The sequence below is a fragment of the Cimex lectularius genome, unplaced genomic scaffold (genome assembly GCF_000648675.2).
Source record: "Cimex lectularius strain Harlan isolate CLEC.00 unplaced genomic scaffold, Clec_2.1 scaffold31, whole genome shotgun sequence".
Lineage (NCBI taxonomy): Eukaryota > Metazoa > Arthropoda > Insecta > Hemiptera > Cimicidae > Cimex > Cimex lectularius.
In genome coordinates, this window is record NW_019392645.1 from 1,385,734 (window position 1) to 1,641,891 (window position 256,158).

The 256,158-nt window shown below is 35.0% G+C and overlaps 9 protein-coding genes and 2 long non-coding RNA genes across 31 annotated transcripts in view; 6 read left to right on the forward strand and 5 right to left on the reverse strand.

Moving 5' to 3' along the window:
- Positions 1–18,894, reverse strand: part of LOC106670440 (Krueppel-like factor 1) — a 46,911-nt gene extending 28,017 nt beyond the window's left edge. The window contains exon 1 of the mRNA XM_014400775.2: positions 18,822–18,894. Coding sequence (XP_014256261.2) covers positions 18,822–18,853 — 32 coding nt within the window. The 5' untranslated portion in view covers positions 18,854–18,894. The remainder of the gene's footprint in view (positions 1–18,821) is intronic.
- On the forward strand, positions 9,770–52,896 carry LOC106670512. The gene is made up of 3 exons (XR_002910974.1): positions 9,770–10,175; positions 34,245–34,287; positions 52,702–52,896. It is a non-coding gene; the product is annotated as an uncharacterized LOC106670512 (long non-coding RNA).
- Positions 52,897–53,153: 257 nt separating this feature from the next.
- LOC106670463 (nuclear receptor corepressor 1) lies at positions 53,154–96,307 on the forward strand. Of its 5 annotated transcripts, none has more exons than XM_014400844.2 (27): positions 53,154–53,646; positions 53,763–54,051; positions 54,127–54,254; positions 54,908–55,037; positions 55,311–55,334; positions 57,138–57,326; positions 57,393–57,500; positions 57,699–57,755; positions 57,834–57,886; positions 57,973–58,102; positions 58,239–58,415; positions 58,525–58,825; positions 58,905–59,151; positions 61,290–61,387; positions 72,351–72,416; positions 89,882–90,187; positions 90,259–90,563; positions 90,643–90,781; positions 90,858–91,069; positions 91,201–91,348; positions 91,434–91,636; positions 92,021–92,233; positions 92,299–92,512; positions 92,679–93,147; positions 93,225–93,773; positions 93,943–94,135; positions 94,395–96,307. In XM_014400844.2, the coding sequence occupies exons 1-27, from the start codon at positions 53,558–53,560 to the stop codon at positions 95,178–95,180; spliced, it is 5,823 nt and encodes a 1,940-aa protein (XP_014256330.1). In that variant the 5' UTR covers positions 53,154–53,557; the 3' UTR covers positions 95,181–96,307. The 5 variants fall into 5 exon arrangements, with proteins under 5 accessions (XP_014256330.1, XP_014256331.1, XP_024086197.1 ...); XM_014400845.2 differs by having other exon boundaries at positions 90,870–91,069; positions 91,198–91,348; XM_024230429.1 differs by having other exon boundaries at positions 53,766–54,051; positions 91,198–91,348.
- Positions 67,060–69,163, reverse strand: LOC112128398. Its single transcript, XM_024230430.1, has one exon. It carries the CDS (start codon positions 68,713–68,715, stop codon positions 67,600–67,602), a length of 1,116 nt encoding a protein of 371 aa, XP_024086198.1. The 5' UTR covers positions 68,716–69,163; the 3' UTR covers positions 67,060–67,599.
- Positions 96,308–105,343: 9,036 nt separating the features above from the next.
- On the forward strand, positions 105,344–113,781 carry LOC106670518 (FGFR1 oncogene partner 2 homolog). The gene is made up of 5 exons (XM_014400953.2): positions 105,344–105,573; positions 107,525–107,659; positions 110,121–110,360; positions 110,546–110,671; positions 112,514–113,781. Exons 1-5 carry the CDS (start codon positions 105,562–105,564, stop codon positions 112,610–112,612), a joined length of 612 nt encoding a protein of 203 aa, XP_014256439.1. The 5' UTR covers positions 105,344–105,561; the 3' UTR covers positions 112,613–113,781.
- Positions 113,782–114,851: 1,070 nt separating this feature from the next.
- On the reverse strand, positions 114,852–116,311 carry LOC112128399. Its single transcript, XR_002910984.1, has 2 exons — positions 116,237–116,311; positions 114,852–116,092 (listed from the first exon to the last, which is right to left on the reverse strand). It is a non-coding gene; the product is annotated as an uncharacterized LOC112128399 (long non-coding RNA).
- Positions 116,312–116,346: 35 nt separating this feature from the next.
- LOC106670450 (integrator complex subunit 12) lies at positions 116,347–137,055 on the forward strand. 12 transcript variants are annotated; one of them, XR_002910982.1, is made up of 6 exons: positions 118,088–118,616; positions 122,524–122,553; positions 122,605–122,738; positions 127,203–127,418; positions 127,478–128,088; positions 135,763–135,850. XR_002910982.1 is itself a non-coding variant. In XM_014400809.2 (5 exons), the coding sequence occupies exons 1-5, from the start codon at positions 134,120–134,122 to the stop codon at positions 136,767–136,769; spliced, it is 1,149 nt and encodes a 382-aa protein (XP_014256295.1). In that variant the 5' UTR covers positions 132,990–134,119; the 3' UTR covers positions 136,770–137,055. The 12 variants fall into 12 exon arrangements, 3 of the variants coding, with proteins under 3 accessions (XP_024086200.1, XP_024086199.1, XP_014256295.1); XR_002910981.1 differs by lacking the exon at positions 118,088–118,616 and adding an exon at positions 119,599–122,459; XR_002910980.1 differs by having other exon boundaries at positions 122,524–122,738.
- A 2,027-nt stretch (positions 137,056–139,082) lies between these two features.
- Positions 139,083–202,427, reverse strand: LOC106670480 (KN motif and ankyrin repeat domain-containing protein 3). Of its 5 annotated transcripts, none has more exons than XM_014400887.2 (15): positions 202,322–202,427; positions 162,183–162,248; positions 157,163–157,341; positions 156,963–157,095; positions 156,721–156,893; positions 155,104–155,184; positions 152,521–152,620; positions 151,242–152,445; positions 149,669–149,749; positions 144,672–144,806; positions 144,471–144,600; positions 143,568–143,678; positions 143,280–143,492; positions 143,004–143,204; positions 139,083–142,945 (listed from the first exon to the last, which is right to left on the reverse strand). In XM_014400887.2, the coding sequence occupies exons 2-15, from the start codon at positions 162,238–162,240 to the stop codon at positions 142,727–142,729; spliced, it is 3,018 nt and encodes a 1,005-aa protein (XP_014256373.1). In that variant the 5' UTR covers positions 162,241–162,248; positions 202,322–202,427; the 3' UTR covers positions 139,083–142,726. The 5 variants fall into 5 exon arrangements, with proteins under 5 accessions (XP_014256373.1, XP_014256372.1, XP_014256374.1 ...); XM_014400886.2 differs by having other exon boundaries at positions 156,700–156,893; XM_014400888.2 differs by lacking the exon at positions 149,669–149,749 and having other exon boundaries at positions 156,700–156,893.
- Positions 157,432–158,850, reverse strand: LOC112128400. The gene is made up of 2 exons (XM_024230435.1): positions 157,647–158,850; positions 157,432–157,547 (listed from the first exon to the last, which is right to left on the reverse strand). Exons 1-2 carry the CDS (start codon positions 157,967–157,969, stop codon positions 157,532–157,534), a joined length of 339 nt encoding a protein of 112 aa, XP_024086203.1. The 5' UTR covers positions 157,970–158,850; the 3' UTR covers positions 157,432–157,531.
- A 16,492-nt stretch (positions 202,428–218,919) lies between the features above and the next one.
- LOC106670486 (IQ motif and SEC7 domain-containing protein 1) lies at positions 218,920–243,569 on the forward strand. Its single transcript, XM_014400901.2, has 11 exons — positions 218,920–219,404; positions 227,171–227,251; positions 227,318–227,452; positions 232,648–233,071; positions 233,216–233,428; positions 235,594–235,811; positions 236,696–236,985; positions 237,047–237,186; positions 239,468–239,693; positions 240,744–240,933; positions 242,256–243,569. Exons 1-11 carry the CDS (start codon positions 219,139–219,141, stop codon positions 242,497–242,499), a joined length of 2,427 nt encoding a protein of 808 aa, XP_014256387.1. The 5' UTR covers positions 218,920–219,138; the 3' UTR covers positions 242,500–243,569.
- Positions 243,570–253,727: 10,158 nt separating this feature from the next.
- LOC106670505 (outer dense fiber protein 3-like) overlaps positions 253,728–256,158 on the forward strand; it is a 26,967-nt gene continuing 24,536 nt past the window's right edge. For both annotated transcript variants that reach the window (XM_014400938.2, XM_014400939.2), the window contains exon 1: positions 253,728–253,832. The gene's annotated coding sequence lies outside the window, so the exon portion shown is untranslated. The remainder of the gene's footprint in view (positions 253,833–256,158) is intronic.

The window sequence follows — 256,158 nt, forward strand, 5'->3', positions numbered from 1 at the left end:
ATTTGGAATTTAATAAGGAGACACGATCTGATTATTCACGAGTTTATAAAGGAAGACGAGGTCAAGGTAAATTATTTTCTTTTACAAAGTTAAGATTTCAAAGGGATCCAAAATATTGAAGGAGTTACGTATAGCCTGGGGAATTTTAAATTTGTAAACTGAATACCTTAGAAATTTATTCTGAACCCTTTCTATTCGTTGGATTNAAACCCTTTTTATTTGTTAGATTTCTTTATTATTATTATTTTCTTTATTTTTTTATGTCATATTATTTACTGTTTATTATGTATTGCTATTGCTACTACTATTATTATTTTGCTGTGATGTAATTGAGCTTTAAGCCCTATTTGTAACTTTAAAATAAAGAAAGAAAGAAAAAAATTAAAATAGCAATATAAATTATTTTCTTAGAAACACAAAACCCTTTCTATTACTATGTATTATTATTGCTATTACTATTATTATTTTTCTATGTTTATAAAACTAAATTTATTTCTAATATATGTAAACGTAAGTGGGCTTTAAGCCCTATTTGTACTTTTAAAATACATAAAAAAATTAAAAAAATAAAATAGCATTTTTAATAAATCAGCAGCAATAGAAAACAATAGCATTTTATTAGCAACAAAACAATTTGTAGAAAAATAAAACAAGTTGGTTAAGAGGAGATATAAGGAAGAATAGAACCTGGTGAGAACAGAAGAAAACTACTCACAACATAGTTCATTGCAGTCTCCATGGGATTGTCAGTTTTGGAGAGGGGACCACAACAGGTCTCTCTTTCAACCACAGTCATTCCAAGAGAATCTGTTAGGTAAAATTAGCCCTTCCTGGGGTTTGGGTCGCTTGCGGCTAAGTTCGATCGATTTGGGTACACGACAGTAAAACGATAGGAACTAAAAATAAAGGAATAATTTCAAAAGAATGTTTTACTGCCTGCAAATCTATAGAAGCTTTCAAAAAATTTAACAACTGTGATCGTCCCTACGTATTTAAATTTAGAAATGTAGCCAAAATTGAATATTAGTTTTAGAAATTCCTGAAACGCATTTGATCAAAAAATTGTCAGATGAATCGAATTCACTCGCTATCTCTCTCCAAGCCAAATTCTAGTCTCTTTAACCGAGCTGAATTATAAACTATACCGAGACTGCTGTCTACAGACAAAATCACTGACTTTCTGTACGAACAGACGTACAATTTTTTATTAATAACTGGGCAGATTCCCTCAGTTACGTTCTGATTCCTACATACACTGGCAGGCAAAAATTCCACCCACTTGTAATAGAACTTGATTTGTATATATTTTAAAATAATTTTTGTCTAAAAAAGTTTAAAAAATATTAAATTGCTAAGGAAAATGAAATAATAATAAAAAAAAGGACAGAGAAAATTAGTTTTAATTTCGCTTTAGATTTTTAATTAATATTTCATTATCGAATATTTCCTCCTCTTGCTTTAATTACATCTCGAAGACTCCTCGGCATACTTTCTACCAGTCTGGAATGTCTCTTTGCTAGGGGTTAGCCCATTCTTCAAGAAGAGTCCTTTCAAGATCGTGGAGTGCATCAGGAAGTGATGGACGTGCGCTTATTCGTCTTTTGAGGTTATCCCATAAATGTTCGATGGGGTACAAGCCGGGAGAACGGGCTGGCCAGGCTAAGACCCTGATGCTATGCTGTTGAAGGTACGTTTGTTTGTACTACGCGAGGTACATGTGGACGAACATTATCGTGCATTAGAATAGTCGCTGATTTCATCGAGGATGGGCAACGCATGATGTTCCAAAATTTCATCCACATAGCGAGTGGACCTTCTACGAACAAAAACCAACTCTGTGAGACTCTCATTGAAATTCCTGCCCACTTCATCACTGAGCTACGTTGAAAAGCTTGGCCCTGGGAAAAATCATAAGCTTCGTACCTTTCATTTCGCCTTCTCCACACTCTTTCATGCCTATCTGAAGATCGTAGAGGAATTATACACTCATCTGTAAAAAGTACAGTAGACCAGTCGTCCAAAGACCAATGGCTGTGTTCTCGAGCAAATGGGAGCCGTTCAACTCTGTGTTCCGGTCAATTCTGGTCCTCTTACGGGGCGAAAAGCCATCAGTCCATATTGATTTAATCTTCTTCGAGCAGTGCATTCAGAAATTTGGACACCTCGAACTTCCTGGTGCTGATGAATCGCTTGAACAAGAGTAAGGTGCCAGTTTTGCAAAATTCTCAAAGTCAAAAAACGGTCATCTTGGGGTTCTGTTACCGGTCCTTCTATGGTAGGACCCAGTTTCTCGAAAACGGCATCTCGCAGAGTTTCGTAGGGAACTCCGATGGCTATAGCTGCATACCTTGTTGGAACGTCCATCATCGTGCAACATCCTCAGCTAAGTGGCATTGTTAAGTTTAAAAATTGAAATTCAGAAATCAAAGATAAAAACTAAACACTTATTGCTTCAGAATTCAAATCAGACTGCATAAACATTTTACAACCTAGAACAAAAATTCCATCAGACACTATTAACTGTTCGGGAAAATAACTCGTAAAAGAGAGTTTGAGCGTACTCCATGGACTGAATTTCACTCCTTCTGGATGCAGCGTAGCCGAACCTGAGGGTGTACACAAGAGGAAATTTCTGGGGGCGATTTCACATTCCCTTTGTAATACAATGTCACGAGAACGTTTCGTGACTGTATTGTCTTGTAGATTTGTATTTTGTAGAAACGTTTGTGGAAAGATTTTTTTTCCCGCCTAGGCTTAATCAGGTTGAACAAGTTCTGTAACGTTGAAAGTTTAAAAAATAGGTGAACGTTTATTTATCTAACAAGGGGACGACCAGGTTTGTGAGTCACTGATTTGGACCAAACCTTTTTTGGCGATTCGAAATAATTTTTTTTTATAGTTCAAATTTTGCATTTTTTAATATTTTTATTTCGTCTTTTATACTTGCTCAGATCAACTATGTGAATATATGATTTTACATATTTTTTATGTAGATTGCAATAAAAATATAGTTAAAAGTATAAAAGTTTATTAATATCAAAAAAATTTCTAAAAACTAAATATTTTTCAAGTAAACTAGGTCATAATTTTTTGTGTGAACTGATTCAAAATTTCGTTTTAGCACACCCCTAAATAGAAATTTTTGTTTGAATTTAAATTTATCGATTTTTTGACTCCTAAAATTTTTCCGTTTTTTAAGACGTCGTTCTAGCCGAAGGTCGTGGGTTCGAATCCCTCTCGTGCCATTGACTTTTTTTCATCTCAACTAAAAACCTTATTTAATTGTCATGTATCAATTGGTCAAGCGGACCACGAAATTAGTGAATTAATTATAAAAAACAATGAAACTTGTAATTTTTGATTGAAGTCAAAATTGCATCGAGCAACGCATACATGCCCCCACTGCAGCAATGGAAACTGCGCTCGGAGTAGCCTACTGCAAGCTTCTGGAAAGGATTAAAATAAACGAGATGGTTATAACGGTACCTGACAAAATTAGAGAAAAACTAAACTTTGGCAGAACTCTCCAAGTGGTCATAGATAATGGAGACATTTGGAAGAAAGGTTCAGCAAAAGGCCCTTATATGATGCACAGATGGATGGATGATGGAATTAGGAAAACTCAAACACTGGTAGGCGTAGAGTTTTTTTATTTCAACTACCTTCATTTTGTTATCTAGTAACAGTGTCTGAATAAGTAAATAAATAAACAAGAGTGGATAAAGTACCCACTCGTAGTACTCGTAAGTATTCTTTATTTTATTGTTGTCACTGGATAGAATATCCCGTGGCCATAGTCTTGTTAGTTGGCGAAGAGGGTTGGAAGGAATTCGACGAGATGAGAGGATTTGAATTTGAGGATTTATAATGGCTGGGAGGTTTGTGTAAAATTTTCGGCAACGGGAGTGGATTACTTCTTGGACAAAAGGAGTATTTATGTCTATTGTGGTAGTTTCGTTGGACACATAAAAGGGAGCATTAAGGATTTTTCTGAGGATTATGGATTCGGCTCTTTGGATGCGTAGGATATTGGAATGTTTGACTGAACCGCACACTTCCAGTCCATACGTCCATATCGGCTTCACTAGGGTGTTATAAAGTAGTCTTTTGTTTAAGAGAGGTAGGTTAGAACGTCTGTCAAGAAGTTGTGAAAGTGCTCAGTAACGTTTCATAACTTGTTGTCGTTCCAGTCGTGTGTGAGGATTCTACGTCAGACGTTTGTCAATATATAGTCCTAGGTACCGCACCTAGTCAGCAGTTGGGAGGGGTACTTGATTGAAATAGACTGGAGGTGAGATCTTTTTGCGGAGGGAAAAGGTTATTTTAATCTTTTTTTACACTATTATTAAAGATGGACAGACCGGAGACAGAAACATCTGTCAGGAGGAACCAGAGACATAGATGGCCATTTAGGTCCGAGTGGAGTTCGATGGTCTGGTTTAGTGGAGGAACGAAATTTTATAATTTTTAATCAACTGACTCCAACCTAACAAAAAAAAATCTGCTGCCAAATTATTGTACTATCGTCCTGAAACAACAACCATCTGGGCTCTAATTAAACTTGCAACTGAACAGCAATGTCAATTTGGAATTACTAAATCAGTTTCAAGCTCGAGCAAAATGAAGTGATTATTCAAAATTAAAGAAACAAGGAATTGTATAAGCTACAACGTGCTACATACATATACATTTCTATATGTAAAAATATGTTTATTCAACTTTAACACTTATCTATTTATGTTTAGCGGTCGTAATTGACCATATTTATCTAAGGTCTTGGTTGAGATGAAAGGTTTAGCCGAAGGTCGAGGGTTCGAATCCCGCTCGTGACTTTTTCATCTCAACCAAGGCCTTAGATAAAAGAATAATAAATCCAATTAGCACTGCGAAATTCTAATATATTTTGAAAATCAGGAGAAAAAAATTCCGCACAATTGAAGCAATTTATAGTGGTCGTTGGTAGGGTGGCTATGGTCAATAATAAGGGTTGTACAAATGACGATTTCCATTATTTATTGTGGAATGCGTACTTAGAAAGTGGTGATATTGGACTGGACTGTCTTAGCTTAGCGTTAGGGCTTGTTAATTAGCCGACCTCGTGGAAAAACCGGCGCTTCTGCGGTCCAAAGACGTCATCACGCAAAAAAACCAAATAGTTGTTTTTAGTTTGGAAGAAAAATTCACGGTATAAATAAATAACAAATGCCCAAAGTTAAGTCGACTAGCAATCAGGGCAAAGGGCAGGGATAAACAAACAAGAGTAGGAGTTAATAATAAAATTACAAAAGTTAAAACAAGGGAAATAGTTTTAAAATAATTAAAATTTACAGGCAAGTTTGGAAAGAGACAGAATGAACAGATGGAGCTTGAAAGAGATGAGTAAATGTTAAAAGTAGCAGCAGGTGTTCAAACAGAACCAACCGTACTTAACTCGGCTAGGAATTCGAGAAAAATATAAAATTAATAAAACGAACACCACAATCGTAAAACGCGTTGATTTATACTCAATGAGCCCAGACAACATTTACAAATCTAATTAGGAGGAGGCTTAAAAAAGAAAGTATTGGAAAGGATGGAAGAATGGAAAAATGGAGTGATGATGATGATGGATACTAGGAAGCGGGGTTTGTGCTCTCCAGGCATTGCAGCCTTCTAGCTCATTCACCTGGTACCCTTGAGGTTCCGTTTGGTAGTTACCCTTTACCATCCAACCATCGGTATAACATCTCGCATCGAGCGTCGTCGCATAACACTTAGATTGAGGCTGGATTGTGAGATTGGGTAAGAAAAGGGGTAAGGTATGAGTTGTAAGGTGTAGGAAGTGATATGTCCAGCTCCTGTTCCTCCGTTCCCCTCTTTCCGTCCATTTGATTAACGAGGTACACCCGCAAATTACTTCTTTCAGTTATGTAATTATTCTTTGTATGTAAGGTCCTGGTTGAAAAAAAAAAGTTAGAGACACGAGCGGGATTCGAACTCACGACCTTCGGCTTGGGTGGGTTCAAATCCCGCTCTTGACACTAACTTTTTCATTTCAAACAAGACCTTACATACAAAGAATAATTAGAAATAATGGAAGATAGAAAAACGAAAACATATAATTTAAAAGAGTGAAAAGTAATGCTAAAACAACAGCCATTCCTAGCTCCCTAGCTAGGCTAGTAAATCTTGCGAAGTTTAGAATAAAGAATGTCAAATATATGATTGAGCAGAGCTACAATTAAAACAAATGTTCGATCATTCAACTAATCAGAAATGTATTTTCCAGTTAGCCAAATAAGAGATTTAAGAAGAAAAGTAGTGTGTGAAGGAAAAGAAATGGGTTCGGATAGAAAAGGGAAGAAGGAACAGATGTCGTGAGAAACAGTTGAGAAAACGTGAGAAGCAGCAGATGTTGGTAAGAAAAGTAAATGTCTATAGATGGACTGGAATTTCGAAAAGAGAGTGATTCAAATAGCACGAGCAGGGTGTAATTAAGAAAAAACGTGGTTCTCAAAGACCCAAAGAGAACTGCATACAAAATTTGCCAAAAATTATTACGAGGATAAGAAGGAAAGTTGTATAAGAAAGTAGACGTAATCAAGACTTTTTAAAAATTAATTATAAGGAGGCATAAGAAGTAAAATAGACGGGAAAGTGGAAAGAACGAACGTTTCATTTGAGAAAGATATGAGAACATGAGAGAAGGAGAAGATTCATATGAAACATAAACCTTCCTGACTCGATCATAATTGCGAAGAAAATCTGCAAAGAATGGAACAAATAAGTCGAATGTCACGCGCTGATTTATAATTAAAAGAAATAACAGCTTATTCAAAGGGATCAGAAGATTTTGGAAGATGGAAAAGCAACCAGATGGAAGAGAGATGATAAAATGTGAGAACCACGAATCAGCAGATGTTCAAACTTTCAATGGCCGGGCTTGGAAATAAAACAAATAACACGAGTAGGGCTTTAATTAATTGCTATCTGATTCCAAGAGAGACCAGTAAAACCTAGCTCTACTAGTAAATTTAGTAAAGAATATAAAACTAAGCCGAACATAAAGTCATAACGTTAACTTACAATTCAAAGGAATATCAGGCGCATAGTATAGCGAAAAGGAAATCGAATGGGTAAAATGGAAGAGAGAAGAACGAACAAATGAATTGAGAATATTTACAAAACAAAAAGAAAAGTGAGAATTGAGAATTTTTCCTCGTGCTTGATCTATAGCGAATATCAAACCTACTCAAAAGGAAAAAGAAATTTTATCACGAAGGACATAGCTGGTAGTTGAAATGGATGAGGCTCGGTGCATTTAACAACAGACAATTAACAGTGAAAAAAAATCAGAATGGATAGAATGACCGAGGATTTGTTTTAATGAATGTATTTGTCTTTACACTTTAAAGAGCATAAAAATGAGAATTGTGCATTTTTGTTCATCCTTGTTCTGTGGCAAATTTCTCACTTACTCAACAGTTAAATGAAATTTGTTCACGAGGACCATACCTGGTTATTGTCATAGGTAAGACGACGTGCCTTTGACAATAGAAAATTAAAAGTGAAAAATATCCGAGTGGATGGAATGACCTGTTTAAATGAATGTGCCTATGTGTTTACACTTTAACGAGGATAAAAGTGAGAATTGATAGTTTTTGCTCTCATATCATCAGGACCAAATCTGATAGTTGCAATAGTGAGATTCGTGCCTTTGACAATAGAAAATTAAGAGCAAAATACACTGATAGGCAAAACATTCAGCCCGATTGATTTTTTCATTTTCTCGATAAAAGAATATTTTGCCCTTAATTTGTCTCATTGTTTTTACCAATAAATATTTGTTTATACTATGTTTTATGCTGATAATATCAATTAGAGGTAAACACACTTAATCTTTAATCCAAAACAAGGATAAAGGATTTATCAATGTTTACTTTTTACGGAATTTAAAATGTTTATTCAATCTCATTTGAATTCTGATACAATAAACTGTTTACTTTTCATCTTTGTTTTCTTAATTTCAATTTTGAAACTTAAAAATGCCACTTAGTGCTGAGGATGTTGCGCGTGGTGTGGCACTTGTTAATGATGAACGTTCCATCAGGTATGCTGCTATTGCCATCGGAGATGTCGTTTTCGATAAACTGGGTCCTACCATAGAAGGCCCGGTTCTGGACGCCCTAGGGTAACAGAACCACAGGATGTCCGTTTTTTTGACTTTGAGAATTTTACGAAACCGGCACCCTAATGTTGTTCAAACGAATCATCAGCTCCAGCAAGTTCGAGGAGTCCAAATTTCCGAACGCACTGCTCGAAGAAGATTATATCAGTATGAACTGATCGCTTTTAGCCCACCAGAATTGACCAGAACACACAGAGTTGCATAGCTCGCATTTGCTCGAGAAAACAGCCATTGGTCTTCTTTGGACGATTGGTCCGCTGCACTTTTTACAGATGAGTGTATATTTCCTCTACAATCTTCAGATAGGCATGAAAGAGTGTGGACAAGGCGGAATGAAAGGTAAAACGCCTATAATTTTTCCCACGGCCAACCTTTTCAACGTAGCTCAGTGATGGTGTGGGCGCGAATTTCAATGGAGAGTCGCACAGAGTTGGTTGTTGTTTGTGGAGGGTCCACTCGTTATGTGGATGAAATTTTGGAACATCATGCGTTGCCTACCTTCGATGAAATCAGCGACAATCCTATTCTAATGCACGATAATGCCCGTCCACATGTACCTCCTGTAGTACAAACGTACCTTCAACAGCATAAAATCAGGGTCTTAGTCTGGCCAGCCCGTTCTCCAGACTTGAACCCCATCGAACATTTATGGGATAACCTCAAAAGACGAATAAGAGCACATCCATCATTTCCTGATACACTCCACGAATTTGAAAGGACTCTTTTTGAAGAATGGGCTAACTTCCAGCAATGAGACATTCCCAGAATGCTAGAAAGTATGCCGAGGCGTCTTTGAGAAGTAATTAACGCAAAAGGAGGAAATACGCGATCTTAAAATGTCAATTAAAAATGTAAAACAATATTAAAACAAATTTTATCTGTTCGTCTTTATTTATTTATTTTTTTTTTCATTTTCCGTAGCAATTTGTATTTTTTTACTTTTTTAGATAGACTCAATTATTAAACTTTAAAAACGTGAAACTTTGATTAATATGTAAATGTATGTACAAATCACGTTATATTACAAGTGGGCGGAATTTTTTGTCTGTCAGTGTATATCGGAGTGAATGGAATGATTGAGGACTTGTTTAAATGAATGTATGTGCCTTTACAATTTAAAGAATATAAAAGTGAGAATTGAGAGATTTTTCTCTCGATTGATATGTGGCAAATATCACACCTATTCAAAAAGTAAGATGAAATTTTATCACTAGTTTTAATAGGTGAGGCTCGTGCCTTTGACAATAGAAAATTAAGAGTGAAATATATCCGAGTGGATGGAATGATTGAGGATTTGTTTAAATGAATGTGCCTATGTGTCTTTACAATTTAAAGAGAACGAAAGTGATTAACGTGAGAATTTAGTTTTTGCGATATTTTTGGGTAGGTCGGCCGTGAACGGAGTCGGAGGCGAGGTTCTTTTGTGTTTTGCCCTCCAGGCTATGGAGCGGGTGTTCTGGCGGGTGGCGAAGTGACCGGTAGGCGTGGTGGGGGGTTCGGTAATGCGCGTGACGGCTTCGTGTGGGGGGGATCGTCGAGCGGGGGCGGGTGGAGGCTTCGTTGCCAGCGGGCGAGCCCAAGTTGGTTTGGGGCCGAGGGCTGCCGGTTCGCCCGAAGAGGGGAGCGGGTCGTCATCACCCCCACCTCTCAACGTCCGCCTCCCCCCCGCTTTCCAGTTATCGACTCGCCCGAAAGTGCTTGTTCGCTTCGCCTTTTCTCCCATCCCTGTTATAACATTTAATGTACCTCACATTTTACGCGAATCTCGTTTGAAAGGCGAAAATATTCGAAACTGGATTTTTTTTCCCTCGGAGGAGATCGTCTTAGGAGAACGAACTGGTACGCGGCCGACTGTAGTGATTCGACCAGTGCTAAAGAAGAATAACTACAACTTAATTAGTTTAAGAAGAGACGTTTTCCTTTTCCGTCGCTGGCTCCCTGATTTCAGGGGGGCAAATATCACATCCACGAGACAACATAACGTGATTCGTTAATCAATTTATTTCCGGTAAGTATTTAGTTTTTTTTTCCACTCTTCCAGCTGGGCCCGTTCGATTTCGTTAGGGGCGTAAATATTTACTCCGAATCCGACCCGATGTCGGGTCACAACACGACTCCCCGACCGCTGAGGTTAGGACGAAAACATTGTCAATATCCCCGGATCTTTTGCTCTCCTGTTTTGTTTTGAAACTCTTTCCGATCGATACGGGTTTTTTCTCATTTGGGATAGTCTTTTGGACGGGATTTTCCGTAGTTTTTTTTTGTACCAGTCCAGTCTCGAGCTTGAGGGTCGTTTTTCCACCCGAAATATGGTGACCTCTCCCCCGTACACGTCGGCCGTCGTCGGACCATTGGCAAAAATTCATCCCTACGTTAAAAAAGCTCTTTTTCTCCTTATTTCATTCCCAGTTTCCAGGTCGATAACGTCGAATACGACGAGGGGCAGACGTTGCCCTTTTCCCGAGAAAATGGGCTTTTTTTCCCAAACGCGTAGTTCGCTCCTCCCTTTGGAACTCTTCCACTCAGTCCGAGCGGATTCCTGGAAACATACTCGTTCTTCTTGATTTCTACATTTTTTTTTTCTTTTTTATTGCCGTGAAATCGCCCAACCGAAAACATTTAACGACACGACTGGAAAACAAGGGGGGATTCCAGATTTCCAGCCAGTATTTAGCTTCCGTATTTCCATCCCAACCTCTGACCTCGGATTTTGAACCTTTGCCGTCTCCCGACGTGTAAAATGACGAGGGATCTTTCATCCCTTTACCGATTTTACGGAGTCGAAAATGGCAGTGAAACAGATTGAGGCCGAGCATCGTTTCAACTCCTGGTTTTCTAATTTTAAAAAAAGTTGTAAAAATATTAACTAAAATTTTAACAAATGCTTGTGTACAACGAGCACAATGGACACAAAATCGTTTCAGTCCACGTAATAGAGAAAAGTGGTATGGGAATTTTTGTTGTTGTGTTAGAGGTTAGGTTTTCTACCAGGATGTCTCTCGCTCCGTTTAAACCATCCAGAGCTTTACAACGAAAAAAAGAGAAAAAAGTTTGTCGATATAATAGTATTCTTTCTGTCGATAACCGTTTATCGGTGATTTATACAAATAAGGAGAAATTATGCTTAAAAGAAACGGGGTTTCATCTCATGGAATGTCCCATCATCTTCTGTCGGTATGGCGAAATAGAAAACAAAACAAAAATTGGATTTTCGGTAGATTATTTCTGAATTAAACACAATTCTATCATTCTCCAATGTAGTATAAAAAAAATAAATAAATCACATGCGTAACGGGAAAGATTTAATTTAAACTTAATTAGGTGGAAAACAAGCATAACTTGAACTTGGCTCAATATTGTTCCATGATTCAAATAACCAAATTTCTCGTTGAACTGTAGTAATATCGTTTAAAACGAAAGGGACGAAAACTGGTTGATTTACAGTTAGCTACACCGCAAACGTCATAGGCTCATTCTTAGCCACAGAACAGAGAAAAAAACCATTTCTCTAAAATACCAAAAAATCCATTTGGACTAGAGACTATTAAACAACGGAAAACATAGTTGTTGTTTTTTAATCAGGTGAATGTTTTTAACGACCTTTGTACGGATTCGCTGTAAATCATTGCCAGAGGTCGTTCTTTCAGGAATTATTCTTATTTATTTATTTTATAACTGAAATCTGTCGTAGAATTTCAGTTTCACTTAGTCTCATTCTCGAATTAAGAAATTGTTATCCATAAACCAATCTTAAGAATCTTTCTCATCGCTGCCCCTTCCTCGCTAAGAACAAATTCAATTGTCTCCGTTGGATAATCTCATCCGTTGGTCAGGACTTTTCGACAGTGACACAACAGACACTATTAATTCAATTAATTAAAAATAATAATAATATTAAACAAATCCAGCGGTCGAAAATATTATTAACCGTTGTTCAAAATACTCGCTTATTTCACTTTTTGATAAGGCGATTTTTCTCCCTTTAAAATCCTCCTTGGCTTTCTCTTGTGGGAAATATTTGTAATAATAGTCTTTTTCTTTTTGGCGATAAATTTATCAAAGATAATCGCCGCCACCAGGGAAAATTCGCTCAGAGCATTTCTGAACGTTTCAACGGCATGAAATCAGACTGTAAAACATATCTACACAATAGTATGAATTGTTATTGTGCAGCATAACAATTCCATAATACAAGAATGTAAGTTATCCCATTTTATTAATGAAATTTATATCAAATAAACAGGCTTTTAAGTGATAATATTGGTCTTAATTCTAGCTTCTTTTTTCCTCTATCTCTAGGCCGTAAGTACTAAACTGAACTCCAATTTTATCTGTCAACTATTTACATTTACAAATCGTATCTTTCTCAGGATTTTGGAATTCTCTGATGACAAAGTATATTTCCAACAGTTAGAAATCTGTATATGTATAGATCCATTTTGTAAGATTTTGGACACAATCGACTAAAATGTGTGCAAATTTTCCTCTCTTCTCACTGATTTTTATTCAAACAAGACAAACATCATTTGTTTTATGTAAAATTTTCTTTTGTGCAATAAGTATCTGTGTCTATTAAATCAGCAACGTCAATTAGCTATTTTTTATAAGTTAACTAAAACTATTAGCATAGTTTGATGGAATTCCAGAAACAAATTTAAAAAAGACTCACTGAAAATGATTGCCTCGTTTTTCCTGTTGACTTTTTATTTTTAGGTTTAATGTTTGGAGGTTTTACCATGTCCTATTGAAATATCCCAGAAAAGAATTCAAAAAAAGAATTATTGTAATCTTTATACGTTAATGTTCTTACTCTTGCATTTTTATTCTAGGGTTGGTGTATAGAGGTTTTACCTTGTCCAGAGAAAAAAAACCGATTAAAAAATTTAAAAAATCTCAGTATAAACGTTTGCCTTTTTCTTCTTCTGGAATTTTATTTTAAGGTTAAGTATAAGGTGGTTTTACCATATCCTATTGAAATATCCCAGAAAAGAATTCAAAAATGAATTATTGTATTCATTTGTACTGTTCTTACTCTTGCATTTTTAGTCTAGGGTTGGTATATAAAGGTTTCCCCTTGTCTAGTTAAAAAAAATCTATTAAAAAATTTAAAAAAACCTCAGTGCAAAGGTTTGCCTTGTTCTCCCTCTTGACGTTTTATTTTTAGGTTTAGTGTTTGGGTGTTTTACCATGTCCTATTGCAATATTACAGAAAAGCATTCAAAAAATGAATCATTGTAAACATTTGTAATGTTTTTACTCTTGCATTTTTAGTTCAGGGCTTGGTGTATAAATATTTTAACATGTCCATTTAAAAAAAATTTGGTTAAAATTTTATAAAAACCTCAGTGTAAGCTTTTACCTTGTTCTTCCTCTTGACTTTTTATTTTTAGGTTTAGTGTTTGGGTTGTTTTACCATGTCCTATTGCAGTATTACAGAAAAGCATTCAAAAAATGAATCATTGTAAACGTTTGTAATGTTCTTAGTCTTGAATTTTTAGTTTAGGGCTTGGTGTGTAAAGATTTTAACATGTCCAGTTAAAAAAAATTCATTAAAAATTTTTATAAAAACCTCAGTGTAAACGTTTGCTTTGTTCTTCCTCTTGACTTTTTATTTTTAGGTTTAGTGTTTGGAGGTTTTACCATGTCCTATTGAAATATCCCAGAAAAGAATTCAAAAAAGAATTATTGTAATCGTTTATACTGTTCTTACTCTTGCATTTTTATTCTAGGGTTGGTGTATAGAGGTTTTACCTTGTCCAGAGAAAAAAAACCGATTAAAAAATTTAAAAATTCCTCAGTATAAACGTTTGCCTTTTTCTTCCTCTTGAATTTTATTTTAAGGTTAGGTATAAGGTGGTTTTACCATATCCTATTGAAATATCCCAGAAAAGAATTCAAAAAATGAATTATTGTAAACATTTGTACTGTTCTTACTCTTGCATTTTTCGTTTAGGGCTCGGTGTAAAAAGATTTTAACGTGCCCAGTTAAAAAATCGATTAAAAAATTAAACAAAAACTCAGTGTAAACGTTTGCCTTGTTCTTCCGCTTGACTTTTTATTTTTAGGTTTAGTATTTGGAGGTTTTACCATGTCCTATTGAAATATCCCAGAAAAGAATTCAAAAAATGAATCATTGAAACGTTTGTACTGTTCTTACTCTTGCATTTTTAGTCTAGGGTGTGTTTAGAGGTTTCTCCTTGTCCAGTTTAAAAAAAAAATTCGGTTAAAAAATTTAACAAAACCTCAGTATAAATGTTTGCCTTGCTCTTCCTTTTGACTTTTTATTTTAAGTTTAGTGTTTAGGGGTTTTAGCATGTCCTATTGCAATATTACAGAAAAGCATTCAAAAAATGAATCCTTGTAAACGTTTGTAATGTTTTTACTCTTGCATTTTTAGTTTAGGGCTTGGTGTATAAAGATTTTAACATGTACAGTTTAAAAACATTCGATTAAAATTTTATAAAAACCTCAGTGTAAACGTTTTTGTTCTTCGTCTTGACTATTTTTCGATTTAGTGTTTGGGGGTTTTATTATGTCCTATTGAAATATTACAGAAAAGAATTCAAAAAATGAATCATTGTAAACGTTTGTACCATTCTTACTCTTGCATTTTTAGTTTAGGGTTTGGTGTATAAAAATTTTAAAATGTCCAGTTTAAAAAATTCGATTAAAAAATTTAAAAAATCCTCAGTATAAACGTTTGCCTTTTTCTTCCTCTGGAATTTTATTTTGGTGTTAAGTATAGGGTGGTTTTACCATATCCTATTGAAATATCCCAGAAAAGAATTCAAAAAATGAATTATTGTAAACGTTTGTACTGTTTTTACTCTTGCATTTTTAGTTTAGGGTTGGTGTATAAAGATTTTAACATGTCCAGTTAAAAAATCGATTAAAAAATTAAACAAAAAACTCAGTGCAAACGTTTGCCTTGTTCTTCCTCTTGACTTTGTATTTTTATGTTTAGTATAAGTTTAGTAGTTCGGTACCATGTTCCAGAAAAAAAATTCAAAAGAAGTTTCATTCTAAATGTTTACCTTCTTCTTCTTCCTCCTCTTGAATTTTTATTTTATGGTTTATTATATGGAGGTTTTACCATGTCCAGTCCAAAAATCCCAGATAAAACTCAAATGTTGACCGAATGTAAATGTTGAATTGTTCTTACTCTTGAATTTTTATTTTAGGGCTTAGAATGTAGAGGTTTTACTGTGTCCAGTCGAAAAATCCCAGGAAAAATTTCGAAAGAAGACACAATGTAAATGTTTCTACTATTTTTACTTTTTATTTTTTGGCTTTTACGGCCAGTTAAACATTTCCAGAAAATAATTCAAAAGAAGACTCACTGTAAATGTTTGAATTGTTCTTACTCTTGAATTTTTATTTTAAGGCTTAGTATGTAGAGGTTTTACCGTGTCCAGTCGAAAACACATAGAAAAAACCGAAAAGAAGACTCATTGTAAATGTTTGCATTGTTATTCCTATTGTTCTTATTCTTGAATTTTAATTTAAGGGCTATGTAAGGTAGCCCTAGTAAATTTTAAGTAATGCGGCTTTACCATGACCAATTGAAAAATTCCGAAAACTTAATAACAAAGATTCTCTTGAATGTACAATACATGGTATCTTCATTTGTATTGTGTAAACATTATAATCACCTGTATATTCCTTTGTTTTTGTCTTGATATTGGTAATACTGTTTTAATAGTATTTTTCGTTTATTCTCACATTCACATTCAATGTGTTTATTTCCTTTTTTTTGCCAATGTCTTACAACTTGACATTTTGAAATTGGTAAAATTCCCATTTTATTTAAATTGTCTATTGTGAATATTGAAACAGTGTTAAAAATTGTTAGTTAATTCAACTTACCTTTTTTATAATTCGGTTTTGTTTTAACACTTTATCTCAGTACATAAAAAATTGTGTTGTTTGTTACTTAAAATATTTGAAAAATAATGTTCTTGTTCCTATGTTCTGCACAAATCTTCCATTTTGAATATGTGAAAATGGATGAAATAAACAAATTCAATGTATATCTGCCAAGCTTTCAACCAATTTTAAGGCCATCATCAGGTCCTGTATTAATTACACATTGTGAATACATTATAAACTCCTGCTCAAAATTAACGCACCACCTTAATTTTTAAACAGAAATTCTTTTTAGAGAAATCCAGCTAAATCTCTTCATGTTTATTCTCTTTTTTATGCTTCACAATCCCACAAAAGTAAACAAGAATTGTTTACAATCGTGTTAATCCGCTTTGAAATGGATTTGGTAAGATACACAAGAGTTTCCTCCTGGTTTATTCCTCAGTTTCACTGCATCTGCTTAACAGACACCATTTCTTTTGGAAGTTTAAACTTTAATTTAGAACTTATGGCGCCCATAAGACATTTGAGTGAGCGTGAAGCCGTCAGAGCGATGACTCTTCTTGAGGAGGGCTACAGCCAGCGACAAGTTGCAAGAATAATTGGATGTCACCATACCACCATCGGAAGAACTCTCCAACGGTTCAATGAAACTGGCAGCAACACACGGAGGCCTGGACAAGGACGTCCAAGAGCAACGACCGAGAGGGATGACCGATTTTTGCGCTTACATGCCCTCAGAACGAGGCAGGTGACAAGTTCGGAAATGAGTAGCCTCCTTCAAAGCACCAGGAATGTCTCAATTTCGGCTCCCACTGTTCGAAGAAGGCTGAATGAGTTTGGCTTGAGCAGTAGACGGGTTGCTTCAGGGCCACTACTGACCAGAGACCACCGAGTAGCCAGGCTGCGATTTGCCCGGGATCACCTCAACTGGAGTTTTGATGCCTGGAAGAGAGTTTTATTTTCTGACGAAGTTAGAATCGCTCTTAATTCTCCAGATGGTCGTGCTCGGACATGGAGACGAAGTGGAGAAAGATTTGCTCAGTGCAATATTATTCCTCGCGTCGCCTTTGGTGGAGGCTCCATCATGTTCTGGGGAGGTATCAGCATGGAGGCCCGCACAGAGTTAGTCGTTGTTCCAGGACGGTCTCTAAATGCACCAAGGTATGTGGAAGAGATCCTCCAACCTCATGTAGTGCCTTTCGCTAGGAATATTGGACAAGGCTTTTTATTCATGCAAGATAACGCTAGACCTCACCGTGCGAGATCGGTGGAAGAATTTTTAAATGAACAGAATATTGAGCGGATTGAATGGCCAGCTCGTAGTCCTGACCTCAACCCTATTGAGCATATCTGGGATCAGCTAAAAAAAAGGATTAGGAGCCGAATACAACCTCCTAGCAACCTTTCGCAACTGCGCCAAGCGGCATTGGAAGAATGGGAGAATATTCCACAAGAAAGGGTAAAAAACCTCATCAACAGCATGAGAAGACGCCTGGATGCAGTAATCAAAGCCAGGGGAGGCAACACCAGATACTGAGTAATTAAATTTGTGTTTGAACTTAAATGAAAATTTTTGACCTTTTCAGTGGAATATTTTTTAATAAAGTTTACCGTCCTTTTCTGCTTTTCATTTTCATTTGTAATGTTTTATTATTAATAACCTACAATACTAAAAATAAAAATAACGTTCAAAAAACACCTGAGAAAAACATATGGTGAAATATTGAAGTGGTGCGTTAATTTTGAGCAGGAGTTTATGATATACAATATTATAATTTTACAAAACAAACTTAAAAATGTCTACAAACCGAAATAATTAACTTTTTAATAGATGATTTGAAATTTCTTGATCCCCCTCCAGTTTATACATACTTGCTTAGATGGTATTAACCTTTGCTTTGGTGGATTATGTATTCTCACCTTTACTACTAGTTTTTGCCCATCTACCACCCTGCCGTACCTTAGGGAGACCCTACACTGGAGTTACCACAATTTGGGTTATTCTTCTGAACAACAAAAACAGGAAAAAGTTTATAGTTATATTTAATAAACAAAAACCTTAAGGAAATCAGGGTGTCCCAAGAATATCATTTGTGTTATAGTTGAAATATAATTCCATATAGAGATGTTATATTGTGTCGATACATAAAATTATTATGTATATGTATAATTATTATGTATTTTCTGCTTGTTGCTTCAGTTGTATCGGTTTATTTACTTAACTATAATTTTTGAATAATGCTTTATTCTATTTTGAATATATGGATATGTTCATTCAATTAATGTTGCTCGCAAACGCCTTTGTTTTGTTATGAGCACATTTTTACGGCATACATGTCGAACAGTGTTTGCCCAATGCCACATATTGGCGTTATGCCAATCCATTTATGTTTAGTGGCCTAATTGATCATGTTACTTACTTCAATTAATTATTCTTTTTATGTAAGGTCTTCGTTTAGATGAAAAAGTCAGTGTCACGAGCGGATTCGAACCCACGACCTTCGGTTCAATACGCCGCTTCTCTGAACACGTTAGCTCAAGTGGTTAGAGCAGCAGCGTATTGAACCGAAGGTCGTGGGTTCGATTCCCCCTCGTGACACTGACTTTTTCATCTCAACCAAGACCTTATATAAAAATAATAAAATTAATTGATATAGCTGTAATCATATACAATGTCTCTAAATTCTTATATATTACCTACATTAAATTACTAAATTATTTAGTACCTACACCTATTATCGTAGTTTTGATTATTATTAATATGATTGAAATTGGATTCTATTACCTATTATCAAGAGGGTAAATCCTGTAATTCATAAGAGCGCACGATCTACCTGTAATAATTTAAAAAAATGTAATCGTTAACATCATTTTTAAAATTTTTCATGTTTCTTATTAAATGTGATGAAGTAGAGTGTAACCTAGAGCATTGACTCGTTTTCATTCTCAGATTCAATTCATTCATTCATGGACTTGGATCTGTCTAGCAAACTTAATACAATGTCGTCCTCCCTTCACTAATCTTTAATTTTGATACTCTCTTAGGATTTTAATGCTTAACTTGCTCTAACTTGGGCTACTAAATCAATTTCGCAGCTTTTTGAATATTCCTGTATCCAATTGTTATGTGTATTCTAACGTTATACGACTTTATCTTTGAAGGACGTCTTTATCCAATGTTAAATCTAGTATCGCGGGATAATTAAAAAAAATACGGGAGAATGGCAAGGAAGCATAGAACGTATCAATGAGAATAAATTTGATATGTATTTATCATTCTCCAGCCTTCATTTTCTCCTGGTTTTTTTTCTTTCGATTACTTGTTTTTATCCCTCCCATCGACAATTGACGATTAATATTTCTCAAGTATGGCGCTGAGTCAGCAAATTTAATTTTTTTTTCTGCGTTTAACTTGTAAACTGTTCAATATCCAATAAAGTTAGATATAAATTTTTGGCCTAACTTTGTTTACTTTATACTTGAAATGAATCGCCTTTCACATATTTACATGTTTTTACTATCACATAGGCAACATCTCTACTTGAATATTAATTAATCGTTATTGTTTTTAACCAAACAATAAGGGGTCCTGATTTCGACACCTGCCGGAGAAAAGTTGATGTCATAACATTAGCTGAGTTTAGTCACCAATTCGGCTAGTGAGAATCCATTCTCAGTAGAAAATTTATTAAAGAATAATATCCCTTTGAAAATTAATAAATCAATAGAGAAACTAGATGATGAGGTAATTTTTAAAATTTCTTGTAGAATACTAATTGTCTGTCGTTTTTACAACAGTCATCAGGCGTACACCAAACATGCTACGTTTGTTTTTACTGCAGATTTTATCGATGATTTATTAGTTTTACTAATGGTTGGAAACATTTTCTATCTCCTTCCTATAAAAATGGCATCAAGAATGGTGAGCATAACGTACAGTTTACATTTTATAGTGCAGCAGTAGAGATTTCTTCATGGGGTGAGGTGGTGGTCTGCGGGGGTGATGAGCTTATAGTTATGATCGTTTCCGATCATTTCGGTCTGCTTATCCTCGCTGGACTCGAAAACTACCAAATTACGTTTCCTCGTTTAGGCCAAATTGGCGTGCTAGAGTGTCTAAAGAATTCGAACATATGGCCCACAGAATTAGACAGTAATTATTTTCATGAGTTCGAGTTTAAAATAAGAAATAAACAGTTTTATTGATACCGGAAGAAAAAGTAAATTGACACGAAATTTTTATGATCCCTCGAAGGCACTTCAGACTTGACTTAGATGGCAGAATGTGTCGCAACTTCCTCCAGTCTTGACCGGATTGGGTTATGCTACCTTATTCCTTTTTAGGTTTAATCCAGAGCCCGTGCACTTGATTATCTTGTATAACACCTTGAATTTCTGATCCAAAAACTATTTAATCCTTTCATTAATAGGCCCTGAATTGAATATGTAAACATGAGCTCTTACATAAGAAGAGTTTTACAATCCTTGATAGCCCGGTGTAATAATGTGGTGTCTTCATTGTTTTACCTACTTTCAATAAACAACAACCTTGAGGGGCTTTGCAGATAAACTTAATCTAATTTGTATTCTAGTTTCTCTCGTCTCAGTCATCGTTTCAACTCTTTTGCATTGTAAATAATAAGATGCACATTAGTTAATAATCGATTAAAAAAAAAATAGGTAGGTTGGCGACCTAGTAAGAAAATCGTCAAATGTAAGAAAGGGTTTAGCTGACTGAAAATTGATTGCTTATAAACTAAGTAAATTAAATAATAAATTGATGAAAACAAATTCTTTTTATAAGGCTAAAGCAATCTTGAGCCTGCATGTATTATGTTAAAGATATGTACCCCGAGGGTTGATATAACCTCTGCTGTTACGAACCCTCATAAATAAAAAAAGACATATACAATACTAATGTAATTAATGATGCTGTGAGATAATGACGATACTTCTTCAAATTGCTAGAAAATCATTTTCCCAACGATAACTCATCAAAGTCGTAGAATAGGAATGTCAAATATCCTTTTCTGCCATTAAATTTATTTAATGGCATTGTAAAAAAAAAAAAATGTACAAAGTGTATAGATGTAATCGCCAATGGCCAAAGTTATTGCTCGCGCTTATTCGATTTATCGACTTAACAACAAACTTCGTGTATGTTTGTAGACCTGACAAGGAGTTCTTACCCCGCAGTTACGAATATTATAACATTTGATATTATTATATTAGGAGAGATATTGGAGAGGAATTACAAAAAAAAGTATTGGCTAAATACGGTTTTAGATCTTGTTTTCCAGTTGATTTTCTAAAAATTATAAACGCTATTTTCATTTTAAAAGATTTATCAACCGATATCTCTTCGTTATTTATAAACAAGTTCTGTTAAAAATATGATAAAAGCCTAGGGTTGTTTATGCGAGATCTGGTTGTTTTATTTACTGTACTTTGAGAACGACCAAACAAGAATGAGAGCCGGGTGGGATACAATTTTATTTTTACCAATGTGAGAAGATATGTTACATGTATCAAATAACGAACCTAATGCAGTTTTCATAACAAATGATATTATATATTCCGAAAAAATCTACTTGTAATTCATTCACCCTACATCGCTGCGGATCGAACAGTTAGTCAACTTATAAAATTATATAATGTATCATCAGTTTTATGAGATAGATAGATAGTCTAAACGATGGATAGACAGAGAGTCAGATAGATTAAAAGATAAAACAGAGAGAGATAGAAAGATTGAAAAGATAGATAGACAGAGAGTTAGATAAAGAGAGATGTATATATATGCAGGTAGATAGACTAAAAGGTAGATCGATTAAAATATAGATAGACAGAGAGATAGATAGACAAAAGCATAGATAGACGGAGAGACAGATGGATTAAAAGATAAGACAGAGAGAGATAGAAACATTAAAAAGATAGTTAGACACAGTTAGATAAAGAGAAATGTATATATAGACAGGTAGATAGACTAAAAGATAGATCGATTAAAATATAGATAGACAGAGAGATATATAGACTAAAGGAGAGATAGAAAGATAGATGGATGGATGGATAGATAGATAGACGGATGGATGGATAGATAGATAGAGCTAGATAGATAGATAGATGGACAGATAGATGGATGGATGGATGGATAGATAGAGAGATAGATAGATAGATGGATGGATAGATAGATAGAGAGATAGATGGATGGATGGTTAGTTAGACAGAGAGAGAGAGATAGACAAAGAGAGGTAGAGAAATAAATAGACTGAGGGGTAGATAGACTAAAAGTTCGATAGACAGGGATTGATATATTGACAGAAAGATAGATAAACGAGATTGATAGATAGATAGATAGATAGATAGAGAGAGAGAGAGAGATCTGAAAATAATTTGTGGAGCATCGAAAGTTTTATTCTATGTGGGGTATAAGAAGGTTATTTATAGCAAGAATAACGTTGTAAGTGAATACACCTTTATAATAACAAAATAATCTTTCAATCGTCTTTATTCGGATGCCTTTTCTGACGAATTTCTTGATCTGACTAAAACGAATTGGTTAAACATTTTTTTAACGAACCCACGTGTATATTTGCTGATTTGAACTCTAAAATCGTTTCTCCGATGTTCAAACCAAGAGGGGAAAAGTTTCACGTTTTATGACATCCGACTGGTTTAACAAGATTTGAAAAGGGATAACAGATTTACAAAGCAGACTGGCTGTGAGTCGAAGCCCGTCTTCCTCGAGTTGGCAAAACTCAAGAAACAGGAAAGCGTTTAACAGACCTGATGCCCGTTATTTTAAGTTCATTTCTCGTCGACCCGTTTAGAAGCCAAAACTGTTCTTCACGGGGTGCGGCCGCCACTCACCGCGGTTCTATTTGTACGTCAAAGCCCATCAGAGAGTGAATCACTCATTTATAAACTCGGAGATTTTTCGTTCTCTACATCCTTACCGAACAACAAAATGCATGGTCTGAAACTGAAAAAAGCATGTAGTGTCTATCTAAACTGCTCAAAATAAATAGATCTGGTTTGTGACTGGAATCACTAATCATGTGACATGGATCCACACACGAAAAGACCACTAGAAAAAGATCATTAATTTCTTCACTGAAATCATAGAAGGAATATCATCCCTTTCTTTGTCCGTTTACAGGGATTCAAGAGCTTAAAAATTGAGAAATTCAAGCGTTAATGCTGTTAACTCTACTACCATTCATACAAAAGACAAAGAACACGAAGGCAAACTTTCATGTATTTTTCCAACCCTTCGAATATCCATAAAGCATGAAGTTGTATTAAAATACGATATTTTTCTACTTTTCTCACAAATATGTTCACTTTTTGTGAAGAATGGGTTCCTATCCTTTACAAAAGGTGAATTGACATACTCTGTTATTTTGGTCAGTGTGTTGTTGATAGTCTTATCTCTAAAATAACCCGAAACTGAGCAACTTCAATCACTTGTGAACCGGCGGGCGGGTTGCCCGTTAGTAACGCGTCACTAATCAGTAGCATCATCCGCGCTGTCCCTCGTTCAGTTACATTATCATTGACTCATTGTGTACTGGTTAGTAACTGGAGTCACTAATCAGTTTCTTTTGAGTAGCTCCGTGTGTAGACGGTCTAGGCCCAGCGGTAATTTTTAGTTCTTTGGTATTTCGCCTTACAAAACCCAAAACAATACGAGAAACATGCTTTATTTATTGTGCTTATTATTATTTTTTAAATACGTTTTATTCATTTACTAGATTTTAGAAAGAAGTCATATAACTTTTAAATTGTATGTTATCTTGGATTAAAGCGCTTTATAAACCCACATTTTATAGATTTAAGAGATTGCTGGACAATAACAACTGAAATTTCAGGCTGTAATTCTTACAGTTTCAGTAGCTACTCTCAAGCAATATCTTATATTCTATTTACTATAATTATTTCGGCAGTTAGTATGGAAATTTCTAGTTATTCTTATTAAACGTTGCTTGTTGCAATTGGATTTCGTATGCGCCTCAAGGAAGATTTGCTGTAACCATAGCCGTCGCAATTAATCAAGTGGTCTGTGTATGTAATTTATTAGCGTGAATGACAGGCTTTATCCCCAATTACCCCGAAGAATATCAAGTACTCTGGGGTAGTGTGAACCACGTTTGGTGTGTGAATATAATTTGAATGGCAGGGTTTATCCCCTATTACCACGAGGAATATCGCGTAACCTACTCTGGGGTAGTGTGAATGTAATTTATTAGCGTGAATGGATAGGCATATCGCCAATTACCCCGATGAATAACGGGTCGTATGGGGTCCTTTGAATGCTAACCTAACTAGAACTATTTATCTTGTTTCCTTGTATTCGTGTTATTTTATCGACAATTGACGAGACCGTGAGGTGAAGGGAGGCTAGCTAGTAGGGTAAAGAAAAGAGAGAGTTGGTTACCGTTATATCATAAAAAATCATAACTCGGCTTAAGAAAGAAAAAAAAAGTAAGTTTACAAAGCGAGAAAGAAAAGAAAAGCAAAGCTAAGGTAAAGATGGCTGGCACTAAAAAATTAATAATAATAATCTTAAATAATAATTCAAAATTAAAAAACCCGTCATATCTGTTGTAAGAATTAATACCGAAATGTTCAGTTCTTTAGGTCAGTAAATAAAATAGTTTGTTCCTGATTGGTTTTTTTGTATTATAGTTTATGGTTATATATTCCTATATAATTCGGGCTGTTACAAAAGATAAAAAAAAAACATTGTTTCTTTATTGTCCGAACTTTTCCGTAAGAATTTAACACCAAACTATTCCACCTTTGACTAATATCAATTTTATTACATCAATATTACAATCAAAATGGAACCAAAAAGTCCTAATTGACTATGGTGCGAATCTCAACAGTTTCGGGTTATTTAACTTTCTAATTTTGTAAGATTTCACGACCTTGCTTCAAATAAACAATAATAACTCCAAAACCGAAAGGGTTTGGATAAATCTCTTGAGACCATTGAAAAGTACGTTAAATTTCCAATAAGATGTGATCAATTTTAAACTTGTAAACGTTAGTGAAATAAGAGTTTTAGTAGCAAGAGCTTTGAAAAATATTTTTTTTCTCGATGTTGAAAAACTTACTATGATGATTCTAAACTACTATTTCCAAACCTAGAGAATGGCAAATTTCGGAAAACTTACTCCATTTAATATCCTTTTTAGTTGTGCAATTGCTTTTTTAATTACTTCTTTCAAAGATGAAGAAATTGATGAAGGAAAAAAAAACCGTTGTTAAATCAGTAAACACTTGCACTATTTCGGTTTCGAAGCCAAATTTAAAAAAAGTTTAATAATTTCATTCAAAATTTCCTTAAATATTTTTTTTTAATTTTCCACCTTACCATTCCTCCAACCACCGTTTTTTCTTTTCCTCATGATGCATTTATTATTTCCAAACCTAGAAACTGGAAAATTTCAGAAAATTTATTCCATTTAATGTCCCTTTTTAGTGGTGGTTTCTTTTTTATTTTTTTTTCAAAGATGAAGAAATTGATGGAGAAAAGGAAAAAACGTGGTTGACGGTTGGTAAGGTGGAAAGATTAATAGTAATAAAAAATAAAAAACTTAAGAAAATTTAGAACGAATGAACTAAAAACGATTTGCATTTAAAACTCTTTTATTGCGGGGAAATAAATTTTAAAAAATACAATAATCCTTTAATCAAAGTTGCAGTCGTGTTGGTAAATAAGTAAATAATTGTACTATTTCGGTTTCGAACCCAAATTAAAAAAAAATAAAATAAATTCATTGAAAATTTCTTTCAGTTTATTCATTTTGCTAATCTTTCCACCTTACCAATTCGTCAACCACGGTTTTTACATTTCTTCCATCCATTTCTTCATCTTTGAAAAAAGTAATTAAAAAAGCAATTACACCACTAAAAAGGATATTAAATGGAGTACGTTGTCTGAAATTTGCTGGTCTCTAGGTTTGGAAATAGTAGTTTAGAATCACCATAGTAAAAGTTTGTCAACATTTAAATTTTTGTTTTCAAAGTTCTGGCTAATAAAATATTTCACCAATGTTTACAAGTTTAGTATTAATCCCATCTTATGGGAAATGTAACGTAGTTTTCAATGGGTTCAACGGATTTGTCCAAACATTTTAGTTTTGCAGTTATCATTGTTTATTTGAAGCAAGGTCGTGAAATCTTAAAAAATCAGAAAAAGTGAAATAACAACGAAACTGTTGAGATTCGGATCATAGTTAATTAGGACTTTTTGATTCCATTTTGAATGTAGAATCTATTGGAAAAGTTTGAAACACGAATAGCCGAACACCCGTACAATAGTTATCATTGTTTATAAGTGTAACTTTCTTAAAATTCGACTTATATAAACAGAATTAATTGTGAAACCGTTCTTTATAAAATAAAACTTAGTTCTAGATTTAAAAAATTGGGCAAGAACGTGGTGTGTTTTTATCTAGATCCCTCCCGTTGCACATTAGTAACATTTTTTTACATTCCTTATGGTAGTAAAACAAGTAAAGAGTTATTAGTTAAAGATGCTACATTAGTGACCTTATCTCCTTGATGACATAAATGCAATAGGCGATTATTTAAAAGAATACATTAGCCCATTCATCTATTTATAACTTGATAGCATTTAGGGTCAGGTTGTGAGACCCACCGAGAGATGTTGAGTAAATTGGTAAGAATCCAAGGTTCTGTCGGCTTGAACCCTGCCTTCAAAGTGCCTTCTGGTGGCTGCTATTCCAAACTGAGTGATAAACAAACTGAACACCTTGGCGAAAGCCCGTTCAGGAAGCGTAAAAATAAATTAACGATAAAAATCCCCCTTTCTATTCTAACCCAATTTTAAATGAGAATGCAATTCGCAAATGAACAGGCGTGTTTAGTGACAAGGCTTAAATAAAAACAAAAAATAAACACATATGCTCTCTTGTCCGTGTATGTAAGACCTTGGCGGTCTCTCCTTGAACTCTCGCTTCTCTTATTCTCCGTTTCCTTTTGAATTGGGCGTTAGCGAATTTGCCCTTTTGTCCAAAATCGACCATTCAAAATTGAATCATCTCTGACAACGTTTCGGCTTCATTACGAACAGCTTTATCCGAGAAAGTGATACAACATTGGTTTTTAAAACTCATTTCTACAATGAGCCATTTTGTGAAAATTATCCTTTGGATTCTATGGAACACGTTACATGGGGTCATTCAAACGATGGATTCCATACAATCAAAGGGCCTCCTTTTCCTTCAAATGCAGGGTTATTTTAAAGACCTCGGTTGTCCAGTTTGATCTAATCAGATCTAAAGTGAATTGACACTACTTTGTGTTAATACCAAGAGAAATTAACTCTTCTTTAGAAATTTGAGCAGTTTTCTATGTATATTTGTTAAAACAGTCCGGTTCGGCATTTCGCCATCTTCAGTGTTTCTATGTTACACTCTGTTAATTTCTTTATGTATTGTTATTCCCAATCTGGCAGAAAACTATATCCGGTGTAATTTTCACATTCATAGTACCTTTGATTCTTCCAGGAATCTGCAAGATGCAGCTATGACCAGTTTTGAGATGTAATAACATCATGATTCATTCTTGCTATATGCCACTCGATTAATTTCTTTACGTATTGTTGCGCTCAAACTGGCAAAAATCTGTACCCGATTTAAGCTTCACAATCATAAACTTTGATACTTCCAGGAAAATGGAAGAAGCAGGTACGTCCATTTTTGAGATGTAATAACATCATGATTCCTTCTTGCTATATGCCACTCGATTAATTTCTTTACGTATTGTTTTTCCCAAACTGGCAGAAAACAGTATCCGGTTTAAGTTCACAATAATAGTACCTTTGTTTCTTTCAGAAATTTGCAAGAAGCAGCTATGTCCATTTTTGAGATGTAAGAACATTACGATTGCCTTAAATTCTTGCTTGATGACCAAAAAATACTTAAATTACTGTTTGAAAAACTTAAATAAAAAAGTTTTGAAAAAGTCTTGTCATTTTAGTTCAGTGTGAGATCCAGTTTTTCTCTCCAACAAATGTTCTGTTCCATTTTGGCCATAGCCTCTGGTGATTAACTGTGGTTCTGACCTGATGGGTTTGAGTGCGAACTTTCTTTCGCAAGTTGGCCGGCTAGTTCATTTTCCTCGGGTCCCGGCACTTACAATAGGGCATTTCTATTATATTTCCCCAGGCAATGGAGGTGTGTTGGCCTCTCCCCGACCAGTTTGTATCTAAAACCATATGGACATAATGCCCTGGATACCTGGGAGTATATTTGCAAGTTTCAGTTTCTCGAATATTTCCTGCACACTCAGTTGGAGTGCACTAGGGAGGAAGTCGTTTTACCTCTGTACTTCGGATCTGTATACAATACCAAGGTTTCCCTTTTAAATTTTGGAGTTTTATTCTTCTTTGAGGTATTGCCTTCATATTTTTTTCTTTTTTGAAATAACCTCTTTCTAGACTTTATAATAGCGTTTTTCTTTTGTCAAATATCTCTGAAACCATCTCATTTAATTGCATCCGGTTCACAGTTTTACTCTGTCTTTAGAATATATTGTTTGTCATTGTTTTTCTATTTATAATTTTGAATGTTGTTACCTTGTTTTTAAGGTTCCATTAAGACAATTAAGGACATAAAGGGACGAGTAATTAATGAAGTTCATTATAATTCTATGTGTAAAAAAGTGCAAAAGTCATTTCTTTTTCCATGGCCGTTTTGCTTTTTAATAATGAACATAAACGGCAATAAGCGTGGCGTTTCATTAAATAAATTAAAAAGGCTTCTTTACGTGAAACCGCAACTTTAGTAGTGTGGTGAGCGAATAGAGCTCATGACAGCGGTTCTTACATTACTGCAAGACCCGCCTGACCTTGTTTTTTTATGATTATTAGTGTAATTACACATCTCTGGGTCCTTCTGTTCTCGCTATTTTTTCTTTTATGAAAAGCGTTTCGACATCATCCCTTCATCGGTTAACGTCGACTACACGTGATTCAATTTCCGCTTTTTTTCTATGTGTGGTTAACTAATTGAAAATAATAGTGTAATTATTGAAGTTCATTATGTTTTCCAATATCCGATATACATGTCAATTGTTTATATGGCTCTTTTCGTTTGTTCAATTACTTTATTTTCATAAGATAATAAAGATATAATAAGTTTTTGAACGCATGTGCATACAATATGTGCCGCCAAAACCCATTATAATTGTATATATAAAAAAAGAAAATTGTTTCGGGGACTTTCTAGACTAGCCGTATCTTCCATCACATCTTGTATTCATGTATGTTCAATATAAATGTCGACATAAACATTTATTTCAAGTTATAAACATTTCTCAACCGAGAGATCTGAACAGTTGTTATGAAATAGACACTCTAATACAATTTCACAAGAATGCCTGTATAGATACTTTTTGATTGGTAAATAATTGTTTGCTTAAGATTATCGTTTTAAATAAACAGAAAAATAGATCGATTTTTTATTGTATTTTTTTTTTTTGTGCCGTCAAACTAAACTGCTCAAAAATGAATATGGATATTATTAACACTAGCATTTTTATTTTATTTTGACTATAAATTGCATTAAAATTTATTAGAAATTATTTTTTTTACTGAGGGAAAATTTAATTAAGGGATTTTGAAAAATAGCAAAATAAAAGGTTTTAATTCCATAAGTTATTTATCGGACAAAATAATTTTTTAAACAATTAATACCGTGAATCTGTTAGGCACACTGATAATAAGGTAAAGTAGGGGGGGGGGGCGCAACGGTTTAGGCGTTGACACGGCGCTAATCACTGTAAGGTAAAGGTCCCGGGTTCGAATCCAGCGGCCCTGCATTCGAACCCGACATACTTACAAATGGGCTTTTTTTTCTCAAAAACACCGGCACTCTAAGGGTTTATATGACCTCTGCTGTTGCGAACCCTCGTAAAAAAAAGGTAAAGCAATTTCGTAAGGAATTTAACTCCATAGAGCCAACGCTCCACGCAGTTGTTGCAGGTCAATCGGCTGCGGATGGTGTTGGAAACGCCTTCTCTGCAACGCATCCCACATGTGCTCAATGGGATTGAGGTCTGGAGACAATGGGAAATTCGAAATTCATAATTGTATTCGAAAAAACTGTGAGGTCTGGCGTTGTCATCCAGAAATCGAAATTCCCTGCCAATGAGATCCCTGGTTTGAGGGATGTATTCCTCTATAATTTCTTGGACATACGAACTGCGGTGAGGTTGCCTTCAAAAATAGGGAGTCCTGTTCATCTTCCAGTGTAAATCCCAGCACAGACGGTTACACCTCCAAACTGCAGTGAAGAGTGCACAAACTGGGGCATTGTACACATCCCCTGCTCTCAGTAGACTCTTCGGCACCTGCTTATACTATATAAACGCATCTCATCAGTAAACATAACAGCTTTCAAATAGGTGTTCACTTCAGGTACTCGCTGCATCATATTCTCCTGAGTTGCTGGTGGCGGGCCGTTGCTGCAGGTTGTCTCAAAGGGGCAACGGTGTGAGGCCTACTATCCATGTTGATAAAAACCTTGCTAAAACATCTTGTACCTCATTTAGTATCTGGCGGAGCACTATGGAAAGGGTTTCATCTTGCAGTAATGACAATATTTCTGTCCTCCCTTTGCATCGTAATGTGCTGAGATCGGTTGAGAAGCTACCATCTCCTGGGTGTCTGACTTAATTGGAATACTACCGACCTAGCCACATAACCTCTAGGTTCAGACTAGAGTCACCACACCGGGAAGTGACAACTCTTTGAGGTGAAAGTCCCGTATCTGGGCTCCCAGTAACCCAGGGCCTCGTCAATAGTGGATCAAATGACACAATTAACAAACACAAACAAACAGAAACTTAGAAACAAGATAAAAACGGGATAGTCTGGTTAGCATTCACATTACCCCAGAGCACTCACTGTCCATCTGGGTAATGAGGGAAAAGCCCTTCCATTCACGCTAATAAATTATATTGGCACACCAGATTTCGTTCATACTACTCCAGAGTACTCTTCGGGGTTATGTGGCTCGGTCGCTAGTATTCCAATTAAGTCAGACACCCAGGAGATGGTAGCTTCTCAACCGATCTCAGCACATTACGATGCACTCGGTAAACACGGAGTTACATAAATTTCATCGATAATATGTTGCATTTATCAATACAATTGTGTTGTGCAATTTATTGAAAATCTGTTACAAAAACGACAGAAAATTTTTGAAAATTCGCACAAAATACAAAATGTTGTTGATCAGTGTCGTTTTCTTTCTCTTTCTATGTGCCACAAGTCGACATTAACCATGGCACGATGAAATTTTTCCCCAGAAGAAAACGAAAGAAACGGAAGCTTCGAAGCGGAGGGAGAATTTGAAGAGTGGTTCTAGAACGTGGTAATTATTAGTTTTTATCAAGGAATTTGTTTTAATTCTGGTACAAGAAATTCTGCTGTTGGCTTTCGGTCGTCATCTCATCTTATGCTCCACGAATGTTCTGCTTACATTCTAATTGATATTATGCTGCAGTAGACCGCACAAGATAAATATTTCTTAATCAGGCAATTAGAACAAACGCAACGAAATGCACATTCCACACAATTTCTTTGTTGCAAGAACCGTTTTTGTACTAAAGATTTAAGAGTCAGGTTTCCTTCTTTTCATTTTCATTTATTAAACACCCAATAAGACAGCAACTGGGAAAATAATAATAGGATAAATCATGGTGTTGCTTGTATTTCAGTCCATTGATAATATTTAATTAATTTAATTAAATAATTCAGTTTCCAAGAACTTGACTGCTAACCAGTGGGTATTTTCCGTTAACTTTTGCCGTGTGAATCATTCACCGTGGAAGATGAAAGTGTAACGGTCCTCAGTTCTCTTTTCAACATGCTTCGTCATCGAGGACGAATGTTTCTCTACTTCAGGGTACATTATTATTATTAATTATTAACCGCATTATTTTATTCAAAAATACTTAATGACATGTATTATTTATTGAACTCGAGTAGGAAATTGAGCCAGTCTTAGATTTTAGATTAGCCTTTGTTAGAAAAGGTTTTTAAAAATTATAATGTAAATAAATAAGAATAAACTAATTATCAATTTCACTCGCTCTAACGATGTTGAGAATCTAATTTATATATTTTTTTAAAGTTTATTATTGAAATAAATTAAGATTAAACCATTTATGTTTACTGGTCTAATTGACCAAATTACTTACTTCAATTAATTATTCGTTTTATGTAAGATCTTGGTTGAGATGAAAAAGTTAGCGTCACGAGCGGGATTCGAACCCACGACCTTCGGCTTAATACGCCGTTGCTCTAACCACTTGAACTATGGTGACTTCCACTCGGACCCGAACCCCCCTCGCTCGTGAGACTAGCTTTTTCTTAACCAAGACCTTACAAAAAAAGAATAATTTATTGAAATAAGTCATTTGGTCAATTAGACCACTAAGCTTAAATAGATAAATATTTAATCAGTAAAGCAGTATCATTTCACTAACAGCTCCCCGTGGCCATTTCGTAAGTCGCTGAGAATCGAATCCTGATTACACGGCAAAAATGACAAAAAGAGGGAAAATTCGAAAGGTTGGTGTCCTAGTGGATCGAAGTCACGATAGCTCACGTGGTTAGAGAAGCGGCATATTGAGCCGGAGGTCGTGGGTTCGAATCCTGCTCGTGACACTAACTTTTCATCTCAATCAATTATGTTAGAGTAAAAATTGAGTTGACCCGAAACGCTTCTGACTCCAACACAAACGCGAGAGATGATCAATTTGAATTAAAATACTGTCAATAAATTAACATTGGACCGCTGGTTACTTCGTTGAAATTCCTTTCTCTAAAGAGGCGAAATATCAGGGAGTTATTTTCGACCAGAGACTTTCATGGATACAACGAATAATCAAAATCAGAGAGCAAAGATTGCCATTAGTAGATGCAAAGTTGCAAGTTGTGGTAAAACTGGGCACTGAATCCAAAGATGTCACTACCGCTATACACAGCGGTTTTTAGACCCATCGGTTTGGTGGGCTAAGACATGATACCTGAGGGCGGTTCAGATCCTCAGTACTGTTCAGAGATCAGTATGTCTGAGCATCACTGTGACAATGAGAACAACCGCCAAGGCTGACCTGCAAGCCCTTCTGAGTCGAGCACCACCACATATCTTTATCCAGGGGCAGAGGGGTAACGAAGAGGCCGATAAATTGGCCAAGGAACGTTCAGTGAGGAACCTATTGGCCCTGAACCCTTCAGTGGCTTACCAAACTGCAAAAAAACGCGGATCCATTAGACATTGGAATTTATTCCACGACAGAGGCATGAGAAAAGTTTTATGAAAGGACCATCGCAGAGACTAACAGCAGAACTAATAAATCTAGGACATGCTAACTGCAGACTCCGGAGGCGTTTTTACAGACTCAGAGTGGCAGAAACAAACCTGTGCAGATATTGCCAAGAAGAAGAAGAAACAGAGGAACATCTCTGTTGGTGCGAAGGCCTATGTGGGCTGAGATTCCTAATCCTAGGAGATGAAAAGCTACGGCCTGAAGGATAATACAAATGGGAGTCCTTGAAAAAGCTTTGGGCTCTGGTAAAAAACCTCAAGTTAACGAGGAGCTCTAGTCTCGGTGAACAGGTCGTAAATAGGACGGCTCCTATATAATCTATTCTAATCGGGTTATTTCGACACTTTTCAAGAAGTGAATTTTGAATCTTTTTTCGCTAAAACAAAATGAAAAATCGAATAGGTTTAACGAAATAATTTTTTTTAAAAAGTATTACATTATCACTAGTGTCATTCACGGATAGCTGATACAAATAATTGTTAAACTGAATACAAACATGTTTATTTTTTACTAACATAACTAAAAAAATTCAAAATCAAAAGGCGGAACTCCTTGGATTTGGTTGACCCCAACTCATTCATTTGTTCCCCGACTGTCATCATCAGAAATTATAATGCTTTTAAGCTTCATAGCATACAAGACAGTGTACTGGATCGTGTCATGACTATTCTATTCGACCACAATATAATTACAGCCATTGTGTTGTGCAGTTTTAAAATTGCTGTGATTCCATGGAATTTGTTTTACCCTATTCTTTCTTAAAACTAAGAATTGTATGACATATGTGATTAAACAACGTCCGACATGCTATTAATTTGATTTGTATTTTTTCCAGATTCCAACAGCTGTAATATCAATAATACATTCACAGAATATATGTAAGTAAGATTTTTTATTTAATTTTAAATTTTGTATTGTAAAGCTTATCCATTTGAAATAGCACTTTTTTTATTTATTTTATCAGATACTAATTTTTGATATAATCTAAATTTTATCTTTTATCGAATTTTTTTCTATTATAAGAAAAATCCTTTCGTAACAACCTCAACAAGAATATTTTTTCCCAATCTTTTGTAATAATCGGGATTTATCAAATTTATAACATTTCATTATAACAACTTTACCTTACTATGGAGGAGGAGCACCTAACCAGGTGTTGTTAGGATCCTGGAGCACCAGTCTCATCCGTCCCTCCCGCAAAAGTTAGTCACCGGGTTCGTCTATCGACAACTATGTCATTTCATTTTAATTTAGATTTGGATGTATTTAGGCTCAAATGCGCACGTGTATGTACATATATATACACAAGTAGCTGAGCCTACCACTTCTCGTAGACTACCGGCAATTCCAATTTTTGTAATTTCCAATAAATAACCGGCAGGACTCGAGAATCACTCACCTCGGGTGTTAGCCAGTCCCGTGGTCAGGCCTCAGGTCTTGTCCTTAGTACTACTCGATATTCCTCCACCATTCTCCGCACATAAATTGAGGGTCGATGGGTATTCAATTCCGCCATCGGCCTTACAAACTTACATGACACATTAACGCTAATAAATACATTCACTTTTAAACACTTTTTAACACAAGTTAGATTACACAACTATTATTACTAGATACAAACAACTACACCATTGCCTCCAAGAATCGAAACAGGGGACCCAGATATTCTCTGCCGCGCTCAAGTCTGGTTCTCATATCGAGTCCCATTCCTACACGCTCCCTATTGTATATAGGGCTAAGGAATTGCACCCTTCAATTAGGTAGGACACATCAAACAGCCTTTCTCTACATGCCGGACACCTACGCGGGCGTTGCCCCAAAAGCAAGTGTGTCCGTGTGTCAACCTCGAATGGCCTATACTTATTCGGGTGAGGATGACCCTTCTTCTACGAGTCAGATCCTCTGACGGCCACTCATCGACAGTGCTCTTGATACACGATAGCTTCTCTGCTTCACAGTCACGTTTTTAATGCATTTTTAGCCGTTAAGACGTTGGGACGTCCGGCCTTAGCCGCCTCGTCTGCCTTTTCATTACTCAAACCCTCCGGGTAGACAACAACTACCGTTTGACCGAGATATCATTTTAATTTCTATTAAGATAATTAATATTTAAAAATCCAACTGATTATACTAGCAAAAAGTCTACCGTCCAGAAGGAAGTACATTGCCACTCGACCCTCCTTTTCCTTACAAACCATCATTGAGCTAATGTCAAGGATAAAAATATATTTTGATTCGCCGTGATAATTGAGGATTAAATGTAATCTTTTAAAGTTATTTTGCATTCTAGAGGAAAATTAGGCAAGAGTAAGGTTGATGACCGTTCACGGACTCTTAATAAATTCAAGATTCTATTTCGTAGAGCACACTCATTACAATATTGTAATTACATTGCGTATAGAGCGAGTGAGCTTGTGTTAATCTTTTTTTTCCTCCCACGCATTCTTGTTTGCATTAATATAAAATTCAACCATTCCATTCTAAACGGTATAATAATAATAGTAACTATTCTTTTTATGTTAGGTCTTAGTTGTGATGAAAAAGTTAGTGTCACGAGCGGGATCGAACCCACAACCTTCGGCTCAGTACGTCGCTGCTCTAACCACTTGAGCTATCGAGACTTCGATCCACTCGCGGACACCCTCCCCCCTCCACCGCGGCTCGTGACACTAAAAGTTAATGTCACGATAGGTCAAGTGGTTAGAGCAGCGACGTATTGAGCCGAAGGTCGTGGGTTCGAATCCCGCTCGTGACACTAACTTTTTCATCACAACCAAGACCTTACATAAAAAGAATAATTAATTGAAAGAAGTAATTTGGACAATTAGACCACTAAACAAAAATGTTTTTGGCCATCGTTTAGTTAACATTATATTAAAACTAGAAAATAAAATTATTTTACAAAAAAAGATAACAATAATTACATTTTTGATAGATTACAATAAAATCAATATCACTTGAAATAGTTCTTTCACAATTAATTCTATAACAAAGAGCTTTTTTTCATACAAAACAGTTCCAGAGTAATCCGTTTAGATACATATAAAATACAACCTCAGTTAGTACATTTTTATTAAAATATTTTATTTTGTAAGGTTTGGTGATAGGGCAAACAGCAATCAAATGATGACATTTTTTGCTTGCTTTAAATTGCATATAGTACACATTTGACACAAATTTTCTTTGAATGGTCAGAAATTTAAATTTTACAATTGACATCTTGCTTTTAAAATTAACTAAGCTTCACTAAATAATCTAGACGTTACATAATCATTATCATAATACAATTTATTGTACAAATTATGATGAATTCCATATCTAGCCTTTAATAGCCTCTTGCCATATTCAAATAGTTTTGCTTGTAATTTATCTATGCTAAAATTCTAAACCATTTCCATATTTATATTATTTAAATCTGCGCCAGTGTTGAACTTATTTACACTGTTTCTAACCGGAGTATAAGTTACAATTTTATTTTTAAAAGCCTCGAAGCTCTTCAAGGCGTGTCGTTAAGAGCTGGGAATCATGAAAATCCTTAAAATTCATTTGTTTTTTAAATTTATTTTATTCCTAAAGACACGAAATTTTATCCTTTACATTTTCCTTGTAAGTATCGAAAATATATTAGCGGTCATGTAATTAACATAACGTGTATCACTCTACCAATGGGCGGATTTTTCTCAAAATCATTACTGCATTGTAGATTACGTGATAAAGCTTTTCCCCCATTTTAAGCAGGGTGTAAAAATTTAAATTATCTTGACTTTTATATCCTCAGAAAGGAACCACTGTAGTTTTTATTTTTATTTTTAATTTTAATAAACGGATTAAATGACGCAACATAGATTATATTTATTGATATTCCAACAAAAGTTGCCAGGTTTAACAGTGATGCTTTACGGAATATGCATTAGTAAGGAAAGTGGTGCTATAGCTATAAATATTTCGCCTATTCAAGCAATGAGAGTATTCTTGTACCACTGTCGTTTATTTCCTCGACTGTTCGCGGTATTTTTAGAATCAGAGTACTCATAGATTTGCAGTGGTTTTAGAAAACCTATTCAACCTATATCAAATTTGTGGTGTTTTATTAATTTTAAACAGCGCTATTGATACATGGAGAATAAAGTGCAGCTTAAAATACCAAATCTGCTGAATGTTTTTGCTTTTACATACAGTGCTACAATTATGTTCAATGTTGGTTTTATGTTAATTCCTGTCTTGGATCAGTTATGGCTATATTATTATTTTAAAAAAAACTTTTGGTTTTGTAAGGTAGCAAAGCAAATACACTGACAGGCAAAAAATTCCAACCACTTGTAATATAACCTAATTTGTATATATTTTTAGATATTAATCAAAGCTTCACGTTTTTTTTTAACGTTTAATAATTGAGTCTTTGTGTACAAAAATAAAAAGAAAATAAATAAATGGCTAAGGAAAATGGGGGGAAAAAAGACAGACCGATAAAATTTGTTTTGGATTTGTAATTATCATTTCAATATCGCGTATTTCCTCTTGCGTTAATTACATCTCGAAGACGCCTCGGCATATTTTCTACCAGTCTGGAATGTCTCTTTGCTAGAGGTTAGCCCATTCTTCACGAAGAGCCCTTTCAAGATAGTAGAGTGTATCCGGAAGTATTCGTCTTTTGAGGCTATCCCATAAATGTTCGATGGGGTTTAAGACTGGTGAACGGGCTGGCCAGGCTAACACCCTGATGTTTTGCTACTGAAGGTACGTACGTTTGTACTATGCGAGCGATATGTGGACGGGCGTTGTCGTGCATTAGAATAGGTTTCATAGAGGCAACGCATGATGTTCCAAAATTTCATCCTCAAGCCAGTGGCCGTCAAAGACCCTCAACGAACCACAATCAACTCTGTCCGCCCACTCCATCTGAGCTACGATGAAAAGGTTGGCTCTGGGAAAAATTACAGGCTTCGTACCTTTCATTTCGTCTTCTCCACACTCTTTCACGTCCATCTGGAGGTCGCAGAGCAAATCTACACTCATCTGTAAAACGAACAGCAGACCAATCGTCCAATGTCCAATGGCTGTGTTCTCGCGCAAATGCGAGCCGTGCAACTCTGTGTTCTGGTCAATTCTCGTCCTCTTACGGGTAAAACGTCATCAGCACATACTTATTTAATCGTCTTCGAGCAATACGGTTAGACATTTGGACACCTCGAACTTCCTGGATTCCTGGAGCTGATGATGCGCTTGAACAACAGTATGGTGCCGGTTTCGCAAAATTCTCAAAGTCAAAAAGAAAACGGATATCCTGTGGTTCTGCTACCCTAGGCATCCAGTACCGTGCCTTCTACGGTAGGACCCAGTTTCTGGAAAATGTCTGACGGCGTCTCGTTGTTTTTCTTAGAGAACTCCGATGGCAATTTCCGCATACCTGATGGGAACGTAACTCATCAATAAGTGCCACACCATGCACAACATCCTCAGCACCAAGTTGCATTTTTAAGTCTAAAAATTGAAATTAAGAAAACAAAGATGAAAACTAAACAGTTTATTGTATCAGAATTCAAATGAGAGACTAAATAAAGTTTATTATAATAATAAACAATAATAACAATAAATTTTAAATTCCGTAAAAAGTAAACATTGAAAAATCCTTCATCCTTATTTTGGATTAGGGATTAAGTGTGTTTACCTCTAATTGATATTCCCAATTTAAAACAGCATAAACAAATATTTGTTGGTAAAAACAATGAGACAAATTAAGGGTAGAATTTTCTTTTATCGGAAAAAAATCAATTGTGTGGAATTTTTCGCCTGTAAGTGCACATGTACATATTATTTTTCAACGTTTTTAAGGAATTATGTTTAACCGTGAGTGTACATTGACCTATAAATTGGCCAAACGGTAGTCGATTATTGCTAACGCCAGTTGATTTTATTGAATATGTTTGAATGGCTGATTGGACTATTGCATTCATCAGAACACTTTGTGGGGCATGCGCGTGTTGAAATTTTATTGATTGATATCGGTTTACAAAGCGATAAACAACTAACTTTAAAAATAGGATTAGGACAAAAATACATCATTTCTTGTCTTCCCGTTCCCGTTCGTGGTCCAGCACAACTCTAGAAAGAGAGTGGCAAATAATCGGCCAAATTCCCCTGAATAGATAATAAATTTAATAAATTTAATTAAGTAAACTTCAGTTTGCTTCCTCTCCCTTTTATTGGTTTGGCGATTGTTTTTGAAATTGGGCATTGTCGATGCCACATTTTTTTCTTTTAAAGTTTGCACCTCTTTGCGATATATATATTGTTATTTAGGTAAAATCAAAAAGTTTTTAGTTCCAGGAGAATTTCCTTATTTATGGAAGTCGACTTTCACTCACCTTGTGAGCATAGCATCATGAGCCTTCATTAAAACAAAACAGAATAGAAATAACACAAAAACGATCAGTTCTTTTCAAACTGTCAACATTGAAACGGTGGTAGCTGGCGCAATAAACTTGGAGTCTGTACCTTATTTATATATGTATATATTGACTGTTATGCACTCATTGTTAAATTTTTTGTATTTATTAGAATTTTGATGCTTGTTGGTCGTTATGCTTATTATTTCAGTTCAACCAGTAAAGGTAGTCTCCGCAAGGTGGTGTGCTCGGACCATTCTTCTATATCCTTTATACATCAAATGTTCCCACACCTAGGGATAGGTATAAAAGAGGCGGGCACAAAGTCTACTGCACCTCGACCTGAGTAGATCTATTGTTCTCCCAGTTTTTTATAACTCACTGGCCAGCTTCAGGTTGTTAATCAGCCTTAATAGCCTTACCAGCAGCTCCTTAGTATAGGATCTCTTGGTTTTTCCTGTCCTAGTTGCAAGAACCTGTATCTACCAATCATATCTACCTTCACACCACTAAACCTAACACCCTCCTTACACCTTTTGCTGTCGATACAGCTGTCTTATCGCCTAACCCCGGTCCTGCGTTGCTTCGCAGGATCTGAAGTTACACGTGTCGCAAATTGGTGTAGACAATGGAAAATGAAGTTAAATGAAAGCAAGTCCATGTCATACTTACACTCCGAGGCAAATCTCTAACATTCTACTACAATGTTCGTTACGTAGGATTCCACCTAGACTCACGCTTAACTTGGAATCAACATACACGACAAGACCTAAACAGACGCTACAAACTTATGGGAAGGCAATCCAAAAACAATTTACAATCTACAAAACGCTACTACAACAAATTTGGACATGTAGAATAAAACTGTGGGGAACTGCTAAACTTCCCAATATCCAACATTTCCAATCCTTTCACTGTCATGTTCTCAGATCAATTATGAATGCTCCGTATTATGTCCCCACTGCTAGCCTCCACAACGACCTTAAAGTTCCATTTATCCCAAAATTGATTTCCCCAAAATATACCAAATTGCATAATAATCATTTACTCACCCTAACAGTCTCGCCTATGCATTATCAAACAGAACCCATCCCTACCCTAGGTGTCTTAAGAGGAAATGGTCCCGCGACCTCCTTTATGAGGAGTAGGCAGTGAAATTTATTTAGTGATATTAAGTGGGAGAATAATATCGATCGTTTGCACCTTCAGTTTAAATATGTAAATAGCTGTAACTATATCTATACATCATCAAAATACATGCTGTATCAGAAATTGTAGATTGTAATAAAAAAAATTGAAAAATGAAATAAAGAAAAAATGGATAGTTTAAATCCCCTGTGATCGAAGCACAGCGAGAATAAGCGGACCATTGCCGATAATTTATCTGCCTTTGTAATAAAAAAAATTGAAAAATGAAATAAAGAAAAAATGGATAGTTTAAATCCCCTGTGATCGAAGCACAGCGAGAATAAGCGGACCACTGCCGATAAATTATCTGCCTTGAAGATTGATAACCTAACTTAATAACCATTACGAATATTTAATTAAAATAAATTAAATCATCGAGATACACCAAAACTGCCGAGTTGTTTGTTCAGCTGCAAAGTTAATTTTGTAGTAATAATAATAATGTGAGAGAGAAGTTTAGGGGCCAACAAATAGCTGAGGTCAATCGCCTGTTCTTTGCGTGTTTTTTCTTATTTTTCTGGTCTTTAACGGATATTTTTCAACCCGCGGCCGTTTGAGCGTACCAACCTGTTACCGACTCTGTTTTTATATGAAAGCTAAATCGATCCTAAAATGCTAGCCTCTCATTGTACCTGAGAGGTTGTGAAAAGTTGAGCCTCGGGTTCTCGGGAATGTCCTTTTCTCAATCCTTTTCCCCGGGATTTCTTACAGTCCCCTCCCAACCCCTGGATGCAAGGGGGTGTCCAGGCACAAAATAATGGTGTAGCCTTGAGAACGTGACGGACTGTCTAAAGCACAATCTGTATTCGTGTTTCCTTGCGCCCATGATCTCTGTAAGCACCCTTCGCGTGCATATGGAAGACTGGAGGAAGGAAGCGTATAGCATGCGAGGAGACTACGCCTACTGAGTGACCATCGAATGCGTAAAGGGAGTTGTTGGCTTTTGAGTAAGCCGCGGACGGCGGGCACAGAGGGGTGCCTAATCCTGTCTGCAAAGGACTCATCTAACCAACTGAACTACGGGGTAGCGTAGCGCAAGGGTGTTCCAAGAATGGAATCATAGTATGCCGTAGATGAGACCCCTGGCGGGTACTTGGAGAAGAGCTTGTTGCCCGGTGGTGCCTTCATAAGGGCAGCGTTCCTCTAGGATCCAGTAGTTCCGACGCTGCTATGGCCCTTTCACTCAGGGAGATAGAGTTGTCGTCTCTATGTAGAGGCACGGTTAATCAGCTTACGCATTTCAACACCAATTGCAAGATTTTCTAATAGCTATGCGGCACACGGTCGGGTGCACAGATGTTGACCCACACTTTCGTACGGCGCAGCCGGAGATGTCATTAAGTCTGTGTGATGCAGTGGCTTCTACACTGAACCTCACGGGATGAACACTAACTACTTGCGAGCGGAGTTGTGTCGGTCCTATCTTGAGAATCTAAACTTGTGATAAGCCCATGTGCCAGGTGCTCACCTTCAAGAACTTCAAACTTCAAACAATCATCTCCACAAACAGAAGTCTGGTCATACTCACCCCCTCAGGGTACTCGATATTCCTCGGGCGGGGTTGAACCCACCACTACATTCTCGCTAATAACTTACCACTCTCCAGGCATCACACACTCACCCCAGAGTAGTCGATATTCTTCTAATTTAGTAATTTTTTAAAAATAAAAACAAAACCATCCCTAACCTAAGCTGTTAAGGCATAATATATTCTAATTAGAATAATTTTATGATTAATTTAAATTTGGATGTTTATCAATTATTGAATTGATATACTCACTCCAACTTATCTATTTTTTATTAGTGTTATCCTTGCCGAAAAATAAGCTAGATCTGAACTGATTCAAAAATTGTTGAGTTTTTTATTTATTTATTTTCTTCTTTTGATAACCGAAATTGAATTTTTACTGGGGTAATTAATTTTTTATTCAACGAAAACGAATATTTTGTGTTCTATGATAAAAGCCTATTTTTATTAACAACCTAGCCAACCCAAAGGGGAAAAATACAAAATTGAAAAAGCAGAACATTATTAAACCATGAATCACGTTATAAACACCGAACTTTTATCAATTCTATTGTGTTCACAGAAAAATAACTGATTTTGGTGCGATAACAAATATTTTACATTTCTAAAAACTTGAAAGTAAACAAACTTCCGATCGCTTCTTATCGCAATATATTGTTTGGTTCAATTTCAGACGATAAAAAAATAATAAAAATATAAAAACGAGTAAATCGGCTTGATCCAATTATAACTATCAGCTAAGGGGGAAAAACATGTGTCTTTAATTATAGATTTGTAGTGATTAATTTTTGCTCAAGTTCTAATGGAAAACGACGGGATAAAATTATTGGAACGTTATTAACACGAGGCGACAATCGATTATGGCATGCATAAATTTCATTCACTTTTTCCCCAGCAATTTGACTCATCGCGCTGCTTTCTGAACAATAGCAGCTCTTTTTTCACTCGACGCGGATTGTGTAGAAAACTGATAAGTTATCTTTTAATTAGTTAGTTGCTTGGTGGGGTATTCGTCGGAGCTTTCTCCTTCTTAACTACGGCCAGATTGGCTAATCGAATTAATGACCAAAAATGAAAACGAAAGTTAACAAATGCCGTCCATGACATCTCACACATTGGATCAGCCTCAAGATTTACAAAAAAAGGCGAAAAGATGTGGATTTTTGTGGTAAATGCCCTTTCACTCGACTATTCCGCCTTTTACTGAACTACTGTTTTGGAAAAGAAAAGCTGTTACACTACCAATACCATCAACAATTTTATCTCAAATTAAATTGAGATATTTACTTAAAAATTCATTAATTTAAGCCAAAGCCCGCGTATGCAGAGAAACGTTGCTCGATGTGTCGCACCTAATTGAGGTTTTGGAGGAAACGGGGTTGTTCTACTGTTTATAGTAATAATAGTTCTGTAACCGCGCTGATGTTGAGATTGGATTATTTATTAGCGTGAATGTGTGATGTGAGATGGAATATCGAGTCCATCCCTGACCATTGACCTTCAATTAGGTTATGTGTAAAGGGTGATGGAGGAATATCGAGTACTCCACCACTCTAATTGAATGAACGGTATGTCAATAGTAGTGAATGAATTTGAGAATGAACGTGGGTTTGGAACTGCATGCGTTGGGTGCTGAATTGACCTAGCTCAACCTGGTGACTGGGTAGATAAGGCTGAGGTCTGCTCCCGGACAGCCAATACTCGGGGTGGGTGATTCTCAAGTCTGCCGGCAATGTACTGTAAAAAGCAAAAGTTGGAATTGCTGGTGGACTCCATGTTTGTTTGTATGTACGTATATGTGCGGATTTGAACCCATATCTTTCTCCGTGATTTCACATACTATAATGAAAGCGTTCATATTCAAAAAATCCTAAACATATTTTTTAAAAACAGCGGCATGTTACGACATCTTGATGCAGTGAACGGCCCGAATAATGCACAAATTGCTCGGATAGTACCCCTCTATCTTATAAGGTCTCTTCTGTCCGAGATCAACAAACTTCACAGGTATCTTTAGACATGTGATGCTGTGAATGATTCTGATAGTAACTTGTCTTTTCTTTATGAGCAGCAATACACTTCACAGGTATCTTTGGACACTTGGTGCTGTGAATGACTCTGATAGTACCTTGTTTTTTCTTTATGAACAGTAATAAACTTTACAGCTATCTTTGGACACTTGGTTCTGTGACCGACTGTGATAGTACCATGTCTCTTCTGTATGAGTAGTAACAAACTTCACAGGCATCTTTGGACTTGATGCCGTGAATGAATGTGATAGTACCTTGTCTTTTCTTTATGAGAAGCAACAAACTTCAGTTATTTTTGTACACTTGATGCTTGAACGACTCTGACAGTACCTTGTCTTTTCTGTATGAGTAGCAATAAGATTCGCAAGTATCTATGGACTATTTATGGTATGAACGACTCATACTGATAGAACATAAAATTGTCAATTCTGTCTGGACGAAACTCAACCTATTGCACTTCTTTGATGTGTTTTTATTTTTATTATTGTATTATGTACATGTATCACCATACATGTACAAGTCGTGTAAATCGCATTGCATCTCATATGAACGGAATTTCGTTTACTAAACTTCAAAGCCTTCTCAAGGCAAGAATTGCTCAGCGGTCACAAGAAGACTGGATAATCTCACACCTTTCTCTCCCACGCTCTTCAAACCGCAAACCTATTGAGTGAGAACAAGTGGGATGCGTGCAAAGGCTTTCGGTACCCGACCGCAGCCCTTCAGCCGGTACGAGAAACTATTACATTTGCGACCCCTTACAATTCATAAATAAAATAATTAACAACATAGCCCATAGGTCAGGGTAAGTTGTTGTTACGTTGGGGGTGAACAATTAGGCTTTACATTTTTTAACAGTAAACAATCAAAATAAAAAACTTATAAAACCCTCTTATACAAGGTTTTCGGCTACTCGTGTTACAGACTTTGCCAATAGATTCTACATTTAAAATGGAACCAAACAGTCCTAATTAACTATGGTCCGAATCGGAGTTATTCCACTTTTTCTGATTTTTTTAAGATTTCACGACCTTGTGAAATAAGAGTTTTTAAGTAGCAAGAGCTTTGAAAAATATATTTTTTTCTCTCAGTTTTGAAAAACTTACTATGGTGATTCTAAACTACTATTTTCGAACCTAGAGAACAGCAAATTTCAGAAAACGTACTCCATTTAATATCCTTTTTAGTGGTATAATTAATTGCTTTTTAATTACTGTTTCAAAGATGAAGAAATTGATGAAAGAAAAGAAAAAACTGTGGTTAAATCAGCGAACACTTGCACTATTTCGGTTTCGAACCAAAATTAAACAAAAAGTTTAATAATTCCATTCAAAATTTCCTTAAGTAGTTTTTTTCCACCTTAACAATCCTTGAACCACCGTTTTTTCTTTTCCTTGATCAATTTCTTCATCTTTGAAAAAGCAATTAAAAAAGCAATTACACCACTAAAAGAATTTGCCGATCTCTAGGTTTGGAAATAGAGGTTTAAAATCACCATAATAAATTTTCAACTTTGAAAAAAAAAAAAAATCAAGTTCTGCCTACTAAAACGCTTATTTCACCAACGTTTATAAGTTAGTATTGATCACATCTTACTGGAAATTTAACGTAGTTTTCAATGGTATTAACGGATTTGTCCAAAATCTTTCAGTTTTGGAGTTATCATTGTTTATTTGAAGTAAGGTCGTGAAATCTTAAAAAATCAGAAAAAGGGAATAACTCCTAAACTATTGAGATTCGAATCATAGTTAATTAGGAATTTTTGATTCCATTTTGAATGTAGAATCTATTGGCAAAGTTTGTAACACGAGTAGCCAAACATGCTGTATAACGTAAAAAATGCATTTGTTGAAAAAAAATTTTTTGTTTGTTATTAAACATTTCAATTTCTTAACGCATGTTCAAAGATAGACAATGATCCCCAATTGTCTGTTTATTTTGAATTTGGCATGTTCGAATAGGGTAAACAAGGAAAATGTGCATTAGCAGGGTAAAACCACTCCCAGTCAGCCTCGATCGATCCTAAGTGGTTCGTTCCCATCGAATGCCATTAAAAACATTAGTGACTTCGTCATTACTGCCATTAAAAACATTAGTGACTTCGTCATTACTGCCATTAAAAACATTAGTGATTTCGTCATTACTGACCACCTCTGGGCCCGCCTATTCTCGTTTTGTTCTGTGTCAGACGTCGTGAGTTGCAATTTAATTCCTTACTCTCCTCCTTTCAATTCATTCGTGCTTAATGCATTTACGCTGCCGTCTAAACCTTGAAACCTGACAGGTCACAAAGGATACACTTGCACCGTACATTGCTACTGCAGTAAAATCCCGATATATCCTATCTTCAATGGGACGAAGGATAAGTACGATATATCGACATATTCACTATATCGAGGGTAAAAAAATGAAAAACTACGTTTAATTTTTTTATTACTGTCTGCACACAAGTATGTTATTTTTATAAACATCAGATTGGTCTTTGAAAATGCACATCGTTTTTGGTTTTCATTAAAAAACATTAGGGGTATTGACGATGTTTGTTAGATGTTAACTCGTATCGAGAAATATCCATATGTGAAAGCCTACTTTTTTTTTCTTAAAAGCCCATATGTTAAATGTTAATTTTTCCGCAGTGCTGCAGGTGGTGACTGGTAGAACCAAAAATAAAGCCATAACATTCCTTGAAGTCTTGTTGTTGGTTATGGTTTTGTTTTGTGTTAATTGTAAGATGCCAGAAGTTAGTAATAAAAAAAAATAATCAACTATTTCATTCAAAATGCTATCTATACACTCGAAAGGTACTAACACACGCTTCAATTCGTGCCGACATGCCTAACTTGTATCCTAACGTCTAACAGGCTACTACTTTATGTGGAACGTATCCCTATTGCCATAGAAAACCTTTAAAAGAGAAGAGGTTACGAAAAAATCCGTATAAGATCTGATAGCCGAGCAGCTAGCTATTAAAGCATTAACCTGTAAAACAATTACATCAAAATTAGTCATTGAATGCATCTAAAATTTAAGGAAACACAATAACCTGATGATACCTTTGGTGCTAGGACACAGGAATTTTGGGTAAACGAAAAGCAGAGTGATTGGCCAGAGGAGATATGCCAGACCATATACAGGCCCCGAACCTATACTTGGTATAACAAAAACAAATACAGAATCCTCTATCGCTTAATAGATCAAAAAAAAAAAGGAGAACTGGAGAACTCTTATCTGCGCTTATGTTAAAACAACCCTCACCAATATGCTAGACTCAGAGGAGTGATATGACTATTAACCGTTCACTAGCATCTGACAAAACATCTACACAACATGGCCGTATTCAACTATCCCATTTGCAGATAATGCAGTTAGGAGGAAGACCTATATCATCTTTGAATGCGAGGCAACGGCTCAGTGGAGACATAACCTAGCATCCAGAAAAAATCCTTGGGAATGAAATTGTAGCAGCAACAGTTAATGATCTGAGAAAAAGGATTGAGTCGATGTCCTGAACTGGTTAGAGATGGTTAGGGACTATTCGATAGATTTATAGATATGTTCTCTTCGATGCTATGGTAAAGGTAAAGACTGAATGAATTTTTACAAGCTTTATCGAGTTATGACATCGGATGTAGGGATAAGGGATATAGGCGGCCACAAGGTCTTCTGCACCTCGACCTGAATAGATCTATTGTGCTTCTTGTTTTTTTTTATATCTCGCTGGCCATCTTCAGATTGTTAATCATCCTCCATAGTTTGCCAACGGCTCCTTAGTGTGTAGGATCTTTCTTGCGGTCCTACCTGTCCTAGTTGCAAGAACCTGCACCTACATAAACCTTCACAGAAACATAACATTGGTTCTGCGGTCTCCTCCTGGCAGTATCAGAACAGTGTTTCTTCTGGTACTCCTATCCGGTGCATGTGCCATCTTGTGTGACAGTGCCCTGTCAGGAGTCCAACCAGAATCTTGGTTCGGTTGCGGTTGCCTTCCAGTAATTGCTTTGTAGGTTTGGCGGATGGCCCTTGAATGAAAGGTTGTCACGATAGCTCAAGTGGTTAGAGCAGCGGCGTATTGAGCCGGAGGTCGGTGTGTTCGAATCCCGCTCTTGACACTAATTTTCATCTCAATCAAAAACCTTAGATACAAAGAATAATTAATTGGAATATTTAATATTTTCTCTGAAAACGTTATGGTTCTGAAGATGCGTTTGTCTTCTAATTTTTACATTTTTTTCCCCCAGAGCAAATTTATGACAAATAAGCATTTGTATGGTATTGGTAGTATGCATATATCATTGTAATTATAATAATTCAGTTAGTTTAGAAATGTGGATTTATTAAGTTTATAATAAATAAATTCTAAACTTCAAGTGATCAAGCTTAAAGTAATCGAAAGTCGAAATCCAAGTCAAGAGAATTATATAATAACCATTATAGATTGTTCATACTGTTATTCATCAGTAATCAATCGAATGAAAGGTACCGAGGTCCTATTTTTGAAAGAGTAGATAAGATTATAGCTTCCGTTGAAATGCACCATTAGCACAATAATTCTTAAACAACCACATAATTTCTACATTTTCCCGTCTTTGTTATTGTAAACGTTTAATCCGATGATGTTATAAATAAATAAATAAAGGAACGATGGACGTATTTTTACTAAAGGTAAATACAAATCCAGTTTGTTTACAGTTGGATGGCTATTTGGGAGGGGGGGGGTTAAATGAAGAAATCGTGAAAGGTTTAATCTGTAACTATTGTGAATAATGAAGCAAAGAAAGTTTCTCCCTACTCCTGCTGGGTGTTTATTGTGGATTTTAGTGAATCTTTCAAAGATTATCAGCCGTTATTTATTAAAAATTTAATTTTAAAAACGTTTCTCCGCCCATTTGACATATTGACATTTTCAGTTTAGTAAAGTGGAGTAGTTGGGGGGGACAAACGGGCGTTTCCCCATTCCCAGTCTGTGTAAACTATAATTTTTCTAAAGAATTGTTCTGCTCACAAAATGTTTAATGCTTTTACTGGCCAATTAATAGAAATTATTCAGGCATAGCAATAATTCTGGGAGAAGAATCGTCGTTTACAAAAAGTGAATCGACCTACCCCACTAAAATCATTTCTCTTAATTCATTTATATTTTTTAATTTAATTAATAATTAAAATTCATTAAAATTATTTAATGAATCACTCACTTTAATCATTTAATTTAATTATTTAATTAATATTTTGTATAAAAAATTTCTTAATTAATTAAAAACCTTCGGCTAGTGGGTTGGAACCCTGCTCGTGAGACTAACTTTTTAAATTTCAACCAAAACCTTACATAAAAAGATTAATTAATTGAAAGAAGTAATTTGGCCAATCTAGTAAGTCTCTTAATGTTTCCTACTACAGTGCTCTGTCAGTAATCCGAACTAATTGCTGCAGGGGTGTGTACATTCGGATTACTGTAAAACCGGGATTACAGTGTTCAAAAAATAAAATTAACAACCCTTTATTATTATTATTATTATTGAATATACGAGACGTTAAACCCATTAGAATATATACGATGTCAATTTTCTTTAAAAAATCTCTTTTTTTTTTTTTTTTTAAAGTTGTTTCAATGCTGCTCTTTATCATTCAAGTTTAAGCAGTAAGGTATATCTCGACTCAAGTAAATTGTAAACCGATATAACATTTCGTTTTCTAGTATTGAAGGGAGGTGAGGGATTCACACACACACACACACACTCTCTCTCTCTCATTTATTTCTCTTTTACACTCTCACGCTCATTAACTATCTCTTTCTCTCTCGCTATCATTCATTCGCTCGCTCACTCTTTTTTCACACACACACACACACACACACACACACACACACACACACACACACACACACACACACACACACACACACACACACACATTCACTACATCCTTTCTCTCTCTATCTTATCTTTTTTCTCTTACACTCTCTCGCTCATTCAGCTTTCTCTCTCTCGCTGTCATTCATTCACTCGCCCTCTTTTGTCACTCTCCCACTCACATTATCTCACTCATTCACATTCTCTCTCTCACATTCTCTCCCTCTCTCACTCACATTCTCTCCCTCACTCACATTCTCTCTCTCACATTCTCTCCCTCACTCACATTCTCTCTCTCGCTCACATTCTCTCCCTCATTCACACTCTCTCACTCACATTCTCTCCCTCATTCACATTCTCTCCCTCACTCACATTCTCCTCTCTCTCTCTCTCTCTCTCTCCTTTCTCTCTCTCTCTCTTTCTCTCTCTCCTTTCTCTCTCTCCTCTCTCTCTCTCTCTCATCTTTTTCTGCCTTACACTTTCTCGCTCATTAACTATCTCTTACTCTCTCGCTCTCTTTCTCTCTCACTCACATTCTCTCCCTCTCCCTCACTCACATTCTCTCTCTCTCTCTCTCTCTCTCTCTCACATTCTCTCCCTCACTCACATTCTCTCCCTCATTCACACTCTCTCACTCACATTCTCTCCCTCATTCACATTCTCTCCCTCCCTCACAATCTCCTCTCTCTCTCTCTCTCTCTCTCCTTTCTCTCTCTCTCTCTTTCTCTCTCTCCTTTCTCTCTCTCCTCTCTCTCTCTCTCTCATCTTTTTCTGCCTTACACTTTCTCGCTCATTAACTATCTCTTACTCTCTCGCTCTCTTTCTCTCTCACTCACACTCTCTCATTTACTCAATTACTCTCTCTCTCTCTCTCTCTCTCTCTCTCTCTCACTCTCTCTTTCTCAAACTTTCTTTTCTTTTCTCCTTTACACACACTCTTTCTTTCTCATTCACTATCTCTTAATCTCTCACTCACTCTCTTTATTTCACTGTCTCTTACTAAATCTCTCTTTTTTCTTTTTCTATTTATTACACTCTCCCTCGTTCACTTCCTCTCACACGCTCTTCCTCATTCAGTATCTCTTACTCTCTCACCCTGCTTCCTTCAAATAAGATTTCATTTGTTCTCGTTGAATTTTTCCCCACTTCAGTTTATTGGAATGTTCGGTTGGAAGTTGGGTTTAGAGAGTGTGGGGGCGCTGTATTTTTTTGTAAAATGTGGTATCGTTGAAAAATCGCCACAAGTTCCTGAGAATGACGAACTTTTTCCTTAATTCGGCAACGTTCATTGCAGTTCCCCTCTCCTTCCTTAATATATTTTGTCGGGTTTTTTAGTCGAGCAAAAATAGGTTGATTGATAACCAAGTTACCGAACTTCGAATGGCGGCGGACTCTCTGTTCATTGTCAATGTTTATTATCGAACCAATTGAAAGATTAGTACTTTTTTAACAATTTTTATTATGCAATAAAAAGCGGAATGACGAACATTTTCTTTGAAATGTTTGTAGATATTATATAATAAAAAAAATGGAATGACGAACGTTTCTCCGTCCCGCCTACAATGTTTGTTATTGATTTTTTTTCTTTATTAGCTAATTTGTAATAGTAGAAAGATGTGGCTTTTTTCTTAATGAATTAAATTTTTAGACAGTGCGGATTAGGAAATTAACCGAATAATGAAAAAGAAACTGCAATAAGGCCCTTTTCCGTTCTCCGTCGGGTCGTTTATTATTGATTATTTTCGTTTAATGTGGAATCGTCGAAAGTTGGAAGTTATGTAATAAATAAATAGAATGACGAACGTTTCTCCGTTCTTTCTTCTGTCTCCCCCCCCTCGAATTATTATATTTGTACAAATATTGTAATAGCCGAAAGAAATGCGTTGAAATCGAAATTTTAACGTTTCTCCATAAATTATTACAATAATGCAAGCGAAGTAGTCGAAAGTCGCTATTGGAAGGAGGGGGGGAGGGAAAGAATGTGAAATGAATGAGTCTCGGTATCGATGTTTAATTCCGTATCTAAACACGATTGACTACTTTCAACACGCAACTATCAGTACAGTGACCTTAGAAAATAAACTCAATGCATTATTTTTAAAAGGAATATAAAAAAACTGATAATTTCGTTTTGAATTTGACTATTACATAAGTTTTACTTGGTGTTTAGTTAGTTTCAAACCGATAAGCATTAAATTACAATGTATCTTTTAACATAAGGTTAGGTTATTTCTAGTTGTTATTTTATTGACGTGTTATTTTTGAATATGAAACAGGATTTATTTGGTTTTTGTTTTGTTTTTTTCTGTTTTAGACTTATGGAGCCGTCGGATGAACTTTTTCCAACAGCTGCTCTGATCTCTTGCACAATGGGAAAAGGCATCCTCAGAGTGAAATTTAATAATTAAAAGACCCATTAAATGTTATTTGGCTGTAATTGTGACTGTAAACCGTCCTTGATTTTATTCTGCTCGTTTGTTTAATTAAACTTTTGCACTGCTGTCTGTTACATTCTTTATTTTATTTATTTTCTAGAATTTTCGGACAAATTTAGGTCGGATTGATCAAAATTGTCAGTTTCTTTTCGTAAAGTTGATAAAATGTGTTTATAACGTTGCGAAGGATTCCCTGGTAAATCATTTATTAAGAGTCAGCTTTTTAATTTGATATGAAATTTTGCTTTCTTTAATTAAAACTAAAAAATGTCACATAATTTTAAAATTAATACATGTGGTACATATTCTTTTTTAAAAATATAAATAAATGAAACTAAATTTGTTTTGTTTCTAAGGCTGATGTTTAAAATGGTTTAATTTTGTAATTTTGATGTCATTATGTACCTCAATTATGTATCTTGAATCGGTTTTATATTCTTGAAAAAAAAAATTGCGATGTTCATTATTCAAACAGTTGAGCATATTTATGGATTCGAAAATGTGTCAATCTTGTATTGAATTATATAAAACTTATAAACAATTTAGATTTTACACCAATTTTGATCTTGTTGGCGACATAATATATCGTCAACGGTTATCTAAATTGAATTTCTCTACGACTTAGTTGATTTGTAAAAATGAAATTAAGTTGTAACAGATCTCCAAACAAAAACTACTAGAACATTTTTGTGTATTTTGTGATGCCTTTAACATTTAATTTACTTAAAATTATTTATGGAGGCTGTTGTGCACCATCTGGACCGTCTTGTCACAATGCCTTCCCAGTCCCAAATGTCTTATCGAGGATCATCAAGTTTACATGGGTGAGTTTTGGATTTTGACAATATAAATTGTTTCATCTCGATAAACCTGGCGGGTTTCGTATTACTATATGTCTATACGCACAAGCATACACTGATCCAAATTTAAATTTTTTCAGTAGACAAAGCCAAAGCCAAGCATCAGAGTTATGCTATAAAAGCGGATCGTCTGTGGCAGGAAGCGCTGTGGGTGTGAGTGGTGTAGTAGGTAGCAGTGGTTTAAGTTCCATAACATCGAGTAGTGGAAGTCAAAGGGGCCACTCCCCTGCTACATATACTGGAAGTGCCAGTGCTAATTACACTCCAATGAGATACATTCATCAATCACCATATGCACCATCTCCTGGTGTTGTTACTCCAGTTTCCACTTTTCGGGATTTTCACCGAGAAAATTCATCTAGATCATCGGTAATAATTTTAATCAGTTTCATATACTTTTAAAGTATTCGTTTATTGTTAATTTGTTAAAATTATTCTTTTAAGGCTATAGTGAGTGATCGTCAAAATTTGGAGTACCTTAGAGATGGACCAGTTCCCGGCCAGGTGAAACCGAGGATATCATTATTACAATCATCAGATTATCTTGCACTTTCGAGAAATAGACAACTTCAGTAAGAATCTGTTTGTTTATANATATATATTTATTTTATTTAACAACAGGTCTAGTAAATAATTTTTTTCATTTGGATTTCAATTATTGAGTTTAAATTAATTTTACATTTCCAAGAAATTATTTGTAGTAATTGAAGTATAGCCCTTATTAGCAACAGTTATTGCCATTTAAACGCTTGCTACTCACTTACTCTGGCAGTACTTCCTGCAATTAGATTGAAAAGTCCTCTACTCCAGTTTTTAAGTCTTCTTCTCTATGAAACAATTTTCCATTAAAGAAATGGGGCATTGCCCAGAAGAGGTGTTGGTCTGAAGGAGCAAAGTCAGGACAGTAGGGTGATAGAAAACCAATTCTATTCTTACTATTTCCAAAAGTTTTTTTATGATCACAATTCTTCATTTTGTCTAAGTACCTTGCTTATTTCTTGTTTTCAAGTCAACATTAAGTTGCTGCAATGCAAACTCTTTTTTGTATATCTTTGAATTTTTGATTTCCCCTAACTACTGTAAATGGCAATTCATACTTCAATGTGACAAATTTTGTATTGACGCTTCACGATTACTTGTAAAATATGGGCCTCACTAGCTCCTCGAACTAAATTAAGATTTAATAAACTATTAATTACAAACTCAATATATTTTCATGTTATAGGAATGAGAACTACCGAGATTCAATTGGTCCCCCAAATTTACCACCTTTGGATGTCAGTTCATCACCCGTAAAGAAAATAAGGCTTGGGGAACCCAAAGATGTACAGAGGAATCTTCGGATTGATACTAGGGTTAGTTTTGGCTTATTATTGAATTTCTTCATTTCTCAGTTTCATACTTGTATGGGGAAAAAACCATTGTATTAATAAATTTCAATTTTCAATAGTTAAACTGATCATTTCATTGAAGCCACTTGTCGGCTTTAATTTTTGATGAATATATCGTTTTTGAACATAATCTATGAAACAATGGGTATTATCTATTATTGAAACATTAAATATTTGCAGTAGATTAGTATAGTGATATTTGTTGCTAGAATTAGTTGTTTTTTTAATTTATTTTAGGCAAAGCAAAGTGAACAAAATGAGGTAACAAATAAAAATGTAATACAATTACATTTATTCATATAACCTTAGAATTTACTCTGCATGATTTTTTAAGTGTTTATACAGCTCTTAATTATTATTTCATTAATATATTTATTTTTTTAAACAAATATTGTGCATGATAATATACAATTTACAAGAACCATAATATTACCGTGAAAATTTGTTTGCTTCAATTACTTAATTGAAATTCTACTAGAATGATAATTTGACTTGCTTGTTGTTATGGCAAAGAAAAACCTTAGAAAGTAATTTTTTTTTATTGTTAACTTAAATTGGTTATTTTCAAAAATTAATGGAATCTGATGTTGCTTGATCGAGCTTCTTGTTAGATTAATAAAAACCTTAAAAAAAATTGATGTAATAAGAAAATTAGGGGGATGTGGTAGCTGAGTGCGATAGATTCTCTGCTCGTACACCCCATGATCATGGGTTCAATCTCCACCATCACCCCTGGCCTTTTCATTCTCCCCTTCCTATATTGTGGTATGATATTACTACGATAATTCACTACTCTGGCTAATATGGTACATAAGGCAAAAAAATTACTTTTTCAGTTCTGTTTTCACTTTCAACATATTTAGTTATAATTACCTGATTTGCATTTTTGTAGTGCAAAGTTTTTCAGTTTAAGTTTCATTAAAAAGAAATTAATATTTTGTTTACATGATAGAAAGTCAGTGTATATTAAACATATTTTATTATCAAACATTTATAAAATCGTAAAAATAGAAATTAAAGTGGAGGGGGTGTCAGTGTCCGCAACGCACTCATCACTGTAAGGAAAAGGTCCGGGTTCGAATCTAGCAGTTCAACGTACAAATTGGTTTCCCCCCCTTCAAAAACATCGTCACTCTGAGTTGATATAACCTCTGCCCTCGAACCCTCGAGAAAAACAAAAAAGTTAATAATGTCCCAGTTATCACAAAAAATTAATAAACTTATAATTAATCACTGGCATACAGAAACGAATTTTATTGAGAATTAAGATAATTTGCCATAATAATTATGCTAAGTATAAACAATAATTTTTATGTTAATTTTATAGACAGATTTTTACTGTGCATGCGAATTAAGGCATATAAATATATGCTAGTTCTGGATAATTAAGGCTGATGAAAACAAAATACGTTGATGTAAACATTACAAAAATTTAATTGCTCTGTAAAATAACTTTCGTACAGGATTCTTTTTAAAAAGTGATGCATGAGTTCTTTGCAAGCATGAAACTTTTGTTGTTCATACTTGGAATTTATTTATTTTCCTTTTTGTATAGTTACAAATATAAAAGTGTAGATAGTGTGCACCATTTTAGTGGTAGTTATTAAATTGGTTATTTTGGGAATGCTTATATTCTGTTTCTATTTCTGGAAGAAAAAACTTAAAAAATTAAAAAATAAAAACTTTATACTACTAATACTATAAATATACAAAACAACATGCCTGTAAATGTATAATTATTAGTTTATTACATCTTTATAAACTGTATATACCATACCTACTAGTTTATAATTAATTTTAACAAACTTAATTGATTACCAAAACAAAATTGAAAAAAGTTACGTTTAACAACAGTAATAAGTACTAACTGCAAGCAATATTAATAAGATTACACTACAGTATATTTAATATTAGTTTGATCAACCTGGTACTATTTATAATTTTAATTTTAAAACAATAATGGTCCATGAAAACAATACAAAACAAAGAAAGTAAAGTTTTTCACACAAGATAAAATAAAATTTATCATTACCCTTTAGTAAATTTTAATTAAAACCTTTTCAGGATGACGGACAGCCAGCAGCTGCATACACGCCCCAAGTTGAAGCAATATCGCCTACTTTGCCATCTGAAGCACAACAAGAGGATGCTAATTTTCGTTCGACCAAAGATCATTTACTTCACGGGATTTCTAAGGTTGACAGGGAGATAAGCGAAACTGAGTTGCAGATTTCAAAACTCAAAAGAAAGCTGGTATGAATGTATATTTCATTGAATTAACTTTTTAATTTTAATAACTTCTTTTACATTTGTAAACAGCAAGAGTTAGAGGAAGCTGCCAAAAAGCCGGCAACACAAACCGAAGAAGAAGAGGTACCTCAACCCAAACATCAAAGCCCCGCCCAAAAGATTTATGCAGAAAACAGGGTACATTTTAGAATATTAATTTATAAATTTCAAAAAGTGCAGTGTTACATTCTATAATTTTGCATAAATTGTTTCTTTCTGTGGTTTTATCAGTTTTTATTCCTATTATATTATAATAATATATTTTGTGTTCTAAAATATACAAGAGCCCTGTTAATCAGAATAATTTAATATCTTACACCAATAATTTTTTTGCAGAGAAAAGCACAAGAAGCACATATGCTGCTAAAAAATTTGGGTCCTAAAATTGAATTGGTTAGTTCAATTAGTACACATTATTTAGCTAATAATAGCAACAATAAATTAATTTTGTTTTATTTGTCTAAACTATAGCCATTGTACAACCAACCTTCTGATACAGCTGTCTATCATGAAAATAAACGAAGGTAAGAAATAGAATTTCAACTCACATTAAAACATACTGATAGCAAATAAAGAATAAATTTTTCAATTTATTTGATGTGTCTTTTAGGCATCTGCTATTCAAGAAGAGGTTATTAATCAATTTAAGAAAAAAACACATAGATAGGGAAAATCGCCAAAAAAGGCTGACATCAACCTATTCTTTGTTAGTTCAAGATTGGCTAAGGAAAGTTGAGAAGGTTCGTTTATAATTATAAACTAATTTCTTCTACATATTGGCTTTGAACCAATTATTCTTCTTAAATAAAATACTTGTTTTCTGACACATGTTGTGTAATGATATTCTATAAGTTATAACATTCTCATTACTTTTAGATTGAAAATTCTCAGAAAAGAAAAGCAAAGGATGCTAAAAACCGAGAATTCTTTGAAAAAATTTTCCCGAAGTTAAGGAAACAAAGGGAGGACCGTGAGCGATTCAACAGGGTTGGTGCTCGAGTAAAAAGTGAAGCAGACCTAGAAGAAATCATGGACGGATTGCAGGAGCAAGAGGTAGTCGATTTAACCTAATATTAATTATGAATAACTAATAATTGTTAAGAATTATTTGTGCTAATGCCTTCGACAATTTAATTTTAATTAATTTGTTTTTTAATTTTAGCTCGAGGATAAAAAAATGAGATCTTATGCTGTGGTGCCTCCACTTCTTCTTGATGCCAAACAAAGAAGTATTTATTATATCAATAATAATGGAAAGCTGGATGACTTTGCAGCTGTGTATAAAGAGAGGCAGTTGTTAAATATTTGGACACAAGCTGAGAAAGACATATTCAAAGAAAAATTTCTTCAGCATCCAAAGAACTTTGGAGCAATTGCTTCATATCTAGATAAGAAAAGTGTGTGTGACTGTGTTCAGTATTACTACTTAAGCAAGAAAACAGAAAGCTATAAGCGTGTTTTAAGTACGTATGCAGCCAAGTTGCTGCATCATTTGTACAATTGTTATACGATTCTATGTTTATCAAGATGTCGTTATTTTAGGAAAGACTCGTGTAACCACGAGGTCGCGCAGGAACCCCCAAAGCAAAGTGAACAGTGGAAATGTGAATAGTAGTTTAGCTATTTTGAACACTGCATCTGGGGTTACCACAAGACTTCAAAGGGAACAACTTCAAAAGCAGGAGCCCCTCCAGAATTCTACCTCAGTGTCTCAGGCTCATTGTGACATGTCTGATTTTATCTTGAACCCTCGCCCTCATCAACTTAACCAGCCATTATTATTACCATTGTAAGTACTTCCTCAAATTTTATGTTTTATTATGGATTACATTGTAAAATATTGCATTTGAAACTTAATTCAACACGTCCACTGCAGGCTTGTTTGGCCTGTAACAATACTCTGTAAGTGTTCTGAATTGATTTAATGGTTGAAAATTACGATGGCCAATTCTTTCACACTGCACATAGGAAAGGAGGGGGTGCTGTCATGTAGTCTACAGCTATAGTTAAAGTGTGAAATGTATATTTAGATTCTAGTCTAGTTGAAATTAATTAAATTTTGATAAAAATACAATAGTAGGAAATTTTGTGCATCTTTTTATTTAACTATTAAAAAAACAAAAAATTCTCCTTTTTTTTTAAATACAAAATAAGATATTTCATGCACACAAACTCACCACGCCCTTACAAATTTGTGTGTGTCTGCTCTCATCTGTAGATAAGAAAAAAAATTTGGAAAAATTGTTGTTGAAAATAATTTTTTTTATTTACTTTTTATTTTAATTGGTTTTTAAAATAAATCAAGCCTTGTTAATGATAAAACACTTTTTAAGCATTTTAACTTTCGTTTACGCTATACAGGCATGTTAGAAAAAGCACAATTATAATAAGTAAAGTAAAAACCCATTATCTGGCATTTGATTATTACCAATTGACCGTTATGTTGCCAGCAAAAATGCCGCAAATTACTTATAAATTGTTGTAAATATATAAAAAAAATATCTACTGAGTCGCGAGTTGGTAAGCAAACTGTTTGTGATATCACTAAGAAGAAAAGAAGAGATTATTTAATTTGTATTGTTGGCTTAAACGATGTGTCATTCTATAAAACATTTACCAATCAAGCTTACTATCAATAGTTCAAAAATGCTTCTAGGAGTTTTGCTTTCTTCGGCAATGAAGTGAGAAGTTGATGAAACTGATATTCCTTATATTCTCCCTTATTTCATCGATATTGATAGGAATGTCATGATAAATTGGCTGGAAATCGATATGAACGAATAGGATTTCAAAAACTCGTGAGATGCGGTCTGATGTTAGTTTACTGTGTAAATTTATAGCTGTTGCGCTGTCCCAAGATGATCTCCTCCTTTCATTTCAATGTCCGAATCGGCATTTTAACCTCTTTCATGTGCTTTTCATAGTACTAACTTATGCTGGTAATTGACTTATCATTGTGACTCATTCCTTTTCTCACAGTCAAAATGTGTATTTATGATTCTTTTATTCAGATATGTTTAGCAGTCTTAATTTGACCTATTTAATTATTGGAATTTATTATACTTTTTATCTAAAGTTTTGGTTGGGATGGGAAAGTTAGTTTCTGTAAGCAGGATTCGAACCCATGACCATCGGCTCAATAAGCCACTGCTCTCATGATAGCTCAAGTGGTTAGAGCTGCAGCGTATTGAACCAAAGATCATGGGTTTCAATCCCACTTGCGTCACTAACTTTTTCATCTCAACCAAAACTTTTAGATAAAAAGTATGATTAATGGTTAACTCATTCAGCAGGCCAAGTTTGCCATTAGTATACATTTTTTTATAAATATATTAAATGTAAATTTACCTTCTATGTCTAGTGTGTAAATTGTACTTTAATTTTCTTTGCTGTAATACTGTCCTGTTTTGGGAATGTATTCAGTCTAGACTTTGTACAAATAAATAAATAAACTTAAATAACTCCGTAGAAAGGACTTGTTGCCATCAACTTGTACTCATATTATTAATGGAAATGAAAGAGTTGTAAATAAAGCAATAGTTCCAAAATCAAAGAAAATGAAGCACCTTCAAGTAGTATAGGCATAAAACTTCTTTTAAATTATTTTGACTATTAGAACACTGATTAGGGCAGAATTTATCATCGTAATTATTGAGTACTGTCATCATGAAAGAAATCTTAAATAATGAACAAAGTAAAATAACACATTTTTTCATCAAATAAAGATGCAGATAATTTAATCTATACACATATAGTGAAAATTACATTAATTGTACAATAAAAAATTATAACTCGATTATCTGTGAACCAGCTCCCTCTCTATCACAACCACGGATAATGGTGGTCTTACTTTAGTGGTAGTAGTAGTATTTAAATAATTTTAGAAATGTATTATTTGTAATTAACACATGCGTATGTTTATTTCAGGGATAAAAAACTTGAAAAAGACAAAACTGAAACCAAGGAAATTAAGAAGAAGAAAGAAGATGAAGAAGCTACAGACGAAGACATGTTTGAACCGATGAGTATGTTTTTAATAAATTTTTTTACCGATTCCAATATTTTAGCTATAGTTTTAATTGTAGTATATAAAACATAATACAATAGTTGTTACATATCACAAACATTATAAGTAGCTTACTGAAGCATTGCTATTGTGCTAGTTAGGTGTGGTTAGTTTTTTTTACTTAATCCAGAAAATTAAAAAAAAAATTGATTGATTTTTAAAAAATTATGTAAATGAAAATATGAGTGTGAATTTGCTAGTCTTTCTTAGGTTGTTAGAAAAATATGTTGGACTGTTGTCCATTGATAAGATGTTGAATTTAATTGAGGTGTAAACCTATTAGAGATAAGAAAATGCTTAATAACTAAAACTAAAGATTTATCCTGGAGCTTGCCTAGAATGCATTATATTAGGGATACATTAAGCAAATGTTAGAAAAATGTGAATGTGAGTCAGATGTGATCAATTCCAATCGAACTCTCATGAGATTTGACCCAATGTCACAGGGGATATTTCATAGTTTTGGCACAACTATTTGTTCCACACTAGTCAGACGTTCATATAAATCTGAGGCAGTATTTCAAGGACATCGTACCTCAAGCTTCTGCATGTAAGCTCATCGTTTCTTAATAGTTAGTGAATCTTTAAGATGCATATGTAGCACTTAACAGTTCAAAGTATGCAACCACTGGACATTCACTTGGCTTTTGCATCTTCAAAGATTAGAAAGATTTAATTATCTCTTTTATATATTATCCTTAGTGAACTTGGAACATCAATGTTTCATAGTTATGTCATGGAATCAAATTGAAGCTGTTACCACAGCATTGTACATTATGATTCTTATGATCATCTTTAAAGGCGAGAACCTGGTAGAGCTTGAGTTGGATAATGAACCGCATTTAAAAATTTAGGCATTTGAGAGATGAACCTTCGGTTTAGACCAGCACATAGCAACATGTGACTGTCAGCATTAATGTACTTAAAAAATCTATGTAAACAAATATGCACAGATAGCTGACGTTGAACATAGCAGTTGTCAGCCTTTAAATAAACCACTACTACTCTATAAACAAATATGTGGAAAATGGGAAATACCTAATGGCTAGGTTAAAGGACACTTCATTGAGAATAGGGTTGGGCAATTATAAATTTATATATCTAGGTAACTTAGTACATATTGCAGAAATTTTGTCCTGGAAGGAATTTTTTAAATTTTAATGTAAGATTACATTCTTTATTATTTACATACCATTCACTCAGTTAAAGTGGTGGAGTACTTGATATTCCTCCATCACTCTTTATACTATTAACCTATTGAGGGTTGATGGGTACTCAATATTCCACCATCAGCCTTCTTACACTACACATTCTTGCCAATAAATACATTCACTCTAAACACACATTAGGTACACAAATATATCAATACTATATACAGTTAAAAAAAGCCCTGTTTCGTTTAAAAATCGGAACAGGGGACCCAGATACTTGCTGCCTTGCTTGTGCAAAATTCTCATATCGTTTGGCATTCCTACATGCTCTCTATGTCTAACCAAGGAATGGCACCATTGAATTAAGTGGGATACATCAAGCAACCTTTCTCTAGATGCTGGACACATACGCGGGCTATATACATAATGAACAATGATGAAAGGAACTGATGTTTATTATACAAAACTATCAGTACCCACATTTTTGCATTATTAAATTTCAATTTACAATAATTGAAATTACATTAATCAGTTGAGAAAATGTGTTTTCTTTTGTTTCTTCTTTTTTCTCCTTTTTTGATAAATATTTTGTATCAAAATTTTAGTTTGTGTGTGGTATTTATTACAGTTAATTAATGATTATTTATAGACCAGACCACATCTTATGATCTCCAAATAATCATTTTATCATTTTAGTAGTAGTAAATAGACATTAAATCATATATTATTAATATATTTAGAAAAAATAGTGCATAAATACCATAAATAAAATAGAGTGCATAAATACTATAAATAAAATAGCAAATGTATAAAATTATTTACTAATTCCTTCTTATTTAGAAGAACGTTATAAAATTAAACGTACGATAGCACTAATAATTTTATTACATAAGACAACGACCATTTCATAAATACACCAACACCTTTATGACTTGCTTGAACAGCTTTGGGTCTCCCAATATTCATGCTACATGTTGTTCAGAATGCATTTCTTCAGTATTTTGCCATCCCCATTGGTTGAACTGTGGTTAATGTGGTTCTTAAAGCCAGATGAGATTGAAAGGAAATAGGATTATTTTGAAGTTATTAAGAGTAAAATTAGGGGACCGCGGTAGCCGAGTGGTTAGCATGATAGACTCTCACGCTGCGGTCGTGGGTTCGATTCCCACCGTCGCCTCTGGCCCTTTTTTCCCGATAACCCCCAATTTGAACAACATATGTAAGAGATTCGTCATGGCTAATATGCAAAGATCATAAGGCCAATTAAAAAAAAGAAAAAAAAAAGAGTAAAATTGTCATTTTGCGATGCATCTTTAGTGATGTTATTGGTGTTTTGCAATTCAGTGTCTGTTATTATTGTTTTTTTATATTTCTCAGTTTCCTCAACTCCTTACATTATGGAGAGTCTCTTACTGTGATTAATTAATCTGAGATATTTATAAAATAGTATAGAAAATAATATAACTTTTGATTTACAAACAGGAGAATATTAATATTTCTTTTGAAGGGTTAGTTTTCCAATAATGAGCATGTAGTCCTTTATTTAAAACTTTAATTTTCTCTTTTTTGCACTCATTGTTGTCGTTTTGAGTTTGCATATCTTTTGCAATTTTTGTTAAGTACTATTTTCCGCATAGATTTTTGACATCCAAGCCGGTCCTCGTACTTAACAAAAGTACCAGAACACAAGCAAACGGCTCGAACGTCGACTCTATTGTAAAAAAGAGAACAATAAAGTTTTAAATAAAAAACAGACCATATGCTCGTTATGGGAAAACAAACCCTACAAAATAAAATTTATACAATTTCATGTGGAAAAAGAAGAAAGCAACTAGTACTATGAAAAAGATTATTAATATTTCTATACAAAATAAAAGTAAATTATACAGGCATCTAAGATTCTTAAAAATTACACAATAAATTTTTTTACATATCAATAGCAGATCTTATTTAAAGTTCAAATTAACAACCAAGAAATTTCTATAGTTGCATGCTTCTCTCATATATGCATAAATATAACAGAAATGAATCTGTATGAACGTGGTCTCTTCCAAAACACACTAAAACAACTGGCCTCTGACTATCCACCTCATCCCCCTTGTTGAGCTAACCTTGATAAATTGTTATGTTTTTAATTTCTAATGGATTATCTGTTGGTATACCTTGAGAGATTGATTAGATTTTTATTTCCAGAGAGTTAAAAGTATTTTTTTTTTTATGTTTTATTTTTGTTTGTAAATATTGTCCCTATGATATCATTCTTGGTGAGAAACAAACTAATCGCGTTTGTACTGTATGTTATTTTACCTAGTAGCTTGTAGTTATTCTGTGGTATGTAGTGTTGAACTTAATCTGTTTTTCATGTATTTAGTACATGTTGCCGTTGCATTTATGAGCAGGCGGTTATAATGTTTTCTTGTTTTTTCATCCTCTTCTCCCTTCAGTTGTTATGTTTTTGCTGTTATTCACTACTGATTATGTTGGTAATAATCCCAGTAATTATATTTTAAACATTGTGTGTTCACGTCATGGATAGCTGATGTGATTTTTTTATGTATGCCTAGTTGGCCTTATTCTGATTACCTCTCTATCAAATCACTTATACATAATCTTACGAGAAACGTGTTCTTTGAGAATATACTCAATTTGGTAGAATGCCAAAATGTGTCTAACGTACAAATGTTTAACAAAGCAAACACAGAACATTCACACAAAAAAATGTTACTGGTATTGATTCAGTAATTGAACTGATTGAGTTGAAGTATAAGAACTTCAGTTTATTCAATTAAATATAACATCTTAATTTTTATCATTGTGTCTTTTTAAATTCTTCTTTTTGAAAGATATTAGTAACTGTTTTAAAAATGGAAAATGAAAAAAAAAAAAAACAATTTTTTTTAATTCTTCCTCCCATTTTGCCATGTTTCCAAAAGGAGGGAAAAATTAAAAAAAAAGTGAGGTTGAGATGGGAAGTTTGTGTCCGTGCAGATCGAAGTCACGATAGCTCAAGTGGTAGAGTAGCGGCGTATCTAGCCGAAAGTCGTGGCTTCGAATCCCGCTCGTGGCACTGACTTTTTTTTATGTCGACCAATACCTTACTTAAAGATTAATTCATTGCAAAGAATTTAATTGGTCAATCGGACCACGAAACCTAATCGATTTTATGTGTGTGTGAATATTTTTAAAGGAGTAAAATTGATTTTATATCATGATTTTTATCTCAATCATAGATTTATGCTGTTTACTTATGTAAACTACTCTCAACATCGGTTTTGCACGTTTAACATATTATTGCCTTAATCCATATATGTTTAGCGGTATATAATTATACCGAAATAAACTATTTCAATTAATCATTTTATCTAAGGTGTTAGTGGAGATGAAAAAGTTGGCGTCACGAGCGGGATTCGAACCTACGACCTAAGGCTCAGTACGTCGCTCTTCTAACACCTGAGCTTTCGTGAATTCGTATTATTATTGCCCTGGTAGCCGAGTGGTTAGGGTAATAGACCCTCGGCTCGTGGACCCTGTCGTCGTAGGTTCGATTCCCACCATCACCCCTGACCCTCTTTTCATGCAACCCTTCTCCTCCCCCCCTGCAAAAAAAACGCATCGCTCTTATAATATATCGCGTTCCTTGGCTAATATGGAAAGTTCATAAGTCTATTAAAAAAAAGTCAATAGAGAGTAAAGTATATTTAAACTTTGATTGGACTGCACTACAGTTATAAGCAATAGGTAAACATTGGTTAAGTCCAAAATTCATCAGGAATTTAAAAACAAATCGCTAACAACGTTGATTTGAAAATAAGTCGAATATCAAAACTTGTCATAATTACAATGATATTTTTTAATAATGCAGGAATCGGTAAAATGACTGTGCGGGGTTTGAAAATATGACTCGTTGAGACCAAAATTCATCAGGAATTAAAAAAAAAAAAATAGCTGGAAACGTTTATTTGAAAATAAGTCTAATTATTCAGAAATCGTGAGATGCGGTCGATTTCTGAATAATTATCGATTAACGGTCACTAATTACCACAAATAAGTCTAATATCCAAACTTGACATAGTTTTAAGTATATTTTGTAATAAAGCAGGATTCGGTAAATAACTGTGCAGGGTTTAATAATATATGTTAATAAAACTATTTAATTGTTAATGTTTAATTATTTCAGAAAGCATTAATTTGTTCTTGGTGTAACCCCAAATAATTGCTACTGGCCTCCATTTTTTGCAAAGAGTCACGCCCTTTTTGTTTAATTTTTCTTAATAACAAAATTTGTTAATTTAATGTAAAAAAAACTATATTGGGTTAACTTTTAAAGTTTTAATTTAATAGTGTCAGAAAAGTAATAATAGATTTTTTTGGGAATAACAAAAGAAATGAAAACGCTCGAATATAATTTATTTATTTCTCATAAAAGTATCAAGAAATCAAACAAAATATAACTAAATATAGATACAAATTTGAAATAAATGCTAAACATTATAAACCTAAAAGTCTAATGATTGTCCTATAAATTACTGCCGGAAGCATCACAAATTTTAGCTACAATTTACCTGGAATGTTATTAAAATTTGTTTTTGGCACTGGGTTTCCGTTAGGCTACTTTTGGGCAATAAAATTTATACTGATCCAATTGTTTTTATGTACATAAATAGCCTTTAAGATTTTCGTTTAGAGCACGACATGAAAATCTATTTACAAACTGTGACAGGAATATAATTTTTACAGTTATCAAGTCAATATTTGAGCCAAAGCGTATGATAATAGTCCCTTCATTTGACTTGTCAGGGAGTAAACACAACTAAGAAATTTCTCCAATTATGCATTTACTAATGGGACAAAGTGAAACTATTATTATAGAGGTTCTTAAGAGGATAATTAATTTCTATTGGTATTAATTAAATTAAATCGGATTTTGTCTAGAAACGTAAAGTGTCTGCGATCAAAATATTAACGATATTCTCTGCATCGGCGTGTTAGGTGTTATTATTTTCTCCAAATTTACCTTAGCTCACTCCGCAGGCTCTTCGTTCTGGCTGTTGTTGGAGGGTAGTTTCTCTTTAATAAACGGTTCGTTCGCATGGCACAATTTTCTATGTTTGTGAACGAAGTAGTAACTAGGAAATTTGGAGCCGCATGTCTTGCATGGATAATACTGTACATTCATGTCTTTGGTGTCTTTTTCCGGGTTGTTGACAGCACTGAGGGTGACGGGGTTCAAATGTCTTCTCGTGTGTTTTCTGTAGCAGTAATGGCTTTTAAAAGTGTGTTTACAAAAGCCGCAAATAAAAACTCGCTTGTTGTCTGTGTCGTTTCTCCCGTTTTCGCCATCTTTCGAGTTGTTTTCGCTGTCTGAGAGGACGCCGTAGTTTAAATTGAGCACCCTTTTAAACCTGACGGGCCCGTCACAGCAGGCGATGTCCTTTAAAACGCCTTTGTTGGATTTCACGCTGACCGTGTCGGAAGAATGAGAACCGAAACCGGGAGATCTGTCCCGCTGGAAGTCGTGAAGAGTCGGTGGCGGAGGAGGCGGAGGTCGTTCTACGGAGGTCGAAGGCACCGGGTCTTCGCCGGCCGTCGGCTCGTGTCCTCCCGCTTCTTCGGGGACGCCGTCTTCGCCGCCGCTTCTTCCTACGACGTGCGGCACGTTGTACGGAGGAAGGCCGAAAGGAGGAGGGATCGGCGCCGAGAAAAAATGAGGAGGAGGCGGAGGCGGCCAGTACAACGCCGTCGGGATGTATTTCCTGCTCGGGATGGGTTTCACCAGGTTCGGGCTCGGGTTTCTCAGCCTCTCCCCGAGAAGGTAGTTCCTGCAGATCTCGACCGCCCTCGGCATGTGGAGGAGATGGGTCGCCAGTAAAATCGAGTATATGTTCTCGGGATTCAAGTCCAAGAAACCGGTGTTTATGAAGTTGAGGATCGCAGCGAAGACGTGAGGGCTTATGCTCGGTACGGATATGTGATTCCTTTGGGAATTTTCTAAGAGGGACTTGATGTAGCCGCTGTGGTGGGCGAGCAAGGTCCTCCGGCCGGAAAACTGACGGCTCTCTTCACCGACCCCGACCGTTATCATCACGACGGCTTCGTTCTCTTCGCCCTTCAACCAACCCCTGTACAAAGAGTACATTTCACCGCACCGATTACAACCAAATACTAATTGTTCTAAATTAAGAAGCTTTGTATAGCCCCGTCCTGGCGCAGGCGTAACTCGTCTTCTTTCTCATTGGCTTAGCTTTCTTCCCTCCCCCAACGAGGGGGTGCTTGAATACACACATCCGCGAAATATAATTAATAGATCCAACGTTCAACACAGTCTGTTTACCATCTTTTACCATCATGTTTTTGGAATGCTTTATGCTGTGTACTTAGCGATTTAAATTAGCTTTATTAAAACTTTGAAATCTTGAAGAACAAAACACTTATCTACAATAGACCCAAAACATGGCTATTAAATAAATGTACCCCTTAACGACTTTTATAGGCCAACCGGTTACTCCTGCATTATTAAAGTCCTGAGGTCTTCCGATACTAGATACTCTAAACAGAGTGTTCGGCTAATCGTGTTACAAACTTTGCCAGCAGATTTTACATTCGAAATGGAACCAAAAAGACCTAATTAAGTATAGTCCGAATCTCAACAGTTTCGGAGTTATTCCCCTTTTTCTGATTTTTTAAGATTTCACAACCTCAGTTCAAATAAACAATGATAACCCCAAAACTAAAAGGTTTTGAGCGAATCCGTTGATACCATTGAAACCTACGTTAAATTTCCAATAAGATGTGGTCAATGATAAACTTGTAAACGTTCGTGAAATAAACGTTTTGGTAGCGAGAACTTTGAAAAAAAATTATTAAACTTACTGTAGTGATTCTAAACTACTATTTCCAAACCTAGAGACCAGCAAATTTCAGAAAACTTACTCCATTTAATATCCTTCTTGGTGATGCAATTCCTTTTTAATTACTTTTTTCAAAGATGAAGAAATTTATTAAAGAAATGTGAAAACCGTGGTTGACGTATTGGTAAGGTGGAAAGATTTTTTAAAAAAATTAATAAACCTAAGGAAATTTTGAATGAATTTTACCACCACGACTGCAACTTTGATTAAAGGATTATTGTATTTTTGTTCTATTTCTCCGGAATAAAAGAGTTTTAAGATGCAATTCATTTTTAGTTCATTCATTCAAAATCTAATAAGTTTTTATTTTTTATTGTTATTATTATTAATCTTTTCACCTTTCCAATCCGTCAACCACGGTTTTCTTCCTTTTCTCCATCAATTTCTTCATCTGTGGAAAAAAAATAATTAAAAAAGATATTACACCACTAAAAAGGATATTATTATCACCAGGTATGAGAATAGGGTAACCCTCATATGGATACCTGCTCATAAGGGGCACTATGGCAATGAGGAGGCGGACAGCCTGGCCAAGGAAGGTCGGACCACAACCGGTATTACCCCACTCTTTAAGCACAGCAAAAGAGAGTATAGGTAGCTGGGGCATGAAACAATTCCTTAAGGAATGGAATATGTCCCCAGGATGCAGGCAATCGAAGGAGTTTCTGAAGGAAATCAAACCTAAAGAATCGAAATGGCTATTCTCTAACTCTAGGAGGGGAATAAGGAGGCTGATAGGTATCCTAACGGGCCATTGCCCCTTGAGAAGACACCTCTTCATAATGGGTACTCTACCAGACCCCTTCTGCCGCTTCTGCGAAACAAAAGAAGAAACGGCCCGACACTACCTCGCAGAATGCGATAGGTATGCTAGGGAAAGATTTAATACTTTCGAAGGAGAGGACATAACCAAAACACTCCCCAGGATAAAATGGTCCACAATCCTGGGGTTTGTGAATAGGTCCAATAGGTTTATGCAGGACTCGTGAGCCGACCAGGTCCCGGACCTTTTAGGGATGGGGTACGGGCCTACTCAGGCTTTTAACCCCTCGGGTCCTGGTCGCCCGCCCTGTGTAATATATATAAAAAGGATATTAAATGGAGTACGTTTTCTGAAATTTGCCGGTCTCTAGGTTTGGAAATAGAGGTTTAAAATAACGATAGTAAGTTTTAAACTTTGAAAAAAAAAAAAAAATTATTTTTCATAGTTCTGGCTACTAAACGCTTATTTCACTCACCAACGTTTACAAGTTTAGTATTGATCACATCTTATCGGAAATTTAACGTAGTTTTCAATGGTATCATCGGATATGCCCAAAACCTTTTAGTTTGGAGTTATCATTGTTTATTTGAAGCAAGGTGGTGAAATTTTAAAAAATCAGAAAAAGAGGAATAATTCCGAAACTGCTGAGCTTCGGACCGTAGTTAATTAGGACTTTTTGGTTCCATTTTGTATGTAGAATCTACGGGCAAAATTTGTAACACGAGTAGCCGAACACCCTGTAGAAGAAAATAACTTGTGATTCTCTCTAGATTGAGATTAGGTCACATCAGGCTAATCCGTAATAGGTTTTTACTAGGCAACAACCTTCCATCTCGTCCTCGATGTACAGTAATCCGTTAACACTCGCGATTTCGTCATTTGCGGAAGTCCGATTTCTTTATTCGCGGGGGGGAAGAAGTTAAGAAAATATTTTTTTTTTAAATGGATTGGCGACTCTAAGAATATTTCACCGTCAGCCCCTTCTAATTCACATTAATAAATACAATTGCTCGTGCAAAACATATATTTTGTCGGCTATGTACATATAAAAAAATCCCCAATTCCCCCAAAAAGCGGAACATGGGACCCTGAAACTCGCTACCGTGTCTAAGAACCATTCTTAAATCCGGCGGCATGCCTACACGCTCGCCGTACGGAGCCATGGCATGACGCGCCTCTATGTGGGAAACATCGAGCAACCTTTCTCTGTAAGGTTAGAATAGGAGAATTCTTCTGAGGGCTTTTAATTGGAATTGTTGGGTTGGATATTACTTGGTGGTACTCCGCAGTTCCGCTCCGTGTGTCAAAAAAGGTCGAAGTAATGCTTTATAGTTCGTTCTTTGCCTTCAACAGCGGAACAGCGATTATAAATAGGTAATCACAGCATCACCCCTTTTGTATAAAATAGTTCGGGTGTTATAAGGGTACTTCACATATGGAAATGGGTCTGGACAATGGTGACATCAATTCGGACATATCGATACTTTCCTTAAAACTATTTCCCCATAAGAACGACCAAACCTTCACATTCAACAATTCGTCTTCATCAATATAGACATTTGGTTTATTAAGTTTATATTAAAAGAGGGAACTTCATAAACAGTTGTCAATGTATTTAGTAATGAAAATAACGGTCAATTATTCTTTTTATGTAAGGTCTTGATTGAGATGAAAAATTTAGTGTCACGAGCGGGATTGGAACCCACGACCTTCGGCTCAACAAGTGGTTAGAGCAGCGGCGTATTGAGCCGACGGTCCTGGGTTCGAATCCCGCTCGTGACACTAGCTTTTTCGGTGGATTAAACCAATAAACATAAATAGATTAATAAAGGCCAATTTTCAACACGAAAAACCATTCGCGCGAATTCCAAAAACAGAAAAAATGGTGTAGAATGCATTTACAATATATTCTCAACGATCAGTTTATCTACTCGGGGTGAAACAAAAATATTGCACAAATTGACGACCTTTTCATTTTTTTCTGCGGTTTTCTAAATAAATAAAACGATTTTATGACAAATGTCTCCATGACGTTATTTCATTTATATATGACTTTTTATTATCGTTAACTAAAACGAGGTCGTTTTAAATCTGTTTCAGGCAATCAGGTGATAGATAGCAAAGAGAACACTGCAGCAGCGCAAGAGGCGAATTCTGAGGCCATGAGTAAGTATTTTCTTCTATACCGAGACAAAATTGTAGTTACTAATGCCAAAAAAAAGAAGCTAAGACTACTAAAATTTATCCATATTTTTACTGTCTTAAAAGATTTACTCATTTAAATCAAACTGTACTATCGCACCAAAATCGGCAACAACGTGAGAAAGTTTAGTTTAAAAAAGTCTTCGCTCCTTTTAACTGACTGTTCGTTTGTCACAAAAGATAAGTAGAAGAGGGACTCCCTTGGGATGGCCCATGGGATGAAAGCCTTTTGTCATCAATATTCTACTCTTTTCTTTCTTAACGACTAAGAGCTCAACAAGAGAGACCCGAGATTAATAATTAATACTTAAATAACTGAAAAAGTAGCCCTCAATTTAAATAGATTTACACGGATTTTAGTCCATATGTTCACTGAGAGGCAAAGAGTGGCTACCCCTTAATATTTTTATTTATCTCTTAGACAATCCTCCATTGACTGTCATACAATATTTGGTCCGTTTTAAAGGATTAGAAGTAAATAAAACAGAGATCAAATCTTCTACTTGTGTTTACAATTGGATTTTGGAAATAAATCTTGGGGATAGATAATCTCTTGTTTGTTGGTTTTTCTGTAAAGCTTCTACAGTGGTGCGACTTTCTTTTAAGTTGTACCATATTTTTTAATGTGTGTTTCTTAGTGAAGAAACATACATTTTTACCCGAGAGGAACAACACAACTAAAATGGGTTTTTACGAACATATCACCATCAAACATGGACATCAAACCATTGTCACACTCAAAAACATAGCAAGAAACCAGAAGAAACTAGCAGCTGCTACAAATCAACAGATTTTCTTACTAAAATATAGACAAAAGAAGGTATTTCCTACTCACATAAAAAATAACGTTAACTTCACAAACGCCGCAATAATACAACCAAAGACATACAGAAAGCCACTCACAAATTTAAAACAGACATTTTAAACATCGAAATTAACACTTGCATTGATAACATTAAAACACTAACAGACAATATCCACAAATTGAAACACATTGCTTGTACCGTGCTACCAACTGACATCTCTAACAAATTTTACACTTACCAACAAAATATTATGTCAAGCTATTCGACCAAATCAAAATAAACACGTAACACACAACACAAATCATATTTTTTACGTTTCAACTTTGTTTGCGTGATGGTTTTAAGTGATACAGCTTCGGCTAGAAACCATAGCACGTATATGGCCAGAGTGCTTAGCACGCCCAGAACATCTTCGGAAGGGTCTTCCATCGCTACCAAGGTTATCAAGAAGGCATCATCGTATCACATGTCAGATCGTTTTATTGTTTCGAATGTACTCCATAATCGACATTCTACCGCTGCTAAGGTCAAGCATCGATTTCAACAAGTTAGGAGTGTTAATGTCAGCTTATACACTGTAAGGCAAGAGACTTTCAGAAGCACGATTACGTGCGAGAAGGCTGCCGATGGCCCAGAACTTTTGACAAGGCGCAGAACAGCTCGATTAAGTTTCGCACGAAGTCAGTTGGTCTGAGCAAGATTGGACTAAATCTTGCTTTCGGACGAGTCAAGGTTTTAAGGTCTTCTGACGGCCGAGATAGGGTTTGGAGAAGAACAGGAGAGGTAGAGGGATATCCCTGCAACATTTCCACTCCGGGGAAGCTTTGGAGGTGGTGGTGTTACGGTGACACAAACTTGATCTTCATGGAGGGTTCCCAGTTGCGGCTATGCGTTGAAGATGTGTTATCAGAAGTTGTTCCTTACGTGCCACTAATTTGCGAAGGTTTTATTTTTATGCATGAAAATACAAAGCCCCACACAGCTAGGAGGATCGTTAGCGACTACTTAGAACGGGCTTCAATTTATAGTTTGGCATGGCCAGCATGAAGTCCCCGAAAACTTTTTTTTTTATTTAGCTGTATAAGAGGGTGGCCACTTTTTTTTCTTCTTATCAGTGTGTTAATTTTGTTTTACGAAACCTTTGTTTCCCCTTGTATAAATGTAGTATAATATGTATTAAATTTAGTAGTTTGTATATGCACGTGCAGTGTCATTTTCTTATGTTTTTCATGAATTATAAAGGACTTTTTAATAATCAATTTAAAACAATATAGTATTGCTTTTACTTGTTATTTTTGTAATGTTTACTTCTCTCTCGTTCCATAACGGATTGAAAGAGGAATTAATCTGAACAATAAAAATATTCTACATTATTATTCATTCTTTTTGTTTTTAATTTCGGAGAATGACACTCGGGGTCAGCGAGATTTAATGGTTATTGGCAGAATTGTAATGGTTATACTAACAGTTATTAATGATCATTAAATTATTTAAATTTAAATTTGATACATCGCGGAATTGTTTCCCAAAAAGGAATAAAGCGAAGGATCATTTACAGATATACATAGAATTGAAGCAAAGCAGAATTATACATCCACATATGGTAGATCAAGTTTAAGTGAATTAATTAATTATAATAATGGTATATTTTTAAGCAGACATCAGTATTAATAGCCCGATTAACTAAACAATTACATGTAATGATATTTGAAAGGAATATTTCACCAAAAACGTTTAACAATTCAACACATCTACGTATCGATAATTGGAAAAGCCGGAAAAATAAGCTACTCAGACGTGTTTATTCGTCAAAATTCATAAAGCGGGGAACACACCCGATTCAACGCTATGCGACGCTACTCTACTCTATGCTACGCGATGCAACCAAGTTCCCCATTGTCCAGATTTTCGTCGAGTAGCATCGAGTACAGTCGAAGACAAAATAACCGGATACTCATATTTTTATTCAAACTACATGTATTATCGTAATTACAACGTTAATTACAACATACTTATTTTAATATAAACCAAATTAACCGAGATTAAAAATTCATTAGTTTTTATTAAAATAATAATAACAATAATAATTTTAATGGTTTGGTAGAAAATTAATTAAAACACCGGAATACCATTTTTTGATATAATGACATTAACTAACAATTTATTACACGGTTTTGCTCATAAAATTTAACTAACAATTTATTTCATGGTTTTGCTCATAAAATTTAACTAACAATGTATTTCATGGTTTTGCTCATAAAATTTAACTAACAATTTATTTCATGGTTTTGCTCATAAAATTACACCATTTTCGTCGAGTAGCTCAGAACAGGATACTCATATTTTTTGTAGTTTATTTCAAACTATGTATATGTAATTTTGTCGTTATATTAATTACAACATTATTATTTTAATACAACCAAATTAAAAGAGATCAAAAATAGATGAGTTTTTATAAAAATTATTTTATTTTTGATGGCTAGGAAGAAAATTGATCAAAACACCGGAAGAACTTTATTTAAAAACAATTAAGTTTAACAAACTATTTATGACATGGTTGTGCTCATAAAATTTAACTAACAATTTATTACATGGTTTTGCTCAATATAATACATTAAGAACAAAACAGGAGTTGCGATTGTCACACTGATTATTGTGATACACGCTGTGTGACTACGTGGCGTGCGGTTGACGTCGCCTATGTGCACACCTAGCAAAACGAGACAAGGCGTCGGGTAGCACAGAAGTCGCCAAACTTCATATTAAAAATGAGCCATCCGTCCGTGAAATGAAATCAAAAACAGTGAGTAAATTCGTTCTTGTGATTCAACAACGCCTCAAATTTCGAATTCGGTTACGAAAATTGACGATAGTCAATGATTCAATGTCGTGCATATGTGCGTACCTGTTGATGAATTGGACTCACGGTGTATGCCGCGTAGCGTTGCATCTAGTGTGTTCCCCGCTTAATGAACAACAGCAGTGATGGGGTGTATGCTAAAAACCACCGTTTGACGGTTGTCCAATTGGGTTTAACACCATAAATAAATACACTTGCAATTACATCACTAATGATAATCGAAATGGCTAAATAGTTTCGCTTCGCGTTCATGAGTGATAATCGCACGTCGGAATTAAATTTGCCTCGGTAATTTTCGGTAATCGTTTGTTATTGCGGGCCGGAGCTTAATTTTATCAGAAGGGGAAGAAAATGGAATGACACACGGCGGTTTTGAAACGTGCCGCATTGACAGGGCCCAAAGGGATCTAACTTAATTTGCCCTATAATCCTCTATAACGGTGGTCCTTGATGACGGATGGTCCGAATGGTTACAACCGGTTTAACTTATTCATTTACACCGGCAAAGTCAATAACGCAACGCTTCCCCTCCCGACAGCGAAAAATTACGGATTGAATAGGAAAACTTTTCCCGGCTGAGCAAACAGTTTTAAATTGAATGAATCAATTGAGAATAATAAACTTTTACTTGGCTGAAACGTGAATCGATGATGAGAAAATCTTATAAACTTTTTTTTCTATCTCTCTCTCTATCTCTCTCTCTCTTTTACATCATGTTTTTAAAGTGGTTCTTACGTAAGCTAAATATTAAGTTTTTAATCAAAGAGCTTTTAAAAATGGGGTAATTAAGTTTTAATATAATCAATTCTAATGCTGTATAATTATCAAACTTTTGCATAATTAAATATACATAATTTAATTTTTTTCTTTTTAAAATCGTTACAAAGGTTAAGTGGTAAAAGTGTTTTGTATATTAATTTTCTAATAATCTGGTGGGCAAAGCTCAAGAAAAACTAGCTACCGAAACACTAGTCAGCACACAAAGACAACCTATGTATCACATGGGCAATGAGAACAACCTCTACAATTGCACTAGAAACTTCGCTAAACTTACCTCCACTGGAAACATTCGCACAAGGACAAATCAGGAAACGTCATTTAGGCTAAAAAAACGATCAAATTTGATGTGAACTAAACAATCATAATTAATAAAATCATAGACTTTTCTTTACAACAGCCATGCGAGGTTGACACACGGACTTTACTGTCTTATTTTAATTGATTTATTTTATTATTTAAACTGTACTCGCTTCTGTACACTTGAATTGGAACGATACAGAGAGCGTTGGTGGGCCGAATCTGCAAAGAAGCTCTGACATCAAGAGCGACGTCGATACGTGGGCCCTTGGAGCACCTGACTCGAGGAAGGGTCATCCTCACCAGATTAAGGATAGGCCATGCCTGGTTGACACACGGACACATACTTTTGGGCTGAAGCCAGAAAGGTTGCTCGATGTGTCTCACATAATTGAAGGGTGCAATTTCTTGGCTCTTGTAGAGAATATGTAGGATTGTCCCCTATACGAGAATCGTGCTCTAACAGCGATTATCTGGGTCCGCTATATCGACTTTTGAAGGAAACTGGATTCTTTTATTGTATGTATATGGTAATGATAGTTTTCTGTATCTAGCGTGAGGTCAATAAAATCTGACACCTATTCTTAAAAATGGGGACTGACTACATGATCCCAGAAAAACTCATTACAAGTCTCAACAGACTATACAGGAGTTGAAGTCAGATACAATGATATGGTATATAGATGGCCCTAAAACAAACAAAGGAAACAGATCGCGTTTTTTGTACAAGACCAAAATATGAGCAGTTCAACTCATTAGGACAGTACGGTTCGGTCTTTCAAGATGAAATACATGCCATCAATGCTTCTGCCCTAGAAAATCTTAGGTGCCAAGACACAGGAATTTTGGGTAACCGAAAACAAGCAGACTGGCCAGAGGAGGATCTGCAAGACCTTCCATATACAAGGTGTTCGGCTACTCGTGTTACAAACTTTTCCAGTAGATTCTACATTCAAAATGTAACCAAAAAGTCCTAACTAACTATGGTCCGAATCTCAGCAGTTTTGGAGTTATTCCACTTTTCCGGATTTTTTAGGATTTAACGACCTTGCTTCATATAAACAATGATAACTCCAAAACTAAAAGGTTTTGGAGAAATTCGTTGAAACCATTGAAAACTACGTTAAATTGCCAATAAGATGTGATCAATGCTAAACTTGTAAGGTTTGGAAATAGTAGTTTAAAATCACCATAGTAAGTTACACTGGCAAAAAATCTTAGGATAGCGAAGCAGCTATCAAAATTAGCGTGTAAAAAAATCACATCAAAATAAAGTGAGTGAATGCAACCAAAATCTCCAAAATCTGGGGAAACACAATAGCCTGATGATATCTTGGGTGCCAGGACACAGGGAATTTTGTGTAACCGACAGACTGGCCAGAGGAGGATCTGCGAGACCATATACACGCGCTGAACCTACAGTTGGGGTAACAAAAATAAATACAGAATCCTCCATGCAGATTAGTGAGAGAACCCTAGAGGCGCTAGATCCGGGTAAAGTGGCGATAGCTGAAGTGTTTATAACAGCCGAAGGTCGTGGGTTCAAATTCCGCTCGTGACACTTGCTTTTTCATCTCAACCAAGACCTTAGATTAAAAGCATAAATAATTAATACGATCAATTATGCCTACTAAATATTTTATTAACAATATTCACTGCTGTAATATATTATGTAATATATGTAATATAACTGTAAGCTTTTTCACTTGGGCAAGAAAATTCGTCATATTGCTAATCATAATGCTAGAAAATGAAATTGTGTAAAACCGATTTCATTGACAATCACCTCTAAAATCCTGGGGTTTGAAGACATAGATTTGAATCTTAAAACTCATGGGAATATAATGGATGAAGAAATGTTGCAGGGAGTGCAGAAAGTTTCCGACGGGGAAAATGATGTTGACGAGCATGCTGGTGAAGATCTTTGTTTCTTTCTTATTGACAAAGTCGTCGATGATTTCTAAAACTAAATGTTTTCTGAAATCAACTTTAAACGAATTCCATCACACCTTGGTGCTTCGGTTGTAAACGTTATGAAGGGAGGAAGATAATTTAATTTAATGTGTTGAAAGACTGGGGTATGCTGGGCAGTTAACCACAAGGAGGGTTTTTTTGCGAAGTTCTTGGTCCTATTTCTGCCATCATTTTTCAAAAATTTCTCCTGTCATCCAAATTTTAGAATCGGAATGGTAGTAAACCGGCAAAGATTTTATATTTTTAAATGGCCTCGATTTTTTATATTTTCCAGTCGCTACCAATTTTAATTTTTCAGTTTCATTTCGAGTTGCAGCAACTATAACAGTTACCATTTCTTTCGAGTTTGACACACCACTACTAGTCCTTTTTTTTAAACAGCTTTGCAAATTCATGTGCTTTAGTTTATAAAATCGGTCCATTTACCCGGAACGTTTGCGCTCCTTTGAACCTTAAACTACTGCAGGAGGGCTTCGATGTCAGGATGAGAACTTTTTTTAAAGTTTTTTAGTTTAGTACGGTTATTTTCATGTTCTTGTTTTAATTGTTTGCTGTTTATAAAAATATTCGAAATCGTCGTGAAACTAACCTCTAGTTGCTAGCCAATTCTCAATTTTGTCCCATTTGTTTTAAATATGGAAATTATACGGATTTTTTTTCTTCAACCGTAAAAGTTTTGCGTTCATCTTTGCACGGGGGCGTCGGTGGCCGTAACGTTTTAGGCGTTGACACGGCGCTCATCACTGTAAAGTAAAGGTCACGGGTTCGAATCCAGCGGCCCTGCATTAGAACCCGACATACTTACAAATGGGCTTTTTTTTCTTTGAAAAACACCGGCACCTCGAGGGTTGATATAAGCCACTGCTGTTGCGAACCCACCCCCGTAAACAAAAAGTTACATAACTTTCATGGATAATATGTTACATTTGTCAATACAATTGTGTTGTGCAACTAATTGAAAATCTGTTACCAAAAATGAAATGTGAAGGAAAAAATTTAACTTACCGCCATGAAAATTTTTGAAAATTCGCACAAAATATAAAATGACGTTGATCTGTATCGTTTTCCTTCCCTTTCTATGTGCCACAATTCGACATTATCCATGGCACGATGAAATTTTCCCTCAGGAAAAAAAATATCTTTGAGCATTTCTGTTCTCTTTGGGTAACTGGCAAACTGTGAAAAGTTGTCCAGAATAAAAGTGCGCTGGCTAAATTACTTCCTTATTAGATATTCTCATAGGCGTTTTATTTCCCCAGAAATAAGTTTATTTTTTTCCCTTCGATATTTTTAAGTCCGGACATTCTATACATTAAATTATATCAAAATGGGTCCGGAATTAGTAGCAAACCCGTTCTTTTAAACGATTTCTATATTGAAATCTGCCCAGGTGGTGTAAAGATAACTAAAAAATGTGGCAAAAGGCACTGATTTAATCTGAATTATGCTCGTGGGGAGATTTAGTTTAAATACCGCGATTAATTACAACGTTAAAGAAAAAAAAAAAACCCGGTCTCTGCTTTTTGAGGGAAAGGATCAATAAACAGCTTTATTTAGATTGGCAAGTTCTTTGAGGTAATTAATTTAAAAAAAAACTTCCGTTTTCGTTGTAATTTTAATAAACGAACTGGAGAAAGCTCGATTACGAGTTTACCTTAAAAGGAGTTTCGTAACGACGTTTCGATTAAAAAAATCAGATTAGGGGTTAAAAAACGTGTTAACAGATTTGAGCGGTTTCATTTAATTAAATGTAAGTATTAATATACATTTTGGTGTGTAAAGGAGCCTGTAGCTTGTTAGAGGAAAGAAGGGGGACCCCACGAGGCAATTTTGTGAAGTCTTCCTAAGTTAAATAATAAAAGAAACCCACATCGCTTTCACAAAGTGGTTCCTCTCCCTTCTGTGGACTCTTAATTAAATGAACCGACTAGAAAAGCAAACTGCATTTTAAATGCTCTGTAATTTCGAGAGTATACGTCTTTCATAAAGAAGTTCTTTACTTGGTGATTTTTTTTTTTATTTATAACTTCAACTTTGCAGAATATTTTAGCGTGCTTGATTTTTTTTTTTTGTATTTTCACAATGCTTTCTACGACATACCGCGCCCCCGAGATACTCTTTGTTTTTTAAAACCGGAGGGGGGCGTCTCGGTCAATTATTTCTCAGTGGAATACGAGATTTTTTCCTCTTTAAAACGTTAAAAATTATCCTTTTTAGACTTACTTACCGGGATGAAAGCCCCTTAACGAGTTTACAATGCTGAGCTTTCCGCTTGTTTAAGAATAAATCGTATGTGTTTCCTCGGCAAATATCTCGCTCTGAGAGTGGGAGAGTTCTACTGAGATGTTGAACCAGCACAAACAAAAGTACAACTTAAACTCGTTATTTCACGGTTGTATACCATAGCAACGAAAACTTAATGATTATTGCACGCTGATTTCCCAAAGGGAATTAAAAACTTATCCTTCCAGAAGCGTCGTACTTACAAAGGACCCGGGAAGTATTTATATAATAGTGTGAATGAGGAAATCTTGTCCTAATTCAAAATCAACCTGGTAAATCTTCAGATCATATCTTAATACTTTCCGATCAGTTTGTTCTGTTACCGCTGACAGGACCCGAACACTTCTGTGGCATAGGAACTCGTACTATCAATGAATACCTCAGACAGAGGGATAAAAAGAAAATGAGGGCACGATGTAGCTCTCTCATTGGACACAAACAATTCAAGAACCTCCTAACAAATTTCGGAAGGAAACAAGTAATGGAATGCATCAAAGGAAGCAGGAAAAAACTGCGAATCCTAACAGGATTCTTAACAGGACACTGCAAACTAAACGGGCATGTAAAGAAGATTGGCATAACCTAAGACGGCACGTGCAGATTCTGCAAAGAAGCAGAGGAGACTCCAACACACCTACTAACAAACTGTGATGCTAAATTTGTCCGCAGGAGGAAGTGCTTTGGGATGTACGTGGTAGAACAAATTCAACCATGAAACCGAGCCTTGATGAAGTCCTTTGATGAAATAGGACCAGGCTGTAGGCACAGAACTGGGGCTACAACAGCTCTTAAAGGGAGCAGTATATAACACTCCGACTAATACATCTACATCTTATCGCTGGTTTGGTCCGTCCGTCAAACGCGTTTCAGCTTTATGCCAGTTTGGATGCTTGGGTTTCCACCGTTCATGAACTTTAAAAAGGTATCCGAGTAAACAGAAATCGCAAATCCTCACCACTGAAAATGGCATAAAGTCAAAACGCTGGCTATGACAGACTAAATAAGCGATGATGGCAGGCCAAAATAATCGTTAACGGTACTACAGATTCATCAAATGACGCGATGAAACAAACGGGATGCAATTTGAGATCAACTTAGATTAAGAATGACCTTAATTTTTATTATCATTATTACCTCAGGGTTATCGGGATTTTCAAATGTATATAGTATTTCTGTAGTGTGCTAATTTATTAGAATAAATGTAATTTATTAGCGTGAAAGAAAGGGATTGGTTAGCGTATGGAGTTCTCTGGGATGAGCGTGTGACGTCTGGAGAGTAACAGTAATTTATTAGCGAGAATGGTGTGGTTCAACCCGGCCCCAAGGAATATCGAGTACTCTGGGAGAGTTAATACTTTTCTGTTTTTAATATTAGAACTATCGACCACTTTTTTCACTCACGAACATTCTGGATGAATATGGTCTTAGGACTGAATGTGCCAATCTGTAGATATAATTAAGATTGTTTTGCCTTGATGATGACCTTAAAATAGGTCGAAAGCTTGGCAATAACAATTGAATTTGTTTTATTCTTCAAGATCATATCTTGATGGAGAGTGTTCGTGAGAGTTAATACGACCAGGTTTCTATGTTTGTTTCGGGTGTTGTGTTTATGTTAATTTATATCGTTGAAGCTAATTTATTAGCGTGAAAGGAAGGGGTTGTTGTTTAACTCCGCCCCCGAGGATAATCATTACTCTAGGGTGAGTGTGTGACGTCTGAAGAGTGAAAGTAATTTATTAGCGAGAATGGAGTGAGTTCTTGGATCGTTTTATACCTATTCTGCAATCACCTGAGGTACAAATGATCCATTTGGTTTTCACATAAAAGCACAGTCTGTAACAGATCGGGACGTTCAAATGGCTGCAGGTTGAAAAATGCTCGTGAACTATCAGAAAAAGAAGTACAATCACGCAGAAGGCCGGAGATAAACTCAGCTTTTTGTCGCCCTATAAACTTCCTTCCTACATTACCCGTACATTATCATTATTTATGGTGTGGGTTGTTTTTAATTAAGTCCGTTGCTTACTTTTTATTTCTTGTGACGACGTGGCTTGATGAAAAAACAACCTAAGCCTTAACGATTAAAAAGAAGGAAAAGACAATTATTATTATTTAATTCATTTTTACTCGTTCATTAAGATATGTATAAGAGTAGATCATTCGTCAAATTCTGTTTAGTTCATTTTTGTAAAATAAGAGGAAATGTTAAATGAAGCAGGTCATACCACTGATATTAAACCTATCCGTGAATGTAATTTATTAGCGTGAAAGGAAGGGATTGTTTAACTCCGTTTTACGTTTAATTTTATTTATTTTAATAAAGACAATCAATTTTCCCTAACACTTCTCGTTTAGAATTTAAATTTAACTTGAATGATTTTAATCGCCGATATACACAAGGGTTTTTGGTTACTCGTCCAAATATCCCGTTGACCATTCTCTCAATTGTTTATCGACCTCGTGTAGGGATTCTTCTTGTCCCACATTATAAAATGCTACATCAAAGTAAATCCGCAGTTGTTGCAAATTTGTCAGGATCGAAGGGCGTGTTATCTATTATCCAGTCACACAGGGATTTAGGGCTTCGCGCTTAGGGGTGGGATTACGATTCTCGTCGAATAATGTTACCCGTATTGTAATTTTTGCCGCGTTTGATCTACTACAATTGACATTGAAAGGTTTTATTAACTATGGACGATAAAATTGTGAAAACGCGAAGAGATGGGGTGGAAAAAAAGCTCTGCGAAAAAAGTTATTTTCCAAATTGGACGGCATAAAACGAAGAGGAGTGACAGGCAAGAATTATAAAATCTGTTTGATCCTCTTCATTAATCCGCGTATTACGCTAATTCCATATCTTGGCCGCCCTTTTGTCAGTCCACAATGGGGTTACTCTTTGTTTATACATAAAACGGAACCCGAAACAATGGACGATTGAATAAACACAAAATTCAACCGACCTAACGTTGCCAGTTCTTTATAAAGCCGAATTCATTATTATTCGACAATTTCCTCCATTTCCATTTCAGCACATCGTTAATTAATAAACCGAACCATTTTCCACACTCCAAAATACATCTTGGAACAATATGCAATGTAAGTCTTTCAAAGCGTAGAAGTATTTTATTAATACAGTAGACCTCGTTAACCACCGGTTGCATGTGCAACATAAAGCGGGGAATACATTTACCCGATGCAACGCTACGCGACGCTACCCGATGCTGGCCGACGCAAATCCACTCATAAAGTCATTTTTTCAAAAATTGTATTACCCCCGTGCACATCTGCCAGATGCCACCACTCTACGCTACGTGATCCCCACTGTTCAGATTTTCGTCGGGTAGCATCGAGTGCAATCGAAGACAAAAGAACCGGACAAATTTATCAAAACACCGGAATAACTTTATTTAAAACAATTAAATGTACCTAACAATTTATTACACGGTTGTGCTCATAAAATTTAACTAACAATTTACTGTATGGTTGTGCTCATAAAATTCAACTAACAATTTATATCATGGTTTTGCTCATAAAATTACACCATTTTCGTCGAGTACCGTCAGACAAGACACTCATATTTTTTGTAGTATTTCAAACTATGTATACGGAATTTTGTCGTTATATTAATTACAACATTCTTATTTTAATATAAACTAAATCAAACGAGATCAACAATTCATATAAGTTTTTACAAAAATTATTTAATTATGATGGTTAGGCAGAAAATTTATCAAAACACCGGAATAACTTTATTTAAAACAATTAAATTTAACTATTTATTACATGGTTGTGCTCATAAAATTTAACTAACAATTTATTACATGGTTTTGCTCAATATAATACATTAAGAACAAAACAGGAGTTGCGATTGTCACACTGATTATTGTGATACACGCTGTGTGACTGTACGTGGCGTGCGGTTGACGTCGCATAGATGTGCACACCCTACCAAAGGCGTCGAGTAGCATCGGGTGTGTTCCCCGCTTAAATCGTGCACAGAAGTCGCCAAACTTCATAATAAAAATGAGCCATCCGTCCGTGAAATGAAATAAAAAACAGTGAGAAAATTCGTTCTTGTGATTCAAGAACACCTCAAATTTCGAAATCGGTTACGATAGTTGATAGTTTGTGGATTAGATGAATTGGACTCACAGTGTATCACAGGGGCCAATGGATTAGGGTGAAGTATAGCAACTCTGAATCTACATCTAGAGATTTCTGAAACTTACCGTTCATCAAATATTTACCTACACTGTATATAAGCAATTATAAAAAGTACAGTAGTTTCTCGTTAACCGCGAGGGATACGTACCAAGCATCGCCGTGGATAATAGGAAACACCTTGAAATTCAGGCTTTGAAACATTTTTTTCTCTATGCATACCAATCAGATACATTCTGTATCGCGAATCACGATTCGGGAACCATGCGGGGCCGGCGAACCATATTTCCTGGACGAAGGGGGTGTACGTTCTGCTCTATATACGGCCACGGTGATTAAGGCCTTATGCACTCGTCTTCTGACAGCAGGAAGGCCAAAAAAGCAGTGCTTGTTGTCAGTATGTGTAAGCTGCTGTACCATCCTGAATGCAATGTTTAGAAAAAGCGAAGCATGGGATTGAATGCTAACTTGGGTTTTTTGAACGTCATCTATTTCATAACCAGATTCATCACCTAAAACAATCACAAACGGTACTGATGCGATACCAAAACTGGCTGCTACTGCGAAACAGCGTTTAGCAAATGTCCATCGGTCCAAATCGATCCAAATATGTGGTATTTAGACTAGGGACTCTCAACACGACACACAGAAATGACACATCTTCACAGAAAACAAACACTTGAGCCCTGAAGATGATCTCAATAGAAGAATATAAACGTTGGCACGATAAAGAGTTTTTCTAAACCTATGTGACACCAGACCGCATCTCAAGATATCCAAATAATCACTGATATCAAAGATGAATGCTATTGCCATCGTAGTTCCCTACGAAACACTGCGAGACGCCGTTAGACGTTTTCGAGAAACTGGAAATGGAAAATTTCCATTCGAGTCACATACTTAGGCGTATACGTAAACAGTAGACTGACGTGGAATACACAAGACTTAAGAGACGATTACAACTTGAATGACAACTATGAAAAATTCTAACATCAAACTAACCTTATACAAGACTCAATTGCGATCATGACTAAAATTTCTTAGTGTTAGGTTGATATTGTGATCATGACTACAATTTCATAGTGTCAGGTTGATATTGTGATCATGACTACAATTTCATAGTGTTAGGTTGATATTGCGATCATGACTACAATTTCATAGTGTTAGGTTGATATTGCGATCATGACTACAATTTCATAGTGTTAGGTAAAATTTCTGTTTTACTTTCTTGCAAGTTTTACTATGGAGCTTTACGAGGATGTGAACTTTGACGAGCATAAAATGGATGCACTTGACGTATTTCTTGTGCCTTTAAAATTAACACACAAAAAATTTCTCTGGGAAGACGCAAATTTCCAATTATCGTACGACAAACACAACCCACAGATATGTCCGTTCACTTGGTACTTCGTCATAATTGAACACCAAAAGAAGCACAGGGGGAATTGAAAGCTACAGGAAACAAAGCCCCTTTGATTTATACCGTCAAAGAGCTGACGATCATGCCATTCCCAACGGGTCCACTACAAAAAAAAAAAAAAAAAAAAAAAAAAAAAAAAAAAAAGCCAGAAAATAAAAACAAAGCAACGATTTAGCCACGATAACGATGGATTGAAAATTTTCTACTGTATAGACGACATGGTTGCATTCATAGAATTTGTCAAAGCTTATACACGAGGGGTTGAGAACATGACGTGTTTTTAACATTAGTTACCGACGTTATTTTTCCTTTTTAAAAGCCGTCTTTTTTAACCCTTTTTTTAAATATTGACAATATGTATACACAAATAACGATTTTTTTATCAAACTAAATTCTCTGCAATTGCCAATGAAATGTAATATACAAAAATGTACTTAATGTTTGTAAGTGTTTAATTAGGACTATTGAGATTTAGTCAAATCTGTTTAGTATATCTCACCATTGAATCCCTTTGGTTAATTAGTAATTAGAGTTAAACAAACACCATGTAGCAGAGCAAGTTAACTGTTATTTGGATTAGCACTTAGATGAGTTGGCAGTTTACTCTCTGTTTGCATTTCTCTCTCCCTCCCTTCAAACCAGCCCTTAACACCTAACATATTAATGCTTGCATTGATTTTATTTTCTTCAGACTTAATTTCATAACTTCAAATACAATTATTCAATTTATAAGCACACACAATGATTATGTTAAAAATTATTTGCATTATCGTTTAAAGTGTTCATTTTAATTATTCCTTTAATGTAATTAATTTGTCATGAACTCGACAAACCAATTAACAAACTTGTCCAAATAAAATATTAATGAGAAAGATTTTACTTTCACTTTATTCTGCAACGCAAGAGCAATAATGATCGTTAGTTTTATTTTTGTGTGGCATTTAGTGATTGTTAATTAATGATTATTTAGAGATGGTGAGATGCGGCCTGGTGGGGTGTAGGGTTAGAAAAACATTTTTAGATACACTCGTAATAAAACAACCGGATGGCACATTATTCATAGATTATTTCAAGATCGTGAGATAGGTTTTAGAAAACATTTTCTTTATCATGCCAACATTTCGATCTTTATTGAGATCTTCAGGGCTTGGGATTTATAAACATTGTTTAAATTATATAAATACATGTAGAATGTGAAAAAAGTGAATTTATGCAATGCTAGAAATTTTAGACTCAATCAAAGTATTTGTACTCACAGAAAACAAACACTTTGAGTGAGTACAAATACTACGGCACGATAAAATGTTTTTCTAAAACCTACGTCATACCAGACCTCATCTCACGAGATCTCCAAATAATCATTAACTAACAGTCACTACACACCACACATAAATCACAGATTGGTATCAAAAACCAAGAAACAGATCGCTACCTCAACTTTACACCACACCATCCCCTTAATGCAAAATAAACACGGTCAAAGGGCTACTTTACAGAATTTTTATCCTAAGCCATTAATCTTTTCACCACAAGAAGATAAAGATATACAAACATACCCTGCATAATAATCACTACCCTAAACATATAATCAACCTATAAAGATATTTAACAATAATAATTATACACATATTTCCTGGGCTGGATCCCAAATGAATGTTACAAAGCTTCTTTGATAAAGCTCAACATCCCACAGGGATCACACTTAAGCCCCTTGCTATTTAACATCTTCTAGGGGATGGGGATAAAAGGAGTGGCCACAAGGCCTTCGAAACCTCGACTTGAGTAGATCTATTGTGCTCTTTTAATTTTATAAGTCACTGACCAGCTTCAAATTGTTAATCAACGTACAAAGCCTTGCCAACGACTCCTAAGTGTAGGATTGCAGTTTTTCTTCTAGTTTCAAGAATCTTCACCTACATAGACTTTCACAAGTGTCCAGAATAAAGTTTTTAATTAAAAAAAACTATAGATTTGAAAAAAAATCCATAATTAATCGTATGTTACACCGCCAGAAGGTTAAAAAAAGTTCAAAAATATTTTAGGAGAAAGCTGGGGTGGGTGGGTTCAAGTCAAGAATTCAAGCGGCCCTGAAATTTACAGTGATGAGCCCCGTGTCAATGCTTAAACCGTTGCTCCTTCCTAACCACTAAATTTTAAAACCCATGTACAGTTTTAAACATTAAAAGTAAATTATGAATTATTAGGGGTTTTATAATTATTTCCTTAATTTAAATAAAGTACTCTCGTCATCCACGCCATCCATCATACACTCGTCATTCATCCGCGGTTACCCTTCTCCCATCGAGTTCTAGTGGAATGTGGCGAATCTAAAAAAATACAACTGAGCATAATTGGATTCTTATTCAAATAAAAACTTGAAAATTTTGTACAGAAGTTCATACATAACATTTTCGAGAGGCACACACGATACTGAATGTGTCTAATTTGTATACAGATGAAAGAAACACTTTGAAGCCTGAAATTTGAGGTGTTTTCCGTAATTCACATTGGTACTTACACCCCACAGACACGAGAGTATACTGTAAACTGTGATTAAGGAGATATTTATTAATAAGTCTAGAAGTTGCCATAGCATATAAGCTATGTAATAAACTCAATAATTCTAAACTAACATTTAAATTCCATCCAAATCATTTGTCAGACATACATTTTGTTACAAAGGTATGCAATATATGTTTAAAATAACTTTGTATTGCAACCAATTTCTAGTATGATAAATAGCCAATTCTTAAAATCTTTTATCCAGCGAATTTAAAAAATAAGATAGAACAAAAACCAGATGGTAAGTCACCTTTTTATTATTTATTTGTTTGCTTTGTTTTAGGTGGGGGAGATTCAGAAAATACAGCAGCTGGAGTGGCATGTATAGTATGCAAAACAGAATCGAGTTGCACGAGAGCTCTTCCTCGGTATCAAGCTAGTCAGTACAGTTTGAAAGAAGAGGACATACCGCCTGATGCAAGAGTGTGTAATTTGTGCCACTGCAAAGCAGTTCGATCCCGTTTTACCAACTGCCCTATACTCACTTGCCCTAACACTAAAGGATTTAGGGTTAAACGACTTCGTCCTTTACCTTGTAAATGGGCAGATTTGCCTCCACAAATAAAAGAGCCTATAATAAATGAATTTCGTAAGGGTCTTAAAATTTCATACTTTTTAGTTTATCATTAAACAAATTTCACGGCTAACTTTTTATTATAGAAATCGATGAATCTGTGACGAAGTGTTGTTCAGTATGTTACAATCGTATTGTAAGAAGAATAGGCATTCATACTGTGGATACTGGTGGAAGTGGGGATTCCGCTATGCCTAGCTCGCCTTGTTCTCTGAACTCGTGGTCGGAAGAGGAAATTTCAAATCTAAAAAGAGGTTTGAAACTCCATGGAACAAGATGGCATGAAGTTGCTCAAATAGTTTCAACAAAATCATACAACCAATGTATGAACTTCTTTTTTAAGTACCAAAAGAAGCTTGGTTTAGACCAGCTTCTTCCACAAGACATGAAGGTATGTTGTTTTTTAAGGACATAAGCATATTTGTTAGTATTTGTTAAAATTGTTACACTGTAATTTTTCCTTTGTACAGACTTCTACAGACGAAAGAAAACCTGTACTTACTGATGAAGAAGAGTCAGGCTCAAGTACTTCGAGTTGTGATGAAATTGATGCAGTTGGTGTCGGTGACAGTGATACAACAAGTGCGCCTTCGCCCGTTCATCCACCAGGTCCTAAAAATTATTTGAATTTATTACTTGTTTATGTACAATTTTCAAATTAAATTGATTTGTATATATTATTTAGGTCCTCTTTTAGAAGAAGATAGTAAAGGAAGATCAGATGGAACACCACCACCACAGCTGATTCAGGAAGGAAGGGTGTCAGTTAATAGTAACGATTTGCACGATAGATCAACCACTTCTTCATCTCCACAGGGAAAGACAACGGGCCCAGGGACTCCTTCTTTACCTCCAGTTTTGATACCTAACAGAGAGGACTATGACAGTTCTGCCACGGTGACTATTTTTTACAAACGAATACAATACTAACTTAACGATATTTAATTATGAACGTCTGAAGATCTTATTTACAATAATTAATAAAACATTAACAACAGTGTATAAGTGCTGCCGTATGTTGATAGGAGACAGCAGATGAGGGACAAGGTGGAGGTGAAACCGAATCAGGGGCCAATCGAGGACCTACGCCCAAAAGAGACGAGGAACCCTCATCCCCGTTAACCGTCAAAGACTTAATGTTGGGAGTAATAGAAATGCAGCTCAAGAAAACCCAAGGTATTTCATAACGTATAATTTATTAATATTTGTTTTTATATATACATTGCTCTGGTTGATTTTTTATTCATTACTTATTTGTTAGGACAAGGTCAGTCGACCAGTAACCCAGGTGGGGCTCCTACAATTTCTTCTATTCTGAAAACGGACCATTCATCAGTAGGTTACCTTCCACGTGAAAAACCTCGTCAAGTAGATAACTCTTTAGCGACCGTTTCTGTTGTCAACACTCATCATTCCCACCAATCTGTCCAGGAACTGCCAAAAGAAGGTCTTGTTGTAGTGCAGGTAATTGTTTTGTATTGTTATTGCTAAAAAATTACATTTAAAGTTTAATCTGTCTTATACTCAATGATATGTCAAGTTTATGCTGTGATATAATTTGAGAAATTGGCTAAATTTAGCTTATTGTTGTAGTATTGAATGTAAGTTTATAAAAGTTTAACACAATCAGCATGGAGGCGACATAGTCTGATTGGCAATGGCTGTCCCATCTCCCATTGTATCACCAAGTCTATGCCACCATGCTGAATATATTAAAATAGTTTTTTTCCAACATATAAAGAGAGTTAATTGCAACAAATGTTACACAAAACAATCTAATAAAAAGAACATTTCGATGTCTGTTAAATTAAGATGGACGCCAATAAAGTTTGATTATTTTCTTTCAAGGTACAACAGGCTATGCGTGGAGAACAAAGGGAGTCGGAAGGGGTGACTTTGGATCTGAGTATCAAGAAACCAAGGAATGATAACGCTCCTCAACCGTCTGCTTCCAAAAACGTTATTCAGCATCACATACCTTCTAGTACGCCTGTTCAAGGTCCGCATAATGTGTTCCGTACATCGCAACCTTCGAGTGATCATCCCACATATTTTCATCAGGTATGTTGAAATTATATTGGCTGAATGGCGTGAAATTCTAATGTTTTTTCTCCGTCTTTTTACAGCAAGTTCTTGCTCCTCCGTTGACGCCTAAACTCTCTCCAGGCATCATCACCTCTGCTGGAAATACCGCAACTTCGAAGGCGCAGTGCGGTTCCATTATACATGGTACACCAGTGTCGAGTCCGAATCTTTACAGTCAGCCACGTTATGAACCTTCTCAAACGTCGTTGATCCATCACACTTCACCACATAAAGAGACAGGATCAATTACACAGGGTATGTCATATCAATTTCAGTCTGATAAGTAGTTATTTATATTATTTGATTTTTTTCTTAAAATTATGTTGTTGTTTTTTCATAAATGAGAAAAACAATGGGCTTACAAAAGTATTTTGTAACTACGAAGATCGGTATACTTTAAAAATTGTAATATTCTTTTTAGGGACGCCTGTTCATCAAAGAGGTTCCCTTTATACTCCTCAGAATGCAGAATACTTCCATAAAAGATTACCTTCTTCTGCTTACTACCCTACAAGACCACCAGCTTATAATGTGGAATTAGAACAACGTCAAATTATTATGAATGACTATATTACTTCCCAACAAATGCACGCTCCGAGTTCGTCCTCTGGTTCAAGAAACGGAAGGGAGAAATTGTATTACCAGAGTCCGAGACAAGGAGTTATTCAAAGGCACAATACGAAACCCCCGAGTCCGGGAGCGAGCCATTACCCACCAGGCCATGAAGCGTTTTCTTCATTAGTCGATGTAGCTGTGAGACAGCCGAGTTTGCCCGTTCCACCGCATAGTGGCATACCACCATTGAGCGATATGAAAACGATGCAAGAAGAAAAGAGACATTTACATGAAGGTCTAGGAGAGAGGTTTAATAGAGAGAGTTCACACGAAAGGTAAGGCTTCTTTTTGTTCTAATATTAACGACTAACTAATAAAAATAATATCTCAATTTATTAAATTTTATTTTTAGATATTCAAGTAGAGAATCTGAGAATAGATATATAAAGGAAAATTCCAAAATTCACAATCCACCTACCTCTGTCACCCCTCAGTCTCAAGAAAGGCGTGAAATGCAGCAGCAATCTTTAATTCAATTAAGAGACCCCTCTCATAGTATTCGGGACCAAATGCCAATCAACACCCGGGACCAAATGTCTCATGGTTCAAGAGAATCTTATCGTCACCTCGATCGGGGAGAGTTACAACAGCATCAGATGCAGCAGTCGTTACGAGAGCAACAACCGATACATAGAGAAAGATCAGAGCATCATAGTCAACAGTCACAAAAAATCCGTGATCACCATCATCACATCCAGCAGCAAAGGGAACGAGATCATGACATCAGAAGTTCAAGAGGACAAATGCCTAATTTTTCACAAAGGATCATTCATGAACCCCATCATTCGATCGATCAAAGATTAATCCAAGTTTCAAACTTCAGAGAACAGCCAACTTCAACACAGCAATCTAGTATGTCGTCTCATTCATCATCACGAGGACATAGCCAACAAGAACAAAGGTACTTTTTTTTTGTTACTTGTGTGGACAAATTTAAAACAGACTAGATAGATGAAATATCCTGAACCTCGATTCCCACCGTTGCCTCTGGCCCTTTTTTCACGATAACCCCCCCCCCACCAATTTGAACGTAAAATAATTTTAAAACATTTTTTATTTTGTAATTCTAGTATCGATGTCCAGCAACAAGGAAGTCGGTCTAGGAGTAATGAAGGTTCAACGTTAACTGCTGCAAGTTTAATCGATGCAATCATAACCCATCAGATTAATCAGAGTTCGGATTCTCAAACAACATCAACATCTTCAGGTACCGCTAATACACAACAGTCTCAGCCAACACGACCTGGGGATCGGCTGTTCCAGGTATGCTTAATTAAAGATATTTCATGTAAATTAAAGCTTTTACTTTCTATATATTAACAACTATTAATATGTATTCATTGCAATAATAACTGTTGCCAATTTAACAACAGTACAGTTTGTCGCTTTCCTTGTGGCTATTCAATTATTTATACAATAAATGAAAAATATAATAAAATTATTATTAAAAAAATACAGCTAATAAATAACTTTAAAATCAGTTTAAATTTAAAATAAACAAAAATCGGTATCTTTGTTCCAGAGTTTCCATCGAGAGTGTAATGAATCAAATGGAAAAATTTCCCCATTGAAAGGGAATGTGTACAACAGTAAAGAGGAGGTCAGTAAACAACAGCAGCAGCAGCAGCAACCACAACAACAGCAGCCTCAGCATCAGCAACAACAGCCACCAACTTCTCAACAACAACAGCAACAATCCCAACAACAATCACAACAGCAACAGTCGCAGCAACCACAGCCACCTCCAAGTCATCATGTAGTGACAACTTCAGTACACATTGCACATCAACAAGTATTACCACCTAACGAGCACATGGATGTTTACAATTCGGGCCCTCCTCAAGGGATGCGTTCTGTCCTTTATCATGGCTTCGATCCTCAAACTTGGAAATTGCGTCGTGCATTGCAACCGAAAGATGTTGAACAAAATCACCCGTCCATGCCGTACAGTTCTGAGCCTCCTGTACCCCTTTCTCCTCTAGACTACGTGAAAAATAGAATCGCCGAAGTCATGCGAACATCCGAAGAAGAAGGAGCCAGCACGAAAGGAAATGAAAGTCCCGCCCCTTCTGAAATAAACACCGAAGAGAGCCCAGAACCAGCGATAATATCGACAACATCGTTTATAACACAATCTCACACTTACACTTATCCTTTCAGTGCACTGAGTTTAAGCGCCGGGGCTACGACCGGCGTCCCTCCTCCTTCGATTCCGCCTCCAAAAGTTACAAAACCGATTACAGAATCGATACCAGAACCCGCGCCACTTCTTTCAGCCCAGTACGACCCATTATCAGACGAAGATTAATGTATTTTAAGTGTTAAAACAATGGATTTTCTTGAAAGAATAAAGGGATTAACTCGAGTGCATAATTAACATAGAAGTGTATGTTTATCGGTTTGCACACATTTTAGCTATGAATGACTGAGACGATTACTTCACAATGTGGTCAAAAGTTTCTTATTGCCATTGGATGTATATTTGTATAGAACTAGGATTATCTTCAGTTGTAAATACGTAAATCAGGTTTACGTCATGTTTATGGGTTAAGAAGACCTGTTGAGATTTTTTGAAAAAATGGCTTTTATTAAAAGTTTGTTAAGGGTTTATAAATTGTAATTAATGAGATTTGTGTAATATCGTATCTATAAATAACAAATACTTAAGCGTAACTATTCTACAGTTTTACAGAATATAATAACAGTATACAGAAATAACGACTACACCTAAACCGAACATGGATAGAGCGGTTTCAATTCTTTCATCGTTTTATTAAAATTTGTTTTACATTTCAGGAATCTGTATAATTAATGCCTTATATATGTCTTTACACTAAGTGCTAAATAAAAGTTAAACGTTGTTACAGTATAATATTTGATCCATTCATTTTCTATTAGGAGTATATCGACTATTAATTGAATTAAGATAGATTCGACTTTTACAGCTATTCAACAGCAAAATATGAACATTCATAGCTGATAATAGTTTTGCCCCTTTCTGAGCGATGCTCAAGAGAACAAATAAAGCGATAGAAAATACCTTACAATGGATGGATTGAATGACAATTAAGTGGACAATATTTGTTAAATATAGGTGCAGATAATTGTATTTAAAATATATGTGCATTAATTTTATTATTTCTTTATAATTTTTACTGTCTAAGTGTACTGTATAAGACACTACAAGCAATGAATCTTGTAAATATAATGTCCAAATAAATATAAAAATTGTAATGTGTTGTTGATCATGACATAAGTTATAAAAAGAGTCTATTGATTTTATTGATTTTTTTTTAATTTGTTACAATGCAAGTTTATGTGTGTATATACATGAAGAATGCATGTTAATTTTTATTTTTTCTATATTGTTTTACAGGACTCTGTAACACTATACTTTTTTAAATAAACCAATTTCTAATTCACCTGACACATTTTGTATATATGTATGTACATAATTATTTATATATATACCTAAATGTAATAAATAATTTCATAATTCGAACAAAGAATAATTCAGAAGTAAATTTAATTTTTAATTAGAAAAAAGTTAAATGTACATAAATATTTTTTTTCTGTTGTATATTATTTGTTAAGAACATGTTATAATGAATTATAACATTGGTATATTATAATTTCTTAGTGTCTTGTTATGTATAAATTAGAGATTATGGCTTTTGTTTCATTATTATACCGGGTTTTTACTATCTTATTTATATTTAATACCTTTCTTGGTCATTTCCTTCATCCCCATAAGAATTATGTTTATTCAAAATGTATCTTTTATTTCATCAATCATGCTTAAGTTTCTTTTGATTCACTGTCATGGGATAAGTTTACAGTCGGCCCTTAGTTTATGATTTTTTTTTAACTTAAAAAATGAAAGAAATTATCACTTAAATAAATTCACGATAAAGCAATAGTTGTAAAACGAACGTTTCCTGGGTGTAATTTCAACAAAAACATGTCTTGTACTTTTAATTTTCAATTTGTATGTCTGAAAAAAAAATTTTTTTTGTGTAATGTTGTATGTAATAAAATGAAATAATTAAAAAGTAATATTGTATTTGTGTTGATTTCATTATGATAACTGAGTAATTCTTTTAAACTTGAAATAATTTAGTATTCTTCTAAACTTAAGACCCATTTTAGATTTACTATGAGCTATTTTTTATTTATTACTTGCTCTAGGAATATCGTAACAGTTATTATAGTTGGAATACAGGTAATAGTCTCAGGAGAATGATTCAAAGGTAAATATTATTTAAAATAAAAAACATCACTTAATTTGTCAAAAATAATTTTTCGACATGATACTTTTATTTGAACATTACTCAATTTTACATGGTATTGCTATTATGCTAAGCCGGTTAAGTAAAGGGCCGACTGTTTTCACAAGACTAAATATTTAACATAGCTTGTTTAATATAGTCTCACCACCAATTAAGCTATATTTTTTAAACATTTTGCTTAAATAAAATAAGTACATTAATATAATTTATTGTTCTGTAATTAAATTGTAAAAAAGGAATAATGTAAGTTGTACATTTTCACATGCACGTCATCTCCATTTTGACATGTTGCAAGTAATTCTATGATGAATTTAGAAAAGGTAATGGATATTNTTTTTATAAATACATATATATATGAGGATACTTCAACTACAAGGTTATATGAACCTTCAAGGTGCAAAAAAAACAACTATGTTGAGTTCGAATGCAAGGCTGCTGGATTTGAACCCGGGACCTTAGAGTAATGAGAGCCATATCAACGCCTTAACGTTGCGGCCACTGACGACCCTGTAGCACTTTTTTTACAAAGCTAATTAGTGGTGAAACGATCAATATGGATTTAACCTTGCTTCAAGTTACAACAAAACTAAATATATCAAACATTCATATTTGAATAGTGCTAACACAATTTTGTTATTTAAAAATAAATTTAAAAAATATACCTCATTTTCAGTAATGAGCGTTTTAAGTGTTCGCTCACTATCAACTCTTCCTCGTCACCATGCACAGCTCTCCGTAATACAGCAGACACATCATAAACACTTGATCATAGACCTGAAAAAAATTAAAAGTATACATATATATAATTTGATCTTTCTTTCATTTTTGAAATAGGCACAAAAATTAACGTTAACACAAACAGATAACATTATAGTATAAATACAACACCCCTTTGTCTCATATTTATGATTGTATTTGCAGAATAAAATAGAAATAGACATGATTTATAAAATAAAATAAAAAAATTTACAATAGGGCTTGTCCCCTTTACAGTGAGTAGAAAAATATGAAATAATTAAATAGCAAAAAGGTTACAAAATATAATGCAAGAAATAATAATTAATAAACAAAATTTGTATGTTATTAACATCTATATATATAAAACAGTTCCGTGACTGACTTACAGGCACTGGTACCGAACCGCTGGACTTAAAAGGCTGAAATTTCGAAAGTGCATTTCAATGACATGGATAGCCGTTAAGAAAGGATTTTTTGAAATTCCGTCTATAAAGGGATCATGTGGATGAGTTTTTGCCATGTATTGACTGAACTGAAGAAGAGAAGAATTTGAGAAACGAGACATTATAAAGCCATACTAACACTGCGCATCACGTTAGAAAGGTACATTAAAGCAGAGTCCTGCGTGGTTGAAGTTGCGGATAAAAGCTAGTAGTTGAATAAGAATGAAGGAAAGAAGTAGGTATAAAAGAAAAAGAGAGAAGAAAAAAATAATAGCAACAAGATAACAAGTAATAGCACAATCCTCCTTTTTATGGCTCGAAAGTACCATGAAACTTTCATCAAAGAGGGTTAAGAAAAATTATTTAAAAAATTTCCACAATGAAACTATTGTGGAATCTGGATTAGCTGTAGTATCGATGGGCACAATAGAAAATTAAATTAGGAGAATCTTTCTATAATCTCTTTGATTTCACCCTGACTTTTAAAATCCAAAAGTAAACACAAGTTACAACATAAATATAATAAAAGTAAAATATAAATATCATATATTTTTAAAACATCCTTTAATTTTAAAGATGGTATGAAATAAAAGCATGTAAAGTAAAATCTGTCTAACAAAATAGATATAGGTTTTTTCTTAGATTTGACAAAACAACTTAGACATGTCCCCAAAGTCAGAAGATGGTTTCATAGTGTGATCAGCATTGTTTGCAAAAAAGTTGAAAGCTTCACGCCTGAAAGCACGAAGGGGATGGGCCGACCTGATATGCCACGGTAGGAAATTCCAGAGAAGTACTCCAGCAACTCTCAACGAATCGAATCATTCATAGATTTGGACGTATGATGCCAGTTTTTTTATAATATTTAAACTACGGGAAGAATTAAAATATTAATATAATGAATAAGTATGATGGGCAGAGCTTATTTTTAAATTTAATTAAAAGTAGTTTTTAATTGTACCCTGTAGAAGTTACAAGGATTTTTAATACCCTGATGGATTTCATTAAATAATTAATTTATAATTAGAAATAATTCACTCATACATGAGGGCTTAATTTCCTACCACCCGTTGGGTGTCACAGATGGTGGGACTGAACTGCTTTACACTAGTTTTTTAGAGTAGCAAACTTACAGACCTAAACTTCTGGGGATCCGTAGGGTTCTTTCTGGGCTAATGCTTACGGAAGTCTTCCAAATTTATGGAAAGCATCCTAAGAACAGGAGGCTATTGAATATATAGGTCAGAAAACACCTAGCGCTTTCCTGGATAAGTTTTGAGGATTCTTTTATTAATACTGTCAGCACCAGGAGTTTTCTTATTAACTCTTTTGTTTATTGTGGATTTTATTTCAAGAGGTTGAGTTTGTCTTTCATTTTGTCAGGAACCGTTATAACAATTTCATTTATTTTAATTCTTTCCAGAATCTTGCAATGGCTTCTCCTTAGATCTGACTTTATTTCCTTGTATCTAAGGAGTTTCCCATTGCTGTAATAGGGCAGGTATGTATTACCCCTGTTGTATTGAGACGCTAGCCTTTTGAAGACTTTGTAGACGATAGTGGATAATAGATGTCTGACAATCTGACCACGTGGCGTATTATAACCAGTACGCCATCCTGGGCTTTAATGTCTGGCCAATGCTTAGTAGAGCCTTTGCTTTAAACAGAATGTTGCCTATATTTTTTCTCCATTTGAGTCTTTGATCAAGGGTTATACCTAGGTGCTTTGTTTCTTTGGAGAAAGTTAAGGCTTCTTCTTTCATAAAGGGTAATTTTAGATGTAGCTTCCTTCTTCTACAAGGTATGAGATATGTTTTCTTAGGGTTTATGTTCTCACACTATCTTCCTACAATAGTTATGGCATTTTACATCTAATTTGACAGAGTCATTGAATTTCCGTTTTACGATTGTTTCAAGGTCATCTGTGTAAACTGTATTCTGCCGACCCTAACTAGGGGATCCTTGGTAACTAGGGGATAACTTGGTGCCCTCCTGTCAGCTCTGGTGGCCGCTCGGCTCCAGTGGGGGTTGGACTGACGTTAGCAGCCTATCCAATCTAGACAGCCGAATGTAGATACAAAGCAAAAAAAAAAAAACAAAAAAAAAAAAACTAGGGCATCCTCTTTTTTTGACGTGAACTTTGAGAAAAAATAATATTTTCAAAAATAAACTAACTATGACTAAATAAAATTAAAAATTAATAACAATGAACTATATTAATAACTAATAATAACTATGAATAACTAAAAATGAAAGTTTATTTTTTTTCAGCAGTCATTGTGTTCTCTTCAGACATGCTTTAGCTATGAAACAAATGCCAGCCTCTTTTAAGAAAGTTTTGAACGAGTCTGTTCAAATTAGTAATTATATCAACAGCCACTGAAGATATGACTTTACCCAATACTATGAGTCAATATAGGAAGACTTCATCGTTCTTGCTTCTCCACATAGAAGTGAGGTGGCTGTCTCTTTCACGATTACAGAAATTACGTTCTGAAGTCTTATCTTATGGACCACAATGTCAAATTGGTCAAAGTTTGCAATGATGAGACATGGCAATGTATACGGTTGTATTTAGCGGATATTTTTGTTAAAATGAATGAGTTGAGACTTTCTTTGCATGGGAAGAGTATCACAACTTTCGATGCTAATGACAAAGTTCTCGTGTTCAAAAGAAAAATTCAGTTTTGGGTAGAATCTGTTGAGAAGGAAGAGGTGGAGTGGTTTTCCTGCGTTAAATGATTTTGTCAGAAGAAAACAAACTGGAGCTTGCGAACGGCACGTTGATTGATGGAATATATGAGCTCCTTCGAATTTGGGAGATGTCCATTGAGCACTACTTCCCAACAGCACGAGATACAATGCTGCAAGACCATGAATGGGTCGTCGAACTGTTTTCAATTTCAACAAAGCCAACCATACTATCTTGAAGTGAATACGAATATTTGATAGACATTACTTCAGACTCCACCTTGAAAATCTACTTTCGAATCCGATACTTACCGCCATTTTTGGCTCCGTCTGAAAAGAAAAAAAAATTCAACAGCTCGTTGAAAAAGCAAATTTTTTTTTCCATTTGCATAACTTATGTGTGTGAACCGGATTTTCTATCCATACAGCCACCAAAACTAAATACCGAAACTGTCTAGATGCTGAATTCGACATCCGTCTCCAGCTATCAAAAATTAAACGCAATATCCAAATTGTGCAGACTAAAACAACCTCACTCTTCTCATTAATTCATAAATCATTAATGTTCAGATCATTACTTTTGAATTTGGCTCGGGTTTTACATACCTATTTATACCATTCCAATTTGATTTTTGTGTTGTTTTGATTTGTGTTAAAATTGTGCTAATTTTAAATACTTGAATACAAGGGGTCTGTCCTAGATTTTGTTCTGAGAAAAGGGATCCGTCTGCTGGCTAAAAAGTTTGGGAACTCCTGGCATAAACTATGGTATATCCTACACACATTCCATAGTAAAAACAGGTAAAGTCCCAATAGGCAATAGAGTTCAAATGAGGGTTTTCATTCACCATCCACCAATTCTGTGACTCCGATGTACTTTTTTTATAATACCCTGAAACCTTAGCTCATAGCCTTACCTAATGAAGTTAGATCATTTTTTATGATTATGTTAAATTTCATTTACACAATGAAACAAAAATAATTAATGTTTTCTGCCACTTTTGTGTACTGCTGAATAAAACTTGGACCGTTTTAAGAGTTTTACATTACTTAGTACACCTAATGGCCAAATTCGATAACTATATATTTCATATTTCCTATTCTAGGTCACTCGCATCAAGAATACGACAAAGACATGCGAATCATTGACAAAAGACTGTCACATTACCTAATAAAAAACTAATTTCCACCTGTGTACCATATTAGAGCCCCTTCCTGAAACTTGAGGCTACTTTTCTTCCAAAGGTTGCTTATCTATTGAAAATTAAAATAAAACAAAAATATTAATTTCCCACACCAAAAAAAGGTAAATTGTAAATAGTAATTACTTTATCATTGTACACTCAAACTATGGACCCAACTCCATTTTGTACTAGAAACAAGAGTCCATTTAAGTAAGCAGGTAGTTCATTTTTTTCTATAGAATGAAAAATGCACCACCACCGTATACAAAAAGATCAATAGAATGATATCTGTGAAATCACGAGATCAATACAAAAATCAAAGCAATTTGTACGCTCTTTTCCATATATCCACATCTTTAGTGGAAGACAATCTTCTTCATTTTTATAAATCGCTTAATCAAAAGAAGTGTTTGTAACCTAATAAAGCCAATAACGTCCCAGTTAAAAGCCGTGTTTTCATAGAACCAAAAATATAAATCAAGTGAAAACTGAAGAAGAAAAAAGTCTGTATTGTAAATTGAGTAAAACAGCTTTAAATTGCCTGAAAACAGTAATGATACGGAGGAAAGAAGAATGGAAGAAAGGTCGTTAATACATAAAACGAGAAAAGAACCCAGTATACGTATATTTTACAAATATCAGTTCGTTTTGTATCAATAAATAAGTTATTTTATTGATAAATTAAAAGTTCTTACCTTTCAAGCTTCCTTCATTTTAAAAAACTCAAACAGGTAATGAAAATAAAAGAAAATGGAGGATAACGGTCACTATTCACATCCAATGCCTTCTAAGAGATTCTCCCTCAGGGTTTGAAAAGTCAAAACTATGTGTAGTTTATGGCTCAAATTGTTTTTTTAATTTATAAACTACATATAAAACAATTGTATGAACAAACAAACAGACTAGCTTAAAAAAATTACGATTACTTTAATTATTATATAGCGTAATCCAGTTAAGATTCTAGTTTTGTAATCTGGTGTTATTTCCTGTTCAGGCATTAATTGAAAATTTGCCGTTAATAAAATATATAAAAATTTAGTATATACATTTATTTTAATTGAGTTCATTTATTATTTAATCTGTACTTGCTTCAGCGGTACGTACACTTAAATTGGAACTATACAGAGAGCGTCAGTGGGCCGTATCTGCAGAGAAGCTCTGACATCAGAGGGACGTCGATACGTGGCCCTTGGAGGACCTGACTCGGGAAGGGTCATCCTCACCAGATTAAGGATAGGCCATGCGAGGTTGTCACACGGACACATACTTTTGGGCTGAAGCCCGCTTGCTTGTCAGGCATTTAGAGAAAGGTTGCTCGATGTGCCTCGTCTATTGAAGGGTGCAATTTCTTAGCTCTATGTAGAGAATATGTAGGATTGCCACCCGATATGAGAATCCTGCTCGAGCAGCGAGTATGTGGGTCCACTATTTCGATTTTTGAAGGAAATAGAATTTTTTTAATTGTATATAGTAATGATAGTTTTCTGTACCTAGCGAGAGGTCAATAAAATCTGACACCCATTCTTAAAAATGACTACATGATCCCAGAAAAACTCATTACAAGTCTCAACAGACTATATAGGAGTAGAAGAACATAGCAGAGCATCAGTTACAATGATATAGTATACAGATGGCCCTAAAACAAACAAAGGAAACAGATCGCGTTTTTTGTACAAGACCAAAATATGAGCAGTTAAACTCATTAGGAAAGTACGCTTCGGTCTTTCAACATGAAATAAATGCCATCAATGCTTGTGCCCTAGAAAATCTTAGATGTTACACTGACAAAAAAAATCGTAAGATAGCCAAGCACCTATTAAAATTAGCATGTAAAAAAATCACATCAAAATTAGTCAATGAATGCATCCAAAATCTCCAAAACCTGGGGAAACACAATAACCTGATGATATCTTGGGTGTCAGGACACAAGGATTTCGGGTAACCGAAAAGCAGACAGACTGGCCAGAGGAAGATCTGCAAGACCATATACAGGGTGTTCTGCGACTTGTGTTACAAACTTTGCCAGTAGATTCTACATTCAAAATGGAACCAAAAAGTCATAATTAAGTATGGTCCGAATTTCAGTAGATTCGGAGTTATTCCCCTTTTTGATTTTTTAAGATTTCTTGACAGCATCTGGAGCCCAACCTTGGAGACTGGATGGATAAGACCGAGGTCTGACCCTGGACTGCCAACTACCATGGTAGGTGATTATTGTTTCCTGCTGGTAATTTATTATAAATCACAAAAGCTCTAAGTGCCAGTGGACTGTGAGAAGCGGATAGGCTCAACTCTGTACATGTGTGTATGTACGTGCATATGTGCAGATTTAAACTTATATACATTAGTAATCAATTATCCTTTATAACTTTCTCACTTAAATTTCTAACTTCCACTCCTTAATCATACTTTCTGTAAGATTTTCTTCATTCCTCACATTGCTCATGCTTTCTTCTTTCTTGTATCAACCAATTCCAGAAAATAGTTAATAATCTTATTCAGAAGATTTCACAAATATATATATATAAATTCTTTACAAAACATTAGATCATATCAACTAGCTGTGCGAAACGTTTAGATTATAACTTGTCTTTTTTTACTGGAATATGATAATTATAACAATATAATTGGAAGTTTTAACGATTTTTTCAAAGTTTGTTGAACTTTTGTGGTGGAATTCCATTATCAAAGGTTGATCAATAAAGCCTTTAGTTCTAACTATTTATTAGTTCATTCAGTTATATAAAAAGCTTTTTGTTTGCATTGTAAGCAACTTCAGCCCTTATTTTATACATAAATAGAATAACAAATATATATATATTTTGAAAAAAAGAGAAGTTATAATTCTATTACTGCTTAGCAGAAGATAAGATTTGTTCTGATTTCGTAGTATTCTTTATAATTTATTGTTTATGTTTATTTTCGTAGTCTATAAATAGGTTTTTAGTTATTATTTTTTGTTTAATCTTTTATAATTGTGCAATTTACTTTTTCATCTACTTGTACTTTTCCCCTTTGAATGATGTCATTTCTCCAATATGACGTCTTATGACGTAAGTTTAATCGTTACCATCCAAAAGTTGTGGACGACATAAAGTGAAATTTACCTTCCGTGAGTAACCTAACTTTTCGAAAAACAGCTGTTGAAATCTGTAATATAAATTGTGAACGTTTTATTTTATGTTTTTTTTGTATTTTATTTATTTATATTTTTATTTGTTTTGTTGAAATTTAAAACAATTTTCCCATGAATTGCACTGCGTTTTATCATATCAACTTTCTTCAAATAGGCGTTATGATGGTCTCGCACGAGTGCCCTATTTATTTCTAGGGCTTTTGGCACAATGCATCTCGACGTAAGTGGTTTTTTTAAATATATTTTCTTATTTAGAGCCGAATAGTGTTTTTTATTTAAAGAGTGTAAACATTCTGTCGCTGTCGGCCGTGTGTTAAACCTAGAAAAATAATTTTGCTATCGTGAAAACTTCCATTCAAACATTCTTCTATTAGTCAAAATACAAAACGAATTTTTGCATTTTTATTAAATTTTTGTATAAATTTTCGTTGTCAACTCACATGCAAATGCTGTGCCCTTTATCCAGGAAAACAGGGTTAAAAATTATCAACCAATATTTAGATTTGTTTGAATGTAGACTCTGTAAAAAAAATTCCCGGACATCTTCAGTGAAATACCTAATGGACAAAATTAACGCACCACCGTTAAATTTTAATGCATTTAGGTTTATTTATATTATGCATACCAAAAACAGGTTTGGTTGTACAAAACAAAAACAAAAATGTTTGTTATTAATTCTAAAAAAAAAAGAAAAACTTTTTTGTCCCCTTTAATTAGTATATTAGTATATACTACCCAGTATTTAAACCTCTAGTATGAATTTAAACACCTTTGCATTGTTTGGAAAATATTTAAAATACTGAGGTACATCAAGAACAGCCGTTTCCAACTCTTCTAGGGTGTTAGGACATGAGATTCACCGTCAGACACGTTGTTTAAATTGGTGCCAAATGTGTTCGTTTGTGTTCAAATCTGGACTTTGAGCACTCGTTTCCAACCTCTTTCAGATAGTTTTGCACATTACGTGCTCTATGGGGCTTTGCATTATTCTGCATTAGCAAGAATCACCGATATGGAGGGGGTGCAAATGGCACTACAAGTTCTTCGATTATGTCTTGTGAATAATATATTTGGTAGCATCGAGTGGATACTCTATGAAGTTAGAGATCTTCCTCGCACAAAAGCCAATTCAGTGTGGGCGTCCAAGGAAATGCCACCCCAGAACATCGTTGACCCAACGTGTATCGCCACATGAGGAACCATACAGCATGAGGTGTACCTTTCTCCTGAGCGTTTCCACATGAAATTACGCCCTTCTGAAGATTTGAGGCCAACTCTCACCTCATCTGTAAAGAGAACCCGTCTCCAATCTTCCAACGTCCAATTGTGTCTGTGCGAATTGTAGCCTGGCCATTTTCTGAGTTGTGGTAAGAAGATGTCTAGATGTCGGGCCCTGAGGTTATTTTCATCGACCCCTCTTACAATCTCGTTTCCCATAATGATACGGTTTCGTAGAGCCTGACCTGCCCTTCTAGTGTGAAGCCCTGTTTCTCTGAAGCGCCGAAGAATTCTTCCTATTGTAGAGTGATCAAAACTCGGTCTCCTGGCAACTATGCACTGGCTTTATCCTTCCTCTGATAACGTTATGACTCTGATACTGTCATACTTACTCAAAGGGCATAACGCTAATTTTTGTGCAAATGGGATTAATTAGTAAAAAGTAAACAGAGTATTATTTACTTTTTTTTTACTATGTTAGCTCCTAATTTACTGTAACTAATGTAGAAAGATATGAGTTTAATTTTAAACTAAATAAATTGAGTGGTGTATTAAATTTGTCCATCAGTTTAGAAGCAAACCTTTTAAATTAAAATAATAATGGGATAAATTGATTAACAATACAATGTCTTGGAACTATCAACGTCAATCAAAAAGAATCTATCAGTAGATCTCGTTATCCATGGGGGATAATAGGAAACACCTTGAATTTCAGACTTTTAAACATTTTCTTCCATCTGCATACCAATCAGAAGTTTGGAAGAAATTTGGCGCTCATATTTTGAACAAATCTGTAATTGTTCAGAGACTTTTTTTTACTGATTGTAAAAACATTTAGCCATTATATTGAAGACAACAAAATTGAAATTTAATATTTAATTTGCTTGTAAACACATTTTGAAAAATAATGCATACCTTTTTATCAATTTTAAAAATATTCTTTGTGTTTTCAGATGTCTTTGACAGTCCAGCAAGTTGTAAGTGATGCAAAAAATCTTGCTCTCAAATTGAAAGAAAGAAATGATACAGCCGATAAGCTCATTTTACAAGGGCATACAGTACACAGGAAAATTGATATAATGAAACAGGTCGGTTTTTTAAATATTTTATTTAGTTGTGATTATTGAGTAGGGCAAAATCAGTCATAAAATGACATTTCATGAACTACAATCACTACTTCTTTAACAAACTCATTTCAAACTGAAAAAAAAAAAAAAAAAAATAACATAAAATATCTCGGATAGTTGTCTATAACTAGAGAATCATGCCTCCATGGTTCTGCATATTTTTGCATATAAATGAACCATCAAAAGAACAGAACAATAGAAAATAGTGAACGAAGGCATCTTTGTTTTCCACTTCCCACACGAAATACCTTTACGAAGTGTGACTGTACAACCAGAACAGTTTGTGCAGGTTTAATGGTTTTGATAACTGCCACAAGTAAAATCATTTTAGAAATATTGTATTCAGGGAAATAATCTCCTTCAGCACTTTCTCCTATGTTACTAGCCATGTTATGCTCTTCTTATAAAAGTTTGAGTCCTTGGATTTAAAAAACAAATACAGCTCACTTTCCAGCTGTTGGCGATTATCGCACTCCTGATTGTGCATATATTCTTATGCTTGAATGCCATTGCTTGAAGGAGAAAGTCAGATGGGGCCAGGTACGGAGAGTAACCGTGCTTTATTATTATATTTTTTTGTTGCCTGGGTATACGAAGTCTCGCATTGTCTTGGTGAAAAATTACACCTTTCCTGTTCACAAGAGCAGGTTGTTTCTGAGTGAGAGACTCATTGCAGTTGGCTTGAGTCGATTTCTAGGTGATGGTTTGGTCTAAACATCACCGTTTGTTGGTGAATATTCGGTTTTTGTTTCAATGGGACAGGGGCATTTGATGATAGCCAACGGCCATGGTGTTACTATACAGGATCCATTTTCATACCATATGCCAATCCTTCACTTTGCGCCAACAAAACAATGAAAGGTAAATGTTTTGAGTCTGAAGCCCGTTACCATTGGTCAATTTATGAGGCCTCCATTTGCCCAAGTCTTCCCGGGTCAATCTAAGCTAGAACGAATGGTTTCATTGTTTGCGTTGAGTACTTTGGCAAGCTCCTGACGTGTTTGAATCAAATCAAGTTCGATACCTTACCTCAATTCGTCATCGTTCAAGCCAGAAGGTGTACCAGGCCGCGGTTCATCTTCAGTCGCCTTATTCCAGAAGAAGTATTTTCTGATCCACTTTTGGGCATTGCACGCACTTATTGTTTCATCATCGAATGCAGTACAAATTTACTAGCTGCTTCGGCTGCTCTAAAACTCATACAATAAGCATGCGCGAATTTTGGGTTTTGAAGTCATGAGAAAAAAAACCATAATTTATAGAGAACTGTTCAAAAAATTTTCTTAATCAATTGATGCATTATTTTCTTGATATTACCTCATATAAACACCTAAACCTCTTATAATTGAAAAGTTGGTTAATGGTATCAAAACAATAAGAATTTAAAAACTGCACAACTTTTCTAGTTACCATATGATGGTCGCTTTGTTAAATCATAAATATAAAATAATAATAAGTTAATAAACTTTGTTATTTCGCTTTCTTACATTTTGACATAATAAATTGTCACATGGACATTTTAAATTTGTTAATTATTGTAAATATCTCACTTGTGTAGAAATGATGAATGGTGGAGTGAGTGGGGGGTTCAATCCTTTTTAAAAAGATAGTTCCTACTCACAGTAAGTTTTAATTTCAAAATTTTCCAACCAATCTAGTTCTCTCCCTTTGTTGAAACTATGTAATACTGTTGTATTTAAATTTGAATCGAAATTATGTTCTACTTCTTTTAGATGGTCTTAAATTCTGAAAATTTGTTCGATTTAGGCAAGTGTTCTTTAACTCTCGGTTTTATTTATCTATCGCTTTGTCCTATATATTTAATGTCGCAATCATCACTTACTCTCAGTTACTGTGAGTAGGAACTATCTATTTAAAAAGGATTCTCACTTGTGTATGTGTTAAATATAAGTTCAATCGACAGCAAATATAAATAATTTGAAAGTTAATAATTACCAAAGAAAGATTTAAATATATTATTATAATAATGATAACTCTCTAGTACTAGAACCAAATTTGGCTGAAGAGGCTCTGTATTCAATGGGTTAATAAATTAATATTACTTATTTTTCGCGTTAGTAAGTAGAAATCATTGTCCTTAATTAATTATTGGAATATTTAATTAAAAATTGAATTTGTAATTTTTGCTCTAGAAAATTATTGTATTGTAGTTGTGTTTTCACATTAGCCAGAGTTCAATTGTGAGTTAAGAGAAGTTCAAGGAGGGTGAGAATAATTTTAGGGGATTTGAAGAATATAACTTAAGACAGGTTAAAATGCGACACCCTAGTACTCTTATAATAACTTTTTTTTTTTTTAGTGAAATGCACCAAATATGTTTGAATTTTGTTATGTAATATATTTTCTGTTAGTTGTTAATTAGTGTACAATTTTTGCTAACCATGGTAAAATGTTGTTTCAGTATGCTGAAGATACCGCTGAGCTCAATGATACCGCTAGGCACCGTCCACACTCTGTGCTAATAGCAGGAATTGAGCATGAAAATAGACATTTGCGTGATTTACAACAAGAAAATAAAGAACTGCGCGATGCATTGGAAGAGCAGCAAAATGCTCTCGAACTTATCATGTCAAAATATCGGAAACAAATATCAAAACTAGTTAACTCTTCCAAAATAGATTTCTCTAGAATGTATACAGATGTAAGCACAAATGAAATTGTATTTTTTTTTCTGTTATCTAATGTAGTACTTATTTCTTACTGTATAACATAACATAGTTAAATGGATTATTTCTAAGATGATGGTTTGCTTCACAAATTCCTACATGTTTATAAATAATGTTATATGTTGGTGCTAAATGCTAATATTTAAAAAAAAATTTTCAGACCTTCCTTGATCAAGCGTTAAAGATCGATGAAATGGCTGCTGTAATGGGAAGAGCTATAGATGTTGACGAGGAAGAGTTTATTAAAAATGAGCGACAACTTAAAAAGCTCGTTACTGAAAATGAGGTATACTTTTTAAATTTATTTTTAACACATTGATTGCAGCCTAATTTATCGCATAAAATAGCTGACTGGTGTTTAAAAATAATGTAAATGATTTTTTAATTTTTTATTACACTTTATCTAAGTGATAAAAATTATATGAAGCAACAGTGTGTAGGACACAAGTACAGGTAAATGAAGTAGGTAACTCACCCCCGTTTGTTCAATTTGGCTGTGTAGTTGAATAAAAGTCGTTTTAACTTTCTACAATAATTTTTCCTGTATTGTATGTAATCACTCAAAATATGTAAATAATCGATGAAAATAACCAAACATGTACAAAGAAAAGAAAATTACGTTACACCATAGAATAAATAAAAAATAACTTGCAGTTTAAAAAAAATTAAAACAACAATAGCAAGTGACAATTTTGCAGCTCTACAAATTTCAAACACAGCTATGTAGAGACAGTTGACATGACGCATATGTTACGTCTTTTCCAGTCAATGTGTTAAGCAACAAAATAACTCGCATTTAAATTCACTAATTTTGTGGTCCACTTGACCAATTAAATCATTACAATTAATTAAGGTTTTTAGCTGAGATGAAAAAAAGTTAATGGCATGAGAGGGATTTGAACCCACGACCTTCGGCTTGATACGCCGCTGCTCTACCACCTGAGCTATCGTGACCTCAATCCACTCGGACATCAACTCCCCATCTCAACCCCACCTTATGAGTTTTCCCTCCTTTTGCCATTTTTCAAATGTCGTGTAATCGTTTGGATTCTCGACGACAATTGAAATGGCGACGGAGAGCTTTAGTGAAGTGTATTTCATATTAATTCTTTAAATTCACTAATTGTTGGATCGAGGTCACGGTAGCTCAGGTGGTAGAGCAGCGGCGTATCAAACCGAAAGTCGTGGGTTCGAATCCCTCTCGTGCCATTAACTTTTTTTCATCTCAACTAAAAACCTTAATTAATTGTAATAACTCGCATTGTTGTGATAGCAATGTTTAAATCTAAAACATGTTTCAAATGCCTAGTTTTGTTATGACTTGAAATCAGGCTAAACACTAGTCGTTCTGGATTCAAATCCTGGGGTAATCCATGGAATTATAATTAGAATAGTATAAAAAAATATTTTGTGAAGTGGATTGATCCCTTTTCAGCGACACCCTACGGATGTACAAACGTTAAACCTTTTTGTATGACAGGAATTACTTTGCTTTTAAAAGAATATTTGATAATACATCTCTCTTACTGTAAATTTTTAAATTATTTTACAAAATACATTGAATTTTCTTACCTTTATGCCAAAATTGTAGAATGTAGCTCTTCACTAGGATGATTAATAATAAAATTTCATTTATTAAGTTATAAATTTTTGGGAAAAAACATTACATTGCAAAAGCCTAGAAATATCTCAGTATTTTGATTTTTTTTAAAATATTTTTTCAATCGTAAATATTCCAGTTATGAAGATTAATACAAAGTATTTTAATCATTGACACTTTTGTTATGGGTGTCATTCCAGAAGGGCAAAAGTTTTGCAATGCACTGGTTTTAAAAATCCATTTTTGAACAGGTTAATTGATGAAGGTGAAAGAAAACATTAACTAATGTTAAAGACTGACAGGTGAATAACATTTTATTAGCCTGTTTCAGCAATAAAAACTAAAGATTAAATATAAAAGAGGGGCATATTGTGCAAATCACAACGGATAAATAAATTTTGTGATTCATATTTAATGTATTCTAAAAATTTCATTTCTCTGTGAAACTTTTTTTATTTTTACCATTTTGTGTATTTTAAGCTATTGTTTATATTATTTTAATATATTTGAAATTTATCTATGTTACAGAACCTTAGACATTTACTGAACATAGCAAATAGCAACAGGTCTCTACATGCTGAACAAGAAAAAACTAATGTTTGTGATGCTAAGACTTCTTTCCAATGATTGTTTTCGTACACCCTCTCTTAACTGACTTCAAGTTCTTGTGGATAACTGCTCGTTTGTAATTTTTCAACCATGTCTTGAGAATCCTTAATTATGAGAGATGGAATACGAGCTTTCAATTTTTCATGATAGTTGTCCTTCACTAGCCTTGAGAATGTTGATTCAATAGTTATACAGCCGTAAAAGATCGTGGATTTCAACTTTCGAGGTGTTGAGAATAAGCCCTTTTTTTGTTGCCATTTAAGTTTTAACTTTTTAACATTATGAAGAAAATCAATGTGCACAATTTTTGTTAAAGTTTTTCATCAACTTTAGGCAGGTCAGATCTGACTTGTGTCAGCTTTTCTAGTTAGCTGTTTTTCTTTTTCAGTTTCCAAAGGGCGAATTACTTCTTCTTCGACTATCTCACAATCTCTCTCCATTACAAAGATTTCTTTATTTGTTTAAATTTATTGTTTTCAGTCATACTGGAATAGACAAGGATAGGTTGTTCTTTCATCATTTTTTGTTTTATAAAAGCCACCAATTCAAAAAGTGATGTTTTATTTGTTTACGATAAGTTTATCATTTATTTGTTTAAATTTATTGTTTTCAGTCATACTGGAATAGCTAAGGATAGGTTGTTCTTTCAACATTTTTTGTTTTATAAAAGTCCCCAATTCAGAAAGTGATGTTTTATTTGTTTGCGATAAGTTTATAATTTATTTCTCATTTTAATATCTTCTTATTAAATATGGTTGTTTCTAAAGTTACAGTTTAAATCTAAAAAGGGAAAAACAAAAATGAATGCTTTTTCAACCAAACTAGAAAAGTAATATAATGAAACAAATTATATTACAGTTGCTTTCATATTTAAGCTATAACTAAACCAGTGTCTTTCTTACTTTTGATTTTTTTATACTTTTTTTTATTTTATAAAGTTATTTATTGTTGTTAAAGTGTTGTAGATTGTTCATTCTCGTACTAGTAGATTATTAACTGAAAGTTAATAAAAATATTTGGATGGATGTATTTCCAGCTTTTCTAAATTAATCCAGGCACTGATTTAATGACTAAACAATAATATTTTTGAAGACCCATGAATATAAACTGTTCATTTTTTGACAAAACAGTAAGCCATGGGTATTTTCCATTTTTTAAAAATTAATTTATTTTTTTACAATGAATTTAAGCTCATTAATTATATATATTGTGTGTATAATAATTAGTTTAAAATATGTAATCGTAAGTTAATTTTAATTTTAGTTGGTGATAGGAAAATAATTAATAATCCATACAAATTTTTAGCATGTATAGTATGGAACTAACATGTTTACATACGCTACATTGTCTTGTGGTTTGCAGTCTAGCACAGTTTCCAGAATTATAAAAAAAGGTTTTGAAAAATATATTTTGAGTTTTATATCTCAAAATGTGTCATTTTGGTTAGTGTAATTAATTTAAGTAATTTAAGCATTATAAGTGCGTGACCACAAAACAAATAAGTATGTTCATGAATTTTTTATTAACATTTCACAGTGTGAAAAAATGTATTGGCCACCAGGAGATAAAATCGTTTAATAACTAATTTATTAAAACTGGATGAAGTATTCTTAGTTTAGTAGAAGAAAAATTATAATTTATGTAAATGTTTTAGTAGGACATTTTGTTTAGAAACAAATTTAAACATGATTAACCATGCAAATTACTAAAATATACCAATTTTAACAAATCACAATTGTAACATGCATTATTATTGTTATTATTATTTCAAATTATTGAAAGGATGTTGAAATTTTTTAGGGGTTAACAATTTGTATCAGTGGTCAGATTGGTATTATGTTTGAGGCTGATGTGATACACTGAAAGATTAAGATGTGCGTTACAGATTCAAAATAAACAAAGTAATTTGCTTGTTCCCAGGAAAAATTTGAAATTCGCAATAATTTAATGTATTTTAAATTTTATTTTAAAAAAATTTGGTTTAATTTCTTGCAGTTTAAAAAAAATCTTATTCTTTAATTACTAACAAATATTGAGAAAAAAGTATACTTAAAAAAATAGTTTATATAGGTGGATGCTTCTGACTTTCATATGCATAGATAGTAAATTGGTTATAATTGAAAAATTTATATTCAGGTTATAATTAAAATATCTACAATAACCCATACAAATAGTTCATCTAATAAAAATTGTAGGTTCATACAGTATTTAAAATGTTACATATCTGTATTGTACAGTATTGTGAAAGTATGTTGTGATGTAGAATACGACGATTTCTTCATAAACGGTTTGAGAAATAGTAATAACAGATAGAACATCTCATTAGGCATTATTATACAAAGTAAAACTATTGGTTATGATTTAATTTACACCTAATATATTGTAATGTCATAATAATAACAATAATAATAAATTGTATTATTTGTTAAGAATGACACAACATATGTATCACATGAAATATGTTATTTATAATATACAAACCAAATTGTTACTTCATCTTTTAAATTAAAATGATTATACCTCGATGGAATCTCAGTTTTTACTGCTGGGTCAGTTCAGTAGTAAAATGAATTTTTCTTTAATTGCACGAACGTTTATTTTAGTGTAAAATTTTGTCCATTCATCATAAGAAGATGTTAACAAGAACAAAAGGATAAGGAATCATAAAAAAAAGTTTATATTGTTAAGTTATATGTAGATTTTGTTACAAAAAATAAATATTCGTATTTTCTACTTTAAGTGTTTTAATATACATTTTCTATCCCAAACACCATGATTGTTACGTGTTAATTTGAATTTAAATTTGGCTTGAAATGCCGTTATACAGGGGATATTAATGTCATGATTTTACAAAAGTTTAGAACATTATGCCATAGAAATATAAATATAGATTGATTAGTGTTAGGTGCCATTCCATGGCTCCATATATAGAGCGTGTAGAAATGCCACCTAATATAAGAATTGTTCTTGAGTTTTTAAAAGTTGACATTCAGTTAATATATGTTCTACAGTCCAAGCCACTGGCATATGTTGCATTGTGGAGGTGTTTCTCTGTCCATGAGGTGGCTATGTGTGTATCTGGTGTGTCCGATCCATAGCCTGGCCAGAGTTACTTCTCCACATCAGCTTTGTAGGAAGGATGAAGTCCAACACCTGAAAGAATCTTTGATGTTTAGTAGTTTATTCTCTATGATGTTGTGTCTTGTTTGTTCCCAATCAACTCATATTTTATGTGATTCTAAATCTCCACGTGGGTACCCAGTCACTGGAATTACTTGTGCTGTTGCTCCTTTTGCTTGAATGTCAACTTGAGCTTTCACTATCACAGTGGCCGGGCACCCATACAAGGAATGTTTGATGTTTCAATTTTTGGATTTGTATGAGGATGTCCTGTGCTAGTGGGTTTTCAAGTCAGATTTGTGACTTGTTTCTGACCATCAAAAACAGTCCGAGGGCCAATACTGACAATGGACTGGCAGTCAACCACTCGCTGTAGCACTGTTGTAACATAAAAACAATTAAAAAATATCACTAATCATTAAACTGTGCCAGTTTACATTGAAACGTCCAGATTAACTATATTTAACAGTTAGTAAACAAGGATATGTATTGATTTATTAATTTTTTATGAATAATTTTCACCTATGGTTCGCGCTAAAACATCGGATGGTTATCGATACTCGATAGTTCATAAGCATGGAGTAGTGAGTACTACCCATCCCTACTACTCAGTACTCAGTAGCCACCAGCCACTAGCCAGTAGCCAGTAGTCTGATAACCTCCGACCTCGTGGCTCGTCGTTTTCAACAGTACTTGTAGTTTTGAACCGGTTTTTCCTTGGTATGAGAAAATGTCCCACACGGAATCAGAAGTAGTGAACGTGAAAGCTCTGATGCTTCTTCAAAGCGGGAAGACGGAAGCTGTGCACACCCTCCGTTCAATGCTCATCGACGCGATAATCAACAAATTCGGTTCGAAGAGACAGATGAAGCCGATCCCTCCGATCTGGCAGCCGGCTTCTTCCGACCCGACGAAACGCACCGAAGAGGCCCCGTCGAAAAAAGCCGAGGCGAAATCGTCAAAAAGCCCCAACCGTTCACCCGAGAACGAGAACAACGACTCGGACTCTTGGAACAGCGTCAACCTTTTCGAGATACTCGAAGAAAACAGATTCACGAGCTGCACCGTCTGCAGGGATCTCCTTCACACGTCGGAAAGTCTCGTGGAATGCTCGGAGTGCCACTCACTTTATCACAAAGAGTGCCATACACCGCCGATCACTGAAGATCTGAGCGACCCACGTGTCGTCTGGTACTGTCGCGACTGCATAAAGCCACTCTGCAAGCCGAAAACTTCGGACTCTTCCAACTCGAAGCCTTCAAAGTCAAACTCGACCGGGCTCAAGTCGTCCTCGTCTTCATCCGGGTCGAAGACGTTCGGCGGGACCAGGCTCGGGCAGAGCAAGAGCTCGAGCCAGTCCAAGTCTCACCTGCCCAGCATCAACATCATATCCGCGGATAAAAGACTCCAGATCATGAAGAAGAAAGCGGCGAGGAAACAGGACAAAAGGACTGTCAATAAATAAACACGAATTTATGAAGATTCAATTTGTGTCTAAGCCCATTTTAAGGTAAATCCTTTTTTAAAATGTTTCTGGGAGAATTTGTAAAGTTTTAACTTTTTACCGTTAATATTAATGAAAGCGGTGAGAAAAAATGGAAAAAGGACTGTTAATAAACGAACACAAGTTTATGAAGATGAAATTCTGTTTAAGGCTATTTTAATGTAAATATTTTTTTAAAATCTTTCTGTGAGAATTATTATCGTTTTCTGTCCGATTTCCCCTTTGTAAAACTAATAAACAAATCCTCTACTATTTTACTAGTAGTTTTGGCCATTATTTTCAAGTAATTTTACTGTTAATATTAAAGCGACGAGGAAACATGGCAAAAGGACTGTCAATAAATGAATACAAATTTATGAAGATTCAATTTCTGTTTAAGGCCGTTTTAAGGTAAATACTCTTTAAAATTGTTTCTGCGAGGATTTGTACAATTTCGATTTCCTCTTAGTAAAACTATTAAACGAGTCTTCTACTATTCTATTAGTAGATTTTGCCACTATTTTCAAGTATTTTACTGTTAATATTAATGAAAGTGGTGAGAAAATGGGATAAAGAGAGGGAGAATAAAATTTTATTACAATAAAAATTATATAAAGTGAGGTTGGTTACGTATTATTTTTCTAATAATCACTTCATGTTGTGCCTTGTAGAAAGTAAATAATTATTTAACAAAATGGCAATATAACATCTAGAGTTTACATACTTATAATATATTGTACTTTATAGAAACATTCTCTTATTTATGTGTATTGTTCTTATAAAAACTATTAGCTAAAGAAAAACAATTTCACAGACAAACTTGAGACAAATAACAAAAATCTAACAACATAAATTAATGTTGAATTAGAAATTTTAATTAATGTTATTATTTTGTCCAAGTTTTATTTATTTATTTTATAAATTACAATTTTATATTAACAAATATAAATTTTCTATCTCCTTTCATCAAATATCTTCTGCAAGAGGAATACTTTCTTTGCTTTTCTCTAAGAATACTCGATAAGAGAGTAGTTGACGTAATCGCTTTGCTACTTATTCTTGAGTAGGGGAAGGTGAGGTTCTAGAATTCAATAAATCAGACAATAAATTCTTCAACTTTTAACACACTTTTGTTTTTTTATGTACACAACCACAACAAAATCTTAATTAATGTAACAAGTCAGCCACAACTCTAAATCTGGGATAAGTCTGTTAACAAAGGGACTCCAAACGATGCTCACCATGATTAGCATTCTCAGCACCTCTGGTTCTGGTATCTTGACAGTCGACTTTATCGTATGGGTCACAACAGCTGGTCCTTGCTGGCTTTGGCTAGCTGAGTCACCTTTGTGAGTTTCAGACGGAGTGTGGTGCTCCTCTTCCGGATCGACTCCTGGAGTCGAATGTTCACTGCCTGAGGTGAGTCCTGGTCTTGACTGACTGGTTTGAGCCCTTGGCCTAGACTGACTTTTGATTTGCAAATCATCCCTTTTTATACCTGTTCCTCTACCTGAGTAGGGGTGGAAATTCCTTTTCAATCAAGGTTAGGGGAATTCCACACTGCTGGTGGACCGACAAAGACTGATGTCACGACGACGCCCCACGTTGCTACATATTTTTGGTCTTGTGAAAACCCTTCAGCACTAAATAACTCGACGTTAGTTATTTGTTTGATCAATTGTCCAACTGTTGCAACTTTATGTTTTCCAGGTTCATGGGAAAAATCCTATGACTCCCATCAAGGTCTGCGACACCCTTCAAAGTTCTTATTTATTTGACCTTATTGATTTGTGTAATTATTGCAGGGCTAGGTTTCCCTGGCTTGTGAGGAATGTATGTCGCTCCTGTCTGTGCTATGACGCCCTTTGACTAACTGCTTAATTATTGGAGAGTTTATTTCCCAGATTGTAGTGGGACGTCACATTATTCCGAGTGATTGCTGCATTTTCATTTAAAAGTGATTAGATTTACATTAATGGGTTATGTTGGAATGATATACTTTTGTCCTCCCCATCCAGAATTAAGCCCCCTTTGTTGAAGAAGTTAAATCCTAGTAGCATGAGTTAGGCATATTTTCCATGATGTTTATTTCTATGGGCCACGCCATGTTAGCTATTTTTATGTCTATGTTGGCTGTTGCAATTAGGTCTACTGCATCCATTTACTGACAATATTATATTTTAAATTTTTAAACAGTTTTTTTTTTTATATAAAAGGTTTTGTGTTTCTTGGGACATGCAGTTTATGGTGGATACTGAATTTTATAGTGCTGGAATGTGGTGTTTTTGTATTTTGCCTTGTTTTTTATTTTATTTTATGGCGACATCACCACATCTATTAGTTTTTTGGTGTTTTATTGTTGGCCGACAATTCTGTGAATAATTTTTTAAATTCTAAAATTTGTTTAATATTTTTTCCTATTGTTGGAAATGTGTTGTCCTCTTTTTAAATGTTTTATTTTTTTGATAGTTTTCATTTTGTGTATTGTTATAGTTTCTGTTGGGATTGCTTGTATTTCTGTTGTTATCATGGTAAAAAAACTCTTGAGATATTGTTTGTTTGGTGTCTATTGAAATTTCTGTAGCCATCATTTGCATTGTATCTGTTAGGGTGGTTATAATTTGGGTTATGGTTAAAATTTGGATTTCTAAAAAAGTTATTTTTGTAGTAATGGAATCTGCCCTGAAAGTTTGTGTTGTAATGTCTTCTATTGTAATTGTGCCTTCTATTATTAGTATCATTTTTATGTTGTTTGTTGTAGTTGTAACTTGTTCTGTTATAAGGACACTGTTATTAACTTTTAGTTTGGTTTCATACGGTACAAGCTTGTTGCGAAAGAGATTTACCCAGACACAGTTTAAACCTGTTTTTGCAGCCGAAATTCTTGCTTCAAAATGGTGAGATAGGGAAAGACGCGGAGTAAAAATAACACCCAGGTATTTGTACCTATTCACCACTTGGATTTTGTTACCTTTATAAAACCATTTTTCTGAGACTGCTGGTTTACCCGCATTGCAGAAGATCATAATTTTTGACTTTTTTAAATTTACAGATAAGTTCCAAAGGTCACAAAAGCACTCAAAAATTTGCATATTATTTTGCAAACTAGCCGGACTCTCAGCAATTAGGACTATATCATCTGCATATAATAATATTTTTATTTTGGTATTACCAACAAGAATTCCTCCTTCTAGTAGATTAGCAATATCGTCCACAAAAAGGGCAAATTACATGGGGCTAAGCAAACACCCTTGTCTTACTCCATTCTCTATTCTGAAGTATTTAGAAATTACTTCCGAGGTCCGAACCGCTGAAGCTCCCGAGGCATAAAAGCATTTAACTATACCCACAAACTTAGACAAAATACCCATGTTTAAGAGCTTTAGGAATAATGATGAATGATTGATTGAGTCAAAAGCTGCCTTTAAGTCTATGAAAAAGCAATACACTTTCCTTTGCTTTTCTGAGAGCTTCAGTTGCATTAGGTTAGACAGAAGAAAGATGTTATCGATTGCAGAATAATATTTTCTGAACCCAGCCTGAAATTTGCTAAGCAGATCATTCTTTTTGACATACTTTTCTAAACGCCGGTTTAACATGGAAAAAATAGTAGTAATGTAGTATCATTTTTATGTTGTTTGTTGTAGTTGTAACTTGTTCTGTTAGTAGTAGGTCCATTGTTCACAGATGGGTAATTAAAATTTGGGAAGCTGTTGTTAGCCAATGATATGCCTCTGTCATTCATTGTAATTTAAACTTTTTTAATCTTGTCAAAATTATGTTGATAACATTTTATGTTATCAGTGTACCCATTAAAGTTAAATATTTTGGATGAATTGCCTTAATTAAATCCGTAACATTTGTACATTCATTTGTTTCTCCTAATAATTTCAATAATTTTAGTTTATAATCTCTGTATTGTCCGAGTGGAGTGTTCTCATCCTGAGGAGCAAACAACAACTGTGCCTTTGTTTGGAAATACTGTTTCTTGGACGTGCCATGTGCAATCTATCTCTAATGTAAGAAATTGGCAGTCATTTCATCGCTTTTTCTGTGCACTAAAATAGCTGAAAAAATTTAAATTTGTTTCTATTTCTTAGTGCAATTGGTTTTAGTTCTGTTAGAAAGTTTATTATTGCTGCAGGCTGGTATAGCTGGAAGTTTGGTAATAATTTTATTTTTTCTACTAGCATAGGAGAAATACTATTTTTAGAAAACGATTTGTGTATTGTTTGAGGTATTTCGATGAAGTGAGATGAGCTTTCCGAAGAGCTCTCGTCCTCGGAATTATGTAGAATGCTAAAATCCGGATATATGTGTTTGTTTGGCTGATTTTGGAGGAATGAGGATTGATGAAAGAATGAAGGAGTTGGTGTTTTTTGGGTGTTTCGTCTGGGTCTTGTGGAAGGTGTGTTTTTGGTTCCATCTCCTTGGTGCTTTTTTTGTTATGAGGTGAAATGTTGGGGGTTTTATATGTTGTTGGTGTCAATGCTTGCTTAGGTAGAGGACGTTCCCGGGGTCATAGCATTAGATCCCGGTTCGCCTTCAAGTGACTCAATTCTGGCTTTAGTTGAGTATTATTCTCCTTCAGGATAGCATTTTTGTCCTCAAGCTCGAAAACGAGTTTTCGGAGCAGTTCAACTTCAGTAAGAAGGGACTCGTTAGGTACCTCTGACCGCCGAGAGCCAGTGTTGAGAAAAGAGTCTGGCACTCGTCAAGGTGCAGAATAATGGGATCTACACTCGTTGCAGAATACATGATTGTGGAGAACACAGTCAAGGGGGGGGCATGGGATTATAATGGTCCTGGGTATAGACAATGTTTCAGCAGAGATGGTAATAAAAAGAGAACATATACTCAACTATAGTTTTTCGAAAAGGGAAGGTGGAGAGGAAGATACAAAAAGGGAGAAATTCCACTCCTCCACCCCATCCATTCAAAAAGAGCAAGCCTCTGTAGTGATAACACCACCTATGGAGACCATTTCCGTAGAGGTAATGTTGAGATGGAGATTGAGCAGGTCATTCCGGAGACCCAGACACTTCCTCTTCATCCAGAAGCAATGATGCTCAGTGAGGAAGAGCTATTGGGTGAGGAGACACTTCTTCCTCCCCCAAAAGAATAATACATGGAGAAAATGAGAATGCTCCAGGTGAACATCCATCATGCAAAAGCTGCCTCAGCAGTAATAGCTAGGATGTTCACAGCACAACACCTATAGGCAATTCTCAGCCTGGAACCATGGGAAAGGACAAATCAGAGGTTTTCCATTACAGAGGTACATGTCCATTACTTAGGAAAAACACTAATTATATCTGTCTTGCAGAATTCGTATCCAGACCTCATCAAAATAGAGGTAATGGATGGGATAAAACTAGTGGCAGTGATAACATTAACTACTTCTCAGGAGAAGAGGACACCCTCCCCCAGAAGAACTGCAGAGATTGGATGACTACTGCCGCAAGAAGAATCTCCCCTTACTCACAGGATGTTATGTTAACACACACCAAGTCTGGAGAATCAATAACAACTACAAATGAGGTGAGTTGCTCTTAGAATTTTCGGTGAAGGAAAAATTATTACTTCTTAACATAGGTGGGGGACCGCGGTAGCCGAGTGGTTAGCATGAGAGACTCTCACGCCGCGGTCGTGGGTTCGATTCCCACCGTCGCCTCTGGCCCTTTTTTCCCGATAACCCCCAATTTGAACACACAAAGAATTCGTACTATGGCTAATATGCAAGATCATAAGGCCAATAAAGGGAAAAAAAAAAAAAAAACAGGGTCAACCCCAACCTTTGTCACCAAAGCGATAGAAGAAGTTTATTCGTTCTCTTAATAAATTTGAGAATTAAGTTATTGGATATTATCATTTGCAGCTATGCTCTACACAGTGTCGTAATGAATTGAAAGGTTTCTAATGAAGACTATGTCAGACTTTAGAATAAGGTTTGACATTGAATCAGATACGACAGACCATATACCATATAGGAACCCTCAAAACACTGACTGGGCACTTACTGAGATGGTGCATCATGACTTGCAACAGTAAAGAAAACAAAAAACCTGCAACGAGTTAGAACTTGCAGTTGCAGAACTCACAGGATCTATAATTGATGCCCTGTGAAGGAACTCAAAAGAAGACAAGGACCACTCTGGTAGAATAGAGAACTGGGCAGACTAAGAGTTGAAACCAGAAGTGCATTCAACATGGCAAAAACAAGCAACTGGAGAGAGTTGTATAAAACCTTATACAATCATACCATCCGCAGGACAAAAAGAGAAACCTTTCATAAATTTAGAAATCTCAGTATGGACAGACTGCACAAAGCTCTTGTCAAGGACAGAGAACATATAAACACTGCTCTGAAGAAAGTAGTAGCTACAAAGAAGATGCAGAACAAAATGTGATGCTTCTTCTAAATACACTTTTTCGAGGCAGTACTTATGTCCCACTTGGAAAATAAGAGAACACAAGCAGAGAAAAGAAAATGGGAAGACAGCAGCTGAAATATACACAATGAAAAAGTTCCTCTGGTCAATCAATTCTTTCTGCCCATATGAGCACCAGGAATGGATGAGATTCTACAAAAAGGAGCAGGAATTCCAAGTGTGTATATATAGAAGCTACTTTCTTTTTTTCTTATAGTTTTTCACATTTCGGAGTTTTTTCGGCTCTGGGTGTATCAGATTCTTGAATGTGATTGCGATCTGGAACAGTACTTGTCTCCTGCACGTATCTCGTTCAGTTTGATATGCATTTGTCCAATTTGTTCGATGAGTTGTTGTAGTTCCGGGTTTAAAGGCTTAGCCGGGCAGCGTTGGACCTCCACAGCAGCAATTGACGGGCCTACCCCGGCTTCGAGGTTCTTGTCAGCAACGTTTGCCTATTTTTCTACTTCGTCCTGCTCAATGGCTGCAAGAATGCCTCTGGTACGAGAAGGCATTGCTCGTAGCCAAATACCAAATAGTACGAATAACTTGTGGCGATGCTGAGTTATCTGCTAATGTCTTTGTTGGAGGGGGGGTGCTTGTCTTTCTCGCACAGCCACCCCACCGTTCATCGTCGCTGGAGAAAAGGGGGGAAAAGAAAACGGTAAAGAATATAGAAACGACGTAAATTTAAAGATTAGGAAAAACTATGAATTTATTGAAGAAATGATCTTGACAAGAAACAAGCAACAAAGAGGAAAGGGAAATTGAATGGAGAAATTCTTCCTGTACAATACAAAAAAATATTTTTAAAAAAATTGTGTTCTTTAACTTGCAAACAATGATATGTACCTGCAGGTTAAAGTTTACTTAAAATGGTGATTCCTTTTATGAAATAAATCAAATTATAATATATGTCCTAGAAAATAGATCCGAGTTAAATATGAATCCACCTGGGTACGACGAAATTTCCACGAGGTAGGCGAAATGTCCTTTTTTTGGCCGGATTTTCACGACTCAGACTGGAACGACACTGCGATATCCTGACGAAACGGTTGTGAATTCCTCAACCACCGTCTTCTACGATAACTGGAGGGTGCTCGATGAACGAAGGCTGATGACCAAACTCAGTCTCCAGAAGAGTCTGCCAGCCGTTTTTGGTAGAAAAAATCCACCACCACGATCTCGTTGATGTTGATGATGAGAACGACAGTTGGTGGATCGCTTTGTGTGAGGGATGAAAATCCCCAATCGACAAATTATACAAAACATCAATGACAAAAATGAAATAAACGTTCTTAACTGTTTCTTTTCTCTCTAGATGTTTTTCTTGTTTTCTTCTTTCTTCGAGGTGTTTTTCTTTTTTTTCTTTGATTTTATTCACACCTCATGAGAGCCTACGAACCATCCAAAAACCAAAAACAAAACCTTCCCTCCTCCCTTCTCTTCACCTTCTTTTCCCGCGCTCTTGAAAAGGGTGTTTGTCTTTTGGTCTTAATGTATCAAGCTCTTGTTTGTTATAATTTATTACTACCATCTTAAATGGAGACAATTGTGATGATTTTTATTCATATACCATTGCAGCTTCAAAATACAGGCAGTTTTGGGTAGATGAATTTAAGCCTGGTTCAGAAAGGAATCCTCGGCTTCACTGGCAGGGCATTGATTCACTGCACTTAGTACTGTCAACATCACTTTTCTGGAGTTCTGTTGGTGTTGAGACGGAGTTAACTTCTGACATAACAAACTTTTCAACTATTTTCTTGATACCAACCTAAGGATGATGGAGTGGAGACAGGGGTAGAAGTAGAACCATACAGGCAGTTTTGATATCCATGTGGGCAATATTCATGTTTTCCATGGTTGCTAGAGCGAACAGGAATTTCAGTAAGGAATATTTTACTACAGGAGAAAATGTCTCTTTGTAGTCAATCCCCTGTCATTGACTACATCCTTTCACCACGAGTTTGGCCTTGTACTTTGCTTCTTCTGTAGAAGATTTTGTAGCTTGAACACTCACTTGGTCTTCAACGCAGTTTCGCCCTTTGGCAAATTAGCCCATTCTCGACAAACGAATTTAGCTCCTCTGGCATTGCTGCCTTCCATTTAGATGCTTGTGAGCTCTACCTTGCTTCCTTTACCTTTGAAGGGTCTTCATTTTCTGAAAGCAAATAAAATCTGGATCCGCTTTAGTTTTTGGGGTTCTTTCTGAATGTCTCTGTGAAGATCCCCAGAGGGAATCTTAAATGGGGTTGTAAAAATTTAAGTTTGTTATAAATATTAAAATTAGACGTAGAAATAGGTTAGCTAATTGTTGGGAAAGCGTATTGTGCCAGGTTGAGTAACGGGAGCCGACCCGGTCTTTCTCAAGAACTCCAGACACAGCTAAAAAAAAAAAACAAAAAAAAAAACTGGCAAAATAATAACAGCTGGATGTTTTCGATTGAGAAATGTGGGTCGATCCCGGGGCAATCGCCCTAGAAAAATTGGCTGTTGTGCTGACGAGTGGCCTTATTGCTCAACCCTCAGGATTAGCTAATGCCCGGACTCATCCGAAATAGCTTAATGACCTGGAGAGGACAAAGGGCAGTCGGGTCACCCGGAAGCATAGCAGTATTTTCGAAATGCAACTGTTACCCACCTCCTCCCTGAACGGATTGATACAAAAAGGACAATCGGAGTGAAATCAAAAAGAGAACCCGGGTAGAGTCCAAAGAGAGCCCAAGTAGAGTCGGTAGTACGGGAGTACGCAGTTGAGTCAGTCGGAGTGTCCCATGGAGACGACCAGTGAGTCTGTCAAACAGAGTCAAAAGGGTGAACTGGTGTGGCAGATTAGCCAGCGTAGTTCGCAGGATCCATACCACCGAACCGACGAAATCGATGCACGTATTCCAGTCCTGTGAGTACAAGTTTTGTCAATTGGTTTGTGGGAGATTTGGAGAACAGTTGTGCGATTTCGGGCTACTTTTCGCACTACGATCCCAATAATTAAGCTCCTAGTATTAAGGTTTCGTTAAAGAGAGTAAGAGCATTAGTTATATCTAGAATTAGTCTTCCAGTAATAGGTTTTGTATATGAATTGTTTAATAGGAAATAAGGGTTGCTATTTATAAGCAGAGTTAGGGCGTTTTTCACTAGTTGATTATACATATTGGGAATTGTTCAGTCATATCAAATAAAGGGACCTGTCTGTTCTGTCCGAATTGGTGTATCTTTCCCCCAAACCTCCTTGTCCAGAGTTAGTAGTAAGTAAGAAAAGGGTGTTCACCCGTCAAGCCCGGGCAACCTGACAAATCTTACCCCTAAAAGGCTTGACGGGCCTAGAGTGGAGTAGCTCACTACCCTCTCGGAGCACCCTAGCCAGCGACGGTATTCGAACGAGTCACGAGCCATGCGCACGAAAAAAAGGAAACCGCTTATCACAAATTGGTGTCAGGTGTGGGGTAACCGGCTTAGAATGGGGACGTGGGGAAAGGTGGGACCCAGAGTGGTTGGTAGGGGAACACCAGCCAACGAGGCCTACACGGCCTCGTCGCCAAAACCATCAAGACTAAGAACATTCTGCCTTTTACAGGGGCGTTCTGCGCAATCCGCCTTCTTCTGTTGACGGATCATGGGGAGGGGGCATGGATGAAGGAGGCTGAGTCAAACAGTTACGGACCTGTTCCAGTTATTCAATCTTTCCCTATTTATATCTCACGGGCTTAGGAGCTTGGAATCCTCGGCACTTCAAACCTTAGTAGAGTTAGGAGAAATAGGGGTTGGGTTAGAGCGAGCCGCACGGGAGGAGGTAAGCTGTTCTCTAATTTCTCTGCGCGAACTAGCTGGCTAATCAGGAGGGTCCGGGAGGCTTTGCCTTTGGGGCTTTCCTTGCTTGCAGGACATGAACCAGGCGACGTGTTCTCTCACTATTCACTGGCGGGGGTGACTGGAGTGGAGGCGGCCAGAAGGATGCATTTAATCGTGGAAATACTGTTACGAGCCACCCACCCCTGGTTATGGCGGTACGGTGTAGACAGTGTACCTTGGATCGATGAGGTCACTCGAAGGCGGACTCGGGTAGAATTGACATCGACGGACTATCTGCTGGTCAGTGAATCCCGAGATTACTACGCTGTAGTGAGCGAAAAGGAGCTATGGAGGTGTCGGGGTCGCCGCCCATCGTCTGCGCCGCAATCTCTGGTGTCCCGCAGGACCCCTTCCTGTGTGAGTGTTGCCTTCTTCGGGGACACCGAGGTAATGCGACAGCGGTGCCAGGGGATCGTCCACGGGGATGACTCCCCACTGTGGCTGTGGAATGAAGAGAGGGACACCTGGACCTACAGCCTGGCGCAACCTGACAAGGTGCTACTCAAGTGCCTAGACGGGAGATCCGAGGAGCAGAACCTTCAGGGCGCAGGAGTATTGGAGCTCCCAGAGGGTTGTTCAGCTGAGACCTCTGACCGGCTACTACCACTGAGGTATCGAGGAAAATGTTTATACTGTTTTTCACAATAGGAATAACTTTACCCAATGTAACATACTTTTCACTACTTAATTTGACTGTCATCATTTCTAAAGGTTCAAGGACACTGATAAACTCTTGTAATATTTCTACTTCTGCAGCTAGTAACATCCTACTAATGTCAGTGCCAAATGTCTGATAGCTGGTAATAATTCAAAAAATATATGTAGTATGTAGAATTCCATCTTGTTTTTACATCTAAGATAAGTTTCAATATTTTCCCTTCAGGAACATAAACATTAATACAAAAACTTTTTAGTTCATCAGTTGCCTTTGTGCCTTTTCGTACTCAGGCTATGTCATGAACCTTGGTGATGATACCCTTAGCACTTTCTACCTTCAGTGCGCTCTCACGTACGAGGTTAAGTGAATGTGGAAAACATTTATTACGACGATTGACAGAAAAAAATTCAACAAGGCCTTTACCTTGCACCACTGATGGTGAATTTTCCATGTAGCCAAAACAAAAAGGAATTCTCGGGCAAAATACCCAGAAGTGTCTCTCACATTTAATAATATCTTTATTTACGACAAGCCAATTTAAGTATATCATACAATTTACATATTTTTCACAGAATACAATGAATTATGAAATAGATCCAACTGAACATTGGATGCATGCATTTATTCTATGCATCGGAGAGTGACCATGTAGTTTGTTTTGCTAATAGTAACATAAAAACAAAACTTTGTATATCTTGTTCTTTTATCAGGTATATTAAATTTAATTCTTTCTAAAAGTTCCGGACAACAATCTGAAACTGTTATTATCATTGATGGTGATGGTCATAAAAAGGCGCAACTGAGGACTTTAATGTATTATAATTTGTGATGATAAGCACATAAGCAGTTTCCGATGCGTTGCAAAAATCATGATACTCCATGGCACTTGTTGGAAAATTAATTATGTTTCTTTCAATTTTTATGATTTCTAATGTAGGTAAATTTTGCTGAAATTTGTACCACTTATTGGCCATATCTTCTGGTAATATATCATCCCAACTTATTTTTAGTTCCCGGAGTTTTTGGAGAATAATTTTTGCGCATACTACTACTGGCCTCAATAGTCCTAAAGGATCAAATAGCCTTGCAATTGGCTAGACCTTCGCTTGGTTTCTTGTCCGTGTGGTATTTGTTTAATAGCAAAGCTGAAGAGGTTCTAATTCTGGATTCCACAGTAATCCTATTTTCACATTCAAATCTCCTGTCTGATTCAATATTCGCCTTGGCTCCTGTTTTGTGGAGTCTACACCTTTAAGGACTTGTGAGCTATTTGAGTACCATTTGTGTAACTCTAATTGACCTTTCTTTAAAAGTTGAATAATTCGTTGTCTTAATATTAGAGCCTCTTCAACGTTATCACAACCAGTCAGTAAATCATCGACGTAAAAATTCCTTTGTATAATAACCGATGCCTTTGGATATTTGGTCTCTCCTTCTATGCCTAATTGGTGTAAACATCTAGTAGCTAATCAAGCAGCCGATGCAGTTCTGTACGTGACGGTATTTAATTGGTATACTTTTAATGGTTTGTATGGATCTTCCCGCCAAAATATTCTTTGGAGATCCCTTTGTGTTGGTGTATTATTAATTTGCTGATACATTTTGGTTATACATTACTATTTTGTGCTTCCTGAACCTTACAAGAATAGAAAAGAGTTCTTGCTGTATAGTTGGGCCAACTAGTAGTGCATCGTTTAGGATGCCAGAACTTGTTTTACAAGAGCCGTCGAATACGACTCTGAATTTTGTACTTGAACTTGTTTTGTTTATGACACCATGATGTGGCAACTCAGGGCCCCTTTCTTCCTCTTGAAGCGCTGTCATGTGTCCCAAACATTCGTATTCGCACATAAACGATTTGTATGCTTCACAAAATTTGGGGTCTCTTTGCAATCTTTTTTCTAATTGAAGAAATCGATGCCTTGCAATTTTTTCGGAATTGCCTGTCATTTGTGGGAAGTGTCACCTCGAAGCGTCCAGATTTGTCTCACTTTGTTGTGGACACAAAACTTTCCTCACAAATCCTTTCGTCAAATGATTCGACCGTTGAATTAACTTCTTCTTGTTCCCAAAATTTGATGAGGCTTTCATCGAGGCTGCAATGGCAGAATGTTGTTGCAAAGGATAATGAATTTTTTATACCTCCTGCAATGACCTATCCCAATTTTGTGTGTTGGACAGATTGGTAGATTTGGCCCTAACTTAATTTTTTTCATTTAATCTCAAAAAATTGGTCTGCTCCAATAAGCAAGTCAATTGGACCTGATTTGTGAAAATTTGAATCAGCCAATACAATGTTTGCAGGTAATTTCCGTGATGAAATGTCTATATTTTTTGTTGGAATAGAAACAAACTGTAATGTCGCCGACTTTTCTATGCTTTTCTAGAGTGCATATGTTCATTAACAAGTTAAGGTTATTGAATGAATTTTTAATGTAACCCCTGGTCTGGTTTGTTCAGAGGAAAAGCAAAATTTAAGAAAATAATGAACGGGCACCAGATAGTCTTTTAACTATCAAGGGGGGGGGGACAAATGTTAGCGGCTAGGAGATAGCTCCTCGTGAGACGGGAGGGTTCGCGATGAAACTATTTGAACAATCAAGAAAATAAAGAAAACAAATAAAGAACAAAAAGGGTGATGGTTCAATTACATATATTTACACATAAAGAAATAAAGTTAAGGTACTACGAAACTAAAACTATATACATAAAAATTTGGCCTTTCTTAAACAGTAAAATGTCTTAAGTGAGCACTCACTATTTGTCTTCTCCAAGACACAAACGAATGTATCCGATTATGAGAAATAAGACGATATATCCATTAGATGAAAATCTTAGATCATGTTCGTAGGGTGACTCGTGGAATCCTTCCAGTGCTGATCTGGCTTCCTCTTGCGCGCTACAGTTTCGACCAAAGTCCAAAGAGAGCAAGACAACACGACATCCACACCAACTCCAGGCCTCGACTTAATGACCCGGTTACACTATTATTATTATAGATTAACAAAAACAATAATTTATAATAAAGTTTAACAATACCTCACTAATAAAAAATCCATATGACTAAAGGTCCAACAATTTGATATAATAATGTGACCATACGGCTGAGTTATACTCCAGAATAGGCCATACTAAAGATAAGTAAAGCACGCTTATACAATGAAAATTCATAAATTCTATTGTATTTCTCTTTAAGAAGCCAAGCAATTTTAAACTTTTGTTTAGTCGTTTCAATATGTTAAACAAAAAAAGAGCCTAGAATTGAATTCACGGGGCGAATATAGTGTTTTGTGAACTTTGTGTATTTGATTTCGTGTTTTGAGGGAAATCGAAATATTCGTTGGGGAACTTTGCTGGGTGTCTACTAGGTGTTTGAAAGAAATTAGAATATTGATTGGGGAATCTTGCTGGGTGTCTACTCTGTGGTTAAAAGCGATGTTTCCTTGATGGATAATTGTCTGGCCCCTGAAAAGTTTTCAAGAACTGAAAATCATTCATGAGTTTAGACGTCTTAGTAAGACATGGAGTGTGACACCTCTCTCATAATCAATTAAAGTGTTGGCTTGAAGGGGATTGTGGTTTTTAAAATATGCTATTTGTTTACACTATATGAGTGAGCAGAAAATCAGTCTCATTGTCGATTTTTAAAAATTTAAAAGCTGCCAGATTGTCTGTCACATGGACGAGAATATCTTGTAGAGACTCTAAGGAGGGCTTGCCAGTTGAAGGCTTAAAATCTGAAACTGCATTTATATATTGACTGCCCAGCATACGAGGACTTTCGTAAGCTTGAGTGATAGCTTTCCACGAGAGTTCGTAATTGGTGTCCAAAATGGGAAATTTGTTTATTATTAAGCTTCCCCCGTAAGCGCAGAAAGAAGGAAACGGAATTTTTCAATTGAAGGTATCGTAGCATCATCGTGAACCAACGACACGAAAATATCGTGAAAAGCAGGCCATTTCTTAAAGTTTCCATCGAAAGTAGGAAGGTTGATCGTCGGTAATTGCGCACGCACGATTCTAGGTTTGTTCAGATTTGAAGTGTTAAAGGCTTCCACGAACAGAGGGAGTCAAACGGGAGTTGTTTGACACAGTCGCAAGTAAAGTGACATTGCCTCATAGAAGTATCTTTTCGCAGGAGATTGTGTCGTGACTTCGCTTGGCGAAGGATATTCCTGGAATTTATTAAGTCGCATATAATATTCTGTCAATTTGTCCCAGGTTTGATTGTATTTATCGAAATTTTCTTTTAATTGAGTATGCATTGCCATAAACAAGTGAATTTGAGAAGGGTCTGCAGAAGCTAAGCATCCTTGTTCGGCAATGGACTTTTTCCGACGAATCTCCCCCTTCGGCCATGTTGAGGAATTCCTTTGTTACAAAATACTAATGTGCGTATATAAATGCTTAAACAATATCTGATTGTAGGTATCTACAATATTTCAAAAACAGTGGGCGATACGTTACCATTTAAAAAAATAGTAGTATATGCTAAAAATAATATTAAAAAAAAAAATTAAATGCTACAAAACTACTACACATAAAACCCAAAATATAGTATCAAAATGTTAAATCCCTTACACAACAATCCAGCCCGGAGGACCAATGTTTTGTAGACGCCGGTGGGAGAAAGTATTGGATATCTACCCTCCAAGTCCCCGGGCGCTACCAGGGATAGTTGCCGGCTGTTGTGTAAAGGATTTAGTGGATAAAAATTTAATAATTCGTTTAATAGTTAATTTTATTAATTGACAATGTATGATATAAATACCGAATCTAAANAGAGATATAGAGAGAGAGAGAGAGAGAGAGAGAGAGAGAGAGAGAGAGAAGTTGATACACAAAATGACAATGTTGAAAAGACAAAGAATAAGAACGTTCGTACGTCTTGTTGTCGACTCACGACAGTGAAGATCAGAAGAAAAGTTCGTGCTTATCTTGATTGGGGTCTGGGAGCCACTCGCCGGACGAAAAGAAAGGTACGTTTGTGCGCGTACCATTTGTAAACCAGGGAGCGACTGACCGTTTTTAGGACGCCTTGCTGAAAAATGACGTTCTCCCTCCAATGTCTTGATTTTTACAAATTATCGGTTTTTTTTATAAATTTAAAAAAAATGTTTACATTGGCCTAAACTCCCTCGTAACAGCCAAAAGCACAGCACGCTGCGATCGCACAAGCGCTCCCCATCCCGAAGAATGGAGCTCATGAGTCCATGCCGGAGCAGTGTAAATCATCACTGACTCGCACAGTGCAGAATAATAAATAGACCGTGTTCTATATGATATGCCCCACCCAGCCCATAAATGACCAATTTTGCTCAAAACCTGATTTTTTAACTTTCTTGCACTTGATTACTTTAACTTTTTTGCATACAATAGCACGTATATTGTTAATTTTATAAGTAGAAAAAGGGAGAGAACAGTAAGTACCTTATATTTTAAGAAAATTGGTTTGCAATGGTCATTATATTTGGCGCTATCTATTATTCGACAGTTCTCCAAGGTATATATCTCATTGTCAGGCATCTTCTGTTAATTCTGATTAATAAGGGGATTTTAATTTAATCATTTAACAAAAATTATTTTTCTGATAGCTCAAATGAATCAGTGGATTTGGTGATTTAGCATCGTTAAATAGTTCAAACTTCATTGGTATTTGATCCTACATGAAAAATCACAACAATTTTGACAAATAATGACACAATAAAAAATGGCAAAATAGGACACAATGTAATATAAGACAAATTTGTAATAAAAGGAAAGGTATTATTATGGCCCATGATGCTTCTTAATTGGACTGACAAGTATAATTGATTGATCTAGTTTACATCTAGTGCAGACAAAATAATATTCGACCAATACTTTCTTTGGTCTCAAACCTCTTAGTTCCAATTCATTTTAATAAAGCCATTATCAAAGATCAAGGCCGGTTTATTAAGTTCATACTTGGGAGCCGGTTCACGACGAGCTGCAGTGTCATAGCGATGATCGCGGTGTACACGTTGACTTTTCTCGCGCTCCTCTGCATCACTGGTGCGAACAAAGTGAGGAAGAACGAGCACCTCCACGAGATTTGGAATGATTTGGTCATGCAGACGGCTAACATAGCGAGATGCCACAGCTGCGGTCATAGCCAAAACTACATAGAGAGAACTCTGAACGATCTCGAAGTGAAAAATTTAAGGATCGAAATCGTTAAACAGACCATACTGAAACAACTGGGGATGTCGAAGGTGCCTGAAGTCGACCTGTCTACTCAGAAAATCCCACATCCCATCAGAGAAGGATTCTTAATGCTACACGAACAGTCTAAGATTAAACCCACAACCCACTATAAAGACAGGATTATAGTCGTTTCCTCCGGTATAATCATACACCATACTCACAATTAGTACACTATAACTTTTTTTTTGCTTTCTTATAACTTGGCTGTATAGATTCGCTAATAAATTAATATATTTAAGCTTCATTTGCCTTTAATCAAACAAAATTAATTACAATTAACATCAGAAAAGACTCGTAGTTTTTTATTTTATTTTTTATTATTATTTTTTTATTACCATCAATTAGAAGATTTAAGTATTGAGGGGAGCATATATTCATGGTTAATCTCCCATTGCACTTCACTGCATTAGTTTATCAAAATTTCTCAGAAAGGAGGTCATATAGCCATTTCGGCAAAAAACGACTTATAGGATTTTAAGGATGGGGATCTGTTGGATAAGGCTAAGGCAAGACTATTAAACTGATGGGATAGAATACTGTGGAACTTAGTAAATTTTTGGATAAATGAGACGTGAATGTTCAAATATAGTTGAGAGATTTACAATTGATCTTTAGTTTGGAAGGATTGGATTGGATATTGTAATGTTTAGTGGTTTCCCGCATTTGTATGCTGTATGTCCAAATAGGATTTTTTTTTTTTTTTTGAATACCCCAATGTTCTTAACTATCTGAACCTTGGGGACTAATCCCTGAGACACCGACCTTTCCATCCCAACACATATTCAAATGTATTAAATAAAAATTACTATTTTTTACTAAGATCTGCAAGACAAACATTAGCTAAAATCAAGTTTTAAACTGTTGGAAGATGGAAAGGCAGATGCCGTTATGACGTCAGGATGAGAACACTCAGCAAGAAATCTGAAGCCAGAAATATCTGGAACGGAAACTGAGTTTAGCCATTCACACAATTTTCAATTTCTTCCTTGAATTTTTTCCTTTTTGTTGGGTGCCTTTGAATTTAATGTCATTACTTAAACGACAACTTAACATAAAATGAACTTTTTCATCAGGTGCCGTGTGGGGAGATGAGAAAAAATTACAGCACGGCTGTTTGCTTATTTTCTTCCGTGACATTCAGTAATTTTATGTGTTTTGCCATTAATTTATCTTGTAAAACATTTTTAGTCTCTTAGTTTGCCCTGCCTGTCCTTGAATGGACTGTCGAGACACTTGTCACCAACTTCAGTACTGGGTTGATTAAAGATGGTGAAATGCCCCAAGTGTGCAGAGAAGTATGATTGAAAATGGACATCATACCTCAACAAGAAAACACTTTTTTTTAATAATTTCATTCGAAAATGAGAGGTATAAAGTGATAATTACTTTTAATTATTTACAGATGTTAAGTGTTATTCACAGAATAACATACTTGAAATCGTCCTAAAATTTGACCTACCTAGCTACTTAAATGAGATCGATGGTGCCAGACTTTGGTTCCATTTAAGCAAGCACAAAGTGAACAATTGTAAATTACAGTTGGCACCTTGTGTAACTGGAAATGAAAAATTCTTACCAAGATATATAAAGGACTATGAAATGCGCGTAACCGGTAAGAATTAGTCATAATGGTAATATTAAATATAACAAATTTAAATTATTGAAATATTTATCCAGCAATCTGGCTGGTTGTATTCTGTTGCTGTATATAAATAATTTCAGATGGCTGGAGTGAAATAGATATCGGCTGGGCTTTGGTGCGCAAATTTGATACATCAGAGGAATGTTACACCAGTAAAATTACATGCGATGAAAATCATGTGTATGATTACAATGATGCTTGCGAACATTTTTCCAATAATGAAACTGCTACTAAGCCTTTTCTTCTCGTGGACGTTCGACGGGAAGACAGAGTAAGATATGAAAGACTTTACCAATATTTATTTATATGCTGTAATAATTTATTTTGTTTAGGTCAATAGAGTAAAACGAAATGTAAATTGTACGAAAGGAATAACAGAATGTTGCCGAGAAAATTTATACGTCTCGTTTGCCGATATTGGCTGGGGAAATTGGATTATCAAGCCGACCGGTTATAACGCGTACTATTGCAAAGGAAACTGTGCCAATGCCGCGTCAATTTCTTTGAGTCAGACACCGTACCATTCTGTAATACATGTATGTCGAAAACTTCAATATCTTTTATTTTCCAATGTTGTAATATTTTGCTTATACTCTTTTTAGAAATTATACAACCTTAAACACAGCCTAGGTATGAAGATAGACGTCGCCCCTTGTTGTACGCCGAGAGATTTTTCTCCGGTTCAGCTCATCTACATAGATCACAATAAATCTTATCAATCTAAAATCATCCCTAATCTCACAGTTGAAACTTGTGGATGTGTGTAACAAGATTGTATTACATAGAAATTCCCTCTTCAGATCCGAGGATTAGATTTATTATTATGTAGCTGTGTCTACAGACGTAATGTACAAACAAATGTATTGTAGTAATTTTTAATGTACTTTAGCTTGATTATTATTAGACAATAATAATTAAGGCTAACTTAAATGGGTGTATTTGTTGTTTTAGTACTATGTATGGCCATAGTATTTTTTCAATACAGGGTGTAAAAAATCAAAAATTCTTAAAACAAAAAATGTGAATAAATGATTGATAATTACACGTTTAAAAACCGAACAATGTGTTTTTATTTGGAGTATGAAATATTCTTACTCTAATGTCCATTTCCTCATTCATTGAAAATATTTTACATAGCACATGATTTATTTATTTTTTTAAATCAGAAAAAGAACGATGTTTGGCTGAGCCCCTTAATCTGTAAATATAAATAAGAACGTTGAGACCAAACAGTTAACTTTATTAATATTGTTGGTAATATCATAAAGAAAGTAAGCCTGAAAGAGGTATAAAATAGTAAAGATAACACTTTTTTTTAAAACACTTGAATTTTTTGAAGCGCAAAATTGTAAAATCTGCATCACTCTAAAGGGTGAGATTTAGATCTTCTAAATCCGAATTAATTAGTAGAACTGATATAGAATACTGTTTAAGCAAGATGTTCGCTTAATTTTTCTTTTCTTTATTGACATTGATTTAACTACTATTCACACAAAGCCATTATGAAAAATTGAACAAAAAAAAAATTCAACTACATTTTTAGTTGTATGCATGTTAATTCGCAATTTTTTGCAATGTTATATTTAATTAGGATCATATTCTAAATTTTCATTTTAAAAAAATTGCTACTCCTCCAAGTTCATGTCCTTCTATAGAGAAAGAAGACTATTTTAAAATTATTAGGTAAGATAATAAGTAAGGAACGAGAGTGAGTGATTGAGAGAGTTGACTAGTGAATAAAAAAATGATTGAATGAGTGAGTAGGTTGGTTAAAAAAATTTGTACTCTTCCATGTTCATGACCTCTAGAGAAAGAAGACCCTATTTTAAAATTATCAAGTAAGATAATAAATAAATAAGGATTGAATCAGAGAAAGTGAATGAATTAGTGCAAATAGGTGGGTTAAAAAAGTCTACTTCTCCAGCATGATCATGTCCTCTAGAGAAAGAAGACCCTATTTTAAAATTATCAAGTAAGATAATAAATAAATAAGGATTGAATCAGAGAAAGTGAATGAATTAGTGCAAATAGGTGGGTTAAAAAAGTCTACTTCTCCAGCATGATCATGTCCTCTAGAGAAAGAAGACCCTATTTTAAAATTATCAGGTAAGATAAGTAAGGAGTGAATGAGAGAGATATTAATTGAATGAGTGTGAGTAGGTGGGTTAAAAAATTTCTACTCTTCCATGTTCATATCCTTCTCTAGAGAAAGAAGACCATATTTTAAAGTTGACAGGTAAGATAATAAATAAGCAAGGAGTGAATCCGAGAGAGAAAGTGAATGAATGTAGAGTTGAGTAGGTGGGTTAGTTAGTGAATGAGAAAGTGAGCAGGTGGGTGAGTGAATGATAGAAAATGAGTGGGAGAGAAAGAGAGAACGAAACATAAGACGTGTTAATTTAATAACAAGGTTTTAAAATGAAAAGATTTATATTTGTTTCGTCACGGCGACAGGTACGATCTGAAGCGAGGACCAAGATTGTTGTCCAATGTCGCAACAGTTGTACAATTCTCCTTCACACCAAATGTAGAGTGTGTGAGTGAATGAGAAAGAGAAAGTGATACAAAAGACCAGCTTAGACTATGCGAATACTTCAATGAATCCCCCTTTTCTAGTGTTATGTGCCTGCTGTTTAAAAATAAAATGAGTGAAAAAGAAGTTATAATTCCAACTATTATTCAAGCCCTAAAGTCCTAGATTTAGTAGTCCTAGTTAGTTTCTGGGATGGATTTTTGATCAGCTTTTTGCCTCTTTCCTGGGCTACATTCCTATTGAACAAAGGATTTATTTTTTAATACATTGTCTGATGGATCCACATTGGCAGCTTGGTATGCTACAAAAGAGTTCAGGGTCCTGATAGGTGTCCTCATCGAAATCAACCTCTTCATTGCTTCTCTATCCTGTTTGCCCTCGTAAGTGTAAGATTAAGATAAGTGCAAATGCATTCAATTGCCTGAAATTCAACCTATACAATTCCTCCTCGAGCCTTTGAATTATGAGAATATTGGAAAAATTATACAATAAAAGCGATTATTTTTCTGTTGATAATGTTTAAGTATCAAAGACAGTTCATAAATAATTTAACAAAACAAAACACAAATTATATTTGAAGTACAAAACATTGAATGTTTATCACATGTTATGGTCACTCTTCAAAATACATATTTTTAAATATACAATTTACAATACTGCTCCTTATAACGTTAATATAACTATAATTCTTTACTTATCACAAATATGAAATTGAAAAATTAGTATTATAGTATTTTTATATTCAGTTTATTTACATTATAAATTTAGTAGTATTTACATTTGGGATATGTGGTCAGAAGTCATTGCGATTACTGATTAGGCCTAAATCTTAGACAAAAATAAATATATTTAGTTTTTTTAGAATATAACAATACTTTCTTTTCAAAGATGTTCTTTAAGTTATATTTAAATTAACATTACCTAAACTCGACGCAATATTTTTTTCTATTTAAAAAAACAAATAAAAAACAGTCCATTTATCAGAAATATTTACAACTTAAAACAATATATTTAGCACGCTGTTGTGTATTTCATCATCCAACATTAAAATATTTTTCTTATATAATTCCACAAACCTACTGCATTATACACTAGCTTTATAACACATGAATTTTTTTTATGGATGTAATACAATATCAATATTTTTTTTATTTGGAGTACAAGAAAACTACAGAGGTATTTTTAATTTTAAACTGCGTATTAAGAACAATTTTTAAAATTAAGATAGTTTTCAAATAACCGGATACTTTTTTATTTATCCTTAACTTACAGTATATTAGAACATTTATTAACATTTCAAATAATTAATACATTTAATCTTTTAAAAGAATTAAGTTAATACATATTAGCCAGGTGAATTCTGGTTCTCCTAATAATAGTAACATTCTGAAAATTTTGTTATACACAAGAAAATTTTTAAGAATACATTTACCAAATAATACAGATATGTCTTTAATGTTTGTAAACAATTTACACAAAAGATTCAGAACATTTACGCTATCAGACCTGAAATCTGGATGATGTGCAGAAAACGAGAGTATACTGTATAAGGATTTTGAAATACAGTCAATACTTTTATCTTGTATTTAAGTAAATAAATAAAATAAAATTCCGGTCGGAAAGCATCAGTAGGCAAAAAAAAAAAAATTTACACATCCATTGAAATAAAGTACTCCCTAATTTTTTAAATGAGCCTGCATGGAAATTATCGAATCAACATCAAATACAACTGGGTCCACCAGAATTACTGTTTACAAAAGGTATATTTTAGGCAGACAATAACTTTATTTTTAAATTTTAGTTATAATCATAATAATACAATTTTCTGTTTTGACAAACAGATAAACAATACCAAAAAAATAAATATAAACTTTATCTATAATTAATAGCGTAAAATGTTAATTTTTTTTATTTACAAACCTTTTTTTTACTGTACAATATAACATGTAAAAAATTTAAAAATTCTTCGTAAATAAATTCAAATGTACATTTATTTATTGTTTCCTTTCCTAATGTTATTCAAATATCGATAATTGCATAAAAATATGTTAGGCCAAGACCAGAGAAAAAGTAAAATACTTAAAAATAAATATGTAGAGGGGAAAAAAGAGGCCATGTTGATCGTTTAAAGCTTAATCTTCTTGGAGACTTGAGCAGGAAAATGTCTTGTACAAAAAAATAATTTTTAAAAAAATCTGGTACAAGAGTTTTCTTCCATTAAATATGGCATTTAGTTTGACGAGTAACTTACAAGAGGAGGCTACGAACATGTCCGGCTGTTCTTTACAATGGTTCTATGAGCCGAGGGAAAACAATTTTCCTGACTGCTGTGCAAGTTCAACATTATTATATATCAATCAATTTGTTTTTTAATCTAGGATAAAAGATTGTAATAAATAATATAAGATATATTAAAAGGTACAAAAATTATATCAGTAAATAGGACCAAAAAAATATTTTTTGAAAAACAATTCACATTCATTTTATAAGCACTGTTTAAAACTCATAAATACAAATTTTATGGGAAACAAAAAATAGGCATTTTTGGCTGGATTGGGGGGGGGGCAATTTTTTTCTCTTTGATGCCCCTACCTTAAAAAATTAATAACCCCTGTGTTTTATTCAAATTCAACGTTATTATAACCGTTGTTATGGTGGATTGTTATATTTTCCATGTATGTCAACAATGTTTATATTTTATGCCATTATAAATGAGAAAAATAAGGGTGAAATTGACAAAAAAAAAACCTCAAATGTTTATATCACCGGTTCTGATTTATTATGTTTATGCCATTACTTGTAATTTATAGAGTTCTAAGTTTCCCTACAGGTAGTCATTTTTAAGTGATCACCATTTTTGTGAATTTGAGGAAAAATTGTAAAAAAAATGCACTCGGAACAAAAAATTTTGAGGTGAAAAATGTATTTTTTTATTTTCCCAAAAATTTGTATTGAAGGGTTTTTGGGGGTGCAAAAAACTAATATCATATTTTTTGACTTAGTATCACCAAAAAAAAGTTCCATTAAAATCTATGAACCCACATCCGTAGCTTCCCCTTATCGGATATCTGCACTTTATTCATCTGGGTAATAATTGAATACTTTATCCTTACCCAGATTTTTTAAAATTATTATTTCCTTTAACACAAAATCACATACAATTACTTAATATGACAAAAAAAGTTCAATTAAAACACAATTATACTTTTTGTATAACATTATCGTGTTAATTCCTTTTGTCAGCAAGTCTCCTCGCATGTTAAATCTCTATTATCATCAATGATATAATAATGGAGTCTTAAATAATGTGACAGAACCTAAAGACTAACGTTGAAAACGTTTTTCAAAATTTATATATGCATAGCATAAAGTTACAAAATACATCAGTTGACATATATACATCAAACATTTGAGAACAAGTAGAAAGTTACTTTATTTAATAACCGCTAACCATTTTACAATATTTAGTTGTTTATTTTAATTGAACATGAGAAAATGCACCAGTGGTGCTTAATTATTTATTGTTAAGTTCTTGTAACTTAGAAGATCTATGAACAAAAATATTTTCCACCTAGTGTCATTATTAATATTTAATAGATTTCATTTAATCTGGGCAATCTTTCTAATACAAAAGGCATCCATGGAGTATTAAAGATTTATGCTATATTAGCAGACTGCATTATCAACCAAAAAATAGAATATTTTAATGAGTTTTTTATTTATTTATTTTTTTAATTGGGTTAAGGACATCAAACCAGTATGTGAACCAATATGCGAAGTTTTTTTTAGGGTAGAGATGACTAAAGAAAACAATAAGCAACAAAACACAACGATTTGACCTGATTGACCTAGTACTTTTTATAATATTAAAAAAATTGATATATTGGTCGGCTCTCTAGTTAGATTTCCTTTCAAGATTTACTGAAATGACAGTCAAAATCTACAATAGTTTTTTTTCTTTGAATAGGTTCGAACGGTTTCTAGAGTATAGGACGGAAATGCACAATAGTAACCTTATGTTCATCAGGTCTTCTAGCTATCAAATTTGACTATAAGATTATGAATTATCCTTAAAAAAAGAAAAGAAAAAGAAACTGCTTAAAAACAGAATATATAATAGAAGGTTTATATATATATATTTTTTAAAAATTTAGATGAGCTTTTTTAAAAAAATAGTTTTAATTACACTACCTATGATGGGTCTACAGCATCAAAATCTTTTTTGTGGGATGAATGAGAAGGAGTAGCTGGCCTCGAAGGCTTTAAAGTCGGAGTCGTACTTTTCGAACGTTTCGTCTTAAGAGATGTATAAGGTGAATTCCCTCTTGAAAAATGTTCCTGGGCGTAAAGCAGAACGCCTATATCTCGATTTCCAGCATTCATCGCGATTGCCAAAGCAGTACTGCCATCCTGTAACACCAGAAGATCAGAATTTATGATGATCCGAGAGGGGAAGGGATTTACTTACATAATCTGTTATACTTAAATCGCAATCTGGCTGAGCTAGGAGCAATTTAACTATATCAATACAACCGTGTTCTGCAGCACACATTAAAGCCGTGCTACCATCTTCATCTTGTATATTAACATCAGCGCCAGCCTCTAACAACATTTCTACAGTGTCAATACGACCGTGCGATACCGCCAGCATAAGGGCAGTTTGGCCATGCTGAAAAGAGAGTTAAGCAGAAGTTGTACATTTATAAAACTATTTGTCAATTTTTTTTAAATTAAATTTATTTACCTCTTTGGCTCGTATATTGACATCTGCCATATGGAAGAGACGTCTCACCACCTCTCGGTCTGTTTCAGATTTCACTTTAGTAAGAGCAACCAACATAATACACGTATATCCCGCTGTGTTTAATTTGTTGATGTTGCAAACTTTTGAATCGAGCAAAATTGATACAACATCAAAATTTCCATTAGACACGGCGTAATGCATAGCTGTATTGCCCTAGAATACAATTATCAAATGAAATAACAGTAAAAATTAGAAAATTTTTAAATTGACTAATTATATTTCACTAACTGTCACATCTGTCATGTTAACTATGTATTCCAGAAGTGTGCTGGAAATCTCCTCAAAGCAATCCAGATAATCTTCAACGTGTAATGGATTTGAAGTTGTCACGCTTGATATCTAAAATAAAATATATAATATAAATTATTTTACACTGTTAAAATATTTTTACTAGGATGCCACTTGTATTACAAGTTTAAGTATGACAAGATTGAACATTAGATTATGTATTCAGGCAATAATAACGACATTGCGCTTACATATCGGAAGGAAAGTGCCCAAGTATTAATGCCCATTATGTACTGAGAGAATAAGCGTTGAGCATATTTGTAACACATATATTAGTATGAATGAGGAGATATACCCCACTCCAAAGAATATGAAGTGCTCTGGGCGAGTGTGATGTCTGGATAGTAAACGTAATTTATTTGCGTGAATGAGGGGACGATACTCCAGTCAAAGGAATATCGAATGCTCTGGGTGTGTGTAATGCGTGGAGAGTAAAGTAATTTATTTGCGTGAATGAGCAGACTGTACCCCACCCCAAGGAATATCAAATGCTCAAGGTGAGTGTGATGTCTGGAGAGAAAATGTAATTTATTAGCATGAATTATGAGACTATACCTCACCAAAGGAATAATGAATACCTCTGGATAGGTATTATTCTTGAAAGTGAAAGAATTTATTAGTGTGAATGAGGGTACTATGACCATCTAGTTTTTTTTAATGGTAATTTGAGAACCTGAGGTAACAACAAGAGGTTAGCAAGAAACCAAGAGATAAGAACAAAAAACCCATGGAATTTTTCTTTTTATATGTAAAGGGCTGGCGATGATCACTAGAAGCTTGTCAGCCCATAAATACTAGCACTTCTTTTAAATAAGAGGACTATAAATTTTTCATCTGAAATACCTTGAACCATTCTTGCTGGATTATATTCACAGCCGTTTTCATATGCTTGGGAAAATCTTCAAACGGGGAATGTTGCAATGCATCGTTTAATACTTTCATTGCTCCTCTCATCTCCTTAGAAGGTTCGATTCTATTAACAAACCAAAACAGAATTAAATATTAAAAGCTGAAAAAAGATTACAAACACAAAAGGGCACATACTTTTTGTAATTCCGTGGCTTGGGAGATTGGGTGAGTAAAGATTCTAATTTAGAGCTGACAGAAGAACTGTCATGCAGAAAAGTGTAAGTTCCATCGTCAGAACCACTGCCACTATTGGTGTCATCATTTTTCAGCCTTAAAAAAAAATTAATAATAATAAAATAAATAATGGTAAAAAGTTCAGAAAAAAAAAACATAAAACCAAACATCCAAACTGATTAATTACTAAATTCCATCATTGCCGATACACTGCTAAAAGATTCAAATTTTTCTGTAATATTATAGGATTGTCTGCATTATATGTGTACATAAATATTTTGATTTTAACCCACCCTCTCCAACACCACATATCTAGAAATGAGGAGAACATGTTGGGACTCAATACGCACCCCTGTTTCATCCCAGATTCATGATTAATATTAAGCAATGTGAAAAGCAAAGCAATATAAATTTCTAAGAAAGCTAATTCTACGCTTGGCCTTTGCCCTCTTGTTTTTATGGATTGTTTAAATATTTGTATTTTTAGAAGTCTTTTCAGAGGATCTTCGGAAGAGGTCAAAACAGAGAAAACTTCCTTACGGTTTACGCCGAGCTTTCGACAGTTTTATACTGTCATCTTTAGGGCTTTAAAACCTTAATAGGAAATTAAACAACATGATGTTTTGGGCACAAAAGTACATTATGTTTTTTGGGGCTCAGCATCTCATATAAGTCTAAAAAACAATAAAATCCTCCTTTTTTTTAATTTTTCAGGTACATATGATCACAGTACGTTTCTTAAATATATATATATATACATATACAATTAACTTATTTTAAAATTTAAATAACAATAAAGTAGGATCACAGATCAAATCAATAAAGACCGATAAAAACAAACTCTCTACGACGAGGGGAAACAAAGGCTACGGGAAAAACCTTTTTCCAAAAAACATAATGTACTTCTTTAAATTTTAAAATAAGTTAATTGTATATGTATATATATATTTAAGAAACGTACTGTGATCACATGTACCTGAAAAATTAAAAAAAAATAGGATTTTACTGTTTTTTAGACTTATATGAGATGCTGAGCCCCAAAAAACATAATGTACTTCTGTGCCCAGAACACCATGTTGTTTAATTTCCTATTAAGGTTTTAAAGCCCTGAAGATGACAGTATAAAACTGTCGAAAGCTCGGCGAAAACCGTAAGGAAGTTTTCTCTGTTTTGACCTCTTCCGAAGATCCTCTGAAAAGACTTCTTGTATCCAGCAGGTCGATAATCTAGTTTCATCGTTACATTTGTATTTTTGTTTTAAGTGTTAGATGCATCGACCACTTTTCTACTCATGAATACTCTGGATCACTGTTTTTGGTCTTGATGAGAAAGTAAATTTAGTTGTTACTGTCAGCTTTTGACCTATTTCAAGGTCATCATCATCAGGGCTAAACAATCTTAAGGAAACATAATTAAGTTCACAAAATCATCAGTGATAAAAGAATGTCAATTCATAGACATATTTAATTGTTTTGCCCTGATGATGCTCTTAAAATAAGTCAAAACCTCGGCAGTAACAATCAAATTTGCTTTCTCATCAAGACCATACCATGAGCCAGAGTATTTTCTAAGTTTTTTCTTGAAGGCATTTAAAACAAAATTAATTGTTCTTCGAAGATTTTAACTTAAAAAACAGACATGTTGGCTTTTATGTTTTATAAGATTCATTTTTTTAAATTGGCTTATTTAAAAAATTAATTAATTAATCATTCAAATTGAGAATAACACAGGATGCCAACACTTAAATTCATTCAATTTTTCTAAAACTCCTTCAAGAAAAAGGCCTAGGAATAAGAAAAATTAAAAGTAAGCGATATTTTCTTGTAGTTTTCAGTCATCACACCACCACCATCATCATCATAGGTTGTGATGTAGATCATTATATAATCAATAGAAAAATGTGTAAATGGTAAAACCAACACAATTCAATGGGTGACTCACTCCGACAATTGGCTCGAATAATAGCAATCAAGAGAACCAACTACAACTGCTGTTTATATTTATACACATTCCAATTTTTCTTTATTAAATTTTACTGTCTTGATTAAATAAAATTAATTTTTACCTATTATTCACAAAATATGTGGGAAATCTTTAGATAAATAAAATAAATTTGTCTTTTTGTATAAGATATTTTATAAACTGTGGAAATAGTGATACTGATTACTGATTTATACAAGCTCAAATCTGAACAGAGTTGAGCCTATCGCTTCTCGCAGTCTGCTGGCAATTCCAGCTTTTGTAATTTACAATAAATTACCGGCAGGACTCAAGAATCACTCTCCCCGGGTGTTGGTAGTCTGGGGTCAGACCTTGTTCTTCTCTGATTCACTACTGGATGTCCTGAGCAACCTTTTTCTACATGGCAGACATACTCTATGTCCCAAACATAGGTGTATCTCAATCTTGCATGGCCTATCCTTATTCGAGTCAGGACGATGCCTCTTTGACGATTCAAATTCTCCAAGTATCACCATTCAATATTTAAGAGCTTCTTTGCCCATCTGACCGACCGACTGATGCTGCCATTTCCTTTTAACTAGATCTTTGATTGCGTTTTTAGAGTACGAGGGCCAGATTGTTCAGCTCTAAAGGATTAGGGTGTCCCAACCGTATGTGTAAGTCTATTAAGTAGAACACATCGTACAGCCCGTCTCTACACGGTGAACACATACTTTTTGGCCCAAAAGTGTGTGTCAATCTTGCAAGGTCTACCCTTAATGGGATGAAAAATGATCCCTCTTTGTACATTCAGATCCTCCAAAGGCCACCCACTGACCATGCTCTTGATATTTAACAGCTTCTTTGCCCATCTGACTGACTGAAGCTACCATTTCCTTTTAACTAGATCGTTGATTGCATTTTTTGTGTCTGAGGGCCAAATCGTTCATCAGCTCTAAAGGATTAGGAAGTCCCGACCTTTTGTGCGAGTCAATTAAGTAAGACGCATTGAACAGCCTGTCATGTATGTCAATCACGCATGGCCTATCCTTAATCGGGGTGAAAAATGATCCCTCTTTGTTGATTCAGCTCTCCGAGGGCCAAGCAAGTACCGTGTTCTTAATAAGTAAGAGCTTCGCTGCCGACCCAACCCACTGATGCTGCCATTTCCTATTGATTCCATTTTTAGCAACTGAAGGCCTGATCGCTCGTCAGGTACAGAGGATGAGATGTCCCAGGCTAACTCGCCCCATCTGCCTTTTGACCGTGGAAACACAACATTCCAGCTACTTGTTGTTTTATAGCGATTGACATTAGTGACATTTCATCAAAATACATTTAAACACATATTTCCTCTTTAAAAAAAAGCAAGGCGATTCAGGAGAAAGACAATGGTGAGATATGAATTTTTTTAATGCCAGATGTCAAAATTAAATGTTCATTTTTGACTGTTCCGAAGACTGATCAATTATAGTTAACGTTTAAATAGAATCTCATTCAATCCTGTAAGGTGAAAAAACCAAATAGAAAAAAAAGTTGGATAAAAAAATGGCATGCTTGATTTTTTGTTTTTTGCATACCTGTATATTTGGTGATTGTAAGATTGATATTCCTGCATACGGGTTTAAGTAAATGATAATGTTTAAAATATGAATAACGAATATTTTAAAATTTTGTTGACCAGAGATATTTGATTGTTTGAGACTAAGAACTAAAGGAAGGGCACGACCCAGTCGCGGAGCTGTTAGCTTATGATGATTCACAGACAGACTGGGTAGTGGGTAGTGACTGGTGGGTATGAATCACTATATCAAGTTGGAGTACAAGTTTTGTTTGTTTGATCCAGCAACGACAACAACCAGAATCGATTGTAGTCTGGAGTTAAAGTACAACCCCCAACCCTTAACGTGAGAGGGTGAAACCGTCGATAACAAAGGGTGATGTAACAGATCTTACCCCACTATTACACCCTTCACGTTCAAAATCGGTGCCGCCTCGGTTAACTATCTTTCGATGTATATCTCACAACATTATTATTTTTATTAACAATCGAATTTAAAGGTAAACCAATAAACTAATTAATTAAAGTAATAAACATCTTTCAAACATTCATGGACGAAAATATAGCCGTAAAAAAAATCGTTTATGAAAAAAATTGGAGTTTCTATGCAATCATCCGATTTATTAAACAAAGATGCCAGTTGTAACACTTGAAAACTAATTTGTTTATGATAAAATTTAAGGTTATATGCAATCTGTTGATCTATTAACCTAAGATGCCGGATTGTATCAAAAGAAAACTAGTTTGTTTATGCCAAAATTAAAGGTTATATGCTGTCTGTTGGTCTATTAACCTAAGATGGCAGATCGTATCGTAAGAAAACTATTTTGTTTATGATAAAATTTAAGGTTATATTCGATCTGTTGATCCATTAACCTAAGATGCCAGATTTTATCATAAGAAAATTAGTTTGTTTATGAAAAATTTAACGTTATATGCGATCTATTAACCTAAGATGCCAGATCGTATCATAAGAATACTAGTTTGTTTATGCCAAAATTTAAGGTTATTGCGATCTGTTGATCTATTAACCTAAGATGCCAGATTGTATCAAAAGAAAACTAGTTTGTTTATGCCAAAATTTAAGGTTATATGCGATCTATTGATCTATTATCCTAAGATCCAGAATGTAACGCAAGAAAACTAGTTTGTTTATGACAAAATTTAAGGTTATGTGCAATATCTGATCTATTAAAACACTCATCCTGAACATAGTTTGATCATTTATGAATATTTTACACACATTAAAAAAAATTGCATTATATGTTAAATTTTTTTCTAACTTGGTCACAACTTCTACATTATTTATGCACTACTACAAAACGCACACTATTACACAAACACTTAAAGTGTTTTGTTTTTCCATTTAGATTTAGAACAATTAAAAATTTCACTAACACAATACAAAACTAACAACACAAAACAAAAGCAGCCATCACAACTAAACTTTTCTCACCTGTCTAGTGTGGAATTCTTTAATTGGACTTCTGAAGTTGAGCCGACAACGCTCAAGGTTCGACCGTGTAATGGTTTAGTCCTAGGAAACCGCAATGTAAATGTATTTTAAACAGATTTATCAGATATAACAGGTGAAGTTCATAAGAGTTTCCTTTTTACTCAAAATAATTTAAATTTAGTTGAACATAGTTGTAAATAAATCCCATGCACCATACATCAGGAATTTTTATAAAGTTTATTTAACATGAGCTACAGTATTTTAATTAAACTGATTAATCGTCGAAGGTTGATATTTTAAAAGTTTAGTTCAAGGCCCTGTTCAGGGGTTTAAAGAAAACTATGGCATGCATCGAAGCCAACTTCTGTCATATTAGATGCAAAACACCCTAAACATGGTAGGTGATAATCAGTTTAAACATCAAACCTAGGAAAACTTCTCTCTTACCCTTCACAAGAGGAAGGAAGCTAAACCAAAAAGTACCCACTGTGAAAGATGAAATCTTAACTTAATCCAAAGAAACTAAGTGCCTAGGTATAACAATGAACAAAATAGTACATAGGAAATGTACTAGGGGTAAAGGGGTCGACTTTCTTCCAAGCAGAAGTCCATGCCATCCAACTCTTGAACAGATCAACATTTTTTCGGGGAGTCAGAACTGTAGAAGTTATATAGGCAACTTCATAAGGTTATGTTGAGGTCCATGCAATCCAATTCTGTGCATAGGAATTGATAAAGAAGAAAATGAGGGGTGCACAGATCTACTTTCGAACAATCAAACAATAATAAAAGTACTAAATGCATTTTAGCTACAAACCAGTCTGGGAAGGCTTAAATTGCCTAATAACACAAGGAAAACACAAGGTTACCCTGAGGTGGGTTCCAAGACATGAAGGTATAAGCTATTTCTCACCCTTGGGACTGTAACCACCACACACCGAAGAGTCCCAACAATATTCGAAGTTGACGTCCATGCAATCCAATCTGTGTGTAGGAGTTGATACAGAAGAGAAGGACTGAATGAAGACTACTTCCAAGTTGTGCTAAGTGCTACATAAGTATACTTTTAGCTCCAAAATAGTCTGGGAATGCCTAAAATTCCCTGGTGGAAAATACCAGGTTACTTTAAACTCCAGGACATGGAAGGGGCATCGTTGAGATGCCGATCATCAGATTAGCCACCTACTCCTTCAACATATTGGCAGTAATTAAGGCCAGTACATTAATGGCCAACATAAATGAACTGCCAATGTGCAGGGTGCCGATAGGCATAGGAGAATGCACTAAAGTTAGAGCTGGAAAAAGGTCTTGAAAAAGAAAAACTTAACAAATGGACAAAATGGACCGGGTATGAGGCAGGCTAAGAGATTTATAAATCTTCTAAAAAATAAAGGCAATGGAAATCCTCTCTTTCAGCAGGCAAGATTTGAGGAAAATTATAGTAATCCTCTATACCAGTTACTGTCCTCCAAATAATTTATATATTTTCTAGGGCAATATTTATAGTATAATGTTTAAATAGTTCTGAAATTGAATATAAAGAACTCAGATAGTATTGTTGGTATGAACTTACGGAGTTGGTAGATTCCTTGAAGGTGAAGGTGATGTCGGTTTACTGTTGTGCCTCTGAATTGAAATAGGTAGATATGACGGTCTTTTAGGTGTATTTTGTTGTACTGGCTTAACTTGATTTTCTTGTTGTTTCGCACAATTTCTACAGGGCAAATCACAAGTGTCGAGAGCTGTACTGACAGATTTCATTTTCATTGTATTAACCCCAACATCCCTTGCGAGAATAAGGTCTTCTGTATCTGTGCCCAGTGATTCTGACCTCACTTTAAGAATTCTATTAAAATCAAATGGTTCAGAGAGGAGATTGTCTTGCATGGTGCCTAATTCAGGGAAGTTTGTCGAGATTGTGAACCGCTGCACGTTACATTTCTGACACTCTTTTTGTTTTACGGTATCATCCGATACACCGACATCCCGAGTTTGACAACTTGCTTGACAAGTATTATCATAGACTCTGGGTACTGCTGAAATGGCGACATCTTGGCATTTTTGAGCAGTCTGTGAACTTGCGTTGCATTTGTCAAGTACTTTAGTAATTTCAACGGCTTGCACACCAACACTCGTCATCAATAACTTCTTCGTTAAGGCATTATTTAGTACATTTTTTTCATACAATTGAGTATTTTTTTTAATCTCTTCGTCTATATCTTCTTGCGTGAAAACTTGGTGACGGTTTAAGTTTGTCGACGTTTGTACATGTTTTAAATTACTTATAGTGGAAGTTTGTACGTTTTTAAGTTGAATTGTTTGCGTAGATGTTTGGACATTTTTAAGATGTGCCTTTTTTGCATCAATATTAAGTTTCACTTCCTTATCTAGATCTGCCTTTGTGTATATATCATTGACCAGTATTTCAGTTAACGTTTCGGCATTTTTCATTTTCAGCTTAATAATGGCTCTTTTGAAATTTAATTTTTCATTTACATCATCTTCAGTGAAAATATCGTCTAATTTAAGCTCTGTCGATGTTGCCGCATTTTTAAATTTGAATGATGGAGGCGTTCCGATAATCTTGTTCAATGAAATTGTGTCACCATGTTCTTGGTTTAATAATTCTTTAGTGCGTTCGCCAGTCGGTAGGGGGTCAGTTCCTGTCGATATCATTGCAGGTGTCATCATTGCTACCCCAACTTCTCTTGTTAAAACCGTACAGCCGACACCAACTGTCCTAGTGTGACAAATGTCATATGTACTAGTAGCAACATCTAAAACAACGCAAATAGAAGACAGTCAATCTTTGATTACAAGGGTTAACATACATAATATAACAATTTCAATACCTGATTTTGTCTTGATTTCTCTTTTCTTTGGCATTTCATTGCTTGACTTTAATGAATCGTGTAATTTAGAATTTTCCTGTTGTAGCTTTTGAATTTCTTCCTACAAATAAAAACAATTGTTATATGAATATTTTGGAGATACATAATATATCTATTTACTTTGTGAAAATCAGGTTTAAGGATAAATATGGGATGCATAGGAACCGACTTCTCTTTGAATCAGATGCAAAACACCCTGGACATTGTAGAAAGATGGTGTGAGAAGAGTTTAAATATCTACTCTATGAAAACATCTATCATACCATTCACAAGAGGAAGGAAGCTAAACTTAAAAGCACCCACTCGAAAGATGAACCCTTAGCTTTCTCCAAAGGAACCAAGTACATACAACCAACCTTGAACAAAGGGTTAAACGGAGAAGTCATGCAAATAGCATACTACACAAGGCCAAGATACTACTAACCATTGGCCAGAGAGGCTAAACCTAGAAGCACCCACTACAAAATATAAAGCCATAACTATTCAGAAATCGTGAGATGCGGTCTGGTGTGTGCATCTCACGATTTCTGAATAATTATCGACTAACGGTCACTAATTACCACATAAAGCCATAATGTTTTCCAAAGAAACTAAGTACCTAGATATAACCCTTTCTCCAAAGAAACTAAATACATAGGTATAACCCTTGAACAAAGGGTAAAAATAGAGAAGTCAAATAAATAGCATACTACTAACTATGAGAGGCTAAACCTAAAAGCACCCACCCTAAAATATGAAACCATAACCTTTTCCAAAAAACTAGGTACCTCTACATATAACTCTTGTGTTAGGCACTATTAAGCATAAGCCAAAGATTGTGCAGTAAAAACTGGGGAGAACAAACCTCAAGGTGTATGTAGGTTAATCACCAAAATGGTCAGACCTCTAGTAACATACGGAGCTCTAGTATGGTGGCCAATAACACTGAATAAGGAAGCAAATTGCCAACTCTAGAAAGACTAGCTTGTCTTGAAGAGGGATGATGCATACTTGCACAGCAATAGTGATGGAATCTGCACTTCACCTCGTATTCATATACAAAAGGTAGCTTTTGGATATTTCCACAAAATTCTCAAGAGAATTCTCAGATGGCTATAATAGTACTTGAAAAATGAGGGGAGTGCTCAACTTCGTCAGACCCTTTCAAGTGGTCATAGATATTTGGAAGAAAGACAACTTGGAGTTTCAAGAAGATGTTGGATGAAATTACACCACTCTAGCAAAATCCCATTAACTAACCAGTCAGTCTATTTTCCAAGCTGAGGTCCGTGCAATCCAGCTCTGGGCACAGGAGTTGATGGGGAAAATGAAATGTGCACAAATCTGCTTTCGGACAGTCAGGCAGCTATAAAGCACTGAAGGTGTATGTTTGTAGCTTCAAACTAGCCTGGAAATGCCTAAATCGCCTAATGGACCTAGGGAAACACAAGGGTACCTCAAGGTACCGGGACATGAAGGTATATGAAGGACATAGGCTGACCAACTAGCCAAAGATGGGGCACAACTAGCTGTGCTAAATTTGTAGCTGGAAAAATGGCTTGAAAAAGAAAAACTCAGGCATGTTAAGAGATATATAAATTTCAGAAAAAAAGCGAAGGAACTCTTCTCTCTCAGCAGGCAAGATTTGAGGAAAATCTAGTCTCAACTACCAACTTACAAAGGAGGGCAAAGCACAGAATAATAAAAAGAGAAATGCACAGAGAGTCACCGAGAGAAGAGGTAAAAATGAACTCGCCAGCAATAAACAAGGTGTTTATTAATTTTACTTTAAAAAAACTAAGTTATCTGTAATGATTTTTCAAAATTAAATGAAAAACAGTAGACAATCCTTATCTCCACTTTCACTCATCCGTGGTTGAGAACTCACTGATGAAAAATTGGTAGAATTCATCAAATTAACCACAGTGTAGGATGAAGAAGAGGATAAAATAGAAGAAAAACAGGAATAAACAATATAAAAAATTGAAGAAATTTTTGATTAGATGAACAATTGAAAATCATAAATTATGATCCAATAATGGAACAAAGCGTTAATGCAACATGATTGCTAACTCAAGGAATGGACCCTCTCCAATAAAATTTGCGACAGTTGAAAATCCAGACAAAGCAGCTTACTATAACGAGAAAGCTGAAAGAGCAAACTTTGCCAGTTCATCGTCATCTACTTCTAACTGTGGAAAGTATATTTTTTAAAATCAATGTTATCTTTTTTAGGACCAATGACGTTCCTCATTTGTTTTGATATCGTGCAAAGATGCATACCTGTTTATGTATGTATATACATATTGTTTTCCTGTATAGATTGTATTTTTCTTATTGAAAAAGCCTTAAAAAACAGTATAAGTTCATACATAATACTGATGATACAAGCGATATAGAAAGCGTCTGATTGATATGCAGATAGAAGAAAATGCTTTGAAGCCTGAAATTTGGTTTGTTTTCTACATCATAAATTCAAAAGTGGGTAAATGAATATTCCAAATGTATTATAACAATAAGAGGGTAATTAACTTGTTTCAAATTGAATGAATTTAATTAAAATACCTTTAATCCAGGAATCAATTTGATTTCATCCTCCAATTCCCTCATACGCTTTAAACTTGTAGCCATTTGCTTTCTAATGGTCTGAAATTTAAGAATTACTGTTATTACACAGAAATTTGCACCAATAATATTTAAAATTGGTATCTAATTGTGTGTTAATTGTTTAAACCATGAAATTATAATACATTTTATAGTAATTAATTTTTTCTTCAGTTTATTTCCTAATAAAACATTTTTTATTACGTATAACTTTAATTTATTTTTCTTCTTCAGGTTGTTTCTCTAGATTTGATTTTTGGTTAATGTTTTATATACGAAGAGACAGGTACAAACAATATTTATTTTTAATAATTAAATCGTTTTATAAATAACAAAATTACCTATAAAATGTAAATCACATTTATTCATGAATATACTTTCTATGGACCAGATAATAGTAAGTTGAGGTCAATAAAAATGCATGCAAACCTGGTACTTGACAATACCCAACATTCTTTAGAGCTGTACACTAAAGCTCATCGAAAGATGGCATCATCGGTGAGTGGGGTCTTCCGAGACATTGCATGTCAAGAGCATGACTTGTATATCTCCCCCCTGAGAACCTGAGCCGGAAAAGAGATATCATTCTTAAACGATTAAGAATAGGTCATATGCGGTTGACAAACACCCCTTATGTGGAGAAAGGTTGCATGATGTGTCCCACATAACAGAAGCTTGTCATGCCTTGGCTCCTTACAGAGAGCATGTAAGGCGGGCCACCAAATTTAAGAATGGTTCTTGGGCACAGTAGTGAGTTTCTGGATCCACTGTTTCGCTTGTGTGGTTTTTTTATTGCATATAACATCCGTTTTATATGTTTTGTTTGAGTGCATTTATTTATTAGTATGAGTGGTGAGGTGAAATGTAGCATCACTAATGCCACTCCAGCAGTGTATGTGTTTAAGGTCGATGGTGGAATAGCACATCAACCCTAATTTATTTTAGATTATTAATATTGTGTGTTGGTTGATGGAAGAATGTTGTGTACTCCACTGACTAATCAGGTTTGAATGTATTTATTGGTGCGACTGTATTATAAAAGTTAGTTAGTTCTAGGCTAGATTATAGTTTGCATGCAATGGGGGCTGAAATGACCTAGCTGTTAAAAGCCTTCTTGGAGTCTAACCCCATTGGTTAGGAAGTTAGGAATCTCCTAGATATCTGGCTTAGCGACCCAGCCAAATGAAGGGGTAGGTTAAAACCCCTGAGGTATAGACCCTAGGGTCAGCACATTGGGTAGTCACAACCCTTTGGGGCTAAAGCTCATTGAAACATGCTTATTTACAATTTGAATTTTTCTTAATTAGAGAAAAATCTGTTATAATTATAATTTTTAAAATTAGCTATGTTCTTGTGGGAGTTTATTACTGAAGATAGCGTGAAGCCAAAAGACAAAAACCATTGGGAGTAAACAATCCTAGTGCTCTCCGAGTTGCAAATCAACAACCACCACCAATTTGAATATATAATATGAATGGTAAATTGACCTAAAAGCTTTATTTGTTTTATGTTACTATTGAAACATGTAAAGTAAATAATCTATTGTTAATTTTAAACCTGCAACATCTCTGCACTTGCATTATTGACATCGCTGTGGGTTGTAACTTCCGCTTCATTTTTCGATATAATTTTTGCCTTTCCCTCATTTTCCAATTGACAGTAGCTTGAAGGAACAGAAAATTTATTTCGCTTCAAATTATATCTATCTAAACTACCTCCATTGTAATGAGAATTTTCATATTTTGGCCAGTCTAAAATCAACAGATTGTAAGGATAATATGTAAATATTTTAAAATAATTTTATACTGAAAGTAACGTACCTTTTGAGTTGTACACATGAGTTCCCCGAGGAAGAGATGTATTGAGTAAAGTCTTTTCAAAATCAATTACAGCCCTCTCAAGATCATCTTCCACATCTTGTGAACCTCTCGTTGTAATTTTTTCATGCTGTACCTAAACAGAATTCTTGTATGTTTGATCAAAAGCATTATTAAAAACCATGTTGAAAATTTCTATTTACGTTTGAGTAGTCTGTCAAACCTAGTAAGGCTTCTCGAGACGCTCTTTTTCGCTTGATATTACTGATGCGTTTTCGAGAAGTATCCGGCATCAACTGAGAATTTGTAATTGATTCGCAGTATCTTACAAAATCTAGATCAATGTGGTAGCCATACGGACAGCAGCAACATCTTCTTCTTCCTTTTGACAAATTTAAAGGGTAATTATTAAATGATTTTTTTTTAGATATGGGGGTTGAATAAGGATTTTAAAAATACACCTTTATAGAATATTGACTTTTCAAGTGTTTTTTTGCCAATTTAGAGGTGAGATATGATCGTTATTTTTGAGCAAAGGGATGACCATAGCTTTTATGAACTCAGTTGGAAATTTACCATGTTGAAAACCTAAGATTAAAAATATAAGGCAAAGGTTTCGGTAATCCTTTCCTCCAATGCGAACTCTACAGATCTATTGTGGAACTCCTATAAATTTTATAAACATACCTTGGAAAATGGTAGACTTTTTCATATGAGCCTAAGCACCCTCCTTGGTGCCACCTCGTGCACCTCTTTTGTGTGAGAATTGCCTTACCAATGTGGCTGTACTGTAACTGGGCTTTACATTCACAAAGGATAAGTACCAATGTTTCTGTTTCCTCCAGAGCTGTTTCTGTCTCTGCTTTGCCCATCTTCTTCAGATGATAGTTAAGAGAGCAGTGACCGGTATAGAGGCTTATAATTTTCCTCAAATCCTGCCTGCTGAGGGAGAATCCAGCCTCCTTCGCCTTCCTTTCTGAATGATTTGTAAATCTCTTAGCTTGTCTCATACCTGTTTGAGTTTTTCTTTCTCAAGCCATTTTTCCAGTTCCAACTTATGTACACACCCTGGTGCACCTAGTTGTGGTGCTGGTCCCACGGGTCCCTTTTTTTCTAATTGGTCAGGCTTCTATACCTCAATTTCTTCTATACCTTCATGTCCTGATAGTTTAAAGTAACCTTGTGTTTTCCTTTGTCTATTAGGCAATTTTTTCCAGAGTAGTTGCTATAAACATACCCATTTACTTCCTTTATAGCTGCCTGACTGTCTGAGAGTATGTAAATCTATGCACTTTTTGTATTCTTAGTTGACTGTGTGGACTTCAGCTTGGGGAAATTGTTTGGCTTAGTCAAAGGGGCTTTGCTACTGTATAGTTTGTCCCTTTTTATCCCAACACGTACTCCCTGCCTGTTCTATCTTCGATCCATCTGTTCTATCTTCCTATAAATCTTTACATGCTAAAATTCCTAGAGCAAGTTCATTCCTTTTTGTCTTAAATTTCCCAGATATAAATATCATACAAAAAGGATGTAAATTTTAACCAGTAAATGTTTAGACTTCTGGGATCTACTCTACATTTCACCACATTACACAACTATAGAAATAATAAAACTCTTGAAAAGGATTGAAATAAGCTTCAAACATTTAACATTACATATCCAAACAAAGAGAAAACCCAACTGTAACTTAGAAATGTGAAAATTGCATTTTATGTTCTTTTAAAATAAATAATATAGTATACTTATACGTTTTAATGGAAGTATTCAGTTTGATGTTAAAACATCTACGTACATTCAGGTGTGGCATATGAATATTTCATCCGATAAAAGAATTGTTTGAATTGTGACATTAGAAGATTAATATTTGAACAAATTGTTTCCAGATCTTGAATTCGACTTTTAACCCATATTCGAAATTATGAAATGCCACATTTTTATTAGTACAAAGTGTAGAAATTTTGATTACATGGGAACTGTTGGGATTCAATAAATCATACACATTTTAATCATTTAAACCAAATTAAAAAAAAAATTTACAATAAACTTAAGAAATTTGGAAGTTGAGTTAATATTTTGTATGGAGCAGAGATAGCATTTTTTGTGAAATGGTGTGTCAATTGAGCCTGAATCCATCTGCTAAGTCAAGTCCAACCATCTTAATGTCCAAAAATAGAAAAATTAAAATTTCTCAAGGACTGATTGGGAGATTATTTAAAATAATTTTGTTGTTGTTTTTAGAATGGAGAGCTCGTTTCAATGAGCCAGATAAGGTATTTTGAATAGCAGAACCAATAGCGCCAATGGATTTTATATAAAAATACAATAAATAAATAAAAATATAGCTTTAGAGAAGAATATTGTAGCATTGGAAAATTATCGCTTTCAATGGAACCATTCTGTCAATTTAAACAAATAAAAAAACCATGGTTTTTTGTAGGGAAGTAATGCTGGAACATAGGGTTCACTGGTTTTTCCAGGTCCAACGAATCAAATTTGTAAATTAGTATAAGTATCTGGGGCTCATCTTACACTAAAACTCTCTCAGACTCCTCAACATAAAAACATTTACACTGTCTGAATTTGTGTTTAATGATAGCAGCCTCAAACCACTCTTTCCAACCCGATTCAAAGTTTAAGGTATTTAAGGCTGAATGACAATCAATAGTGTGCTATGCTTTTCAGATTTAGGTATACCAACGTTTCGATTTAGTCGAATTCTTTCAATGTTTCTTTATTAAAAAAATATTTCTGACTTTAAACTACAAGCTCTACTCACACAACAACAAGAGATATGAGAAATGTGCTTGAGCAGTGAGTATTTGGGTCCTCTATCCCGATTGTAGGAGGACACAGGGTGTTTTATTGTTCACAATACTGATATTTTGTTCTATATTCCCTTTGAGATTGAATGTATTTATTAGCGTGAATGTGAAGTGAGAGAGGGAGGATGATAGAATTGAGCACCCCATCAACCCTTAAATAGGTTATTTATATGGTATATGCAAAGGGATTTGGATTTCGAATCGTATAAGGTATATGCAAAGGGTTGTTTGATGTGTTTCACTCAATTGAAGAGTAGTATTTCTACTCTATATGGAATCAATGTGAGAATTGTACTTGAGCAGCGAGTATTTGGGTCTCATGTCCCAATTGATTAAAGAAACAAGGCTGTTTTATTGTATACAATACCGATATCTCGCTCTATATTCCCTTTGAGATTGAATGTATTTATTAGCGTGGGTGGTGTTTGAGGACCATTAGTTCATGATTATTTAGAGATCGTGAGATGCAGTCTGGTGTGATCTGAGTTTAGGAAAAAAATTTTTTTTTTAAGTGCCAACATTCCCATCTTTATTGCATCTTCAGGGCCTGGGATTTATAAACATTGTTTAAATTATACAAATACATGTAAGATGTGAAAATGAATTTATACAATGATGTACACAATATAGAAATTTTAGGTTTAATCAAAATACACAGAAAACACACACTTTGAGTGACTACAAATCCTTCAATTAAACCTAAAACTTTAATTTCACATCCTTCATTGTTTCACATCCTTCATGTATTTGTACAATTTAAACAATGTTTATAAATCCCAGGCCCTGAAGATGATCTCAGTAAAGCTCGAAACGATGGCACGATAAAGAAAATGTTTTTCTAAACCTACATCACGCCAGACCACATCTCACGATCCATAATGATCATATTTATTAACATGAGTGTATAGCGAGGGAGGAAGATTGATAGAATATTGAGCACCCCATTGATCCTCGAATAGATTATTTATATGGTATATGCAAAGGGATTTGGATTTGTATAAGGTATATACAAAGGGATTTGGATTTGTATAAGGTATATGCAAAGGGATTTGGATTTGTATAAGGCATACGAAAAGGGATTTGGATTTATATAAGGTATACGAAAAGGGATTTGGATTTGTATAAGGTATATGTAAAGGGATTTGGATTTATATAAGGTATACGAAAAGGGATTTGGATTTGTATAAGGTATATGTAAAGGGATTTGGATTTGTATAAGGTATACGAAAAGGGATTTGGATTTGTATAAGGTATATGTAAAGGGATTTGGATTTGTATAAGGTATACGAAAAGGGATTTGGATTTGTATAAGGTATATGTAAAGGGATTTGGATTTGTATAAGGTATACGAAAAGGGATTTGGATTTGTATAAGGCTATGCGAAGGGATTTGGATTTGTATAAGGTATATGCAAAGGGATTTGGATTTGTATAAGGTATATGCAAAGGGATTTGGATTTGTATAAGGCATACGAAAAGGGATTTGGATTTGTATAAGGCTATGCGAAGGGATTTGGATTTGTATAAGGTATATGCAAAGGGATTTGGATTTGTATAAGGTATATGCAAAGGGATTTGGATTTGTATAAGGCATACGAAAAGGGATTTGGATTTGTATAAGGCTATGCGAAGGGATTTGGATTTGTATAAGGTATATGCAAAGGGATTTGGATTAGTATACGGCATATGCAAAGGGATTTGGATTTGTATAAGGTATATGCAAAGGGTTATTTGATATGTCTCACTCAATTGAAGAATAGTATTTCTAACATGTTCTCTATATGGACTCGATGTGAGAATTATGCTTGAGCAAGGAATATTTGGGTCCTCTGACCCAATTGTTGGAGTTTTATGCTGTTTATTATATATAGTTTTGATATCTTGTTCTGTATTCCATTTCAGATTAAATGTATTTATGATACATAGCGTGAATGTGTAGTGAGGGAGGGAGGATGATAGAATACTGAGCATCCCATTGTCTCTCAAATTGATTATTTGTATGTCCCACTCAATTGAAGAGAGGTAATCCTACACGCTCTCTATACGGACTCGATGTGAGAAATGTGCAGGTAGTGCTTGGGTCCTCTGTTTCTATTCAAAATTTATTCTATTGAAAATGTAGGATGCATTAATAATATATTAATAAATTCATATAAGCTTTGGTAAATATGGCAGGTAATGCCTTTTGGGCAGAGACTGTCAGGAAGATCAAAAGTTTGTATATCACGAGAAAAAGAATAGTCGTCTATATCTTACTCAAAAGCTTTAAGAAAGATCTGTTTTTCTTTCTTTCAATTTCGCCTTATTCCAGACTTTTATGCACAATCATCCATATTAACACTAACATATTAACAATCATACATTATCACTAGTATTTCCGTTGAAGAACGGAAAATATTTACCTGACATTTTTCCAGACTGCCTTTCCGATTTATGATTCGTTTCTAAAACAGCTGCCATCGTGGTATCTAAAACAAAGCAAAAACAATTCGTTAAAATTGCAATTATTTATAAGAGTACTTTGAGATGAATACATTATATTGAGTTTCTTTGTTCATAAACGATGTAAATAAGTAATTGAAAAACGATAACTCTACAGGTGGTACTGAATGGGTCTTCTGCTCTGAAGGAAATCCTTGTGCCTTAGAACGGTAAAGAGTGGTCAGTCAGAGGTCAGCTTCTGATGTCTTGTGAGAGTGCAGGTCAGGATTCCCAGGTAAACAGCCTTATTTGACAGGACCAGGTACAAAATTGTGTTTTATTGGTTTGAAAATGGTAGACCGGAATACATTGTACATTTAGATAGGCTGCATTTTTTCTCTTTCTTTAATAGCAGGATCATCCTTGAAAAATTACAATTCCTTCCTCGTCGCAACTCCTTGATTTAAACTCGCTATTAAGAATTAGGAGTAATTATTAGAATACTTATCTAATTTTTTTCAAATTGTCTAAGTAAGTCTTGGTCAATCTTTTTCAAATAGAATTCAAACTTGTTGAAATCAATTTTGGCTTTTTCTTATTCAACAATTTCAGATGTTAAATTATTTTTTTGTTTTTTAAGCTGAGGTTCGCAACAGCAGAACAACCCCTTGATTTCCGGTGTTTTTCTATTGAATCGCAGATTTCAATGAAACTTTTGGTGATATATACATACTAGGTCGAAAAAATAGGAGCGTAGGTACATACGCGTACTGTCTTGCGTATGTATTTCGAAGATATTATCGAAAAAATTGCCATCCGGCGCCCAGGTAAATTCAGCCAAAAAAAAAAAAAACATTTAATTTTTTGTGTGCTATAAAGATTTATATCTAAGGGTTTTGAAGGGTACTTAAAATGAATCCGAATAGTTTTTTCTTCAATAAAAACATTTTTTGCCCAAACTATCTTGTGCATGGATTTCAAGGTTATTGTATATCAGTCGATTTGTTTTTTTGACCTAGGATATTAAAACTATATCCAGGATTGTACTGCATGAGATTATATATATATATATGAAAAGTTATAAAAAACGAAAGACCCTTCCAATAAAGTCGGCTAAAAGCTTGTTATATCAGAAAAACCAATTTGTATTAANAAGATTCTAAGTTACTGTAAAGTTTCATGAAGCTCAGTTCAAAATGTTGACAGAGAAAAACTGTTTGGGATGCAAAAAAAAAACGAATATCAATATCATTGGTTTCTTGCTAAAAAAGATTAACCTACTTTTCTAAGTCGCAGGGTAATAAAATAATTATTGTATTTCATATAAATATAAAATTGCTCGCGTTCATTGATTCAAGCAAAGTAGACAGAAATATTTTTTTTACGAGAAACAAACTTAATATTCGTTTTTTGTACCCCAAAAGATCACTGAATACAAATTTGAATCACAATTTTACGTCTTCGATAACTATACTCCAACCCCACAAATCTGTAGGAAACTTGTGTAGTTACTAGTTTTTATAACCACCCTCATAAACTACACTTAATGGCACAAACCTGGCCTTCGTAAATAAATTAGAACCGGAAATATAAAATAAGATGTTCGAGGTGGTTTTGTTTATTTTAACATTATTTTTCTCACTTATAGTGACACAAAGTGTAAATATTGTTGATATACGCGGAAAGAACAGAAGTTATTCTTTCCAACGATGGTAATATTGTTCAATTCCGATAAAATCCAGAGGAGTTATGAATTTTTAAATGGAACAAAAGACATGGCGTGAGAAAAAATTGCCATCCGGCGCCAAGGTAAATCCAGCCCAAATTTTTTAGAATTTTTTGTGTGCTAAAAAGTTTCATACTTAAGGGTTTTGAAAGGCGCTTAAAATGAATTAGAATTGTTTTCTTTTTTCGTCGATAAAAACATTTTTTTGGCCAAACTTTCTGGCCTTCTTATAAAAATGAGAACCGGAAATATAAAGTAACTTCCAGGTGTTTTTGTTTATTTGAACCTTATTTTTTTTGACTTATAATGCACAAAGTGTAAATATTGTTGACATAAGCGGAAAAGACAGAAATTGTACTGTAGTAAAACCGTTCAATTAGGATAAAATCCAGAGGATTTATGAATTTTTAACTCGAACAAAGGACATCAGCGTGAGAAAAAATTGCCATCCCAAAAAAGTATTATTTTTTGTTTGCCATAAAAATTGGCATTTAAGGACTTTAAAGAGTACACTCCCTGAATAAAATATTTAGGAAAAAAAACAACTTTCCCCCCATAATTTTCGCCCCGATTTTTTCGAAAATTAAAAAAATGGCGATAAGTTTGAAACCAATCCACGGATCTACACGAAACTTTACTAATGCCTAGACTCTCATAAACCACACTGAATAGGACAAATCTAACCTTTTGTAATAATCAGAACCGGAGATATAAAGTAAAACGTTGGAGGTGTTTTTTGTCAATTTCGAACTTATTTCTCTCAACTATAATGAAACAGTCTTATCATTGTTGATCGTTTTTTGATTTTTGTAACTTTTCATATATCTAACCCCGTTCGATACAATCCTGGATATTATTTCATTATGCTGGGTAAAATAACAAACAAATCAACTGATATATAATAACCTTAAAATACGTACACAATAAAGTTTTTACCCTTTCATTCATTCATCCTTATGGACAAGGTGCCCAAGGATTCCACAGAACGCCGAAAAAAGATGGTTAACGCGGAATGAACTACAGACCCCCCAAAGGCATATCTATTGTCAAAGATTTTATCGTAGAACTTTGCGGTTAAAGTCTAAAATTTAATAGACACATCAGGATATTCTTTAAAACTGTTGGGAGGAACGTGTGAAAAACGTCGAAGAACCCTTTTAGAAAAAGTTGATATTATTTTCAGTTGTTCTTAATTTAGACTTAGAGGAAACTAGTTATTCCATCCGTCGTTCTACGGCTTGACGTTCAGTTCCTTCTTTAGCAGTTGTATTCACGCTTCGGTAAGGGGAAAATTTTTTTAAAATAGACACAACCTCCTTCCAATAAAAAGGAGTAGCACAGATGTCATAACACCGGGATACGATTTTCTCCCCCAAGTTGATACGCGAGAGAGTATTTATTTTATACATTCTGTATTAGTTACAGTGGTAAAAAAAATAGTGCACACACCAACCAGATAAACATTGATAAGCCTCTTATATCAGATTTATTGCTTCATGATTTATCCCATAGTTACAGGATTTTCATATAAAATCAAACTTTTATATTACTAAAACAATGAAATAATATAAAGTTTCGTATAGGTTATACCTGCGTTTATTGGGTATGGGATGTCCAAATGCCGAATGGAGACTGACGGATGATGATGGTACTGGGAAGCGGGGTTTGTGCTCCCCATGTACTGCAGCCTTTTGGCTTATTGTACTTTCATAGTTCCCTAGTTCAGTACAATCGACTCAATCCTTCTTCTCAGAAGTATTAGGCCATTGACCGCTGCTGCTACAATTTCATTCCCTAGGTTTTTTGATGATGACAGGTTATGTCTCAATTGAAGCCGTTGCTTCGCATTTGAAGATGATTTATGTGGCTGTTTCTTCCTCCTCATTGCATAATCTGCAATCGTTGACTATGGCCATGTTATGTAGATGTTTTCGCAGATGGCAGTGACCGGTTTAGTTATAGCAGTGAGTTTACCAGTCTTGGTGAGGATTGTTTTAGCATAAGTTTACTGTGTCTAGCGCCCCTAGAGTTTATCTACTTCTCCTTTCGTTTTATTTGGAGCCATTCTGTGATGGAGGATTTTGTATTTGTTTCTGTTATCTAGTATAGGTTCAGGGTCTATTTATGGTCTCGCCTCCTCTGGCCAGTGTGTCAACCTTTTCTTTAACCAAAATTCCTTTGTGCTCTGGCACCCAAGATATCATCCCCAGGTTTGGGAGATTTTGGACGCATTCACTGACTAACTTTGATTACACTCTACTGATTTAATAGTTGCTTGGCTATTCGATCTTATAAAGATTTTTTAGCCAGTGTAACCTCTTTTAAGATTTTCTAGGGCACAAGCGTTGACGTGTCTGACAGACCAACAGAGAAATAAAGAGGCTAGGAACATATTCCATTTTTCATACAGTCAGACGACACTTAGCCTAATTCCAGGTAAAGGCAGAAAGCGTATGTAATTCTATGGAATCACTAGCAGAAGTCAGTGACACCAATGAGCTGACCCTCGCAGGGTCCCTGGCCCTCGGGACCTATGGGCAATGAGAGGACGGATAGATTAGGCCAAAAACCAACATTAATTTTCTAGGCCCCGAACCATATTGTGGCCTAGCTACAGGACTTTTCAAAAAAAAGATTAATCCAAAAATACTAAATGAGTCCAAATCCTAGTGGAATACCTCAGGGCGAACGAGAAGAGATTCATAGAAGGGCCATCCGTAAAATTTACAATAGGTAACCGCAACAGCTTAGCATCCTGCGACAAAAGAGGATACAACTTAAAATGGATCCTTAATGAGTACAAAACCTGGTAGAACAATACCACAGGCAAGAAGCACACAAAGAGATTTAAAGAAGGGCCATCCGCAAAACTTTCAAACAAATTACTGGAAGGCAACCGCAACCGAACCTGGATACTAGTTGGGCTCCTGACAGGGCACTGCCACATAAGAAAGCACATGCACCGGATAGGAGTACAGACAGAAGAAAAACGTGCAACTGCCAGGAAGACGAGGAGACCGCAGAACACGTTTTATTTTTCTGTGAGTGTTTATGTAGGTGTAGATTCCTGCTGCTAGGAGAGGAGAAATGTCGCAATCGAACTTTTGGAAGGTGGAACGGATAGGTTGGTTGACAAAAAGAATGTTTTGAAGTTATTGCGAGTCTAGTTACTTAGGAGCTGTAAATTTTTTTGAGGACATTAGATTGGAAGGATCCGCTGGCTATTGGACCTGCTGGAACACCACAGTTCCACTCTGGTTTGATCGACCTTGACGATCGACCACCACCGACATGCACCGGATAGGAATGCAGACAGAAGAAACACTGTGCAGATACTGCCAGGAAGAGAGGAACGACAGAACACTTTTTATGTTTATGTGAGGGTCTATGTAAGTGTAGATTCTTGTAATTAGGACAGGAAATAGCAAGATCCTACACTAAGGAGCCACTGGCAAGGCTATGGAGGTTGCCTAACAACCTGAAGCTGTCCTTATAAAAAAATAAGGATCACATCTATCTACTCGAGTCGAGGAATTAGAAAATCGGTTGAATCTATAAAAACAATTATCTAAAAACACTTTTTTTTGTGCAGTTTAATATGCCTTTTAAATTTAGATATCACGATTTGCACTGGCATTATTACAGTCCAATCGCGTCGACGACTGGTCCAGAATTGGTGGTACATTAATACATCAATTTCGCTTAATTTTTGGAGATGACGGATCAGAATTGATTTAATGAGATGGTCGGGACAAATTATCGTTTAAACTGACGCCCTGTGTCTATCAAGCTAATTAAAAATGACTTTTATGTTTTTACCTAACCCAAATTTAATGAAATCCTCATTTAGATAGATTCTAGAAATAGTAGAAACTATAATTAGAATAAAAGTTTGGGGAGAAAAAAATGCAAAGGAAGTTAAAAGGGGAATGTTTATCTAGTCGTTTCATGGACTATTTACACGGGTTCTCTTGAAGAATTTTCAATGCAAAAATGAAACTTGCTCAAAAACACATGGAAATTTTTCTGTATATTCAATACAGGATTTCAATTTTTCAATTAGCCTGTACAAATAACCGAGTTAATCATTTTTTTCTTAATTTTTCATCTGAATGGGGAAAATTCTATTTTGAAAATCAACGGTGGAATTTTTTTTCTATTGTTACTCATTTATTGTATTACGCCTAGACCAAGGTCGGTGAAATCAGAACACAATCACTTAAAGGAAACGTTCTTTAAAGTCCAAACAATTGAAGTTATGCAATTCCCCTCCGGAGGCTTGGACGATTTATTGCTCAGCCGCGTTTCAAACCGAAAAGAACTGAAGACTATAATTACCACAACCAGTCTTATTCTTATACAAATTAACCCGACGTGAGTGATGTGTAACGTACAAGGAATATTACTAAAATAGAAAAAAAATCGGTTCTCAACAAACAATAAACAACAATAAATATTGTTTCCAAATACTTGTCTTGTCGCTTTATTTTTTTTTTAAATTAATTAATTTATTTATTTACATCAGGGCCAATTGTTGGGCTTAAGTAAATTTGATATTTTTTTTTAAAATTATTATTGGCCTTATGATCTTGCATATTAGCCATGGTACGAATTCTTGTGTATTCAAATTGGGGGTTATCGGGAAAAAAGGGCCAGAGTCGACGGTGGGAATCGAACCCACGACCGCGGCGTGAGAGTCTCTCATGCTAACCACTCGGCTACCGCGGTCCCCGATAATATTTTAAAACACAAAACAAAACAAAATGAATAAGAAAAATAAAATAAAATATACATAAATAAGAGAAAATAGGTTTGATATGTTTTTGCTTATTCCAACCTTATTTATTTTATTTTTATTATTCTCACTTATAATGATACAAAGTGTATATTTTGTTGGCATACGCGGAAAGAACAGAAGTTATGCTTTCCAACGATTGTAATATTGTTCAATTCCGATAAAAGCCAGAGGAGTTATGAACTTTTAAATGGAACAAAAGACATAAGCGCGAGAAAAAATGCCATCCCCCGGTAAATACAGCCCAAAAAAACTTTTTTTTTTGCCAAACTTTTTGGCCTTCTTATATAAATTAGAACCGGAATTTAAATGGAACAAAAGACATCGGCGTGAGAAAAAATTGCCATCCCAGGTAAATCCAGTCCAAAAAAAATTTATTTGTGTGCTATAAAGATCTAAGGGCTTTGAAATGTGCTTAAAATGAATCCCAATTGTTTTTCGTCAGTAAAAACATTTTTTTTGCACAAACTTTACAGGTCTTTTTAAATAAATTAGAACCGGAAATATAAAATAAAATGTTCCAGGTGTTTTTGTTTATTTCAACTTTATTTTTCTCACTTATAATGACACAAAGTGTAAATATTGTTGACATAAGCGGAAAAGACAGAAATTATGATTTTCAACGATTGTAATATTGTTCAATTCCGATAAATGCCAGGAGTTATGAATTTTTAAATGGAACAAAAGACATCGGCGTGAGAAAAAATTGCCATCCGGCGCCCCAGTAAATTCAGCCCCCCAAAAAAAAACATTTAATTTTTTGTGTGCTATAAAGATTCATATCCAAGGGTTTTGAAGGGTACTTAAAATGAATCCGAATAGTTTTTTCTTCAATAAAAACATTTTTTGCCCAAACTATCTTGTGCGTGGATTTCAAGGTTATTGTATATCAGTCGATTTGTTTTTTTGACCTAGGATATTAAAACTATATCCAGGATTGTACTGCATGAGATTATATATATATATGAAAAGTTACAAAAAACGAAAGACCCTTCCAATAAAGTCGGCTAAAAGCTTGTTATATCAGAAAAACCAATTTGGATTAATTTTAAATACCCATTAATTTTTTGACTCCTTTGTTATTTTACTTAGAATAAAAAATATCCAGGATTGTATTGAATGAGATTAAAAATATATAAAGTGATTATTTAGAGACCGTGAGATGCGGTCTGGTGTGACGTAGGTTTTAGAAAAACATTTTCTTTGTCGTGCCATCGTTTCGATCTTTACTGAGATCATCTTCATCAAACTTAGACATATAAGTTTGGTATATAATAACTTATATAGTATGTTACATATATGAAAAGTTACAAAAACGAAAAGTTAGGCAAAAAATTGTTTTGTCGAAAAAAAAAAGAAAGCTTCGGATTCGTTTTTAAGCACCCTTTAAAACCTTAAATACTTTTTTTATAGCAAACAGAAAATAGAGATTTTTTGGCTGGATTGGTCCGAGGTATATTTTTCTCGCCGGCGTCCGTTGTTCCAATTAAAAATCCTATCTTCTCTGGATTTCTGCCTCCAGTGTGCATGTATGTATTTCAGGGTTTTTGTGTAAAGAGTTGTTTTTGAAAAAAAAAAAAAAAAAAAAGGATTCGTTTTAAGCACTCTTTAAAACCCATAAATCCGATTTTTGTTGACAAGCATAAAATAGATATTTTTTGACTGGGTTCGCCGCAATTTTTCTTACGCTGATTCCACTTAAAAATTCATAACTCCGCTGAATTTTATCCAAAATCATTATCATTACAATCATTGGAAAGCTCAATTTCTCTTCTTTCAGCCTACATCAAGAATGTTTATAATTTTTGCCATTATAAGTGAGAAAAATTAGGATGAAGCCAACAAAAACGCCTCAAAGGTTTTATCTTATTTCTGTTGTTCTAATTTGTTTTTGGAGGCCAAACTGATGTCATACATGTAGTTTATATGATTCTAAGTTACTGTAAAGTTTCATGAAGATCAGTCCAAAATGTTGACAGAGAAAAACTGTTTGGGATGCAAAAAAAAAACGAATATCAATATCATTGGTTTCTTGCTAAAAATTCATAAAGATCGGTGAAGTTGTTTCCACGTTATCACTATTTTTTAAAATGATTTTCGAGAAAAAAAAAGAGAAAAAAACGGTGGCAAAGTAAGGACAAAATTTTGACAGAGAAAAACTGTTTTTAATGTTCCTAAATATCTGTATGAAGTGTTTTTAGGATGCAAAAAACGAATATCGACTTGATTTCTTGCTAAAAAAGATTAACCTACTTTCCTAAGTCGCACGATATTAAAATAATTATTTCATTTCATATAAATATATAATTGCTAGCCCCCTGATTGATTCAAGCAAAGTAGACAGAAATATTGTTTTTGCGGGAAACAAACTTCATATTCGTTTTTTGTACCCCAAAAAACCACTGAATACAAATTATTGGGAAAATTAAAAAATAATTTTTTCCCTCAAAATTTTTCGACTTCGATAACTATATTCCAACCCTACAAATCTATGGGAAACTGGTGTAGTTACTAGTTTTTAGACCCTAATAAACTACACTTAATGGCACAAACCTAGCCTTCGTGTGAATGAGAACCCGAAATATAAAATAAGATGTTGGAGGTGTTTTTATTTTTATTTCAACCTTATTATTCTCACTTATAAAGACACAAAGTGAAAATGTTGTTGGCATACGCGAAAAGAACAGAAATTATGCTTTCCAACGATTTAATATTGTTCAATCCCGATAAAATCCAGAGGAGTTACGAATTTTTGAATGGAACAAAAGACATCGGCGTAAGAAAAAATTGCCATCGAGCGCCCAGGTAAATCCAGCCGAAAGAAATCTTATTTTTTGTGTGAAACGAATCTTTTTACATATCTAAACGAGGGTTTCAAAGGGTTCTTAAAACGAATCCGAATTTATATTTTTTGATAAAGTTGTTTTTATGTCTACTTTATTGAAAAGAGAAGTTTTTGTAACTTTTCATAGATCTACTCTCATTCAGTACAATCCTGGATATTATTTCCTTATCCTAAGTAAATGGGTAAAGGCTTCTATCATTTTTCGACCTATCCCAAAAAAACCTCATTGAAATCTGTGAACCCCCGTCTGTACACTCCTGTTGTTAGAGAGATGTGGTGATATTTATACACGAGTTTCACAAACCCGGCACAGAAAATGCCTAAAAGTCGAAAAACCTCTGACAGACAAAACAGACTATATTGATCGGAGACGACCAAGCGAAGATAAATGACGGAATTTTCTGCTTCTTTTCTAACACAATTCCAAAGCTGTAAAGAATCGCTTTATTGGTCAATTAACAAAATTAACAATTTCTCCGTGAAATATTTGTCGAGTTTTATTGACCGATTCTGCTATCACCCCAGGGGATCCCATTGAACGTTTGAAAGTCATACTTCATTTAGAATTGATTCCATCCGACCTTGATTTCAACTCTGATACCAAGTCCGCAAACAAAACAATAAATTGTCTTTTTCCTCTGATTTAAAATATAAAAAAAACTGACTGTTATGGCAGAGGTCAATAGCATATTGACTGTTTTGGTTATTCTCGTCTTTTTATAGGTTGAGATTGTAAATTGCCGAATCGTTGTTCTTGCTATAAGCTGTTTATTAAGCAGAAGTAATTCCTGTTCTTTTTTTTTTAAACTTATCTAAAGGGATCTACGGGGTACTCAGTATTCCGCCATCGGCTTTCTCACACTTCATATTCACGCTAATAAATACAACGAATGTCAAAACAGAAAAAAAACCACTAAACGAGGTATCTCAAGGACGGTATACAATAAAACAGACCTCCTCCAAAAATTGGAACACAGGATACTGGCTGGCCTACTCGCTCTCTATAAAGACCCGAGGAACGACACCCGTAAATTAAGTACAACACATCAAGCACCGTGGTTTTAACGATTTACTCATAATATAGCTAATCTAATTGAAGATATATTTAATTCACAATTATTTTGTACACACGTATTTCTCCATCTCAATATTTCTCTTTCTCTCTCTCTCTCTCTCTCTCTCTCTCACACACACACACACACACACACACACACACACACACACACACACACACACACCACATTCACGCTAATAAATACATTGAATCTCAAAACACAAAAAAAGCAACACTAAACGAGAAATCTCAATTACTATATACAACAAAACAACCCTGTTTAAAAAAAAATCTCAGAACACAAAATCGACATGGTACTCAACAGACTTTCTTACATTACACATTCACGCTAATAAATACATTGAATCTCAAAACACAAAAAAGCAACACTAAATCTCAAGTACTATATCAACAAAACAACCGTTTCAAAAAAAAAAAAAATTTCTCGGAACACAAAAAAAAGCAACACTAAACGAGAAATCTCAATTACTATATACAACAAAACAACCCTGTTTAAAAAAAAATCTCAGAACACAAAATCGACATGGTACTCAACAGACTTTCTTACATTACACATTCACGCTAATAAATACATAAATCTCAGAACACAAAAAAGCAACACTAAATCTCAAGTACTATATCAACAAAACAACCCTGGTGCAAAAAAAAAAGAAAGTTGGAACCCGGAAAAACTCTCTTCGGAAGAGAATTACATTACCGATTTGAACCCATGAATGTGCAGTTAAAAAATCTTTTATAGAAAAACTTTATCGTTATAAATAAAATTCTATTACGTTAATCATGGAACTGCTTTCCTATTACGAGTACGATCCCCAGGCCAAAAAAAACCGCAATCAGCTGCATTTTTTGTTTACAATAAGCAGCTGATATTTTTATTGTTGGACTGTTTGATGAGGTCATTTCTATAATAAATGAAACAGTGTGAACTTATTGGAAGAAGAATGTTTCAACCTGCTGTATAAAAAAAAATAATAATAACAATTGCTCAGCTAATTAATGATTTCCTGTGGATGTTAAAACATGGGAGTCCTATTTACAAGGAACGTTCAGGTGTCAAGGACGAAGGGTCACACAATCAATTAAAATTTAAATTAACATATTTTTTAAATAAATAATTTATTTATAGCCTAACAAATCAAAATACATTTAACAAATATGTGACGGGTTCTCATGATTAAGGGCTGGGCAGTAGGATATGGAAAGCTTGGTGTGGAACTTCTGGTCATATCTGTTCCTCTTACGGGGCGAAAAGCCATCAGTCCACACTGATTTAAGACCTTCGAGACCTGACCTTAAGTACTTCGAGCAGACCGTTCAGAAATTTGGACACCTCGAACTTCCTGGAGCTGATGAATCACTTGAGCAACAGTAAGGTGCCGGTTTCGTAAAATTCTCAAAGTAAAAAAAAACGGACATACTGTGGTTCTGGTACCCTAGGGCGTCCAGAACCAGGCCTTCTATGGTAGGACCCAGTTTCTTGAAAATGTCTAGTGTCTCGCAGTGTTTTGTAGGGAACTCCGATGGCAATGGACGCATACTTGGTGGAACGTCCATCATGCCGCACATGCTCAGCACTAAGTGAAATTTTTAAGTTTAAAAATTGAAATTAAGAAAACAAAGATGAAAACTAAACAGTTTACTGCTTCAGAATTCAAATGAGACCGGCAAACATTTTAAATTCTGTAAAAAGTAAACATTGAAAAATCCTTGAACCTTGTTTTGGATTAAGGATTTTTTTTCATCTCAACTAAAAACCTTAATTAATTGTAATTAAGGATTAAGTTAGTTTACGTCTAATTGATATTCCCAATTGAAAATATATGGAAAACTGAGTTGTCCACGTATTCAAGATTATGATGTATCAATCGATTTGGTTTTTTACTTAGGATATTCATATATTTTCTTTCTTTTCTTTTTATGGGCATCCGACAGCTTGGTCATTTCAGCCCAGAGCGTATGCGAAATATAACAACATACATTCACACAAATAAATACATTCATACATTGCATTCATTCTATTTGGAAGATGGAGTACTCAATATTCCTCCATCACCTCCAACAACAAACTAATTTAATTGGGGTCGATGGGGTACTTCTATAAATATTCACCCAAGTCAAGTACAGAACTCGAGGGGCGGCTATTTCACCATTAGCCCCTCCCCATTCACTCAAAAATACACTCAATCATAGAAAACAAAGAAACACAAAACACATATTTTGAAGGCTATATACAATAAGAATTCCCAATTCTCCTACAAAGCGGAACAGGGGACCTAAAACTCACTACAGTGTCCCAGACCCATTCTTAAACCCGGCGCCATGCCTACACGCTCTCTATATGGAGCCATGGCATGACACGCTTCCGTTATGTGGGACATATAGAGCAACCTTTTTTTAAGGGCCACCAGCGCGGGCCCAAAAGCAGGTGCTCGTGTTTCAACCTCAAAACATATATTAAAAAAAAAGTTTTTTTAAATAAACACACCATTTATTTTTGTCATATTTTTAATTGCTAAAGCATTTCGGGGCCACGTCCCTGGTCCCTCTTCAGAGCTCACTATTTAGCTGAATGGAACTCACCGGAGAGCAAGTTTAAGGTTCCACGTGGCCCCGAAATGCTTTAGCAATTAAAAAATATATGACATAAAAATAAATGGTGTATTTAGTGAAAAAAAAAACAACAACTTTCTAGATTTAAAATATTTTTACCACCAAATTAAGAAAAAAATTATTTAAAAAAATAAAATATGTTTATATATGTATATAAAATTTCAAGAGAGTTGAAGGAATGAAAACAAGTTCCTCCTACAAAGTTCCTCTGGGAAAGAATCTGTTTCCGGTCTAGAAAACAAGAATCTGCTTATATTAAAAAATTATATATGTACATTTTTTTCATTTGGGATGGGAATCATTTTACGATTAAAGCAGTTTCATAAGAATCCCATTCATCCCGTTGAATCGGCCTATCTTCAACCGAAGAACAACGGACGCAAACCGATTCTTTGCCACCAGATGGTTCGGAAAGTCTTGGATAAAACACCTACTTATTTTTGGCACGGGATTCAGCCAAATGACATAACGTCAAAACGTAGGCAGACGAATTATGTATTTAAATTTCCTCAGGAGGCGCCTTGGCCGTGATCCGTTAGCACGGTTTCTCGACCTTTCTCCGCAACGTGTGAACGATTCTCGTTGTTATTAGGAACACTAGTTCGGAACTTTTCCTTATAAACGAGAAATAGCGTTAACTGCTTTAAAAAGTTTCCGAGCTTATGAATGAATGAGGACCATATATCGCGAAGGAACCTGGTCGGGTATATTCGGTAATTCTTAAAAGAGGTTACACGAGATCAAACAGCCAAGCAGCCCTGAAAGCATTAGCACGTAATAAGGTCACAAAATAATCAGTGAACGTATCCAAAATCTCCAAAACATAACCTGACGATATCTTGGGTGCCTGGGGAAAAAGGAGTTCTGAATAATGAACATGTAGTCTAACTGGCAAGACCGGCACACAGCCTGGGCAATTGGGATAACAAGATCAAAAAGACTCCTCCATCTCAGAATGGGAAAAAAACAAAAGGAGAAATGGGCAAACTCTAAAAGCGGCGGATACAGAAAACTCATGATTAATGAACCATCACCAAAACTGCCAAGTACATTGCAGCAAGTAAAGTGGGTAAAACATCACGAGAGTGACCAGTTATAACGATCACGGGCATCTAAGAAATCACCAATACAGTGATTCCACATATCTGTCCCATCTTCGACTATGAAACAACAGCTCAATGAAAACATAACCTGTGGTACCATGAAGACTCTGGGGAAAGAATTGGACAGTCATTGACCTACTTCTTAATAGGACGATCGAATTATTTGAACTAAGGGACTAGGGAAAGCACAATAATCCAAAAGGATGTAGTGCTTGATGATTATGATGATGATGGAAGACTAGAAAGCTGGTTATTTTGTTCCCCGTGTATGCATCCAGGATTGTACTTTTATAGTTTCTCAGTTCAGTTCAATTGACCTCCACTTTCCTTTGCCGACGAACTGATCCGATCCAGCATCCAAAAGTTCAACACCAATTTCTCGATCTTTCCTAACCCTACTGCCCAAGCCACCTTTACACATCCCATTTTGAAAACCCTCGAGACCTCCTCGCTCTTTATAATTTCTGAGTGCCTGATCTGGCCGGTTTCATGTAATTGTACAATACACACAAACAGTTTAAATTGTGAATTATGATTTCAACTTTTGTAGAATGTTCTAGGTCTGGATTAGTCAGAAAAGCTATTTAGGTTTAATTATGAAGGCTTGATAAAATACGCCTGGCATCGGAGTTCTGAAAAGATAAGCTCAACCGTGTAATTTTTTGATCGCTATCAACAATTGTAAAAATAAAACAGGCGTCTTTGTTCTTAAGGTGATTTTACTCTCGTAAAACATGATCTCACTGTTAGATTGAACATTTCATGTAAAAAAAGCCTGGAAACAAATTTCGTATTACATGTTAAGGGAGTAATTTTGTTAAATAAACTATCATAATGATACAAAATATAGTTGACACTAAAATACTCAAAGGTAGACTACAGACGTGGGATCAAAGAATCGAATAAAACTTATTATTTTGGTGATACCAGGTCAAAAAGTAGTAGACTATATTTTTAAGTCTTTTAAATTTGGTTTTATGCCTTCAGTGCGCATGCATTTCTGGATTTTTATGTACCATTCGATTTGACTTTTAACTTAGGATGGGAAAAATACGCAAGATTGTATTACGTGAGACTGAATATACAAAAACTTACAAAAAGACGCTTCCAGTAAAAAAATTTGGCTTTGAAAAATAATAAGGATTCGTTTTAAGCACCCTTTAAAACCATTAAATCCTATTTTTGAACGCAAACATAAAATAGATTTTTTTACTGGGTTCGCCGCAATTTTTTCTTTCGCTGATTCCACTTAAAAATTCATAACTCCGCTGAATTTGATCCAAAATCAATATTATTAAAATCGTCGGAATGCTCAATTTCAAAAATTAGGATGAAGCCAACAAAAACGCCTTAAATGTTTTACTTTATTTCTGTTATTCTAACATATTTTCGGAAACCAAATTAATGGCATTATATGTAGTTTATAGGATTCTAAGTTACTATAAAGTTTCATGAAGATCAGTGAAGTTGTCTCCAAGTTATCACTATTTGGTTAATATTATTTTCGAGAAACAAATCAGTGGCAAAGGAAGGCCAAATTTTGACCGAAAAAAACTATTTTTTTGATTTTTCCAAATATATGTAAGAAGTGTTTATTTTGGGATGCAAAAAACGAATATCAACTTGGTTTCTTGCAAAAAAAGATTAACCTACTTTCCTAACTCACAGGTAACATTTTTTTTAACGAGGGGTCGCAACATCAGAGGTCAACCCTTAGGGGGCCGGTGTTTTTGAAAAAAAAAAAGCCTGTTTGTAAGTTCTGGATTCGAACCCGGGACCTTCACTTTAGCAGATGAGCGCAGTGTCAACGCCTAACCGTTGCGGCCACTGACGCCCCCCGTAATAAAATAATTATAGTATTTCATATAAATATGAAATTGCTCGCCGCTGATTGATTCAAGCAAAGTAAACAGAAATATTTTTTTTACGAGAAACAAACTTAATATTCGTTTTTTGTACCCCAAAAGATCACTGAATACAAATTTGAATCACTGAATCACAATTTTACGCCTTCGATAATTATACTCCAACCCCACAAATCCATAGGAAACTGTTGTAGTTACTAGCCTTTAGACCCTCATAAACTACACTTAATAATACAAACCTGGCCTTTTAAATAAATTACAACCGGAAATATAAAATAAAATGTTTGACGTGTTATTGTTTATTTCAACCTTTTTTCTCTCTCACTTATAATGATACAAAGTGTATATTTTGTTGGCATACGCGGAAAGAACAGAAGTTATGCTTTCCAACGATTGTAATATTGTTCAATTCCGATAAAAGCCAGAGGAGTTATGAACTTTTAAATGGAACAAAAGACATAAGCGCGAGAAAAAATGCCATCCCCCGGTAAATACAGCCCAAAAAAAACTTTTTTTTTTGCCAAACTTTTTGGCCTTCTTATATAAATTAGAACCGGAATTTAAATGGAACAAAAGACATCGGCGTGAGAAAAAATTGCCATCCCAGGTAAATCCAGTCCAAAAAAAATTTATTTGTGTGCTATAAAGATCTAAGGGCTTTGAAATGTGCTTAAAATGAATCCCAATTGTTTTTCGTCAGTAAAAACATTTTTTTTGCACAAACTTTACAGGTCTTTTTAAATAAATTAGAACCGGAAATATAAAATAAAATGTTCCAGGTGTTTTTGTTTATTTCAACTTTATTTTTCTCACTTATAATGACACAAAGTGTAAATATTGTTGACATAGGCGGAAAAGACAGAAATTATGATTTCCAACAATTGTAATATTGTTCAATTCCGATAAAAGCCAGAGAAGTTATTTTAAATGGAACAAAAGACATGGCGTGAGAAAAAATTGCCATCCGGCGCCAAGGTAAATCCAGCCCCCAAAAAAATCTTATTTATTTGGGTGCTCTAAAGAATCATATCTAAGGGTTTTGAAAGGTGCTTAAAATGAATCCCAATTGTTTTTCGTCAATAAAACATTTTTTTGCCCAAACTTTCTAGCCTTCTTATATAAATTAGAAACGGAAATATAAAATAAGATGTTCGAGTTTTTTATATTTTTATTTCAACCTTTTTTCTCTCACTTATAATGATACAAAGTGTATATTTTGTTGGCATACGCGGAAAGAACAGAAATTATGCTTTCCAACGATTGTAATATTGTTCAATTCCGATAAAAGCAAAAAACCCAGCGAATCCAGTCAAAAAATTTCAATTTTTCAATATAAAAATTTGTATTTAATGGCTTTAAAGGGTGCTGCAAAACAGCTGAGTTAAAAAAAGCAAATAGTTAATAGTTTCCGGGTTTCGTACACCCACAATAGTCCTAATTAGTACAGTTTCACATGACGGACCACTGGTACAGATGGAGATAATAAACAATAATTGAAAAAAAAATACAACAAATTAATTGATTTACCAATAAATTAGCTTACCTTGTAATCAAGTTTTGTGCAGTTGTAGTTTATTTACATTTTTCAATTGGAATTGTGGAGCAAAACGGAATACTAATGTCGTCGTGCATTGTCCTACAATGAAGATTCATCGCTCGTTTGCATTCATTTTAATTTTAATTCTAGCTCTGTATTTTTCACAGATTTTCTTATATTTACTTATTTATCTACACTGACAGGCAAAACATTACACCCAAATGATTTTTTTTTCATTTTCTCGATAAAAGAAAATTCCGCCCTTAATTTGTATCATTGTTTTTATCAATAAATAATTGTTTATGCTATGTTTTAAATTGGGGATATCAATTAGACGTAAACATACATAATCCTTAATCCAAAACAAGGATAAAGGATTTTTCAATGTTTACTTTTTATGGAATTTAAAATGTTTATTCAGTCTCATTTGAATTCTGAAGCAATAAAATGTTTAGTTTTAATTTCTGTTTTCTTAAATTCAATTTTGAAACTTAAAAATGCCACTAAGTGCTGAGGATGTTGCTCGTGGTGTGGCACATATTGATGAGGGACGTTCCATCAGGTATGCGGCTACGGCTATCAGAGTTCCCTAGGAATCTCTGCGCGAAGCCGTTAGACGTTTTGGAGAACATGGGTCCTACCGTAGAAGGCCCGGTACTGGCCGCCCTAGGGTAACAGAACCACAGGATGACCGTTTTTTTGACTTTGAGAAGTTTGGGAAACCGGCACCATACTGTTGTTCAAGCGAATCATCAGCTCCAGGAAGTTCGAGGTGTCCAAATTTCTGAATGCACTGCTCGAAGAAGATTAAATCAGTATGGACTGATGGCTTTTCGCCCAATTGACCAGAACATACAGAGTTGAACGGCTCCCATTTGCTCGAGAACACAGCCATTGGTCTTTGGACGACTGGTCTACTGTACTTTTTACAGATGAGTGTATAATTCCTCTACGATCTTCAGATAGGCATGAAAGAGTGTGGAGAAGGCGAAATGAAAGGTACGAAGCCTGTAATTTTTCCCACGGCCAACCTTTTCAACGTAGCTCAGTGATGCTGTGGGCGGTAATTTCAAGAGTTGCACAGACTTCGTTGTTGTTCGTGGAGGGTCTTTGACGGCCACTCGCTATGTGGATGAAATTTTGGAATATCATGCGTTGCCCAACCTTTTATCTAAGGTCTTGGCTGAGATGAAATAACTGGAGCTACGGGTGGGATTTGAAAGTACATTTGAAAATACGGCAAAGATAAGTAAAATTTCGAATGGTTGTAGGTTGAGATGAGAAGTTGGTGTCGAGAATCGATAGCTACCACGATAGCTCAAGTGGTTAGAGGAGGGGCGTATTGAGCCGAAGGTCGTGAGCTCGAATCCCGCTCTTAACACCAGCTTTTTCATCTCAACCAAGACCTTAGATAAAAAGTATAATTAACTGAAATGATTAATACGATCAACTATGACTATACATACTTATATGGGGTATACATATTGTCTTTTTTGTAAAAAAAATAAAAATAGAACTGATGATGAGTGTAACTTCCCGAAACATCCAAATAAAAGAAAATAAGTAATATTTTTAATTTTTTATTAAAAGTAACCGCATGAAATGTTTTCTGACATTAACCAACGGATTTAAATGTTAATGTTCAATGAACTTGCGACCAGGAGAAGTTATCACACACCTCGACAGTGAATCGTCATTTTAATTTCAGGACTCTATTGTTCAATTGTCAAGTGGAACGAAATAGGCCGCGGATTAAACGAGTTACAAAAAGGAAACATTTCGAACTGTATCATTGTGAGAGCTAACAACCCATCATTAATCAATTCACCGAGTCAATAAATTACATTTTGTAAGGATAATTCATTCTTTTTAATCACGACCGGAGGAACAGATTAGAGGAAAAACCGCCGCCAACTAAAAATTTATTTATTCTCAAAAACTATTTCGCTTAAAAGATCTATTGGACGGTCATAAAACAATAACGCATCTTTTCCTATCAGTACTTTGAGCCGTATGAACATCAAGGGTCAGTTTGTTATCGGACAGCTAGTTGTGCCATACTTGTACTTACTGATAAAAGGGTGGAATACAAAGTACAGAAAATTTCAAGCTTTAATAGAAAATAAACCACGGCGCACCAGTGACAGGCAAGTGATGATGATGAAGGGTACTAGGAAGTGGGGACTTTGTTCCCCAAGCACTGCACTTTCTGGCTTAGTTTACTTTCCTAGTAAGTATTAGGTCATTGACTATCGCTGCTGCAATCCATTTTCTTGGATTTCTTTGTATCCCAGGTAATGTCTCGATTGAGTGGAGTACCAGGAGATGTAAAATGAGCCGATGGCATAAGGAAGAACCTGGAGCCATAAGTACATAATGTAGGTGTAATGCCATCGAAAGCACATCCGTCAATTAAACAAATCATGAATTAGAAGTACATTATGTAGATGCAATGTCGTCAAAAACACATCAGTCAATTTGCTAACCTTGTGTACTTTCTTAGTAAGTATTAGGTCATTGTCTATCGCTGCTGCAATTCCATTTTCTTGGATTTCTCTGTTTCCAAGGTTATGTCTCCATTGAGTGGTTGCTTCACATTCGAAGATGATCGGAGTCTGTTTCTTCCTTCTCATTCCATAACCTACAAATGAAGGGGGGTGTCAAACTGAGCCGACCACATGGGATTAACCAAAGTTGGAATTTAAAATGAGCCGGTTATGGTTTTACTACCTGTACCAAGAGATGTAAAATGAGCCAATGGCATAAGGAAGAAGTTGGAGCCATAAGTACATAATGTAGGTGTCATGCCATCAAAAGCACATCCGTCAAGTAAACAAATCATGAATTAGAAATACATTATGTAGATGCAATGTCGTCAAAAACACATCAGTCCATTTTCTGACTTAGTGTACTTTCTTAATTTTGGAACATCACGCGTTGCCTATCCTCGATGAAATCTGCGACAATCCTATTCTAATGCACGATAATGGCATCCACATATGGCTCGCATAGTACAAACGTACCTTCAACGACATAACTTCAGCCCGTTCTCCAGACTTGAACTCCATCGAACATTTATGGGATAACCTCAAAAGACGAATAAGCGCACGTCCATCACTTCCTGATACACACCACGATCTTGTAAGAACTCTTCGTGAAGAATGAGCTAACCTTCAGCAAAGTGACATTTCCAGGCTGGTAGAAAGTATGCCGAGGCGTCATCGAGATGCAATTAAGGCACGAGGAAGATATCGAAAAGTTAATTAAAGAGCTAAAACCAAATTAAAACCAATTTTATCTGTCCGTCTGTTTTTCATTTTCCTTGGCAATTTACATTTTTTAAATATTTTTAGGCAAAGACTCAAATATTAAACGTTAAAAAACGCGAAACTTTGATTAATATATACAAATCAAGTTATATCACAATGGGTGCAATTTTTTGCCTGTCAGTGTACATATTTCGCACTCACACAGGTAATTTTTTTCTAATTTATTTATTTTAATAAATAAAAGAATTACGTTGCTTTAACAATAAATATAAAAAAGTTAAAAGATCAAAGATCAAACATCGATGGTTTTACGTCCTTGTCTCATCCTTAGACTCAGCCGGGTTTATTTACCTACCGGCTCTATTTACATAAGAGATCAAGATTGGCGGGCATTCCCACCTCAGGTAGCGGTGAGATCGTCGCAATTTGCCATCGACCAAATGAAGGCTGCTCAATCCTTTTTAAAAAAAATATAGTTCCTATTCACAGTAAGTTGTTTTCCAGCGATCCGGATTTCGAGCACTTAGCTCATCATCAGGTTGAAACGTTGAAAAAAAGTTTCAACCTGATGATGAGATAAGGGCTCGAAATCCGGATCGTTCGAATTTTCTAATTTCAAATATGACGGGTTTTTTTAACGGTCAAAAATCTAACAGACATGATTTTTCCTGCTTGGCTTTCACAAAATTATTATTGCATGGGGACTAAAAAGTGGGTTAGGTACGATTCGACACGGAATTCCAGCCGGTTGTGAAATTTCCCACTGCAATTTGGCCACTATTGACAATATTTACGTCATAAGTCCTAGCTAATGCATAACTTACTCCATCGTTAACAGTCCGACGCAAACATTCTGAAATTTAATTTAATTTTGGTTTAAAATTTGTATTGAAATGTCTCAAAGCGTTCATTTTTTTAAACAACCGAAGTGGGTAAAAACCGATCGTTTGCGAATTCATTAACAATGCAGTTTGACAAGAACGATTAAGTTTATTTTTTAAGAGTAGTGTCACGAGCGGGATTCGAACCCACGACCTTCGTCGATCCACTCGGACACTAACTTCCCATCCATCTCAACCCCACCTTTGGAATTTTCCCTCCTTTTTGCCATTTTTCCAGATGGATCGAAGCGGCAGAGAAGCGGCGTATGTCGGGGTTCGAATCCCGCTCGTGACACTGACTTTTTTATCTCAACTAAAAACCTTAATTAATTGAAAGATATTAATTGGTCAAGCGGACCACGAAAACTAGTGAATTTAAGGAGTTTGGATCTTTATTGAGATCATCTTCAGGGCCTGGGATTTACAAACATTGTTTAAATTTAACAAATACATGTAAGATGTGGAAAAAAAGTGAATTTATACAATGCAAAAAAAATATTTTTATATTCAATCAAAGTATATCTACTCACTCAGTGTTTTTTTTCTGCGTAATTGTGCCATAGTGTGAGTAGAAATACTTTGATTGAATATGAAAAATATTTTTTTTTTGCATTGTATAAATTCATTTTTTCCACATCCTACATGTATTTGTTAAATTTAAACAATGTTTGTAAATCTCAGGCCCTGAAGATGATCTCAATAAAGATCGAAACGTTGGAACGATAAAGAAAATGTTTTTCTGAAACCAACGTCACACCGGACCGTATCTCGCGATCTCTGATAATCATCGTCTAACGGTCACTAATCACCACACATATCGAGGTATCATTGCGAAAATAACGACTATTAGCTTTTTGCTTTTTTTTTTTACATTTTATAACTGGTGTTTCCCCAAGCCGAAAATGTAATAACGAGGTGAGGAAACATCGACCTTATCCTTTGGTTTGTCCTTGTTTATTTCTCTTGACCTCCTTGATAACAACCTTCCTAGTGTTTCAGAGGTGCAGGTACCTTCTGAACAGAACAGAAATTTTAATTTACAAATACATTATATATAGTGGTTTAGTGTAGTTTCTGTCTAGCGACACTCACTGCAGTGCATACGGTGGACCGAGGACCCTGAGGGCCACCCACGTATAAAGGAGAGGAGTAAAAGTCCAAACGTCCAGGTAGGACTTAATGATGAGGAAGTGTAATTAGGTATGTAAGCTAGGAGGACCTTGAGTTTCCAGAGGAAACCCAGGTGCGAGGCTCGATCTAAAGCATCGTACACAATGTTTTTAGGGCGAAACAACGTATAGAAATTGTTTAAAAAAGAAAAACTCTACAGTATTAGCATCCAAGATGTACAGACTATTCTGACAGTATATCTATACGCTTCCAACATTTTTCTTTTTCTTTTCGAGAGATTCTAAAGCCATGTTGCATTCATTTCAGAATCTGGAAAATAGTTTTTCACTGCGTGATATGGAAGCGTTCTAAGACAAAAGGTAACTGTTACTCCAGACAAGTCATTCACCTTCGCATCAATCAATGCAACAGTAAATAAAAGCGGTTAATTGTCTGATTATTTTCCCCAGCAGGGGTTCGACTCGGAATGATGATAAAACTCCTTTTACCACTCTCACCAGTGCAAAAGAAAATGTTGACGAGGGTGGAAAATTAATCACGAAGGTTTGCAATTGTTTTTTCTGCTGAGTGATTTTTTGAATTTTCTACAAACAGAAAACCCGGCGATTCCCGATAATTTGAAAAAACCTCGCAAATATGGAATTACATCTTAAAATGTACTATGGATTATCTTTGACCTATGTATTCATATTAAAAAAAATTCCTTCTTGAATTTTTACGAAGGAATTAAAAATATAAAAGTTTGGCGTGGTTGGAGATGGATAAATATTTTATTTATGGACATTATTTATATATAATAATAATAATGTGGGCGTCAGTGGCCGCAACGGTTTAGGCGCTGACACGGCGCTCATTACTGTAAGGCAAACGTCCCGGGTTCGAATCCAGCGGTCCTGCATTCGAACCCGACATACTTACAAATGGGCTTTTTTTTTCAAAAACACTGGCACCCTGAGGGTTTATATGATCTCTGCTGTTGCGAACCCTCGTAAAAAATAAATAAATAAATAAAATAATAATAATTAGGTAAACCTTGTGTGGAGGACGAGAGACATGGACATAGGCTTTTATAAACTGACAGGCAAACAATTCCACCCACTTGTAATATAACTTGATTTGTATATATTTTTATAGATTAATAAAATTTTCACTTTTTTTAATATTTAATAATTGAGTCTGGCGCCGATCTGGCAAAATTCTCAAAGTCAAAAAACGGTCATCCTGTGGTTCTGTTACCCTATGGCGTCCAGAACTTGACTTTCTATGGTAGGACCCAGTTTTCCGATGGCAAATAAGCTGTTAGTACAATTAAAGTGAAGGTACCGTAATATATTGTTTGTCGAAAAGTACTGAGTTTGACACACCATATCAAATAAAATAATGTTATTTTATATCTACATGTAAGTTATTTGTAACACAATAATACTTTTTGAAGATTCTTTCTTTTGTAACCAAGCCGTCTCTTTTAGAACTTCATCGGATAGAATTATTTCCCTGACGATCTACGTTTTCCCTCCAGACGGAAGAGAACAGGGAATCATAAACTTTCACGATAACAACCATTACCAAGGAGGAGTTTTACGAGTAAACAGATCGATTTGTGGAATTCGAGAGAAGAAAATAGTCCAGATAAGAGAACCACATCGTTTATAACTATTGAAAACATCCAGCTGAATCATTTTTTAAATAGTAATCGAAAATACATTCATGTAGATAATATAAACGACTTAAATTCTAAAAAATCCACTAAATATGGAACAGTGGTGGCAAAGTGAGCCAACCTTAATAAAAGTCAGATTGTAAAGCTTAAAAGTTACAACGCGTTTCTTCTTTTTATTATTATTATTTATATTTGTATCCTATATACATCTTACATATTGGACTTTTGACCATTGTCGTTTAAAGCGACTTAAGGGTTGAGGTCATTGTGGAGGGTGACGTTAAAGGCGTAGTAGGGAACATATTGAGAATTCTTCGGAAGACTTGGCTTGGATGGGTTGGATATTGGATAACTTCTGGCTACCCCAGAGTCCAGGACTGAGTGATTAAAGGACGAGGAGGTCTTGGATCAGCAGGATTCAGTGGATGTGAGATTGTGGAGAGGCCTTAAACGGAAGGGTTATGGTGAGACGAAAGGTGAGAGTAGAACTTCAAGGAACGGGAAGGGATCAAGTCTTGAACAACAGGGTTCAGCTCATTGTGGACGATGAGGTTAGATGCGTGGTACGGAACGTTGAGAATTCTTCTGAGGACTTTTGATTCGAATGCTTGTATGGGCTGGATGACTTGGTAGAACCTCACAGTTCCACTGCCCAAAGTCGTCGCAGTGTTGTCCTATAAAGAGTTAGAAAGTTTTGCTTGTCTAAATAGATTTGACGACTAAAATTCTTCTTAGTGGTACAAGTCTGCTGAGTTGATGTCTCTTAAGGTCTTATGTGGGCATTCCACGTCAGTTTGCTGTCTAAAGTCCTAAGTATCTGACTGGAGTGAAATAGCCAACTCCTTGGTGTTTATGTAAAGCGGAAGTCAAGACTTTTTAAAAAATGTAAATGTACATTTTTCCTCATTCAGTCTCGTCCTCCACATTTGATAAACGCTAGGTGTTCTTGGATGCTAGAGGTTGCTTGAACAGGACTCGGGTTAGATTGTTAGAAGATATATGTGGTGGCAGTGTTGGGATGTGTAGGAAAGATAGATGCGTTGGATGATTTTGTAGAGCTTCAGTTTGTTAAACTCAAGTCTGATTTTGTCTGTTTTTGGTCCAAGCGAGCTTCTTAGATGTCCAAGTCTTCCACGTCAGTATTTCAAATGTGGATGTCGGTAATTCATTGTTGGCGTCTAATCTAGGGCAAGTCTGTGTTTTCACGTAAAAGTGATTTGGGTGCAGTAAAAGTAATGGGACCGATCAAACTCAATTACCTGGATATGTTCGACTTTTTTCCGATTTGGCGAATAATAATCGAAGTTTTGCAGCGTGTTTTCGTTTTGATCTTTTAAGTATCAAATGACGCTTGAATGATGACGTGAAACAGGAAATTAAATTTCAAGGGGGCATTCAAGTGTTTTGAAGGGCTTTATTTATGTTTATTGGTCCAAGAGGGCCATCATCCCATCGTATCATTAGACCTCATCGGTTTTTCAGATTTTCACGTCAACCAGGTCGACAATTGTAATTAGATCAATATAACTTAATGTGCTGGTGTGATTTGTACATTTTTGCTATTTTATTTTGCATTAACATAAACAAGAATCATTGACATTGAAGTAGGCTTTTTCACAACACTATTCTTGACTTCATTGTAGACGGTTAGTTTGACAGCGTTAAATTTTTAATTCGTGTCTGATTCTCTGCACCTCCGGGCCTCGTCAATTAAGAATAAAATAACGCAAGTTCGCATAAAAATATGCGTAACTAGAAATAAGTAGATAAGCCCCACATTCGCGCTAATAAATTACATTCACATTTCCTCCTTACTGAATACGACGACTATTTTATTTCAACATTACGAGATGTCTGTTACTTTTAATATTAATCCCTTTACCCCTACTTGATCTACATAAAAAATGCCAAAAATATAAAGGGAAGAAAAGAGCGGGCTCAAGACCTCCCTGAAGGAATACTTCAGCAAAAGAGGGCCAAAAGCTCGCTTGACATCTATAAATATCGGAATATTCAATTGGGTTTATTCAGTGGTGACTCCATTTGTGGGTTACGCTATGAGGATGAAGAAAAAGCCACATATATCATCTTCAAATGCAAAGGCTCAATTGAACATAACCTAGCATACAGAAAAAACCTAGGGAATGAAATAGTACCAGCAACGGTCAATGACCTAATACTTCTGAGAAGAAGGATTGAGTCGAATGTACTGAACTAGGGAACTAGGAAGGTTCAATAAGGCCGCGGTACTTGGGGAGCACAAACCCCGCTTCCTAGTACCATCATCATTACCATCATCATCAATATCTGTTAGACGCGATTCGGCATTTGGACATCCCACACCCAATATTCTCGTGCGCCTTGAGGTATTAGTCCACCAGGATTTGGACTCATTTAGTATTTTTGGATGTATCATCTGGAGCTAGGCCACAATATGGTAGGTGCCTAGAAAATTAATGTTAGTTTTTGGCCTAATCTATCCGCCCTCACATTGCCCATAGGTCTCGAATGTCCAGGGACCCATGCCAGGGACCGCTCATTGGTGTCACTGACTTCTGCTAGTGATTCCATAGAATTACATACGCTTTCTCCCTTTACCTGGAATTAAGCTAAGTGTCGTCTGACTGTATGAAAAATGAAATATGTTCCTAGCCTCTTTATTTCTCTGTTGGTCTGTCAGACACGTCAACGCTTGTGCCCTAGAAAATCTTAAAAGAGGTTACACTGGCAAATAAATCTTTATAAGATCGAATAGCCAAGCATCTCTTAAAGCAGTAGAGTGTAATCAAAGTTAGTCAGTGAATGCGTCCAAAATCTCCCAAACCTGGGGAACCACTGGGGATGGCATCTTGGGTGCCAGAGCACAAAGGAATTTTGGTTAACGAAAAGGTAGACACACTGGCCAGAGGAGGCAAGACCATAAATAGGCCCTGAATCTATACTAGATAATAGAAACAAATACAGAATCCTCCATCACAGAATGAATCCAAATAAAACAAAAGGAGAACTGGATAAACTCTAGGGGCGCTAGACACAGTAAACTTATGCTAAAGCAATCCTCAGCAAGACTGGTAAACTCACTGCTGTAATTGGAGGGGGCCAGACTCAGAGGAGTGAAAGGACTAATTAGGCAGAAACCGGTCACTGGCATCTGAGAAAACATCTACATAACAAGGCCATAGTCAACGATTGCAGATTTGCAGATTATGCAATGAGGAGGAAGAAACAGCCACATATATCATCTTCGAATGAGAAGCAACCACTCTATGGAGACATAACCTGGGGTACTTGGAAAACCAAGGGAAAGGAATTGTAGGAACGACAATCAATGACTACTTTTTAGTAGAAGGATCGAATCGATTGCACCGAACTAAGTAACTAGGAAAATACTATAAGCCAGAAGGCTGCAGTGCTTGTAGTAACAGAAAACCCCACTTCCTAGTATCTATCATCATCATCATCATCCTCAAGTAACGACAAGATGCAGAATACATCCTTGAATGGTCGTTTTTTTTTCGAACTTGTTCGTCGTCGGTTGGTTTTATGTAAAATGAGTTGTAAGGATAGCGTGGATTTGTCCTTCGCCTTCAAAATATTCAAATCTTTTTGACGTTCTAACACAAAGACACGTGATAAATTTAAATAAAAAAAATTGCTAGCGTTTTCATTAGGTCTTTAGCGTGTAGTAATTGTATTGTATTTGTGTTAAACAGACAGTTAAATGGAAGATTCCTTTGCGTAGAAGGAGGACGAAATTGGTTCAACTGTTGCACAGAAGTTTTGACTGAATGCAGAAATCCTCCATCTGTGGCCATCTGAGGATGGATTAATTTCGGATCCGTGATATATGGAATATATTAAAAAATGAAATTCTAATCTGTAATTTAAATCGATGGCTCGTCGAAGTGTTACGACAGCTTGAATAAATCGAGAAAATATTGACCGAACCTGTTATTTTCATAATGCTAGGTCTATAGTATCTTTTGATAAGATCCTTCGCTCATCCTTGAAGTGTATAAGTTTAAAAAAATAGCCATGTGAATTTCCAAGGAACATGAAACCGAATGACAAGAATTATTCCAGATGGTAACCCACAAACACCGAGGTCAATAGGTAAAAGTCATTTTCTTTCGTAATTCATCTGCGTCGGTTTATTTACTGGAATGCCTGTGCAATTGTATTTTTCTTATTACACCGGCGACCTGTTTGTTCAGTTTATTTGAATATGCAGACAAATTCGACCATATTTGCAAGTGAGCAATCTTTGGCGACGTTGCAAGGTCCCATGGTGAAGTTTACCGATCGTAAGCAAAACACGTCTTCGCTGTTAAGGCCGTTTAAAACCAGTTATCCTTAAACGGGACCCTAATGTGAACAATGGGCTATCGAATACTATTAAACGTCCAAGAGGGAATTTCGTTTAAAAAAACATCACGAGATAAAAAGACGTTCGATGAAACACCGGCACGTCATGAAATCGTTATGACAAATAGTACAATTGTCAGAAAGACGTGTCGTGCATGTCTGACATGAAACTCGGACCTTCTCCCTCGAGTTTATCTTTATAACTTCAAAACCACTGTCTTGAATAAGAAAATAAATATTTGGTTGCTGACAACCTGCCTTTCCGACCTTACTTGCTGCGACTTATTAGTCCATTGTGCAATCTCCAATATTATCTATAGTTCTTCTTTAACCTTAAAACTTTTTATTAGACCCAAAGCTGTTTTAAACATTTGCGTTTGTATCCTTTAGGCCTAGGGATTTTTCCCTCTCCCATTAGGAATCTTTACAACGAGGGCATGTTCTGCTGTTTCTCCTTCCTGGAAGTATCTGCACAGGACTGTTTCTGCTTCTCCGGATCTATATGCCTTGGAATGTGAACGGTTCAATCAGCAGTCATATCATAGGCCTATAGTGACCTAGATTTAGTAGTCATGTAACTCTGTCAGTAGTAGGAATCTCAGTCTGAATAGGCCTTTACAAAGAGGACATGTTCTGCTGTTTCTTCTTCTTCCATGCTAACATCAGGCTTGTTTCTGCTGTTCCGCATCTATATGCCTTCAGGGTCTGCAGTTCCAGTTCACAGCCATATCATTTTAGTCCTATCACGTTCTAACGTTTACATTTAGTAGTCAGTAGGCCTAACGTTTTCTAAGTTTAGTACTCCTGTTAGTAAATCAGTAAAGGAAACTCAGACTGCATAGGCATTTACAAACGAAGACATGCTCTGCTTTTTCTTCTCCTTCCTGGAAAGGTCTGGACAGAGTGTTTCTTCTGCTCCGGATCTATATGACTTGGAGTGTGAAGCGTCCAGTCAGCAGTCATCATAGGAGCTAGATATAGTTGTCATGTTACTCTGTCATTAGTAGGAATCTCAGCCTGTTTAGACCTTTACAAAGATGACATGTTCTGCTGTTTCTCCTTCTTCCCTGAAAATATCTAGACATTGTTTCTGCTGCTCCGAGTTTTATACATTGGAGCCTACAGTGTCAGTCAACAGTCATACCATAGGCCTAACATTCTCTAGGTTTAGTGCTCCAGTTAGTAAGTCAGTATAGGACACTCAGACTGCAAAGGTCTTTACAAACTAAGACATGTTCATCTGTTTCTTCTTCTTCCTGGAAATATCTGGACAGATTGCTTCTTCTGCTCCGTATCTACATGACTTGGAGCCTACAGTGTCCAGTCAACAGTCATACCATAGGCCTACCGTGACCTAGATTTAGTAGTCATGTTACTATGTCAGTAGTAGGAATCTCAGCCTGCATAGGCCTTTTCAAAGTAAAAATGTTCTGCTGTTTTTTCTCCTTCCATGGCAATATCTGCGCAGACTTGTTTCTGCTGTTCCGAGTCTATATGCCTTCGGGGTCTGTAGTGTCCAGTTCACAGCAGTTTTAGTCCTACTATGTTCTAAATTTAGTAGTCCTATTAGTATGTCAGTAATAGGCAACTCAGACTGCATAGGCCTTTACAAACGGAGATATGTTCAGCATTTTCTTCTCCCTGGAAATATTTGCAAAGGATTGTTTCTGCTCCGGAGCCTGCAGGGTCCAGTCAGCAGCCATATGATTCTAGACCTAACACGTTCTAGGTTTAATAAGGCGTTTACAACATAAGACAATTGGCCGGTTTATGAAAACTAGAAAACTGCATTATTCATTATGTTCAATGAATGGTCAAGACCGAAGGGCAGTGAGAAGAGTGGTACCATTTTGTGGCAGATTGTCCAATTCAGGAATATTTTAACTGAATGCTCGAAGGACCTGGTTGATTTAGCCTAAATTCGAATGTTGCGGATAGAATTTATTTTTTAGCAATCCCTGTCTGCTTCTTTTTTGAAATGTCTGCTTATATTTGTTTTGTTTTTTTTGTAATAAAGACTTATTATTAATTGAGACGTATTATTGTTTATTACAGGAAATATGTCATATTTTATTTATTATCTGCTAAAAACAAACATTTTAAATCAGCCCTGTTAATAACAGGCATACAAGGGAGATAAGATAATTTAACCAGTCGAAGAGCGAAACAATTTATTTTTTGGTCTGGCATAATGACCGATATTAAATTGTCCCGAAATTTAATATTTTTTTGTTTGTGGTTTTAATAAAGGAAGCCGGTTCGCCCTTGCGGAAACTATAGGGAAAATGTCCTTTTGAATTTGACAAAATGAAACCGTCGGCTATTGTCAATTAACGCCATCCATCTGGTTGCTCTTCCCACTTAGCCGTTCTGCTCGAAATATAATAGACTTTATATTAAAGTATAATCACAATAGTCGCCATCCCGTAATTTAATTTAATGACAGTTTTCATCTCTTGCCTGATGGGAAAATTATACAGGCGGAATTAATTGCGTAGACAAATAATTTTATTAATATCAAACGAATAGCCGACGCTCCAGTGAACTTTTGATTATTGAACAACCTTTTATATAAATTTAAAAAAACTATACAACATTTTCAGTTTAAAAGTTCAATACAATTTGGATTTCAATTAGGGCCGAAGTTATTTGAGCAGAACAATTAATCCATATTTGATTGAATAACCCTTTTAAGACAGATTATGGGATGTGTTTAATTATTTTAGAGCGCATGCTCTGACTCTTCCCTATGTTAATTAAGCACATTCAAAGAAATGTTCTCAAAAATATGGAATTTATGTGTGTATTCCCGAATTATCTGGATCTATGATAATCTTGGCCTGGATGAAGAAACAAATCATTACTGACAAGATTTCGGCTTATTTGAATGTCTTCATCAGGTGAAAACAATCTTAAAGAAATATACATATTGACATAATTCAATTTTTAAGAACGGTTTCAAAGTTCTTTGATGACTGACTCAGTCCCAACATTGCCATGGACTGTAACAAAATTTAGTAAATTACTCGTGATTCCTCGTGGTAATTGTTCAAAGGATCCCTCCATTCACGCTAATAAATTACATTTACACGTCAGAATCCATTCACATTTCTCCAGAATACACTATATTCCACGGTATAATTGGGGAAGTAGTCTCTTTATTCTCGCTAATAAATTACGTTCATATATCCGAGAATAGTCGATATACTTAGTAGTTGATGAGGCACATTCATTCACTCTAGTACACTACATTCACCCCCCCCGCGAACCATACTTCATTAGCATTTACTCGATATTCGTAATTATCAGGGAGGATCATTCACGCTAATAAATTCCATTCATACAGCCAGTCTTTATTCACACAGCATCACGCATTAACACGATATTGTGATTAAGTAAGAGGTCCCTTTTTTTCACGCTAATAAATTACATTCACACTGCTCCAGAATTAATTTAACACTATACAATATTACTCGGGGTGATTGGGAAAGGGGTTCCTTCTATTCACGCTAATAAATTACGTTCATACTGCTCGAGAGTACTCGATATTTCTTAGAGTAATTGTGGATCAGGTCCCTTCATTCACGCTAATAAATTAATTTAACACTGTACAATATTACTCGGGGTGATTGGGAAAGAGGTACCTTCTATTTACGCTAATAAATTACGTTCATATTGCTCGAGAGTACTCAATATTTCTTAGGGTAATTGTGGATCAGGTCCCTTCATTCACGCTAATAAATTAATATTCACATATACCATACTTCGTCCACACTGCCCCAAATTACTCGATATTCATCGGGTATGCAGTCTCTTTATTCACGCTAATAAATTACATTCATACAACCAGACTTCATTCACACTGCCCTAGAGTACTTGATATTCCTCAGGGTTCTTACTTTCACACTAACAAATTACTGTCAGTACAAACAAATAAGAACTCTTTCTGAATCAAGCCAATAAACACAGACATACAAAGCATATCACATTCATTCGTGCCCGAATACTTGCTATTTTAACGGAATCTAGAAGCCTGGCATCTTTCGTCTTTAATTGGGCTGGTTATCACGCACGATTACGTTATCAGTTGTCATGCTGTCAACTAGGAGTCTGCGAAATACCAAGTTTACCAACCCAGACAACAAAACCGCTGGTCTGGTGGATTTTATTGCTGTTAACTGACAGAATAAGAATTATTTCATAAAATAATTTTCAAAAACACCGGCACCCCGAGGGTTGATCTGACCTCTGCTGTTGCGAACACTCGTTGAAAAAAAATCTCATTTGAGCTAAATCGGTGAAATATAACACTGGCTCATCTATGGGAATTTTGCACCTTTAAAACTTGCAATAATGGGCTGAATACAGGACTAAAGAATTTATTTAAAAATCATGAGTCGTCGAATTCGCAGGAATTCTAGTATAGTCTAGTTGTGTGATAAAAGAGAAAAAGAGGGAAACATAAGGTTTCGTCCCCCATGGAAGTCATAAAAGTTACCTCATGTTTTACATCTGTTTATATTGTTTCCGTTGTTCTTTTACGAAGAAAGCTAATGCTATAGATATCCTGGATTACTGTAGGAAAAGTGCCCACGTTGCTAAAGGCATTGACTTCTTGATTGGAATTTCCGCGAAATAAATCGTTCCCCTTCCCTTCTTTTCTTTTTTTCCCCCTATCCGGTTGCTTTTGTGCACTCGGAACGTTTCCGGTGACCAGGACAGAGCGAATGCGTCTATATCAGGATTCAACTGGATAAAGATAAATTCGGATGTAAATATCAAAATTTATGCACTTGTACGATTGAGAATGTTGCTAACTCGACACTGTAAAACTATTGGGTTGTCCGGAAAATAATGCAGGATTTTGGTATTAAACAAAAAAAAAGAAACTAGTTACTTTAAAGCAATGTTCTTTAATCAAAATAATTTCCCATACTCTCAATACATTTCTCCCAACGTGTTGGTAACTTATTAATTCCGTCTGAGTAGAATTCAGAATTTTTAGAATTGATAAAGTCAATAAATGCATTTTCCAGTTCCGTTTGATTTTTGAATATTATGTGTTGTAAGTAGTGGTCCAGGTGTCTAAAAAAATGGTAGTCAGTAGGCGAGAGGTCCGGAGAGTAGGGTGGGTGAGGCAAAGTTTCATAGCCAAGCTCCAATAATTTTTGTGACGTTACACGTGACACATGTGGTCGAGCGTTGTCATGCAACAAAATGGGCCCTTTCCGATTGACCAAAGAGGGCTTCATTACTGCCAATTTCTGATGCATGGTATTAATTTGGTTACAGTATGATTCAGCATTGATGGTTTCGCCAGGATTTAAGAAGCTGTAGTGTATTAAACCAAATGAAGCCCACCATACCGTAACCATTACCTTTTTTTGATGAGTTGGGGGCTTTGGAAAATGTATTGGAGCTTCTCCTTTGTCGAGCCACTGTCCAGAACGTCTAGTGTTATCGTAGAGAATCCACTTTTCGTCACATGTAACAATTCTGGCCAGAAATGGGTCATTTTTGTTTCGACAAAGAAGTGATGCACAAACATCAAAGCGCTGATTTTTTTGGCGATCGTTTAATGAGTGTGGAACCCAATTTTCGAGTTTTTTCACTTTTCCAATCGCCTTGAGGTGGTCAGCGACGGTCGTTTTACTGACTTTGAGTTGCTCTGCAAGTTCTCGAACAGTTGTTTTGGGGTTTTCTTCCACCACTGATCGCAGAACATCATCATTAAGAGAGGAAGGCCTTCCACGACCTTCTTCATCTTCAAGGCTGAAATCTCCCTCCCGAAATTTTTTAAACCACCTTTGCACAGTGCACTCATTAACACAACCCTCGCCCCAGACTTGGTTAATGTTTCTAGCCGTTTGGGCTCCGCTTCGGCCGAGTTTAAACTCGTAAAAGAAAATCGTACGAAATTCTCGCTTTGACATTATAAGGATGACTGAATTATTTCCAAGTAGCGGAATGCTACAGAGGTAAACAAACAATATCATTTGGAAGAGGATTAATAAGTGTTGACATTCATACAAATGAGTAATCCTGTAAACGTAAACAGAATATTTTATATAGATTTTTTTTAATGAAAACTTAAAATCCTGCATTATTTTCCGGACAACCCAATAAATAGGTCTCACACGACACACTGATCAAAAACAACGCACGTTGATAATTTTATTTTAGTTTAAACCATTAATACCGATCAGTACAGCGGATTTTTCAGTCTTATCTTCAAAGAACAACCGGCACCCGATTGGGAATCCTATTAAGGCGAAGTTCGGCTTAACATGACCCAGATGCTAAATGTTAAACAAATTCACTCGCCCCATTAAACACGGGTCACGTAATGAAGGAAATACGATGAAAGTATGGGTAGTTAATCGGCACTGCTGAAGATGGCGTATGATGGATGACTGCGGGTTCACCACCTGCAGACCTCGAAGAAGATATCCGACGATCGATTTAGGGTTTTTAAATAATTAAATGGTTATTTTTAAACATTGGAACTTGTAGGGCGTTTCAATATTATTAGGACTAAATTAGTCAACACTTCTGTTTAACTAAATTGGTTTGTCCCTCCCTTCTGAACTTCGGTTCCTATAACTGGGAAAAAAGGCGATAAGTGAGAAATTTAAAGGAAACAAATGAAACACCACGCAAAGTTAGGTCTCTTGTACCTTACTTACACTTAACGTGATTTATACATTTTATGATATACATATATTATATTTACGCTCCTTTGGTCCTTACAATTTATAGAGAGTGAGTGAGAGAGTGAAAAAGAGAGAGTGAGAGCGACTATGAGTGAATGAGAGAGAGTGAGTGAGTGAGTGTGAAAGTGAGAGAGAGTATGTCAGAGAGAGAAAAATTATGTCAGAGATAAGGAGAGAGAGTGAGAGTGAGTGAGTGAGAGAGAGGATGAGTGAGTCAGAGAGCGTGAGTGAGTGTGAATGTGAGAGTGAGTATGTCAGAGAGAGAAAAATTATGACAGAGATAAGGAGAGAGAATGAGAACGAGTGAATGTGAAAGTGAGTGAGCGAGAGGGTGAGAGAGTCAGAGAGCGTGAGTGAGTGTGAATGTGAGAGTGAGTAAGTGAGAGAGAGTATGTCAGAGAGAGAAAAATTATGACAGAGATAAGGAGAGAGAATGAGAACGAGTGAATGTGAAAGTGAGTGAGCGAGAGGGTGAGAGAGCAGAGAGCGTGAGTGAGTGAATAAGAGAGAGAGAGTAAGTGAGTGTGAAAGTGAGAGTGAGTGAGCGAGAGGGTAAATGAGTCAGAGATTGAGTCAATGAGAGGGAGAGAGTGAGTGAATAAGGGCGAGGGAGTAAGTGAATGAATAAGAGAGAGATTGAGAGTGTGTGAGCGAAAGAGAGTGAGTGAGTGAATATGAGAGAGTGATTGAGAGAGTGAGCGAATCAGAGAAATAGAGAGAGAGAGAGAGAGAGAGAGATTGAATGATTAATCGATGTATGTTTTATTTAATCACGCAAAGTTCTTGGACCTTTGGATCTTTCTTGTACTTAACGTGAGTTATACATTTTACGCTAGATAGAATCGTTGTGCCACCAGATTAGATCAATATATAAATTAGTTAAACGTTCCAAAAAATATTTGAATAACAGAAATGTTAATTTATTTGGGATATGTATATGCATAATAACGTTAAGTTTGAATTAACAGTTATCGAAGCCCAGTCGAAATTTTTCAATTGCAAACAGATATTTCGTAGCGCGTTCCGACCGCCGATAAATTTCTCTCAATCAATTGGCTCAAATTTTTTTTTGAAGATTGTGTTTTATCCGTGTCAAACTGCTCTTCCCCGCTTGCCATCCCGTTCCTGAACCGTGACCGGTGAAACTCGACTGAGGAGGCAAAAGTGGCCTTCAGGAGACGAAAGAGACGCATTTTCGCCTAGGAACTGAGAATCGTGCATTCTAATCTCGAGTTTTCAACAATTCTCGGCCGTTTTAAATCCGACTGGAAAAAAAGCTTTTCAATTTTCGTGGGATTCGTTTTCGAGGTCAGCTTTTTGGGTCAGACGGGTCGAAAAATTCGCGGTTGCATTTCGATTCGTAAAGGAAATCGAAAGTTTACATTTGTCATGAATTCCGAAACGATCACACGGAGACCAGGTGTGACGAGTGGAAAAAACTTGAATGCGTTTAAAACTGGCCGCGAGAAATCGCGTAGGCCGAACCATTGACAGCTCCCATGAAAGAAATACGACAAAAATTGTTACAGCTCCCATTATCTCCTATCCGCGTCAATTCGCTAGTAAAAATAGCAAAGCAAAACGGACAAGTGTTACGTAAACCTCCGACGCCATAAAAGAGATAGGAAACCTGTGACGAAATATTTATCAGATGGCTTTTGACAGAAAATTTGAAGGCGAGAGATAATTCAAACAGGTGGTCTATTTTACCTTTCTAATAGAAAAGTATACCTGCTGTGCTCTCTAAGTAATCCGAACTAATTGCTGCCGGGATGTATTCGGATTATTGGAAAAATTTGATTACAGACGGTGTTGAAAAAATACATATTCATATGCACAAAAAAACCTTGAAATAGCTTCAACTCCAAACATCTGTATACTCTTGCTTATGACAAAATGTTAAACCTGTTAGAATACATTTATACTGTCAATATTTAATCTAAACTAGTCTTGGTCTTTCATATGACCCCTCTAACCCAGTCACTCTTTCTCACTCTCACTCAATCACTCACTCCTTTAAATCGCTCTCATTGAGATGTAAGAGAGGTTCTTAAGACCAAATCTTGCAAGAATAATAAATAAATCGTTCATATACTATCTCTCTTGTTCTTCTCTTGTTTTGTATGAAATTTTTTTTTGAATTACGTTAACTTTTATTGTAAATACGAATGCTCGTCAAATGTAAGAAAGGACTATGAGATTTCTCTTTCCTTTTCCAATCCTATCTCTATCTGTATATCTATATCTCCTATCTATACTTTCAGGTAGTCACTCCCTGTGACTATAACTATAGGTCTGATGATGACCATCGTAGTCTAGATTGCTTCACCGATGGCTCACTCATTAAGGATAAGGGAAGTGGTGCTGGAATACACATACCTAAATTAGGGATCAGCATCTCCTATCCTCTTGGTAATAACACCTCGGTCTTTNCTCTCTCTCTCTCTCTCTCTCTCTCTCTCTCTCTCTCTCTCTCTCTCTCTTTGTTTTTTATTTGGAATTACGTAAACTTTTATTGTATTGTATATACGAATGCTCCTTAAATGTAAGAAAAGTCCATGAGACCTCTCTGACTCTCTGACTCTCTCTTTCTCCCTCACTCTTCTTTCTCTCCCCTCCTCTCTCTCTATCTATCTTTATATCTCTTTATCTTTCCCTAGCTTCTTTTTATCTCTATCTATCTATATAGTATCTATATTTCTCTCTCTTTATCACTCTTATCTCTTTCTATTTCTCCCTCTTTCTCTATCTATCTATGATCTTCTCGTTAATTGTAAGAGAGATAGAGAATCTATTTCTTTCTTTCTATCTAACTATCTACCTATACTATATCTATCTATTTCACTCTCTCACTGATTCTACCATTTATCTCTCTATCAGTATCTATCGATTTCTTTTTATCTTACTCACCCATTCACTCACTCACTCTCTCTCTCTTTCTTTCTCCCTCTATATCAATATCTATTTATTTCTCTCTCATACCCCATCACTCTCTTTCTCTCTCCACTCTCCTCTCTATCACTATCTATTGTATCTATATATCTATACATCTCTCTATCTGCCTACATATTTATTTCTCTCTCTTTATCACGCTATCTCTATCTATTTCTCTATCCCTCTCACTTACTCCCTCGCTCTTTCTCCCTCTCTCTCTCTCTCTCTCTCTCTGCCTACATATTTATTTCTCTCTCTTTATCACGCTATCTCTATCTATTTCTCTATCCCTCTCACTTACTCTCTCTCTCTCTCTCTCTCTCTCTCTCTCTCTCTCGTTTAAAATTATACGCTTTAAGCAACCGAACTATCTATTTGTTTAATATAAGAGAAAAATTAAAACATTACACTTAAGGCAAAACAATATATTCGAAATTCCAATTCATAAAACATACTCCAACACTTTCTTAATTTACCAGCATAAAGCTGTTTAATAATGTTCCAAACAGTATTTCCTCTGAGAGCAGTTTTCGTACTTTAAAAAGAAAATATCTAAAACATCTGACGGAAAATAATTAAAACCATCATAAAATCACGGAATCATAAATTCATTTATATTATGTGCTTTTGCATTCTGTAAATAACTATAACAATAACGTAAATTTAAAAAAAGAATTGGTTAATTAATGTAAAGTCGTAAAACATTCTTTTATTGTTTATCTTTTCTTTTGATTGTTATTCATTGATTTCTTACATGATAAATACATATTATCCCGTAAATTAAAACTTATTAGATTGTGAAATATTTAGTGGGAAATGTGTAAAACTTTGTTTTTTCTTGTATCCTATTTGTAAAATACATTGTAAAGACGAAAAGAGTCTGCATAAATTGTATGTATAATGTAAAATGTACGACTCACGTTAAGTGGAAGAAAGGTCCATGAGACCAAACTTTGCGTGGTTAAATAAAACGTTTAATCAGTCAATCAATCTCGCTGGTTCTATCATCTATCTCTCTATCAATATGTATTTATTTATCTTTCTCTTTCTTTATTCTGGTACATATTAATTTTCAGCTTTCTTGTTTTGTCAAAGCTGAAAAACTAAACTGCTAAAAAATTTATTATCTGCTTTTACAACTTGTAATTTAACACCGAGGGTGTGATGAAGTTTCCAAATTGCCAGTTCAAGTTATTTTGCCATACTAAAGACGGCCAAATGTTACGTTTGTAGGTTTTACTTTTTATCACGTTCAAATTATTTTATTATTTTTTCAATTGTGAATTTTTTTGAAAGGATAATTTTTTTTAAATAGTCACCTGCGCGGCCGGTGGAAGAAGCAATTGATAAATAAGTGCGGTCACACCTACACAACTAAATTCTTTGACCAGGTGTGTCATTTTTCCGGGCACCACGCAACTCTGGACGCGTTCGCCGTGACACAACACCTTACATCAACTGAACCAACTGTCGATAAAAGATCAAAACCAAAATTATATAGAAATGAAACACTTCCGTCAACCGTGCAGTCTTAAGGGGGGAAAAAACGCGCAGAATCATCTGAAAAGTGTGAAGGAGAGGAGAATTGATTTCGTTGAAACGGAAACTGACCTTTGTTCTAGTACGCCATGGACAATGGTCGAATGCGTACAAAAGAAGACTCGGCTGTGAAGCGGCGTAACGACCTGCTTCGACGAAGGATGGAAGATGACTGGTGCTGGAAGGGTTCTCGCGTTGGTTCAATCTGGCCGCCGGAGTCCCCTCCACCGCGGATCCAGTCTCATTCTACCTGACGCTGCCACCACACCTACCTGTCACTCCTAGCATCACGTGCCCGGTGCAACTAAATATTATTGCTCCTGGGGACTTTAAATTTTGTATTTAAATCGTACAATTCCCGCGAGACAGGAGGAAAAGACAATAACTACTATAGTCGTCTTCCGTAAGTGACAGATTTCAACGTGGAAGCTTAAAACTAGGAAAAGCATTACATACTGGTCAACTAAACATTTCTGGCATAATGTGATTCTTTCATAACCAATCTGAAAAGAGGTTTTTTAAAAATATATTTGTTACCCATACATGATAGTATACTATACAAATATGTACACATGATTAATATATCACCCAGCACAACACTAGTACTAATGCCTGCACTGCACCGGTAGAACACATGCTTTTAGGAGCCAGCCATTGCTGGCACTTAGTGTGTACGATTAGAGGTCAAGGAGGTCCCGAGGCGACGTGGTGGGTTGCCAGGATGGGAGTGAGTGGAGAGGGCTAGAGCAGTATTGTTAGGATGGTTAGAAAAGTTGGTGTGGAAGGTTTGTATCTGGACCGGATTAGTTCGTTGACAGAAGCAATGTTTGTGGATAGTGAGTTTAGTGACATAATAAGGTGCTTTGACGTTTTGTCTTAGAACTTTCGATTGCAAGGACTGGATGCGCTGGATATTGGAAGGCTTGGCAGTGCCCCACAGTTCCACTCCGTATGTCCATATTGGTCTTAGTAAAGTCTTGTATAGTGTTAGCTTTGTCTTAATTGTCAAAGTCGATTTCGGACTTATAGGTCTTCGTAGTAGTCCAAGTCTTGTATAAGTTATTGCTTTTTACGTCTTGTGTGGGGATTCCACGTCAGTCTGCTGTGGATATATAGTTCCAGGTATTTGACTTTAGTGGAAAATGGTATCTCTGTGTTGTTGATATACAATGGAGAGCAAGAGTGCTTTTTCAGCGTAATAGTAGACAGTGTGCATTTTTCTTCGTTCAGTCTTGTCCTCCATTTTTACACCAATCTTCGGTAAGCTCAAGGTGTTCCTGGATGTTAGAGGTAGCTTGGACAGGATTCGAGTTAGAGGATAGGATCGAGGTGTCGTCCGCTTAGGTGGTGATAATAGTGTCAGGATGTATGGTAGGTCAGCATAAATGATAAATGATAGGAACAAGGATACTACTTTGCTGTACACCGGCCTGTATCTGTTTGACTTCCGAGAATTCATTGGCGCACCTCACTCTGAAACAGCGATCAGTAAGGTAGGATTTCAATAAATAATGAGAGGGTAGGAAGCGCTTCAGTTTAAAAAGTTTGCCCGGATGCCAGATCCTGTCGAAAGCCTGAACTACGTCCAAGAACACGCTCAGGCAATACTCATTTTTGAAAAGAGGTAAAATAAGATGAGACAGCCAAGAAGCCCTAGAAGCATTAGCAGATAAGGTCACATGCAAAATATCAGTAGATACATCCAAAATCTCCAAAACCTGTCCTTGGGTCCATTCTGTCCAATGCAAAAACAGACATAATGGTCAAAGGATAACCTGCAAGACAACGGTCCGTAACCTATAATAGCGATAACCGCATCAAACGTAGACTCGTATATCTCAGAACGCCAAAAGCCAGAAGAAACTGTGCTTCTTAGTTCAAATTTTGATATGACTATGAATTTGATATTAGTATCATTAAAGAGCTAAGCTCCAAAAAAGAATGGGAAGAGAGGAAGACACCTCCTTTAAGAATGGCACCATCTTTTGGTACACAGATGGATCTAGAACACAAGAAGGTACACGAGTAGAAGTACTCGGTCCTGGAACCAAATACTCAGAACCCATGGGAAAATACACCAGTATCTTCCAAACTGAAGTCCATGCAATCGAGAGATGTACTCAATTCAACTTGACTAAAAGGTACAAAAACAAGAATATAGCTATCATGTCAGATAGCCAAGCAACCATCAAAGACTTAGCTCAAATATCATTAGGTCAAAGATGGTGTTGAACTGCAAAACCAAATTAAACTTATTAGGTACGCAGGGTCCTATGAGTCTGCTATACAGCTAATAGGATCCGAGCCCTTCTGTGGCCTAGGAACTCACACTATCAATGACTAACTCAGACAGAAGGACAAAAAGAAAATGAAGGAACAATAGAATTCACTCATTAGACACAAACGATCCAAGAATCTCCTAACAATTTCGGAAGGAAAGAACTTACAGAATGTGTCAAAGGAAGAAGGAGAAAAGAGTCGAAGGAAGTTACAGAATGTGTCAAAAAACTGCGAATTCTAACAAGATTCTTAACAGGACACTGCAAACTAAATGAACATTTAAAGAAGATTGGTATAATCCAAGACGGCACATACAGATCCGCCAAAGAGGCAAAGGAGACACCAACACACCTACTAACAAACTGCGGTGCTACACCGGTGTGCTTAGGCAGAGAACGCGGGATACAATAGTCTTAAATGGCGCAGTATATTACACTCCTACCAATACATCTACATCTCATAAAGCCAAAAGCCAGAAGAAACTATGCTTCTTAGTTCAAATAATTTGATATGAAGGTCCAATAACACGACCTTAATCACCTTTTGTGCTGATAAGAGGACACTTGAAAGCGGGGGTTTGTTATTGGCTACCGTGCAAGCCCGACATTGAGCAATTAATTAAGGAAGGGCATTTTAAGCTGAAATACAAGCTATCAATGATTGTGCCATTGAAAATATTCTGGCAGATTCTGGACGCCCTAGGGCAACAGAACCACATGATGATCGTTTTTTGAATTCGAGAATTTTGCGAAACCGGCACCTTACTGTTCAAGCGATTCATCAGCTCCAGGAAGTTCGAGGGATACAAATTTCTGAACGCCCTGCTCGAAGAAGATGACATCAGTATTGACAGATGGCTTTTCGCGCTGTATGATGACCAGAATTGACCAGAATCTGTATGTTATCTGTACGATCTCCAGATGGGCGTGAAAGAGTGTGGAGAAGGCGCAATGAAAAGTAAGAAGTTTATAATTTTTCCCAGAGCCAACCTTTTCAGCGTAGCTCAGATGTTATGGCCGGATTCGTCCGAGGTTCATTTTTCCAGTCCAAAATTCCTAACTCCTCTCGATTTTATTCAAATTCAACATCATTACAACCGTTTGAAAATCTCATACGTTTTATTTTATTTCTCTTGTTCTGATTAGTAACTTACAGAGGCCAAATTGATGGCATTAGGGTTCTATGTTACTATAAAGTTTCATGAAAATCAGTGAAGTTGTTTTCAAGTTATCACTATTTTTATTATTTTCTAGGAAAAAAATTGATAGCAAAGGAAGTTGAAAATTTTGACAGAGAAAAATTATTTTTGATTTTGCCAAATATTTGTATAAAGTGTGTTTTTTGGGTGCAAAAAATGAATATAAACTTGATATCCGGGTAAAAAAAATTTAACTTACTTTCTGCAGTCACAAAATAATTATTGCATTACATATAAATATGAAACTGCTCTCCCGTAGATTTATTCAAGAAAGTAGACTGAAATATATTTTATTTTATTTTATTTTTTATATCCCCACCCCGAAAAAAAATTTGATATTGAGTAAAATTTTTGGGAAAATCGAAAAATACTTTTCCCTCAAAATTTTTCCCTTCCATTTGGCTTTCGCAGATTTTGATCGAAAATTTAAAAAAAAACTTGATAACTTTAAACCGATTCCACTGATCTAAAGGAAACTTTACTATTTCCTGGATAGACCCTTACAAACCACCCTTAATACCAAAAAAAAACCCTCCGCCCTTTTATAAATCAGAACCGCAGATATAAATTTAGGTTTTTTGTCATCTTTATTTTTTTCACTTATAATAGCATAAAATATAAACATTGTTGACATAGGCTGAAAGAAGAGAAATTACTCTTTCCAGTGATTGTAATAACCTCGAATTTGGATAAAATTCAGAAGAGATGTGCGTTTTTCAATGAACAATTGACAGCAGCGTGAGAAAAAAAGCCGGCGAATCCAGCCTAAAAATTTTAAATTTTTTTACTATAAAAATTCGATTATAACGGCATTAAAGGGTGCTTAAAATGAATCAGAATTTTTTTGTTCAACAAAATTGTTTCGCACTTCTTTACTGATAGCATTTTTTCGTTTTAGTGATTTTTATATATCCAATCTTATTACTTTTTTATCCTAGACAAAAAAAATCGACTGATATACAGGGTGACTGGCGATAAGTGTCGAAAATTTCAGGAGGTGTTTCTCCTTACGAAAGGCAACAAAAAAACTTCCTATAAATCCCTGCTCAAATCTCAACGGTAAAGAAGTAATTTCAGTTTTTTTTTTTTTTTTTAAATTTTTCGACTTAGTCCCACTAAATTGCTTATAAACTGCAGAATAACTGACTGTAGAAAAATCTGGTTTGTGCCACCTGAAAGAACGTTAAATTTGCTGTAAGAAAACCTATTTACATTGCAGGATTGACTAAAATATTCTGCACGAAAAATATAGAAAAAAAAACAACAAAAATGTTGAAATTTGGAATTTTTTGAAAATGTTGGATTGGTAACTGTTAATAACTAAAAACTCCTGGAGCTTTGCAAAATCCCTCAAAAGTTCTCCATTCAATTATCTTCCAGCGGTATACTCTACTAAAATTTTGCATTTTGTTTAAAAAAAAAAACTGGTGTCGATGAAGGGGGACACACTCAATTTTTCCAGGAAATCCGTCTGACTATTGAAATTCGTGTCAGTTCTTTATTGTTCAATTCAATCAGTTCGCTTTATGTTATCAGCTGACAACGTCCTCAGGTTGGTGATTTAAATTATGTCTTTGTTTCCTAATGAACCTCTTGTTGATATACATTCCGTTTACGGTTACTGCAACGGTAATGCTACTGCTGCAGCACGAGAATACCAAGCTTGTTTTCCACATGGAGACGTTCCAGCAGATCTCACCTTCCAACGACTTCATCAGAGGCTGAGGGAAACTGGTTTTTTCACTCGAAGAAAGAGGGAAGACAATCAGTGAATTTATGTAGATGAGGAAATTTTGCATTCTGTTAATCGTGATCCTGAAACCAGTGTACACATAGTGTGCGTTATGTATAGACCTTGGTGTTGCACAATGGAGAGATTGTAATTGTATCCTTCGGAAAGGATTGTACTATTACCATTTTATGAGGGTGCAATGTTCGGAACGAAATGACCACCAGCAGTGAGTAGATTTTTTCTTCATCTACATCAATTCACTGCTCTGATAAAGTCATTGGAAGGTGAGATCTGCTGGAACGTCTCCATGTGGAAAAGTAGCTTGGTATTCTCTCCTTGCAGCAGTAGAATTACCGTTGCAGTAACCGTGAACGAATATCAGCAAGATGAGCATTAGTAAACAAAGATATAATTTAAATCACCTTCCTGAGGACGTTATCGCTGATAACATAGAGCAAACTGATTGAATTGAACAATAAAGAACTAACTCGAAATTCAATAGTCAAACGGATTTCCTGGAAAAATTGAGCTTCATCGACACCAGTTTTTTTTTTAAACAAAATGCAAAATTTTTGGGCCTTTCAGAAACACATCCGCCGTATACCGCTGGAAGCTAATTGAATGGGGAACCTTTGAGGGAATTTACAAATATCCAAGAGTTTGTAGCTATTAACAGTTACCAATCCAACATTTTCACAAAATTCCAAATTTCAACATTTTTTTTTAAATTTTTCGTGCAGAATGTTTTTAATTAATTCTGCAATGTACGTAGGTTTTCTTACAGCAAATTTAACGTTCTTTCAGGAGTCACAAACCAGATTTTTCTACAATCTGTAATTATGAAGTTTATAAGCAATTTAGTGGGACTAAGTCGAAAAATAAATAAAAAAACCCTGAAATTATTCTTTACCGTTGAGATTTGGACAGGGGTTTGTAGGAAGTTTTTTCTTGCATTTGGTAAGGAGAAACACCTCCTGAAATTTTCGACACTTATCGTCAGTTACCCTGAAAAAACCTTAAAATTCACAAAAACATCTAGGCTCCTAGGACTCCCATTGGCAAGAAAGCTCGGACACGTTTCTATTAATTTTGACCTGGTATCACTAACAAAAAAAAAGGTTTAATCAAAATCGATGATCCTAAGTCCTAGGTTGCTTATCCTTGTTAATCAGATTTTATTAAAAATTAAGTAATCCATGGAATCCATTGAAAGCTTTGACTAATTATTAAATGGATAATAAGATAGCTCTAGCTACTTGTTTTGCACATATTTCAGTGAGAAAATAAATATATATATTTTTTAAATAACATAAGCGCCAGATACGTGAAAAGTTGAGCTATTCCCCCCCCCCCGCAAGGAATTGTGAGCTAAGTCCCCGAATAATTTTTGACAGTGAAACCAAAAAAAAAGTCACCGTCTTGTGCTCGACTCTGGTCCGAAACTGGAACGGATTAACTTTTTTCTACTTATCTGAGCTTGTGTGCGAGATGATGAAACGTTGATAGTGGGCTTGATCAAAACTGACCTTCTCCATTAGCCTTTTCCCCACTCTCATCTGGAATCGGGCGTACTCGATTTACCGTCATCCTCATTGGAAAAATTACAATTTAAACTTTATTCTAAATAGGAGGCTTCTAAGCCCATTAAAATAAAACAAACAGATCAGATCATTAATTAATAATTGTTCTAGTGTTCTAGTTTGGAAGAGGAACTGTTTTGATGTTCTAAACAAACGATCGGATTTTGAAATTACATATGATGAAACAATAGGTAGTCTTATGGTTCATAATTCCTATACCAAATATGCACACATAATTATAATAATATAAACAAAACAGCAGCAATTGCTGGAACAAGCAGATAAAGTACGTAGATAATGGTGCGGCTTGCTCAATGTGATTGTGGGCCATCTAACCAATATTGGACAGCCTTTGTCGGGATTTGCCTGTTAGTCAGTCAGTAGTAGTGGGAAACTCAGCTTTCATAGGCATTTACAACAGAGGACATGTTCTGCTGTTTCTTCTTCCTAGCAACATTTGCACACGCTTGTTTCTGCTGTTCCGAGTCTATATGCCTCCGGAGTCAGCAGTCATATCATCTACAGGAGACATATTCTGTTGTTTCTTCTTTTTCTTCCATAGAAACATCTGCCCAGATTTGTTTTTGCAGTTCCGTGTCTATACGCCTCCGGAGTTGGACTATATTTAGTGAAATCTTTATGTTGAGTTTGTGGTCCAAGCCTCATGTCCCAATCGATTGGTCCGTCGATGAAGTATGATCTACAAAGCGTACCGATGGCTGAAGAAGAAGTGGGAAGTAGATGGTGAATCCGTGGCTCTGCGCAATGGGTTTTGTTTACAGACGTGTGCTGATTTGGTGGGCGGAATGTTCATGGCTGGTATCTGTTGTTGGATTGGTGAACACTGGTGTGGATGTGCTGATACTGTTGTTGTTAAGACACCATTTCGACTTAGTCTTCCATTGGGCACAAAGTTGCTGGAGTGCCTGTGCACTTTACAGCTGACATCTTGCACGGTACTATTCTTATTTTGTGGGCTTTTTTTCAACGTGTATTTTCATTAAACTGGCCAGCTTGATCATTCTACGTCTATTCTTTCGCAGGTTTAGGTGTTACTAAAACGCGTTTCGGCTCACGCCATCTTCAGTGTGGAACAGTTAAAAGTGTTTTTCAAATGACAGAATATATATAAGTGAAATCCACATCCATTGTCAAACACAAAATAGACATTTTATCCAGAAATTTTACCTGTTCGAAATACGACATGAAAGTTATAGAAAATTAATTTTCCAGATAACAGTTGGAGGTGACTCCGTTTTTATCGACTGTTTAACTAATTCCAGCCTTCCTCTCCACAGCAAACCATTTCACTCTGACTTTGCCTTATTACTGTTTAGTTTTGTTTCGCTTAAGTGTTACACATGTTTTGACCCCATTCGTGCTCATAAATACGTTTTTATTCCGTTTCAAACGCAACTTTGGTTACTGTACGGAAATTTACTCCGGGTGACAAGAAGTTACAAGCTTAGAGCGCGATGGGGGTCGAGGGAGCTTATTTTTAGTATGAGTAAACTCGTTTGGGCATGACTTGATGAACGATGTAACATAAAAATAAATTCCGCTCATTTATCTTTCACATTTTAATTTATTTTTATAGGGTTGATTAAGAAAATGGTACACGGATCTTTCCTTACCCCTTTACATACATAATTAATGACTTTCCCGTTTAGAACCAATTAAAAATATGACTAAAACGCAATAAAAAAACGGGATTAAAAGGAAATGGCATCGTTGATCCCGGCCAGAGGAAGAATTGTACAAGGGTATCACCTAACCTAATTAAGAGTAGGCCTTGTAGTAGTAGTTGACACACGGACTTGTTTTTGAGCGAAAGATCTTTTTAGTGCATGTAAACAAAGTTTGTTCACGTGTCTCTTGTTAAAAGTGGAGCTTTTTCTTATGAAGCTTTGCTTCATATAGAGAGCGGGTAGGACTAACCTCTATATGAGAATTGTGATTGAGATGAGTATTTGATGGATACTTCTATTTCAGGATGTATTTGTTAGCGTGAATGTGATGTGTGAGAGGGCTGATGGCGGAATATTGAGGACCAAATAGATCCTCAATTAGGTAGCTAGATTATGGGTAAAGAGTTACGAAAAAGGTTACTAAATGTTTTCACACTTTATTAAAGGTTGTTCTTTGGCTCCACATAGAAAGCGAGTAGTCCACCCGATATGACATTTTTCCTTGAATCATGGAGTTATTAGATAGATATCTCGTTTAGTTTTTTTGTCAGTTTGAGAGTGAATATATTTATTAGCGTGACCCTAACCATTCCTAACAATTAGTTTAGCTAGATAATGTATACAGGGGCAAAAAAAGGTTGCCCTATGTGATCCACTGTATTGAAGTGTGCCAAAAAAGGTTGCTTGATGGAAGGGTGCATTTCCTTGGCTCCACATAGAAAGCGAGTAGGCCACCCAATATGACAATTTTCCTTTTCATGGAGTATTTAATAGATATCTTATTTAGTATTTTTTTTTGTCTGTTTGAGATTGAATATATTTATTAGCTTCAATGTGTAATGTGAGAAAGCCTAGCAGTAGACTTCTGGAATCTCAGTATAAATTTAAATAAAGCCAAAATTGTAGTTAAAAAAAAAAGAAACAACAGTAGTTAGTTAAACATACCTCGGGGTAAAATTAAATGGTTCCTTGAACCTCAAGTCACATTTAAAAAATAAATTAAGATCCAGCCGACTTAGCATATGTTCCATCTAGCATAATCTAATCAATTATTATCAAATAATTGTAATTTCTAAATATAAAACTTTTGATGATGCGGTTGTTTGTTATTTGTGTCAGGTGGACGAGAGTCCTACAAGGAGCTTGAGAAAATGCATTCTTGATCAAACAGTTGAACTGTCTGTCTAATACTATACCAAAATATTTTTTGCATTTGAGAACAGAAAAAAATGTCATGTTCACTTCTGGTCTAAACCTGCACTTCTCTTATGCACTAAAGATCTTGTCAATTCATCTAAGGCAGTACAGAAATGATAAAATATGAAATATCTTGGCATCAAAAATGGCTGACAGTTTTCCATTATGTGAAACCAGATGTAGTCAGTTTAAAAAATTTTAAAAAAATATAAAACAGCCAAAGATTTTTAATCTCTGCAATTAATTAGATTTGTAGTAGTAGTTATTTCTGGGTATGAATCTAATTAGATATAGTAATAGATAGATAGATAAATAGATGGAGAGAAGAAGAAGAAAAAGAATAGAGAGAGAGAGAGAGAGAGAGAGAGAGAGAGAGAGAGAGAGAGAGAGAGAAATATATGTAGTATAGATAGAGAGATAGAGAAATAGATAGAGATAGAAGAATATAAGAAGAAGAGAAGGAAACATCAATACCCAAGTCCACAACACAAGGTCTACAATTTTCTGGATACTCCAGCCTGGCCAGCACAGTCACAGTTCACTTCTGCATACTTTCAAAGACTGCAGGTGAGTGCTATGAATGTCCACGAAATCTGAAAGTCAGGCATGCCATTTTTCTGTAAGAGCCCTGTAGTGCTCTTCCCATTTCAGCTGAGTCCAATCCTCTAGAAATTTTATATGAACTAGATTTTGTAACACCTTACATATCCTAGTGGCAAATATATCATTTTGTCATATTTGAACAATGCCAGTCTGTTTGATAAATGCTGGTTTGTAACCTCACAATCCGCCTAAATCACTTTAGGACTTATGACATTAGTTTTTGTTAATCTACACTGTGTCATTTCTAAACATTACAAGATTTCTTTAGGGAATTTAAAGGGCAAATAAATAAAAGAACCTCAAAAAGGACCAGATACAATATCAACCCCCGAGGAACTCCAACCTGCACGGGAAGAAACCGTGTCATCTCTCCAACACCACCTGAATCCACTCAGCAAGAAGTAAATTCATAATTTCCAATGCCACAGAAAACTTCATAACTTCCTCATCACCCAAAATAGGTAACCCCAGAGAAATATTCCTTCTCCATATTTTATTTCAATTATTCACTACCAAGGAAGCATTTTTCTTCATTCTAAAGCTTAGGATTTAGAGTTTTTTTCCTCAAGGAATTTCAGTATATAGAGTTTTAAAAATACAGGAAGGATAGAGGTAAGGTGAAAATTAATATTTTCCATGTCCCAGGAATTTGGTCAAAGCATTGAAAGCCCTGTAAATAGAATAAATGTATATCATATGAGTTCAAAAATTATGAGAAATTAAAGTAGTATTTTATAATCTACCAAATAGTCATCGCTGGCTTTCTGTACATTTTTTTTCTTTCTCACATCTTGAAGTGCAATGGAGCCAAAGATCAGCCACATTGTGAATCCATATTAAATAAATGAAAGTTGACAAATTATGGAGACAAGGCAGACATGTAGTTTATAAACAGTTTGTTTTCAATATACATAAACGAATCATATAAATAACGAATCAATCAAATACGAGTATTATTTTAAATGACCTATAACAATTAAAGCTATTAATTAGAGTCTTCCAGTATGAGCAAACTTATTACAAGCCGTTCAAAAATAAAATTGGCTTGTCGAAACTAAAAGAAAACAAGGAAAGACTTTACTTGAGACACTGTGTGGTGCTCTTTGAGCGAGGTTAAACAATGGAGTTTTGAGGTTAAAACAAAAGAAATTAACTTGAGGAATAATAGCTCAAGAAAGATAAAAAGCCGAACTGTATGGTTTGAAAAAGTATACAGAGATATAACACCCTCTAACCTCTTTTGTGGCTTAGCATAAACACAAGAATATATATAAGCTTTTTTTAAAACTGTCAATAGTTCTTCTAAGGGCACTCCAGCCTGCAAACACCCAAGGCAGAGAATTATTTATTGTAAATTATAAAAGCTGGAATTTTGAACTGCTTATATAAATAAGTAATCAGTAAAACAACTGACAATGGCTTAGTAGCAAAAGTATAAACTAACACAAAAAGTACTTCCTTGTGGTTATTACAAAATTTACATTAAGTTTTAAACCATAAAATAATAAAGAATAAACTATCAGCAAATAGGGAAATATAAGTGATATATAACATAGAAAAGTATATTACAATGAATTAAGGTTTTAGTTGAGATAAAAAAGTCAATGGCATGAGCGGGATTCAAACCCACGATCTTCGGCTAGATACGCCACTGCTCTATCACTTGAGCTATCGTGACCTCGATCCAACATAAATTACAAATATTACTTCTATCAAACTGCTATGATATTGTTGTCAGTCTCGGTTTAAAAATGAGCTTTAACCATCCCATTCACCAAACTTAGATTCCATGCTATCAATAGCTAGGTTATGTAAGCCCATATTTTTAACCTAAATTTCACACTTAAACTTTCACTCTTTCTTAACACATGACTGCCATTACTCACTTCTTGAGTCAACTAGTCATGCATGCGATATGCCTTTTGTATTTCAAAAGTGACAATAATTCAGGCCCAGGAGACATTTTGGTGTTTAATGCTCCGCTGTCAATGTTTTAAATATGTTCTTTCCTCTTTACATACCATTTACAACAGTAGGGAGACAGAGTACTCAATATTTTTCCCTTAAAAATGACTACTAATTTGGGAGCTGATGGCAGAATATTTAATGCCCTGCTAATAAATACTTTCAATGCAACAAAATACATGGGCTATTTAAAGCTAGGGCCAAGCGGGGAAATTGTAAACAAAATTTGTATATTTCACTTTCATCTCTATTGTCAAACAAGGTTGTTTAGGGTGAAGATGATGGTCTTCTCACTATTCTTCTTTCATATCTCCTTTTTGCATTGTGCAGTTCCAATATGCTTGTATATCAGGGTGTTTCAGTCGCAAACAACAGAAACTTGTTCTGAACAACCTGCAGCCAAGCAACGCAAGAGGGACATGCAGGAGCATCAGTCTGACCACTACCTTGTACAGGTTAAAAGGATCTCTCTTTATGATCTTTCACACCATGGCCAATATTGGTTTATTGAGGACTTATTCTTAACCCGTTGTCCCATGCATTTGGCAATTTGGTATGCCATGTGCATTCTCTATTATTATCTAGAACTCTTTGTTAAGCTCAAGTGTTTTATCAGATTATTCAGGCATTAGCTTTTCCTCTCCCAGTAGTAGTCAGCCCTGTTAGTCAGTCAGTAGTAGGAATCTCAGCCTGCATCGACCTTTGCCACCAACAAAGGACATGATACACTGTTTCTTCTTCTTCCATGTCAATATTTGCACATGCTTGTTTCTGCTGCTTTCCAAGCCTATATGCCTCCATAGTGTACAGGATCCAATCAGCAGTCTTCTCATTCTAGTCCAAACATGCCCTAGGTTTAGTAGTCCTGTTAGTCTCTGCGATGGTCCTATTATAAACCTGCACATGGATGGCTTGGAATAAAATCCTAATAAACTGAGGACTTATTCTTAACCTGTTGTCCCATGCCTTTGGCAATTTGGTATGTCACAAAAGGTCCGATAGGAGTCCTCTTTCTCCTTGGCCAATTTATCAGCCTGTGTGCTTCGTTAAATAATTAGACACTGACACAATAAAGATAATGAAATGCATCACATGGTCCAATCCAGCTAGGATAGGCGGTCCTAAATGATCGGAAACGACCAATTTTTCAAATATTTCAACTTTAACCCGCGAGAAACGAACGAAACGAAAATTATGAAATAAAACAAAATCGAAACATTCCCCTCCAGTGCTCCTTCGACAATAAATTACAATTTTAATGAAGCTATAAAATCATCAAAAGCTTTAAGTACACAATCAGCGATTCGTCTATAACTTTTGATCAAATATACCGTTACGAGTATTCGCAAAAGTTGCACTTTTCCACCAACAATCCGGACAGATGAAAGTGGAACGAACCGATTTAAGGGAGAAGACAGGAGAGAGTGTTTTGAGAGCGTGCTAGATAAAAAACAAATTTCTATTACACATCGAACGCATCTCTCTATCTGTCTTTATTCCGCCAAGGAAGGTAGTTAAGTCCATTTTAATTAAATTTAATTAATTTAAATTAAAAATGAGACACTCCCCGATAAATGCAATAAAAAATAGTGCACGGTATGCAACTAGAATTTGGAACTTCTACTTTAAAAACAGAGAAATAAAGTAGAAATTCTTCCGATGATTTGTTCCTAGCCGGTTTTCTTAGAAAAATTCGTTTTAGACACGGTATATAGTACAAAAAGGATACCCAGTATAGACCCATGAGATAAGGCCACGATAAATGCAATAAAAAATGTGCGTGGGATGCCACTAGAATTTGCAACTTCTACTTTAAAAAAGTCAAATAAAATAATAAATTCTTCATTTATGACGCCTTATATTATAGAAAAAGGATAGGATCCAATACAGACCCATGGTATACTCCACTAACTTGTACCACTCTTAACTTGTACTAAAAAAAAAGTCATATGAAGTAGTAAATTATTCATTTGATTTGTTGGGAACATTAATTTCTGCACCGTATATTGTAGAAAAAGGATAGGATCTAGTACAGACCCATGAGATACTCCATAATAAATCTAATAAAAAAAGTGGGATGCCAGTAGAATTTAGAACGGTACTTAAAAAAATAAGAAAAAAAAGGGAAATAAAGTAATAAATTCTTCGTTTGATTTGTTGTTGATCGGTTTTGTGGGAAATTTCCTTTCAGACACCGTATATTGTAGAAGAAGGGTAGGATCTAGTACAGACCCATAAGACACACGGCGATAAATTCAATAAAAACCGTCATGGTATGCCACTAGAATGCCTACCTTGTACTTGAAAAAAAGAAAAATAAAAATAAATTATATGAAGTAGTAAATTGTTCATTTGATTTATTGGGAAAATTAGTTTCTGCACCGTATACTGTAGAAAAAGGATAGGATCCAGTACAGACCCATGAGATACTCCACGATAAATCCATCAGAAAAGGGTGTTTTAAATGCCACTAAAATTTTGATTAAAAAAAAAAGATAAATATACCAATAAATTTTTCGGTAGATTTGTAGTTGGCGGATTTATGGGGATAATTCATTTCTGACTCTGTATATTCTGAAAAAAGAATAGGACCCAGTAAAGACCCATGAGATACTTTACGATAACTTCATTAAAAACGGCCATGGGATGCCACTAGAATTTGGAACGGTACGTTAAAAAAATGACAAATAAAGTAATAAATTCTTCGTTTGGATTATTGTCGGTCGATTTTGTCGGGAAAATTCGTTTCAGGTTCTGTATATTGTAGAAAAAGTGTAGGATCCAGTACAGACCCATGAGATACACGGCGATAAATTCAATAAAAACCGTCATGGGATGCAACTAGAATTCGTAAGTTGTACTTAAAAAAAGAAAAAGAAGTATGAAGTAGAAAATTCTTCATTTGTTTGGTTGGGAAAATTAGTTTCTGCACCTAATTAATAAATTGTAACCTAACTAATTTATATTGTAGAAAAAGGATAGGATAAGGATAAAAGGATAAAAAGGATTCATCCAGTACAGACATATGAGATACTCCACGATAAATCCAATAAACAAAGTGCGTGGGATACCAATAGAATTTGTAACTTGTACTTTAAAATAAGTCAACTAAAGTATTAAATTATTCATTTGACGTGTTGCGAAAATTCATTTCGTACTCCGTATATTCCAGAAAAAACTATAGGACCCGGTACAGGTCCGTGAGATACTCCTCGATAAATTCTATAAAAACGGCTATGGGTTGCCACTAGAATTTGGAACGGTACTTAAAAAATGGTCAATAAGTAATAAATTCTATTGATTTGTTGCCGGTTGAATTTGTGGGAAAAATTCGTTTCTGACTGTATATTGTAGAAAAAGTATAGAACCCAGGACAGACCCTTGGTATACTCCACGATAAATCAAGTAAAAAATGTTCATGGGATGCGACTAGAATTCGTAACTTGTTCTTTAAAAAAAGTCATATAAAGTAATAAATTCTTCATTTGATTTGTTGGAAAAACTAGTTTCAGATGCATTATATTGTAGAAAAAGGATAGGATACAGTACAGACCAGAAGTATACTCCACGATAAACTTAGTAAAACGGTTCATGGGATTCCAGTTGATTTTGTATATTGTACTTAAAAAAAAAATAAAAAGTCAAATGAAGTGGTAATGGTAAATTTTTCATTTGATTTGCTGGAAAAATGAGTTTCTGCACCGTATATTGTAGAAAGTTTGATAACTTGTACTTAAAAAATGGCAAATAATGTACTTTTCAGACTTTTGATATTTCCTTAGTTTTATAAAGTTTTTGTGGATATTTTGACCAAATTTTATGAAGATTGATACACGGAATCAATTTGAAGTAGCAACAGGCCAAAGTCGCTAACTCGCTACTCTCGAATAACCGAGGCTTCAATTTGGATATATCGAAAAAAAAGATACTTTTCAAATGTTTAATCTTCGTTTGATTTGTTGCGAAAATTAATTTCGGACTCTGTATATTCCAGAAAAAGGATAGGACCCAGGACAAACCCATGAGATACTCCGTGATAATCCAGTAAAAAATGTGCATGGGATGCCACTGGAATTTGTACCTTGTACTTAAAAAAAAGGCTAATAAAATCTTCGTTTGATTTGTTGTCGATCGGTTTTAGTTTGTGAAAATAATTTCCGACGAAACTTTCACCGAAAGGCTTTTCCTGGAACTTCCGGCTGGCGGGGCTGAGGAGTTATCGGCCCGATTTGTGTCTGAGTCAAGGTTGAGTGTTTTCCGGTTCGTGGGAAAAGCGTTTTCCGTCTCTCGTTCCTTTCATCCTAGACGGGTAGAGAAACTGAAAACTTGAACGAATAATCCTCTGAAGAGGGAAAAAGTGTCTGCGTCCTGGCGGGGCCGGATTGGCAACACTGTGACGTCGTAAATCGATTTCCTCGGACGAAAAAGCCAAACCTCGTCTCAATTTTGTGATATCGCCCGAGGAGGAGGAGTAGGGACAGGAGCGAGAACTCGAAAAGAGGGAGATCCGATATTATCCTTGTGCAGCTGTCGTCAAAATCCCATCAGTTTTTCCAGTCCCGACTCGTCTCTCGGCACAATTCGACGAAAGATGTTTTTCACCGTCTCGAGTGTCGCATTCCCGTGTTTTGAAATACAGTGAAAGCATGAGTAATGAAAGTAATCGTTATTTAGTTGACTCTGGTAACTTGACTTTGACCATCACGTCCGGGGAGGGCGAGAGTTGTGAACAGACGGGCGAGGACGATGTGTGCCAGCATTTATACTTCTTGCACCAGCAATCAGAGCACATCAACGAATTGAGATCTCAGTTGAGTGCGATGATGGCCGAAAGGGATCTTTTGTTGTGTGAAGTGAGCCGTTTGAAGTTCGAGTTGGAAATCGCCAATTTAAAACGAATCAACGACGACAGGTACTCAATACATTTACTCCTACTTTAAATACATTACTCGTGATATTTTCCCTTTTCAACTGTGATACTTGATTATCGATTTTTTTTACACTGATTTTGTTTTCATTCCGCCCTCCCGACGGGATGTCGATTGCATTTTTCCTTTAACATTCAAGGTCCGTATTAGAAAAACCGCCCACCCGAATTGTCGAAAGTGCAATTTCTTTTTTACACCGGCCGCCCCCTCAAAAAAAAAAAAAAAAAAAAAAAAATACGTTTCGACCCGAGACCAATTAGCCCTCATTTGCTGACCTTCCTTATCACTTATTTTGTTTATCCATTCTGGTATTTTTCAGGGTTTTTTTAAAACTCTTTCCAGTATTAGAGTAAATTTTTTTTAAAATCCGTTTTTACACTTTTATCTTTCCAATATCGCTATCATCGTCTATCATATCACGAAATATAAGAATCCTCTTAGAAGAAAAATGCATTGTTTTTCTATTTGCAGTGCGAATAAATCATCTTACATTTCGTAATAATTCATTAACGACCAACAACAGCGAGGATCTGGGTCCCCTGATAATATTCTTGGAGAAAACAAGGTTGTTTTATTGTATATAGTACTGATAATTTTCTGTCCCTTGCTTGAGTTGAGTGAATGTATTTATTAGCGTGAATATGTAGTGTGAGAGGTGCACATCGACCCTCAATTGGTTAGTTATATAGTAGGTGTAAAAGGTTATGGTTTAATATTGAATATTCTACCACCCCAAGTGAATGGCTTATAAACAGGAAAAAATGTACTTAAGTGTGAATGAGAGAGTGAATGGGATCTAGGAAGTGCATGCGTTGGGTGCTGAATTGACTTAGCTATTGACAGCCCCTGATGCCCAACTTTGGTGGTTGGAGGGATAAGTCCTAGGTCTGACCCCAGGCTGCCAACACCCAGGATGGGTGATTCTCGTTGTCAGCCGGTAATTTATTGTAAATTAGAAAAGCTGGACATAGTGGTGGACTACGAGAAGTGATAAACTCAGCTCTGCACATGTGTAGATTTGAAATGATTTAAATCCAAATCCAAAATACAAATTTTTTTATTGTTTCAGAAATAAAATATTTCAAAATTTGTACTGACTCACAATTCATAAATTAAAAACGTAAAATAATCCACTAGGCTCAATTTATAACTTGGATGTTTTATAATGGGAAATCCATTTTACAATTTGGTCTTTCTATGATCACTATCGTTTATAATATTAGGAAATATAAGGCTGGTAAAAGCATTATTATTCCATCGTCCAGGAAAGACAAGAAATTTCTCCTCTTAGAAGAAAAATGCATTGATTTCCTATTTGCAATGCAAAGAAATCCTCTTACATTTAGATATAATTCAATAAGGGCCAACCAGACAGCGAATATCTGGGTCCCCTGTTAATATTCTTGGAGGAAACAGGGTTGTTTTATTGCATATACCAGTCACAGTTTTATGCCCCTAGTGGGCGTTGAGAGTGAATGTATTTATTAGTATAAATGTTTAGTGTGAGAGGTACACATCGACCCTCAATTGGGTTAATTAGTTAATTATATAATGGGTGTAAAGTATGATGGATGAGTATCGAATACTCCACCACTCGCCTAGTGAATGGCGTGTAACCAGGAAAGAATGTACTTAAGTGTGAATGAGAGAGTGAATGGGATAGGAAGTGCATGCGTTGGGTGCTGAATTGACCTAGCATTGGTGGACCTAGGTCTGACCCTGAACTGCCAACACCCAGGATGGGTGATCTCGAGGTCTGCGCGGATTTGAGGTTATATAAATTTTTATTACTGGATATTCAAAACTACATATAATATATTTTTAGGTCCAACAAGACAGCGAGTGTCTGGGTCCCCTGTTCCGATTCTTAGAGGAAATGTGGTTGTTTTATTGTATATAGTAAGGTTAGTGTTGTGTACGTAGCGTTTGTTGAGTGAATGTATTGATTAAAGTGTGAGAGGGCTGATGGCGTAATATTGAGTACCCCATCGACTGTCATTTAGGTTCGTATGTATTATAATATTAATAAGTAATCTTATTGATTAATAATAATTACAATATAACTATTGTTTAATAAGTGTAAATGGTGATGGTGGAATATGGTGTTCTCCACCACTCTGAGCGAATGGCTTATAAACAGGAAAGAATTTATTTAAGAGTAAGTGAGAGTGTGAATGGGAGACTGATTATGTTGGAGGGGGGGGGGCAGAAATGACTACATGTGCAGATTTGAGCTTATATCTCATAGCTTATAAATCAATAATCTGTATTTTGCTTATCGATCCAGTATTTTTTTAAACAATTTTTCTAAGTTTTTTAACTCCTTCTAGGATTAAGAGTGAATTTCTTTCATCCTCTTTACTCTTTCATTATTCTGAATGTATGATTATCATATCAGGAAATAAATATAAGATGAGTAAAAGAATTTTTTTTAACAGCCAGGACAGATAAGGAATTCTTAGAAGAAAAATGCATTGTTTCTCAAATTGCATTATGAAGAAATTTTCTTACATTTAATAATTAAGAACTTCGTAAGCGACTAATTCAATTTCCTAATATACATTATATTTTTATTTAATTATACCAATGTTGCATTGTTAGTTGTACATCGGGTCAAAAAAAATTATACATCTGTTTGTTTTTTGTTTATTGTTTTACCATTTTCTTCTTTAATTTGCTTGTTACTGACTTTAAAATCACTTGTAAATAATAATAAAACCAGTCACACAGTTTTATCGTTATACATTGGGAAAATAGTCCAACGGTAATCTGAGGGGATCAGATGGGGGCCCATGAGAGAAAGGAATGGAGGTTGGTGGAAGAAGAAAAAGATAGAGCGGTAGAAAAACAGTGAGTTGTGGGGAAAAGGCAAAAAACTTGAATCCTGTTAAACAAAAATGAAGCGATAAGAGGGGATTTTTAAAAAATAACATAAAATGACAAGCGTTGAGTTAAATTTAGATAAATTTTGTGGTAAATTCGCCTTCATCGGATAAACTGGTACTCTTCTTACATGAAGACTTGTACTTTTAAATCTGGCGAATAAAATAACAAAAAAGACTAAATACCGATCTATCTCAGTTGTTTCTGCAATTGCCGGCATATGGTAAAAAGTGTCGCATGATTATACAGTAAGCGCACAACTGGCCATTTGGACGAATAAGAAGATGTTATGAGTGAATGAACTCGAAATAATTATTTCTGACAAATAAGTGCTAAAATTATGTAAAGGAAAGCGGAGATGTACAAATAATTAGTCAGTAGACAATTGAAAAAAAAAAAAAAAAAAAAAAAAAAAAAAACTGTCTCGTGAATATTCATTCTTCTATTTTGCAAATACAAGTTTGACATTAAATTGTTGTTACATATTCCACGTTTATATCACACTCTATTGCGGTCATGTAAAAATTGTTAAATTACTGAAAACTTTAAGAAAACATGACAAAAATAAATCAGAATTAATTTCAATCCAGGAAGGGTCGTTTACTGATGTTAATTAATGCTAAAACACATCTGGTCTAAACATAAGTTGGAAATAGATAGCCCAAGATATGATACAATTAAGCTATGGATACATAAAATGAAAAAGACCATAGATTATGTAACGATAATGTAGGGATGAAAAGAGCGAGATAGAGGTAGGTGGAAGAAGAAAAAGGAGCAGTAGCAGAATAGTGAATTTTGGGGGAAAAGCAATAAACTCACATTCTGTCAAACAAATAACAAAAATGAAGTGATAAGAGATGGTAGGGCTTTCAAAAACATCCCATTACGAAAATGAAGCTCATTGTTGATAAAATCACTGAAGCGTCGAGTTAAATTTAGGTAATTTTAAGGGGAAATTCACATTCATCTAAGTTATGCCTCTGCTAGTGGTAGATTTTTATAATAACAAAAAGCTTTAAAAGAGTTTTCATAGTTTTACTCAAAATGTTACTTTTCATCAGTTATAAAATAACAGGAAAAAGTAGACTGGGTTTGTAATTTTCTATCGTGTAGGAATATTGTATTTTTTATGATTATTTGGAGATCGTGAGATGCGGTCTGGCGTGATGTAAGTTTTAGAAAAATATTGTCTTTATCATGCCAATGTTTTGATCTTTATTGAGATCATCTTCAGGGCCTGGGATTTATAAACATTGTTTAAACTATACAAATACATGTAGGATGTGAAAAAATGAATTCATACAATGATAGAAATTTTAGATTTAATCAAAGTATTTGTTTTCTGTGTAGTTGTGTCATTATTGTGTGTCGTGTTGAGAGTGCCAGTGAGATATTAATGTTTTATGTTTATATACGTTGGATTTTGAAGGGTATTTTGTATTTTTTATGTTCTACAACACTAATGAGTTTTGTTCAATCAAGTTATTTTTAGTTAGTTTTATTGCAGTTTGGTTTATGTTCGAATACATGCTTATAAAACTTCTAAAATAACATGTTGACCCCAAATCCGAATGAATTATTTTACTACTAAATACTCACTTTCAGCTGTAAAATATCTTGATCACACAGTTTCCTATAATTAACTCTATTTGTTTCTGGTTCTGAACTGGATCCGAATTTGAGGGATTTGCAGTTGTTGAAAATGAGGTTTGAGCTGATATGATTAAATTACACCTCATGGATGTATGGACATTCTTGGGCTTGCTGTGTAAAACTAGGGCCTGAAAGGATGTTCCATTACCTCGCTGAATGCCTCATCTCCACAGACTTTGGCTGCGAAACAGTTGCCAGCCTCTTTTAAGAAAGTTTTGGATGGGTCTGTTCAAATTATTAATTATATCAGATCGCGGCTATTGAAGACAAGACTTTTCGCAATAGTGTCGACACAGAAAGCCTTCATTATTCCCTCCTTCTCCATACAGAAGTGAGGTGGCTGTCTCTCGATTTCAGAAATTACGTTCAGAAGTCTTTATCTTTTTGATGGACCACAATGTCGAATTGGCCAACGTTTTCAGTAATGAGAAATACAGTTGTATTTATAAGATATTTTTCATTAAAATGAACGAGATGAGTCTTTCTTTGCATCAGAAGAGTATCGCGACTTTCGATGCTAATGACAAAGTTCACACTCAAAAAAAAAAAAAAAAAAATCGGTTGAATCTGTTGAGAAGGAAGAGTTGAGTGTTTTCCTGTGTTAAATAATTTTTTTTTAAAGGAAAAAAAAGTTGATCGATGAAATATGTGAACACTTTCAAAGTTGGGAGCTGTCCTTTGAGCACTGCTTCCCAACAGCTCGAGATACAATGATGCGAGACCGTGAATGGGTGGTCAAACCGTTTTTAATTTTAACAAAGCTAACTAGTCTATCTTCAAGTGAAGACGAATAATGATAGACACTTTTCAGACTCCACCTTGAAATCTACTTTCAAGTCCGATACTTCGATTTTTAACTCCTCCTGGAAAACAAAAAATTTCAATCACTCGTTGAAAAAAGCAAAACTTGTTCTTCTTACATTTGCCACAAATTATCTATGCAAATGTGCATTTTCTATCTATACAACCATCAAAACTAAATAATAAAGCTCTCTAGTTGTGGAACCCGACATCCGTCTCCAGCTATTAAAAATGAAACCCAACATATTCAAATTGTGCAAGCTAAAACAACCTTACTCTTCCCATTAATTCATTAATTGTTATTCAAATTATATCTCTTGAATTTGACTTGAGTTTTATATACCTATTGATTCTGTTCTGTCCAATTTGATATTTGTGTTCCAGATTTTGTAAATGAAGTTAAGTAGGTAGTAACCTATGTCAATTTAATTTTATTTTCATAGTGATATCCCTCTTCATCACCTAATTAGGATAATTAGGACTGGCTAATGCTAATTTATACAACTTTAATTTAGTACATGTACTATAAGTGTCTAATTTGAAATACTTGAATGCGAGGGGTCTGCCCTGGATTTTGGTCTGTGAAAAGGGTCCGCTGGCTAAAACGGTTTGGGAAGCCCTGCCTTTAAAAGACATTCGTCTGCTCCCCGTAAGCGGCAGTTTGCTGTCTGTAAGTGATGATCAAGCTAAACTACTGAACAGATCCAACTTATAAAATATTGTAAGCATATCAGTATGAGTTTGTTAACTGTTCAAATAAATTACCATTATTATTATTATTTACAATTAATTAAGGTTTTTAGTTGAGATAAAAACCTTCATTAATTGTAATATATTAATTGGTCAAGCGGACCACGAAATTAGTGAATTTAGGAAATTATTATTATTACTAAATTTCTCGCTCATAAACCATTCACTATTAGTACATCACCAAAATATTGAAATTTTTGATGGAAGCGTACACATTTACAATCGGTACAATTTCAGATAAAGTACGTATTTGAACATACACGATTCAGTCAATAAGAAAGGCACAGATAATTCAGAAATCAGTGATCGACGAAACAACCTCTGATAAGAATTGAAAAATGTCACATGCTATTTCGAATGTATGAGTCATAAAAGCTGATAGTATCCCAAATAAAGCACTATTATCAATTGTCACATTTAAAATTAAAAGTTGAATGACATGTATTTGTCATAATTTGACATGTATTGTTTAATTATGATATTTTGACAAAGTCGGATAAAGCTGTCAAAGCTTTGGCACTAACTTACAGAGGGCGACCTATTTTGTTTAAAAAAAAAAGTTACAATTAAGTCATTCATATAATTTACTATAAATTAAATCTATCTATGAAATTATTTAAAATTAATTTATTATTAAACTTATTATTAAATCTATCTAAATATAAATCAAATCTAAATCTAAATTGTAGATACAATTTCTTTCGCCCTAGAGAATAAAATAAAGAGTATTGCTTGAGTGTGTTCCTGGATGGCCCAGGTTTTTGTTAGGGTTTGGAAAACGGGCATGCTTTGTAAATTTAAATACTTCCTACCCACCACTAATTACTTTATTCTGGAATCCTATTTAACTGAAAACTCAGAGTGAGGTACAACAAGTATGTACCAATCCTTGGCATCTGACAAGGGAGCATTCTTGGTCCCATTCTTTATAAAAATGTATACTGTTGACTTGTAGATCTTAACAGAAAACTTGGACAACTAAGAAGACTTTTGGGACAGAAATCTGTTCTGTCAAAGCCCAATTAATTACAAGATGTTACTGCTACTCTGGACACAATATCTGTGAGGTTCCTCCACTGCATCCAATCCTTCCAATCAAAAGACCTAAGACAAATTGTCAAATTATTATATATTAAATTTTCAGTAATTTTAACATTTTTACCCGCCGACATAACTGTTGAATATTTTAACACAGACTTGCCGTTAAACTGTTTGCAAAAGAGAAGAATGAATATTCACGAGACGCTGATTTCCCCCCACTTTTAATATGATGGTTGTTTACTGAACAATTATTTGCCCATTTCAGCTTTCCTTTACATAACTTATTTTAGCACTTATTTGTCAAAAATATTTATTTCAAGTACACACTCCGTTATATAATGAAGCGGTTCCATTCGGTCTTCTTATTTGTCCTGTTGTGCACCCACTGTAGAATTATGAAGTGTTTTTTGTCATTATTTAAAATATTTTTCAGCAATTGCAGAAATGACTGGACAGTTTACAGGTACAACTTGTTTTTAGTGTTAACAAACAGAAGGGAAGGTGATAACGTGTAGATTGAGAAGGAGGAGTGTTGGGTTTCACGTTATTTACTCATTATCGTAATTTCTTATACTGTCTGTAAACTGTTACCTAATTTTATTTGTTGTTTTTCTTTCAGACCTGAAAGTTCAAAAAGTGATCCTGCAAAAAGCAACCATGAAAGAGGGATAAATGGCAGTTGCAACGGGGACAAAGAAAAGTATGATACAAATACATCCAGATATGTTCTATATTCTATGTTTTGTTTATTTTTTAATATTTTTAGCGATGAACCTACATTTAAAGGAGAATGTAGCCCCTCGAGTTCGTACTCTGCTCACACCTGGTCACAGGGCATAAACAAAAAAGGTTCATTCCGGAATAACAATGATGCATTACAGCGATCTCGAGTTCAACACGTGTAAGTGTATCATCTAATAATATGTATGTAATGTAGTGGTGGGTTTAAGAGGCGATAAACAGCTGAGGTCATCGCTTGCCCTCAGAGAGTTTTCATTCTTTTTCTGGTCATTCATGTATATTTTGTTTTAAACTGCACCCATTTGAGTGTCTCAATGGGGTTACAACTCTCTACTTTTTATGTATCTACGTTGATATCATAAAATACATCTCTTGTTTATACCTCAGGTTGTCAACTACAGAATAGATACAAAATATACAATACATAACATATAGTATTCTGGCCACATTCACTTCCCCAGAATACTCGATATTCCTCGGGGCGTGGTCGAACCCACTCCATCTCGCTAATAACTTACGTTTATTCTCCATACTTCATACCCTTATATCTGATAAAAAATTGATATTGAAAAAAATTGCTTGGCCCTATTGCCATCAGTTTGATTGACAATATAATTAATTATCAATATTTTATTACATTATTACAAAAGAGAAATAGGATGCATTTATTTCTCACTGTAGTGTGATAACCAACCTCAGGAATGTGGGGTGGAGACTGGGGTTAGAAGTAGAACTACACAGAAAGAGGAAGAATCTGTATTAAATTTTTTTTAAAATTATTATGATTAGAAGAAGAAATAAACAAGTACAACCAATTACCTAGGTTCTCAAGTTATATATAAAATTATAAACAAATAAAGATATCACAGGGAAAAGTTATCGCATTTATAAATCAACTTCACAATTTAAACTTTTTGACTGGAGTGAAATCACAGCACCCACAACTCAAGAATGTTTTGAAGGGTTTGAGCTTGACCTTCACCTTTTGTCCCAGGTTGAAGTGAATGGCGCCGTTCACCCGACCTGGGTTAGAGTGGAACTTTCTGAATTTGGCCGTAATAAATTCTTTGATGACAGGGAAGTTTAATTCTCGATGAAGTTGAGAGTTTCTCAAGTACCATGGGGCATATACTGCCATTCTGAGCATTTTGTTTTGCAATGCTTGGACTCTATTTTCATGATTGCTACTGCTCCCCATACCTGACTCCCATATAAGATTATCGCCTGGAATATCAATGTGCTGAATTTTGTTTTCAGCTTGCTCTTTCTATTTATCAATGGGTAGAGTTTCAGCACTCTAGCATTACCCTTCAGCTGCTTGTTTCTTTATGTGTTTGTCACAGGTCCAAATGGACAGTGAGGAAAACGTTGGGAAACAATTTTTGCTTCACATAGATGCATTTAAGGTGATTTTCCATTTTTCTATGTATAATTCGATTTCTGCGAGCACATTCTGCACATTGTCCTTAGCTGCCTTTATATTATCATCTTTGGTGTATATTACGGTGTCAATTACAAACATTGCTAGCTGAGAAACTGCGTGGTTAGGAAAAAACAGTTAATACATAAAGTCGTGGAGGGCTTATGGGAAACAGACTTCCCGCTTTTACAAGTTTTTCTATTATATACCATGGTGGGAATTATGGGAGTGGATTAGGCATGGTGGGAGTGATGATTATCGTTGAGCTCCTTATCAAGGGAAGATGGAACAAGTGGAAAGGTTTTAAATTTATTATTATTATTTACATTTTGATATGCATTTCCTCATTAGGAGAGCCTGTACTTTCTGCTGAAGCATCAATCTCTAACATTTTTGACTGTATTTAAGCAATTTTTCAAGTTAATTTAGTTGTTTTTTGGTAGTTGTTCTCAAAATTTATCGAGTTGTAAAATAAGTCTGTAGCAATTTTTTTTAATGCAAACTTATTAAAATTTTCAGATACTTGTAAAAAATTTAACTGACTATATATGAACCATTTTGTTACACTAGCTGGTTGCGACCTTAGGAGGCATCTCCCAGAACTCTCATGCTATTATCCGGTACCAGTCGTTTTGGTCAATTCATTACTTTTAAACACTCGAATCGTGTGTGGTATATACCAGAATTAACGATTAGGTTGGGCAGAAGTACTTATAATAAAGCACCCCCTTCAAACCCACCAAATGTCCCACCTATTGTGATGAAATCAGGCTTTTGGATTTTTGGGTCGGTACACTTTTTTCCAGGATTTTTCTCTCTGAACATTGTTTTGAAGGAAACCATTTACATTTCCAGTTGTCAAACTTTTCATAAATAGGTTATTTTAAGAGGGAATTGCTGATGAAGATGCAATCAGTCAACATGTAAGAAACTCACATGTCAAACAACATGTATCACTCCTATAAACGTATCCAGCTACTCTCTCAGTTGAAACATTTATATGAGATATGGTAAGTTTCTCTGCGGTGTCTCGTGCCATTGAGTGTGGGTTATTTACGACAAAAGCTTGAATTTGATAATATTCAATGGGTCACGACCAGAGTGCTTATCGCCTTTCAAATCAAAATGACTACTTCTATACTTAGTAAACGGATGAGGCTTCTCTCCTAAAGTGTCATCACCAGACACATCATTTACTTAGCAGTCTGAGCTACGGTTTTTCCCTTAGTGGTAATAAAAACTCAGTAAATGACAAAAATGCACTATTTTTTTCTTCTATTTTAAATTAAGCAAAAAAAAAAATTAAAAATAAATAATAATTTAAAAAAATACCTGCTTGCAGTAGGGAATCAATAGATGTTTTAGTCAGGAAAAGTAGTTTTTGTGAATAAATATAAAAGACGAAAGTCTTTAAACAGCGTAAGGATTTGTGTGAGGTTCAAGTTAAAGCAAGATCAGATCAGTTGATGCTCAACTTTAAAAAAAAAATATTTAAAACACTTATAAAGCTTGAAATCTCGTGGGGTTTCATTCTGTGTAAAACATGCAGTTTAATTAAATAAAATAAACTATTAGATTTTTAATCTAAAAAAAAACAAAAAAAACTGTCACTATCTCCTTAACACTTTCAATGCAGAGGAGGGACATTTACTTCCTACCTGTCTGAAAATGTGCTAGTCTTATTAGTCGCCGTAGATGGCATTATTTTTGTTTTCTCATATTCCTTTCAACAGACCTTCGGTTTGAATTTATCTACCCTAGGTTGCAAGCCATTTTCGATTATCTCAATTTGAACTGAAGTTATTTTTTATTTTTAGTTATTTTTTTCATTTTTTTAAATTTTGCTATAATTTGGTAATTAAACATAATTTTAATGTTTTAAAAATAGGTAGTAGTAGCATTTCTATAAAAAAAAATAAAATAAAATAACTTAAAATTTTTTTGCCGTTCTTTTACCAACTTTTTCAAAAAGTATTTTGTATCAATTTTATACTTTTTCTTTTACACTGATTTTGATTTTGTAACATTTGTTATGTTATTTCAGCTGTTTTTGTTCACAAAAACATAAAAAATGAAAAGCACGTTGTCGTAGAGGATATGTTCTTGACGTTTCTAGCTCTGCGCCTTAGCATTTGCCCAAATTTGCTAAGTTACTAATGACTTTTTTAATTTAAAATATTTTTTATTTACAAACAACGGATAAAAATAATAGTAACCGTCGGTAGTGAGGAAGCGATATTTGTTTATTATGTTTCTTTTTATAACATGATGCCTTGAAATAGATATGTACAGGCAACCTGGACACCCTGGGTAATTGAATTTGAAAGGGGTCAAAAAAAAAAAAAAAAAAAAATTAAAACCCAAGAACAATTAATATTCACTGAATTGTCCTATGAGGATTTATTAAAACTATTGAATTAGGACGATAGCAAGAAGGAAAAAGCAGACGACGATGACGGGGAAGAAAAATAGGCTTTATTCCATTACCCGAAATAGAGACTCGGAAAAGCAGAAGTTAGTACAACATTTTGCTCTGGTTGCAATGGGGTGTTGGGATTATGCCTTAGAGTTTGTTTTAAAAAATACCACGAAAATTTGAAATTTCAAAAGTTATAATTTCTTAATTATTTGTATTTATAGTTTATTTTAGTTGATTCATTAGTTATATGTGACCGGGTTCCTCTATGCACGGGCTGTTTCAGCTGGGGAGCAGGGTTCCCATCTCCAGCAGTGTTTCTGGAGAAGTGGGAAGCATGAAAATAGTTATTTGTTTATGTTATGTGTTTTCCTGAGGTAACTGAGAGGGGTCATCGAGTTAAGAAAATAGGAGACAAAATATGAGAGAGTGACAAAGATGAATGAAGAAAAAAATTTTTTCTATTTAAAGTGCAGAGAGTGGAGATGATTACTTGATGTTTGTCGGCCCATAAGTAATACATACGTCTACTTTGCTAGAGTTAAAACAATTAGCAAAAAGTTCTTATCTGTAAGGGTGTATCAAATATAAATGGGACTGATTGCCTTAAAAATTGACTTAGCTTGGCCCAAAAAATTTTCTAGAGGGTGTGAAAAGGTCGAGAAAGAGAGCCATGATCGCTGCCCAAGGACGGATGTGACTGAGGCCAACATTGAGGCGGCGATTCCACGATGTACAATGTTATTGTGAATTATTGGATGCTACAAAATTGTCATTTCAAAGTGAAAGGAAGAAATAAATCGGCCAGAAGTGTCATTTTTCAGCATGACAACACCAGGCCCTCAAAGCTAACACCATAAGGCAAAAATTGAAGGCAATAGGATGGGAAACATTAAAACATCCACCCTATAGTCCAAACTTTTCACCTATGACTTTCAACTTTTTAGAAGCACTCGGAGGCCAGCATTTCAACACAACAATGAAGCAATGGAAGCATTTTTGTTCCAATGCTTACGAGAACATCCCAACAGTTTTTATGGTGATGCAATAAAAAATTCTCCCAATCCAATGTGAAAAATGTATTTCCAGGGCAGGAAAATATGTAGAATAATAATATATTTTTGTTAGCTTAATAAATATAGTCAGATTTTTTAAAAAAATAGGTGCCATTTATATTTGATAAACCCTTGTATTTATTATGACGAAATTTTTATTTTATATTTTTAGGAAACTTGATTAAGAGATTATTAATTATGAAAGCTTGTATTGTATGTGTTTTTCATTAATCAGATTATTGTTTGATTTCATTAAAAATTGTTTAGCTCTAAAAAGCTCTTATCTGAGAATGAACAGTATGAATCACAATGATGTCGTGTGCCTTTCGGTGTTCTATTCTGGACATTCGGTCTCTGGAAAAGTAGAAGTTCAATTCGGTAGTCTGTTACTTTACAAGACCACAGTGAAAAGTTGATTTCACATTCGCTTCATGTCGATAATTTCTTATTTGTTTTATTTGCAGGTATGAATTATCGCAAGATCTCCTCGACAAACAGATTGAAATGTTAGAAAGGAAATACGGTGGTGATAAAGCGAGGAATGCAGCTTTGATTATTCAAAGAGCGTTTAGACATTACACTCTAGTCAAAAAATTTGCAACTATAACAGCTATGGCTAAAGCTGAAAAAAGATTTAGCAGGAGGCTCGTTGGATTTCAAGAAGAAGGAAATGATACTCGGTTTTTAGACTGTACGTCTGTGAATAATCTTAAACAGAATACAAATTTACCATTACGATCGTTGTCGATGAGAGAGAAGCGTAACATTAATAATACAACACCTTCATTACCGAGAAGTTATTCTGGTCGGTGCGAGTTGGCTTGCTATTCAAATTCCACATTACCAGAATATTACGCACCTGGAGAAACATCTGTTGAAATGAAACAGGTAATACTTTTTATGTAATAGTTTTTTGCTTTTCAGTTTTTATATCTTAAAGCAAATTTAGGCTTCTTATTATGGCATATTAATTGATAAAATATAACCTTGCCTGTTACTCTGTTAATATTCTTACGATTTTTAAAAATGCAGGATGACCAAAACGGTGTTAATAAAGGGGCTAGAAATATGAGAATTCCTCCTGAAGTGCCAAAAAGAACATCGTCAATTTCTGTCCGTTCTCTGGAAAACCCAAGTGGAATAAATCTGAACAAAAACTCGGACAGCGGAAGTATTTCCAGTGTTCAGTCTTCTGGAAGCGATTCCAGTGTAATTCCTCCAGCGAACTCCATTAAAAATCCACAGGTATAACTTCATAATATACAAATTATACATTTTAAATTTTTTATATATTATTGGGTGTGTGCATAATTTTTTTTCCGGTTTTCAAAAAAAAAAAAAATATATATATATACATTTTACTTTTAATCCAAAACATTTTTTTTATAACATACCGCCAACTGTTTTGGTAACGGAAGTATCTCCCTTTTGTTAAAGTCTGATAATTTGACAAGTAGAAGTCTCTTAAGTCCGATTTTCAGTGTTTTCAACCTAAAATACCTACTGTTTTAGTGGCTGTCTAGGAGGGAGTGGAATAACTAAGAAATCAGAAGGGGCAAGTCTGGAGAGTATAGGTTGGGCAACTGTTGCTACGCTAACTCGAACTTTACCCTGAGTGTGCGCGTTGCCATAGCAAACACAATATTGTGTCCATTCACCAGGTCTGGTCATTTTTTCCTTCAACACTGACCCAAGACGCTCTAGCTGGGCACTGTATACCTATGCGATAAGGGTTTAATGATGATGATGAATGTACTTGGAAGTCAGGGTTGTCTTTTTGTTCCCCCAAGCATTGCAGCCTTCTGGCTTATTGTATTTTCCTATTTCCTCAGTTCAGTAGAATCAACTCAGTCCTCCTAAGAAGTACTAGGTCATTGACTGTCATTGCTACAATTCGTTTCCCTTGTTTTTCTTTGTATCTCAGGTTATGTCTCCATTGAACACTTTGCATTTGAAGATGATATGGGTGGCTGTTCTTTCCTTTTCATTGCATAACCTAAAAAATTCGAGCCATCCTTGAGTATAACTATATTTTCTCCAGTGGCTGGTAGTTCTGAGTTTAGCCCTTTCTTACTGTCGTAGTAAGTTTGCCAGTCTTAATGAGGGTTGTCATAAGGGTTTGGTTGTGTGATAACAGTTCCTAATAAATTATTCCTCAAATATTCCACCAAACAGACAAATTGGACCTTACAAGGATATAATGGTGGTATTTCATTCTTCTTGCAAACAGTCCTTCAGCGTTAAACATTTTTTTACGGACTTCACTTCTCATTCCCAATGACCAATAGGAAATGAACCCTTCCGATTTATTGCTATTCAGGAGTGAAATGCAACAAGCCATGTGGTCTTCTTTTTTCATGAGTTCCACAGTGTAACCCAGAAATTTTTCTTTCTATTGTGCGATGTACCTGAAATATCTCTTATAGCTCTACTACAGTTAATTTGTCCTCATCCTCCAATCTTCGCTTTGAAGCACATTAGGTGTTCCACAAGGCTGGTCTTTGATTTGTCTCCATTACAAAAAGTCCGAACCACTTGAGTCTTAACACGTTCAGTTACTATGTTATCACTATTCAAAAGGGAATTTCAAAAGGGATCTTCTGCCCTATGCCTGAGATCGAACTATAGTAAGCAATGTCACAAATGAATTTTATCTGCTTCCATATCACGTAAACATCGCAGTTCATTCTAGACTGACTTTTGGGATCAACTACCCCTTTCTCGGAAAATCTTTTGCAATAGGGCTTTTCCCACCCTAGAGCTAACGAGAATAGCAATAAGGGGGGCGTCAGTGGCCGCAACGGTTTAGGCATTGACACGGCGCTCATCACTGTAAGGTAAAGGCCCGGGTTCGAATCCAGCGGCTCTACATTCGAACCCGATATACTGGGCTTTTTTTCAAAAACACCGGCACCTCGAGGGTTGTTATAACCTCTGTTGTTGCAAACCCTCGTAAAAAAGAAAAAAAAGCAATAAGGGATCACTTTTTAAAAGGGTGAAAGTCAAAATTTGAAAAAAAAATGTTATGCACATACCTAATTTTATTTTAAAAAAAACGTTGAAGTTGTTTTGTTTGTAATCGAGTTTTTATAAAATCCAATCAAAAATAAAAAAATAAGTATTTTCTAAGTTTCAAACAATCCACAATGAACTCCACATCCAATTTGTAATCGACATTATCCACAAAAATATAATTTTTTAATTTTATACTTTCTTGTTCCAACATTCTTGGAAATTTGGATTTAAATATAAATTGTTACATTGATAAAGCCTATGAGCGATTTCTCTTGAGCTGTATAATTTCAACGAACCCTTTACTTGGGATTAGCATTTCTAGTGAAATCACACTATATATTTTTACTATTAGTGTATCGTATTCTATACATATGTATTATTTATTTTTGTTTTAGGTGTCAGAGACAGTTAGAAAAAGACAATACCGAGTCGGATTGAATCTTTTCAACAAAAAACCAGAACGTGGGATAAGTTACCTTGTCAAAAGAGGATTTCTGGACAATTCCCCTCAGAGTGTTGCTCATTTTCTCATAACGAGGAAGGGCTTAAGTAAACAAATGATCGGGGAATATTTAGGAAATCTTCAAGAACCTTTCAACGTAGCTACATTAGAGTATGCACATTGTTTTACTGTCAAATAGTTTATTTTAAAAATTTAGTATGGGCTTGTTGGTCCTATTTCTCCTTCCATCTCAGTTTTTAGTAATAATTTTGGTTTAGTAATAATAACTACTATTTTTCCAAGTCACCCCTTTATTAGGTTTTCTATATCCTATATATAATTATTTTATGGTCTATTTTCTCTTTAACTAGTTGTATACCTACTTTTTGATAAACATTAAAATTTTATTTAATAGCACTTTTTCTCTTGTAATAATTTTTTCTCTTATATTAACATTAGTATTTTTTCCATTAAATAAATAATTACGTGTCAAGTGCAGGATTCGAACCCACGACCTGTGGCTCAATACGCTGCTGTTCTAACCACTCGGGCACCAGCTCCTCTTCTCAACCTAAACTGTTCAAATTTTCCCTCTTTTTGCCATTTTTTCCTTCCATTCTTGAATGACTGTACTGAAGTTATGGTATTAGTTGAGAAAAAAGTTACAACTATGAAATATCTTCATTTTTTACATATGAAATGAACACCCAAGACAACTGAAACATTCTTAGATAAAAATAACAAAAACATTAACAACCAGGGAAAATTAAAAAAAACCGGTCCCTTGTGCGATAGCAGTCCCGAGGACCACTAGTGTTTTTTGAAAAATTGGTACATTGTAGTTCAGGGAAAAAGAAAAGATCAATAGTTTTGCTCATTTATAATCGAAGGATATTGAAACATAAAAAAAATCTCATTTTGGCCTGAGGGTGAGATATGCAGTAGTGCTATGGCTTTTTAGGAAGTTTCGCTGGTTAGAAAAATAATGGCTAATGTTTATACAATATAAGATTATTTTTATATATGTTTCAAAGTTTATTTGTGTTATGTTGCAGGCTTTTTGCTCAAGAAATGGATTTGTCTGGTATGCAAGTCGACGTTGCGTTGAGGAAGTTCCAGACTTATTTTCGAATGCCAGGAGAAGCTCAAAAAGTAGAAAGAATAATTGAAGTGTTTAGTCATAGATATTGCCAATGTAACAGGGACATGGTCGCCAGATTGCGAAATCTCGATACAGTATTCGTTCTGGCGTTTGCTATCATAATGCTTAACACTGACCTACATACACCCAACCTAAAGGCGGACAGAAGAATGACGTTAGAAGACTTTATAAAAAATTTAAGAGGTATTCAAATAAATAAATTTTGTTTTATAATTTTTTTTTTTTATCTGATATCCTTTCTCAGGTGTAGACGACTGTTGTGATATAGATCGTAACATGTTAATTGGTATTTATGAGAGAGTAAAGGCGAATGAGTTTAAGACTGGTTCTGATCATGTGACACAAGTTTTAAAAGTTCAATCGACAATCGTTGGGAAAAAACCGGTATGTATACGTACAAATCTTGTACTTTTAACCTTATCAACACTTTCAACATAAAGGCCGTTCGGCCGTAGACCACCTGTGTCCCGACTCATTTCGATTCGTTTCCTGACCTGAGACATGTGGCATCCATCGGTACGGCTGACTTGACAAAGCTTCACTAACGTTAAATAAATTTCATAAATTGGCAAATGTTTGCTTTTTCTGTGTAGGAAAATAATATCCTATGTACAAAATCAACACAATGAGGTAAAAGGTGTATGTCTAGGGGCTTAACATAAATCGAAATTGCGATAATTTTTTTTAATCGCATAATTAGTATATTATTAAATGTTATAATTTAAACTTATATTTTTACTATAAAAATATTATATAGGCAATTAAAAATTATATAAACACTGACAGATTAAGTTAATGATTAGGTATAGGACAATTCTCATAAAGCTTATGTTATAAAACAACTAGTAAAACACATATTATACGAAACAAAATAAAACAATAATAAAAACGATAAAATAGAACAAATCACATATTAAAATATATCTTATAAAACCAACAATTTGATAAAATCAATTTATAATTAATAAGAAAAATTAAATTAAATAAAATTTATATAATACAAAATAATAAAATAAAAGTTTAAAATTATCAAATAAAAATTTACATACACATTCAGAACTAACTATATAGACAATTAATTAAGGTTTTTAGTTGAGATAAAAAAGTCAATGGCACAAGCGGGATTTGAACCCACGATCTTCAGCTTGATACGCCGCTGCTCTACCACTTGAGCTATCGTGACCTCGATCCACTCGGACACTAACTTCTCATCTCAACCCCACCTTTTTGAATTTTCCCTCCTTTTTGCCATTTTTTCAACTATATAGAATATATAATATAACTATATAGAATAACTATAAAGAATTGAACAAAGGTGTAAAAATTAAGTAAGAAGGTAAAAAAAATTATGTATTTTTCAATGTATAACTTTTTGTAATTACTAACTGGTGAAATAATTTTATTCTTCTGATCATCATCTTGCTGGTTATTGTCATCTTTGTCTAATTCACTAACAAATTCAAAATCATTGTCAGAATCAACAGATTCTAATATAGCATGAGGGGCCGTGGTAGCCAAGTGGTTAGCGTGAGAGACTCTCGGCTCATAGACCCTGCGGTTGTGGGTTCAATTCCCGCCATTGCTTCTGGCCTTTTTTTCATGATACCCTTCCCCCCCCCCAAAAAAAACGAATACGCATAACATATTGTCTGTCATTGGCTAATATGCATAGAACATAAAGCCATTAAAAAAAAGTAAAAAAAAGTTCTTCTTCCTAAAACAACAAAATCTATTCTAAATTCTAATAAAAAATTGATAAAACACTCAAAACTGTTAAAACTTCAGAAACCAAACCTTACATAAAAATTATAAATCAGTTTATTTAAAAATGTATGTACTATGCTGTTTTATTTTTATTTATTTATTTTTTATTTTTTTAAAACTCGGAATGCAAAGGCTGGGAAACTGCTATCTCAATACATACATAATTATAAATGTGTGATTTGTCACTAATGAAAATTATGGCGACAATTGTCTTTTTCCAAGATGAACTTTAAAAAAGCAGAACACACATAAGGAAAAAAATACATAATAAAAATTGCAAAAAAGACAAATTTCAAATAATTTTGAACTATTTTTTAAGTTGGTATAATGAAAAAAAATCTGTACTATGAGAAAATTTAGCTTTATTTTTATAAAAACTTTATCTTATTTTTAACAATCTGTGAAGTGATTGTACTTGTCAAACTGTGTACTAAAATGAAGCGGTGGTGGGTGGACCTGAAAACGACGAACACAGGTCAAAAGCAGGCACTCAACTACACCTAAGCGTACTGAAGGGAATTCATAAAAACCTGAACCCACCATGACAAAATGAATATAAATGAGAGCCAGTGCCAGGAGGTGTTCTTGGGCTTGCACAACCAAGCGCAGAGTGGCACTCAATGGGCATAAGTCAACCGTCATATAAGATTAATCGATATTAAAGGGGACAAAAAAGTTTTTTTTACATTTTTAATTGTTTTTGAATTTTATGTTTATATATATTAGAATTAGGTAATAAACATTTTCTTTTTAAATATTTTATTTTTACAACCAAACCTATTTTTGGTATGCAAAGTATAAACATACATTAAAATTTAAGCATGGTACATTTATTTTGTCCATCAGCGTACATTTATGAATATGTCGACTGTTTTATTTTATTTATTTATTCTTTTTTTAGAATTTGGCATTACCCCATCGTCGGCTTGTTTGTTACTGTCGGCTGTATGAAGTTCATGATATGTATAAAAAAGAGCGACCTGGAGTTCATCAAAGGGAAGTTTTCCTTTTTAACGATCTTCTTGTAATAACGAAAATCCTAAGCAAGAAGAAGAGCTCGGTAACGTACACTTTCCGACAAAGTTATTCGCTCTCTGGTCTAACAGTTTCACTGTTTGAAGTGCCACGTAAGTGTATTCAGCCTCATTTTTATTATATATTTTTATATAATAATAAATTTTTTTAAAAATAAAATAAATCTTTTCTTTGGAAGCTAGGGTAAGATAAGGCATAGGACTCCATAGGCCTCTTACATTTTCCATTTTTCTTTTTCATTTATGAGCCCTCACCATTCTGTGCTCACAATTTGTGTTATTCTGTGCCTAAATTATTTAAATCCTTTGTTTATTACCATGGGTGGAACTTGCCTTGTCTCACATTTGAATTTTCCTGGCAGGTTAATTTTCAAATTAAAACTCAAGAAAATTAATAAGAAAATATTTCATCCTTCTGTAATAAAATATATCATCATAAAGCAAAGGACAATTAAAAAATAGTGTAACTAAAGTTAAAGAATAAATTGGATTTTTTTTTCATTACAACCTATTTACTAAAAACGTGTACATATACATTTGGTTTTCTTTTTTTACATTTTTCTAAAGGCAAAAATAAAATGAAATACACACAAGTAAAAACAAAGATAGCCAAAATCATGTTAATAAACTGAAAAAAAGTACCCACACAATAAAGATGATGAAGCAAGCAAGTGACGGTTCGAAGTCCTTCTTGAAGAGCCAAGTTCATCGTTTTTTTAAAGGTGGCCAGAAAAAGCTTAAAAAAAAGGCTCTCCTTATTTGTGAAATACAAAAAAAGCTCCTCCTCTCACAGCCTCCGATTTGAGTTATTAGCCCCACTTGAGGGCTGAGGCTGAAGCTTGTTTTAACATCTTCCTGTTGTCTATCCTCTCGTCCTGTATGGTTTTCATACAGTGACCCTTTTTATCCTAGTTTTCCTGTAAAATTCCAGTTCCACTTTAACATTTAGCTAAGTTGGTTACATTGCCAACGTCAGATAGGCAACTATGCCAAGTAAGTTGGTAGGAATGCCACCTTTAATATCCTCACATTTATTTTTCCCTAACCAAGCTTCTTATTGTTTCCAATCTTCCTGTTCATCATAATTAATAAAATGGTATCAATCCTTTTGATATTTTTATATATATTTTTTAATTGTTGTAGATTATCCTTATGGTATACGCCTTTCACAGCGAGTGAACTCTCAAGTTCTAATCACCTTCAACGCCAGAAATGATCACGATCGCTGCAAATTTGTCGAAGACATCAGAGAGTCGATCAGCGAAATGGATGAAATGGAAAATTTAAGAATTGAAGCAGAATTGGAAAAACAAAAAAGCAATAGGAACGGGAGGTAAAGAAATTTTTCAGTCATAGACAAAAGATAAACAACTTTATAGGTATTTGCCAGCAATGCAATTTATATAATCGGGGGGGGGGGGGGAGATTATTTTGAAAGTGTCCAGTACTGGATAATTAATCAAAGAAAATAAGTTTTTATTTGAGCCTGAACCGGAACGCTTCCAAACTTCACAATTTATATTATAGCACTACATCATGTCATAAAATAAGTCAGTTTTTTTTAAAATGAATATTAAATGCAAATTTCATGTACTTCCTTTTTACCAGAACTTCTCAGGTTTTTGAGTGTTGAAATCTGTCTCTCCTCTCCCCTCCTGTTTTTCTCTCAGGTAGCCATGACCTAAGCTAGCAGGTCTTTTGCCAAAATAAAATAAAAGTAAAAAATGAAATGAACATAAATACATTTGAAAAATCTGCGTGGTGAAATAAACCCCACAAACAATAATGACTGAATAAGCATTGTTTAAAAACATGAAAAGGTTACAATTGAATTATTGAAAAACACTATGGACTTATTTTAAAAACCAATATAAGGCAGACCCTAGACCTACAATAATATTGCACCATTTATTGTGCAATAGTATTGAATAGTTAGGCTGACCCTAGGCCTACAATAACATGGCACAGTACTTTTTTTGCGCAATAGTATTGAATGCTAGGCTGACCCTATGCCTACAATAAGATGGCACAATACTTTTACTGTGCAATTTTCTTGAATGACATCTTTATCCCAATTTATATTAACACTAGACTTAGTCTAAAAAATATTTTGCAATATTAACCCTACGTGGTGAATTGAAAAAATATGGTGCAATAAAAATTAAACTCGCTCAAACTTTTGTTCAATCATTGAGAAAACTTTAATACTAACCCTAAACGGTCAAAAATATGCGCAGTTCATAATATTGATCATCTAGAGCACTTAGGGAAAAAATCCGATAAAACTTAATCCATTAATTTTCACACATTCATGTTTCCATTGATCACTTTTTATCTTTTATCAGTTATCATTGATACATGTAAAAAACATGTTTCCACTTATATTAACAACCATAAGCATTATACATAATAATTTATGAATGCATGCTATTAAACGAACTTAATAACGAATTGCTGGCATAACAAAACTTTTATATTAAAATGTGATGAGGGATGAGGCCAATTAGAAAGAAAATAAATAATTCCTTCATTACATAAGACAAGAAGCGATTGTTTTAGCAAAGGTTCCTTTTTCTTCTTTTTTCTTAATAAAATATTTATTTTCACAATTTTAATTGTAATTTTCTTGGGAGAGTAAAATTCATATTCTTTTAGGACTGTTGGTGGTAGCTGCAATGAGAACCGAGACAGTGGGGTCGCCGATGTCGAAGTTTGCCCTTGTATTCATAGCGAATCGCCGATGCATTTCAACGAATCTCATTCCAACGCTAATTTAAAACGATCTGCCCTTAGTAACTCGCTTCTCGACATACACGACCAAGCTCAGTGCAGTTCTTCCCAATTTGCCGAACCTCAGCAGATTTATTCTACCTCCCTCGACCAATCCGATTCACTGTGATAACATTCGAGCCCTGAAAAATTTCCCCGTAAGAAAGAGTGAGATATTGCCGTTGAAATGTATTGTTATGTATTATCAGCTAAAAGTTATGCAAGAAAAAAATGTATAACATGGGAAATTTAGATAATTGTTTAAATTATTTTAGATACTATACAGTCCCTTGATATCTTGTCTTATTTAGTAATACTAAACCTAAAATATAAAATAACCTTTTCATAAAAAATATTATAAAATGTAAAAAAAATTGTTATTTATTGCATACTTAATTTACATTATTTTAAACAATGAATTTGTGTACCATTTTTAAATATTAGAGTATAAAAGTTTTCTCATTCCAGTTTAAGAGCTTATAATTCTTAAATTTGGCTTGCATTAATTAAGCTTTCATGGGCTTTTTGTTTTAAACGAATGTACTAACAGGCATCTTGTTGCATACGACTACCTGATACTACGATCTGATGAATTTAAAAGATCTTTTTTAGAACAAATTTAGTTAAAAGAAATTTAAAATGAAATTATTTAACTAACTCTGCATAATTGATACGCATCTGGAAAGGTTCTATAATAATTTCTTAATGATTGCGACAATGTAGCCTAAACGTACCTGGAAAGAGGAACAAATTTATTAAAAGAAAAATTCCGCAAAGGAAGCATTAAATGCGTATCTAGTCATTGTGATTGTCACCTTAATAACTTTTGAATATATTTTTATAACAACAGATTTCTTGTTGTGATCAAATGTTGAAAATATCTTGAAATGGGTTAATTCTCTGATTTTTTTAAAAATATATTATTTATTTCATAATGCTAAATTGTAAAGGTGTGTATACATTTGCGTAACAGGACGACCTTTTCATTCCAAATGTACATAATTTTATAGAAAAAAAGAAGAAAAAACTGAAAAAACTTCAGCCCAGTCATGTTCAGTGACGTTCGATACCAGACGATCCAAGTGTATACCACCTTCAATTAATCCATTTCTTATAGGCTCAAATGTAAAAAAACAAAACTGGTATTTTAATTTTGTGTTTGAGCTTTCATTTATTTTTTGTTCCTAACCCTATAGTCTGAAAAAAAGTACATACAATTATATATTTTTCAAAATTGTCTTTTAGCTTTTTTTTTTGTACTGCTAGGTCCAGTTTTTTTTAAAATCCTAAAATTAAAGTTTTATTTTAAAAAAAAGCTCTCAAAAGTGAAAAAATAGTTACCAGTCAATATAGTGAATTTTTCACTTATTAATTTAATTTTTTTTTTAAAGTAAAAGTTGGTGCTATCGAGCAAAATAATATTCGGTGATAAGTCTTGATCTGAAGTCTTTGAAATGAAAGGAATATTTACTAATACTATATCTGAAAAAAAAGAAAGGTTATTCAACAATATTATCGGGATTAACTGTCCATTTAGTAATAAAACATATTTATTCTAGCTGTTATTCATATTGTGTGTGTTTAGCGGCACACAATCTCTTCGTCATAAATACAATTGAAACATCGATTAGAAATATCGTATTTCTAAAAGTTATTATATATCAGGTTTTTGTTCCCTTTTGGAGTAAAGTTATATTGTGATTGATAACCAAATTTGATTACTCAATAATTAATGTAAAGCTTGGTGTAAATTTTTAACGCTGATGGGTGATGGTAATTACTTGGACATCACTTTTTATGTTTATATGCATTTTTAAAAAAAAAGTATTTTTTGTTATTTATTACTGAATAATTTCTGCTTTCTATGTCTTTGTTTTATTGTGTTCACTGAATTATTACAAATATTTTAATTTTGTTAATGTCGGTGTATTCTAGTCATAACTATTGTTCCAAATTTATTATATTTTGAAGAAGAGAAAATAAATGTATATATCATATTCACTTCAGGTACTCTTATAATAATCGTAAGTACAATAATTGTCGAAAGATTTAGATCTACAAATTAATGTGAATGTAATCATTCTTAATCTTTACTAATAAGGATAAAACAATATGCTATATGCTCTATATTTAGGGTTGAACAACTAACAAATCAGTCGGAAATCTTGCACAACACAGTTACTAGGCAAAAATTTTAAACGCAAGTTGAAAAAAATTAACCATGACTTTATTTTTTTGTACAGATACAACCTAGATATACCTAAGATAACTTATGTTTACAGACAAATTTTATATTTCAGAGTACTTTATTAATTTATTATTAACTACCCGCAATTAACAATAATTAATAATTTTATAACTGTAGCTGAACTCATTTTGACCATGTTTCAAGTTTATGAATCCACTTATTAAAAAGTATATGTATGTTTTTTTTGTGACTTGCTTTTAATTTGCAAGATAATAATCGTTAGACATTGACAAGAAATAAAGGTGAAAGAGCCTTATTAAAATTATACGCATACAAATTAACTTTTGTTAGAAAGTTATCTAATTGTGCAATGTACGTAAGCAATAGTCGGCAATTCTAAAACTTTGATAGTGTTAAAAAAAAAAAGGAATATAAAAGTAGAAAATAACCTGATCAAAATATATTAATTATAGCGTTCCAAACAATCTCCAAATCAAAATTTATATAGCTAATGTTGTTGTGTACAGAATACATGGTAATAATATATACTAAATGTATCAAATTATAATATAACTTTATGAAAAATCAAATTTAAAAAAATAAATAATCCGTTTCCATTTGACATAAAAAAACCTTAAGTGTATATATTATATTTATATATTTATTGTATTAAAATTGCTCTTCCATAGTTTTTGTAGCTTAAAAATATTTCTTCTAATTAATTTTCATAGGTACAAAAGCATTATATAATGAAATTCCAGATATTCGTATATGAAAAAAAAAATATCTGTTATTAATTATATTATATTGCCAAATAGGAATATTTTTATTACAATGAATAAATAGATAATACTTTTGTGGAAATCTATATTTTTGAAGAGATTTGTCATTTACTACACATAAATTATTAAGTCTTGAGGCTATATTTTAAAATCCTACATTACAATTTTGTCATAAGTTTATTATATGTATAAATAAAGCTTTGAAAAGCACAATGAAATCGAAAACTTTGTATATTGTGTTAAGTGCAGTGTTTTATTGAATAAATATGATTATTAATTACTCTCTGTTATATTATCATGGAAAACCTGTTATCCTTAGTGTCAAGCCATCAACACAATGTTAAAGAGAGGAATCTGGATTTTCATACTTTTCAGGAGAGCGAAAAAACAGATCGGACCTTAATTTTTCACTTAATTTAGTGAGCCGAGGTGTAAGTTGGTAAGAATGCTACAACATTGGGTAGGCAACTATGTCGAGGTGTAAGTTGGTAAGAATGCTACAACATTGGGCAGGCAACTATGTCGAGGTGTAAGTTGGTAAGAATGCAACAACATTGGGCAGGCAACTATGTCGAGGTGTAAGTTGGCAAGAATGCTACAACATTGGGTAGGCAACTATGTCGAGGTGTAAGTTGGCAAGAATGCTACAACATTGGGTAGGCAACTATGTCGAGGTGTAAGTTGGCAAGAATGCTACAACATTGGGTAGGCAACTATGTCGAGGTGTAAGTTGGTAAGAATGCTACAACATTGGGTAGGCAACTATGTCGAGGTGTAAGTTGGTAAGAATTATAATTGGTAGATTGTGTCTCAAGTTTGCCCATTATCTTTATGTGGTCGTTAAGAGGGCATAGGCCGGTAAGAAGACTAATTTTGCTAGAGATTTATAAAGCCACCCTTATTGCAGCCGTGCATGTCGCTTTAAGAGCAACAGTCATGCTAAGGCATGCTATGAACATTGGTTAAAAGTTATTCCGAAATCGTTAGATGCGGTCTGGTGTATTGGTTAAAAGGGGTTCTCTTTTTAGGGAAGCCCTGGAGGAAGATTTCCATTGTTTAACATTTTTTACTGCAAGAAGCCTTATCCGGCACCCCATCCACACCCTGAGGCCCTCCCAGAACTGCCTAAAGTGCCAGCAGATATCCCCATCCTGAGGAGTATTAGTGAGGCCTGTTGTCATTCTGTCTGCCTTTTTGATTTCGATTATTCCAGCTTTTCCAAGAATATCCATTTTAATAATATTTTGGAAATTTTCTTACAGTTGGATGTATAGACATAGGGGTTTTTAAATGTGGCAAGTGCTGAAAGAAGGTGGCACGGTGGACAGTTATATTAATTGTTCCGACTATCTCAGGAGATGAACGGTGAAGATAGAGCAAAGACGATCCATAGACATCCTGTACCATTTTCAGACCTGGCTACGTCAATGAAAACAAATTCTGCTTCTATACTTAATAATATGTACTTAACGTTTTCTTTTGTATTATTGTTTAGTTAAATACAAAATGGTACATTTTTTGAAATACGTGTTCGTTTTACTTTGGTATTGAATGTAGAAAGTATGTCAATAAGTGTAGGCCGGGTTTGTGATGGAGGCCTGCGTGGGCAAGCAGACCAACAACAAATATGGGCAAAGAGCTCCTACAGCCGACACCTACGGTCTTCCACAACAAACCGATAATTAGGACTGATTTTCCTTCCACTTCTTTTCTAATCTCTCGTTAGAAAGCAGTACAAACCTGAAATCTCGATGTCCATTTCGTTCTGCACGTAAGCTCTGCTGGAATAACAATTCTTTCCAACTTAGATAGTTCCTCTGTATCATCTCTTACAAAACAGAATTACCACATCCGTAGCTTTCTCTTGAAAGATTTTAAACGAATGGTTGTTTATACAGCTGCCGCTCGAACACCAGATAGATTTTTTGGCCAAACGGGGACATCCCTAGGCTTGTCTATCTTGTCTAGGTGCAAGATTGCAAGTACAAATGATTACACGAGCGGATTCTGGGAATTAGTTACTTCCTGGAACTCAGATCGACCTCCGGACCTAATCACCATGTTCCAACTCTCTGACGATTCAAATGCAATAAGTAGAAAAAGGAAGAATAGGCCATACCAGGTTGACACACTGTACTTACTTCAGAGCCAAAACTCGCATTTGTGTCCGGCAAGTAGAATAAGGTTCATAGCGAGTTCTAAATAATTGACCTGTGTCACTCCTTGACATTTTTTGATGCATGCTTAGGAAAAGCAATGGACTCTTGCTTAACTTGACGCTCGTTTTGACCTAGCTACCTAGCAATGCTCACAGTTGTAGTGAACATCAAATCGTCCGTGAGAGAGAGTGAGTAGGAATAAGAGAGCAAGAGAGAGAATTAAATTTTAAACAAATGAATAAATAAATAAATAAATAAATAAAGAGAGTGAGTCGGAATAAGAGGGCAAAAGAGAGACATTGATGAGTGGGAGTAACAGAGAGAGAAAGAAAGAGAGAGAGAGAGAGAATTAGAAGAACACAATAATAATCGTACGTTCAAGCCATAATCAATCATGTAAAGAAAGAAAGGGAGAGAGAATAAAAAAAGAGAAACAGACAGTGAGTGAGTAGGAATATGAGAGCAAGAGAGACAAAGTGAGTAAGAGAAAGAAAATGAGAGAGAGAGAGAGAGAGAGAGAGAGAGTGAGAGAGAAAGAGACAAAGGTAAGCGAGAGAGTATGTGAGTGGGAGTAAGAGAGAAAAGAGAGATAGAAATAGAGATTTATAAAAACACAATAATAAACGTACATATAAAGTCATAATAAATTATGTAGAGAAAGAAAGAGAGAGAGAAAAAGGAGCGAGTGAGTGTAAGTTAATAAATGAGTGAGTGAGGGAGCGAGAGAGAGAGAGAGAGAGAGAGAGTGAGAGAGAGAAAGTGCGAGTGAGTGAAAGACTTTTCACAATATTTTGTGTCGACATGGGAAGCCTTCATTACTCCTTCCTTCTCCATACAGAAGTAAAGCGGCTAATAACAGTCTTCAGAAGAAAAATCCAGTTTTGGATTGATTCTGTTGAAAAGGAAGAGGTGGAGTCTAGTCCTGGGCTAAATGATTTAAAGAAAACAAACTGGTACTTGCGAACGTGCCGAGTGATGAAGTTGGGAGATGTCCTTTGATCAGTACTTCGAGATGTCCTTTGATCACTACTTTGAGATCTCCTTTGATCACTACTTCGAGATGTCCTTTGATCACTACTTTGAGATCTCCTTTGATCACTACTTCGAGATGTGCTTTGATCTCTACTTCGAGATCTCCTTTGAGCACTACTTCGAGATGTGCTTTGATCACTACTTCGAGATCTCCTTTGAGCACTACTTCCCAACGGCTCGAGATACAATGCTACAAGACAATGACTTTGGCCAAACGTCTTCAGTGTAGACAAAGTCAACCAGTCTATCGTCATGTGAATTCGAATATTGATAGACATTACTTCAGACTCCACCTTGAAATCTACTGTCGAGTCCGATACTTACTCCCATTTTTGACTCCGACTGGAAAACAAACACTTTCAACCACCCGTTGAAATAGCAAAACGCGTTCTTCTTCCATTTACCACAACTTACCTAGCGAATCCGGATTTTCTATCTATACAGCCACCAAAAGTAAATACCGAAGGCTAGATGCTGAGCCCGACATTCGTCTTCAGCAATAACAAATTAAACCCAACATATACACATTGGGCAGGCTAAAGAACATCACTCTTCCCATTAATTCTGTTTTGTCCAATTTGATTTTTGTGTTCCGGAGTTTGTAAATTAAGTTAAGTATGTCAATGTAAAGTTTGATTTCATAATGTTATCCCTCTCCATCACCTAATGTGGAATCGACTGGCTAATTTATAAAACTTTAATTTACTGAATATATACAGGGTGCCTTTTTAGATGGTCCGGCTGAATTTCTCTTGCATCAATGAGGCTATTTAAAAAACAAGTCTACATAGTTTCAAATTTGTGTGTTGTTTTGTATAGTTTCAAATGTTTACCTTTTTTTGGAGAAAGATTATACAGAGTACCTCAGGCCGAGTTCAACTTCAAATTTCAAATAGGACCCTATAACTCCTGACACACCATTTTAAACGATCTTTTATGCTAAAACAATGATGCTATCAGATTATAAATTGGTCAAAAAATGACAAAGTTAGGGAAAAAAGTTTGAAAAAAAAAGTCTTTGCTATGTATTAACATGTCATGTTTGAACTGCCTGCCTTGCGTAAAGGTGCAAAGATTTGGTCTTTTTAACCCTCTTCACCCGTGCTCAGAACGATATAGTCAGGGGAGATGGATTGACAAGCGTCTTCTATCCTTTGTCGCGTACTTCAACTAAGGTTGCTGGGTGATGATTGACCTGTTTTTTAAAAGGCCCAACAGAAAATAGTCAAGAGGAGGTAAATCGGGTGACCGAGGAGGCCAACGGGTCGGGCCTTCAGGTCCTCTGCCACCTATTCCGGAAGTGACGATTCAAATAACGCCTCACCTGCAAAGAATTGTGTGCCGGGCATCCATCAAGCTGGAGACTCATTCTTTGTGGTTGTTGCAGAGGAACATCATCTAATAGTGTTGGTAAAACCTCCCTCAAAGCACCATTTAAATTATTTTCGTAGAGTAAGGCCCAATTTTATTTATTTCCGAGAAGTCCACACCAAACGTTGATACTGTGAACCACCTGATGATGGCAAGAGTACAAAATTCTCGGATATCCTCTGCGTTTCAAAACGAACGTTCGAAAATTCGAAAAACGGTTTAGTATGCCATTAGAGTTGAACTAGGATTCATCAGTCATAGGGTGTAGGGAGAACGTAGAAAGTAAATAAATGTTGCAAGAGTACCTCTTCTTCGATTATGTAAGTATCTCTGTGAAGTTAGAGATCTTCCTCGCAAAACAACCAATTCTGTGCGAGCGTTCAAAGAAATGCCACCCCCGAACATCAATGACCCACCTGAGGAACCGTACATGGGGCGTGCCTTTCTCCTGACCGTCTCCATATGAAATTACGCCCATCTGAAGATTTGAAGCCGACTCTCACCTCATCTTTTAAGAGAATTCTTCCCAATGTATAATTCACATGTTCACATGCGAATTGAAGCCTGGCCTTGTCTTATGACATTTCTTATCTCAGTTCCATGAACGGTGCAGTTTCTTAGAGCCTGATGACGGATGAATTTTTCGTCTGTCTCATCTGTAGATCCTGTCCTGGCCTTCCAGTGTGAAGCCCTGGTTCTCTGAAGTGCCAAAGAACTCTTCCCATTCAATCTCCTGGCGCCTTCACGCTATCCGTACCCTTCCTCTAATAAAGTTATTTCCCTGACACTGTCATACTGACTCAAATGCCTGACTGGAGCCACTGAAAAAGGTTTAAGAATAAGAATAATATCAAATGAAATCAACGGAGGAAAAAACAACCTAAAGAGAACTCTAAGCGTAGCGGAATGGAAGGGCATACTGATACGTTTTGTACAAATGGGGTTAATTTTTAAAAAAGTAAACAAAGTAATATTCACTGTTTATTTTGACTGCGATAGCTAATAATTACTTGTGATGAAAGATAATGGATTTAATATTAAACTAAATAAATGGAGTGGCGCGTTAAATTTGGCCATCAGTGTAATAAGCGATTGTCGGGTAAAATGTGTCTCTCGATTGTATTCATTGAACGTGAAGTATGAGTGGGTTGATGGTGGAATTGGGTCCACTCTAAAAGAACTTTGAATATTCAGGTGCGTGAATTTTATGTAAGCACGGCACAATGTATTTCGGTACGAATAAGAGTGTCTCTAGGTTAAAAAAAACTGCATGGGTTGGCGACTGATATGACCTTGTCGATAGCCCTTAGATCCGAAGTAGATGATTCTCACGCAATCCCAAATTAATTTGTGTAGAACTTACAGCCTACTGATTTACTGATAAAAACGAAATAAGCTGCCTATTAACAAAAATCCCTTTGAATTCCTTTCAATAAACTATTCTTTCGGACCAGGTTCAATGTCAATTATTAAGTCACCGTATTGATTATAAAAGTGATTGCTAATTCATTCGCCGTTCTGGTAGGAACTACGTTCGATTTTCATATAAATGAGGCTCCAATTCACTAGATATACTCTTTCCAAACATGTATTCACAACGTTTAATTAAACCTCAATGACAGTTTAATTGAGCGTTATTAATATTTCTAATCGATTAAGTGATTATAAATTGACACGGTTTAACGAACGAGTTACAAAGCTTTTCAGTCATCTAAGCGATGGTGGGCAAATGCGTTTATTTGTATAAATCCCAAGTGCTGCCAATCTTTTTGTACACTCTGCACAGTGATGTGTAAGATAGAGAGTGAGTGAGTGAGAGTAAAAGAGAGAGAGAGAGAGAGAGAGAGAGAGAGAGAGAGAGAGAGAGANGAGAGGAGAGAGAGAGAGAGAGAGAGAGAGAGAGAGAGAGAGAGAGAGAGAGAGAGAGAGAGAGTGAGAGAGAGTTAATGACAGAGAGTGAGCTGATAACAAGCCTTAGGCAGCCATTGTCTTTATTGGCGGATAGGTGTCCGATATTTTGGAGTGTAGAACCACCAAAAATAGTTTGGTCCAAATCCATGACCCACCATCTGTGCATCTGTTAGTAATACTTTTAATAAGATTGTCACTCATTTTATAAGGAATTTCACTCCATAGACGTTGAAGCGCTGCACGCAGTTGTTACAGGTCAACTGGTTGCGGATGGTGATCGAAAAGCCTTGTTTGCAATGCAACCTAATGGGATTGAGGTCTGGAGACAATTGGGGAAGGGACAGATGGGAAATTACCATGTTTTCGAAACATTGATGACGAATTCGGCCTCTGGTATTGCATTGTCATCCAGAAATCGAAAATCCCTGCCATTGAGAGCCCTGGTTTGAGGGATGTATTCCTCGATAATTTCTTGGACGTAACGGACTCCGGTGGGTTGCCTTCGACAATACGGAGTCCAGCTCGTCCTCCAGTGTAAATCCCACCGCAGACCATTACACCGCATCCCCCAAACTGCACTGAAGGGAGCATGAACGGGGCATTGTACGCATCCCCTGTTCTCCTCTTCGGCGCCTGATATCACTATACAGACAGAAACGCGACTCATCAGTAAACATATCAGCATTCCAATTGATGTTCACTTCTAGGTGCTCGCTGCATCATATTCTTCTGAGTTGCAGGTGGCGGGCTTTTGCTGCAGGTCGTCTCAAAATGGCATACGATGTCCCTGTTGATAAAGGCCTTGAAACTCTTGTACCTCATTTAGTACTTGGCGGGCACTACGGAAAGGAATCCGTCTTGCAGCAATGACATTATTTCTATTCTCCCTTAGCGTCGTAATGCGCTGACATCCACTATCAGGCCTCCTTTTGGCACTTCCAGTCTCTCGGAATCGGGCTAAAGCCGCTCTGAGAAAAGCTAACCGCCTCTGCGATATCCACTTGCCAGTGACCTCGATGACTCTTTCTCACAATAGTTTTGAGAACTTCTGATTCAAGATGATGTCTTTCCATGGTTAAACAAAATACAACTGGATTAAAATGGAGAAAAGATGAGAAAAGGTGTCTAGAAAACTAGCAATCTTCATCTTTTCTAGTCATTAGTCAATCTGTTATTAAAAATGAGGATTAACATTTATTTGTTTTTGGTTTGTATTTTCTGTTTTGTTTTATACAGCTAACAAGAATACATCGGTTAATTTAATTAAAATTAGTAGAATAAAAATAAATTACAAATATCCCTATTCATTTTTGAGCAGTTTAGGGCGGTGCGAAGACCTATGCAGGCTGAACTTAACGAAAAATTATTCAGATATCGATTAACGGTCACTAATCTCTACACATTTCTTAACGAAAAGTCTAGATAAAAATATAGATTGCCTAACAGACCAATATTGGTCGTGGTAGGTACAGGAGAGAAGACTCCTTTTAACCTTAATATTTAAAAGACTTTTGTGAACTGCCATTTCTTGGTTGACTGGGAATATCGACATAAGAAAGGACAGATATGGCAGATATGTTACATGTAAGGTAATAAAATTTTTACGCAATAAAATAAATCACATAAGCGATGGAATTGTGATAATCTTCTTGCAAGCTTAATTACTCAAAACTCAAATAAGCGCCCGAGATATTGTGGTAAATCGGGATGGTACAACGTTCCATCCGTCGGTTTCGTACATTTTCCCGGCTGTCCTTTAAAGGTTGAACTTTTGGTCTTTGGTGACGATGTGATACACAAACGTCAAATTTTGAACCCAGTCGAATAAAGGAAGGAGAAGCGACTTTCTGCACCGCCGCCTCCGAGCTGGGTCATACAACTCCTCAGAAGGCATTCTCGGTAGGCGGGGAAGAGTGAGTCAGTTTTGACGTCACGTGAGCCTCTAACTTAAGCCTATTCCCACTTAGCGGACTTCATTCTCGTTTCCGTGCTTCCACCGTCGACTTCTTCTTCGTTTCGAGTAAGTCGGATTTTCTATCCTACCTAAAAGATTTTTCTTTAATCCACGAGTTTTATATAATGGAAATGAAAGTTTGGATTTGTCATTTCCATTTATAAACTTTCCTTTACTTTCATTTTTTTTTTCTTTGCGTTTGATGTTAATAAAATTTGTATCATAAAATACTAGATTTTTCTATTGGTCGGTATTTGCTTCAACGAAATAGCAAAAAAAAAAAAAAAAAAAAAACAGACAAATATGAACTGCTCATAGAATTTTTAACATTGGCCATGGAAAATTTTAAATTTTAACATTGCCTGTCCTCTTATTGTTTATGATATTCCATAGACGGAGACCAAAACTAATTTTGTTTTGGTTGTCTCGTTCTATGGAATATTATAAATAACAGGATTTAAAAAAAAATAATAATAAAACAACCTACAGAGGGTAAACAATTTGGGGGGGGGGTGTTTGAGGGGCAACAATATTATCAATTAAAGATATAGTTTTTAATATTTAAACTCGGTTAATGAGGATAATCGGTAGTTATGACATTCAGTTATGACATAGGGTCGAGGATAGTCGAGTTTTATGAATTATCGATTAATCCGCAGTGGTATTGGGTGGCACGGGGTCACTGGTGCATCATGACATCCGTCGATTTACCACGTTTTATTGCCCAATGCAGAGATATATTTAATAAAAGCCTCTGCCGGATGTTTTTTTATAAAATTATAAATTTTTTCCAAAAATCCTTTTTTTTTTTAACCGAATCGAACTTGTTGACTTTACAACCGGTAGTTTCTATGAATCTAGTAATAAATTTATTGAGGATGTTTCCTGTTTTTTTTTTTTTTTTTTTTTTTTTTTTTCAATTGTTGTATGGCGTATAATGGGTTTAATCTTGCCGAGGACATCGCAATTCCCAACTAAAATTTGACCCGATAGTTTTTCCGGAAGATTTTCCCAGCGGTCCGAACACAATTTTCAACAGCGACCATTCAATTTTTGTAGTAAATTCACCAGTTTTCGTGGTCCGCTTGACGAATTAATATCTTCGTAGTAAAGGTCATATTCACCCGATTAAGAATAGGCCATACGAGGTTGACACACGGACTCTTTGGCTCAAAGCTTGCGTACGTGTCAGGCATGTAGAAAAAGTCTTATGTGTTCCATAAACCCCTTGGCTCCATATAGAAATCCTATGAATGCCACCCGATACGAGAATCGTGCTTGACTACGGCATCAAGTATCTAGATCTGATTTTTGGAGAAATAGGACTGTTTTACCGTATACAGTATTTTATAGATATCTCGTTTTGAGTTTCTTTGGTATATTGAAACTAAATGAATTTATTAGTGTGAAGGTGTAGTTGACTGGGCCGATGGCGGAATGTTGACCCATTGATCCTCAATTAGGGACCTTATTGATAATAACAGAAGGACTCAGGACATATCATCGATGTAGCAGCCCCTTTTCTTGCAAGGGCGTCCGTTCTTTCGTTGCCCTCTACTCCCACATGTCCTGGGACCCAGCAGAGGGTGACTTTGTTTAGCTTAACTTAACTTAATTTAGTTTTGTTTTGCAATTCAGCACCAGTTTTGAGCTAATGATGTTTGAGCTTAGTGCTTTGATGTCTGTTGCATAGCTACATTCTTGTCTTTTTTACACTTTGTTCAAATTAAACCGAGCACATCTCTCAATTGCATAGACTTCAAGCTAGAAGACCTAGGAAGAACCGTACATTTTTACGTTTGCATCTAGGAACTGCATTGATTGATCTAGCTGTTGACAGCACCCGGAGCCCACCTCGGCAAAGCTGGACTTGCCGGTAGACTGAGAGAAGCGATGGTTCATTTCTGTACATGTCTGTACATAAATGTGTAGATTTGAGCTTACATAAATCCTAATACAAAAAAAAGCTTTAAGAAAGCGCTAGGAAAAATATAGAGATTAACAGCTCAAGAGTTACTCGATTCGTTACCTTTGGACTTCCATTACAGCCTATCGGTGGAATTTCATTTATTTCACAAACCGCCAGTCATTCCTCCAAGATTTAATATCCGAATTCTCTAATAAATTTTTTTTTGTTAATTTAACAACAAAGGGCTGTACTATGACTGTTATTCCTGTTGGGCTCGTGGATACGGATTCGTGTATTTCAACTGAGCTGGATGGATTCGGCCGTGGATCGATTGCGGGTTTGTGCTTTGGACTTTGCCTTGAATAAATAATAATATATTTTATTGCATATTGTTATTTATAAATTTTTTTAATTTGTCAATTTTTCTATAAGTATTAGCAGCATAGAAGATATCCGTCTGGAGTGTCGTTTAAAAAATACAAA

Bases quoted from the DNA above. Each gene is read 5' to 3' on its own strand.
- LOC106670450 (XM_014400809.2), top strand. From the start codon at position 134,120: ATGATCGCGGTGTACACGTTGACTTTTCTCGCGCTCCTCTGCATCACT. The intron at 134,499-135,762 runs GTATAATCATAC...AATTATTTACAG, and splicing joins GATTATAGTCGTTTCCTCCG to ATGTTAAGTGTTATTCACAG. The intron at 136,274-136,334 runs GTAAGATATGAA...TATTTTGTTTAG, and splicing joins ACGTTCGACGGGAAGACAGA to GTCAATAGAGTAAAACGAAA.
- LOC112128400 (XM_024230435.1), bottom strand. From the start codon at position 157,969: ATGAGACAAGCTAAGAGATTTACAAATCATTCAGAAAGGAAGGCGAAG.
- LOC106670518 (XM_014400953.2), top strand. The intron at 107,660-110,120 runs GTCGGTTTTTTA...ATGTTGTTTCAG, and splicing joins AAATTGATATAATGAAACAG to TATGCTGAAGATACCGCTGA. The intron at 110,672-112,513 runs GTATACTTTTTA...TCTATGTTACAG, and splicing joins AGCTCGTTACTGAAAATGAG to AACCTTAGACATTTACTGAA.
- LOC106670480 (XM_014400886.2), bottom strand. From the start codon at position 162,240: ATGGCAGCTGTTTTAGAAACGAATCATAAATCGGAAAGGCAGTCTGGA. The intron at 156,894-156,962 runs GTACGTTACTTT...TGTTGATTTTAG, and splicing joins TCATGTGTACAACTCAAAAG to ACTGGCCAAAATATGAAAAT. The intron at 149,750-151,241 runs GTAAGTTCATAC...GCGGTTTCCTAG, and splicing joins TCAAGGAATCTACCAACTCC to GACTAAACCATTACACGGTC.
- LOC106670486 (XM_014400901.2), top strand. From the start codon at position 219,139: ATGAGTAATGAAAGTAATCGTTATTTAGTTGACTCTGGTAACTTGACT. The intron at 227,453-232,647 runs GTAAGTGTATCA...TTTTATTTGCAG, and splicing joins CGATCTCGAGTTCAACACGT to GTATGAATTATCGCAAGATC. The intron at 235,812-236,695 runs GTATGCACATTG...GTTATGTTGCAG, and splicing joins TTCAACGTAGCTACATTAGA to GCTTTTTGCTCAAGAAATGG.
- LOC106670463 (XM_014400843.2), top strand. From the start codon at position 53,558: ATGGAGGCTGTTGTGCACCATCTGGACCGTCTTGTCACAATGCCTTCC. The intron at 57,327-57,392 runs GTATGAATGTAT...ATTTGTAAACAG, and splicing joins CAAAACTCAAAAGAAAGCTG to CAAGAGTTAGAGGAAGCTGC. The intron at 57,501-57,698 runs GTACATTTTAGA...ATTTTTTTGCAG, and splicing joins AGATTTATGCAGAAAACAGG to AGAAAAGCACAAGAAGCACA.
- LOC112128398 (XM_024230430.1), bottom strand. From the start codon at position 68,715: ATGTACTCTTTGTACAGGGGTTGGTTGAAGGGCGAAGAGAACGAAGCC.